At 40.5% G+C, this 257,352-nt stretch overlaps 2 protein-coding genes across 6 annotated transcripts; both read left to right on the plus strand.

Annotated features, from left to right (window-relative positions):
- Nucleotides 1-1,792: 1,792 nt before the first annotated feature.
- grin2da (glutamate receptor, ionotropic, N-methyl D-aspartate 2D, a) lies at nucleotides 1,793-180,859 on the plus strand. 4 transcript variants are annotated; one of them, XM_051068901.1, is made up of 20 exons: nucleotides 1,793-2,064; nucleotides 2,178-2,280; nucleotides 70,905-71,586; nucleotides 73,369-73,506; nucleotides 78,012-78,278; nucleotides 83,982-84,169; nucleotides 88,796-88,936; nucleotides 117,588-117,702; nucleotides 127,973-128,178; nucleotides 131,399-131,567; nucleotides 136,112-136,265; nucleotides 147,620-147,745; nucleotides 149,569-149,681; nucleotides 151,707-151,823; nucleotides 152,478-152,638; nucleotides 156,574-156,643; nucleotides 157,302-157,419; nucleotides 165,995-166,056; nucleotides 167,391-167,561; nucleotides 172,949-180,859. In XM_051068901.1, the coding sequence occupies exons 3-20, from the start codon at nucleotides 71,077-71,079 to the stop codon at nucleotides 176,132-176,134; spliced, it is 6,012 nt and encodes a 2,003-aa protein (XP_050924858.1). In that variant the 5' UTR covers nucleotides 1,793-2,064; nucleotides 2,178-2,280; nucleotides 70,905-71,076; the 3' UTR covers nucleotides 176,135-180,859. The 4 variants fall into 4 exon arrangements, with proteins under 4 accessions (XP_050924858.1, XP_050924856.1, XP_050924862.1 ...); XM_051068899.1 differs by having other exon boundaries at nucleotides 1,793-2,280; XM_051068905.1 differs by lacking the exons at nucleotides 1,793-2,064; nucleotides 2,178-2,280 and adding an exon at nucleotides 72,185-72,260 and having other exon boundaries at nucleotides 71,496-71,586.
- Nucleotides 180,860-217,840: 36,981 nt separating this feature from the next.
- cacng7a (calcium channel, voltage-dependent, gamma subunit 7a) lies at nucleotides 217,841-253,154 on the plus strand. Of its 2 annotated transcripts, none has more exons than XM_051068919.1 (6): nucleotides 217,841-218,090; nucleotides 234,848-235,043; nucleotides 236,968-237,054; nucleotides 238,995-239,135; nucleotides 246,502-246,647; nucleotides 249,424-253,154. In XM_051068919.1, exons 2-6 carry the CDS (start codon nucleotides 234,848-234,850, stop codon nucleotides 249,943-249,945), a joined length of 1,092 nt encoding a protein of 363 aa, XP_050924876.1. In that variant the 5' UTR covers nucleotides 217,841-218,090; the 3' UTR covers nucleotides 249,946-253,154. The 2 variants fall into 2 exon arrangements, with proteins under 2 accessions (XP_050924876.1, XP_018537639.1); XM_018682123.2 differs by lacking the exon at nucleotides 217,841-218,090 and adding an exon at nucleotides 221,952-222,210.
- The last annotated feature ends 4,198 nt before the right edge of the window (nucleotides 253,155-257,352 follow it).

Below are 257,352 nucleotides of genomic sequence, written 5' to 3' on the forward strand. Positions count from 1 at the left end.
TCTCTCTTTCTCTATCTCACACACACACACACAAACACTGGTCCATTAATGATGATGGGCTGGTGGAAGATAAAAGCAAGGTTCAGGGATCATTTCATACGCTCTACTGTCCTGAACACGGCGAGAGTTTGAGTCCAACTAAAGAGAAATGAAAGCACATTTTTCACCTTTTAGTGCTAAAATTACTGCTGCCTGTTTCTAAAAATAAACTCCAACACTGACAATGACTTGAATCTTAAAAAGTAATGCCTTCTGAACGCCTGACGATGCTTTAAGTGATAACAGTGATGCAGTATTCATGCAAATGTCTTCTGATGAGAATATTTTGTGGTAATTACACATGGAGGAGAGTAATTTTGACAACAGAGGAAGGTAATAATTTGTGGAGATACAAATGATTTTAGATTAGGCTAATTGGCCAAAGATTTTTCTCTTTTTGAGAGCTAAATCTGAAACTGTCATTATCTTCAGTGGGAGAATGTGAATGGAATATGTTAAGGTGGGGGGGGAGAAGGAAAAAATAGAAGTTGGCAGATTCGGTTGTAAAGAACAAACCCCGGTGGTAATTATCATCCATCCCCCTCTGGGCAGGAGAGGGAGCAGCAGCAAGAAAATGAAAAGTTTTGCTGTTGCCACAATTAGGAGAAGAAATTACAAAATGTGAATTTGAACAGCAGTGAGAGGAAGGAAGTAAATGTTTTTCACAGGGGCTCATTAATCATCTTTAAAGGCAGTGAATGTTGATTAAAAATCAGCATTTGAAACAGGATATGTATTGTCTCTGGTAAAAAAAAAAAAAAAAATATGACAGTGTAGTTATGACTAACAAGCTGAGAAAAGAGAAGAGGGAAAAGAAAGTGGGAAAGTGGGAAAGTGAGAGGAAGAGCAGGCAAAAAATGAATTAATTCAGTTCTGTAGATGCAATGTAAAATGCCACTTTAAGCCTTAATGTCTCAGACTGCAAGTATCCTCAGAATAGATGCTGGATCAGATTGGAGCTCAGGTCAACACCTTGGCCTCTTTGTCGTGTTCTTTGAGCCATTTCTGAGCAGCTTTTGTGGTGTGGTGGGAGCATTGTCCTGCTGGGGGAGGCCCCTGCCATTGGGGAGTGCTTTTGCCATGAGGGGGTGCGCTTGGTGTACAACAGTGTTTAGGTGGGTGGCACGTGTCAAACTAACACTCAAATGAATCGCAGCACCCAAGGTTTCCTAGTGGAACATTGTATCGTAATGAAATGTTACTTCATCTGTCAGTGGTTTTAATGTTGTGGCTTATCTCTCTCTGTGTGTATGTGTGTGTGTGTGTGTGTGTGTGTGTGTGTATTAGTCATTAAGTTGTTTATAAACCTCAGGTTACAGGCACCATGTGTAATAATCTATGTATACAAATAGATGATTATATCTAAATATATTTAGACATTTACAACAAACTCCAAGAGCACTCTGCTGGGTACTTTAATGTAGTGGTAAATCATATTGTATTATATTGTATATTGTTGTCGTTAAACAAAACTCTTTGTGCTTTTACTTTTACATTTTTTTGGATGATGACATGTCCTGTCAAATCTGAAAGGGTGGAGACAGACAACAGAGGAGGAGGTGAGAGGAGAAGAAGTGGAACAGTAGGGATAGATGGATGAGGGAGAGAAGGAGTGCGGGAAAGGAGGAAAAGATGGAAGGACATCCTTAGGGAGGGATGGAGAAGGAGAGGAGTGAAAGAGGTGGAGGTGAAACCGGGATGGGGTGGGTGAAGGAGATGAGGAGAGACGAGGAATGAAAGAAATATTTAGGAAAAGATTTAAAAAAAACATCATCCCACAACAGACAACTTAGTTTAGCATTCAACACGTGTCGCGAGGAAGTGATGAGGAGAGAGAGAGAGATGGAGGGAGGGAGGAAGAGAGAGAGAGAGAGAGAGAGAGGGAGGTAGAGAGACGTTGCTAGGTGACGGAGCGTACATACTGAATTTTAACAAAATAACGGGAGAGGAGAGAGTGAGTGAGAGGGACAGAGAGGTAGCAGTCAGCAACATGTAGCCTCGCCGAGTGGAGGAAAGGTCGAAACTGTGAGTGCGCGTGATTCTCTGCTTTTTTTGAGAGAGGGGGGGTTGATATGTTTTCGCTTCATCCCGAGGACATTACCCCGCAACATTAGAATCGATCAGGCTCTATGCCGCAGGAAATGTCCAGCGGAGGGATGGACGGATGGATTGTGGTGCATGGAGAGAAGACGCGGAGAGCAAAAAGAGAAGAAGAAGAAGAGTGTCGGGCTCCTGAAAACAGTGAGTAAATTCTTTTCATGTCTTATTTTGGACCCTCTTCTCTCTCTGTCTGCCTCTCCTGTCTTCTGCGCTGAAGGTGAGGATGTTGCGCCGTGTCTCAGACAACTGTCTCCGGCTTTGCCCTTCACATTCCGGCTGTTGGATGTGAGATGCTGCTGCATTTCACCGGGGCTTGTTGTGTATGTATGTGCAGCCCGGGCCATGAGCCGGGGAGGACGCAGCCGGCCGGTGCGCGAGGCTTTGACCCCTCTGTCATTGATGCGCGTGCACGCCGATGTGGCCATGTACGTAGAGCTGTCTTTCACCCAGACGCGCACGAACATGTACGGACCGGTGCGCAATCCCTCCATCCCTCCTCTGTCTGTCCCTCTCACACGAATGAAGTCTGAGCACAAGTTGCGGTCAGTGACAGACAGATGCAGGCAGCTGTGATTCAGATGTGACATTTCTGAAAACCCGCATCCATGCCTCCCGCGCGCCTGCGATCTCACTGTGCTGGCATTTGCATTCTGCAATTTACCAACCGGTGGTTGCGCATATGTGCGTTATGCCCTCTCCAGCGACTGTCTTGACCGCACCGAGTGGAGTCACATCTTTCCAAGCCCCCCATCCTCCCCCTCTCCTCCCAACACCCCACCCCCTCTCCCCCCATTCAGTATTATTAGCTGTAGGGCAGTTATCAGATCCAGGATCAGTCGTCTGTGTGCGTGCGTGCGTGTGTGTGCGCACATCAGCAGCTGGTGCACCAGCAAGCAGCAGGCTGTGTGTGTGAAGATCACTCCCCAGGACAGACAGGGGAAATTGGGATTCAGAGCTAGGAGTGTACCCCCCCTCCCCACCACCCCAACCACACACACACACACACACACACACACACAAAATTCCTGAAAGCACGATGAAAAATAAGACCACTAGCACTGATGATAATGTACTTTCACTTGTGTGTGTGTGTGTGTGGCTGATTCAACAGTTTGCCTATACGCTTTGCTTGTGCCCAGTGTGAATTGAATTTCCAGTCATGTAGTGTAAACACACTATCATCCCTTCCATTTCTATACAGGAGCCTGTATGAGTGTTTTTGTGTGGTCGAGCCCATAATGGAGTTACATGGCAGAGTGGGAGCTGATGGTCAGTGTGCCATTAGCAGTAAAGACTCCTCTTTTCTTGGCTGAAGTGCTTCAGATGCATGAAACAAGCGGTTCAGCGTGTGGAGATGCTTTCCTCCCTTGCTGCGATGCTTGCAGGTATCGCTCACTGCTTTCCACTAAAAGCATCAAACTGCGATACCACCTGCTCTGATATCTGATGTCGAACATAAAATAGAAACTAGTCTGGCATTTTTCCTTTTTCTTCAGAAACAGTATCTCTACAGTGCCTGTATAAGGGCTCTATCAAGAGCTGCTGGGAATCATCCCAACAATCTATATTCTGTGTTGACTGACATTTTGGACACGTTTGTATGACCTTGTGCCCCGAGTAGTAGAGGAAAAAAAAACTATCTTGGCTGCACTGTTTTCCTGCTTCCACCATTTTGAGTCTGTCGACTGCTGAGGCAGCAGAGTTTTCATGATGCTGTTTCTGAGGCCAGCGGACTGTTTGGCTCAGTCCAGGCATTTTATCTCTTGTTAGGTACTTAAGCCGGACAAGGTGTGATGGATAAAGATGGTGGCTTCTTGGCTGAGACCCTCAAAGGCTCGCAAGCCTTATTCCATATTCACTCTCACCCTCCCTTTTTTGAGGCCATCACGCTGCCAAGGCATCACGTGAGCCTCAGGTCATCCACATTGCATTACTTCAAAGGTGATGTGGATGAGGAGGGTTTTTTTTTCATGTCAGCCACCTTAAAATGAAACAAGAGGATAAAGATGGTGATCAGAGCTACTGACAGGTTCACTGTGGGATGGACCATGACAGGCTCAGTGCCCTAACAGTAGGAAAAATAGTGAAGATAACATGTTGATCTCTGACGTAAGGTGACCTGTTGAAAAGTCCCTGAATCTATCTGCTCTCTCTTGCAGAGCTACTGTCAGGACCTCTGTGGCTGGCTCAGCCCTGACGTAAATATAGAGACATCCAGCAGCAGTCAGTCAGCTGTCAGGCATTTAAAGAGTGGGCATAACCATCTGTCATTCTTCTTGATCTGAAATTATGCACAAAACTTCCTCCTTACTTGAAATATGGAGATGGCTGACAAAGCAATCAAAACATCTGAATGAATGAGTTGATTAACACCAAATTTCAGAACATCCACAGCCATCCTGGACTTTTATTCTGCATTCAACTTTTTATTAATCATAGATGCGATCTTTCATCAATCATAGTTTGTTAACCTTAACCACAATCTTTCTTTAACTGTAACCATTTCCATGTGCATATTTTCTGTGAATTCAAAAAATGTAATCCGTGATTTTGCTGAATTGTTTAATATTAACATTCTTGTTGCACTGAATTTCTGGACAGTCATCTTCTACTGCTACTGTTCCCTGGTGATATGTTGCTATGTTGTTTTTTCTATGTTTGTTTTTTCTTAGCCTGTTCAGAACACAGAACACAGAACACGCCAAAATAAGCACGAGTTGTTGCTTTCAGTTTGTCGCTGCACCGTGTCAGATGAAATCTAAATAAAGTGAAACCTTTGTCACCAGGGCTGACGCCATGTTGTTTGGAGGCTCCGTTCACAATGAGTAGTAGCCTGTTGTGCCTTCAGTGTTTGGTATGTGAATTGTATGTTATGGCATTCACAGTCACCAGATCTCAACCTAGCTGAAAACCTATGGGAGACTTTGGAGTGACATGTTAGACAGCGCTAACCACCACCGTCACAACTCCAAATGAGGGAATATCATCAGCTGATGTTGGTTTTACCTGTAATTTACCCCCAGTCTGTTTAAGTCCTGCTCTGAATACATGCATGTGCAGCTTCTAAGAGATGTAACTAAGCTAACTAAAGAAGCAGGCAGACAGCAGCTGCACATTATAGAAATGAATAAAAGAAAAGAAAAGCAGGGAATTAGAGTCAAGCCCGAGACAAGACAGAGACAATCAGGTCGGAGGCTGAGACCGACAGCTTTTAGTCACAAGACGATCATGACCACTCCTCTCTGCAGAGTCACGATGTCCAGCAGTAAGAAATTAGCACATTCATGCTTTATACAATGTTGCTGCACCAGAGCATGAAATTTACAGTCGATGTCCACAGGTGGATGAATGTGTAAGCAAAGTAATGCTGCCTTTTTCACTGAACGAGAGCAGCAAACACTGTTCTTCAAACTGTTCAAATATTTTTGAACAGTTTGTGGCTCTAGTTCTCATCATCATCGTCATAAAATAAGAGGATGTTTGGGGAGAACTTGCTAGTTTTTAAGCCTGCTGATGTAACATAGACAGGTGTATAAGTGCTCTTCACCAAGCTAATGTTACTCATACTGAGACAGTAATAATGTGAGACATGAGGGAGCACAGACCTCATTTAATACATGTACAATCAGAGAATGATCCGGTGGTTGAACACGTTACATTATCTGTACTTCAGCGGTAAAAGGCTAAAAGTACTTTGCCATGACTACTATTAAGGCTGAAACTAAACATGGATCACAGTGATGTTTGTTTTCGCTTATTGGATGGGCATGAATTATTTGCCTTTTTTTAATCAAGATGAATGTGAGTACTCTTTCCCTGGACGTTTTGCTTCAGTACGAGCAGGGCTGTTGCTTGGCGTAAGTCGATCTTACTTTGAAGTACAATAGCAGACACCAGTGCAAACTAGGTGTTTGGATGTTGAAGCTCTGAAGGATTTGGATCAGCCCAAGTTTGAGCACACCGATATGTCATATGTACTTACTGTCAGTTTTACCTCAGGATAAAGTATTTTAGATAATCTGGTTAAACAGTTAACTAGTATCAGTTAAACTGGTCGTGTACAGCCTGTCTGATTGTCTCTCTGCTCATTTTTCTTGTCCTGTCAGACTTTGTTTGAACGATGTTGCTGTATTCTTAGATCCTGACAATTACTTTGGTGAGTGCGATGTTATCAATAAGATCCAAGTTGTGCTAAACTGCAATTATCCTTTAAACTGCCATGAAGCTGCTTAGCCTTTTGGGTTGTCTGTGTGAGCAGATTGTAAAATTAGTTTAGAACAGCCAACAGCATCTGTTAGCTTGTGATAAATGTAGCTGGAGTTAAGAATGTGCTATCAACCACCTGTAATATGAAGGAGGGATGAGGAGAAATGTGAGATGGTAGGAAAGAGCGGGCTGAATGTAGGACAGGAAGGGACAAGCGAGGAAAGAAAGGACGGCAGGGAGGGAGCAAAGGCAAGAAGAAGAAAGCAAAGGAGAGAGAGAAGAAATGAAAGGAATCAGAGCTTCCACTGCAGAGATGCCTCTGTGAAACCTGCCACCTGGTCTGCTGTGTCTCCCTGTGTTTGAATACAACAGTAGGAGTTGTCATGTGTCATCACTTCCCACAATCCATCACAGCGTAGTGGCGGCGAAGCAGAGCGACAGGCAGACAGACAGAGCGACTGAAGGCTGATGTTGTCCGTCTGTGTCTCTCTCTCTCTCTCTCTCCCTCGCTCTCTCTCTTCCTGTTGTCGGTCTTCCTCTCTCACCCTCTGTCTCTTTGTCTCTGTCTGTTCACCACAATCACACACATTTAATTGTGACACTAAGCCGTCTGAATACTTCATTTCATTCACATAATCCCCAAGTGTTGGTGAAACACACTCTCTCTTTCATGTGTGTGGGAGTGACATCATAGCCACTGAAGGGCTGCGACAGGCTAAATGAGTTCAGCCATTTTGGGTTGGTTTTTTCTGGGATTCGGCCCGACTTTATTCTGGTTTCCTTTTGTTTATTCACTTTGTTTGAGCTTCCTTTCCCTTTGGCCTTTTTCCCTTCCTTTATTTCTTGCTCCCTTTCTTCCCTCTGCTTTTTTGCTCTGTCCCTTTGACTTCACATCCTGTTGTCTTTTTCTGTTTCTCTTCTTACAATTTCATTCCTCCATTTCCCTGTGTTTCCTCATGTTCTACCACTTCTCCTCTTCCCTCCCTCCCTCCTCCTCCTTCTTCTCTTTGCATGTCTTTTGCATATGTACCTCATTCCCTCAATGTGTTTTTCCTTCATTCTTCCTTTCTTAGTTTGCTATCCTCTCTTCCCACTTCTATAAATCCTTTCTTCTGTTTTTTCTCCTCATCCTTCCTCCTTCTTTCCTTCCTTCCTTTCTAGATTTAATCCATTCTCCTTTCCTCCACTGCCTTCCTCCATATCTCGCCTTACACCATTCCTTACTCCACTCCCTTCCTATGTTCCCCTTTTATTCATGTCCTCTCCTCTTCCTCATTCCTCCGTTCCCTCCCTCCCTCATCCAGAACATTCATATCTGTTGATTTCTTTTTTCATCCTCTCCTCTTTATCGGTGCGCTCCATCAGCTGCTGTGAATGGATGCCTGAGAACAAGGAGATGAATGGACCCGCATTCATCTCTAGGTGTGTTTCATCACGCTCGGACATGACACCCCCCCTCCTCCTGTGTCCCACTGCGTCCCACCCCTTCTTACACACACACACAAACACACACACACAAACACAAAAAACCAAACACACAGACATAATCACACACTCTCCTTCAGCGTATCTGATGCAGGGTCAGGGCCAGTATTAACAGTATGGAGAGGAAACTAAGTGGACCAGCGGCCTGCAGTGTCAGATCAGGAGTGATTGGTGCTGGGATGGGGGAGGAAGGAGGGAGGGAGGAAGCAGAGGAAGGGAGGGGGGGTTAGGATGAAGAGTGAAGGATGGTTGGGGTTAGGGAGATAGAGGGGAGTCAAGAAGAAGAGAGGACACAGGAAGATTAAAAAAAGTAAAGGAGGCAGAAAAGAAAACAGAGAAGTGCAAGGAAAGAAGAGAAGGAGGGGTCAGAAATCAGAGAGTAGGGAGGGTTCGAAAAAAAGGAAGGACAAGGGAGGAATGAGATGGAGGGAAAAAGAAGGTGGAGGAAGGGAAGAAAGTAAAGGAAGGATGACACCAGGGAAAAAGAAAAAAAGGATAGTAGGTTATAAATGAAAGGATTAGCTAGAACACAAAAACTGGAGGAAGGAAGAAGAGAGGTGAATTAAAGAGAGAAGATGAAACATCCAGAAAGAGAGAGGTAAGGAAGAAGTGGGAATGAAGGAAAAAACAGTGGATTGAATACAGGAGGAAGGAAGGAAATTAAAACGACAGGGGGAAAAAGACAGCAGGGAAGGAGGAAGAAGAGATCAAAAGACTTAGGTGGAAAAAAGAAGACTGGGGGAAAGAAAGACAGGAGGAGATAAGAAGTCAGAGGACTGGTAGTGGAAGGGAGCCAGTGGCTGGGAACCATGAGAGACAAGATGCTGCAGTGTCAAAGTTAATCGATGCACGCCGAGTTAACATATGCCATTTGGTGGATGCATTACAATGTCAGGAGCGTGCATGTCTCCAGCAGGCTCGGACTCAGTGGGAGCAACGAGTGAGAAAAAAAAGACAAGATAGCAAAGGCGAGAAAACAGACTGAAGGAGTTCACCAAAGACTGACATGACTCTACAACATACATTTATGAGGGGTGGATTAAATTTGCTCCTTAATTTGACCTTGTTTTGACAAAGTTGTTTTGACCAGTTTTGAGCAGTGGGCCTGGTCGAGTTTCTATGTCCAGCACCACTTTGATTGGCAGAAGATGGTCTGTCACTTTTCTCATTGCCTGCCAGTTTGGGGCATTGACATGTAAATCAACATGTAAATCTTTGTTTGATAATGTTTGCCATATGAAGCATTTCTGTTGTTATTTTCCCCCTGAACATAAATCTGTGGCGATATGAATACGTAGCTGAGCTACACAGTTTTTCTATGTACTGCTTGTTAACTGCAGAAGAACCTCCTGGGGTAAGAGTACCCCTGCTTGGGAACTGAAGATCTCAGTCATAACTTATAAGCTGGTTATTTCCTTGATGTCTGGACACATTTATTACTTATTATTACTTATCATTTTTCCATATTTGAGCTCTATCCACTGAAACTTTAGTTTATAATTTTGATCAGCACAGCTGTTTAAACTGATGAACGATCCTTAACAATGCACATGAACAGGCTCCTCTGAGAATGCTGGTGTTTTTCTGTAAAACATATGGTGTTATTTTTTTGTAGCATTTTCTCCTTTGTGACATATTTTGAGATGGGGAGAGTGACAGATTAGGAGAAATAGAAGTGGATGACATGCAGCAAAATTTCTGGGCCAGATTTAAAACCAGGACATCACATTGACACGGTGCATTATGTGCCTTAACCAACAGACACCAGCTGTGTTTTAATAACAAAAAATGATGGAAAAGTAATACATTTTTGCATAATAACTAAAGCTATTTAGGGTTTTTGCAAATAATAATTCAGCTGCTGCTGTGTTACCTGCTTCTTAATACGAGATGTGAACAGCAACACACAATATGTTGTTCGAGGAAAGGTGTCTGGTCTCAGTATGCAGGGTGGAGCTGCTTTTCTTTTCTGGTTTTTCTTACTGTCTGGGTCAGGTGTCGTGCTAATCCCTCACCCAGGATTATCCAAGCAGCTACATCAGATATTTGAAGAAAACGTGTCAGAGATCACGTAAAAAGGCAACAGCAGCTGTAAGGAAAGGCAGCAGCTTGTGGAACATGAGAGAGGCAGCTTGAGAGGAGGAGGAGCAGGAGGAGGAGAAAGACGAGGGGAAAAAACAAAAGGACATTCAGCAGAACATTCTGGAATTGAAGTGAACTAACCAGGGGCTCACCGGGCCGGCCTGTCGCTGTAAATCTACATCAGCGGATTAATGTGACTGGAGTCCGCCAAGGAGGGAGGGAGGGAGGTGAGGGATTTGTTCAGTGCACCTGTAACCCCACCTGATGTAGCGCTCAGAGACAAGGGCAGGGAGCAACACAGGGTGAGTGGTGAGAAAACAGATGACGAGAAAAGAAAGAGACGAAGAATACTAAGGTGGAGGGGCTAGCTGCACCTGTAGCACTGCATCACCTGAGGATTGTTTGTAGTCTTTCTCTTTTCTCTCTTTTCCTCCACTTCTTTTTGCTCATTTGTTTCCCTCTCCACCTCCTCCTATATTCCCTTGCCCTTTGCCTGCTCTCTCCTCTCCTCCTTTTGGTTTCTGTCTCTCTCCCTCCTTCTTTCCTTTTCAGCCAACCAGTCAGCTCAGCTCAGCCTCGGCTGCCTATTACCCTGCAGCCACTGTACATTTTTGACTTTGTAGGCTATTAGCCCGCAGCCAGCCTGAATTCCCTTCTCTGCTAAAATCCGAGCTGAATATTGTTAGAGGAGCTTTTGGAGAGGGAGGCAATTTTTGATATGCCGTTGAGAAAATGCCTGCGTGACTCTTCTCGCTGTCAGAGGCTCAGAGCCTGGTTTAGACGAGATCCTTGCCTTGCACCACCTTTCAAGGTTGCAGTGACTACAGCGCAGTGAATGCAATGAAGTCAGTTAGGCAGGGTTCGAATCCCTGCACAGGCCCGGTGGGGGAAGCTGAATGAGTAACACTTTCCCCTCGCCTAAAGACTACTGCCAAGGTGCAGGCACGCAAGGCACTTAGCCCCCAGCTGCTCTGTGGCTAACAGAGGACGACTGTGGTTGTATTGGGGCAAAATGAGTGCACTTGAATGAATGTGAAGCAGAGCAGTGGTGGAAATGAGTGCATGCAACAAAGCCTCTACATAAAGACCCATGACACAACACTCAACCATGTAATGCCAGATCTGCCCAAATACAGCCTTTTTCTGTGGGGAAAATGAATGAAATTTATGTATAAGGCTTTTCAAAGCTGGACCTGTGTGTGTTTTTATCTCTGTAATGGTACTAGGTGCATTGATTTCTGTATTAATTTTCAAGTCAAAGCAGTAATTTTGCCAATGGCAAGCTAAACACTTGTGTAATTTGTGTCACTGCCAGCAAGCGTCATCTCTATTTTTTAACATTGAACAAGCAAAATAAGCAGCAGGCTCGCAGACTTAACTTTCACAGCATGATTGAAAAGCAGATCTCGCTTTTTCATAAAAAAAGAAAAAAAAATCGATACAACAGCTGACACAGTGACGCTCACTGCAGTGGCTGTGGGTGACGCAAATTGTTCAGCTTTCTGTTGGTGAAATTACTGTTTTAACTTCAAAACTGAAATTGATGGACCCTGTGCCACTAGAGAGACAAATTACACAAAGGTTAAAATGTCCAGCCTGTGCTGAATGTCGATAGTATCGAGACAAATATGTGAAAACTCCATTAATTTCACCCATACAGTCATTGCTTTGGAGTCATAACTCCATATGTGGGTCAGACTAAAGTCATATTTAATAATGAGTCACAGGAATAATTTGAAATGCTGCTTTATTTTTTATCCACTGGAAGTAATATATTGGACAAAGTGTTAGCGTTTTGCATATGCAAACGTACAGTTCAGGAATAAGCAGCAGCAGAAATCTAACAGTGGAAATTTATATTTTCCAGAGTTGTAACGATGACACCCAATTGTAAATTTTTGTAGAGCCAGATGACAGAGATGGCTTTAGTTGCTCACAGCTGATGAACAATCAAAAGACTTAGAAATCATTAATAAGCAGCGTTCATCTCTGATATCCAGCGAGGAAACTCAGAAATAACAAGAATTTTAAATAGAGTTGGGTCTTTTTAACAGTGACAGCCCTTCAGGCTCCAGAATCTGGGGATCTTGGGTAATTTACAGTGTTTCAGTTTTGTGAGTGGGACTACGCAGTCAGAGCTCTGGTCAAGAGATTGTTGGGCTTTGTTTCCTGTACATGAAAACCTCTTATCCATTTGGACTCAGAGCCCAACAGAATTAATTGCCACTCTGGGTACAGAGGTCACTGTTGCTCAGTAAAAGGTATATTGTGTTGCTTTACAGAAAATTAAAGCAAGTTAATAACACAAATTTTGTTGGAATTGGAATTTCTACCAAACCTCTAATAATATCATAAAATAGCACAGTTACTGTATTATACAGTCAGTTAATCGTAGCTCTGGTTTTAATGCATGTTCATATTAAAATGGGGTGTTGAGTCATGTTTTAATTCATAGATATTTGTTGTCAGTCAGTAGAAGCGTATGATATGCTATATTATTTGACATTTGACATTCCATTATGAATGGTTGAATTGATTTTCATAGAGGCTTTATGCATTAGCATCTTCACAAGATATACTGTGATGAGTTGGATAAATACCCAGACTGACTGATAGATAATCATGGCACGCTGCCACATGCAAATAATAACTCATATTAAAGTCAGTAGAATAAAAAGTCCTTTTCCCTGCCACACAGCTGTCTCGTGGCATTTGTGTCGGCAGAAGTGAAAAATTGCTTTGACATTTACAACACACACAGAGCTTCAGCGCAACAGTGAGCATAAGTACACAGAAAACAGTATTGTACACATCATGTATGTTCAAGTTCACGGCTCCCACACAATAAGTGGATCATCAGCCTGCTGGAGAAACAGTGGTGATACAGCTGTGGAGTGATAGTTCATCCACCTCTCAAGGAGAAAAAAATGACTTCCTGTAGATGCTGCTGGTTGTAACTGTAATTTAATTTCACCCAACCTCTTCCCCTGCAGCTCCAGAGCCTTTTACCCAGAGCAGTTTCTGCAGGTGCCCCCTATCTGCCCACAGTCCAGCAGACTAATAGGATGATAAGCACCATTTGCTTGAGAAGATCTCTTTAGTTTTACCTAAATCCCCTCTAATTTGCTCATTTTGCCCACTTTAGTAACACCCTTTGTTCACACAATCCAGAGATGAAAATGGTATTGCGTAATCAATCAGCTGTGTACGAGTGATCATTACATTCAGGCAGCGACTTCCCTGCTTCTTACTCTCTGTCCCTTCTCCTTTTTTATTGCTGCATGGAAAATGGATATTCAAGGTTATTTTTTCTTTGCTTTGCCTGCTGCTTATGTGACCCTTGCACTCGTGTATAACTGGCTCCTTGTAATATTAGAGAATTATAAGCTTATTATTCTTGCTGCCAGGTGCTTCAGATGAGAGCGTCGGCTATATGCCTAAACCTAAAAGTGATGTTGCCGTCTTATTTGCTGCTTGTTCTGCTTGTGACGGAGGTATTTAAGTAGACTGCTGAACTGCTTCCTTAAATCCTTTGTTTATACAGAGAAGATTTGCTGAACGTGCTGTTTTTCTTGTTTTCAGCAAGGCACACAGTTGTCTACCCTCTGCCTGTGAAACATGCTGATGTTCAGTGTGTTGCTCAAAAGCTCCCTGGCAGTGAAAGTAGTTGCTGTGGAAGTTGTGACTTCACTAAGCCATGTCGACTTCCCTGATTCTCCCAGCTGTGATTCGAACTGGTGATCAGCGCCAGTGGAAGTTCCTGTGGATATTTAAAGGGCAGAACACTTGGCACAATTGTTTTCTGTGTAATCCCACTCACTGGTGACAATGTGTAACATTATGGGTTGGGATATGCCACAGTCCAATTTCCCACCGTCAAAAGTAGCAGTTTTATCATATTTGCTTGGCAGTTGCATCATTTGACACACTACCACATGATACCATCTTGGGAATTTGGGTTAACTGGTCACAGGTAACTGGATCTGAATGCACACTCTGATACATGGAAGGTAGTTAACTTGGTCTGACTGGCTTACAGCTGGTAGGGCAGCGAGGCAGTCAGGTCAAAAGTAGGCAAACAAATAGAGTACAGAGACATCAGCAACATGAGAGGAAACAGATTTCAGGTTGCAGATGAAAATGTGTAGTATGCCAGTGCCAGCATCCGACCAGATATCAGCCTGAGAGCGGCCAGCTGTAATGGATGTTGTGGAAATGGGAGTGAATATGATGGTTAGGCATAAACAGTGGTTCTATACAGTGTCATTGTGGAGGACAAGTGGTTCTGCATCACAGACACCTTACAATGATCTCCTCTTATCTGGTTTGAAAATGCTCATGACATGTTCTTTGGCGTTTTATGTAATGTTAACATTGATTGTCAACGTCTTTTGCCCGATCACTGGACAAACTGCAAGCGATGATTGGTTGGGGATTCTTTGGGTAGTCTACACCATTATCATCTCAAGAGACACAGATGCTGTGAGGTTTGATCCATGTTTTTAGCATTTAGCTACACACGTGATCTGGCCAAGAGCAAGGGTGAGCAAACCAGCTGTTGCCAACCATGTGCCACGGGGAGCCATCAGTCAGCAGATTTTAATGCCAGTCAAAGACTCCCTCCACTGATTGTCACTCCCTTAAACAGAGGGGGAAATCACCTGCAGACCCTTGGCTTTCAGTGGCATATGTTATGCTATACCTGCTACATTGGTGACTGCTGATCAAGGAGAAACTTGGTGGACAAGTGACTGGTGGTGATGGAGGCAGGAAACTTGACAGCCAGTGGGCAGGAGAGGAATGACAGGTCTTAAAAACCTTACACGACCAACATGACAACCCCCGACTGAGTGCAGCGGCAGATATTTAGTTCCTAAATGCCACAGGCCTGATTCCACAGGAAAGAAGAGTGATTTGGAAAATTCTAGAAAACATGTTGGAAACGTGAAAAAATTAACTGAGCAGTAAGACAAAGACAGTGCATGTCGCAGCATAACATAAAATATATTTTTTCTGCAGTAAATGATAAAATGTAAATCAAAGCTTTTTCTTCCTATCGTCCATCTTCTCCTTAGTTTTTCTCTTTAGCGTTTGTTTTCAAGGTTCCTGAGCTGCCAGCTTCTATTTTCTAACCTCTGATAAAAATGACCTTGTGAGTTTGTGTGCATTCACAACGTGTCCTGTGTCCTGATTTGAGAAGATCCAGTGTGATTATCTGGTGTGTGAGGTAAATAATTCACATGTTCTCAGTCCAGCGGAGCAGCTTGGTGGCTGTAGGGCAGCTTCTCTGTGAGGATATATTGTGTACCGGCATTTATAAATGTGGAGGAAGATGGTGTTGTAAAATAATGCAATAATGTTATGTAATGTAATGCTTTATTGATCCCTGTAGAGATTATTTTAAGGTGCAAATATACAAACCAGATGTATCCTTCAGACAAAAAATTATAGCGAGCTGAATCAAAAGCAACAGAAAGAAATAAGAGAAAAAAGAAAGTTCAATAGTTAACACCAATGCTCATAAACTAATTTATACTTGATATGGTTTAAAAATGGGGGTTCATTGTAGCAAACATAATATTGGCTCCAGTTTTCTGTGTCAGTGCAGGAAGATGTCATGTCCATTTGCAGGTTGAATGCATAGAAAATAAGAGAGTATGGAGACTGGAGGTGGTGTCCCAGGTTAGGTTTAAATTTTTCCTGTTTATTTCTTCTTTTCTTAACATTTTTTATTTTAATTTGAATTGCTGCGTGCAATTATTGCAACACTGAAAGGTTGCAGATGAATGTAATTTCCAGGAGATAATGTTCTGTTTATCACCTGGTGTAAATCTTCCCAAACAAAATGCTTCCCTGCTTAAATGAAAATCAAAGAGAAGTCACCATTGACAGTAAAGGCTACACCAGTGAAATTTGTCTTCAGGTGTGTCAGCATCCTATACTTTGTGTGCCCAGCGCTGGGTTGTATTTTTCAGAGGCTTGTTTTTCAAAAAGCTTCATGTCTGCCTCTGTTACTGCTACCCCCGTTTTTGCTCTTCAGTCTCTCTCTTTTCTAACAGTGAGAGACACTGAATGACAACAACAGACAGCATAAAGCAGATCTCTATCCCCAAATCACCTATGGCAAATCTTTCTCCTTATTCTGCCTTGACCTGTCTTCCTGTCATCTGACTTGTGTCCCGCTCTTTGTACCTGTCTGAGCCTGACTTTCGTTTTTTTCTCAGTTTGTCTTTCAGCCGTTATTTATCCAGTTTAGGGTTTTGCTGAGCTTGCATGCTCTTGTACCTGTTTCACATTCATAGCTACAGTTTCACATTTTCAGGGTGACTCTTGATTGTTTTGTGAGCAACGGGTGCAGTTTGCCCTTGACTCTCTACAGGTTTAGTTTCTGTGCAGTTTTTGACTGGAAACTGATTATTTCTGCACATCTGATTCTGTATTTGTATTTTATCTTTTAACCAGCCCAGGTTAGCTTTCCTCCTAGCTAGAGGCTAGCTTTAGCATTAGGCAACCAAATGGGTGCTAGCAGGTTAGCAAATAGTAACAACACAATTACAGTTACTCTGTGCATGAGGTCAGATTTTCTCCATCAGTATTTGAGTATTAACATGTTTTGAGACTTTCTGCTTTCTTAGAGGAAAATATTCTATTTTTTATTCTATTTTTTACAGTGGGAGTTTTCTGTTCATTTGCTGTTTTTGCAGGTTTTATGTTTGAATAATATCACAACCTCATAAAATAAAATGAATTTTTGTATCCTAACAGAATAAGGCTGTTGGCCCACCCGAACTCACTACAACATTAAAACACTGCCTGTGGGTTAACACATAAATAATTTAATGCTGTTTAATATTCTTCACTATGAGTACTTTTACTTTGAAACAAAAGTAGACTACACCCTTTTGTTAATACATTCATACTTTTAGTTTTGTGTTACAGTAATCCAATTTGGGGTCTAGGCTGACAGGACTGTTTACTTTTAATGTAATGTAACTGGGTGGGTGCACGCTGATATCATGAATCTGTTTTTAGGCTTCTTACTGAAATTTTAATCAGGAGAGACCATTGAGAGCATTGTCGATACGTAGGAGATTTAGATGAGATAAACCCATGACAGGCTAGCAATGTGTACTGTACTGGCATGGAAAGTGGGGGTCAGCATCACAAGCAGCATGCTGAAAGTGCAGCTAATTGGCTCCAGTGTGTGTTAGAGGGGGAATGGTAGTTTTAGGTTCACTGATCACATGGAGTGAACCAGCTGAGAGATGAGTTTTGAATGTTAAGTAGAGAGCAATAAGTGTATGAAATTTGTATGATCTTTTCAGCATGCCTCTGCATGAAGCTGATTAATATCCCCCTCATTCTTTTCTTAAGCCCCCATCTCCACACACTCGCACAATAGCTGTTGTATCGTCTTCACAGGAGACCCCTCAGTGTATCCACTGCTTCTTACATTTTGGTGATTTTACTGTGGCTCCTCAGCAGTGTTTGGATTAGTTGGACTGAATTCACTGTGGAGTGTTGGTGCCACATAAGCAACAGGTTTTTTTTCTGGGTAATTTCTGGGTCAGTTTTCTCAGTGGAGTTTGGCTTTACTGTTGACTATGACAATAACACTACCATGGTGAGAAGTTAGGGTTTTTGTTTATTTCCCTTTACCTGCGTTAAAGGCTATTATCTTTAGCTGTATGTTTAATGAAATATGAATGTCTCTTGAAATTATTCGTACTATCCCTTTACTCCATTGGTTTTGTTTCTACATTTCTTCCAGTATGGTTTTTTTATCTTATAACCGCGGGGTCCCCAACTTCCAGGCTGCAGCCCGGTACATACGCTGCAGGGATGCAAGGAAACATTTTGTGGTTCAGCTTTTTTTGCTGAACAATGATTAAATAACTGTAAAGGCTTCATGTGGTGAATTTTTCTTCCGGAGCTCTTTTAAGAGATTAAAGTTTGTAACCTGTTTTTAAACATTTGCGTACTCAGAAGGAACCAATGGGCTTGTTGCTGAGGGCCACAGACAGGTTCAGAAGTCAGTAACTATTTAGAAATGGAGTAAAATATCATTGTTTTTGGTCTTTCAATGGGATTTCTTGACAGTAACAAAATGTAGAACAACAGTTTGGCATATGTCGTGTTCTCATTACTATTGCAACTAACTACCATCACTTTAAGTAGGTAAAATGTTTGACCTACTTACAAATGTCATGATGCTACTGACTAATGTCTAACCTATTTTCTAGTCACAGCCATCTGCCGATCGTCACCAATATCTTCAGTATAAAATCTACAGTTCAGCAAAAGGTTGTGAGCTCTTGTTTTAACAGCCCCCGAAATGTCTGCCCCATTTCCTCCTCACAAACATCCACCTTTTATTGACACCATGTAAAAAAAGCTCAGTGAGTTCCGGCCACCTGCGTTCCTCGGTTTCAGCAAACAAAACTAAAATATTGCCACTTTAGTCCCAACCCCCCAAAAAACAAAAAAAAACAATGAAGGATGGATGCTTCAGAACTGTCTGCTGCAGAAAAATAAACAGCTATGACTCTAAATGTCATCCCTCTATATCTCACTACTACCATGTTATCTACCTATTCCTTATCACATCTCCATTTCAGTTTTGCAATAAGAGGTCTTTGCCTTTTGCCAGTCCTCTCAACTCCAACCTCTTGTCGCCTGTTTACTCCTCTGTCCAGCATGCATCTATTTCTACCCTGTACAATTCATGCAGGGAACAATGCCTCTCTATCTTCACCCTTTCAACTCCTCATTTCACTTCCAAATGAGCAAATGACGCCTCATCTTTCCCTTATTCCTGAGTTTCTTCTTTTTAAGGTTTTTCTTAATATCATCTGTGGCCTCCTTCCTCCTGTCCTACATCTCCTTCTCCCACAGAGACTCGAGATAATGTTTCTCAAGCATTCATACCACTTGAGAGGTCCCTGAATTTACTCAAACTTTTCAGCTGTGGCATAAATAAACCATGACTTCTGAGATAATCAATACATCTCTGAAATCCATTTTCATGATGAAATCATTGGCCAAAAGACTCCTGGAAACTACCAAAGGAGGAGGCTCCCAGTGGACATCAAAGCTAATCTCATAAATTTGCACATAAATAGACTCACTATATAAAGAAGACAACAATATGCCCTACACAGGCCAGGAAAACAGGCAAAAATGCTGAATGTCAGACAAGAGACGATGACTTTTCTAGGGCACTGGAGGTCAGAACTGCTCAGGATACATTTTGCATACAGCCCCATGCCCCTCAGTTAGAAGTGCAACACACTCCTTTCCCCAAAGAAATACAGTTTCTCATTTTTTCCTGCAATTGACACATCCAGCAGACATGCTGTACGACCCTGGTATTTTAATGTGATGAAAATACATGACTTTAAGAAGGGCAAACCTGTTATATGTGTTGACCTATAGGACACAGTTCCTGCACGATAAACAGACAAAGTTTCTATGAACTTTCTGGACAATCTAATGCTTCAAGTTGTCCACAACTTTATTTAAAAATGAGACACCATCTAACATTTTATTAATTTTGATGAATTGCCTTATTTAAAATCCCATATTTTTCCTTATTTTGACCTTGAAAATAGGATTTTGACAAATGACAAATGTCAGTCCTTTTTGTCTGGGATTTCAGCCTTATACTGTCTTCATCAGTGATGGATGTAGTCAAAAGCCCTGGAATAAAATAGTAAGTAGACCTCGATTTGGAATTTTGTCAAACTAATGTTTCCACAGACAATGGGAATGTCTGACAAGTCTTGAAAGCGCCACCAGCTCTTGAGCTTACATGTCAATAGATCCATCTCCATGACAACTGAGCAAAGTCTATTTACTGATAAAGACAATACAAGTAATAAAATTAAAATTCAAAAACTAAAGTAAATGGACCTTTAGTTTTGTCAAATTATCTGGCAAGGGTCTCTCTGATTCTTAAGTATTTTCGACTTGGTGTGAAACCTTACTCTCAGCTTTAATCAATGATAAATAAAAGGCATAAACTACCTGCCAGGAAGTATGTTCATCCTTCTGAGACGAGACAGGAGACAATGAGTTCAGCAGCAGCTCATCCAAGTCGGCTTCAAACATTGGCTGAGGTTGGCGGTGTCCAGCTGCAAGGTCACACTAAAAGACAACATTACTTGATTGCCAGAGACAGAGTAATTTGCTTGGCTCTTGTCCTTGCAGCCTACCCAGACCTCTACTTTAACATTCCCCAAGTGAAGTGAAAAATGACTTCTTCAGACTCGTTGATGTATGTAGCTGTATAACTGCAAAAGAAAATCATTTGTGTCTGCTCTGTAATTTTTATGCAGCAGTGGTGCTCGCGGGTGTTTCCAGTTTCTGTCCCACATCTGTCCCTGTTTTGGTCCCAGTTGTGGTTCTCGTTCAGGTTGAAGTGCTAAAATTGTTTTTCTTCTTATGTTTCATCATAATGAAAACATTAATTTCAAACGTTAGGATTCGACCTACTTGTGCTTTGGGGGGAAATTAGGCTTAATTATACTGTTATACTGTTAATTTCATATACTCTGCAGCAGTGGGAGGACTGCTCTCACTATATTGAGCTACAGCCATTCAATAAATACAGAGGAAAGCTATAATTCTTTTATTATTATTCTTTTGTCTTGGTCAAGCTATGCTGTTGTTTAGATAATGGTAGGTTTGCTGACTCATGCTTGACTTGAGGACATAAGATTCAGATTTAAATGAAGCAGTGTGTGTTGTGGGCTTATAACCAAGGCAACATGCATGCAAGATCTATTCATTTGTCTCAACTACAAATGAGCATGCAGGAGATTTTAATCACCAGCATTTTTCAGCCTTAGGTCAGAGCAGAATGGTGTTAAAATATGTTTGCGGACAATTACACCATCAGTGATTGCTCAGGTGTTATAAGACTTCTTTGTCTGCAGGAAGTTTTGCACAATGAACGTGCACTTTTACAGCAACGCTCCGTTTCTTCATGTTCACATCTGCACAGTCCTCTTCTGCCGAGCAAAGAGCAGCTCCACATGAGTAGCTGAGGGTTTACCGCATTGCTCAAGGGTACATCAGTGCAGTAACAGCTTACTTAAGAGTGCTACTTGTGCATTTTCTCTGTTCAGAGTAAAAACAGTCTTCTACTCAATATACTGATGGTTAACTGTTGGTCTTATAGAAAGATACTATTATTTGCAATGGTAACATTTATTTCTAATTATAAGGCCTAAAGAACTAAAGAAAAATCCAGACTGAATGGGTTAATCACTACACAAAAGGCTACTTTAAGAAGCAATAATGTAATATAGATCAACATAATCCCATTTGTACAGTTACTATTACAGGTTTCTAGAATTTCCACTTGTGTGTTTTGTATGTTTTATTAAAACCAGTTTTTCCTCAGACGTCTGTAAATGAACAGGATGTTTCACACTGGTAACTCACTTTGTAATTCCCTAGCCTGTTTGATCAGGTGTTTGGTTCACAAAAGTGATGCAAAATGGTAAGCTTTTTACTTAAACTGAGTTTGCTGAGGCATAATGTACAGGGGGCAGTGGGAAAAAGAGGTTTTGGATTTGTGTTTTGTTTGCTCTTTTCACAGGGTTAAAGTCTTTGTGAACAAAAATACTGTCACATATTCCCACTTAGATATGGAGAACCTGTTAGGGACAGCAGATATGGAGCCACATTAGCATTAATTTGGAATCATGTTTGTGTCCACCGTAGGAGTACAGGCCCAGTATTCATTCTCCTCTGAGAAAACGATTTGGCTCTTTAGCAGCTAAATGCTCAACAAGTTCACAGAATAAAGATTAGTGTCCAGTTTCCTTTGATAAAAGCTGTAGTACTGAGCCATACAGTTGTGGGCTTTAAAACCAAAACAATGAGCTGAAAGATGCTAAAAAGCCTTGTAGCGCTGAGGGTAACTGCAGAGAATTCTGTGTGGTGACACATTTTTAACACAAGAATATTGATTAGCACAACTTTGACTTAGATTTTTTTGTATTTATTTGACAGAAGCTTTTCAGTTGCTTTAGCAGGGATTCAAGCAGGGCAACTATTTCAATACTATTCACCAACACTGTGTTGTGATCACCAAGCAATTTGACAGCCTCCACCCTTCAAATTGCTCCTGCTTGTTTTTTTTCAGGCATGAACTGAGTGCTTATTTTCATTTCACGGTGCTGTTCATGCCAACAAGAGGCATAGTTTTAGTTGCATATTTGGTTTATGGGCACAATAGAACAAAGCAGTTATGAGGAACCTCTCATGCCTCTCTTTCCTGCCTTTTCTTTCTCTATGTGGTCACATTTGCTTCACATCTTTCCTTAGATCTTTTCGGGACTATTTTAGATGAGCATTTCATGGTAGCAGTAATACTATCATGTTCCTGTGGCTTTGACCTTTATCCACACCTTTCTACTTGATGCTTGTAATGCTGGTGATGTAAGAATTGGACCTTCCACTGTAACACACTGAACATGTAACACCTAAAAAGTTTAAAGCTCTACAGACATTTAAGGTCTAACTAAGAAAACTTTGAAAGCGGGAGAGCAATCCCCCCAAACGCCGTTGCTGTTTTGTCACTTTTTGCATTAATGAAGTGTCCAGATAAGGCTTTAAATCCCAAACCTTTGTTTTGCTAATTACCTCGGCTCCTGTACAAGTGCCCACCAGTGTTTGTGGTGTCTCTTAGTGAACGTCAAACACAAATCATCCCAGATTCAGAGTGGTTTCCTAATTAGTGGAACTGTGCTGCAAATCAATAAATGGTGGTATTGCAAGAAAGCAACTTCTCTTCAGGGGAAGATCAGGAGGGAATTAAACAACTGTTATTGAAAATGACTGGGCCAGTATTATACAAAAGACAATTTGCACTTTGTTTCCCTGATGCTTACTCCACACTATTCAAGGTGTTTTAGAGGAAGGAGAACAATAACAATCCGATAATTGTTTGGGGTTTGTTTACCTGACTCTTTGCTGCTGCTGCTAAAGCTCATGGCTTTTGTGAGGCCTTAACTCGCACTGAAGGAGCAACACTGGGTGGTACACTGATGCATTGTGATCCAGCAATGATGAAGCAACTGTGGGTGGAGGGGGGGAGGCCCTCTGCAGCTGGACACAATGGTTTTTCACAGTCTCCATGCTTGCTGAGTTGTGCCCAAATTCCAGCAACCGAATCAAGTTTGAGTCAAGAAAATTGTTTGTAGAATGAATAACGAGCATCCACCTTTCACAGTCCCAAGTTTAATGATGAAGGAACAGCTGTTGATTTAGTTGAATGATATGTGAATTCAGTTCAATTCTCTTTTCCTGTATTGTTCTTCTCATTTTCTTATATTGTTGTATTATCTTGCATTTATATATCAGTCAGTTGCATAAATGAATGCTTCTCCTGGTCACAGAAATGATCGTCTCAGCATAACAAACAATTAAAAATGAATCATGTAGCTTTGATGTCCATTCAGAGTGGACAGTGTGGTGGAGTTGTCCAAATTTCTTTGTAAAAATGGCCAAATAACAGTTTGAAACTGCAGCAGCAACTGGACAGAACACAGAGTGCAGGGAAAGTTTAGGCCACAACAAATCCAGGGTAGCAGTTGACTTCAAACGGCTCGGCTTTCGCTGTGGATCCCCCCCATGGCTGCTCTGTAATATCAAAGCTGTTGACAGTTTTGGCTCTTGTTCAGACAGACCTTTAAAATTTAATGATACATGTTGCCTGCTTTGGTTTCAGAGCTTTTTTATAACCTTCTTTTTGACATATCATTAATTGTGCATTCATGTGCTGTCGTCTTTGCCGGTTATACAGCTTTCCTGCCTTGAAGCAGGACCTGAACGCCTCTCTGTGTCAGACTGATCGGGACATGTGGAACAACATGGGCCAACATGGCTGACAACATGTCCAATTATAACTGACTTTTGCGTCACCACCCATATGTTTTTTCAAACTTGTAACAACTGCATCTCAGGTGCACATGAATGCATCACTAGTGCTCGGAGTTTTAGTGTGAAAGCTGCATGTTGTTTGCTTTGAACTGGACCGTGCTGGGAGAATTGACTTTGCTTTTATTCCTTGTTTGGTTTGTTAAGGTTCACATTGACTGATTACAAGCAGACCAGAGCCAGTAAACAAAAGTCACATTAACTCTGTTGTGTACTGGACACAGTTTGGTGACCTGTCATCTTGCCAGGTTACAGAGTTTGGTAGCAGAGGGAGTCAAAACAAATTAAGTATTGTGTTTTCTGTGCTTTCTGCTGTAACTGACCTCCTCTGGTGCTGAGACCAGGAAGAAACACAGAAAAACTCAATATGAGCATCAGTATAGACTGCAGTGACCTCAGTTTTGTTTTGCTTAATTAAATATTGCTATAATTTTATTCTCTAATAAAACAAAAAAACCTTATTTACTGAGACACGTTTAGTCAGTTCAGTCAGCAAGTTTATACGGAACATACACCCTGGTTGGCACAGCAGAGTTTGGGTAATAACTTTAAATCTATAGGGCATATGAAATGCTATATGAACTGCAGCAGCATCAGTAGCAGCAGTATTTGCAGCAGTCACAACAGGCTTTTAAGGTGTGCAGTGCAGCAGCAGGGATAGCACTGCACTGACAGCTTAAATGTGCTATGGGGATGCGTTTGAGTATGTGTTGCAGTGAGTAGTAGCAACTGTTCAGGTGTTCTGTCAGCAGCAAACATATTTTTTGGGGGATCTCAGTGTTATTTTTTGGTGCCATGTTGAGTTTGAATGACACTATTCTCACCAAAATGAATCTAACCAAAGCTGCAATCACTCCAGAGTTCAAATAAGTCACTCTACATATGCTTGATGAGAAGGCATTCGGAGAAGAGAGACTTACAAACTGTGGTGTACTGGTTGTCATTACTGTCGTTGTTAACAATCATGACACTAATGGAACAGAGCGTAGTAGCTGATATAATGACGAGTATCAGATCTGTTTGTAATTCTGCTGAAATCTCCATTCAATAACTGCACAGAGAAATAGAATCCTCACTTGGCTCAGCAGGAGCTCCACTATATTATCATAGCTGCACCCAGCCACTGTGTCAGCCCATATATACGGCCGCCTATCTTCCTCAAAATCAGTGCAATCAGCTGAGCTGCCGTGGCCAGTCTCAGTCAGCAGCGAGCGACGTGTCGCAGGCTCAGATTAACTCTGCAAATGCATTGAAGTACCCCAAGCTGTTTTTCTGTGTTGTCTTAGCCTCTCTCCATGTCCTTTGACAGGCTCGTAAATAATGCAGGAGGACTTTGCGATGATAACTCGCTTGAAGGCAAAGCAATGCACACACAAAATCACGCACACACACTTTTTCCCCTGTTTTTTGTATCCCTCTTTATATCACTTTCTCATGCTGCTGGAGTTTTGGCTCGTTTCAGCTGTGTTTAAATTTACTCTCTGACACTTCTTCTTTTCCCCCTCCTTGGTCAGGTTGTCATATTTACAGTCCAAACCTCACTGCCCTGGTCACAGGCACAAACACAGAGACAGACAGGTGTACCGTGGAGCTTTACAACAGGACTCCATGTCCATGAATTAATGATAGTTGTTGTATTTTTTTTTCTTTTTTAATGCTCTATTCGAGTTGATCTGGCTGTCTGACAGTGCACACAGGCCCCTGTCCTCATCCAGAACGAATAACCTTGCAGCTTATTGATTTTTGCTGTGTCCTGTGCAAACACCTGGATATGAGCTCTTTGTAGTGGGTTGATATTACAGGCAGGAAGGGGCCCATGAGAGAACCCCCGGAAGGTTCTGTGGTTCCTATAGCGTTAACAAAGGCTCATACCAGGGGTGGGAGATGATGTACGTATACATGCTTTATTGTCACAATATTGTACCTTAAATTTATTGTTTTTTATATTGAAAGCAAAGCCACTTTGATATTGATTTGTTATAACTATGTGAGAGTCTGATATAATCGATGTGAGATAAAACAAGAGGAGAAAAAAATCTTCCAAAAAGGTCAGTCAGCATGTGTTTTGTTTAAGTAGTTGTCAGTGAGTTTTTGAGTAGAAATCCAAGGACAGTGCATCATAAAGCAGAAAAATATGTTGAAAACATCATTGTCTTCTAAAAGTCTTTTGTATTTTGGTGTAAATTCAAATAAAATCAGATTAAAACAGGCAAACGTTTCAGAAAAGGAAGTTAAAACTTTATTTGACACCTTCTTTTGAATCATTAATAAAATACTTTGACTTCATATTCACAGTGAGAACAGAGGTTACAGCATGTCTTGTCGTCATTCAAAAGACATTTGGATATATCCAGATGGCTGATGATGCTGAGTAACACAGGCACCACTATAAAACAAAGAGAAAAAGTAGTCCCAGGGCTCCTGTCTGTCTCTAGGGAAATGAAACATGGTTGGCAGCCGTTCCCAGATTCAGTGGATACACACGATGGTAGGCAGGGCAGGTCTAAACATGCTCTCATATAACAGGGTCACAGCCCAGTGGTCTTATTCATTGATGAAAAACAGCGACATGAAGCAGCTGATATTGGCTGCTATGCTATCAGGTTTCTGGGGAGAAAAACAGGAAAGATTGGAAGAGAGAAAAAAGAAGATGGAAGACTAACACAATCCCATGGCTCTCTGATGTGATCAGCTTTAGATTCTATCCATAGAACTGGGGCAGAAAGTCATAGAAAATGACAGTGTCTGTCATGTGGTGAAATGATATTATACTCCTATAATACTGTGCTATATCACTATATAATATAATCTTTTACATTTAGAAATTCTGTGGTACATAATCAGCATATGGACTCAAAATTGCACCACCAGTATTAGAGGTCTATTTGTCTCTGGACGGAGAGTGAGTGCTGTCTGGAAACATTGAGGTGTTTTAAGGAGAAAGTTTCAGGAAGGTTTGCTGCCAAAAAACCTGAAGACTAACTGGAATCTGTAAAGATCTTATAAACCACTTAAAGATTGTTTCCACCAACTTGCCAGATGTGACAGTGGGGAAGAACCTTACACCTGAGAACACAAAGAATGACTGGTCAGTAACTACAGGAGTCCTGGTTAAGGTCTTTTACCAAAACATGGATGATATATGAAGATGTTTTTGTGGATGGACGGGCCTGAACATAGACTGTATATCCTACAGAAGGAATCAGAGGGAGGAGATGGTGTCACTCCCATGGACGAAACAAAAGTGACATTCTTTGGACTCAGTGATGACAAAGCACTTGATAAGATGGAGCTTTTTGCAGTCTTGTTTTCACTATTTTAACCTCTGACTTGGTTATTAAGAGAGAACAAGCAGATGATGGATGGTGTCTTGTCAAAGCGACTGGTAGATTAGCCACGTTTGCCAGCAGAGCACAGCTGCAGAATATTTGGCTGCTGTCTGCTGTTCATTTTCCAGCCTGTCTGCTGAGGAGGTTTGAGGCTGTATTGTACTCTTTTGTGTGCAAATGCAGCAACCTCCAAATTACTGCTATGTAGGTGTTAGTTACAGTATGTGTCTGTGTGTGTCCAAATTAAATTTTCCTCGCCACAGGTTAACAGATGGGTCACATAGAGAATGAATATGATGTTGTTATGGGTAAAGCAGGTGTCACATACAGAGGCAAACAAAAAAACAAAATATGCCTTAATTCGCCTCCCTCACACAAAGACACACGCACGTACAGAAACCCACACATTGTATAATCCCCTTTGGCACCTTTTGTCACCTTTACCATCTGGTTCAGCTGTGATGGCGAGCCAGCCGTCTGCCATCATGGCGGTTGGAGAATCTTCAAGGATGTGGTCGGTGCTTTTGCTGCTGCCACGTGAGGATTCAACCCCCCGGTTGGTGGAGGCTGTCAGGACAGGAAGATCATCCAGCTACACAGCTGCTCACAAGGCACCAGTACGGTATTTACAGCTAGGAATTACCATGTCCATGCCTGCAGTGTGTGTAAAAAATGAAGAGGGTATGAAAAGTCTTCATCTCTTTTTCTCTCTGTATTAAAATAGGCTGTTGCACATTGGTGCACACGATTAACACAGTTTTCCTTGTTATACCCGACAAAACTCAATGATGTTTTTTTCTTTAACTCACCTTTACTTTGAAATTGGCAAAATGTCAGTTTCACCTTCTCACCTTGCTGCAGTGATGCAGACGTGTACTCCACAGTGTGTTAGTACACTGTGACCTCACACCCAGCATTTAGATTGAGCCATGTCTGAGCCTCAGTCAGACCCAGACTCAGAGGAGACCTGAGTGGTGACTGACGTTAGCATCTTTTATTTCTTTATGTTTCTTGTTAGCTTGTTAGCTTGTAACTGGAAGTCTCTGACACAGCAGTGGTGGTGCTAATGCAAACTCTGGCTCTCTGCACTGTTTCTTTTGCCCCACCCCACAAGCTGACAGGATTGGTTCCTTAGGTATATGATGTATGAAACCTGGGCTGTCTCAGTCCGTGTTTTGGGACTGTCATTGGCACAGTGCAGTTCCAATGTGAAAATACTCAGCTGCTGTGGTCATGACTGCTTATTTCACTCATGGTTTGGTTTCATAAAATGTAAGATAAATGGCCTGACAGAGTCCACACAAACCAAAGATTTTCATTTTAGTTTGTTCATCTCATTCTTGGACAAACAACCACAAATGTCCAGTCAGATTAGGCTCATACTCCACCCGAGACCTGCCCGCCACAACTACAGTCTCTGTGGACTCTGCTTTGGGGTTTGATGGTTAAATGCCTTGCTTAAGGGCACCTTATCTGCACGGGCCAGATGAGAGGGCACATTCACAACTTTCAGTCCACTTTGCTTACATTTCTGATCTTGCATGAATGGACAATATTACTTCTTTTCTTTGCCCAGAATCATGCTGGGATTCAACCCGACAGCGTCTCCGTTGCATGTCCTGTGAAACAACCAAAGCCTGCAGATAACCACCAACTGCTCCTATTCAAACAATCAGCCTCGAGTCGTTCGTCTGTGCCAGAGATTGGCAGCGTATGGCCTCTAATGGGCTTGTTCTCTGACACATGTGAACATAAGAGGGCTGGAGAGCGCTGAGCAGATGGCTCCTCTCCTCTGTTTGAACACTGCGCTTTAATCGAGGGCTGTAAATTGCTTATCGGAGCCACAGTTTGAACATTTGGCTAAAGGCGCTGATCATAAATACCCCTCCCACCTTCTCCTCCTCCGGCTCCTCTCCTCCCAAACATATACGGCCTTTTCTTTGGCACACTTTAGTATTTAATGACTTCAGCAGTTGATGGTGGTAGATGGTGTTCAGTGGATTTTTTTCTCAGAAAAAGAGCAAAAACCATCACTTTCTGTTGGCAGATACTCGCGTTTGACTCGACCTTCTGCAAAACGTTGCTACAGTCGTCTCATCACTCTTCCTCCCGCCGCTTCTCGGATCAGCTGCCTGTTTCCTCAGACATGAAGGGGAGTTGAGAGGGGTTTGTTGTGGCGAGTCGGCTTCTTTCCCCCCCCCCCCTTTCTACCGAGTGCCAGGTGGTTTATTGGCTGCCCGTTTTTTGACTGGCAGCCTTGCGGGCAAATCTGACAGCAGGATGATGAATAGTGTTGAATGATGAATCAGTCTCTTTCCAAAAGGTTTTCTTCTTTCTCCTCAACCCAAAGGCGGACGAGCTGGCAGGAAAAAGCTGCTGCGGCACGTAGAGGACATATGAGAGTAGAGAGGCAGCGACTATGTCGACTGTATTAAAGAAACTGAAATCGCTGTTGTTTCCCCCTCAGGATTATTTTTGTTTTTCCTCTTCATTTGTCCTTTCCATCAATCTGTGCACACCTCCCTCCTTTATCCTTTCATCCTTCCTTGACTTTCACCTTGCAACCTTTCCCTCGATCTTTCCGTCACCTTTTACACCTTGTATCACTCCTTCTATGCTTCCTTTCCTTTTCTTGTGTTCTCTTCATTCTCCTCTACTATTCTTCATCTTCAGGTAATGTCCTCTGGTTTATTCCCTCCTTCCTTCCCTCAGTCCTTCCTTGATTCCCTCCTTCCTTGTTTCCTTCCTTCCACCACTTCCCTCTCTTCCTAACCCCACATTTATTCTCCATCCATCCATTATCTATACCGGGTGCTGGAGCCTATCCCAGCTGACTGTGGGCGAGAGGCAGGGTTCACCCTGCACGGATCGCCCGTCCATGGCAGGGCCAACATATACAGACAAACAACCATTCACACTCACTTTCACACCTACGGGCAATTTAGAGTCACCATTTAACCTGTGTGTTGTTGGCCTGTGGGAGGAGGCTGGAGACAGGCACAGGGAGAACATGCATTCATTCTTTACTTTATTCCTGATTTTTTTTTTCAGTCCCTCCCACTTCCTTTCCTTCTTCTCCCTCTCCCCATTTATTCCACCCTGTGCTTCCTCCTCTTTTTATTTCCTCACTCTTTCCTTCCCTTCTTTACTTTCATTGTGTGTGTAGTTTTTTTTCCCCTTTCTATTACTCTTTCCTCCTCCTACTGTCCTTTTCTATGTTAACGTCTTCTTTCCTACCTCCTCGTCTATCCTACATCCTTCCTTTCTTTTCATTCCATCATTCACTCTTACCCTCCCAGCCTTCTTCTTCTTTCCTTCATGCTCCTACTCTCTTTCCTTCCTCTCTCTTTTCCTTCTTTCCCTCCTCTCACTTAACCGCCATAACTCCTCTTTGATCTTTGCTTTAATTTTGTCCCTTCCTCCATCTTTTCCTTTCCCTCCGTCCTTTAGTCTCTCAGCCATGTTTCATTTCTCTCCTTCCCCAACTCTTCCCTCCTCCTGTTTCCCTTTGTACTTCCTTCTATCTCTCCTCCTCCCTTTCCTAACTCTTTTCAAACTCTCCTGTTTGAATATATTTAAATGTCTTTCCTTCCTTTACTCTCCCCCTCTCTTGCTTTACTTCTGTCACCCTTCCCTCCTGATTTTTCTTCCCCTTTGTTCACTCATTCTTTTATCTCCCTTCCTTTCCTAGCTTTGCTCCATCCAGCCATGTTTAATTTCTTTCCTTCCCTTACTCTCGCCACCTCTCCTTTCTATCATTCCTTTCATCTTTGTGCCCCTCCCACCCTTTCCTCTCCTCCCTCCCCTCTCTGCAGTAGATGACAGAGATTTACAAATTATTCCAGCCTCTCTGTGTGTTTACAGCCCAGTTTGTATTGACCTGCCTCTTCCACTCAGCCCCCCCTCGCTGCAGCACAAACACGCTCGGCCCTGCACACGTCGCTTCACTTCACCATCTTTAATACGAGCTCAGCAGCGATTTGCAATTCATACGTTTTTGCTGAAACACACAAACACACAGACGTGGCTATTTTTGAGTCAAAGAGGAGCAGATAAGAGCGGGCTGAGGTGATGGTGCCATGTTCACCTTATGGAGGGTTGTGTTCATTGTGATTCGACAGGTTTTTAATCTGCTGCAGTGGAATGAAGCGACGTGATGGCTGTAATGAGTTTGGCTGCAAGTAATCCTTTTCCTGAATGTGAGGATTTTAGGAGCCATAGTGTCAACACGTGTGTACAGGGGCTTTCTGAAGGCTGAGTTTAGAATTTTGTTGACTCTTGTAACTAACGATTTTATCGTTATGAAATAAAATAAAACATTAAAGGATTCAGCACTTTCCTACTAAAGTTTGCCTGTGTGGAGAAGGCTCTGAATCAGCATTGGAAACCCTCCTGTAGGAAAGAACTTACAGTAATATTACTACATAAACAGTTAACTAAGAACTAAGTAAATGTGAAAAACCTAAACTATTCTTTATTTACTTTTTGTCTGGAGGAGTTGGAGCTGTGTGGGAGAGGGGGACTTAAGCTGACTAAGCTTTTTAATATTAGATTGGATCAGATGACTATGAGAAATGTTAGCGATGTTGCTTGTGGTGACAAACCCACAAAGATTTATTGTGTAACTCTGCACTCTGGTGAATTACACTCGAGGCACACAGGTGTTTTTGTAGTGAAGACGCCAAAAAGCAGACAGACAATCTTAGTAACTAGTTGGTGAACATAGTGGAATGTTTAGTTTCTACAGAACCAGATTTATAAATTTCCTGTAGGAGTTGGTGGAGACCAAAACAGAGCTAAAAGAAGGGAGTCTGCTGAACTGAATTTCATTCCTGGTTTGTAAATAGGCAATTACTTGCTAACGTGTTGCTACGCCAACTTTATGAGTTGATGTGAATTTATACGCTGGACTGTCTTTGTTTTGTATTTGAACTTGATTTCTTGCCCCATCCTTGAAGAACATCTGATTTTTCACTCTATCATTATCAGTATTACTTTTCACCCAGTTCAGTACTCCCCATCCCTCTGCAAACTTCATCCTAATGGAGGCATTAAACCCAGAGCAAACACTGTTACATAGATGATGGAAGATTAGCTGTCACATAAATGCCTAATTTTCAAAAAACAACAGTTTAAAAAGAGACATTCTAAGGAATTATTCAGTACATTTTTAAAGCATGAACAGTACGCTTGTGTCTCATAAAACTAAATTTGGACACAACAGACAGCCTAATTCTAATTATTTTTGGGCTAAATGAAAATAAACACACTGGATTAAATCTGTAACACAACATAAAAACACGGATGGTGCTTGGTGGAATACAGGGTAATAAATTCCATTAATTTTTTTTGTTTGTTTGTTTTTTTATATAAAAAATCTGCAAATTGCATCTTAAACCGCAGCACAGACACACTAATAAAAGACTGTAATTGTGAAATAATTAGGTGTGATAACTATAGTTACTGTATAAAGACTCCAGTAGAGTTCATTAACAGTCTGCCCTCTGAGAAAATGGTCTGTCAAAGTAATTTAAACCCAGACCGCAAACAAACACGCTCACATGCAGCGCACACACACACACACACACACACACACACACGCACACACACACCGTTCAGAGAAACACACAGAGGAGATGATGCTCCTTGAGACCTGTAATCTTGACTCCCCTGAGGTTAAAGTTTAGCATCCTGAGCTGCATAAACACCAAGTCATTAAGAAAACACAAAGTCAGAGAGAGGCTAGAAGACACACATCTCTCTCTCTCTCTCTCCGTCTCTTTATCCTACAAATGAAGCAGTGTTATATTTACTCACCTTGACTTTGGTCTTACCTCCTTCCTCCCCGCCCACCTCACCCATCCACGGCACCGTCTCTTAAATTACAATTAAGGTAATGACCGTTAAAAATGGCACCTGTAAGGTCACTGGCGAGCCTTTGTTAATTACTTTGAAGACGCTGCAGGGGACAGAAGTGCTGCCTGCATCTCATGAATCTCATCCCTGTCTCCTTGTGCACTCTGTTGGATTTGTATGCAGATCTCTGCTGTGACAAACTGAATTTTTTTTTACTTCAGTTTAACTAGTAGTTTTGAAATATGTGTCTGAGCAGAGGTCTGATGAGCCACACTAAGTGAGAGCACCTGTGTAGGTGTGTTCAAGTGTTAATTAGCAGCATGTGTCAGCTTTAAAAGAGGTCAGGCAATCCCTATTCTCACGTGTGATTATTCATACAATATGTGGAAACAATAGTTCCTGTACTGAGAAAAATCATTTGTTGGTTTTGTTCATTTCAGACACAATATGTGTTCTACAAGAGAGACCAGACCAACACGAGAGTGAAGGAAACTGAACAGGAGTCAGTTTATAACAATCACATAAAACATAATAAGACACATATAACATGTCCTTGCTAATGAATCCTTTACGTTCCTCATAAAGCATCTTTTGAATGTGTGTGTGTTTGAATACATTGGTGGGACTGTTAATTGCACAGTATGAAAATTATAGTTTTGCCAGCGAATGTGTCAAGTGTCTAAAAAAAAGTCTACATATTGTTCACAGACACGGTTAGAAAAATATACATACATCATCGTTGTCTGATGAAAAACTTGTGTCTCCACCTTTCCTGGTTTTAATAGTGTTTCATATGTGAATCTTGTTTGTGCATCTTTGCTATGCTGTTTGTGTTCTATGTTTGTCTTGTGATGAATATGTGCAGCATACACACTCATTTGTGTGTTTTTATGATTTGTGTGTATGAATGTGTGAGTGTGCCTCCCACTCCTTATCTTAGATTGATTCAGCCCCCAACAACCAGGCAGCCTTGTTGTCTGCAAACCAGAAAATAAGGAATTTCACTGCTGACCCACACTGTCCATATATATTTGGAGTTGGCCACTTACTTATCATGGTAGATATGTTGCTCTTTGCAAGCATGGCTGTGGCTCTCCTGCACTATTTTCAATGGCAAAATTGCTTTCATGCAAAGATGGTGAAAACACAAATAGGTGGAAGCATTTATTTAAAGAAAAATAGGAAAACCTGCTTTTCCATCAGAGCAAAATGAAAGCAGAATATGGAGGAAGCAGAAGTGTTTAAGTCACCGGGTGAAACATGTCTGCAGGGATTTTCAGCCCATAAACTAATGATTGCCTGTCATCAAGATGAATTTGGGTGGCATTTACGTTTAAATGGCTTAAAGTAGCCCTCTGCATTGCAGCCCATGTTGAGTGGAGAGGATTAAAAATCATTCAAGCTCATGAATGAATTAAAGATTATGTCTGTTCATTGCTGAGACTGTACCAGATTTCAGACCTGCTTTCTAATGGTTACAGCCATTCAGCTCCCATCTCTGTCTCAAGACATCCTGTGTCCTCAGTTGTCAAAATTTTGTGAGAATCACAATCCACAAATATTTACTTATGAACTTCTCTACCAAGACTTTCGCTGTAGATGTACATCGTATTTTCAAGTACATTTAGTTTTTTGTTGCTCTCTTTTCCTTATGGTGTTCTGCTGTTTGTACTTCAGAACAAAAGAGCAACAGCATCTCTAAAACTGGTGTTTTGCACATCATTAAACAGGCATACATGGGGAATTTCACTGGAGACGAGTCAGTGAGGCATCTTTCTCCATCTACAGGAGCGGAAAATGAACCAGCTTGCAACGTACAGCAAGATATTTGAGATTTGAGTGAGGGGAACAGCTCTCACTTTTTCTCGAATGGCAATAAAAGGACTTCTGGATAATATCAGAAAGCAGCGATTTAACCAATATGCAGTTTATAGAGGCTTTTCCATTCTTACCACTGAAATAGAAACCCAGTTTCCATGAGCAGCAGTAGAGACCTAAACTTCGTCAACAAATAATATGTGCTGCTCTTGCCCACACTTTTTGACTCAGACATGTCACCAATCATGTATCCCCAAAAGGAAAACAACATTAAAAAACAAAACAAATTTGCACCTGAAACCTGATGCACATTATTATTACAATAAAGTGAACAGATCTTTGTAAAACATATTCCAGTTTGTTCAGGTATTTTAATGATGCAGCCGTTGCTCACACCTGCAACACAGTACCATAGGCACAATGTTAGATATTCACCAGATATTTAATAATGTAGGCTACTGTCTGCAACAGCAAACAAACTCATGTTTCATAATCAGTTTTATTTGCTGCGACATTTTGTCCTTAGGCTACCTGTTTAGCTGCTCAGCTGCTAACTGCACAATAATCACATACTGCTACAATAACACTGAAGCTTGGCTTAATTGTGTTTTGAGTTCAAATGTTTTATTTCCTAAGAATTTAAGTTGAATTTAAGAAGTTGTTTTTGTCTCCTCAGATACTCACAACACATTCATTATCCTTGTAAAATGAAATGTTGATCTTGGATTTTCATTTTCTAAGCTACAAGGATCTTCTCAGTCAGTTCAGTTTTTCTTATTGTTCTTGGTATTTGTTCTATCAACCTGTGTCAAGAAGAAGAAGAAGAAGGTTTAAAAGCAATAAGAAGACAACAAAGTCAACAAATGTTTGTAAAATATATCCAAATCCTCTGGGATAAGACAGACTGCTTAAAGCGACTGAAAAACAAGATGTGGACTGAAAACTTAGAGAAAACAGACGTTAGGTGCATTTAGTAGATCTGAACCTTTTGTAAGGAAATGATAGGACATGTATGTCCCCAAGAATTTATGTTATATACCTCTAATTTGCTCTGCCAGTTAAATTTTATGAGTAAAAAGTGCCTGCCTGGATTATGTTCCCTGGTGATGATTTAGTATAACGAGGTGCGTTGTTTATGTGCTGTACAATAGGGAGGCAGCAGGGTGGGTGACGGTTATACAGTGTGCAGGACTTTAAGACTGGACAGCAAAAGCACTTTGGTCGAGATTAGAGAAGTGATATGTGTATAATGAGACAAGTTTGAATGAAACACAGTTGAAAACTGAGGTGAAGTAATGACTAATATCTTGCAGCTGCGCAGGCAGGTGAACCAACGCAGGTGATGAACTGAAGCTGAGCAGGAGAGGCAGAGTCAGAGGATTTCCTGATAATGATCTGTGAATGATGACCACAACAAATATGCGTTCACTTTTTCCCTGATCTCTTCATCCATCTATGTGGCTTTTGTTTCTTTTTGAATTTTAATGTAACTGTTGCCTGCAGTCATTGCTTTTTTAATATTTATTTGAAACATTTGCAACTAGGCACAGGCCAGTATGAGATTCTGATGGTATGATAACCTTAAGCAAAAATATCACGGTTTAGCAGTTTAGTGCTATTGCGATTAAAACTCTAAAATTGGTTATTTTGAAATGCCTGGTAAAAAAAACAAAAAACAAAACAACTTGTTTTTTCATTGATTACAATCTATTTTATTCTAAAACAACATGGAATATTAATGAATGTGTGTATTAAGCTAAAATAACAGAATTTATTTAAAAAAAACAATAAATAAATGCAGTCCCTTAAGTGAGCCTAAAGCTGCAGCTCAACAAGCTCTGAAGATAAATAACTGAATTCTTCTCTGTTAAAACAAACAAACAAAACAAAATAAAAACATTTTTATGGATGGGGGGTGTGTGGGTGGTATATCGCAGGAAATGATGGAAAATATTAGTGGTTTATCTTGAAACTGGTACTCGGCCCATGCCTAGTCGCAATAGAATAAAATATCACATGAGGCATGAGCCGGTATGACATTCTGATTGTATGATAACCTTAAACAAAATTATCACAGTTTCACGGTTTAAGCTTTAAAATGAGTTATTTTGACATGTCTGGTAAGAAAAACTATTTTTTTCTGAACATAATCGATTTTATCTTTAAACAAAACAGAATGTTTGGAGCATTAGTAAAGGTGTATGTTAAGTAAAAATAATAAGATAATATAAAATCCCTTAAGTGAGCCTAAACCTGCAGCTCAACAGGCTCAGAACATAAATACATATTGGGCAGCTTATACCACAGGAACGGTATGATGGAAAATGTCAGTAGTTTTGAAACCTTGACTTTTTAAAACCATGGTATAGCTTGAAACCGGAAACTGGCCCATGCTTATTTGCAACATTTTTATGGGTGTAGCTTTCATTTAAATCCCTAAATGAATTAAAACTACAAACTTTGCAGACAGATGATATTGTGAATGCAAACGACAGTGACTTAATTTCAGGGGGAAAAAAGAGTTGACCACTTGAAATGAAGCCACACAGGATCCTCTCTGAATGTTTTATTAAACAGCATTCACTCCCTGAATGTCTCATTAACAACCATCAGCTCTGTTCTGTGACAACTTCTGAAATGATTTCTGCATCAGTTTGACTTTGAATTGAAGACGTTGCAACAAAGTCAGACTTGATCCCATTTTCATATAGCTGTCAAACTACTCTGTCTTCATCTTTCATTGTTTCCCCTCTGGACTGCTTTTGATGCGTTCAGTAACAGACCAGTCAGATGGGAAATTGGGGCTTTGTGGGCAAATGAGTGCTACTACTTCCAGACTAAGGCAGAAGAAAGCAGTAGGCAGATCACTGAAGCTGCATCGAGTGGAATCTTGGTCACAGTTTTGTTGCATTTGCATTTTCACTGTGATATATTAGGAGAAACTCATCTAGTGCATATTTTTAAAGTCAAATATTCAAGTGATAGAAGTTTATTTAATGTAGACCATGCTGCCTTTATTACAGACAGGACTGGAATAATGGCAGCCATCATAAACTGTCCCGTCATCTCTCTTCTCTGTGCTCCATGTACTTTCCATCTGTACTGCAGTGGCTACAACAGCCTATTCTTTCTCTGATGCTGCAAAGTCCAAATAATAGGCATATTCTGACATACAAATTGCATCTTAAATTTCTGGTTGCCATAGCTCTTCTGATTGTTGTGTTAAATTTTTCAAGAGCAGAAGTTCAGCTTCTTTTTTATCCTGCAGATACAGAATTGTCAGACTTGCAGGCCTGTGTTATGTTGTATTAAGACAAAATGCGACATAGATGAAATTATTAAATTAGCTGACGACCCTGGATCTGAAGTGCTATGCGTTCTCTCCAAGGACAAACAAACTCTCTGCTGTCACAGAGAAAGGTGTCTCAGACTAAGATGGAGCTGCAGAGCTCTGAGGGACTGAAGGCTTTCTGTTATTAAAATGTGATGTTGCTTTTGGAAGAAGATGAGGAAGGTTTCAGAGCAGCAGAGGCGACGTCGTAGGCACAAGTGAAGTCTGTGTTAAAAGGCGTGATGAGATCTGCTCGGAGCCAAAAGCACTTTTTGCAGCTAAACGGATACTGCATAAATCAGCATAGCAACGAGGATTCAGAGTGGACATTAATGAGGAGGTGATATGTATTTTAACTGTCCTGCATCGCTAAAAGCCTTTTTATGCTTTTTGGGCACAAAGCTCTTGGACTGTGTCAGGAGTTTGAATGTAAGCGATGTTAAAGGAAGGGAGGTCCATGGCTTGGTTCAGATGAATGACGGGTGGTTTAAAGTCTGTGGCTTCAGTGTAAAATAGAGCTTAAGTGGCCGGCTGTGCTACTTTTTATTGGTACTTTCCTGTAACTTGTGACCATTTTATGAACAAAGGGAACAGATTTTGTCCCACATGTGAGCATGCTGTGCTTTTCACTCCCTTTGACAGTAAATTGAGTCATACAGGAACTGATTTTTTCCCCTGCTCTTTCACAGACTGTACAGTAAGTGGCTGAATTTACAGGTATACAGGATGTTTTCTAATGTTGATGCAGCACCTTTTAATTAGTCAAAGGGTCTGATTCTCGGTGCCTCTTGCTTCCTCTAGCCAGGTTTGTGGGCTCAGATTTTTGTTTTGTCCAAATACAAATGACTGACCTACCTCCAACCCGCAGAGCTGAAAGTGTGACTCAGCAACTGTATAGTTTGTACAACACGGTCCAACCATGTCTAAAGGAAAAGGTGTTTGTACCTACTCTGAACACACAAAGGTAAGGGGAAAAAAACCTGCCAGAGTCTTGGTTGATCTCTCTCCAAGATCATCTTGATAAAAGAATTACACAAATGTACTTACAGAAGTAACAACACACACTCTTAGAGCCTCTCTGTTTCATCCAATACATATGCAAAGTGATAAAAGTAGTTGCCTGAAAAAAAGAGAAAAGTTAATATCCTCCAAAGTCAAATGCAGCAGTACTTTGTCCCATTTAGCAGATGCTTAATACCAATAAAACAGCATCATAATGTAGACAGCTGTAGTTTGAAACTGCTGTCTACCACTGGGAGGATCCAGAGTTCAATTCCCAGGAGGGATGTGTCAGGCTTGGCCACATGTAGCTCATGGGTGGGAAGCCAGTGAGAGATCACATACTTCAGCATGCATGAGCAACTCCCACTGGTTGCTAATCTCACCTGCACAGTGAGGGGTGTAACTGGAGCGACAGCATAAAGCCATGTGTCGTGCCCTCCTGGTCAAACTCTGACAGGTGAGGAGAAGTCACAGGCGTCTCAGAGGTAGAAGATTTTTGTGTGCAGCCTCCGCAGGACAACAGTAGAATTAACAATGGCACGGGCTGAAGTGCACAGGTAATTGGGCATTCCAAATTTGAAGGAAAGAATGAAAATGTCAGGAATAAAAAAACACGTTTAGCATGTATGACTTCATGTGAAAACCTATTAATGTGTATGCCATGCTCGACCTTTTGAGCAACAGCACCAACACATGAGATGACAAGTGGAACTAAATCAGTTTGGTTTGCATAATGACTCAGGGGACAAATGTATCACAAACACAGCTTGTCATTATTGCTGGCAGATCTGTTCATTTCAGATCATTGTGTGTTGTAGCTGCGTTTCAGCGCCTGCATCAAATTCAGAAAAGATGGAAATGTATATATGCACTTGAGACTAAGCTGCATGTTGATGTTGTTTTTGCTGTTGTGTGAAAATGAGAGCTGTATGCAAAGGTTTCAGAGAGACTAAACTGGATTTTCTGATGTAGCAGGTTTCAGACGACTTGTACAGTATGTTTACAAGTCATGTAAACATTGTTAACAAGCAGGAGGTTCTCAGACATTTGCTAAATGCAGGAATTAGCATTAGCATGGACCTGTACATAAGACAGACTGCTCTTCTGTAAGAGCCCACAGGTCTTCTGTGCAAGCAGCTTATTACGACCCATAAATATAGGAATCTGACAGGTGAGACAGTTGTTTGTTTCCTGTTTTAAAACAATGGTTGTTTTTTTGTTGGATCTTTTAACCCTGACTGTTCCACAACCCCTCTGATGACAGATTCTTATTTGAACCCATCCACAAGCTTTTCCTAAACCTAACCAAACCATTATTGTTCCATATGCTTAAGCACATTGATTACTGTAACCATGACGATGATGGTCCGGTACACCTGCTGCCGTAGGGGCACTATTTCAGGTTGGTGGACTTATAATGAGAATAGACTCACTCAGTGATTCTTCACAGGGACGTCCGACCCCCTGCAGGTGCTAAATGGTTTTGGGTGGTCGAAAGATTATTTAATGAATGTGAGAAATTACGTTTCTAATATACACTCACACCCTTTGTGAAAAATCCTGTTTGCCTCTCAAATAATGAGTATTTGTAGCCTCTAGGCCTGCTCTGGTAATAAATCAAGTGGAGTTGCTGGAAACTGTGGAAACAAAGACTAGTTTTGGTGTCTTGTTCTGTGGACTTGTCAGGGGGTTACAGGCAGTCATCAGTTTGTTTTTAGCAGATACGAGCCAATCAGCTTCAGAACCTTTGTGTTATAGCTGCAAATCATGACTGAGACCTTATTCCCACTTGTACTGTGGCACTATAATCTCCATCAGTGATGAGGTTACAGAAAGAGATAAGAAATATTTAATGTATGTCTGCCCCATTGTTACTTTTATTTGAAATATTCTATTATTTGAATATGAGATAAGACAGATTCAACAAGTTAATCAGTAAAAGCCTGTAATTTTACGATTTCACACACAAAAATTGAGTTTGTAAAAGATAATATTTATCTCCAGTCAAAATTAACACTTGAAATTAACAAAACATAGAACCACCTATTAAAAAAATGGGATGAAATTTCAGGAAATTGGCTGAAATGAAAGTAAACACAAAATGGAAAATCATTCAGTTTCACTTAAGTCTAAAGTTTTACTTGACAGGTTGATAAAGGAAGAGCCTAGGACAACAACAAGGTGGTGATGTTGATGCAGGTGAAGGAAAAAGGGCAGAGAGAGAATGGGAAGTAGTTTTTGAAGAAGGAACAGCAGCTGAATGTGAAAGAGAGCAACTTGACATGCAGAGATGTTCAAAGACGGGATGATTGGAGGCCTATTGTGATCAATATTCATGGCGATGGGAGTCAAGAGGGCTGTGAACAGTTTCAGGAAGCTGCATGAATGTTTGAACTCTGTGATCTGTAGAGTAAAAGAAGAACGACTTCTGACCTTTTGTCATAGACTTCAGTCAATGTTCACATACTGATTGATCCAAAGTGTTAAGACAGAACATGACAATTCAGTTTCAGGATGGATTTCCACTTCACCTCACCGTCTGTACGTTGTAATTAGCCCATAGAAACAGATCAGTGGTGTGCAGAGCTGCTTTGACAGGCTCATTAGCTGTTTCTTTAGGAGACCTTGGCATAGGAAGCTTTGAATGATTGAAGTGACACAACCTGTGTGTTAATTATCGCACATAAGGAGATCTGTAACCATAGCTTCACAGTGCTGCTAAGACTCTAAGGCTTTTTACTTGTAATATGTATGAAAGAAGAAAAAGAACTGTATTCCTACATTATACCACAAGTGATTTTGCTTCGTTAATTAGTGCACCTGTTGCTAGAAAATATAAAACCACTAATGCAGCTATTGCATTAAAAGAAAAAGAAGTGTTGCTTAGCACCTTTAAAGTTGATCAGTTGAATGACACTGCCGCAGGCAACTGCTTTATTGAGTTGTTAGTTCATTCACCAACAGTCCCACTCCTTATTGTTTGGTTGTGACTTCCTCTTCCTTTTAGAAAGGAGGAGACAGCAGGGACAAGACTTGTAAATTAAAATGTAAAACAGTGTGTGAGAAGTTACTGTGAATTTTGCTATTTTTGTTTGTTGTTGTTTGTTTCACACGATATTTTAGAAATCTCAGTAAACCAGACTAAGAGTGTCCAGCCATGCTAGCAGCTCTTTGAGACTATACTTATATGCAGCAGTGCTTTGAGCTAAATGCTAACATTAGCATGCTATATGCTGCATGACATTGTTAACGTAGTGACAATTTTGACCTGATGATGACACTGGATGAAAAATCAGAGTATATAGTAATAGCCAGTGGCATTGTAAGCTGTGGGACACAAATGCATCACAGGAACTGTCGGTAAAGCTCAGATTTAGCGCGTCTGTTCAGCTCCACATTACAGCGACACAAGCAATAGCTAAAAAGTTAATACTTTTTTCCTTCTGTGGTAAAAGCAGATGTGGTGCCCTTGAGCAAGGCACTAAATCCCAGAATGCTCCAGTTGTTCACAGATGTGAGTTTATTGCTGAGATGGCATATCTGTTCTCTGTCAACCTCCTTGGATAAATGAAGGTTTTAAAAATGTCTGTGATGGGTCAGAAACGTCATTATGTGTCTTATTGAAACCAGAGGAAGACTTCTTTAACTGCATGAAATTTCCATTTATGGCAGAGATGCGGGGCCGTGAATGTCCGTGAAAAAGCAGTTTGCTGTGACGGAATTGAATTCCATCTGTCAGAGTGTGTGTGTGAGTGAATGAGTGTGTCAGAGTTTAAAACAGTGTGAGAAGCTGTGTTTGTAATTCTGGATGTTTAAATCACTGTGTGACCTTCCATGTGTGATATTATGTGTGATTGTGTTTCTGGGGGTGGGGCCGGTTTCGAGTTGTCTCGGTGCATTATTAAGGAGGAGGTGCTGGAGGAGGCTGTTGTTGCTTGGGGGTCAAGAAACTGGATGATGGATTATGGGATGTTTTGCTCTTTCCAGCAGCCAGCTCACAACAATGATGGCTGCCCTTCTCTGCTCTACCATTGGCTGTGTGAGTGTTCTCTGAGTGTGTTTTATTACAGTGCTGATACACTGATATTTCTGTCTGCTTCTGTTTTCCATGCTTTCCTGAGAGAATATCTCTCATCATAGTTGCTTGATGCTCTGTCAAAGTGCTGATTATAAAATATATCTAACATGGTAATTGCACATTGACCACAGTGGTGAGAAATGATTGAGCTCTGTATGTGATGTTCTTTTAATTAATACAGTGAGATTAAATCCATATCTTTTTTTATGCTCTGTCTATGTATTCATTATTTTTGGGTCAGGGAGTTCTCAGATGTCAAGACGAGCACATGTGGTCGGTGGTTGGACTTGTGTTTTGTTGCTGATAGTAGTGGCTTTAGTTTCTGCCAATAAACAATATCAAACCAGATCCATCACACAAAATTTGTTTTTTTCCACTTGGGAACAGCAGAAATGTTACAAAATTATCCTCGCCATTATCAAACATATCATCCTCTTTTAAGTTGATATGGTGAGTTGGCTAACAGTTGCTTATGTCCACAGAGCATTATCATTGATTTGGAGCTGTGTCATGGTCATCCAATGATGTAAGTCCAATAGTGACTCTTTTAGCTCTGTTTTTGGTCTCTACCAACTCCTGAGGGAAATATCTGGCTCTAGCTGCTAAATGCTCCACTGTGTTCACCAGCTAGCCTCTAACTGTGTCTGTCTGCTGTTTGTTTCTCAGTCCCTTCTTAGAGTGGTACTAGTTTTATGCCGTGGCCACTGTTTAGAAACTGACTGTTTTGTTAAAGAACATTTTTATGAAAAATTTGTTTACTACTCCAACAAGTGGGAAAAGCCACAGCCTATTAATAGTTGGGATAAATAGTATTGCAGATCAGTCATATCTTTTTTTTTATTGAAGTACAGCTGGTTATAAGCAAGTGTTTTCTGTAACCATGGTATTAAAAGAAAACTGATTTGTGACTCTCTCATCATTGCTGCTGAGCCCTGCATGTCTGTATCTGTATCCTCATGTTTTAGCCGACATGAACCTATGTTTATGTCTGTATGTGCATACATTTTAATGTGTCTTTACACTGGCATCCACGCCTGCCTGACTGTATATATGCATTTCTGTAAGTGTGCGAGTGAGCAGGCAGGCAGGCTGTGAGACAGGCCAGACAGCTCCTATTGCTCTTTTGGATGAGAGCAGAGCGTCTGCCAACGTGTCAACAGGCTTGCTGGGAAAAATAGTGGATATAATCACAGCGTCTGGGTGCGTCGGTTCGGGCCTCAGCGTTGTGTGTCTTTTGGTCTGTCTGTCTAACTGCCTGCAGTCAGGGCAGCCGGTGTCAGACAGCAGCGACGGCCAGATCTTAGTCTTTATATTTTGTTCCATCCTTTGACTATCTTTATCCACTGGCCTCAGGGAGGAGATCGGTCCCAGAGTGAAATGTGGCATCTGGGTTTGTGAACAGCAAGAACTTGACACATAGTGTTATGCATTGTGTGTGTCTCTGTGTGTGCAGTACATAAACCATTTAAAAGGTCTTATACTCCTAACAGCAGTTTGCGTATATGCCTGTATTTGCACATAATGAATGCATGGGATTGTGTGTGTGCGTATGTGTGTGTATGGGGCTCGTACAGTGTAGCCCTCCTGACTGGTGCCTGTCTGAGCCTGGCTGTGACGTTGCTGCTAGCAGAGACAGAGATGGATAGCCATGCAGCAGTGGAGGGTCAAGGATACAGCTGGCTCAGCCCCAGCCCTGTGCACCAGCAGCACAAACACACCAACACGGGAGGGCAAGCACATTTCTTGTATTAAAAAAAGATGGACGTCCTGATGGAAAAGATGATGTTTTGACAAGGTGATTGTCTTAAGAATTCAGCTCTGTTTTGGGTCATTATTAAGGATGGTGTGTTATGGAGACTGTCCCCATAGAAAAGCAGTGGTATTGGTTATTTGTCTAAATTCTTCTGTCGTTATATTTTGCTGATGTAGTCAAGTAGTAGAAATAAAGACAGTAGTAACATGGGGTTGTAGACTGTGGTTCATATCACACCTTCTTCAAACAGTCAACATTTGTTTCTTTTAACATGAGGATGTTTTCCTTAACCAAGATAAACCATCCCTGCATTATCTATGTCACTATCTATATCCTTCTCAGGGTCGTGGGGGGGTTGGAGCTGATCTCAGCTGACATTAGGCAAGAGGCAGAATACGCCTTTGACAGGTCACCAGTCTATCACAGGGCCAGGATTAACGAAGATGTATTAGTTGCCTACAATTTACCCCACCTCAGCCTTAGGGGTCGCAGGTGATATCACTGAGTCACTTTGGAAGGAACTGATGACTTTTTCATTTATGTCAGGACAGTTAGAGTTATATGACCAGACAGCTGTTGGCTACCGATCAGATTTATCAGTGTTGAAATGCTCAGTTATGCTCAGCCGTGTTTATTGATCTCTGTAAAGATGCCCAAGTCGTACATTTAGAAAAGCAGATCAGCACTTCTCTTATCTTTATTGCTGGCCAAGAGCTGAGGACCTTCAACATGGCCACCAGAGAGTTATTACTTCACCTTAAAGCCCTTCATTATCTAAAAGATAATAGGAGCACAGCCATTAATTACATTGTCCACTGAAACAAAAGAACTAACAGGATGAGTGTGAGCCATTAAGTTTAGACTTGACTTTTTGCCAAATTAGCTTTTTGATCATGTCTCTCTGATGTGATGAGGAGCTGAGTCTAATTTCTGTAGCTCACTTTAATAGACAATACAGTATGTTTAATGGACAGTGACTTATTGTTGGTGTAGAGCTGATTTCCATCTCCCCAGTTCTCCATTTCAGCATCACGCTAGGAATAAGCAAGAGTACATATTTAGTTAATATAAAACGATTTTATAAAGTACATGGGTTCATGGGACATTTTTCAAAAATGTCTCTTTTTCATTTTGATGTTTTAGAAACTTTTTTCCCCAAAGTCAATGGGTTGTTCAACCACAGTCAACCAGCCCCTGCTCAAAGGCATCATGGGCCAGAGCATTTAATTTGGATAATGTCAGTGACAAATGGGACTATAGAATAAAATTCACACATTTTAATCAAAACAGTCCAAATTCAGTATGATAGAGTGAAAGAGTTCGTTTGACAGAGAAAGTTTTCAACAGGACTTGGCAGTCCTCCTCATCTGATGGAGTTCATAATAATAATAATAATAATAATGACTGCAGTGAGGCAAATACAGTCATTTAAAAATAATGAATGGAATACAATGGAATAACAAAAAGAAAAAAATAATAAAACATATAAGACAAGTTGGAAATAAAATTGTGTGCCTACTTTAACTTGATGAACTGAAAGACGTAACTGGTTCTGCAGGTCTCAGATCCTCAGGCAGGAAGTTCCAGCTCGGAGGCTGATAACCTGCATCTGTTTAAAGGTCTTTCACACTGGCAAACTCAGCCTGCTGTGGAAGACGGCAAGCATAGATGGATTATCAAACCAGAGTACTGAGCACAGACCTAAAGGCTGACTGGGGTGAAGTGGCCCTTAAGCCATCCCAAGCCTTTGACTGTAGTGGCTGTTGAAATTAGGTATAAGTACTTTCATGTTCAAGATTGGTAGTTTTGGTAGTTTTCTGGTACAGTCTGTCCATGACTACAAGATAATGGTTGAAAGTTTTTTTTTTTTAAATTAAAACACAGAGAGATACTTTATGCCTTTAGTTTGACATTTACTCTAGTCTTAATATTTTAAGCAGTGGTGAAAGAGTGTAGCCCTGTTGAATGTATCTCAACATTGTCTTTTGGATATTACACATAATTTACCCAAAAGAAGAATGAACTTTTTTCCTTTTAAATTCCATCTGGAGGGTCTCACATTGTGGAGACGTTCCTCGTGGTTTTTGAGCTCAACTGCAGAACCGCAGACTTAAGAAACAGACCAAACATAAGACATCAAACACACCAGTCAAATCTGTAGAGACTTAGAACCCAGAGCAATGGGACGTCTAGGCATTTACCAGCCAGTCCGGTCAGATTATCTACCTGTGGGTTTCGGTTAACCTTCCTCCACAAGGCGTCTTGATCTGCCCTCAGGAGAACTTGTGTTTTGTTTTTTTATTTAGTCAACTGTAGCTTGAGGAATCATTCTAACCATAAAAATAATTTGCCTCTCAGAGGATTTAATATTGAACTGTCATGCAAGATCAACTTCCCAAATAACAGCCGATCCCCTCTTCCCTTGCCAATAAACAAATGCACAAAATGATAAATCCGTTATGGCCGGGAGGCTGGTTTCCAAGATTTTTGGCTGTAGTTCAAATGAGACTATCCAGGGAGGTGATTTGAATAGAAATTAGGTAAAATTATTTAAGCTAACAAGAGTCAATGAGACAGTGAAGTTGTTTATACAGTGCACCAAGTATCAGCAGATAATGTTCTCTTCCTCCTCATGTCCTCTTCCTTCTTCTCAATGTTCTTCACTTTTACCCGCAATTTTATCAACCTGTCGATATGAATCAATTGCTAAAATGGAAATTGATTTTGCAGTGTCCACATTTCTTTGAACTAGCACTTGATAGGTAATAGGGGCCAAGCATGCAGGGAGTTATTGATTTCAGTTGGATCGCTCCAAAGAGAAGCCCCTTCCTCTCCACCTGCACAAGACATTTCCACACACACACACACACACACATTTTATTGTTTTGTCAATAGCATAAAGCCTCGTTTAAAGGTCTTTTTTTCCACAGTCATATCTCCACACACTCACACATGTATACATGCAGATCCCGAAACAGCTGCCTCAGCGTATGGTATGGAAGGCCAAGCTGCTTGGTAAGCTGTAATCCATTCTGCTGCTGAGGTGTGTGTTCAGTTTATAGCCGGGGAGTGGTGCTCCAGGGAATCTGGGACTGTCGCATATGTGTGCTTGGTTGTGTGTATGAGAGTGAGTGTGTGTCAGAAGTGTGAATGTGTGTGTGGCTTATTAAAGTGAAATGCAGCTATGAGCTGGGTCTGTGTGCACGTTGGTGTGTGTGCTTGTGACTCTAACAGTGTGTGTTTTTGTGTAATAGTGTTGATTTCTTGCACTCTGTTGGAGCATCTTGCAGGTGTGTGTGTGTGTGTGTGTGTGTGTTGCATATGACCACGCAGCTGTTTTGTTAACTTAGCTGTCGATGCTGCCAGGGTGTTGAAGCTCAAATGCAAACAGCAGGCTAATGCTGATCAACTCAGGCCTCTCAAAGCACTCACAAATCTGTGTAGTGGTCAATATTTGGTCAGCAGCATGGCCTGATGGTCACAGACAGTCCTGTAATCAGAACAGCATTGATTTGATCTTTTCTGTCATTGATTAATCTGTTGATTATTTTTCCAGTTAATCTTTTAGTCAGTAAATAAAGTAGGGTGACACGGTTCTGGGCTCTGGCCCTGTGTTTTTCCCGTGCCTGCATGGGTTTCCTCTGGATACTCTGGCTTCCTCCAACAGTCCAAAGACATGCAGGTTAATTAGTGCCTCCGAATTGTCCGTAGGTGTGAATCTGAGCGAGAATGGTTGTTTCCATATATCAGCCCTGTGATTGACTAAAATAGGGAAAAATTCTCCCCAGTTTCCCACAGTGATATGAAGCTAAATGGATAGAAAGTGTCACATTCCCACATTTAACAAGTTTATTGATAAATTACAAAAACGATTATTTGATCATTAAAACTATTTGATTCATTTTCGACTATCTGATTAATTGTTTAAGCGTGCTGCATAGTCACTGAAAACTAAACTAAAAAAATCCAGACGCAGACATTGTACACATTGTGACAGTACAACTTACTGTAACACTGGCAGAAAAAATCTTTAAATATAGAAGAGTTAGGTGTTTTGATGGTCAGGCGTAAAATGTTCTGTCAACAAGGTGATTATGTCCCTGGAACACAGACAGTCTTCTTTATTCATTCATGTACAGACAGATACATCTGTATTAGAAGCCTCCAGACATACAGACAAAAAAAATGAGAAAAAATGTAAACTGTAAAAATCCTTTTTCTTCCATGAAAGCTGTTATAGTAGAAGTAGAAACAATATATTTAAACCTAGCTAAAGTATGTGGTGACATTTCTGTCAAATACCTGTTATATTTGTAGATGTTATGGAAACATTATTGTGATTAAACTGCATATTTATTAAGTAACCTGCAACTTATCCTGCAAAAAACAGCTGACCGAGCTAAATACCAAAATAAGGTGCACACACACACACACACACACACACACACAGACACACACTGTGATATTTCCTACCTGCTGTATCTGTTTAGCAGACAGCAGTAAATAAACTGAATCTTGTTTGTGTACATTCTGTTTGGAAATTCAAATTTGTGCTGCCTTACATCTGAGCAAATGGTATGTATCAGTAAATGCAGACAGGGACGCAGTGCAAAGACTGCAAAGTCATGGTTTGGAATGACATTTAAAAGTCTGAAAAGACAAACAGAGGAAGATCCCGACATTTTTGACAGAGAGCTCTGACAATATATTTTCAGTGCCAGCAAGAAAAAAAATCTCCTTTCATTATTACAACAATGGCAAGTTATTATATGTGTGTGAGTGTGCAGATTTGCAGTGCATGGAGAGTTATAATGAACTTTGTGTGTGTGAGTACCTTTGTTTTCATGTCCACAAAATTGGTTGAGATTTACCTTGAACCTGATGAAAGTCTCACAGCAGTATTCTGAGTGAGCTGGACTGAGTGACAGTGTGTTTTCACATTCCAATAATTCAGGCCGATTGTGATAATAGCATGCATTAGTCTTTCAGTTTCCTCTGGAGAGAGAAAGGGCCTGAACTTTACAACCTTTCTGAGGTAAAAGCAAGTGGCTACACCTCTAATGTGCTGCTGAAATTTAAGGTCAGAAGAGACGGGGCCAGAGGGAAAAGCAAAGGCCTCCCCACAATCTGATTGGCCACCCCTGGTGCCCCCTCTGCCAGAGTAAGAATGATCTCAGTAATAGAACCTCTGTATGAAGTCACATTTCTTGTTGGAAAGTCAATCAAACAACCATGATGTAAAACTGATGCAAACCAACCACAGAGACACAAAACAACTACAAAGAGACAGAAAAATACTCGCTAAGAGCCATGGCCTCAAAAATAACTACGAACAACATGACAGTGTTCAACACATCTTTCTTCATTTCCCAATGCGTCCTGCTTCTTTAAATCAACACAGTGTAAGTTTGCTAAGCATCAGCAGCCTCTGCAGCCAAGAGTGGTAATGAATTCTGTTGGGTTCAGAGCCCGAGTGGTTATCAATCACTATCAATTGCTTGACCGGAGCTCTGACTCAGTGAAGTGAAACATGGCCGAACGGTGTACGTTACCCATGATCCCTGGCTTCTTGAGTGTTGTCACTGTAACAAACACATCAAACTCTGTTTATAACTCTTGATATTTTCAAAATGTTCTTGCTGGATATCAGAGATGAATGCTGTTTGTTCGACATGACTCTATTCTGAAGCTGTTTTTAGTTTTTAAGGTAAAATAGTAACATAAAGCTTTAAGTCAGATTCAGAATCCCCCAGATGCACCAAATCTAAACTGGACCTGCCCAAAACAAACACATTTGCAAAACAAAATTCACTGCTGGTGAGAATGCACTGTCCAACTTTTTCCCTGTTTGTAGAATAAAATAATTACTTTTACTGCCTCCACCTGGTCTGGGATTTGAACCTGCAACCTTCCAGTCACAGACCTGATGGCAGTCACCAAAACCTACTGTAGCTTGAAATGTAATTAACGCCTTTTCTGATAAACTGTCAGATCACCAGCTGGTTTTCACACTGATCAGCTCTGGAGGGAACTGATGATTATTGGCAACAGAATCTCAAACTGCACATTTACAACAAAACTGAACATACTGTGATCATTAGTCTGAACTGTGATTAATCATCACAGTGAATTAGCCAACATTAGTGTGTTATACTAATATTAACATTGTGACTGTTCAACCACAGCAGCTGTGAGTCAAGTGAAATGACATTTAATATTTCTATGAGGCAGAATTCTGCAGTTACCAGTCATGCAAACTAAATATACACTTTGCATTTTCACAAATCAATTGTGTAGCTTTGTGACAAATGTAATGTATAATATTGGTATTCATCAGACCTGAACATATTCATGAACTTGGACTGTGGGCTGCCAGAGCCCGGAGCCAGACAGCTGGCAAGATATTGGCAAGATATCTCAGCTGTCATTGGCAGCATGGCAGAGCTGAGGAGACGGTGAGCGACATAACCAAAAGGGTAATTGTAATATGTGAAACTGTGAGAGCTGAGTGAGTATTTATATCCTAATGAGAATCAGTTTGAGTTTGCAGACAATCATTCGAGAGGATAATGAGGAAGTTGAGCCAGTTTGGTTGGTCATGATTTCTGCAGCAGAAAATTTGGGCATTTTTAGGATTTAGTTTTTGTTTAATGGAAGGCATATGCTTTTACTGCATGTCACAAAATATCTAAACTCTTAACCCTCTCTGCAACTTCAAGACTCTCAAGTTGTGAATAATCATTGTCTTCGAGTCTGTGACTGTTAAACTGAGCCTGTCCCTGTTTGTTTCTGACTTTTGTTTTTTGCCATTTATCTGATCCCTGATCAGTCCAATCACTGAATAATCTCTGTTGGTGGGAGGACACTTTGTGAGGTACAGTTGTGAAGGCAACAAAATAAAGGCAATAAAATAAAATTAGAATATAAAAGCCTATGTTTCACTTGTAGAATTACATATGATATTCTTCTGCTGAAGTGCAGAAGTTCTTCTGATGTTTTTGATAATCAGTGCCTGTTGAATCTCTTACTTGCCTACAAATGAGTTTTTCTCCAGCAGCATCTCTTGGCTGGATATTCAGTATGATCTCCAGTATGTTCTGGTTCTCCGCTGATCTCTGCTCTTGTTTTGATGAGCCCACAGCACCTAAAGATAGAGGGAATCTCCCTCCACTGGCCTCTCTGAATGTACACTGAAGTTGCAGAGTTTTTCCTCAACCTCTCCTTAAGAGGACAGGACCACCTTATCACAGTCGAGAGGTTTACATGCGTTTTTGACCCTGAGAGCTGTGTGGCCTTAAGCATTAGCTGCTGATAGATTTTCTCAGGACAAACTGTTCCTTGGAGAGGGGCAGGAAAAGAGCAATTCAAAGACCTTCATGGAAAGAGAGTCGTTTCAGATTGAAGGAGGAAACTGAGGCTAGCTGGTGAAGAGGGGCCTGGTGTGATGCCAGTCAGGCAGAGTTGGCAGTGCTTTGATGTGAACCATTTTAAAATGAGGTGCAGCTGCATTATTCAAGGACAGACAATTAAAGCTGATGTTTTTATTTGACAACAACTAAAGGTATAGATATAGGACATGTGCATGTCATGTATTGTTTCTCATCATAAATTTGGTACACAGTGCCTCTGTGGACAAACCAAGTTCATAAAGAAATCATTTTGCCAGTTTGGTGTGAAAGAAATCAACTGGCCTGAACATCAACTGTGAGCCTGATGTGAGTGGATGACTTCACAAAGAGACCCAGAACAGTCCTGTGCAGGGGACTGCATTGGTGGGGGTGTGTTGCCTCAGATACTAAAGAGGCATGAAATATGATCCAAGAAGTTCAGTTTTAGTAGCAGATCCATCATGAGTCTGAGGGCCTATCAGATGCTACAAGACCGCAGCAGGTTTTATACAGCGCCCAGCCGAATGATGTCATGTCACAAGCTGGTGAAAGATGAGCCAAGTTCATCTTTGTTCTCTGTTTTATGGAGATGTCTGCATTGAAATCATTAATGAAATTATTTTTAAATCTTTAATGAAATGTTCAACAATCACATATGAGTGGAATAATGGTTGTACACCTACCTTGCTCGAGTGTCCATGTACTTTTTGGCCACATAGTGCTGAGTCTACAGGAAGGGCTAGACTGTTTCATGCTTGCTTGTTGTACAGCAGTCAGCTGCTCTCAGGCAAACATACATATACACACATATATCCCTATTTAAATGCAGATTAGGAGATTTAAGCAAGATTCATATGGTATGATGGTAAATATGGCAGAGCTGCAGCCTTGGAGCGTAGTTAGTTATGCCCTTAACAGTTGTAGTGAGATAAATGTGTGTGTTTGTGCGATTGTGTGTAGCAGCCCTGTGGGTCAGTTCCCTGATTGCTGCGGCTCCTCGTTCCATCCAAAACACAAGACGCGTTAAAGTCATGAGCGCACATCATGCACACAGGATCCACTGTAGGCACAGATCTCAAGTGTCACAGAGATACACAACCCACAGCATAGTGCCAAAACTTCTCAGTCATACACACACACGCACACACGCACACTTACATCAACAACACAGCAACATCAGCCTGGGAGCAAGGATGCACTTTCTCACAAACATGCACTCACTCGCTTACAGTGTCTCATCACGCCAACAAGTCAGGGGGAAACCTCACAGTAAAAGTGCGATGGATAGCAGTTGACAGCCAGCAGGAGACGAGGAACTGTTGGCTGTTTTTGTGGTTTTCGGGGGGAGGGGGCTTTATGGTGCATTGCAGAATGGCAGGGAAGGTAGAATGTAGAAGTGAATCAGCATGTGTGGTCGGTTGGCAAATTGGAAAAAAGGTCATAGATTCACAGTTGATTTCCACTACTGACATTGCTTTAAAGGACACATTAAAAGCATTCCAGGAGCGATGGAGTGATAAAGTGCTTTATTTTCACCCCTTTGGTCCTGACTTTCTATCAACCTGCCTCATCTGTCTCAGTTTGAGCTTGTTGTTTCCTATGTTTCCAAGGAGTATGAATCAGACTGGGTGGTTTCCATTAAGCTTTTTCTTGTGCCGCTCCACGCTGTGAGTTACCTCTAACTCATGGACTGCACCAGCTTTATTTCTGTCAGAAGTAGTTTGGTATCATCTGGTTCTTTACCCCTGCCCTCCTCTACCAGGGTCAGCTCCGTATCTTCATGCTGCTCAGTAGTGTTCCCATTCTGTTTGAACCTCTCGATCTCCAGCTGTGACAGCAGCTCTCTTCTACTGATGTTAGATCACTGGGCTGCCAGCTGTTTCTTGGTCAGTTTGGATGTTGGTCTTTTGCTCATCCATAGTTCCCACGTACTTTGCATGTAACATCTCTCCTTGGGCCTGCTGTGTAGTAACATTCTCAGTTCTTCTTATGAACATCCTCATCTCCCTACATCTGATACAGACAGCAGGCTTGTGTAGCATGAAGGGTTTAAGCCTGTGGACTCTCATTAGAGGCTTTGTCCTAACCAGGAACTGAAGCCCTGATCTGCTGTTCGAAAGCCAGTAACACTATGTACAGTATATATTCCATATGAAAATGGAAGGAGAAGCTTACCTTGATGATATGACAATCATTTTGTGCTGAAATGATTTTAAGGTAAATGTTTCCTTTTCTTCTGCTCATTTAATCTGTTTTGAAGGATGGCTACTCCAAAGTCATACTTCCTCAAAATCACAGTATTAAACTGGATGAAAACAGAATTTTTTGTTGTTTCTTGAGGCAGTTTTTTTCAGGAGCAGTTGGGATAACTTATCTTATTGTGTTTACTGCAAGAAAATTCCCTTTATTTCTCATTGACAGAGATAAAATGAACAGACAGACTTCACCAGAGCCGTCAAAGAACAGATAAAGCTCGAACACTTTAATCTCAAGAAGAATTCATTAACATAAAATATTTCAAACACCCAATTTCATCTTTAACAGCCTGTGAGTTAGCACAATCAATAAAGGGTGTTTTTATATGGAAATGAGGTCCCATCATGTTTAATTCAGTGTTCTGTGTGATATCTTAGTTCCCCTGTGGAGAAGTAAAACCTCCTCACTCAGCTTTGAAGGCAACCACCAGAGAGAGGCTTGATGTCCTCTGTCAGGACTCACTGAAGCCATTTGGGTGGCTCATGTTAGTCCAGTGTCCTATTAAAACCCTTTATGTTGGGATTTTCAGGGTTTTGGCAGGTACATCTATCACGCTTTCATTGGCCTAAGGGATGCTGCCGTATTGATTAGCTGACCTACTTCCTTTTTTTTGAGCCAACAGGATAACCCAGAAAACTTTCAAACTGCCACTGGCATGAAGTGGATGGACATCAGCCCAGGGCAGGAACAAGAGTTATGATATGTGATATTATGACACAGTCACTAAACTTTTACAGTAGTGTGGATTTTTTTTCTATTTTTATGACTGATGGTGACTACTGTATATCTAAAAGGTTGTGGTGTCATTTGGTCCCACCCCGTCCACACTTTACAAACCTCATTTAGACCCTGCATAAGGAGATTCCACATACTGGCTGTGTTTGGCTTCAACTCATGATAATCTGTGTCAACTCTTCAGGATATTCCATTGTCCTATTTTTCTGCGACAGCGGAGCATCCTGGGTGCCGCATCTTGAAATACATCTGTCTGTATGACATGTCAGGTTGGCATGCAACACATGAAAAGGTTGAAGCTTCAAGCTTAACATAACATGCCTGGTTAAACTAATCTGTTTACTTTGGCATATCCTGGTTAAAAGTTTAATGATGTAGCAGTCTCTCTCTGTCATATTGATGTACAGGATGCCTCTTTTTCATCCTGTCTCTACCTGTTTGTCATTATTTATAACATGCATTTGATTTGCATTTCTATAAAATAAATAATGCTCATACTGACTTAGTTCTGTGTGAGCTCTGTGACAGCAGATAGCGTAAATGGGCACATGAGAAGTTGTAAAGTGCAACAGTCAATGGAATTAGATTTCCCCATGGGCCTATGATGTAAGATGACATGATAAACTATAATGACAGTGTGACAGTGACTTAGTCATTGTTAAATCCATCCTACAGTAAGACTAGACCGTTTTGGTTTTCCATGATGCCGGGAGTTTTTCCTGAATGAGTGAATAATTAGAGCTGAACACATTATTTTATATCGTTAGTGGATAGAAGCCTTATGTCCTCCTGAATCACTCAAATCATCATCCAACATTATCCAACATTTAGAATATGTTTGTCAGTCAGAACCACACTAAGGTTATTTTCTCATGATAACACTGTGTGACGCATCAATATTGTTACTCAGAATGTAATGATTTAGAAAGATTTTTAACATGTTTGTGGACACACAACAAATGCTCTCTCTCTGATGTAAACAAAAATTACAAAGACAGTCTTGCTCCCTGTCTTTCATTATTTACAAGGGTTCTCCAGTAAGTAGGGTCAACAGACTTACTGTGCAGTGAAAACGGCCTCAGAGTGAAATATTTACACTACTGCATCGGATGTCCATGCCTGCAGCTCGATGGAGAAAAAGCAGGGATGGTATGAGAATGTGTTTTTACAGAAACAGAGGTGAAAATAACCAACAAAGGTCAGCTGCAGCAGTTGTGGAAGCCTGCACTGGGAATCCATCAGTCAGTTCTGCCTAATTAAGTTGCTTTTGTAATGATGGCTGACTGCACACCTCTGGCAGTAATGATGGGTATCTCATTTTGGCATAAGCTGGTGGATAAGCATTTTCCATTACAGTATGTACAATGAGATCACCCATTGTACAGGTTATATGCTCAGACATGAAGGGAGGAATGCTCTACTGTACGCGACTCTTGAACGTTAGTCAACAAACAGGATAAAAAGAAAAGAAAGGAACATGGATTTTCTGCATAGACTTTCTTCCATGAAGCTGTTTCTATACTTGTTTGCTGCCTAATGTACAACAATGACAACAATGAGACACAGCATCTCTGCAGAATAATCACAAAGCAACATGCTTACAATAAGAGATGCTTCAACATTGTGGATGAAATGTTCTGAGGTAGAAATTGTTTCAATTTAGGAAACTAGTCAGCAGTGTTTTTGCCAGGCAAGGAATGACAGCTCCCCTCCTTCCACACACACTCAAACATACACACACTCACTCTCTTTTGCCATCTCCTCCCATCATGGCCGACGGCTGTAAGAGCCCTTTAATATCTGCCTGAATAATGCAGCGGTGTTTCACAAACCAGGAGTCAGCCCTCGCCTCATTCCAGGCCTCGCCGCCCGGTGCAGGCTGAGTGAGAGAGATATCAGGGATATTTCTTTTTCCCCTTCGCATTAATATCTCTTTTCTCCCCCTTTTCCTCACTGCCCTCCATTTCCTGTATCTCACTCCTCTCCCCCTGCTGCTTCACTCATTATATGGTGCACTTACTGTAGTTTATTACTCCAACGTGCCTCTTTCTTTCTGGCTCTTGGGCTCACTCCCTGCTACAAAAAGGCGTGAATGAAAATGTGGTCATGTGCACAGGCTCACTACTGCTCTGATTTCCTCTCTCAATCACCCTCTGTCCCGCCTCTCTCTCTCTCTGAGCAGCAGGATATCTTAACTATTTTCTGTCATATTTCAACCAAAGCTACAGTACATTTATTCTCATCTGTTTAGGTTAGCTCTCTTCATTCTCAAAATGAACAGTTTTCATCATCTTAATCCCTCTGCCCCATCTGTTTCCTCACTCTTAAGACTCCTCACAGACTGAAAAAATCTGGAATGGAGGGATGCTGAAATGGAATTAGCTGGAGAAAACAAGAGGAGAGAGGCTGGAGATTTGGAGAGGAGAAAAAGAAAGATGAGCGAGAGTGAGGAAGGCAGAGCGAGCATTACGTCAGACAGCCTTCTGCTGGTTCAAAGCAATGACATTAGTAAGTGATGTTTGGAAAAAAGCAGCCAATCTGGGAAGAGGGTGACAGTTATGGATTGTGTGTGTGTTTGCAGGCATGTGGGTCTGCAGAGAGGCTGTGTTTTGAGTATATAGAGTATATAGGCTCTGTGGCTGTGGATGTACTGTGTATTTTGGACTGTACTGCACCTGCTACAGGTCAGATAATCTGCCTTTAATGAAGCTTTTTTTTTGTCCATTTTCGATCCCTGAAAATCTGGCTCTCTTAAAACAAGTGACACTAAACCTACCTGTGGTAACTTGTTTGTTTTGACAGCTCACTTGTTGACGGACTGTGTGGAAATGTGATGTTTTCAGTGAAAACATTGAAATCGCCACTGGAACTCATGCCAATAGATGTCCTCTAGAAGTCCTGGGCAGGTAGACATCGGTCAGGTGTAGGCACTGGAACCATAGACTGTAGGTTGGAACATACAGTGGATGCTGATAAGGCTCAAGTATCATTTTTCTTAAAATAATCTGTCATCATCTGACACCTAACTGCATCGAATTAGAAAAGAGGATTATCCATCTTACTTGGATATATACTCTATATATTTTGCGGTGGAGTCTGTACCTTTTAACCAGCCACAACATTTAAACCATTTACCAGTTTTAATGGTTTGGCTGAATGGTGTATATACAGTATACTGTGTATATATTTATTGTGCATATATAATACTGTATATAAACAGCATTCAGCCAGTGTATGGGCAAGGGCAAGTGCTTTTTAGTAAGGAAAATGTGTGTGTTTCGGCACCTTGGCGTGCATTTGTGCAAGCCTGAGGGGAGAAGTGGGGAAGGGGGGGGTTAATTAAAGAGAGTGAATGAAATGAGGGAGTGTGTAACGGAGGGTAGTGAAGGCAAGAGGAAGGAAGGGTGGGTGTGTGTAGGTCGTGCTTTAGGAAGTGTGTGTGTGTGTGAGTGCATTTGGCGAGCTCAGTGACTTGAGGATGATACATTGACTAGTGCTGTTTACATCTCCTTACGTTCCTGTATGCCGAGTCAAGGCCTCGGTTGGCTCACTTCCTGGTCCATATTTCATTCACACGCTGAGATGGATGTACACACACACACACATACACACACACCATACACCATCCTGAAACACAAGCACGTATCTAAATGCACAACATCGCTGTAAATTACCTGTTAAGCTAGAAGACCATAGACACCAAAATTACCCAGGTGTCCCTGGTGGATGATTCACTCATACTGGTTTTTGAGTCATACTGTCACTTCCATTAAGCAGCGAAAGATGACTGACCTTTGGGTGAAAAATGGTTATTGGTCATTTCATCACATGCCCTGTACTTTTATAATAAAAAATAGTAGTGGCCCTTTCCCATGGCAGACATCTGGACTTGCCACGGGAGGAAAAGCACAGGTGGAGCTAATAACATTAACAATGGCTCAGTTCCACTGAAGTGTTCCGGTAAGTCATGACAGTGAGCAAGCATGCAACAGAACAGAGCTCTGAACTGGAAAATCTTAATGGACTGCAGCCTTGATTAATGTAATTTATGACACCTGTGCTTTTCCTGCTAAGATATATCAGAATGTCCTACTGTGAAAAGGGCACATTGAGTCAAAATACTCATATTGAGCATCATACCTACATCTGTGTGTACATGACTGAAAGGTAAACAGGAGTGTAATGAGCCTCCACTGTTGATTGCTTGTTGAGACAACTTACTGTTGTCTTGAACTGACTTTACGTAATGTGTTTTATCACCTGGTAGTGCAGCGTATTTTCTTTACTTCCTTATCCTGTGTCTTTCTTTGTAATTTATTGCATTAAGTGAAGCATGTGTTGTGTTGCAGTTTGAACCAAATGTTGTTCTTACACCTGTAGTTTGAATCCACTGGTGCAAAACAACAAAAACAAGAAAAAAGAAGATACATGGGAAGCTTTTAGTTTTAGTCTGTTGCCACATTAATTACAACTGGGTGAGATGTAAAGTCACATGGATGAACAGGTTACTCACCTGTTATCCTGCATTGTTGGTGCTACCAGGACAAATATGGTAAATCAAAATACAGTTAATGATTGACAGAATAACTTTTGTGGTATTTCTGCTTTGGGTAACTGAAGATTGAATCTAATTTGGGTCACAATCTTATCAAACACCCTCGTAAAGTCAGTGTTAGTTCTTTTCCACGGCAGTCACTTTGACTTGGAGAGGTAGGGGTCAGTCCAACTGAAGTATTCCACTTGACAGCCATGACAGTGTGACCGTGACCCAGAACGCACAATCCTGAAACCAAAGCAGCTGAATGGAACCCCGCCGGAATTTATTTGATTATTTACACCTCTGCTTTTCTTACTGTGACATGTCAAAATGTTTGCTGTGAAAAAGACGAACCAGAACTTCAACACAACAGAAGGAGGTTGAGGCGGTAAAGGAGCCACAGCTGCGGATTGTGTTGTCATGAAGGGATCAGCACAGTAATGGCGAGAAGTGTTGACTTATAAAGGTCGTTGTACACCTCTGTGAATATAAATGGATTTCACTTGTCAACTTGTAGCCAAGCAGCTGATGAATGAGCCACCGATGGTGATGATGCCAATCTGCTGATGCAAACGCTCCGCCTGAACTTATGCAGTGCTTCACTACTTTGATATATACTTAATGTCCAGATGTGAATACACAAATGAATACTGTGGGATACTGCATCTTATTAAACATTCTCAGCTGTAGAAATGTAAGTCGGCTCCAGTCACTGTGGACATGTACGCTGAAATTGCATTGTATTCAAAATGTATTCTTCTAGTGCAGGGCTGTGCATACTGTATGCACTACTGTATTTCCTAAAAGATACCCATGATTTCTCTCAGTCTCACTCTCACACAAACCTACACACACAGAGAGCAAAACCATTATTTGCAGAGTATCTGTAAAATAAAGGGACTTTAATCACCCCTCTGCTTATTATGAAGCCAGGAGTCATTTGCTGCAAATGTACAGAACAGGACGCACAGCAGGTTACTGCCTGTAATGACGGTCCGCAGGGTAGATGCTCCACACGCTGCTGATGGCTTTCTACATGTGACTGTGTGATGTGTGGGTGTAATTGCATGTTGTGTGTGTTTGTGTGTGTATTAGTGTGTGTCCACGTTCACGCTCTGTTTCACGCACTATGTTCATTTATCCATGTCTTTGATATGCTGATATGTATGCAGGCAGTGTATTTTTTGGGGATATAATGTGTGTGTGTGTGTGTGTGTGTGTGTATAGAAGCGTGTAGCTGCAGATTTATAGGCATGCCTCCATGCTCTCCAATGATGTGGGACTGAGCCATGAATCAGCTCAGCCTGTAATGAATTCTGATGGCCCACAGGAGAAGAAGAGGAGGAAGAGGGAAAGAAGGTGGAGGAAGAGGAGGAAGAGAAGGATGGAGGAAAAAGGAGGCATGGTAAAGGAGAGGAAAGTGAGGGGGGAAAGGGGAAAGGAGGCAGGAGTAGATGAGGAAAGAAAAAAGGGAAAGATGAGAGAAAGATGTTGGAAAAATTTAGGTTAGACAGAAAATGGGAGGAAGGAGAGGAAGGAAACAGAGGGAGAGAAATGAGGGGAGGAAGGAAGCACATTGTTGAGCTGTGTGGGTTCATTGATTGATCATGAAAAGCACAATTTAGTCCTCACACCCAGGGTTCTTAAAAGGAAAATACCACAGTTTAAAACAGTTTCAAACTGCACTGAAATTTCTTGCTGTTAGAGATTGTTGCTCGGCTTAAAGGGCAACTTTGCTGATTTTCAACCGGCTTTGTATCATCACTCTGTAAGTAGTATACGTTTATGAAGAATCTCTACATATCCTCGATGTTTTCTGTACCTAGAGCACCCAGCCAAGTCCAGTATTTCAAGCACCTTGTGAAAAATGAGTTGAGCCAAATTTAAGAGGCTACAGTGGTAATTTCAAAGTATCACATATATCCACATTTAGATAAAGATAAGTATTGGATCAGACTTGGTTTTGGGAGATACCTGGTATTTAAAGGACCTGGATTGGGATCTAGGCCAAAAACACCTGGTCAGGTCATCCATATTTTCCATTCTCTATTTCCCTAACTTTAACCAGAGTGTGATTGTCACCTAAACCTAACCACACACGAGACTCAGTGGCCTGCCCTTTGTACGCCCACCATCAAATACAACCCTCCTCCTGTGACTAACTTGAAGTAGATGATAATAATAATATAGCACTTCTACTAAAACTACCTCAGTATTTTCTGAGAGACAGGGTTGTGTCATGATGAAGAGCATGATTGTGATAAAAACACCTCAGGAATCCCTCCAACAACAGCTCCAAATTTCTAAAGATCAACCAAGAAATGTAACAAAATAAAAAGCTGTCCTTTACTTCTGCTATAGCATGAACTATCCTTTAAAATCCATCATGACTAGTCCAAGACATGTAGGCAGAACACTGTAAATCTAATTTATATTGCTGCAGCTCTATAGTCCTAGCATGAGAGCAGCAAGTTCCATAAAAAATATTAAAGAAGAAAAACCTACAGTAACATGAAACTCCTGGGTGCCATAAGTAGATGTAATTAGTACGCAGGGGAGCGGCCACGCTCGCTCTGCCCTCAGAGCAGGAGGCTCAAAGCTCCTGAGGACGTGTACTGTACTCAGCTTTGTGGGTAAGCTGACCTAAATTGATGTTGATTGATCGTAGCGTAGACTCCCGACCGCTGCCTCCACCACCCCTTCCCCATCTACCCTCCTTCTAAAGGAATATCTCTGCTGCTTCTTTTCTACATATCTTTATCCCACTTCTCTTTGTCTTGGACCGTTTTGTGTCCTCTCTAGTTTCGTTTTCAACCTGGTTTCTTATTTTTCCTTCTCTTGGTCCCTCTCTTTCCTTTTCCCCTACATCTATAAACCTTGTCTTTTTTGCATTACTGTTAATGGTGGCTGTTATTTCTTTTTACCCTCACAAATCACACCATCCGCATGCACACCCTTGCATAAGCATGCACACACTGCATCCCATTCAGGGCCAACAACCTTGAAAACAAGCACACGTGCACCTGTAAAGCTGTGTTTGAGAGCAGCTGTTATGTTGTTTACACAGTGGATTTAAAGTGCTGTCTGTGGTTTGACAGTTTCTACAAAGGATTTGGTATTTGCTTTCACAGTTGCAGATGTTTCAAATGCTCCAGGTCTGGTGCATCCCCCTGTGTCTCAGGCAGTAGAATACTGATTGATGATCAATCATGCATTAGCAGCCTTCACACAAGCACAGAAAAAAATCCATCTCACCAGCTACGCAACGTGCTAAACTCACAATATGCTCCAGCATCTACCCCGTGAGCAGCCGATTTGACTGTGTTTCTTCTTCTAATCCCTCTGGAGGGTGTTTGTGTAGGATGCATTTTGTTTTTCCAACAACAGTTTAATTCGCATGCAGGTTTTGACTCATTCATTGCCACCACAGCTGTTCATTTCAGATTATTCATGCTGGTTTTGATTAAAGCCCATTAAACATCCAGTACATGAGCCCATACTCACAGTCACACTAATATTGAATTTATAAAACTCTATTTTTAAAAAAACAAACAAACTGTTTCTGATACTTTTTATGGCTGGCATTTCAGCCAATAATCACACCACCATTTAAAACAGCAACATTTTACAGCAAATTTAGCCATTGAGCATTGGCAAACATCTTGACAGTGCCAGAGTCCAAAACAGAGGAAGCCATCATAACCTGTTAGCTGTGTTTCACCATCCCCTGTTACATAACATATATAAACTGTTTCTCAACAGACTGTACAGTCGTTATTGTCATGTTACTGACCAAGCAAACTGTGTTCCTGGTTGGCTAGTGTGTTAATGGTTAGCTTACCAACTAGCTCTGTGAGTAGGCATTACGTGAAAATACCACCTATTTTGTTAAGATGCTTGGATGAACTACTTTGTACCACTTTTTGATGGGACCTGACCTGTGCTATTCGCTGTATCTGCATTTGGTAACGGTCTCTTTATATAGTTACCATTGTCAGTGACGGAGTCTGCTTTCCCCACACGTGATTAAAATTGTATATCCACTCACAAGAAATTGAAAAGATGCCTCTGTGTATTGAGCATGAGCTCGGTATTTGAAAGAGAAACAGTAGCTACTGTTGTCAACTGTCTTACTTAGTTTTCTTTAGTAAAACATGACTTTGTTTACAGATTCACCAGTTGACTTTCTTGAGATGTGTTTGCCGTCCCCAGTGGTTGATACTTATACTTGCTGTTACCATCAGTAACCACGTGTCACTAAATCAACCAAACTGTCACCAAGTTACCAAGTTCGTTTGTAGACTTTCACAATTTCTTTTTTCCATTATGATGTATTTCTTTAGGTAGTTATGTCTGGCAAGTGCACAATGTATCAGAACATATAAAGGCTCATGTTTCTGCAGCCTCTCTTTGGATAGAAGATAAACATCTATAAAGTAATTTTTTAGAAAATGATGCATGCATGTGTTGTTAGGGTCAGTAGTAAATTACCTCCATTTTCCCTACCCACAACTTGTCAAATAAGAAATACTCTGCCGCCTAGTTTCTGTCTGACGACAGGCTTGTGGCTGAGGAAATCATCTCTGCTAAATGAATAAGCTGCTAAAAGGGAGGAAGTCTTTTCAGTAGTTCTTCTCACTACAAAAACAGATACAAACACTCTGTGGCATACATGTTAACTTTAATCGATGCAGAGAAGATAATCTTGTCCTCGGAAGAGATAAGACATAAAGCAAGATGTGATTTTAATGATACTGATGGGAAAATGGGTCACTGCAGCAACAAAGAGCAAGCAATTTTCAAGAAAATATAACAACTAGAACATATTGAAGATTGGAAAAAAAAGAAACCTTTATCGTCATTAATCAAATTGACAACATCAGCCAAATATACTTTTTAATTGTAAAGATTTCTTTTCTTATATGACCTGTATTTGTGGAACACATCAGTTTCCTTTAACGTATAAGACAACCTTACATCGTAAAAAAGCCTAAAAGGGCGAATAAACTGAGCACAGCTGACCTTGCTCCATCCATGATCGTCTCTTCACTTATAACCCAAGTATGTGATCTAAAAGGCCTTTTAACATCAAGCAAACAAACGTTTAAATAATATTTGGACAGTCTAGGTTGCAGCATTTACTGTTTCCTCTAAAAAGACATCCAACCACTGAGACCGTGCCAGTGCCTTGCCAGCTGTCTGGCTTTGCTGTTTGGCAGCCTGCGGTCCTCAGACTGCTTCACATTCTCTATGTATCCAAGGCTGATGAGTGTCAACAGCTTGAGCCTGCACAGATAGTACAGCCAAGGCCAACAACATGACTAATGGCTGGTATTAAGGCTACGTATCATAACAGGTATGATTCACATGCAGGCTCTCTGAGCACCCCTCAGCCTTCATTACATTTTCGTCCAGAATGACTTGGTGATGATGACGCGGTGGACACACAAATGAGTGGTACGAATTTTATTCTCCTTACAGAAATGTATTATCATCATATTTAGTTATACCATTCCTTCTTTTTCTTTTGGTAAGTTCATGATTTTGTCATAGTGCCATATAGCACTCAAAATAACCTCTCATTTTTAATGTTTTGAGTCAGCTTTGTGTTTCAAAGCATTAACAAGTCAAGCATTTCCATCAAGAGTCAGCTAGGAATTTGGGGAACCCACTGAGTGTCATGACAAAATCATGGAGTGTGCCTCTAAGTGCAGTGAACCCTTTACACTGTAATACTGTAACACAATTCAACCAAACCTTGAAATATCTGTAAGATATTTCTAATCATTTAACATGCTACATATTCCATGTTGCTGTAATATGTTGGGAAGACTTTCCACACAGATTTGTAACCTGCTGCAGGAATTTGCTCCTATTCAATCAGTTGAGCATTAGTGACGTCCAACTCTGAAGTAGGGTGATAAGATCTGGCTCATGAAGAGATGTGCTGAATAGTGCAGTACAATACTTGGTCCTGGACAGTCCAAAACGTACCTCTTCAAAGAGTCTGCCTGAGGTTCACCAAGCTGATGAGGAGTTCAGCATCCTCATAGTGAGCAGTGAAGAAATCCATCCATCGATCCATGCTCCGCAGCATCAGTAAACTTACCATTAAAGCAGTTATGGGAATTGCTGCAGGCCATCTCTCATTTTGATCTTCTGTATTCCAACAAGCAAGTAAATATCTCAGTTGTACCTTTGCATTGCATCAAGCCTCAGCCAGAAGCCTAAAACTGCTCACACCTTTTGGAAATTGAAAGTTTTTGAGACGTGCAAGTTCTCTGCCCGCAGAGCGAAGGCGTGTACTTTAGTTTCATTGACCCATTTATGAAGTTTTGAAATGCAAATCCACATGGAGGAAGTCACTGTGATGCTGGACTGTAGTATTTGAAAATGGCCACAGAGGAGGAATGTCCTGTACTGTATGCTTTTATAGACTGCAGTCTCTCACCGCACTAGAGGAGCTTTGACATTCTTTAAATAGGTCAAGACTATAAAGATGGAAATTACTATTTCTTCCTTTTTCTAATGCGCTGGTTCAGTTGTTTACAAAGGAAATTACGTCTTTGGTAGTTGCTTGTTTTGCAGCTTTTTTCATTCCGCAACTCTGAAACAGAGTAACACACTAGCAGAAGACCATGTGGAGTAGAGGAGTTTTATATGCTTCATCCTCACATTACTCTGTGAAAAGATTTTTGTTGGTGGAGTGACCTTTAAAGAAATGTATGACTTTCCTGATGCTAGTGTGTCACTGAGGTCTGGAGCAAGTTTCAGTTTGCTGTCAGTTGCTTAGCAGTGTATCACAAGATGGAAAGGTAGAGTTGCTGGATGTCTCTTATGCCATGTTTTGTGCTAATCACTTCTGTTCCATCAGAACACAATGAAATCTTCACAGAAAATTGTGATAAAAGACTCTGCAGCCTTTGAATGCTGTATATCCTCAGCTGAGCTGCATTTAAAGGTTAGATTTTCACCTTCTACATATTTTACATTAACAATGAGCCTTGACTCACTCCTGCTTCTGTTATTTCATCCATTTGAGAACAGCTCATGGCTCTCTCTGAAGCTGTAATTTATTTCCATGATCCCCTACAATTCTGCCTTCTCAATCACTGACAGTATTGCATAAAAGTCGGGTTTTACTTTAGTGTCAGATATCCCAATTTCTCTCTCAGCGGTAGCTTCAATACCCCAGAACGCTGTCTTGCTCTTATTGTATTATCATCATTGTGTTGCCCCAAATTTTAACCTAAAGCTGAAAACAGCAAAGAAGTCTCATACGTTTTCTGGATGTTGCTGAATACTGTTCTAGAAAACTGATGAAATCACTAACTGATATGAGGTTATTTGAGGGTAGAGTAGGTACATGCAGAAAGGAAATTACAGCACTAATTAATTTCCTGAATGTATTGAACATAAACAGCTGTTCTGGGGTGGATATTTCTGTTAAAGATACAACTGGGACTATTCTGCTCTCACTTCAAAATTTGTTCTCATAGATAATTTAGCAAATATTACTCAATGAATATTGTCAAGTTTTTTTTAAACACTGAGACTGCTACATTAACATTTGGTTGTCTATTTGCCATTTTTCCATTGTTCTGGTTCTCTGTTCTTGGTATATTAAGCAATCTCTGTCAAAGTTGAGTGGTTTGTGTTGATTGTGCAAAAGGCTTCTGAATTAGACGCCTTCACACAGTGAAAAAAAATAGAGACAATAACAGATTCAGAGACAATGCATTGTTTCTTCCATGGAACTTCTCTGGGACCGCTAATGAAACTGCTTTTCAGCTTAAAGATCTTGCATGTAAATATTGTATTTGGATAATGTTAGTTATTAATGGGTACTAGTGTGGTCTACTGAATCTTCTGTGACACATAATGTGAACTGACATCAGTCCATCTTTATATAAGCTTTGAGCTGGCAAATCAATTTGACAAATTGTGCGTTTGGGTAAAGTAAATCCCACTCATCATGTCACTACAGAGGGCCTGTGAGTTCACTAAATGGTAGCTGATGAGACAAAATCTCAGATGGAGCAGAGCGCTGAAGTCATGCTTGCATCAGCTGTTTTCATTCATGCTTTACAATCACTGGTTCATTCACTCGCTGTGTAGCTTAGCTGACTAGTAACATCCATTCACATACAGTACATGCAGATATACAGCTGATATGTTCGTGCCAACAGCTTTTGGCACCCCAGCTCCCTCCAGCACCCCAACCTCCTCCTTCTGTGTCCTTTTAAGATTTTGATATTGTTGATTTACATAAGATTTAATCTTCACATATTTGTTTGTCCACAGGAAATTAGCTTTCCCAGCAGAACCCCTCAAAAAGAATTGTATAACCATTTGCTGTAAATGCTCAGTTCCTTGACTTAAGTGTTTCTGATTCTTTGGTCACAGAGTTGGTGTTTGAACTACATACATCACTGTTTTAAGGTAACAACCTATTAAAACATACAGAACTTTTAGCTTTAACATATACTAAATACTGCATATAATATTCATGATATTGTCTGCTCCATCAATCCCTAAATTTATGTTTGATATTGACATCAGTTTGATATCAGGTGAACTTAAATATATCTCTAGACTCAGGTCATCTGTATTGGTTTTTACTCCTGATGACTTTAATCATCAGGATAGGGAAACTGCAGTGTGTAAGTCAGCCTGTTAGTCCTCTCTCTGCTCCCAGTCTAACAGTGGATGAGTAGTACAGGGCTTTAGTGCCTTGATCAGGGACACTTAAATAAAACAGTGTTGGAGGGCCTGCAGGACAGTGTCCGTTTCCTCTTCCAGCTTTGTGCATGTGCACATTTCAGTGTAGTTGAACAAAACACACACACAGTTATTAAACTACTAACATTTAATCTGTGTGAAAAAAACACTTTCTTCACTCCCTCAGCCTCTGTTGTGATGCCCTCAAGCAAGATGCTTAACCCTGAACCGCTAACAGTCAGAAGATGGTTTGTAAGTGCTGGGCAGCTCACAGATGTGTGGATGTGTGTAAACCTTTAGGCTACTGCAGCTGGTGAAAACATAAATATGTTCCTAGTCAGTAACTTACAACAATAAAGAGTAACTTACTCATTAGCTGGAAATCTTGTTTTTGCTGACCTGTAGTTGTGTCCAGCTTGGCGTTAAGTCACTCTTAAAGTTTAGAGATGTTGTTTTAATTATTGTATTTATTAAACATTTTTAATAACTTAAATCTTAAGACTGATATTTTTTCACTCCACATCCCAGAGATAACCTACAAATCAAACTACACCAAGCAGTACTGGTGGTTCTGTGGCACATGCTCCTAGAAAAAGCTCCCAGAAAAGATTTCGTCATCTGCATGTACGTTGATTTAATTTGTTCATATTGCAGCAACTGATGGTATAGTTGCAAAATAAACATATTTATTTGAAAAGATGATGATTATTAGTTCCAATAAGAGTTAAATACCACAAACATTTTTTCATATATTGCAATTATCCAGAGTAATTAGTGTTATGTTACTGTATGTTAACATGACACCTCTGTGTCGTTAAGGTAAAGGCAGCTGTGGAGGGGATTCATTGCTAAACTTTCTTCATTTCCTGAACATTTTAAGCTCATTTGGAACATTTTTACTTTGGCCATCATGTCAAATTGTGCACAAATTGCTTTCCATTGCCAGGACTCATTATATATACTGTAGCATGCAGCAGAGTCTCATTGTTCAGATTCAGATGCACTGCATGTCCATTTTTGCACACACAAATACATACATGCATGCTCTGTATTCCTTCCTTACACCCGCTCCTCTTTCGTTTTCACTCTCATACATATGCAAGTCTCATTTTGTACTCTTCTCCCTTACAAACAAACACTGCATCTGTCCTCCCACTGCAGTTTAATCTGCACTTCTCTATCTAATCCTCCCTCTGTCCCTTAGTTCATCTTCTTTCCCTTTAACACCTGCAGGTCCCTCTCTGCTTCCTTATTCTGCTTGTACTCACAATTTATTCTCCGTGATCCTGCTCTTGCCTGTTCCTCTGGGCCCATCCACACGCTGGCATGCTCTGACTTAGACCTCAGTCTGTGCTGGAATGTGGAAAAAATGCATTTGGTAGAAATGAAATCCACTCTTCTGAACTTTCTGTCTCTGAGGAAATGACCTGACCCGGATACTATGCTCTTCCCTTCTGCTGACTTTTTCAGCCAGAGACCTTTGCTGTTTTTGAATTCCATGCTACACTCTATTAGTCCGTTGTACTGTTATACAGTATGTACTAATTTTTCTATTTTTGTGTAGCTAGTATACTGTACTAGAAATTGGAGAATGGACAAAACTAAATCTGACTGAATAGTGTACAAGTGTACATTAATTGGACATAGTGCCTTGGAAACAAACGTAGTTTAATTTTGTTAGCTTGCAGGTGCTTATTAGAGCTGGAATAAAAGCTGCCACAATGCTCAGTGAAAAACTTCCGGCCCAAATTGTTTGTACAATATCATCAATGTGTTTAAAGTACTAATCCGCAAGATCCTCGTTTTGATTTAGGCGTCGTATTTGGTGATAAACACTAATCACTCTGGAGTTTTTGAACTGCACTTTGAAAAATCCTTATCTGTTAACTTTTATTGTTTTCCTGTTTAATCCTAAATGTCAGCAGGTTTTCATTATTAGGAATGTAAACAGCGTTAAGAGTGTGCAGCCTCCGCTTGGATGAAATCCTTTTTGTGTTGGATTTACAGGATGTCTGAGCAGGGGCAATAAATACAAGGATGAGAACGTGTAGTGTGTGTCATTTATTTACATTGTTTACTGGAGAATAAGTGCTTCATAACGGCAACATAAATCAACCGTCCCACTTGAGATAACTCTTGAAAGAGAAAAAGAAGTGACTGTTTGAAACTCTACGTATGGTTAGAGAAGACTTATGACAGCAGTATAATGACACAGTTTCTTTTCTGTCTCCTCTCCAGCTTCTCCACTCCTCATCAGGTGAAGCACTGTGAGCCACCGACTCTCCCCCCACCTCTCCTCCCTCCCTCCTCCCCTCACAGACATCACCCACTGTCCCCAAATCCCTAAACCCCACCTGGCCTTACCTGTCAAACCCCATCGGGCAGCTGCCACTGGCCCTCTTTTTACCCCATGGTGGCCCCAAGGCCCGCCCTCTCACTGCTATTGGCTGTCCTGGCCTGCACGGGGCCCGCACGCCCCTCGCCCCCCCTGCTGCTCCGGCCCCGGGAGAGAGAGAGGGACTCGGGTGGTGTCAACATCGCCGTGGTCCACTCGGGCTCCTCCCTGCTCCCGGAGACGGCGGTGGTGGGAGGTGCGGGGGTCGGTGAGCCGGGGCCGGGGCTGGGGCCTGGTCTGGGAAACGGTCCAGGAGGAGGTGGTGGAGGAGGAGGAGGAGGAGGAGGAGGAGGAGGTGGAGGAGGAGGAGGAAGGGGAGTAACAGATACAGCTTCGTTGGCAGGAGCGGCTGCAATGGCCTCATTTTCCTCCTCCTCGTCATCCCTGTCGCTGGCGGCGCTCGTGGGGGAGACGGTGATGACACCGTCAGGTCAGGCCAACGTCATCTACCTGGCTGTGAATGAGAGCAGCCCGGGCAGCCTGCTGCTGCAGCTGTGTGAGCTGCTGGCCACCACACCACTGCAGGTAGACACACAGTACATACATTACCCACATGACACTTAGGAGCATTACTTTCAAGAGAGTTTAGACAACGTTTTACAGATGTTCTGTGACAATATATAATTTCCAAAACGTGTATCCAAATGGCTGAAAAAGTAATATTCCATTAACAGCAGCAAACACCATGCCATAGTGTTGTATCATTTGATTTCCATAACAGAAGTCACAGAAGAAATAGTTCAGGTAAACAACAGTTAAAAAACAATTTAGTAATTTGTGCCAGTAGTTGTGTGTTCCCAGAATGCTTCAGTTGTTCCCATAAGTTCCCACAAAATTCACTTTCAAAAACCTTTAAATACGAGCTATCACACAAAAATCTCTCAGAAAGTTCTGCACATAGCAGAGTCCATAACACAACATTACCATATTGACACCCCAAGATGTTGTTGAAAATTTAATGAGAATCTATCAGACCTTTAACATGTTGTTCTTGATTGGTTTCGTTGTTTGTTCCTTTGTTCATTTAGTTGTGTTTTACAGAAATCACAAACTCTCTGTTCAGTCTTTCATGTTCATTGTGGAGTTTGTTCATTTAATCATTCATTCACTCATTCATTCATAGTATGACACTTGCGATGGGAGCAGATCTGAGTTTGCAACCTCATCACTGAGAGCTGCTTGTGATCATACTGACGGAGGTAATAAAGCACACTATTCATTCATTGACTCATTCATTCATCTGAAGAAATATACATTATATGTGTATCTGTTTATCTAATCTGTGTCGAGCTGTCTGTCTCTTGATTTATTTTCATGTCAGAACAGTGGAAGGGTCTTGTTATAAATGTCTTAGATCAAATGTGGTATTAACTCTTTTAAGTAACACTTGCTATCTTATTTCCAGGTCCTATCTGTAGACTATTTGCATATCAAATGCTTCCCTGTGAGAATTGAGCCGTCAGCTACACTTAGCTTCAATTTGCTTCCCTGAATCTCTACACGAAAACAAGCGTTAAGTCATCAAGCCAGCCTCAAATCACTACAGCTCCTCCTCGTGTCATTACAGAAAGTAATGGCGATTGCCAGAACTTCATGCATTTATCCTGAATTCATTAACGATGTTGACAGTTCTTTATTGAAAGGTAATCACAAAGAAAAAAAAAACCTGCTTACCAGGACATTTGTGCAAAACATGGCTTTTTTGCAGCAGTAGTTCTGCATGTATGCAACAGCCACACCTGTTAGTAAGCCCTGTAGGAGCTGAGGTGGCCCATAAGCCTGGGGCTTATCTGTTGTTTCTGTGGTGCGAAGCAGCTTAAGCTGCACAGGTACAACACACACTTTTCTCCTGACAGGATGCCAGTCCACTGCAGAGACTTATTCTGATTTTATCTCTGTGAACATTGATTGCCAAGCAGAGCAGTAAAGCAGTGCCATTTTTAAAAGCCTCCAGCAGTTGTTTCATTACTTCATTAAACCTCCAAAATGCTTTGGAAATATTTGGTTTCTTCAGCAGTGGAGATATTTGTTTGCAGGGTAAGAAAGCAGGGCCTTTACTAGAATACGAGTGGTTATCTTGCTTACTGTGAACAGCATATGAACGTACTCCATGTTCCAATATATTGTGCTCACTTGTTCAGCCTTTAATTTATTCTCAGGGTTTGGTGCATAAGAATAAAAGAAACGGCAGCTTTGATGAATAAAAGTCTGAGGAGAAGCTTATGAAATTGCGTCTCAATGAGGCTGATGTAATACCTTTTGTCTGATGTGCTTTGTTTCATTGTGCAACCTTTGTTCTACTTCCAGGGTTTGGTGTTTGAGGAGGAGAGACCGCCCCCGCCGAACCGCGCCCCTCTTGCCCCCATGCTTGAGTTTGTCTCCGCCCAGACGGGGGTTCCTGTGGTTGCCGTTGGGGGAGGAGCCAGCCTGGGACGAGAGCCACAGGTAAAAATGAGTTACTTAACATTGCATCATCAACCCTTTTAATTTAATTTGGGCTAAAGCAAAGGCTGTCTGTGGCCTAGATGAGGAAACACAGACTGTGAAAAGGGACTAAGGAATGACCTGTTGACCTCTACAGATCTGATTTCTGGCAGTGGAGTTAGGTTAAAAGTTTAGAGTTAAGTTATGGCTAAAGCTGCTAGCCATGATGAGATATACTGGCATAAATTAGATCACTGTCAAAACAGGATATTGGTCCCCTTTACTTTTGTTGAAGTGGGTGGAGATTGGTGTCCTGCAGTTTATCAGTAGAGGGCAACTGTTTCTTAAAGGACTGCTCCTTTATGAAAATTACATTATTAACTTGGCAAGTTAGTTTTTAATTCATACTTAATATTTAGTTTGATTTATGAATAATTAAGCATTCATTTTTCAAACAAGACATAGACTGTCCTATGTGGAGTAATACATTGCCTTCAAGAATGAATCATCATTAATTGACTGTGAGTAATATGGATGGTACTATGTATGTGCAATCTGTAAAAGAGAGCTGTATCTCGTAGTTCTGGTACCAGAAAATGAGTGATTATCTGTAATTGTGTCCCTTGTAGGATGTAGTCATCGTCTAAACTCTAAACATTTCAGAAAACATGCTGCTCTGACCTCATCATCAAGCAGTAATGAAGAAGAGGAAAATTAAATTTAGTCAGAATTGCTCTAGTTCTGTCAGTGCTGCTAAACTCATCAGCACCAGAATTGGTTCTTTTTACCGAGAAAAGGAAATGTGCTCGTAAATTTGACATTTTTAGTGCAGACTGTGAGAGTATCCAGCCTACTGCAGATCATCAGCTGAGACAAGGTGCATTAGTAATTTGAATCAATGTATGTTTACATTTTATTAGCATTAGTGTTAATGTTTTGATCATTTTTGTTTTTTGGCTGGACCAAAACCAAAGTTTCTGTGTCAAAATTCATGATCCAGTTGATCACACCTGCTGTCTTACCTTATTTTAAGTGATGCTTACTTGCTCATTGTTCACTCACTAAATTAATGGGTGTCATCTCTCCAAATGGCTAATTTGTGTGCGACAAAAGGTAATGTTTTGCTGAGGGACATTAGTCATAAGTAGATCACAGCGAACAAAGCAGTTTAGCCTGACAGGTGTGATATTTAATAAGTTGGCCAATTAGTTTAAAGTGGATCTTCTTGACAGTACGATGTGGTTATTATAATATTACATGACTGTGACTTCAGATACGGTAACAGTTGATGTAACACACTCAGCTTGGCACTGAGCTGTCAGCACCAGAACGTATCATTATCCAAAGCAGCTGTGTTTATGGTGGGAGGTGAGTTCACTTTGAAGTCGCACAAGGTGCAGAACTACTTTTTCACTTGTTAGACTCAGTGAAGTCCCTTTGATTACATTTGTACAACTTTTTGTGTTTCTTCCTCTATATTTAAATGGTAATGTTAAAGTTTTAGTGAGCATAACATATTATATACCTTTAATATTCTAATACATAGACTCACTAAGCTTTTAAAATGTTGCCCTTAAATGTCAGGTACCACATTCAGAGGACGAGCTGAAACTGGGGCAGGACGGGATGTCATGGGATTAATAGGACGTATGGTTAATTTAAAAACTGATTATTAAAAGTTAGTTAGTAGTTCAGTTATGATGGCAGTTATGTTCTTGGAAAGCTACCTAATTGTCTTATATAAAAAGCTGCAGGTTAGTGTGTATATGGAGAGATATTTGGGTTAACTAGTAGATAATTTATTATAAACAGAATGCTAGCAGAGCACAAGGGTTTACTCTATCTCTTGCCCTTTCCACTGTGATTGAGTCAGTTGTTACTTAGCTAGGGTTCTTTCACCCTGCCCACTGGGCAATTTTGCCTCCAGAGTAAGCTCTGCATTTGAGAAATATTTGAATAACTAAACTCTAATCAGTTCTTAATTGCCTTTGGGAAACTGAGTCATGCATGTTTCCTGATACATGCCAAGAATCAGTCAACCTTGTGTCAACAGTGCTTCTAAAACTGTGACTTGGGACACAACATCACTCATTCATTATTTCTTCTGAGTGCTCACATGACAAGAGTGCTAGTAGAGTATATTTTATTTTAGCTCCAGCTTCCAATGGGACACTAAAATTTAGTTTTATGTGTCATGCTACACCACCACCTCACACTCCCAGCCTGTTCCCTGCATGCTCCATTCTCAGCTGGGTTAAGAAAAGCAGACAAGCTCACATCACAACTCAGGCTGCTGCTGGTTTGATATTTGACCTAGTTCAGTGCAGCACAACCTGAGGTGAGCCCTGTCGACATGGGGCGGTGGTGTGATATTCCCTGAAGCTTCCTCTTTGATCATCTACATGTACACACAGATGCAGAGTCTTGATTAATTTAGGTACATGCTTGCTGCCTTTTTGTTTTATGCTCATAAAGAGATAAATAATTAATTGTTAATATACGCATCTTAAAACTTTGGACAATGTCACCGTCATGATAAAAGCTTTGCTTTATTTTAGTGTTTAATCTCACATTTATTCCACCTCTCAACCTTGATGGATTTTTCCATCCTGATCCTTTGTTCTAGTTTTAAGAAAAATACAATAGAAGAAAAGCCAATAGAAATGAAGTCCTCATTCAGCCAGTGAGCAGCTCATCTATCCAGATTAAATGTGACTGGAGCAGCAGGGAGGGAGGATATCATTGTTTCTTTCATTGATACTGAAAGCCTTATTCACATGCCAAGGACTTTTTTGACAGACAGACTGTGTTATTCCTCTGAGTGTTGGGAGGCAAAGAAAAGAGCTGAACTGGATGAGAGCAGCAAGAACTAGCTACTGTAAGGATACACTCACACACACATAAATCTGTTATTGTGGTGCTGGTCAGTGTAAAGAATATAAAGATGTGTGGATTGATGCTGTTAATGCGTATGGCTCCAGCAGGGGCATCACATGCCATCACATGCCTTTTGGGATACTCCTGACAGGCAGTCACACCCTGCATGCCTGCAAGGTGAGGAAACAGCCAAAGGCGTCCATGGACTACTTTCTGTAGCCTTACAAGTTTGTCTGCCTGTTGTAGAGATAGAAGGTGAAGTACATATAACTGTCCTTGGAAAATATTAAGACTCTGTACCATGGATGTATTATAAGAACTCTATAATAGTACATCCATGCTCTGTACAGTGAAGGGAAAAATGCAGTAAAGCTTGTTAGTCAACCTGTTGTGATTTTAGTTGGTCAAACTGTTAAACATGGCAAAGGTTTCCAAATGCAAAAATGACAATAAAAGAAACAAAGACCTGAAGCAGGCAACCTTGAGATTATATACCATGGAGGGGCAGGATTAGAGTCCGTGTGGGTGGGTGGGAACTAGATCTTGTTGCCCAGTTGCAGATGGGAAGAACTTAATCAGATTTTTGAAACTACATTATCCCTTCAATATGAATGACATTTTGATTATTGTATGTCCTCAAATTCTTCAATGTTTGGGTCTGTTAACCAGCAAAAGAAAGTCTGTTTGGAAAAAATATCAATATTATAATTGAGAGACAATCACTGTGTAGCTAAGTAGTTTGTAGTAATACCTCACATAGCCCGGTAGTGCTAACTAGCTAAGAGATTAGCGGTAGTGCTAACTGGGCTACGTCTGTTTGGTGCGTCCATCGACGTGTGTCGTGCGTCCTGCGTCCACGACGGTTCCCCTACCCAACCGCCGTTAAAATGATGTTTCCTCGAGCAACCCACTCTGTTGTTAGGGTTACGGGTTATGGTTTGGCTAGCTGTAGCAGAGATAACTGGTTGGGGTTAGGTTCAGGTGACAGTTCAGACTTAGCGAAATGAAATATCGAGGAAATGTAGGAAAACTCATCCCTCCTGTTAAAGGTAATTCACCGCGTACAAAGTACTATAAACTTGCGAGCAAATGTTTGCTAAAGATCTTTGCAAAGTTGACACAAGCTAGCTACTGGCTAGTTAAGAGAAGACTTAAAACGTATTTTATTTACTGTCTAACTTCATATTCAAAGGCTGTTAGTCGTGAGAACTGGTCATTGGGTTGAATTCATTTATATCTGTGAAAATGCTTTATTTTTTGTTCATATTTTGCATTTATTAAGAGGTACAGACCAAGTTGTGATGAGAGCCATGTGTTGGCAGATTATTACCCTCTGTTTAATGGGAGTGTGTCTAAGTGTTGTGCTGGATCATTCCATTACTGAATTAGTGATGTTTTATTGTTACTGTTATTTTCATAGCTCTGACAGTGAAACTGAGTAAAGCAGCTGCTGAAAACTTGAAATGTGGCATAGGTCCAACAAGGCAGCAGTCACAAGCCATCAGAACTGATAACAGTGGTTTGTTATCAGTCTTACTTGTGATATAACTTTGTTAATATTTTATAACACATATTTAGGGGCAGTATCTACCCACCTAAATATCCAGATGTACCCATGGCTTGATGTTCTCTGTCTCCTTGCTTTTCAGGAGAGCGGCTCCATCTACCTCCAGTTCACCTGTTCCACCTCGCTCCAGCTCGAGGTCATCTTTGAAGTGCTTGAAGAGTACGACTGGACCGCATTCTCTGTAGTGACCACCCGTCACCATGGCTACGAGGACTTCCTGGCCATGGTGGAGGGAATGACGGATGGTTCGTTCATTGGTTGGGAGAAGAAGAGTGAGGTGATTCTTAATGTGACAGACGACCCCGGTGGGGCGCGAACCAAACGGCTGCTTAAAGACAATGAAGCTCAGGTGAGGCAAAGACACACAAACCTCAGTTTTGTTTCTTTAATTGTACTGCAGTTTCTAATTGAATGACCAGTGAAGTCAGTGTTCCTGTGATTCCTGTCAGTCATCTTGATGAGCTCTCTACCTCAAAATGACTTCTTTGTAGCCTGAGGCTCAGGTAGCCGACATCTGTAAAGGCTCCACAAGCCTTGAAGAAACAGATGGTGAATACAGTCAGTCTACAGTTTACAGACAATCCTCTCCTCCATTATACTGTGACTTCCTGCTGTCAATTGCTATCTTCACCTTGAAAGTCACAACTTGTTGACTGCTGGCTGTGCCCATAGAAAGAGAAAATGATATACAACCTGAAAGATTTTAGTAGGAGGGTTTTGTTACACACTTACAGGATCACCACTGCTTCAGTTTGGTAGCATAAATACTTTACAGAAAAAAATGGTGGATGCATGCATGTATTGGAGCAGGAGAAGTGTGTTATTCAAATCCTGGCACTACTGCGCACATGAAAAGCCTTTTTTTCTGGACAGCAAGAGGATGTTAATAAAACACAACAAAAATGTCATCACAATGAGCTCTAGGAAATTATAATGGGGATTTTTCACATTTTCCAGTGTTCTGTAAACCAAACAATTAATTTATTAATCATGAAAAGAATGAATAATAATTGCAGCAGTATTTGGTAGCTGATTAAGGTCTGACACAATACAAAAAAGCTAATATGGTTGGAATTTGAGGCTCTTTGACAGTTAATGTTTTAAACAAAAATACAATTTTAAAAAATGAATGAACAACATTCTGGTTCACAGATTATAAAACCAAAAAATATAAATAATTGCATTTAGGCTCTAAAAACCCAATACCAGGTTAATCAACTTTGTCAGCTCAATATATTTACAATGCTCTCAGTGGCATTATACCTGCAGTCAATGGATGTCATTATAAGTTACTTCTTCAGGCATTTTAACCAGAGGAAGAGTTTTGAGGAAAGCTTGAGCCTCTCACTGTTTAAAACAGTAAAAACCTTATTCAGGGGAGGTTGACTGAGGACACCCTCTTCATTTACACCAACATCCTGGGGGAATGCTTACACACACGCCCAGACACACTATCACACATACATCTGGGAGCTCTGTAGTATAATTGAAGTGTTGAACTGTTGCATCCCTGCACAGTTCAGCAATGCTTCATCCTGTATGATGATGTTGTTGTTTACATTGGCAAAAAAACCTAAAGAAAAATACAGAAATTACTATAGGAAAGAAAAAGAGAAAGAAATATTACTTTTTGTGAGCAAATCCAGGTCGGTGTAGGTGTGTCAAGATTAAATGCTAATCTTTGTCCCTCTTGTAGCATAGTGCTAGCTCCACACCTAGTTTCTCAGAACTTGGGACCCCAATTATTTATTTTAAGCTAAATATTACAAAGCTCAGGAGTCTTGTTTAGCAGACTTCACAAATCAGTTGGTACAGTGACTCATTGCCAGGAAACATTTTCTAAGCTTTGACAACAGAAAAGGTTAAAAATAAAAAGACTTTTTCTGCATCATTGCTGTCAAACTGCTGCAGAGAAACAACACAATCCAACAAAATGGACAGTAAAACCAAAGTGGACATCATCTGAGGTGACCTTAGCCATGGTCTAACACATCTGATAGAGAGGAAAGACTTCCTGTTTCCCCACGGGATCTTTTCACTTCTTACTCCCTAACCCTCGTCTTTGTACATGAGCAAAATCTCCTGTCTCTCTGTTTCACACTGTACCCTTTTTATTCGCATTCATTCCTTACTCATCTCAGCGTTCTCGGCATAAATGACCTTTGTCAAAATGAAGTGCATGAAAGGGAAAAAGAAAGAAAGAGATAGAAAATGGACCAAAAGCAAAAGGATCAGAGTGAACATGATGTAATGTAATGAAAATGATATGAAATGTTGGATAGTGAAGGAGTGAATCTTCTCTTTGCTTGGCTTTACATGTGGAGATGTACACATTTAGATTGTACAGGTGCAGGATATTTTAGGGCATTTCTAAAATCTGGATCTAGGAAGGTTTCTGGAGGTATGTTGTTCTGTATAGCTCTTTCTCACTATACTTTCAATTCTCACTATGAAACTTTAAATTGTTGAAATCTTTCTTTAGTCTTGATGCTTCTTCCTGTGGATTTAAAGGTTGTTTTAAATCTGAATCTGAATATGTCATATTTTATGTTCCAAACCCACTGACTCTTTTCAAAGGTACAAGACATACTAGACATGTTCAGTACTACTAATACGGTACTTTAAACTACCTTAAAATGCTAGTGCTAAAAATCACTTGTCAGATTCGGACTAAACAACTGCAGTGGGTGCTGAACTATTATTATTACTATTATTATGTCCCCCACTAAAATGTCCACTTCCACACTAACAATACTAAACAATGGTCAGTGATGTACAGGGCAAGTTTTTGGACAGTCTCCAAGGATGTAACACCCTCGGGGTGTTGTGTTTCTTGGTTTCAGGGTCAGTGTTATCCATCTAAATTTGGTATTTTCAGCAGCAGCATTTTACCAAATGCCCTTGAAAAAATAGCTTATTGCTTTTTTACTTGTCTTACTGCCTTAAAGGCCAGCGTGTTTGGAAGCAGCCGTAGTGTAAGTGTGTGGGTATATCTCATTTGCCTCATTTTCTTCCTCCTCACTCCTTGATTCTTGGGTGACCGTGATATTGATCTGGTCTTCTACTGTATCCTAAACTATGTTCTAATGCCCCTCAATCAGCTTTGGAAGAGTGAAGATCAATGAGCAAGGGAGCTTGAGTGAGGAAATTTCATGGCATCTTATGCAAAAGTCTTATTATCGAACCCAGACACACACTGTGGACACAAGGGCTGATCGGGCTGCTATGAAACTGCATCACCACAACACAGCAGTTTTATACCTGTGTGCACAGTCAAACACAGGCACACAGAGTACTTCACATGCAAATACAACTCCAAAGGAATTAAACACATTATAGGACCTTGAAAACCCAATACAGGTGATCATGTGTGCTGCTGCCATCAGAAACAGACTCCAGTGCCCCCAAAGAGTTCTTGGGGGCACTGGAGTCTGCCTTGCCAACCTGACAACTCTCTGTTGCAGCTAATACAAAATTATTTATCTTACGTCTCTTTTATGCATAATCACAGAGGCTCTGGGGAGGCTGTAGTGTTGCATGGGCCATTTATTTTACTTCAAAGCTTGCCTTCATCAATTAGCATACCGCAGGCATTAGCTGACGATCTGCATCTTGCTGTTGTGACTGGTAAGCAAGATAGCAGGTGTGTTGTTTTTCCTCTACATGTCGGAATCACTTAAGTTATCAGAGAACAAATGCATGGCAAATCAAGCAGTGCAGCAACAGAGACTACTGTGTAATGCTTTAAAAAACCTTTTAATTCAGACTTTAATATTAAAGAGTCACAACGCAGCTCTGACCATCTTCTCAGGTGGTTTCAGTGATTAACATACAGCATTGAAGCATCTGCTGCGTTTATGTTTGCTCTTCTCAGCTGAGCTGGAGTCTGCACTGAAATGCAAATCAGCCTGGACCCAACCATGTATCAGTTGTTATATCTTTGATATGGATCTGCATTTTCTGATAAAAGAATGAGTGGGCAAGATTGTAAATCTGACCAGACACTGAGTACCAGATTTTGGTACTTAACTATTTTTTGATATGCCATGTTACTAACACATTTCAGTCCAAAATTATCAGAGGAAATGCCCTGGCTGTTTACAAGCTAAATGTCTCACTTTGTGCATCAGCTCGTTGCTAACTCTGTCCAAATTCTGATTGGTGCTGGGCATGTAGTGTACTGTGATTTATCAGAGCTTGTTTGCTGAGAAGATCAGTCTCCTGATGCTGGTGTTGATGAGAGTGGTCAGGGTGAATCAAACAGGAGAACTGCATGTAAGACCAAAACAATGAGCCGATGAAGATGCTAAACCACTTTGTAGAGCTGAGAGAGCTTTGTTGGTTTTTCACTATGAGTGGCCCTTTGCACATTACAGACTTGATCTTTATTTCATCCGTTGTAAAAAGTCTTTGTTATGGACAGTTTATTGATTTCTAATTATCTGTTAAGCTCCAACCTTAATGCAAATACATGCACTCAAAATGCCTTTTAATAATAGCTGTTGAGGGTAAAAATGGAAGTGTCCCATTGTGAAGATAAATGACTTAGCTTAAATCAAATCTTGGTTCTCTACTAAATGGTGTATTTTTTGTGTGAATATTCACCATTTTTGAAAGAGACTTTTTTCATTTAAAACCTGCATGTTGATGCCGTTAAGCTCTGTCATGATAAAATATGAAGACCCAGGGGGAACTAAATGAAATGTTTTCTTCCAAAATGAGATGTCCAGCATTTGAAAAATGAGACACCTGTGCTAACAACGTGATTGATAGCATGAAATTATAACGAATTATGGCTCTTTCTGAAGGATGGCAGAAGGCAAGGAACCCAGCTCCCTCTTCCAAGGATGAGAGGGGGAGAACACTTTGACAGACCGGATCATCTTTATTTCAAACATATAGTGCGACAAACTTCAAGCTCATGAAATGTCAATGCTATATGTAAAGAGGTCTAAATATACCCTGACTGCTCAGAGGGTGTGATTGACAAGGATTGCGCGCTAGAGTGGACCTCATGCCGACCCCATCTCCTGTCAGCTGAGTGGGAGGGATCGGCGTCATCTTGCTGTCCTCTCTGACGCGAGTAACAGTGGTGAATGTGCTGCATGCGACAGGATCCACACACCACACGCCTGCTGGCAGAGTGTGTTAGTAAAGCAATTTACATTTAGGTTTTGACTAATTTCAGTTTTATAACCTCGTCAACGTCTTACAAAACTGTGGCGCAAATTTTCCTCAAGTGCTTCCTCTGTGTAATCATCTGAAGTACCCTCAGCATTCACTGCACACACGCACACACACACACACTCTGCAGCCTCTTTCCTCTTTGTCACCCTCTTCTATTTTCAAATTTTTTACTCTCACTTTGTCTTTTTAATCTTGCTCCCCCCATTCAATTCTCTGTTTTTAATAATGTATGAAGGGGAAATGCAAGCAGACCAAGAGGCACCATTTTTCATGTGCAGCTCTCTGTGTAAAAAAAAAAAAAAAAAGAGAGAAGCATTAATATATAAGTGCACCAAGTGTATTGATGTATAAATGAATGTAATCCATAATTGTAAAGGAAACATGAAAGGGCATTATGGGACCAAACAGCTAGAAACTGGGAGAGTGAAAAATGGGATGGGAATTCACTTCTCGCCTCTTTTTCTCCACATCCATCCATCCTTCCTCTGAACCTCTTTTTCGTCCTCACTTCCTCTCCTTACCCTCCCTCCCTCTGTCCTTTCTCTACTGTCTTGGTTCCTTATTCCTCTGTTCCCCCATTTCTCTCCTTGGCCCTCTCTTTTTGTTTTTGCATCTTTCCTTCAAGACCTCATTTCTTCTAGGCTCTTCACTCTCTAATCTTCTCTCTAGTCTTTTTACCATCTTCTATCCTTTCTCTTTTAGCATTATTTTCTTCCTCAATCCTAAATTTCCTTCCTTCCTCTCTTTTCCCTTTTCCTCTCCATTTTATGCCTCACCATCCACGGTTTGTCCTTCCTTTTTGCTCCCTGTACCTTTCTTTCTTCAATTAAATTCTTCCTCCTCTAATTCCCTCCTCATCCTCTAGGTCCGTCTGCTTTACTGCTCCCTGGAGGAGGCTGAGCTGGTTTTCCGGGCAGCCTGGGCAGCGGGTCAGGCCGGGCCCAGTCACATGTGGTTTGCTGTGGGACCAGCTCTGTCCGGTTTGGGCCTGGAGGGGTTGCCCAAGGCTTTGTTTGCCATTCGGCCGCAGGGCTGGAGAGATGAGCCACGCAGGTATGAACAGAGTGGAGGGTCTTTTAGAGATGTGTTATATAGTGATTTTTTATTTTTTTTTCACTTTGCAGTGATGGTCTTTTGGGGACCCCTTTACATGTGAAGATTAATGAAAACAGGGTTAGAACAATGCACATCATAACAGAGGAGAACGTTATGTCCCTTTAACATTTAAGCAAGCCTTTTCCTCAACAGTGGCCATTGTAGCCAAGTAAAAAAAAACCAATTTCTTATATTATTTATTACATTTTTAGGGGTATTAAATCAATTTCATAGGAGCAGAGCAGATGTGGAAATCCTCACCTTTTCTAAAATAAAATGTGAAAATGTTAAATATAACTGAAGGAGCACTATGATTCAGCAAAACCTTTCATACTACTCATTTGTAAAATTATGTTTTGTAGTTTTTCTCCTTTGTCTCAGTTGAATAGAGAATTTACATGTATTAAATGTTCTGCAATGCCAAGCCTTGAAGCTTCTGACATCCCAACTGTATGATTTTAAAAATACATGAGGATCAGTGAGAAAATAAACATTTCCTCCTTGTGTTTCCCACAGCAACACACAGGGACACACTGTAAAATTTTACGACCACCTAGTCTGTCCACGATGTATTATCTGCTGCAGGGATGACCTGATTTCACAGCAGGGTTCATTAAATTTTCATCTAATCTAATCTAAATAGACCGACCAAGTGAATCCAGGTGAAAGGTACATTCCTTTATTGATTTTAACTATTAAATCCACTTTAGTTATGAAAGAAGATATAGAGGGAGGAAAGGGTTTTTACACTTTTTGATGACAGTTCAATATTACAGGGCAAAGATGAGCACTTTGTAAGTGAGATTCTGTTTTTCTGCAACAGTGCAACACTGATAGAAAACTGATCAATGTAAAGCATTTATTCCTAAATTTGACTAGATATGTGTGTCATCCCACATATCATTGCCATGTCACTCTCTGTTCTTTCAAAAAAAACAAAAAAAAAAACCACTTGCTGTTTATTGGCCATCTTGCATGCACTGAGATGCAGGATTCCTTCCAACTTGCCAAGCAATGCATCTGGTGTCTATGCCTGTGAAATTAGTGTCCATGCTAAAAGGAAAGCCCAAGTGAGCAGCACACTTGTCACTACTAAGCAGAACGCCACAGCTCATTCTGGAACACAGATGCTGCATCCCAAGACAGAGGCTGGATACTTAGAGGGATGTGACTGATGCAGATGGGTCTTTCTTAAGACTTGACAGACAGGCTAAACCTCATCACCTTATCCCCTGATGAAAAATCACTCAGACCAGAACTTATGGTTCATTCAGGCACTCCTGCTTGGAGTCCAAAATTACTATTAACTATTTACTAATAACTATTACTATAGAATTCTTGCACACCAGCAGGTCTTAGTAATGTGCATCTGATCAAAAAAGTCTTTGGAGGTTCAAAATCCTGCACACAGTTAGTCACTTGGACTCACTTTCTTTACAGAGTTTTTGGTTTTCTGACCTTCATGAGGTAAAATTCGTATAACACTAGTACTACATATATAAATAATGGTGAAAACCAACATTTTTCTAAATGTGGAATTAATCCCTGGCTTCATATGCCAGGCTCTTGCATTTTTAGAATTTAAACTACTCAAAAATATGTGAAGTAGCTTGACAAAAAAAACTTCTCAACAAGGTCCAACTTAATTTGTACCTCTGAAACATCTGCTGAAGAAGGCCACAAGATGAGACTGAAAGCTTTGAAAACAAGTAAGGTGGTCTTTGTTTTGTGAAGCTGAAGGCTAAGAATCAACCTTCAAGCTCAGATATAAAAAGTAGATAAAATTACCTTCATCATGACCAGGCACAGTATGTTAATGAGTTGATGCTTGTTCATTTTGCTGATAATAATTGTACTTGTAGATTTTGATTTGCTGGATAACGGAGTATTTATACATCGTGGTGTTGCTACTTTAGTTAGTGATTCTAAAACTTTTTTCACTGCTGCACCTTAGTGTGTTTTTTTCACCATTACAATAAATATTCTTTTAAATATGTATACCACTTACTGAAGGAAAATACCTGGTAAAAACAACTTGGTCATATGATATTTCCCAACTTTATGAGTTGCTGAGAATTGCCTGAATGCACCATTATGCAATTGAACTGTTCATAGTGGTTTATTGGAAAATGAGGAGTGCAAAGTATACAGCAGCTGTGTCCCTCAAATCCCTGCAATTAAATATTTTGAATGAATATGACACAGTAATCGCTGCCTCTGCTCTGTGGTATATTACAGTGTAAATGTGTACTGTAGCTGCATCTTGCTCTCTGCTGCAGTGTTTTTATGAAAGCTGCCGCTGATGGATTCCTCAGAGAGCCTTTCTAGACACTAAACAAATGATCCCTGTGATTTGGACCAGTAGTTTCTGTGAACATTTTAAAGAAATGGCACCCTGCTCGCTGCACCCCGCTCGCTGCACCCCACTGCAGCGCTAACAGCTCTTTCAAGTCACATGTGAAATTAAATCCAACCTTGTTAACTGATTCAGCATATCATAACATGCAAGAGAAGATTTACATCACGTCATTACTTCTGCCTCCTGGAAAGCAGCTTATTTTATGAATCATTTGACCGGAACTTGTGCCAGTATCATTACAACTTTTAAAGTAACACGGGAACATGCAGCGGTACAGCTGTGAACACCCTGCCTCCTCTCCTGAAGATGACTGTGAATTAGTTCCCCGTGAAGAGGACAGAATTTGTGACAGCTCAAATTTATGCGCAAAACACTTTTGAACTTTTGAACTCTCTTCAACAGTCCTTCCTCACTTCATGTCCTGGCCCGCCAACTTGTTTGAAGTGGTAATGTGCTGAATTATGGAAGCAAGACTCCATTGAAATGCTTTATGAATTTGGGATCATTAGATAGGGTCTTCTGCCTTGCTGGGGTAGGCCTTATCAGCAGGACTATAGCAAGAACTTATTGTTGGTCTTAAATGATTATTTTACATAATAAATCTTATCATCATGTATAATATGAAGTGAGAAGTGTTTGGTGTTTTTAAGTGGTGAGTTACAAATCAGAGTTGACTTTACAGCCATATTAAAAAGCCTTTTAAATAGGCTCTTGCTCTGAGAAAGCTTCCTACAGATCTGATATATTATTAAACTGTCCTGAGACAGATAGCAAGAGAGTCTGCTAATATTTATTTATCACAGTGGAGGATTCTTAAGTGAATTTCAAAACTGGATGCTCACTTTTGTATTGAAGTTGTGCTTGCGTTAGCTTATTGCCTCAGCTTCTCCGGTCATGCTTCGTCATCTGTGGCTCATTCATCAGGTGCTCGGATACCAACTGATTCATAATGTCCATTCATATTCATACATGCATACATGCTTCTGCAGCTCCAGCATCAAACTAACCTTTTTGTATTGTTGGCCTTAGATCTAATATTCATGTAACTATGTGTTTGTTTATGAGTGCTCACTTATCCTCGCAGTATCCTTGTTGTCTGATTCTTTCAGTGCCTACTATAAGAAAAGAGCAACTTCTGCCAAATATGACTGAATAAATACTTGCTATAGATAGTTATATTATTTATTGTAGTGCACATACAAATGCCAAGCCCATTTGGATGCCAAAAGTACTGTTGCAGTGGTGGCATTTGTAGAAAACAGCTCCACTTCATAAAAGCAAAAGAAAAAGAATTTAGTGTCTTGCAGGCCAGATAAAATCACATCACATCTTCCCTACCCAAAACGCTAAAACAAGAAGGTTTTTTTTTTTTTTCAATAATCTACCAACCATAAAAACTCAACCAACATTTTACTATAAAGTAAGGCCCTTCAGACTGTTCAAAGAGCATTGTTTCATTGTTTCTAGCTTGCTAGCTAGCAAGATAGAAAATGTAATAAAATAATAACAGTTCAGGCCTTTTTGAAGATATTTCATATAATGGAGAGCTATCTGGAAAACGTTCCCCTTGTTTCAGGTCCCTCTGCTAAGATAGACTAAACATATCCTGGACCAGTCTCTCTACCAGCCGCCCAAAGATCAGATTAATATTATTCTTCCTCTCCTCAACCTCAGCAAGACAGCAAACTTCCCAAATGGATAAATATTTCTCAGCTTGTCTTTGAGCAAAGCAAAAACAAGAGGAAAATAATGTAATGCTGGTGAGTCCAGTTTTGAGCTGATGAGAAGACAGTTTGTATTTTACATTTAAGTCTTGATTCATCACTTTCTGTGTGCAAAGTACTCACATCCAACACCAGACCCTCATTTGCAGAAATTGGGCAATTCTACAGTGTTTCAGTCAGGGGAGATGTAATTACTTTTCATTTTGTTGAAGCCACATATAATTTAAACTCTTAAGATGGGTGTTCTTTAAATTTTTGCCCAGTTCAGCTTTAAGTTATGAAGGAAAGTAGTTCACTCATTTTCCCCTGTAAGTCCAGTGCTATTAGGTTTGAGCCTTGCTGCATTTTCATTGTCACTGGATATGCAGTTATTCAAGCAGCGACTGCTGTCTTCAACCTAGACTGTCTCTTTTTCCCCCTGGACTTCAGCAGTGTCAGAAAAGACCTTTGACAATATCCTATGTGTCTCTGTCTCACATTGTACTCTCCCTAATCCTGCAGGCGTATTGCCAAGGGCGTCTCTGTGCTCACCCACGGGGCGATGGCTCTGCGGAGGGACCAGGGGGCCACCAGCCGGTCGCAGTATGCAGGCAACTGCCAGAGTGACGGTAACCAGACCCATCGAGTGCCAGACAGGATCAGGTGAGAGGGAGGGAGAGGGACAGAGGGTGACTTTGAATTTTGATGTAATTCACACCAACTTCTGACATGCAGCAGAGTGAGTGAACAAACAACAGAACAGCATGGAAAAGCAAACAGTGGCCCGCAGCTTTAATGAAGCTTCCACATTCAGAGCAGATCCAGAGAGCTGAGTCATACTGGCCTAAAAAATGACGTGTTTCTATAGTCACATTTTTATAGGTGAAACTCTGCATGTTGGTGATGATGGAAACCTGGACTTTCTGTGTTTCTGATCTTGTACTTGCTAATGCTAGAGAATTGATTACTGGACATAGTGATCATAAGGTCGAACAAACATTATTTCCTGCTTTGGCTTTATATATTTGGGCTTTTACATAATGAAACATTGACATTGACACTGAAAGCATATTGATTTTGCAACTCAGCAACAACGTTCAGGGTCACATTCAGCACTGCCAGAATGTAGACATTCAATACATAATGGTGCATTCATGTCTTGTAGAAAATGTCTAGTTGCTACTGTTATAGTTAATCCAGTAGTCTGTGTCCTCTCACAATGGAAGTGTTTAAAAAATAGGCATGAAAATACCAATATATGTCTCAGGTACATCACTTTTCTGTTGGGTTTTTGACAAAGTTTTGATTCCCACCACTGGCATACAGGAACAAATAGATCCCATATGCTGTTGCAAAATGTTCAATAGCTGCTGTGTCCAAAAATCAGGGGCTGCTGCCTGTGAGGAATGTGTTACACAAAAACATGTCCTTCAGAGGACTTGAGGCTAATCTCAACCCGCTGTGAACTAGATTGTTTATCCTCACAGAAACAAAAAAGAGTGGTGTGTTAACTTCTCTGTCTTTTACTGTGTGAGCTTGAATGCTTTCTTTGTGTGTGTAAGATCGTTAGGTACACTTTTGTAACATACTTTGTTAGATGCGGGTCCTTTGCAGTGGTGTCTCACAGGGTTGTGCTCTTCACTTATTATTTCTATTCACATGAGCCTCTTTACCATTACTATTACTCTTTATTGTGTTTCGCTGTGTTTGATCTCTAATCACATCTGTTTTAATAAAGGCTTGGTAGTGTTCAGTGAACAAGTGGAGCTGTCCATGGTGCTGAAAGTCAGTAAACCATGAGGTATCTTTCAGCACCATGGACAGTTCCATGGTCATAAATCCTTTTTTAAAAAAAAAAAAAAAAAAAAAAAACATTTTAACACAACAATACAATTCACACATTTATATTTATATATTTTAAACTTGTCCTTCCTTACAAACCAGGGAGAACCATGTATAGTACCTCCAAAACATCTGAGCTTTACATTAACATTTTAGACATTTTACCCTTCTTACCCAGCGGGACTTGAAATATGTAGAGAGGGAATGAGCAGAGGAGCAGGACAGCAGAAGTCAAACTTTTAACTGCATGTTTGATTGACTGCTGCTTCTCTTTGGCACAATCCCCTCTGGGAACTGTTTGGAGAAGTCAGGTTTTGCTTTGTTTTAAGCCGTCAGGGTTACAGGAGCTGTCTGGTAACCTGGTGGTAGACTGGCTCTGGAGATTTGTGCTCAGATTTACTAATGCCGTTGTACTGTGTAAAACTCACAAATTAGTTGTCTGCAGGGGGGATGCAGAATATATGCATGAACAGTGATTTCCGCTCTGGGTTCCATTAAGTCAACTTTTAGGAGTAACCTCAATAACCCTATCAAAACAGAAATGAACAAGACCACCTCAGTAGATGATGCTGACGTGCCTTTAAGCAAGGCAGAGTCAATCCCTAACTGCTTTATTTGATCTACTGAGAGGGGACTGTATCTGTCCTGGCAATCAGGCCTGACACTGAATTGAACTCAGTACGATGAAGTATGTTGCTGGAAGGGGGAAAACAAACGAGTCACACAGTAAAGTGAGTTTTTAGCACTGTTTAGTTGAAAAGGAGAGTGTTTTTTGTCAGTGTTGGACTTAGGTGTGCAATCATATAGGTGTTTGCTGTGGGCAGTATGTACCAGAACAGATTAATAATTAATAATAACCAAACTTGCAGAAGTGGTTGTATTTCTTAAGTCAGTTACTGAGTGAGATGAACTCAGTCAACTTTCTTTAACAGTGCAAGTATGGAGACTCTACAACCACCGGATTTTACCAGATTCATACAAATATGAGTGGTTTATTTGAACCACCAAATATAAACTTGTGTATTTTTGCATCCACTTGTATGCAGTTGCACTCCCCTCTAAAATTTGCTTCATGCTGAGTCTGATCACGCTTTGGGAGATGTGACTCTCACTTTTTTAGGGCAGCTGTGGCTCAGGTGGTAGAGCGTGTTTGCCATTAATGGCAGGGCTAGTGGTTTGAACTGTATCTTCAACTTTCCACATGTGGTGTGTTTGAGTGTATTTTTGAACAAGAAATTGAACCAAAAGTGTATGCTATATGTAAGCTATCTGTATAAGTTATATGTAAAGCATATAGCTTACTTTGTCAAATAAATGTAATACATTAACTGAGAACTTTGTTTAGGTTCCTCTTACTCTGTGCGTATCAAAAGGCATTCTCAGAAATGCAGCATTCAAGCAAGTTCTTCCTGTAATAAACAGGATAGATGAGGCATGATGAGGAAGAAAATCTAAATTACAACAGTTAACGGCACAAAATAACAGATTGGTGCAGATATGATGACAGATTGATGATGGTGTCAGACAAATCTTTCCTGCACAGAGAAGAAGTTTGACTGCAGATGGATAGTTACCGCAGGTTGCCCGCTTGCACTCTTTAATGAAGTGAGGAGGTTCATTTTAAACTCGGCAAAACATTTCATGCCCCTCAGAATCTGGCTTTTGAATGCTCTCAATCAGCAGCAGGGCTGTCTGTCACGCTGACAGGCGCGGGGCTCGTGGGACTCTCATCGAGTGGCAGTGATACTCCTCGCTACAGCAGCATGAATGACACCTGTAACACGTGAAGGGTTTTGCTCTCAAGGGAGCTGAACACCAAAAATGGCTCTGCTAGAAATAAAACTCAACCTGTTTGTGTTTAACAATTTTGTGGCCTTGTTCACATGTAAACATCTTTATTTTGAGCTGTGTGAATACAAAATCTGCCTTTAAAGTACTGAAGGCCACACTTTCATTAAAATAATAATTCAAAATAATAATAATAATATTAAATTATAAAAGCCCAATCTGATTTAATAACCTTTTAGTTGACTCTTTATGCATCTACCGTCCAGACTGTGAATATTTGCACAGTTATACATTTGTTGTCCTTCAATCTCCATGCTTCAGCACATTGCAATTTAAAGTGAAGTAATGGATACTAGCCTGAAGTCTCAAGTCTCAGCTTTAATTTTAGCAGATTTACAATAACACATAGTGCTCCAAGGGGCTTCAAATGTAATTTGACAGATACACCTGATGTCAAACAAAATAATCACATTGAATTTTTTTGTGAGAAATACTTTGCAGTCATTACCTGTCTGAAGTCTTTGACCCACAGACATCAGCAGGTGCTTTGTATCTTCCTTGGTGATGCTCTCACCGAGCGTCACTGCAGCCACCTTCAGCTGCTTGTTGTGTGGTCTTAAGTCTTGTCTTCAGCAAAGGTAATGCAGCTCAGTTGGGATGAGATGAGGTGATTGACTTGAACAGTTGAGGATCTTCCACCCATTAACCCTGAAGAGTTCTTTGGCCATATGTTTATTGTCCTGTTGAATGATGAAATGTCGTCCAATAAGTTTTAATGCAAGATATTTTATTGCCATCATGAGCATTCACTCAGTTGTGTTTGTGATGATCAGGGGTCAGAAAAACACTCATCACACCCTCTGTTTGACAGTGACTTTTTAAATAGCTGGAGCTGCTCTTCTTCATGTTGCCTTTATGTGACAGAGAGATTATTGAGTTCAGCGTCATTTCAGTTGCTATTAACACCAGAGAAAGACCCTGTAAGTGGCTACTTCCAGGGAGTGTGTAGCCACACTTGAGACGAGCAAAGATTGCTTATGCAGCTTTGAAAGATTGTTGCATTTACACCTTTTCGACATTTGGCATTAGTGGCAGCTCAGGAGGTGGTTTGAGATGGATGTCAGTTCATCTCTAATGCTTCTTGGTGCTTTTTCACTTAACAGTAGATATCAGATAGCTGTCTGATCCGACCAAAGGGCATGAAGTGGTGAAATGGTAAATATGAAAAAAAAGAGCTTGGATTCAAAGCAGTTGCAGTAGAAAATAAATGTCCATAAAAAAAAAAACAGTGTGATTCTGTTTAGTTGATCTCTATGTTCCACTCCTCCACAACATAGCTAAATACACTACTTCAGTGTCACGCTATCACCTCCACATGGCTTTGAAGCTCTGCCAGAAGTGGGATATTTATTTAATCTTGAAGGAACATTTGTTTGAAATAAAGTGATCAACAGTGGAGAAGTGGATTATGCTACAAGAGTGGTTTGAGAAGTGTCTTGACGTGTTTTCTGCTGTGGAGTCCTGTGCATATATATATATATATATATATATGTATATATATCATGATTACAGTTAATGTAAATGGTGAATCATCATTGCAAGTCTGTGAAGTGACGCAAACGCAAGTGTGACACACTAGACACTCATCCACCTCCACACCTTTACTTTTAGTCTTACTACATTAAGGGCACACTACTTCTCTAGCCTACAGGCAAAAGATAGACTTTGAGCAGCGTATTCTTTCAAGCTTTGAGTTTTCTACCGAATTCTGATTTTAACCTTGCCTTGATTCTGAGCTCACAAAAAGCTTGTTATGGGAAGACTCCCTACATCATTGATGTTATTATCAGTTGTGAATCCCTTGTTTAAAAAATGGCTCCCGTGTAGCCTCCTTTATTTTTGGAAAACTAAGTTTGAATGCAAGATAGTGTGTCAGTACTTATGCCTTTCAAATCCATGGCATCCTCTGTTACACTGAAGTAAAACTCAAATTGGTGTTGATTAATGGAGCTGCACACTTGCCAACAGTGCTCTTTAGTTCATACTGAATGAGTGGGAAGCAGTGTGAATGCATGCTCAGCACATCTCTCCTGAATAATTAATCATTAAAACGGTAACATTGATATCTTGAATTATCTTATGGATTTATGAAGGTTATTATTTTGTAATATTGAGATTGGAAAATGAGATGGTGCTCTTCTCCTCACTCTATAGCACAGTGTGGTTTAACAGCCTCACACAGACTGAGTGCATTGTCTTTTCACAAAATGAGAGGCATTTGAAAGCAACATACACGCAGAGGAAAGTCAGATGAGACAATAAACATGGTAGAGCTGTTTTGCTTCCTAACAATCTCCATTAGTCAGTTTTTCTGCTCTTTGTGTGCTCTGACAGCTGAGACAGATGTTTATTTAACAAAGAAGACATAAAACACCAGGGTAGCTGCATGACTGTATTCACCGAAAAGACACAAAATCCTCTGAACAACCAGCTGCTCACATATACACACTGTGACAGCACAAATATCAGGATGTACAGACAGAAGAGAAGGAGGAAACGTTTGTGAGGACTGAGAAGAGAGGAAACGTGTGAGATGGAAGTTTGGCAAGCAGAGCTGCAGAAGCGTTGGAGAGATGGCGATGGGGAGTAAATGGAAGATGAAGATGACAGGAGACAGTGGCAGAGATAATGATGATGACGATGATGGTGATGGTGGTGATTTGGCTGTCTGCTTGGAAATCATTTTGGGGCTTCGAGCTATCAGATTACAAACAACAACAGCAGAGAGCAATGAGAGCCAGTTCGATGAAATGAATGAACGCGTGCAGCACAACAGAACACAGTGAAATTCATAACAATTGCATTCAAAGCAAACTCAATGCTATACAGCAAAACCAACATATTGTGCATAAGTGCTAATGTGACCATTTCCCAAAAACATGTCCCTGTGAAGAAAAAAGTAGCATAAAAGGATGTGAGCCTGTTCAACTCACATTGTTAAGATGAGCTTATATTAAGTGTTGTGTGCACAAAAAGCTTTCTATTGTATACTGAAAACTGCAGTGTAGCCAGAGCACTTGTTGTGGACATTGCCTGTAATGCTGCTATTTTTTTAATTAACTGGATGAGGAAGCAACAAATATATCTGGAAATGTTATTACTTGTATTTCCCTACAGTATCAGCTTGAGGTAATTAAAGCATGATGAAAGTTTGCTATGGCTGGGCAACATAAAGCACATGTTAAAGGTTAGAGACAGATTGTGGTCCCTACGTATAACCAAAGTGTTTAGTAGCCTACAGATAACCATCCAACCCATCCACCCTCCTTTTGTGGTTGTTAGTGGTTGTCAAGCAACAGACAGACGCAGCAACACACAGATGGAGTGGAAAGCATACTTATAGATTAGGGTGATTATTAACATTAATTATGCAACTGCTCAAGTACTGTTTAGTGATAGGCTGTATAGTATAGGGTACATAGTTACAGAATGTTTGACTCTGAACAGGTGTGTCTTAATTGTGTGGCACCAGAAGCAAGCATACTGCTCAGGCATCTTCCCTCATTGTAGTTTTGGTGCCATTATATTGCAGGGATGATCCGCATTTTTGCCCCGTTACTAACATGATTTCACATCATTGGTGGATGGAGATAAAAGTCCGGTGGATTGAGCAGCAGCAGTGAGAGGTATTTCTCCATTGAAGTGACGGGACACAGCGGGTTCCCCTGCTCAGACATAAATACCTGTAGGCTGTCTTTGTTTCTTTTGCCGGCAACTTTGTTGTTTTCTGTGCATTGCATGAACGAATGAAGGGCAATCACCTCAAATTGAGTGACCCCTTTCAAATTACACACAGCCATTTGATTCAGTTAATTGGGTTTTAAGCCTTTTAGCAATTAAGTAGTTTTAGATTTGATGTCTCAGAACAGCTGTTTAGAGGGACATTATTGCTGTCTCCTTCCATTCAGAGTGGGTGAATCCAGGTAAAAGCCACAGTCCTATCCTGATATGAACGATTAGAGCCACTTCATTCATCAGACATGCAGAGGAAGGAGGGAAGACAGGTTTAAGGAGGATTTAATGCCTTCAGACAACTGAGACATGGAGTGCATTGTAACTGAATAAGTAAAACGCACAAGTGTGGACTGACAAGAAGGATGTCAGGAGGACTGGACACAGGGAAGACAGGGAGACAGGAGGACTAGAATATGACAGCCAGGATGTAGCTCAGTCTAATAACAGGAATTAGGAAAATGGAGAACATCTTTTCTATTTGACTGTTCTATTTGTATTATTAAATTGCATATTGTAATTCTCTCTGGATGGAAGCAGTAGCTTAAATATAGAAACACAGTATTGCATTATTATTGACTGTTAATTATAATATTGTAATATTATTTTTTCACTCATATGATAAAGGAGAGGAGCAGGTCAGAGGAGGGAGCAAGGAAAAAATGGAAGCAGAGGAGGAAGAGGGGAAAAATAGCAAAATGGAGATGGAATGAAAAGCAAATGAAAACAGGAGGGCAGGAGGAAGATAAGGCAGAAAGAGGTGGGAGAAAAAGGGAGGCAGTGGAGGAAGAGAGTCAGACTGAAGCTCAGCCAGTCACCTCAAACCCTCAGGGGGACCGACTGCTCATCTGGAGCGGAGGAGTGTCACACCGCCTGCTCTCTGTCTCACTTTTTTAATAACCGCACCATGGTGATGCTCAGTAGCCAAATTCATTCAGGATGACCAGAAAACCCTCCATACTTATCCCTTTGAGATCCCTAAAACTTCAAAACTTAACTTTGTCTCTTATTCACATTTTCATCTCCCAAATCCCTCTTTTCTGTTAATTTTTGATGATGCCCTCACACAGCAGGAGCGCTTTTCCTTACAAGGGTGGCAGCCATTAAGTGTATACAGTGATATAGCCTATGTAGCATGATCTTTTTGAGTTGGAACTCAATTAAATATTCATGTAACGCTTACATTCACAGTTCTACCAGCTAACAGTAATATTTATCAAGTGTAAACAGTAAAAATACATCTAAAACTATAGGTGAGAAAAATGTTGTGGGTTTTTTCCAAACACTGACTCAGCTACAGAGGACACTTAGGGAGTTAAAGACCTTAAACTACATTAGTATAACGTGCTAATTAATTTAGTGTAATTTCAGCTGACATAAACAACTTAACACCATTTGTATTGTTTTCTGTTACATTGTTCTAAAGGTCAAATTCACCCACGTCTCACCAGATCTGATGGATGAAATAGTCATTTCAAGCATCGTCCGTCATGTGAGATTTTGTACCACTTGCCTTTAGATAAAGAAAACAATTATATTGAAAGACAGGGAATATGATCAGAGTGTCAGGAGACTACATCATGTTAGGGTGCTTTTTCTGTCTGTTATTCTCTCTGCTCTCTCTTTCTCTTTCTCTCTCACTTTCGCACCTTCTCTTGTTGCTCATCAGCATGTCTGCTTGTCACCCTCCCATCTGTTACGCTTCCTGGCGTGGTAATGGTCTGGGTTCCCTGTATTTCTCTCTTCTAGCTCACACATACATTCACTTTCTTTTTTCTTTATCGAGTGAGACACCTTTGCTTCCTCTTTCTCTCATCTTGCCTTTCCTGTTGTGCTTTCTCCCACACTGTTTTCTGGCATCCACTTGGATCTGATATTCAACCTCTTTCTTTTTTTCATTCATTTGTTTCTCTGATGAAGCATATTCATCAGTTTTGTTTAATGTTGGTAGTCAGTGCTCTTTTTTATACAAAATACACTGAGTTTCATGAGTCTACAAAACATTTTCCCAGTACCATAGTGGAATGTTAGTGTGCTCTTTGGTAAACTTCAGGTGTGCAGTGATGATTGTTTTGGAGGGAAAGAGCTTCCTCAATGGTGTAATGGACAACATGCCTATTGAATGATTTGCTTGTGATACATGAACAGTGATTCTTTAGCTGTTACTCTGAGGTCCTTTTTCTTCAGTGAGCATTCTGCATTGTGCTTTTGGAGTCAGATTAGGTGAGTGCCACTTCTAGGGAGAGTAGCCTCACTGTGAAATTGTCTCCATTTATAAATAATTTGTCTAACTGTGGATTGATGTTGGAGTGGTCAGATGTTCAAGAGACATATACCGTTTATTCCACAGAAGCGAGTTCAGCCATGTTTTTCCTCCCTCCAACATATATGTAGACTCTTTAACCATAACCACAACCTTTCTTAATTGTCCATGTCTGTTGTTGATGTTTTGTCTGTTTGGTTTAAATCTGACAGAAGATGATATGACCAAAACAACTAACTATGGAATACCAAGTAGCTACAACAGCTACATACATTCACTTTCTGTATAACATGTTCATGAACTTATAGTAGGAGGAGTTGAAATCTTCTGTTTTAGTTTGTCTTTTACCCTGGCTTTTCCATCTCTACTTACAGGTCTCCTACATGTCCTTATGACAGCACACATACAGCAGCTTGGTGCATTCAGTACATGGAGTTTGCTTAACAGAACTGTTGTGACAGTGTGAGAGTAGAGTAATAGGATCTCCAGTTTCAGCTCCCAACTCACTTCGGCATGTTTTGCCCCTGCGGAGCGCTCTGTTTTCCTTAGGCTACTACTGCTTCTTTCTGTCCTTTGCTTGTTGCCTTCTCTGAGTCCTTTCTGTATGATTGTTGAATGGTGGTGCAAAATGTCTGATTGTAAAGAACTGACACTAAGACCTCATGTTTACAGTTGATGTCTTGAATCAGAAGTAGGCAGACTTAGCTGCTGGCCATGGTGTACATCTGTCTCTCCCTCTGTCCCTCCATCTCTTCCTCCTCTGTCCTCCTCTGTGCTGTCTCTCTCTCTCTGGCTGTCAGCACTGACCCGTCATGTTTTGCCTCGCCTCTTAAACATACATGAGGTACATCCCCTGGAGTCGAGTTAAAGTTACATGACTCGTGTCCTCAACAATCAGGATAATTTATTGAGACGGTAAGAGCCAATGGGAGGGCAGGCCGAGAATGAGTTTAGTAATATGTGCTTGGGGGGTTTTAAAAAGGAGGGTTGACTTTACTGCGTAATTATGCCATGGCTTTGTTAATGGTTCTGCCAGGGGTAATGGCCACTCTAATGCTGTTTTTCCCCCTCATCTGCTCTGACCAGTGATGTGACGAGCTCTCAGTCTTCCTGCGGCAGTCGTTCTCCTTTTGTCCAATATTTCTCTCAAATACAGTCAGAAACATGCAGCAAATGCACATGCTCAAGTAATTACAAGTACAACAAGAAATTATGGAAATTACCATTTGTTTTAAGGGGGTATTTATAGCCATTATTTTAGTTTTAGGGCCTTATTATGAACTTTCAAGGGTTTTTATTTTTTGCTTTGAGTGAACTGTTTTTAATTTATGTCCTTGATACACAGAAAACAGTACAGATTAATATGCATAATAGGCACAGATGCCTGTTAGTTACACATTTTCACATAAAAGCACATCCCTGCTCTGGGCTTCATTTTGCAGAGTTGCCTCTGCAGCTTTTTTTCTGTACACTCTGAGCTGTTTTGGACTGTTTTGCTATTGTTTAATAAATCTTATCTCATTCCCTTATTCTCTCCACTTGCTGTTCACTTCCTGTCTCTCTCAGAGTTCCTTTATGGCAATCTGCTTCAAGTGTAGGATTCATTTATTCATTGATACAAAGGCTCAGGTTTTTTCATTGCCACATGTATGTTGGAAGAGTTACTGCATGCTGCCATCATTCTTCCTCACCATACTGGCCATGAGGTGTTCCCTTTCTAGCATGGCTCCAGTGTAAGAGATGGGGGACAAAATCCTTGTGCCATGCATAAATGCATTTCAAAGTTCAACTGAAGCAAACACAAGGCTTTTGGAGTCTGACTGAGCCAAATCGAGTGAGTTTCTTCCAGAGTTACGGCCTTTTTCGAAGAAAATTCACTCTTCTGGATTCGCTGGAAAGCATTTTCCTGCTGATCTACAGTGCAGGGTGAGTAATACAAGAGAATTTCATTCTATAAAGACTATCTCTGGAATGCATTTTGCACAGAAACGGGATTGTGGATTTGGTGCCCTATCTCTCACTCTTTCACTCTTACTTTGCTCGAGGAAGTGCTACTTTACAGCCAGCATCGAGAGCAGGAATGATTACAGTAACAGAGAAAGCTTTCAAGGTACATATGGGCATGAGAGTTTATCTGAACTCATCCTCAACGAGCCAATTACTGATTGAATGAATCATAGACTGGAAGAGGACTGACGTACACGGACACCAAGAAACTCAGCTCTAACAAACACATGAATTGAGTTGGTTTAAAAATATTGGAAGGCAAGAAGCAGAGGAAAGGGAATGAGATCAGATTTATCAAACAATGGGAAATGCCCATGAGCACAGGGATCTGTCAATACCACAATATGGCATGGCTATGTGTGAACTGTGTGTATTATTAGCCCTTTTAAGACAAAACAAAACAAAACCAAACAAAAACTAAATCAGAAAATATCCATTGTGGACAGTTTTTGATAGTGAGGCCAGATGCAGAAAATAATAATTATAATTGTATTTTAATGAGTATTTTTTTAGGGTAAAAAAGACAAAAGAAAAGAAAGCACCCAAAATGTTGTAAATTCTGTCTGCCACAGTCTCACTACAGTAGATCAAAGTTGAATCAGTAATATTCGAGGGTAATACCTCTCTCCTTTACCTTCATATTCTGTTCCAAACAGCGATTTTATTAAACCTGTCTAATCATCTGGCTGATTGTGTGAGACTCCTTTTACCCTTAGATGAGTCGAATGCAGTTATCGTAAGTTATCGTCAAAGCCACAAAATAAGACCCACTTTTGAAAACCAAAATGCCCCATTGATGGATTGATTGAGTGATTTGATTAATTTATTCAGTCATCCGGTAGCACAGTCAGTTAACTGGTTATTTCTCATTCAGTCCATCACTTAGTCTGTTATTCAATCATCCAACCAGTCATTCTCCATCAAGTCCTCTCTCTCACTCCCTCCCTTCATCTCTCCCATTCATGTACCCCCTCCCCACCCCCACCCCCCATTCTCCCCTCCACTTTGTCATCTCTCTCATTTTTCATTCCTTCCTTCTTGCTTATTAAATCAACCCCCCAATCCCCTTTCACTCTATCCAGTGCTCCCTCCATCCATCTACCTATCTGCTCTGCTCTCCTGCCCATCTTTGTCTCCCATCTTGGCTCCTCTGGGGACTGCGGTCACAAAGGCATCTGATGTGCCGTTTTGCATGTAAATTGGATAATTGGATTTGGACACATAATGCATGGTGGCAGGTAAGAAGAAAAAGAAAGGAAGAAAGAAGGAAAAGTGGGATAAAGGAAATGAAAGAGTCAAACAAGGGAGGTGGAAGTAAAGAAAGGGGCAGGAAAAGTCAAAGATTTATTCATGTTAATTCACTCACAGGTGTGCAAATGTATCCACATGCAGCTGCATGGAGGTGTCAGTGCACTGATACGAGTATAGACACACAAGAAACTGACATAAAGACAGATGCATTTCACACATACACTACACTTAAGATTAATCAATTGATCATGCCCTGCCTGTAGGTGAAGCACTCAGAGGCAGTGGTGCACGCACAATTAAGTTCAAAGCTTGTGTTTAAGGTGACAGTGAGAACATCCTCAGACTGGAGACTGGTAGCATGGCCACTGCCTCTCATTTGAGATTTGTCAATATGTGCTAGTTTTCTCTTGTGGTATTTTACTGGTGGTGTTTTACTCTTTTTATTTTTTTATTTGCTACTTACCATGAAAGAACTAGGTATTTTGACTTTTCAGACAACCGAAGTGTGACAACAGAAAATCCTATTTTTGTCTTCCACTGCAATTGCAATATGTTTTCACAAGACATTTTCACCTCTAAATGAGTTTACAACAGTCTTTCTTCAACCTTGCCACAAGGCAATATGGTGTCATCCAACAAGGCACTACATTGACCTGTCAAATACTGTATATACAAGCGCACACTGCTGGCAAATTATTTTCTAACATGAACACTGTGTTTCTACTGTTTGCCTCATGATTAGAGTAATGAAGGATAAAACAGCTGTTGCAGTAGTCACTGTACAATGTTGTAAAGTCTTTTACTTTTAAACCCGTGTAGTAATTTGATGAAGACTAACTCATTGAAATCAGCCTTATTGGAGCATTATCTCACTGGTTCTTGAAGCATTATGCTCACACCAATGCAGCGTGTTGTGTTGTTTTTTTCTCCTCTGTCTGAACATCCAGTATTTATATAAGTTCATTTAAGTAAATGAAGCAAGTTCAGTCAAAGTCAGTGTTGTGATTAACTCATAGTTAAAGGTAGTTGGCTGATTGCACAACTGCACAGGAATGCGTGGGTGTGTTTAGACTGCACTTAATTGACATCTTTCTCACTCTTGCAATAGTAACTTTAATTCTCGTGGTTCCTGGAGTGCACAGAGTTTAATGACTTGAGTAAATTCCCAGCTGTCTAATTTAGAGAAATGTTTGTTAAAAACTAAAAAAACAGTTGCTTTGGCAAAGAAGGAAGGCCTCAAAAGATGGCATCTTTGTTCTGTGATGTGATGTAATTTTTGCTGAAACAGGATGACTGGGTGAGGACACAACACATTGAATGATTACACTGATCTGTAAACCCACTGTCTTCATAGATAGAGCCCTGGCGTGCCCTGATAGTTGGCATGGCCTTACTTGTGGTTGTATGAATTTTTTAGAGCCTCCACTTTCTATTTTAACTGTCAATTCATTGTCTTTTTAGAGCTGTATATCTTACATGTAATCTTTATCGTGGCGGGGAAACACAGTTTGTCCTTTTTCTGTCATTCCCACTTCACAACATCTCCATGACTCTGCACCACATGCAGCTACCTGACCTGCCTGTGAAGGAAGGAGAACACGAAGACGCCTCCTCCACAAGGAAACAATCACATTACCTGAGACGTTATTTAATCAGTGAGGGATTGCGGCGCTCACTTGGATTCACCTGCTTGCTGCGGATGAAGAGCAGAGACCAGGTGCTCCTGATGTACAGTCGACTCGCCACATTTGCTGCATGCTAAATTACCAGTTGTCAGTAATGGCGAGCGGATCTCCTCAGGCTCTGTGACTTCTGCTGCCATCTTTGTGAAAGCTGTCAACTCTGTGAAACACACACACTCTCACACTCATGCATACACTCCCCCAGTATCCTTGCTGCGACCTGTCCTATCACTGCTAATGAAGGCAGTCACATCAGCCTGGTGATGGGAGTGAAGTGCTAATATGAATGTGTGTGTGTGTCTGTTTTGTGTGTCTAATACAAGAGCTGCCACTCCTGCTTATAAACATGCAAATGGAGCTGTAAAAGGAACATTAAATTCCTCCCGATGTTTGATGTTGAAATAGCTACTCTTCTCTACTCAGTGCTCCCTTCACTCCCCTCCGTGTTCTTTCCTGCCCCCTCCTCCACCATCTCCCTCTTTAATTGTCTCTCGCCTCGGTTCTCCATCACTTCTTGCTCTCTTCTCATTCTCCAGTTTCCTCATCACCTGTTTCCTTTTTTTTCGCCTTCAGCTTCTCCTGTCCTTTCCCTTCATCTGCCTGTCCTCCCTTCATTTTCCTTCATCTCTCCATCTCTCTTCACCTCCTTCCCTGTCCCTTTCTCTTTACAGTCATCTTCCAACATTTACCTCCTTCAGCAGTAAAATTTCACAGAAAGCAGAGAAGGAACACTCATTTGAAAAATTATGGATGTGTGTCAAATTAGTATTCTGTTTCTTTGGTGGCTTTTTTAACCAATTCCATTTCCATCTGCATAAAAAATAACAATTTGCCCAAATATGAAATGTGTTATTGATTCTGCTTATTAAAGACCCTGAAGACCTTTTTTCTGCATAAGCCTCTCACAGTTTGGGTATTTCTGTATTTTGGTTTTAAAACTTGCTCTTCTCACTACTTTGAAGTGGGTGTGGCTCAGTTAAAAAAAAAAAAGCTTGTATTTCTGTGCAGTAATCACTTTTGATCTACTAGAGGTCTGACACCTGAACGTAAACATACATCATTTGGTAGCTCTTGCTCAAACAACTGACGCTGTCTCACATGACTGCCAGATGACACTTACAATAACTAACAATAAAACTATGGGTCTTCATAAGCTGTTTGCACAAACAACCTGCGGTGTCATTTTTTAATAGGAGGACAGTCTTGATTATGGGGTTTCTTCCTTCCTTTCGTGTTGTAATTTTCAACACATAATAATCTATATAATTTCCTTCCTTCCTTATATCTCTCTCCTTCTCTGTATTGTGCATGTCCCAGTTAGGACACAGCTGTATTCAAACATTCTGCCTCTGATGGGCAAAATGAAAACACATGTAACGCCAAGCTGCACACATCACCATGACAACCCTGCCGGGACGAGAGGGAGATAGAAAAAAAGACAGGGAGAAAGAAGGAGATAGATCGACTTGGATAGAGAAAGGAAGGAAGGCAAGAGAGAAATCGAGAGATTCAAAGAAGAGGGAACAGAATGAAAAATGAGAAGAAGCAAGAAGAGGATGAAAAAAGAAATGGAGGAGAGTGAAAAAGGGAAATGAGGGGAAATCAGTGGTGTAGAGTCAGAGAAGAGGAGGAAGTGAGCAATGAAAAGAGAATCTGAGGTTGAGATCAGAAATGTAACAGAACAGCACACTGAAGTGAGTGTTTCAATTGATACGCTGCCTATTTTCATCCTGTTTGAAAAAGCCAAATACTTTCGCCTTTTCTACACAGAGTAATCAAAGCCCAGGCCGGATGAATAATTCCTTATTTGTCAGCAGGATTTTTTTTTCCTGCATCTCTTCTTCAGTCCAAAGCATGAAATAATTATTCTGCTACATATAAGAGACCAAGGGCATATGACTTGTATATTCCTTTCATTCAACATCTTCATTCGTTTTATATATTTTCAACCTTTAATTTCTCGAGCACTGCTTCCTCTCTGCACCACCACCTCCTTTTTGTTGAGACGGCTGAGCTGTAAATCTTTGATCATACTGCTTTTGTTTCATTCTCAAGATACATCTATATATAATTTGTATAGAAGAAACATCTCTACACAGTTTCGAGCTTTATGCATCAGTTGTGTTGCAGAGGGTCCCCTGGGAAATCCTTGAAGGTTTATGGACTGAAAAGTTACTGGACAGCCTTGGAGGCATGTGTTTGTTTGATCAGTATGAATCAGTGCTCTTCATCCAGTGATTATTGCTTTATGTCCTGAGACAAAACCCTGTGATGGAGGTGATACAGCAACAGGTTTTCAATTGACAAGATGAGTAATGAAAAATGAGGTTCCTCTGACAATTCTGATCAGTTCATGACTTACCAACAGCTGTTCTGATTTTGAGTCCTTGATTTTTACCCATCAGCATCGCTGGTGTCAACAACAGTTCCTTGACTGTCTGAAACCACAGTACGTATTGCTGAATAGCAAGTATTGTGACTTAACATCCAGTAGAAAGATACAATGCCTCTGTTTTAATTGATGAGCTTTGCTGTGCTAGCTGCAGGTATGCAAGAGCAGCAAAACACACACTCTCTGCCATGATGGACATCCTGTTCCTCTATTTACACCCATGTTGGCCATTACTGCACCCAGAAATGGGCAAGTAGAGACTGTACAGATGTGGACATTTGTTTATGTTTTACCTGAACACAGAGTTCAGTAATACAGCCTGAAGGTATCAGGATGTGCTGGTTGCAAGCAAGAGTGCTATTAGGATGAGCTGTGTGTATGAGCAAAAGAAAATAACTCATTCCTAGTTATCCAACCAAAAAGAAATAAATGGCAGACAAAGGGTTGTTTGTATTAATTTACCTTTAGAAATCTAGTTTTCTCAGTACTTTATCTGTTTTGGAATGGAATTGTACTTTGGTTAGTTTAATGGAGAAGAAAAAAATAACCTTTTCATTACTGATAGTCGTTTTCTGCCTGTGATGACTCATAGCGAGGACTGACTGAGGGTCAAGGCTCACTGATCTTTTCATTAATCAGCATCGACCACATACTGTACTGTACTCATCACGCCATTGTTTGTTTTAATCACTGCTCACTCATTTGCTGGGGTTGTCTGAGCAAAAACACTCATTGAATTACATTTACACATCAGTGTATCAGTATCAAATAAACTGTGTAGTGTAATAGTCCTCTTTCACAGCAGACATTTTGACTTGTCATAGAAGTGAAAGCACAATTTTTTATGATGGCTTTGTTCTATTCTCATGTCCCAGTAAGCCATACAGTGGTAGAAGAAGTATTCACATCTTTTGCTCAAGTAAAAATACCATTGCCACAATGTAAAAGTACTGCATTTCAAAATCCCGTCAAATGAGTCCTGCATTCAAAACCCTACTTATGTAGAGAAGAAAAACGTATTATCAGAAAACATTTAAAGTATTAAGCTCGGTCTAGTTTTAATTACTTTACATACACTTAAATTGTCTTTTCTGATTCCCAACATAGTGGTTGGGCCCCTCCAGAGGGTCACCAGACAAACCAGGGGAAATTTCTCTTTGGTGGAACTGCCAACAAATCATAGCGATCTGAAACATGAGAAGGGACCCCAGTTAGACAGTGCTTTTTGGAAGGGGTTACAGGTTAAAAAGATTAGGAATCACTGGTTTAATCTTGGGCAAAGTGTTGTATTTTTTTTTATTTTTTTTTTTACAATTTCTCATATCCTTTTTTTCATGCAAAATCTGAAAAGAATAGTAACTATAGCTGTCTGTAAAAATAATGAGTAAAAAAATGTAGTGTAATGTTGTGGAGTTGAAGTAGATAATAGATAAAATGGACTGAATAAAGTTTTTGAGCTACCTCAAAATGGCAGATCTTGACTTGTGGCATATCTCCATAGACATGAGAAGTGATCTCCAAAAGTGCTGTACTTGAGGAAAATTACTTAATGTCTCTCTACCACTGAGGCCATAACATTGTGACAGTGCACAATTCCAGCAAACCGTTTTCAGCCATCATTAGTTTCATCATTTACATCTTTGTTTTTCCTACTGGGTCAAAATGTCCTCAGAGAAAATGTTGTACAATAAACAAACGACACAATACTTTATAAACTCTCTCGCTTCAAGTATCAAAGAAACAATGAAGGCTTTTTTCTACTTTTCCATTTCCACTGCCTTTCCATTTTCAGTGTACTAGACAGGAAATGTCATTATTCTTTCTTTTGTAATAGATGTCTAGGTGTATGGTTTTTATTCTTTTTGGGCCCTTGGGCATCACTTGCTCAGTTCCAGTTTCGGGTAAATAGCAACGAGGCCTCCAGGAAAAGATGTGATGATTTTAATGTGGTAGCCACAACTGAAACTGTGGGTCACATGTGAGGGCCCAAACAGACTTTCTCCTCTATATCCAACTATTGTCAAAGACATAGCTGGAAACCACTGCATACACTTAAGTTGCAAAACACAGTAACTCTATATCATCACAGTTTAAGCCATCAGGTCTTGAAGAGCTGTATCAGTAAAATATGTTGATGCGGTTTATGTGTGCAGGCCTCTCACTAGCTCAGTCAGAGAGGACTGTAATGGTCATGGTCTGTGGGCCCGAAAATGCAGAAACATGAACATATTTTTGGTGCGTATTCCTGGTTAGCACATTTCATTGGAATGGACGTACACATTATAGCATGGATGGATGGATTTGTTCCCATGAGCTTCTTGGTTTGCCTCAAAGCAGTCCAACTAATTTCTCTTCAAATCTTCCCTGGTGGCTTGCTATTTAAAATTCAGGCTGTTACAGACTGACAGTCCTCTTGACAACTTAAAATGTCTCACAATGAATCTTGTAATGAATTATGACTATTAAAGAGCCACATGTAGGCCAGTTAAATCTCACATAACAGATTCTGTGCTCCCCCGGTCTCCTTCACCACAGAATCTATGAGTCACACAGGAGTCATGATAGCCTTTACATCTCTGTCAGGCGGCCCCCTCCCTCTGGTGTTTGTGGTCTCAAGCCTTTCATTTGTGTTGTGTGATTCTGCCAAAGGCCTCTCTCTCGTACACTGTGTGTGTGTGTGTGTGCACAATAGCATGAAATACAAACATTATTCTCCACAGTGCAAGAGGAGAGACAGCTCTGCTGGTGCGTTCGGTTCCAGAGGACGGGATTCAAACCCACAGCAGCTCTGTCATTGAAACTCATGAACTGTGAATCATCTCAGTCAATAAAAAGAACTTAAGATTGAGAGAGGACAAGAGAGAGGAAGGAGGGAGAGAGAGAAGGATGCTGAAAAAAACAACACCCTGAGTATTTGCTGCTTTTATTTATTTGTTAATTCATTCACCCAGCTATCTATTTATTTAACTCTCTGATGGGTCAGCCTCCTTCTAAATGATAGGGTAGAGGAAAAGGGAGAAATATAAAAATGGAAGCTTAATTGGCTGTATCTGGTGCATCAGGAAAACAGAGAAAGGAAGAGGGGTAGATGGAGTGAAAGAGTGTAATGATTTGATTTAACACCCATCATACCTGCTAGCTTAATAAAACTGCATGGAGCATCAGGGCAGCGTCATGACATTAGCACAAAAATCCAACCAACCAAGTTAGACAACCTTAAAAAAGAGACCTGACCTACTGCACAGAGAAGATAAAAATATAATACTATTTTGTTATTATATAACAAATATAAATGGCATGTATTATGGTTCACCACTGTGGCTGGCAAACAGCTGAAGAAAACCTTTATCATGCACAAAGTCATGACACATGACACAGCCGGCCATCAAAGCAGATAGAATGAGGAGACTATGCTGTAAAACACAAGCCCATAGGTGAACTGTGCAACAGCTCATTATGACCCATAGTTACGTTTTATTATTAGGCAAACTCTAGTGGCTGCAGTAATTATGATGGGAGCTAAGGTTCACAGCAATGGATCGCCAGCCCACTGATCGCAAACAACCTGCTGGTCTTTCTGTGGTTCGTTAACTTTCACCAGTCAGAACTGAATGCTGTGGTCTGCAGTCAGTCAGCTTTACGGCTCCTCCCTGTCCTGGCCTCCTAACTCCCACCTGAGGTCCACTTTTTCAGATTACATAGACATACCATGGTAGCACTTATTAACCTTTCATTTTCTCAGTATCAGTCACACTGTCATGTCTATAGTGGGTGAAGATGGACATGATTTATTTAGATTCTGTGCCTCATGAGTTTTGTTCGGTGCCAAAGAACATTCATTCACTGTCAATGTAAGATGTAGTGTGCCCTTCGTGTAGCAGGGCTGAAAATAAGGCTTTGGTGTTGGTGGTGGTTAGGCATCTAACATCTCTGACTTTCATGCAGAAGACTGTAGGTAATCTTTTTAACCACAACCACAGTCTTTCTCTAAACTTAGCCAAATGAGAATTTCAAAATAATTGGCAATGGACATAGAAAAAATATTTTCATTGAAGGTAATCCAGAGTTTTGCAGAATCGTCCAGTAATTGCATTCCTGTCTTGGCAACAGGCATTTTTAACACAGTTTGTGCAGACAGCTAATGTTCACTGCAACCTGGTATACACAATCAAATTAATTTTTTGCAGTGAATCAGCTTTTCAATTCCATAGTGGAATGGTAGCCTGTGGTTTCTTAAGGACATCTAGTGCACTTCCACGCATGAATAAGGTGCATTTTACTGCAACCCTGTTAGCTGGAAACCACTCATTCATATGTCATGTAATGCACAAATTGAAAATGCATGCCTATGTTCATTGTATGGCATAGCGCATGTGTCCCTGCAGAAAGCTTTCCTTGACCTATTGTTTGAGATTCACTCTGTTTTTTTCATGCCCATATTACAGTCCATCCTTTGAGATTCTGTGGGGCTCTCAGTTTATACTGTGCCTCAATTTCTTCTTGATAAAATATAGTCATATTCCAGTTAAATATTTTGCAGTTAAAACATATAAAGATAAAGAAGATTATTTAGCAGTTGAGCAACCTTACAGGATTTTATTTCTTATGTTTGATGAATGGCAGATCTTGACTTATGGCATATACTCTGTAGACATGAGAAGTGATCTTGTTGTTATCATTTATTCATTCTGTTTTTTCTCTCCTCCTGAAAATGTATATTCTGTAATATATAATTTAACTTTAATGTAACATCAACATTCTTGCAAATAAAATTGAGAGTGACAGATAAGAGGATAGAAAGATGAAGAGAGATCGAGAATAAATGCTGACAAATCCCAGACTTTCATTACATGAGGCATGAAATGGCTCTTGATCATTCAAGCTAACTTGCACATCTCTACCCCCCCATCTCTCTCTGTCTCTCTCTCTCCATCCCTGACGCTCTTTTTCTTTTCATCTCATTTTGTTTAAGTCCCTACCATCTCTCACTCTCTTCTTACTTTCAAGACGTTGTCATGGTTACACAGAAAGCTTTCTCGTAACAGGCGGCAAAGAGGCTGAATGTTTCCACTGATGGAAAATCACACGCTCACTCACATACACACCAGCCGGTGAGATCTTTGGTGCTTATTAGAGCAGGACTGTAAACCATTAGTGCAAAGTCCACATCAGACAGACAGGCAGGCACACATATGTCTTTTCCACTCCTTCTCCCTAAATGGATTCTTTTATCTGTCTCTACTGTATAGTCCAACTTCTGTAGATGAATATATACTCATCAAAATCCAGTCTTCTATTTCTCTGCTTCAGTTTTTTTGTGAATCAAATTTCATTGAAATAGAAATGATGAGATGGAAAACATATTTAGATTAGCCCTTTTACTTTCTGTCAGTGCATAGATGAAATGTTACCAGCAGTCACATGTTAAATATCATTAACCCTGCAGGAAATTAATGAGACCAGTAGATCTGTTTGTTTATATTTGCTTCTGTTTATTCAGCACATTAGTAAGTCCTAATAAAATGATGGCCAGACACTGGTTATGCCAACATGCAGGCTCAGTACTGCTGGCTCCCATCATTAGGCAGCAGTACCACAAAAAATAAAAAGACCCAGATCAGTTTGTTTTATTTTGAAATCACCAATTAACAGAGCAATTTACAGTTTGATTCATTGTTTTCACATCAAGGAATCTGTGAATCTGTTGCTTGCACAACAAAGGCAACAGTCTTTTTTATCTTTGGTGTGTAATTTTGATATTCTGCAGTGCACACAACTGCACACACACTTAGTTGCCAGGCTGAGATGGCATTCGGTGTGATTGATCAGGAAAAACAGAGAGGTCAGCAGAGAGGAGAGTGGACCAATGGCAGAACAGTGAGGTAAAACAGGCTTATCACCATGTGAGAAACTCTAGGTGAGAAGCACTGAGGCCAGAAACTGACTGATCAGTCTTCTAACATGAAGCATTGTGTAAATGGCAGTGACAAAGCCTAACTTTGATTTTACAGCACATTTAGTATATGGATCAATCACAGACTAGCTTGTAATTAAAACAGAACATCTAGCAGCTACAGAGTCAGATATTTGTCTCAGGATTAGGTGGAGATCAAACCATAGTTGGAAGTAAAGTGAATACTAAGTTTACAGTTTATTCATTTGGATAATACTGTATGTCAGTATTGTTTACCTGTCAGCTTTTTTTTCGGGTCTTCTTCCCCCTAGTGGCCAAAAAGTAACTGATGCAGCTGGAAGAATGTTGGTTTTTGCCCCTTAAGACAAGAAGTTGTCTACATTCCTTTAGATTATGTATTATGTTTGCTAAGAAAAACTTAACTTTCCATAATATCTGTGCAGGAAAAGACTGTGGTCATGATTAATGAAAAGCTGAATGTTAACTGCTGGTCTGTGATGGGACACAAACTGTGGTCTCCTGCATGAAAGTTGGACTCAGAACATGCCCATCCCACAGTCTGACCTCCACACCAGTGCTGCATAAAGGGCACACTGTCTCCTGCATTGGCACTGGGTGCTGTGAATGTAAATCTTTATGTGGGAAATCTTCCAATATGGAGGCAATTCATGTTGAATGTGGTGGGGACAGACTGAGCTAAGAATAATTTGTACTTGCGCAATTTCCTTTATATGAGTCCATCTGTATGTGTCATCAGAGTGAATCATCACACATCCACCTCAGGATTTCCACAGACCAGGTTATTGTGACAAGATTTTCTCAAGACCTCTGAGAGCTTGAACAGATGGAGGTCTGGCTAAACTTTATTCCTGTGAATGAAAAGGTGGATTAACTGGGGTGAGCAGAGTTTTACCTTCCGTTGTATCTTGAATCGTTGCTTTCAAACCCCGGTCCGTCTGCCCAATTCTCTTCCTTTGGTTTAATCCTCTCTATTGCTTTTCCCTGCCTTTTTGTTCCTTTATCTCTTCTTCTTCTATACTTGTTATTCTCCTGATATCTAATTTTTCTGCTCCATCTCTTCTCTCTTCTTCCCTCTCAGTCTGTAAAGTAATAAAACAGGTACTAATTCCACAGGGAACTTTTCTCTCTCCCCCTCTGTTTGATGCACCCCTGTCACGTGTCTCAGTAATGAATTCAATGATTAAATCAGGCTCTGTCTCAGCTCTACTGTTGTGTAGGTATAATACAGAATGAGAACAGCATCTCCCACTGAGGCACGCTCAACCTCCTGCTTCACTCTCTCTCGTTCTTTCACTCTGTTCTGTTCCCCTCTCGCTCCCTCCTCCCCTCTCTACCCTTACACGTGGCTCTACCTCCTGGGTTACAGAAGAAATTTAAAGTAATGTTCTGTGACATTTTCACAGAAATTAATCCCAGTTTTGTTAATGAGTAACATAAGTGAAAAACAGTTATTTGATCTTTATGCAGCTTATGAAAGCTAAGCTGCGCAAGTGATGCTGTTGAATAACTTCAGCCCACATCTCTGATTAGGTCAGTGATTCAGATAGGTCTGGTGTTGTGCTCATTGATGACCGCTTCTCCTAGTGGGAACAACAGCAAACCAGTCTGAGCTTCATAAAGTGGGATTACAAATGCAAATGTCATCTTTTTGTGTCTGAGCCAGAAAACGGCTACATCTATGAAAAATAGTGACAAAAAGAAATGGCCTCAAACAAGGCTTGACAAGATAGATTAAAATGACAGACCTGTGGGGGCAAATACTCCTTCTCCATTCCCAAAAAGAAATGTGTTAATATGAATATAACGCAGGACTTAATGAATGAATGAAATGAACCAAAATGGAAATTCTGTCAGATTTTCTGAATAGGACTAAAATCTCCCTTCTCCTGCTGGTTTATTTCATACCATTGATTGATTAATGATGTAATCAGACAAGAGCCTTACATCGCCATTTGGAACATCTTGAGTTGGATAGGAGACAAAACCATCATGATAATAAGAATCAAATCAAACATTTTATATTGAATTAGGGGATATTTATTTTAACCCCCTGCCAGAAGATAGGTGAGGGTATAAACTCTGTGTATAAATATGATTAAAAGGTACTTTACCTACAGAGGGACAAACTGGAGCAATTATTTATCTAGATAAATATACTAAGAATAAGTATATTTTATTTCTTTGAAATCTCTATGAAGAATACGTTCAAACATACCATAATGATGTGATAATTGCCTTGAGCGTCAAGACAATACATGAAAGAAAACTTTAAGAGAACAGTAAGAAAGAGCTTGTCAGTCAGTAGCTTCTGGGACAATGTTTCCTGCAACTGCAACAGTACAAGTAGAAGAAGACATGGGTGGTTAGCCTGAGCAGTGACAGCTTACCAGACTGAATAGAGAGCTACATACAGAAATGTGAATTCTATTACAAGATAATTCAAGGAGCTCACACAAGGGGATGAACTGATTGACAAGTGGAAGGCACAGGACAAAAACCACAAAGGAATGAAAGCTTTCAAAGAAAAATGTCACCAACACAGAGAAATAGATCTCAAAGATTACGGTTTTAAACTGAGATCCTACAAACAGTGAGTTTTTGAACCTCTGAGACTTCTCTCAGATACTCCTCATTTCCCTTAAACCCTGTTGCTTCCTTTCTCAAAGCCAGTGTTATTGCTTTTATTGGACCAGTGGTGATTTCGATCTTTGCATTTATATAACACAATGTACCAGGGAGTTGAAGCTTTGCATTTAATGACAGGTGTTTATTACTTGCGAAGTGGATGGGTTATGCACATTACAGAATGTGTTGTGTCATCTCTCTGGTAAAATGATGAATAGGGCAAGTGCTCATATCTGTTTATAATAACAAAACCACTGATTTAACATGGATGTGATAATACTGGTTGCTGTGACATGCTAAAACTCTGACGTGTATTCGTTGAATTTCTCCTTTATGTGAGTGGAGCAGCTGTTGGATTGTGCCTGTAGTGAACCTGTTTGATGCTTCCCCCTCTCAGTGAAGCAGCTCATGTTTCTGTGCAATGCAACACACTTTGCCTCTCTCATTCTCTGTATCACACAGTCTCTCCCTGTCTGCATCTGTCTCCCTCTTTTGCTGCTTTCCCCCCTCTCTGACTGTCTTGTCCCTCTTTCTCTCCCTTCCTCTCTGTCTCTCTCTCTCTGTGTCTCTCTCTTCCATCTTCTCTTTTGCTGTTTTGCTCTCTCCATCTCCTCCCCCACCTGCTGTTTCTTTCCACTTGCTGTCACCTCTGGTTCGCTGCTCCTATGCACTGTACTGTATCTTCCACAGGGAGAAATCAGGAGAGTTTGAGATGGTAGGGTGGAAGGAGGAAGCAGAGGCAGAGAGGAGTGGTGAAGAGTAAAGGGTAGAGGAGGTGAAAGGAAAGTCAGGATTATAGCCCACACTGCAGATTGGCACTGCCCGGCAGAAGGGATTGAGACACTTCTGATTTGTACCATTCTGAACCTGAAGGCAGATGTCTTTTCTCTGAGGTAAAATCAGATTAAATAGACACACTTGAGTCCTTGTGGGCCTTCCAGATGTCAGGCAACAACAGGCACTTGTGGGTGCAGTGGCAGGTTGGAGGTCTCCTCCTACGAAGCTCCTGCCAGGGAAACCAAACACTTTCCAGTCACAAAATGGACGGACATGAATGCAGAAGCAGAGACACAAGTACCTTTTTGTCAAAGTGCCCTCAGAGATTGCATGGTGTGTGAGGTTACATCTGTAGCTGACGCACTGATTGTGTTCTGGCTGTATTTTTATTTCAGCTGCTGCGGGCCGACATGATTACACGCACATTGATATTCCAGTATTACTCTAATGTAATGGCTGCTGTGGTGTTTATCACCACACACTTTATGAATGTTGGGTTAAATGAGGTTGCTGAAAGTTTGCGGCCCTCGGTATGATTACATGGTAAGGTAGAAATGTATATAAATATAACCTGGGAGCAATTCAGGTAGCAGCCTTACACATCCTCTCGACTTTCTTGTTGATGCTTTATTTGCATGTGTTTGCCAGAGTTCATGGTGCAATTTCACAATCTATTCACCCTCAGAATTTCTGCTGGCTCACACTGTTTGTTTGTTTGACGAGCAGCAAGAGCTATTCAAGTTTTTTTCTGAATCTATTGCATATCAAACAATGCAGCCAAATCTCTGTCTCACATATTCTCCAGGACCACATTAGCATATCATGAGAAAAGTTTTCTCTCAGCCAGTTAGTGAACTGACCATTTCTTCAAAATTTAAAGTGGCTGACAAAGAGCCCAACAGTTCCCCTTTGGGAAGAGGAGTCTTTGGCAGCAAAGACTGTGACTTTTCAGTCAGCTGCACCTATAGGAACTGAATCTCATTTCACTCTTTGACTCTAAGTCCTTGTGAAGAAAAGCTTCTGCTTAACACCCAAAATGGAAGTGTCCATATTCAGAATTCTGAGGTGTTTTGTATATAATACTAAACACCATATTTCATGTACAATAGCAGGGATAAGCTCATACTCTTATTATTAGAAAGCAGAATATGATATCTGGGATATGCATATAATATCCTGATTTGCTGTCTCTGTAAGCTGCTAATGCTGTTTTTCAATATTTCTACTCCCCACTGCATTTCATACATAATGTAAAGTCAACATATGACTGGAGGGATATTTTGCACTGCACCCAAGCAGTCCCGCTGTGGACCAATGAGGATTATGGATGCAATTCATAATTGTAAACAGAATGTTGTGCAGGTGTGCACAGTAAAGTCTGGTCACTGTCATTTTAATTGTGCAGGCCTCAGTGCCTCAGTGTCATCTAGCAGTGTCTGAAAACCTCTCTTACAGCAGATTAAAGGGGGGATTGTGTCGGACAACGTTTGTAACTTTTCAAAACGAAACAGATAATTCAACAATCACTCCCACTTTACACAGTGATTGGCCACATCTCTCGAGGTCTCCTTTCTCTTTCTTCATGTCTTCACCTGTAGAGACCCACAGTCACTGCTATTCACTCAGTTCTTCCCCTGCCATTAATTTTGATTAAATCACCCCGGGATACATGACACACATCACTGCCTGCGCAGCACAGATTTTTTTCAGGGCTTTGCAAAAGATATTGGTTGTCAGAAGAGAAAGCATAAAATCTTTCCTAATCTGGCTATTGGTTATATCTGTCTAATGTTGAATATATCAGCAATACGCAGTATCAACATGACTATCTTTTTGATGTGGAATCTGATAGATTAGCCCCTCAGGAATATATAAGGTGTGTTCTGGACTGCTTAGTCACTGCAGTTACAACAGTGTATCTCTTTTTCTGAAGTGGTTTCTGCAGTGTGTATCTCTGTTTTGAAGTCCGATTGCAGTTGATTAAGTCTTATTTGAGATGTTGTTGAGGTTTTCTTTCAGTGTGGTCGCCTGTGTGTTTGTGAGTATGTGGGATGGTTTCATTAGGATGCTTTGATGTGCTTTTTTCCAAATGCTTTTAAGGTAGATGTTTCATTAAAAAACATCAAAGGTATAGCTCTCTCATTCTCTCTCACACTATCACTGCTTCACACCAACACTCTTTGCTTTTGTCTTTCCTGGTATTATAAGTATTCTCAAGTATTTGTCCTCCTCCAGTGTTTACTCTCTTTCAGCTTCGCTCTCCCATGTTTTTCTTCTTTGCAAACCTCCCGCTGTTGTGTGACACAAGACTTCAGCTAAAGACGGGGGAACATTTTAGCGAGTTCTGCTCTTAATCTTGTCGCTCCCTCTCTGCGTCGCCCCCTTTTAGTTCCTTGTTTGTCCCACCTCATGGTCTCTACACCTCAACAATGTGATTTCCTCTCATATCAACAGAAATGTGTTTTGTCTTTAGTGCAGAATCCCTGATGTTTGTTCCTTGTAGTCAGGGTCTTGGCTCTACCTCCACAGCTTTGATAACTTTACTTCATTTTCTGTTTTTGTTTTTCTCAACTTTTTTCTTTTTCTCTTCTCATTTGTTTTTTTTTCTAATATTTTCGTAAGGGCAGCAATAACTTGATGTCTTTTCTCTGGTGTACTTTTTTAGAAATAGTACATACTTTGGCATACATTGAAAGTATCACAGTTGTGTGTTAATACTTTACTTGAACATCTTTCAGCTGGCAGAAGTTTCCTTATCTTAGGAAACGTTTCATCATTTTTATATGCCAGCTTTATTTTATTTAATTATTGAATACCACACCCAACCCTAGTTCCACAGGTGATCTGAGACAGATGATCAGTGAACCTATTTCCTGTTCCCCTTACATGGATTTCATCTTGTAGGTTAGAAAAGAAACATCTCATTATTTCACCTCTGTGCTCTCCTGTTTTTTTCACAGGTACTTCACCAACATATCTATCGGTGGGCGGGATTATTCCTTCAACAGTGATGGCTATCTGTCCAACCCGCTGCTTGATGTCATCTCTTACACCAATGGGAGAGGCTGGGAGGAGGTCAGTACGCAGCTGTGCAAGTTGGCACTAATTATCATAGCGTGCCGGCTAGCCGCAATTTCACACCCCATCAAACATGCTAGCTCATCACTGCTCAGTTTCACCTTTCTGCTGTCTCATTGTCTGTGTCTCTCCCCCTCTCCCTCTCTCCCAGATCTCATTAGATCTCCTGTAAGCCCCCTCCCCTTCTCGCTCTCTCTCCCTCCACTCTTTCTGGGTTTGTCAGCCTTGTTAGCCAGCGCTAACTCTCAGTCCAATATCCTCTCCGTCAGGGGCCATGTGTAGCAGTTGTACAGTAATAGCACCAAATCCAAGGTCTGGCCTCTGAGGGCACTTTCAATTCCTCAAGACTCCTTTCGACCTGAGAAAAACAAGTAAACCTTTTTGTTCTATCCCGCTGTGTTCCATTTGCTCCTGACCTTTTATGACTCAATATGTTTACAGACGAATGCAGACTCAAGGCCACCCTCATTTTAAGGATGATAACTGAAAAGGAAAAATCAACCTTTAACAGTGCAGCATCAGTATGAGCCCTTGGATTTCAAAGTGTTTGTAGTTCTTCACCTTCCTGTCAGAGCTGAACTTCCTCCTAAAGGTGCAGCGCTGTATAGTTTTCCAGCTTGGCTCTATATGAGAAGGATGAATAAAGGATTTAGATTAGCGTGCATTAAGTGGGATTTAAGGAATAAGTAAACTCAATTTATGTCAGAAGATTCTCTAAGCAGGATTTCTGTGCACTGTACACCTTTTTATCAGACTGAATCACAGTGAGCCACAATATGGTCAAAAGTATCATGGGAAAGGGAAATGGGAATGAACCACTATACAAAGCCTGGTTCAAAAATAGATAGATGATTTTCCTGGTTTGGTGTAAGAGAACTTGACTGGCCTGTACCAAGTCATCCTGACCTCAGCCCCATCCAAAACCTTTAGGATGAGCTACATCAACTGCAAGCCAGACTTATCAGCTAACATCAGCGTTGGACCTCATATGCCTGCAGCCAGGTTCCCACACAAGGTAGAAAACCTTCCCAGAAGAGTGGAAGTAGTTACTTACATATTAATACCCATGGTTTTCATTCATATGAGACATTTAACAATATGAGTGTAACATTTAGCCCATACACCAAAGAATGCCAAAGAAACCGACTGGGTGCTTTGAGGCTTGGCAGATTTGCTCAAATACCAGACTCAGACAGCAGACTCATTGCTTGTTTGCCTGTTAGCCTGCTGGCTTCTTTTAACCTGTGGGTATTACTCCTTATTCCCGCTGCCTGCAGACTTTGGAAAGACTCATTGCTGCAGTTTAGTTAAGTTACACAGCTTTTAGTGTCTGGTAGTGTTAATAATTGTTTTGCATTATGATTTAAATGTGTTATTTTTCATTTCCCCTACTGTCAACAATCAGACATCCTGTCACTAGTCTAAACTCTGACTCAGCTGATGTGTGGAAATTTCCTCAACTTTAATATATATATTTTTAGCTTTTAGAGGCCCAATCAGACCATGTAATGTAGGGTAGTATGAAGATTTATGGCTACATTGGATTTTAAAATCAAAAACAGAAAAGTGTCAGCATTGGGAACTGGAGTAGCTTTTAGCACTGGATGTTGACTGGTAAAGGTGAAATTCAGGGGAGAATTTTAGAAACTGATGTGTGAGGACTATTATACCATGGTTATGTTTCTGTAACCACATTTAAATTTTTGACAAACTGACAAAGGACAGTACATCCTCAGTCTCTAGGTCACTGCATAAATTAGCATATGACTAAACAATGACCCAGATCCTTCAAATTTGCTTTCAACTCTGTCAAAACGCTGCTGTAATTGCAAAATTCAGATCTCTTGGTATTGTATTGTATTATTACACAGAATAATTAATTGCAGTTTATTAAACTGTATAAAGTGAACAAACAATCAAGGAACTAGTAAGACGCTGGGGGAAACACTGTCATAGTAACATTAAACTGCATCTTTAGCAAGACACTTTAGATGTCAAATTGGTCAGTATCTCATTTTTTCATTCTTTTTTCACCAGTTTCAATCCCTCTCAGTGTCTCATGGTGAATCTTTGATCTGAACTGGCCTCTAAAGCCCCTTTTTTTAGTTGTCAACACTCATGATAAAACGCATTAACTTGACAATGCTGTATAATGTTTCTCCCTCTGGACTTCTATAAAACGCTGACTTACTGTCGGCAATTTGCATCTGAAAAACCTTGGACTGAATGGTGGTGTTTGGGCATGTGGGGGGGTTTGCACTATTTTATACATCACGTATGCTGCGATCTGAAATTGACCTCAATCTCGTTTTGCAGAAGATAACATGCCTCAGAGCAAGATTCAGACTGGGGAAAATATTAAAGTTAGTGACAGTACTTTAGTTTAAAACCTGACAAATAGGCAGTGCTCATGAGAAATAAAAGTGCTGCCTCTTATCATTTGATTGCTGAACAAGGGGCATTTATTTTTGGAGAATGTGAGCTGTTTTATTCATGTTTTCGAGTCTTCTGTACCTCACTCAGTCTTTCTTTAGTTTTTGAGTTCAGCACATCCAGCTTGTATGTCTCCTGGCAGAAGTTAACCTTACAGAAGAGCAGAGACTTACAGTAGTGCAGGAGACAGCAAACTGAAGCACTACTCCGTCTGTTGGAATCGTAGTCAGGTTTTCTGCCTTTTTCTGCCATTTTCTCACCTTTACTGTATTGAATTTCTTCTGAATGAAGGCTGAGATACTGACAGAAGAGATAGGTTACTGTCTTGTGCTCCATGGAATTGGGAAAGATAGAGGAAGAAAAACTGGCTACAGGAAGCAGAAAAATTGACAGATAAGGGTTTACTTTGCACTGCTGCTCTCAAAGGATGACTCCTGTGCTGCTCTTTTATATCTCATGTTCAGGTGAATTTATGAGAAAATCATCAGGGTAGCCATGTCATGTTTCGAACAGGAAACCTGTCTCAGGATTGTTAATTTTACACAATGTATGATTCCTCTCTGGAAACTGCTGCAGCCAAGCTATACTTATGATCTGTTTCATAGACTGCTCAGAGAACTGAGTAACCTATAGCTGTTATTATCAATATTTTTATGTCAGTAAATGACTGTGTAATGTTAAAGGGGGCTTGCTGACACTGACAAACCCACAGAGAATTATCATTCAAGTCTGAGCAGACTCTACAGAGCATTTCAGTGTCTTTCAGTTCGGTGTTTTGGCTCCCTGGACCTGCACCTGTACAGTTTGGGTTCACTCCTCCTGCTCTTACTACCACTGCTGTCAAAGAAAGTTCTAAAAGCCCACCTGATGCTAGTTTTTGCATCACTAAATGGCAAACAGGCAAAGTTAGCTACTAGCCAGTGCATTTTGCAGCCAAATATAACAAAAATAATTCCTTCAAAATACAGATGTGGAAGGGTTTGCTGATGCAAACAAAATTTGATTGTCGACAGTTTTGGGCCAGCAGTGCGATAAGAATGGACTTCATTTGAGTCTGTTATGTCATTATGTTTTTGTCTGTCATTTCCAAGCAAAGATTTTCAGGTTAACTGTGACCTGTCAGCTTATGGCCAAAGGACAAGCAATGTCCATACAACTTGCAACAAGCACTTGACCCCAACTACCCAGTCGTTGCTCCTCAACCTCATTTGTCTGAACACCCCTGTTACCCCGGCGTATATTTGTTGAATTAACCTCTCCTGAACTGAATCATGGAGTATGTTTGCAGAGCACAGAAACCTGAGGGCAGCTGAACAAGAGTCAGACTGTAGAGCTTGTAGGGAGATCTGGGACTATATTTATCAAGAGTCTCAGAGTGGGAAAATTCACAGAGATGAATTTTTCAGTCTTGCTTTTAGGCAGAGATCATATTTGCGAACTACTGTAGCATCTTCCTATCTCCACCAGGACTTGAGAACTCAAGAACTGTCCTAACCCACGGTTAGTTTGTGTTGACCATATAAAATAACAATGGCTATAACCAATGAGCTGTGCTAATTTACATTACAAGTGTCACAATAATGACTTTCCTTCATGACTGTGATTCCCCACCTCACATTTCAAGCACATGCGAAGTGAATTCTCTTCCACTAAACCTGATTTAATAAGAACAGTATTTTACCCAAATTAGTTTAATTTCATTACATTTTTAATGGCATGATGGATGGATTCCATACCACAGTATCCACACCTGCACACGTGTGTTTACGGATGCATGAGTAGTGATGCTGGGGCTAAATGTTCCATGCATGATACATAGCAAAGTAAAAACCAAGACAGACCAACAGCTCCATTTAAGAAGAAATTCCACTGGTTCTCATTTAACTTGTGGTAAGCTTTGTTGGATAATTCTTTCCTGTTCCATATTGTCAGTATTAACCTTTACTTTAGTAGCTTCTTCTTTCATGCTCTTTTTTTCTACATTATATTATGTTATTAAGTTGTTCTTGTGTATTTGTGCTTCAGTGCAGATTGCAGTGGAAATGAAAGGGTTCTTGAGTTGTTTGATTTTTGTTGTTATGCAGCCAACTGTGCCTTCTCTCATACCAGCTTTTGCACATGTAATTCTGTGGGTTTTATGAAGTTAGGTGTAACATGATGCAACAATACAGCAAGTCATCTAACATTTGTTTGTTCCTGAAGCCGAAGCATAAATAGTGAATTATACAGTGGATCAATGAGCGAAAAAGACAAGAAAGCAGAGGTAGATTTTTCATCAGCCTGACAGGAGAGCTGTAATTCTAAAGCACACAAAACTGAATCCCATTTCAGTTTAGTGTAAAGGTGCAATAAGAGTTTTACAACCCCACAACACAGGAGGATCACGGTATATCAACCGAAGGGATTTGAAAGAACTGTTAATCGGTTACAATGATTCAGCCCGTACTTTATAAGGCTTTAAAACTGACTTCCTGGCCTGGACTTCCAACCAATAGAGTTTGTAGTTTCTCTAATAGAAGATCATTCTATAGGCAAATAACACAAGGCACTTCTGCTAAAGAGCTTCATTCTCACGTTAAAACTCGTGGCAGAGTAGTACTGTCACTCCAGTAGTTTTCACTTGATGTTTTAGCTCAGTTTCTATTAAATAGTTTTTCTGAAGGTAACCCAGCTTGGCACACTCATGTGTTGGTTGAACACGGCTGTAGATTTCATCAGCAGCCTTTATTCACAAAGATCAATACTTAAACCTTCAATTCATGAAATATCAAAATATCATGTAGACAAAGTAAGATGGCAATAAGACTAGAAGACTGATGAGAAGGCATGATAATAGTTACAGTGATCAATGATCACACACATAATCAGCAGCGATCAGACATTATCTAAGACATATAGTAAACTGACAAGCTTATCTACCCACTACATCACCTTATTAAAGCTGCAGTGTTGGCAGGATTTTAAAATAGGTATTAAATGAGAAAAATTAATCCCTATAATACACCATTTTTTAGTATGCTAATTTGTCTAAATCTCCACTATTGCTCCACTTTTTAGGATAAATCCTTGGCACAGCCAGAGGATGTGACCTTGGATTTTAAACTGTCCATGTCTCCACCCTTCAGTGTGCAGTACTCATTGAACTCATGTTTTCATATTTAATGAGAATTAAAAATACAGTACCTTAACTAGACTAGACTAGACTAGACTAGACTAGACCTTGAATGAGCCTAGAGCAACCTTTTGAAGCAGTGTGGATCAGACACTATTGATTAAATAAAACATTCAATGAAACTTTATTTTCTTTATGTTCTGTTGACACCCTTAGTTGTTATACTTTAAGAAATATTTCAGTTCTGCTGCTAGTTGGAGTTTATAAGCAATTTTTCTCAGAGACCAATTTCTGCACTTCAGTTCAGAACAATTTGCAGCTGTTTTGCACTCACAGAGTGGACTGGCAGAGTGAAAATAGAACCAGAAATCACTTAAAAGTAGTAATGAATCCACTACTAGCAGGAGTCTCATGGATGAATGCACCACTATTGATGAACCGCTGTTTATAAAATGGCTGCCAGTCCTGCAGTAATTATTACAGGTGAGAAGTGGCTGTATTTTCTCTCTGTTGGAGTGATTTCTAGGCTGCTGTGTCCACTTCTTCTCCTCCTGACATTTCAGTATTGGATTTGGTTGAAACTTTTTAGCATTCAGGAAAACAACAAGGTTAAATATTACTTGTGTTTGTACTTCAAGAGCCTCGACTCAGATGGTTGTCATCATTGGAAAACAGAACAGGAGCCAGTACAGTTCAAGTCTGACCAAAATAAATAATGATACAAGCAGACAGAAAGTCCAGACAGCAGGAGACTCTACAATAATAATAATTTGAAAAACTACATTTATGAAATAAAACTTTCTATTCAATACTGAGTGTGACAAGGTTACAGAAGTCAAAAAATCAGCCAAATGGAAAATAATATGATGATGGTGGGGCATGTGAATCAGTCATATTGTCTAATTAATTAACTTTTAACAAATATACAAACAACAAAACACTGCAATATAAATGCAAAGATTGAACTAATGTTTCATTTTACACAAATCATTCTATTTATACAGGTACACTAGCAAAATACAATTGTATTCTCTCCATTAAGAAGAAACCTCAGGCTCAGAGCAGGGACAGTGAAGGTCAGGGTCAGTGTGAATGCAGCAGTCAGGGACCATCACACAAAACTTTCAGGGCCAGACCACCAACTGTGGACCTCCAGGTGAAAATACAGGTATGACGAAATAAATTTAAAGTGCAGTCATATTTATACCACATATTGTATAATTTATTGTTCTGCAGGATTTAGACTAATAGCATTATGCACTGTGCATTTTTGATAGTTAGCCTTTGTTTGACATGAGCACTTTCTCTGCTGTGCCTGTGAGGTCTATTACCTAAGTACCAAGGTTAAAAGAGAAATTCAAATTTCCTTTGATAACATTGTGATAGTATATAATTCATAGTGTGTTGCTCTGAAAATTACACCCTGTCCTTATCTTTGAGAATAAGAGAAGTATTTATCAGAATCTTTGTATGAATGGATGTTTTGCTATACTCTAGAAGCAGACAACTGTGTGACTGTGATTCAGCTTATTCCCAGGTTAGAACAGTTTTAACAATTGCTATTCTCATCACTGAGTGTTTGGTCTTTGTATGAAAAGGTCCTCTGGTGCTCAGACAGTGATGAGTTTTACCTCTGTAGCAGCAGCTGCAGTGATTTGTTTGTAATAAACAGAAGAAGAGTTGTGTTACAATGAGTTGTCGCAGCTACTGTGGCTGATCAAACAGAAAAATACAGAGAAAATCAAATATTCCTTTCTAAGTCATTGATTCTGTAAAGCAGCTTTTGGATAGTTTGGGATAATTAATGTCAAATTATTGATAAGGGGTGGGTAGCAGATCAGTTTATTGATCCTACAGAGCATTTTGGGAGAAATGGCTGCAAAAGTAATGAGTCTTCCAGTCAATGCATGTCAGGGGGTTGATTTTGAAAGTAATGCACATTGAATCATTGAATTTTCTAGGTAGTGTCCCCCAAACTGTTGAGCTCTCTGAGCAGTGCATCTCAGATCATTGATTGTCATGGAAATGTCAAAGATAGGCATGAAGAGGCTATAGAGATGATTATGACTGAGATCCATTTCTTCACGATGGAATTACATCTCTGCATATGTGCTGGAGTTTGCTTTGTTCTCTATTTTGGTGATTTTATTTATTTATTATTAAGTTGGATTTAATGTTGGTGTTGTCATTAAGTCTCATAACATTTTGATGTTCAAGCTCCATGGAAACTGAGAACCACAAAATATCAAATTGTGCTCTGTTCTTGCCTTCTGCTGGGCTGACAATCCAGGGATTCAGCTCTTGTCTGGGTTGTGTGTGTCTGAGAGTGTGTGTGTGTGTGTGTGTGTGTGTGTGTGTGTGTGTGTGTGTGTATGAATGTGAGTGTTTTTGTGTTTAAAGAGCAGCAGAATGCATTTACTTGAGTTAATGCAAAACATGTTAGAGGGGGTGAATTGGAGGACAAATGAGCATGACAGAGCAAATTATCATGTTTTTCTATAATGAACTATTGGATCTGGCTATTATTATTTATGCAGCAGGGAGAGAGAGAGGGAGAGGAGACCAGAGACTGTGAAAAACAGAAAGTGCATAAAAGATAGAGTGAGTGAGGTCGGTCCAAAGTGCCAGGTGCTGCAAATTTGCTATTTACATCAATCTTTTGTCTGTACCTCTGGTCCTTGTGTTAATGCATTAAAGTGGCCAAAATGAATAATTATGAATAACAATGTGCATGTGTGGCCATGCACCTATTTGTATTTTTGTGCCTAATTGTATCTCTTGGTCTTGTTGGTTCCTGTGTGTGTGGGATTATGTTTTTGTGCATGTATGTGTCTGTGTGTGTTTCTCTGCTTTAACCGTGTAGAATATTGTGTTTTTACCCCACTATGTATTCTCAATGCATTGTGGGGTTATCTGTGACCATAGTTCATTATGTGGACTAACCTACGGTCTCAGAAAAAAAAGAGCTTGATCTAGTTTTAACATCTGTTTGGAAAAGATTAGTTTTTTGTATTTACAGCCCCTAACTGCCCGGTAGACCTGTAGGGTATCAACTGACAAAATGATCTTGCTGTTATATAACATGTTTACCCTGAAGGGTAAGGAAAGGTAATGTGTAATATGGTCTATGTGTCTGACCAAACACTTGATCTCATTATTAAATAATGCACATTAAGAAGATTAAGAAGAAGAGGATTATAAAATTAATTTGACCTAAATAAGACAATACAGAGCTGCATGACTAAGACGTAATACTTACTCACAACTATGAGAAGACATGTTTAGTCACTCAGGAAGATTGTTGGACTTCTTATCAAAAAGGTTAATAGTTTGCTTTTTGTTTTAAGACTTGGTTTTAGGGTGATGAAGATTATGTCAAGATGTTAGTTAGCGTAAGAGTCTGGCATGTGGTCTTTAAGGTTAACGTAAGTCTAATGTCCTCACAAGTGACAAAAACTGTGTATGTTTGTGTTTGAAAGGCTTTGTTTGCTTTTTCCACAAATCCCAGCAGCCACGTCTGGCACCATCAGGGAGATCCACAAGAGAATTGGTTATATGCAAATAACGTCTAAATATACGACACCACAGCTAGAAAATGACAAAATACCAGACACATTTGTTGTGTTGTGGTTGCACATCCATCCAGTAACATCCTCAGTGTGAACAGATTTATTTACACATGTAGGTCACTGTGACACTGTAAACTGTCTCGTCTTAGTCTTAATTTGTATTTCAAAATACCATGTTGCAGGATCAAAATACCTGTCTCAGTAAACACAAACAAAATGCTCGTTATACAACACAAGCTTTGGGTTGTGTTGTATCTCACTCACAAACCAAAATGTCCTCCTCAGCTCACTGTTTGTGCTGTGAAACCTAACAGTGCAGCAAAAAGCATACGGCTGTAGAAGATGGGTAAAAGAAGTGCAAGATTAGAAGCCTGAGTTAACAGAAGAATCAAGCTGTGATAATCTGCAATAAAGATGACAGATGGGCTGAGGTACCTGTTGTCTTCATGTCACACACTTTACAAAGTTATTATCAGAGTTGTCAGGCCCTTGTTATTCAGTGATTTTCAGTGTTGTCCCTTAAGGCTCAGGATATAGAAATCCCCTATGGAGACAACAAGACCAAACACAGACGAATACGTAACTGACAGTATTATCTTCAATTTAGAAAACTATTACACTGACATCCTCATGGGTGAGGAGTCAGGTAAGTAGAATGTCAAAGAAGGATAGTCAGTGGCTACGTCTCTGTGTTTGCAAGGGAGGGGAAGCAGCATAATGAACCATATCACACCTGAGGAGCCTCCTTTGAACATCTAATAAAACTTCTCTTTCAGGGGGTGGAGGGGATTGTGGACAAATTATTGAAGCTTCTAATGAAGCATATCATTACTGTCAAGCGTCAACATTAAAACTAGGCTGAATTTAATGAATGTTTGAATGTTAAGTCATAAAAAGTATACCTTAAACAATCCCAGTTTTAACCTAGATGTCTTGACAAATTTTATACAGAAGTGACTATGACTACTTTGTGTCCACATCAGGTGTGTTAGCAGCAAAGCAGTTAACTCACAAATTAGCTAACTGACCCTGGAAGCATGTCCACAATTGCACAGGTATTAAACTGCAAAATTTTACACATAGAGATGTGATTAGCTGGTCTTAGCCACAGTTGTCTAACAGCTGAGGACCTGATCATCTGTGTGTTTTCCAGGTTGGCTGGTGGGAGAATGGACACCTGCGTCTACGTTACCATCCGTGGTCTCGTTACGGCTCTTTCCTGAAGCCTCTGGATGACTCCCAACACCTCAGAGTGGTCACCCTGGAGGAGAGGCCCTTTGTCATTGTGGAGCCTGCTGACCCGGGCACCAGCTCCTGCATCCGGGATTCTGTGCCCTGTCGCATGCCTGTAAACTCCAGGTAATACACCACCCCCGCATATCAAATACAGCCATCGAATTTGGAGGAAAAATCTTTAAAATGAGTGAAAACCTTTCCACTCTCACATTTGTATACAAACTGTGCATGGTTCAGTTCTTCAGGGTTGATATGGACATGTAATCCACTGAAATACTCAGGGTGGCACGCTGGTGCTGTGGTTAGCACTGTCACCTCACAGCAAGAAGGTTCATGTAGGTTGTGTTAATTGGTGACTCTAAATTGCCTGTTCACGTGAGGTTGAATGGTTGTTTGTCTCTATATGTTAGCCCTGCGATAGTCTGTTCAGGGTCAGGATCATGGTCTGCCCCTCGCCCAATGTCAAGTGGGATTGGCTCCAGCCAAAAAAGTGTTATTATGCAAGTGTTTTTTTTTCCCCAGACATGTATATCAGCTAACTCGTATGGTGTAAATAGTCTTCAACCTTCTTGGCCTTTACCAACAGACAAGGTGCCCATTGTGGCTATTAAAGCAAAATGCCACTTTCTTCATCACAGCAGTGGTGAACATTCAGTGCTCTGGTTTGGTCTGGTTTAAATTTGACTCGCTGAGAGAAGTTGATGAGAGGTTTAAAATGATTTACTATTACCAAGGCAAAAATGAGAGAAAAACAACTGCAATGACAGTGAGTGCAGATGGAGTTGAAATATGTTTTTGTAGCTCTTCAAGGAGCGTTCCAGGACAGGATGAACTGCAGTTTATTGTAACCATAAGCAGAGAGAAGTGGAGTAATATAGATGTCACATTTTTCTCTCTGAGAACAGTCCGAAACACTTTTACACACAACAGGAGTCTGTTTACTATATGGCAAGTGATTTCTAACTTGATGTCTCCTAGTGGTTTTTCCTCTAAGTCATTATCAGTCTATAAACCTTAGTAGAAAGTGGAAAAGAAGTTTTAAAAAGTGGTTAGATAGAGACCATTCTGAAACCAGAAGATCCCATGCTCTGTTCTCTTGTGAAATTGAAATGTCTGGCCAAGCATCCATGAACGAGACAGCAAATCTTTACCATCTCCATGTGCTGTGTACAAGGAGGGGAGAGGCTTAAAGAAAGACTTTCCTTCTGGGATCAATAGATTAAAACATCACAAAATAACCTAATTATCCATGAGGGCAGATTAAATTGCCTCACAGCAGCTATAGACACATTAAAAGTCATATGGTACCACATCGAAGCGCGCAATTATGGACGAGCATGGTTTTGTCATAATAGTTCATTAAAACCATAATTGAAACTTGGAACAATGCAGCAAAGTAAGGTTAATTGTCTTTTAATCAGTCCAGATAATAAACAGCAGGCATAACTTAGACAGAAAATCAATGGATTTTTAATGATGGAGCAAGAGATTCCTGATGCATCACTGTCAACATCTGAAAGTAAATAAATAATGTGAATCACAGCACACGTGCAATGATTTAGTCTAATATACAGTGAATTGCACTCCACTCATAAAATTATATGTACTAGAAGATACAGGAGCAACGTTTCGTCTGTCATGGAGTCGTATTTATAATCAGAATCCTTTACGATCAGTTTTTCTCCTGTTTTATACATGGACAAGGTTCATTTCTACCAACAGTAAGTCAAGGAAAGATAGAGAGGTAGTGTGTGTGTGTGGGTGTGTGTATAGGTGTGTGTGTTCTGGGTTCCTGGTCTATCCCAGATAAGCTTCCTCCCTGCCAGCACATGACCCAGCCAATGGGAAGATAACGAGTCCATCAATTTTATTGGCTGAGAGAGAAGTTTGCTCTCTCGTTAATAAACCTACTTTGACCCCTGTTTTTTTCCTTAAATAGTTTGAATTCTTAAAGGAATTCTTAAGGACTTTCTTGTCTTTCCTCCTTTCCTATTTAATATAAATATTACTGGTTATATTCATTGTTAAATTGATTTGCTATCTTTTTTTACCTGTCACAGCTTACTTCCTCTTATCTTACTGCAGTGCAGCAGCTAAGATGTTTTATGTTTTTATTTTCTCCTGTCATCACCACCAAGGTCATGAGTTGTCTGTTCAAAGCTTAAAATGAACACACATATAAATTACTGTGGCACCACCAGGCACTTAAACTTAACTGCAATTTTCCCATAACATTTTTACCTCTGATCAGGGCCACATTACACATGGAACATTTGAATGCCAAACACTCAGGTTGCCACTAAATGAGATAGAACTTACTGAGTTTCTGGGCTTCAAAATTACCATGGGCTTGTTGCATGTTAGTTCAAAAATGGGAATTTTTGCATGTTTCATTGCACCAAAGTTGCTCCCAAAATATTGCTGCTTTAATGTCCGTCAACACCACCTAAAGATTATTTCAGTTTTTCTTGTGATGTGTCCACTTGCTAGTTAGCATCTGTTAGAAAAGTACGTTACATGTATATAAAAACATTTACTGGAGCCCTTAGGTTGTGTTGTCATATGTAGCATTTTTCAACAAGAGTAAATGGTTAAAGAATCAGCAAAACATCATGTTAATACTCTGAATGTATCTGTAGATATATACATTCCATCTCTGCAAAGGCTAGACTTCATTTGTATGAAAAAAAGATTCTGAAGTTTGACCTCACTTTTGCTTGTAGTAAAAACAATCTGCCAAATGTGCAAGTTGTGTTGCGAGGCAGCAGAGCCAAGAGGATGCCACAGCTAAGTGTCTGAGGGATCGTCAGATGGGCACTTGGTATGGAGAGCTGATGGAGGATACTGCAGCCACTTGACTGATAGTCATCTAAATGTACTTCCCATATGTGTGACCTGCTTGTGATGCTCTCTCTGTGAAGTGTTCACTAGATGAAGCCTCAGAGGAAAGAGCAACATCCAAGTACACAAAACAGTTTCATTTGTTTTAATAATGCAGCACTTTTCCTTCTGAGCTGCCTTGACCTGTCGAGCATTTTCTCTCCAAACACAACAGCCCAAACTGTCACTATCGATCCACTCACAGTCCCTCACCAATAATTCATACCTTCCTTGCCTTCCTCAGTGTCCTGTTCCTCCTCTGTTACGTTCAACCCTGTGTCTCTCAGGTGCTCCGCTCTTTAGTTTTCTCACTCCCCGAGTGACACTCTCCGTCTTTTTCAATTTCTACAACAGCCAAGCAGCCTATCCAGGTCAAAGCGTCCTCGATAAAACATTTCAAATTCTCACAAAAAAGCATGGTCACAATGTCATCTCTCTGTCTTTTCTCACATTATCTCTTTAGTTTGGTGGTGGATGGCGCCGGGCCCATGAAACACTGCTGCAAAGGGTTCTGCATCGACGTCCTTAAGCGTCTGGCCAAGATCGTGGGCTTCACCTATGACCTTTACCTGGTGACAAACGGCCGGCACGGGAAGAACATTGATGGGGAGTGGAATGGCATGGTTGGAGAGGTTAGTTTCTCAATGTTAATTATAATATGTTATTTAAACAATATTAAATATACCTCTCTAGCTTAAGAATAATGTGTATTTTTGAAAGATTGATCTGGTGAACCTACCTGTTCAGAATGAAGAAAAAAAACTATATAAGCATGTCTTCTCTGTAGGTTTAATGTGGTGGTGTTAACATTTCAACATAGTTCATATGGACTGATATGTGCTATGCTAGCATGGTCAATCCATCTATTTAATCTGTTTATTCAGCCACTTATACAGGTCACGGTCACACTGCTGTCTACAAGGTTTCTCTGTTCACTCTGCATACTGAGAGTGTAATATCATTATTATGACTTGGTCACTTAATTCAAATCGTTTGGTGAGTTTAGCCCATGGTCATGCCCATCTCACTGAGAACTAGCTTGCTAACTGCTAGCAAGCAGAAACTGAGAAAGAAAGCAAAGAAGCATATTTCCTGCTGAACTTTTTCATGTTAAACTGTTCTTTCAAAGTTACAGAAAAAGTTAAACATACAAAAAAATGCCCTCTCATGAAACATTCATAACCAATACAGAACTCACAGCAAACAAATAAACACCACAGTGACAGCAACATGGGCAAGAGATTAAATGCAAGTTTATAAAAATGCATGTTCAGTTGGAACTTGAAAGAAGACACAGGCTGCAGACTGCATTTCCTCTGGGAGTTTATTCTAAAGTTTAGCAGCCTGCATCACAAACATACCATGACCCTTCTTTGTGTGTGTCTCAGTGAGATATTGTAGCTATGTTTTTAATTCTCCTTTTTCCCTGTACAGTAGCACCATCATTTTTCTCATTCTTTTTTTTTTTCTTTTGTTGTGTTTACAAAAAAGGGGGTTTGATTCGAGGGCTCCCGTGAAATTCTTTTTATCCTGCCTCAAATCCTTTAAAACGCGACCCAGCGAGAGAGGATTGGACCCGAATCGAAGAAGAAGAGAGAAAATATGGAGCGAGGCTGTCAGAAAGATTAGTGCTGGAGAAGCTGAGAGAGAGAGGACAACACAGACTGAGAGACCGCTTGTACATAACTATGTGTGTGTTGGCAGATACTCTGCTGTTTCCATGATGCCAATCCCCCTCTGGTGGCTGGATTAATGAAGTTGGTTTAACATGGAGTTAGACAGGGGATGCAAATTATCACAGTGTGTGTGCTTGTGCATGTGTGTGAGGTCTTGAACCTCTATCGTTGAGTACAGTTTTAGTTTTTCAGACTTGGCCTTAAGCTTAAGTTTAGAATTAGGTTTAGCTTATAGTTAAGAAAATAATACCATTTCAGCATAGATTCTGTTTGCAGGTTTACATGCCCGTTAAAATATCAGGAAAGTGATGTGACAGTGAGCAGGATTTTTTGTTCCTTCACAGGTTACAGTTTTTCATCCTACACACCTGTCAATAAGACTTTATAGCAAGCGCGAACTTCGTCAAAATTGTTACACATACTGACTGCTAAAATGTCACCGCACACAGTGACAGGATCCACAATGCATCGCAAATCCTTTTTTTGTTTGATCAGAGGGGATGCTGATCCTCGCACAGGGTGGAGAGGAGGTGCTGACAGATCTCTCTTTTGGTTCTTTGACTGTACTGGGACTGGCACACACTAGTCGTGTCTGTAAATATGTGTCTTTCCAGCAGGACAGAGGGGGTAATGATGGAGAGGGCTCTGGAGAAAAAAAACAAAAAAAAAATCTAGGATGATCTGACAAAGAGAGTCTGTTCTGTAACAGACCCCAAAGCTTATTATGACTCATAGTTACTCATAGTTTATTAGTGGCTGTAGTAATAATGACAGGAGCAGAAGTCAGGTGATGTAGTGTATATAACTGGATTTTTCAGTATGTGCAAGCTCGCTACAACATATGTATGTTTTATTAGCAAAAAAAAAAGTAGTAACCTCTGAATGCTGGAGGTATAACTCCAGCTTTAGAGTAAGGATTTAACATACACATATGAAAGTGTGTGTGTGTGTGTGTGTGTGTGTGTGTGTACCTCTATGTATGAATTTCTGTGTGTTTTCATGTGCATGTGTGATAACATTCACCCAACACAGGCACCATCAGGATTTGCTAATAGTCCTGTGTTGTTTACAGGGCTTCTGTCTCAGATAGGCCTCAGGAAAACAGGTGGTTTCTCCTTCTCTCTGTCTTATTCTCTCTCTCTCTCCATCCCCAGCTGCCTCCTGCCCAGCTTCTGTCAGTGACTCATTAAGTTGCTTAATTATGGCAGCAGACGAACATGTGTGCATAGGGAAAGCTGAGTCTGTGTGAAAACTGTTATATCTCACAACATCTTGTTCTTGGATGTTTCCTTTTTTTCCTTTTTTTTATCTAAACCAGACATTTTTTGTTGTGAAAATGTAGAATAATGTGTATACCTAAGCCATACTATCCTCATCTGTCCTGGTTTTTTTCCCTTTCTGCCTTTGTATTCTTTTCTCTAAACTCCTCCCACATCCTGACCAGTGTTAGACCAAGGCTAGTGTTTCTGCCTTCTGCAGACTTGTTCTGTGTCCTTGTGCCTCCACTGAAAACCTACACCTGGACATTCTTTTCTGTTATTTCTCTGAATCTCATTCAGCTTTACACTTTTTGTCCTTCCTACATGAATGCCTCTCATGCATCCAGTAATTTCCTGTGCCATTAATGTTTTCTCATGCTGTTTTTTGTCTCCAATGTCAAATCTGTGCATGATGAAGCGCTTCCTGAACAGGAGTGTCACAGGTGTTGCTTTCAGACGTAGCTGCATTCAAATACTTGAAATGACCTAGATGAATTAAATGGAATAATTATCATGGATTGATTGATCTTGACAAGCAACGAAGCAACTAATCACACGGTATGAAAAGTGTGAAACCTGTGCGCCATCATCCTCTTGAGGAAACACACTTTAAAGTGTCTTCAAAGACAAACTATTGATTCTACAAAGTAAACTTGGTAAAGTTTGTTCGCGCTCTGCTCTTATCCAGAGAAGCTTGAATGAGCACATGTTGTTTGAGCAGCACATGTTCTGTCACAACACTCCTGTCTGCCTCACAGCCAGCCATTAATTTCTATTAATTTCATGATTGCATTATGGTATAGCATTATGATTCATTATGATATGAATAATGATATGATATTCAAAGACTTGAAACTTGCCTGAGATAGGTAATCCATCACAGTGAACATTTAGCTGTATTTAATTACATCATGATGTCATTTCATGGCAATGCACTAGAAAGCATGAATTGATAAGAAAAACTGTCAGAGCTCAAGCAAAAACTAGTAAAACCACTGCTCTCACTGAAAACTAATTAGTGGGATTGTGAACATAATTGTGTTAATGTAAATGTTGGTTTTCCCTTGTTCATAATATCCATTAACATTATCTTCTCCTTCTAATGCCATTTTCCCACATTTTTAGTTGTAATCTCTTCATCTCAAAAGACAGACACTGGTCTTGCCCATGGCCTCGTCTGTCAAGAGGATTATGGGAAATGGTATTCAAGGCCAATAAAAGTTTTTTTTTTTTTTTCATCCTTATCATATAAAGTATAATAGTGTTGCATTAGGTTCTAGGCTGGATCTGTATTTGCGTGTGATTTTGAATGTGGTTTATCTGGAACAGAACATAGAAGTTCTGGTTTCACTTTGACTCTCAAGCAATAGCCATCATGGCTGAAGACAGAAAAGAGCACTACACTCAGTAGTCCAAAATTTATCAACAGAAAAATCCAAACATGAAGACATCACCCCACTGCCACTGCTCTTTGACTGACAGGTGGTAACCGTGAAGTGCAGCCCTGAAACAACACAATGTGTCAGTGAGCGCTTAAGATGTCAACAGAGAAAGAGAAAAATGACTTTAAGGATTGTGACTTTAAGAGTCTGGTGAGAAGCGTCTCAGTGGTGTCTGCTGAGAGACCATGGAGCCTTTTGTCTTTCACAGACTTTTGGGGCCAGGCCAGGACTCAGACTAATGAACTTCTGGTCTGTAGCCAGCTCCTCTAACCTCCATAGTCCCTCGACTGCAGTCAAGCAACCTCTGTTTCCTGCCAGGTGAAACACGACAGAGCTGTGAATCCCCTCACTTCTTCACCTTCTGACCACCTGAGCCTCATTTACAGCTGTCAGAGGAGTTGAGGAGGAACACCGTCCAGTTTCATGTTGCATGCTGAGACAAAAGAAAAAAAGAAATGCACTCAGATTTACATCCAGTTCATTGACAAAGCCTAAGAAGTATCTCTTTTTCAAACATCACTGATGATAGTGCTGTGGATTTCTCTTTTTAAAGACTCCTCTCTCTGCTTTTATGAACAGCACAGTCTTAAGACAATGCTTTTTAGGAGAGTGTAGAGTTACAGTATGTAGAAAAGAGAGAAGAGACAAAGTCTGTGCAGCAAAACAATAGCGGGAATTCAAATCCATGACTCCTGATTTACTTAAAACAGTCTGTTGTCTAGTTTGGTAAAAACAATAATCTTTCTAAACTCTTTGAATGACAGACTATCATTCTAACCTCGGGTGTCCTGTTTCCCAGGTGGTATCCAACAGGGCTGACATGGCCATTGGCTCTCTCACCATTAATGAAGAGAGGTCAGAGGTCGTGGAGTTTTCCGTACCGTTTGTGGAGACCGGGATCAGCGTCATGGTTTCTCGCAGCAATGGCACCGTGTCACCTTCTGCTTTCCTTGGTGAGTTTTTGTCTTGAGTTGCATTCACTTGTGCCATGTTATTAAGTCTCTGCTTATATGTGGGGATTCAAAGTGGGTATTATTGAACAGTAGTGTGGTGACATGAAATCAATTTAATCACAGTCTTAGAAATAAATCCAGGCTGAGGTCTAAAATTAAACTTTTAATGAATTTAGCTGCTTTTGTGACTATGTCAAATTTGAATTAAACCTTTCTCTGATCAGTCCAAGAACCACTAAGTTAGCTTACAGAGTACTCTGAATCTACAGTTTGAAGTTTATTTGTATAACAGCTTGAATCCTGACAGAGACGAGCTCGGCAGAAGCTCAAAGAAAAGCCAGGAAATAAAAACTGACATTATGTCTGCAGCTTGCAAGTTTGTTGAATCCAAAAACCCTGGATTATACGTGTCCATATGAGTGTTTATTCTTGGTTTACAAATATGAAAAAGGGATGAAGAACTCTATTGTCTTAAAAAAAAAAAGTTTATTTGAATTCCTCTAAATCATACATGACATCAAAAAGGGATTTACCAACACACATCTCTCCAAGAAGACAAAGACATTTAAACTCCAACAAAACCACATAAGGACAAGAGAGAAATTTTAGAAAGCAGTTCAAAGTGATCTACCTCTATTCTAACACTTGGATGTACTGGACAAAGTGCAACAGAATAAGTCAGGAGAATACATACAATATAAAGCATAAAGAAAATACACTTAGGAATACACCTTGATTTAGATCATGGCACACATAACTCAAGGTGTATTTATTTCAGAAGTAAAAATCCAGTGGGTTGTACCGGCTGGTTGATTTACATGCTGTGCTCTCTCTGTCCTACTTACTGTGTTTGTGTTTTTTAAAACAAACCAAAAGGGAATTCCACATTTTTATTTTCATCATTGTTGTGATGTTATTTTCTCATGCAGGTTTTGGTGTGTCATCAAACCTTACTTCAACCAAATCAAACTAAAGTAGCCTAGTATATGCCATATGTTACATATATTGCCAAAGTGATGATGTTTTACTGAAAAAGCACATATTACGCAATTGTCTTGAATCAAGACATGAATCTTATGATGTAATGTAGTGGCAGTTGTTACAGAGGGATAATGTTGGAGAACACAGAGCTTCCAAAGTATTGACCTGCTGTTATTTCACTGCTGGTGAGGGAAATCTTTCTAAAACCCACTTTGTTTCCCAAGTATTTACAAGAAGCAAAGGTTTGTTTGGGTATACCACGCTTGAACTTAGGAAAGAAAGAAAGAAAAACGCGATCTACTGTATGTCATCGTCTGCAAAAAGAACTAATGTCACTTCAAAACAAAATGTTGCAGCCTCCTCAGAGAGTGAATAGGGTTGCATCTGAACTTTGATACCTTACAAATTTTAATGAACCAAAGATTGTAAAGGTTAAAGTCCTAATGAGGTGATTATTTATTACTAGAGTTCAGACAGGAGGAGTTTGAGTCATTATTCCTGAATTTTATTAAGACCTAATGTAAAGGTTTTTCAGCATGCTTTTTCCAGAGAAACACATGACATGAATACAGATGAGAACTCACCATAACATCTCCTTTATGTTAATGCTTATCAGTCTATTTCCCAGGGGTTAGTTTGATCAATCAGTGATTATCCTACGAGGACTGATACGTTTGTAGCCTAAAGTAGAAGGAGATGAGTTCAGCTCTTGATACATGCTCATGCAGTTTAACTCTCTGAGTGATTATGCAGAAAATTGACAACATTGGCTCTTCCTGCAGTCATGAACTCACCCAACACCCACCCTATTATTCACCTGATTTGTCAGCCTCAGACTACTGCCTCACCCCAAAGAGAAGGTACTCAGTGGTCGCCATCTTTATAGTGATGGTGGTGCCATCGCTGCTGTGGACCATTTTCTCAGACAGTGCTGACTTTCAATTTTCAATTACATGAAACCACAAAAGTTATTAACTTCAATCACTCAGAGCTGAACTGCATGTGCATGTAAAGACAGCTGTTTAACTAATCTCATTTTAGGCCACAAACTTATCACAACAATCAACAATCACTCATCATATGTATCATTTCCCAGAATACCCAGAATTGATAGTGGCAGGTAGGTCCCCACTTTTCCCATGATTCCCCACAGCAAAAGAATGAACCAGGGTGGAATTAGAAATAGTAAGTGTGTAAGTGTGAACAGAGCCTTCCTACAATGTGAAATGTATTTTCTAAATTGTAATGTATTTTCTTTTTATTGAAGTCCAGAACTATACATGTAAGAATTAAAAAATGACCACCAGTCAGCAAAGGACTTAGAAATGTAAGAGACTTGACCAGTAGCTGTTCTGAAGTGTATATTTCTCTCCTTTAATCTGGTGATGGAGGCCTTTAAAGGGACAGACTAATGCACTACAACACCAGTAATAACTTACATAACCCTGTACAGTATGTTGTAAATGATCCTCAATTATGTAAGAGGTCCTCATTTCTGACATGCCTTTGTCTCTCACTTGAAAAGGTTCATACTCAAGGCTTTGCATCTCAAAGCAAAGCTGCCAGCGCAGACTTTAGATTTGATATTCTCAGTATTAAACTGAGCTCTCACGGGAGAAGCAGGGTGACCCCCCCCCCCACGCTTTATTTTATATAAAGTATATGTCTCAGTCAGAGTCAGCCTCTCCCAAGATGACACCTCTTAATTTACAAATCTTCTTAAACTAAATCCAGACATTTCCAAGCATGAAGAGATGGAAAGATGAGAAAGAGAGAGCTGGAGGCAGAGGGGAATGAAAACAAAAAAGAGAGAGAAGGATAAAAGATAAGAGAGAAAGAGAGCAGGTTACTGAGAGAGAGAGAGAGAGAGAGTCTTGTCATGTACCAATATAAACCAAAATACAAAGGAGTGAGAAAGAGGTTGAGTGTCTTTGATAGAGAGAGTGATAGAGCTACTTCAGATATTTCAGTTGTTTTCATCTGAGTAGCGGCTGGTTGACATGCTGCTCTGTGTGTGGGTGTGTGGGTGTGTGTGTGTGTGTGGTTGTTCTGTAACCTTCACTAGCATCAACATTAGTCACTGTCATTAGTTTAAATGGAAACATAAGAATGAGACACAAAAGGGCCAGAAAGAGCTGCACAACATACACTTCATACACTCTTTTTTAAAAATAAAATGTATTTCTTTTTAAGCCACGTGATTTGAAACGGATTCACTTCCAGACTCGACTTATATCCTCCCTTTATAGACCTGATCTTTTCTTCCCACTCCTTAAGGGATCTATTTCATACTTACACAGCTGCAGTAGTACATCTATCCATCTGTCAGAGGAGATTTAGGAGACAATCTGAAACACGTCATGGTTGGACGGAGATGCTGGGCTCCCAAGGCTATTTTATCTTAAGCGCACTGGGCCACAGGGCAGACAGTGACTCCATACTGTAACTCTGCCTATTTGTGTGTGTGGGGGGGGGTATGTGAATACTGTATGTGTGTGTGAGTGGATGGGTTGTAGAGAAGGAAAAGGAAACAGAGCTAAGCAAAGCCAGAGAAAGTGAAGAGTGAACAGAAATGTGATGAAAAGATCCAAGGACAGGGTAAGAAGAAAGAAGAAAGGAGGAGTAAAACAGTCAATAATTATGAAAACAAGAGTGAGCAAAACAATTCTACTCAATGGAGATGCTTCATCATGCTCAAAATTAAAAGCCATGAGTTGTATGCTGTCATTACCCTGCTCGGTTTCAGATTACCTGTATAAACATATGGGCATATAGATTTAGGAAGAACCTTTTCAAAGCTTGGACTTTGGGTTTAAACCAGTTAAAATGGTCTGCAAGTAAAAGGACACATTATGTTTTATTTGAATATAAATATATTTTCACATTTAAATGCAAATACAATAAATAAAAATAAATAATAAACCTATTTTATATATGTTATTTGCCATAAATGAAATTTAGACACCATGACTAACTAAGACCTAATGGTTGATAATTCCATCTTATCATCTTAAAAAGAATCAGTAGATTCAGCTCTTTGTTTTCCCAAACTTCCAGCAGAATAACATCTCTGGTAACAAGCTCCATTCAGATTTTCAGTCACATACTCTTCTGTCAAGCTCTTGGAAACGGTCAGTTTTGGGAGTGTGGAAACATTTTCTAAGACTGTTTAAATATTTAAGAGTCTTTTTGGGCTCCCTATCTTCCAACTTGACATTCTGTGACACTGTATTTTTTTGCCACTGGACAGTTGTTAAACAACTCTGTCTGGTCCATCTCTGCACAAGACACTTAACAAGGCACTTGTTCAGAAGAGGATTTTTTTTCCTTTCATGGAAGCAAACCATTATATGCAGAAAACTGCAGGTTAAACTGGGCTTACTGGAAATTCTCTGATGTTGACTGAGGTGACAGTCTGTAGTGAGAGTTAAGTTTTCATTTCTATCATGTAAAAAAAGTGTCTTAAAATCCAAGTCTAGAAAAGGGTAATGCCTTTATGATACACTGCATATTGCTAAACCATGGACTTAATGTTGCATACGTAAAAAGTACCTTAACTTAACTGCTTTTACTTTGTCAGTCCTGCTTCGTTTACACAAGGTGAACTCTTTCTCGGCAGAATAAAACTTTTTCTAGTTTTAATGAATTTTGAACTTTTTAACCTCGGCTTTGAACACTTGGTGTGTGTTCAAAGCCATTCAGAAGGTTCCCTTTTAGCATCCTAAAGGAAAATAAAAGAAAAATGACTGAGATTTTTATCCATGTCGAGCTTTGTATGTTTACTCTGCAGCAGCATGCAATAACTGTACTTTCAAAGCAGAGTCCTCTGCTGGCTTTAACCTTGGATCATATCTACCTAAACCTGCAGGTAATGCATACAATATCAGGACCGTCAGTGTGAACTCAGGATGTGTCTGTGTGTGTGCTGCAGTCTGAATGTATGCGGTATGAAGAGTCAGAAAATGTAAGGGGTTTGTTCTTTAACACACATTGAAATCTCTATATTTTTGATAAGCAATTATAAATCTAGGTCAATCAATCCTCTAACACTTCAGTACACTCAGAAAATGAGACAGAAAGAGAAGCCTTGTTACAAATACAGAGAGACTCAGACAGACCATGGAGCTAGAGAGCGAAGCAGGATACAAAGTCTAAGCCTGGATGATAACAAACACTTAAACTGTCAAGGGACCCCATAAAGAGGGAGGTGAAAATTGAACAAGTGAAGAGAAGTAAAGGGGGAGAGTGTGTTGAGTGTGTGTGTTGGTAAGGATGGTCAGCTGCAGCAGCAGGGCTGTTGCTCATATTGGCAATTCAGAGATAAAAGCCTTCACAAACTAAGAGTGAAGCAAAACTCAACATTTTATCAGTCACTCTGCCACAGACTTAGACTATATACATATACTGTGGTCTCCAGTGAACGGTTGAAAAACAGAGTCTGCAGCCAGGCAATGTGAAGCTGCACAGGAGTGCTTTGGCAAAATACTGTTTTCAACAGTTATAATGTTTACCATGTTCACCACCCAAGTTTAAAGTCAACCACCCAAAGGGGATTCAACCTCCAGGAACCATGAATGTCTGTACAAAAATTTGCAACAGAAGCAGAGATACTGGCTCTGCCTGAAATCACACCCTCAGTCACTCAGCCACAACTGACTATTTGATGAACACTCAATAGTTTACTCTGTAGTTAGCAGTCTCACTACTGTATTTTCGTATTCATTAAATATGCATTACACTGTGGGATTGTAAGTACATGCTACAGACACTGCTGTTTTCAAGAGCAAGCCAAAATTCAGGTTTATGATCATTTTTATTTCCTTTAAAGCTTAATATGCAAGACTACATTTCTTTTCTAACATTTAATAGTCCTATCCTTTCTGTCTGTCTCCTTTATTGTATTTTTTTATTGTCATGATTATTACATTTTCCCCCTCATTCCCTCATGCCAGCATCCAGAGGTGTGTTGGCTTTTGTCACGCTGTGGCTGTAAAAACAAATTTGCTTCTAATAGATTCACCTTGTAAAATAAGGATCAAACAAACAACTGAGATTATTCTGCAGGACCTCTAATCTCACAGGAACTGATGTGATTCAGCACGAATCTCATCAGAACAACAAAGGCGACAGACAGCCAGACTCGGCTCGATCTGCCTTGTATCACTCTTAACTCCCCACACATCACAGGGCTGTTCAGATGTCAGGTCACAGACAGGCAGTTAAGGTGGTAAAGCTGTCAGACTACTGAGAATTTTTATCAGGTAACCCTTCAATTAGGACAAATAAGTCAGGCACAAAATGTTTGTCACTGACCAGAGAATTGTAATCTGAAGTTCCTTAGTGTGGGGCTGGTGAAATGTTGTCTGCTGAGTCAAATTAATGTCACTTCTCCTGATTAATTTGATTGTAGTAAGAAAATATAAAAATGTTTTCATCTTTCAAATGCTCCTGTGATCGCAGTGTGTTTGGGAATAAAAACCATATTAATAAGTGAAAATGAATCCTTTGTATAACATGGTTATCAAGCTGTGATGAAGTGACAGTAACTGTGGGCTTTTAATCCTGACAAGTATATTTTATTCAATGCAGAGTGTATCATTTAGGTTGTTCGCAGTTCTCCAAAAAGTTAAGGGCAACTCAGCAGCTTTGCCTCCATAGTCATTCACTGATAATACAATTAAGGGAATATTATGTGTAAAATGAAGCCTAAGTAGTCTGGCAATCTGTCCAGGGTGTACCCTGCCTGTCGCCCAATGTCAGCTGGGATTGGCAGCATAAATGAGGATGGATGGATGGATGGATGAAACCCAAATAAACTATTAACATATGCTCATATATTCTTATAGACGCAGAAGGTATTACTGGAGTAAGGTCTGTGGGGGACTCCAATTACTGTCACATAGTTGCAGGCATTTTTATTCATGTAAACTGTTTAACTATCAGCACATTTAGCAGCTACAGATATCGATCCAACTACCCAACAACACATGCCAAAGATCTTCCACTGATAAAATGTGTCACAGTCTTTTCTATTGTTTTATCTTTTAAAAGTGCGTTCAAGCCTACAAACAAATTCCTTTTGCTTCTAACAGCAGTAGAGCAATTAACAAGTAAAGAGTCTCACCTATCTTTGTATATGGTGTAATGTTCATTGAAACAGCTTTTACTTGCTGTAATCATTCCTAATCCCATAAACGTTTGAATACATTTTTGAAAAAACTGCACATTTTGTCTCCTTCGCTTACATTGAAAGTGTAGTAGGATCCATTCAAAGCCATTAATGAATAGGAGAAATTAGTACAGCAAGTAAAGCCTGGTTCTATAGTTTTAACACAGACTTGAAACATTGTGAGTCTATCCTTTAAAAAAAGCTGCATCTCATGGAGTCAGTTCCTCATTAAGGGCATAGCTCTATAATTCTTATGCAGCTGTGTTCCAGGTGTGCATTAAATTATGTAATATACAATATGCGCATAATATTTGCATAATAAACACTTCACAGTGTAACTGTGGTAGCTTTATGGCAGAGAGAGGAGGGAGAGTATGTATGGAAATATTCTGGTTGTCACTGTTCCATGTGGCAACTGGAACATTAATGATATCCCTGTAAATGGTTTAATTGGCGAATGCCTCACTCTAATTACTCGCCGTAATCACATTATTATGTTAATGTGTAGATGCTGCCAGTGACATGTCATACATACTTGTGCCACTCTGGCAGCGGCTCTCTCTGCAGAGATGAACTTAACCTGTTCTCAAGTTCAGAATTACATTGTTCCTTTCAGACATAGTGCTTTAAGCATTAAGAGTAACAGTAATCCAGAAAAATGTGCCTGTGCTCATACGGTCACCAGTGTGAATCCCTGGACCTGTGGGGAACATGTTGGCGAGCACAATGAATAAGTAATGCTGTCACTTTACTGAGCAACTGCTGCTAAAATGCCCTTGAGGAAGGGCACATAAACCCCATTAACCCCAACCTTAACCCCACCTGCTCCAGTGGCTCTGCTCACTGGCACCACTAACAGACTGAGGTTGTACCTAGCAGCTCCCAGGTGTGGATTATTAAAGAGGGCTTTATCGACAAAGAGCATATGTCTTCTCTCGCCACTTTCCCTGGTTAAATATGGCTATAAAAATAGATTTAATTTTGTCCAAAATGGATATACAGCAAATGGAAACCAAACACCAGGACTGGCTTTGGCTTTCTTAACTCAAGACTGACTGCACTCCTCACCCCCCAGAAAATAAATCAAATGCAACCTTCAGTGTTTGCAGTGCATTGTGTAATTATTTACATGCTTCCTCTGCCAAGGCAATTTTGATTGAACTATAGGGATATACAGTATGTGACTGGATCAAATCCAACAGACACTATTTCTACCAGGATGCCAAAAATGTAAACAGACTCCACCTGCTGAGAAAATTGAAAATGAGCAGACACATATACACCAGTAGATCCAGTGCTGTCTGAAGATTACAGTCAACAGACTTCACCCATAAGTGTTTCATTAAAAAAATGATAAAGGAAACAAGAAAATATATCTTTAAAAAATGCTGTTTGTCATGGATCACATGCAGTTAGTTCCTCTTCTGTGGTTGATTTTTACTATCCAGTAAACTGAGTTGCTGTTATCTTTGGTTAAAAAAGCTTCACGCACACACACAACAAAAACCTCTATCAGATATTTTAGACCACTTTTAAATCACTTCCCTTAGGCTACACTGAACAAAGAAGCATGGCATAACACACATTTCACCCAGAAAAAAAGGCACTCAAAAACACATTGAGCCACATTTCAAAAGCTTAAATGGTTAATAGAAAAAAACTTCTGAGTACACAGTGGTCGTTTGAGGTATAACTAGGTTTAACTGCTGACGTCTCCACTCGATTAAATCTAATGAAAGTAAACTACTTTCCATAAACATATTTATTTTTCTTATACATTGACCCACTCTGATGCTGTTACTGTTTTACTGCAAATTTGTTTACCTATCTACCAGAATGTGCACAGGTCTGCACCTGTGATATCATCCACAGCAGTATTAAACTTAGGTTTAAACTAAACTTTCAGCCTTTCAGTCCGTGTGGCACACAGTTTGACAGCCCAGCTTTTAAAGCATATTAACCCTGTCTGTCAGTAAGTTTAATAAATAAAACCCAAGCTTCTCCACCCGCTCCCTCACTGTACATCTCTCTGCGGGGGCACATCAGCTAAAAGCCTCACATGTAAACAGAGCTTGTTGCTCTCTGGTGCATCAGCACACAGTCGGGTTTGATTTAGAGTCTCTTCCTGCGTGCAACACCAAGAGACGAAGGTGCTGATGAGTCGACCCAGCAGCTCAGCCCGTCTCTCCGGTGCTGTTTGATTAGCGTTAGAGCTGCCGCTGCTGCTGTTGTCAGTATCAGCAGCAAATCCCTCACTAATTTGGCAGATCTCAGAGGTGTCTGCTAGTTTCCACAGCCGGCAGTTATACTGTAGCACCCATTTCTTTAGACGGATGAGATGAGGAGAAACAATTATTTTCTGTATTTAGTATATCGCTGCTCATTTTCTTTGTCATGCAGGAGTGGCACAATGTCCTGAAAGCAAAATGAAAATGAGTTTCAGTTATTAAATCCCAAAGAAACAAGAAGTGTGTGTTTTCTACATATTTCACCATTTGTTGCATATATTTATATTAGAAAGTAGTGTGAATATTCATGTCACACCGCTGGGCATAAGAGAAGCAGCTCTCCCTATTCACCTGTCAAATTACAACTTCAAGTAGCTCTCAAAATGTTCATCACTTAAATTCTGGCTTATGTAAGCTGCAGAAACTACATTTCCATATTTCTGAATACCAACATTAGTGTACTCTCGGACCCCTCCTGGCCTGTCTTACCTCCTTTTACCACAAAGACAGAAAACATTTTTTTCACATTTGACAGCTTGTATTTACTATGAATCTGATCTGACATGAACACAGTGTGACCAACAGCTGAGGGTGTCTCTGTACACAGAATCTTGCCGGTTTTCAGTCTGTCTACATCAGAGTGTTCCTCTGTTTCCCTCTGTTTATCCTCGCATTAATGCATGAAATTAGCTGTTTGGCTCATTCTCCAAAGGCTTTACAAACTTTAAAAGAATTCACCATCACCAGAGAATATTTTTTGCCGAACAAAATAAGTCATAGTTCAGGACACAAAACTTTTTCATATTGATTTTTAGTGTGAAATCAGTTGTGTAACATACAGTAAGCGATGACACATGAGAAAGTGTTGTGATATGAGAAAATAAAAGAGGCGGTGGAGTCCGAGAACACAACAAAAAAGAGGTTCAGTTGTACCCACTTCAATGTTCAGTTTCACCAGTGAAAGGTAACAGTTCACAAGTCACTGTAGGTGCTGCTTCAAGTTCTGTTGCTATGCAACCTGCATATAATTGTTCCTTAGCTGCTGAGAGCAGATAATTTAACTGTTGAACTGAGCTATGTTTGAGGTGTCCTGTTATTTTAAAGACCCACAATACATATTTTAATTTGCTTCTGACTAAGATTGAAGCAGTTTTATTTATCCCACACAAGAGGTTTCTTTCTGTACACCTACTGTTGAAGTGGGTGGGGCTCATTTGGAATCAACATTTGATGACAGTTGTGGCTGTTTGCATATGTTGGCAGACCACTGTCAATCAAATCTGGTTAAATCACACCCATACCATCCTATTGAAGCTCAGTAGCCGTGTTTCTGAGCTCTAAACTCTCAACAAATACTGAGTAGTAAATATTTATACAGAAATGCTTAAACTTTCAGCAGCTTCCAGTCAGAATGAACCATATAGGCATTTGATTAAAAGAGAGGAGCAGTTTAAATTCAAAGTGGCAATAATCCATATTTTATTATAATAATGTATCAAATGACGTTCGTAGTGATAAGCCTACAGAGAATTATCAGCTGAATCTGCAGCTCCCCCTGCTTTACAGAGCTCATGTTTTCCTGAACACTCTCATCGCGTTCATATGTTTGAAAAAATTCAGATTATCTGTTTTGTTTTGAAAATTTTGGCAAGTGAAATTTTGCTGTTCAGCTGGCAGATAATTTTGCTCATTTTATTTATATTATTTCCCTCATTTTGTTGCTTTTTTGGTGTTTTAGAGCTGAGTTTTTGTATTGTAGACACAGAGTATTTCCCATCAGAACATTCAAATATTATACCAACAAGTTGGTGCACCGGGCAACAAAGGCTTTTTTTAATCTTTTGTTTCAGGACGCAGTTTCTTTGTCCACAGTACAGTCATGACAGTTTTCCATTTGATAAAGTGGTACTTTACAGATGACAGGCAAACTTCTGAAACTTTATCTGATATTTTGCATGTGTGTGTGTGTGTTTCAGAACCCTACAGCCCAGCGGTGTGGGTGATGATGTTTGTGATGTGCCTGTCGGTGGTGGCTGTCACCGTCTTCATCTTTGAGTTCTTCAGCCCCGTGGGATACAACCGCAGCCTGCAGAGCGCCAAGAGTAAGAGACGGAGTCACTCCAGCATCAGCACGCCAATCAACCCACCGCCAATGCTCATTTCACAGCATTATTACTGACTTGTCACTTCGTCAGTTATGTAAGCGAAGGGGGGCTGATTTGAGGAGGGCGTTTGCTGAAATTATGCAAAGCGTCCCATTTTTTTTGACGGCACACGAGTCAAAACAATCACTCCACACCCACCACCCGGCTTATTTATTTTTAATGAAACAAACACTGACGGTGGTGGTTGATTTTGACATTTCTACAGTGTTTGTCAGTTCGTCATTTATTCCAGCTGTTTACTGGCTGCTCCTCTGTGCGGCTGCATTCACTTCAAATAAACGTTTAGAAATGTTATTCATTATTTTCTAATAAATTGACACAAGTTGAATTATGCTGATTTGGAGTGACAGGTTGATGTTTGTTCATCACTGTTTGTCAGTTCTGTAGCTTCCTCTCTGCTAAACACTTCTAAATCTTCTTCCATTCCTATTGTCTAACCCATAGTGACAAAGTGAAAATATGGGTTTAGAATTTTTTCTCGAGTGTATTAAAAATCTAAAATTTACTCCAGTTATCCTTCAGATGTGTTTATACCTTGATTGGAGTCCATCTGTGTCAAACTGAATTGTCATAGTTTACCTGTGTATGTAAGGTCCCACAAAAATGCCTCAACCCTAATGCCATGGAGGTAAATGACTTTTCATTTGTTGGACTCAGTATCAGAAAGTGACACAGTGGACATTTTTCATTTGGACTACTTTCAACTGAAGAAATAGTAAAGCATTAATTAAACACCACATGAAACTGAAACACTCTGCATGAGAGATACCACCAGAATTACAGTGAGTGGGAAATTTGTTCTCCCTTCCTTTCATCTCTCTTTTAGCTTTCAAAATTTTAATGACCTTTTAAACAAAATGCAGTCTGCTATTGGCTTTAACAGATACATTCTTGCTTCCTTTTCTCTGCATCTTCTTCTCATCAAGTTTAACTGTCCTTTCACTACAGAGAAGTGGACAACTTTTATATTCTCTGCCTCTATCCCCCACCTTCCTGTCTGTACAGAGTATGACAACTCCCTTTCCAGTAAGAGATGTACCTCCACATTTCATCTTCATTAGTAATGATTCTGTTCAACACAAGGACGTTTGCTGCCAGCTTTGATCTTTGATAACTCTACATAGGCCTTTGCTCTAGCCCATCTTTAACTTAGTCTCCCCTGTTTGAACTCTCAACATCAGACAGTTAGATCACTGTTGGGCAGTTTGTCCTGCAATCACTACAACCCAGGATCATAATGAATATATATTATGAGGCCAAAAGTATGTGGGTGTCACTGTCTACATGCTTTTATGTATAGTTTCTTGAAGGCCCTTTCCTGTTACAATGTGACAATTCCACAACACAAAGCTATGTCCATAAAGAAATGGTTAACTGGACTGGTCTGCACAGAGACCTGAACTCTGCCCCATTCAGCACCTTTGGGATTAAGTGAAACTGCGAGCCAGGCTTTATCACCCAAAATCAGTGTTGGAACTCATTAATGCTCCTGTGGCTGAATATGAGCAAATCCCCGCAGCTAGAAAGCCAACATCTGGTGGAAAGTCTGAAACCAGAAGAGCAGAGGCTGTTATAGCAACAGATTATTGCCTGTTTTGGAAAGAGATGTTAAACCCTTGCATATGGATGTAATGATTGGATACCATGTGCTGTATCTTTGCTGAATATCACTTAGCAGGGTTTACCAGAAATAAAATATACTGAGGAAACATGAATGGTTTCCTATGAGTGACTTTAATCTCTGTCACTCTTTTTCTCAGAGTCAGGTGGATCTAAGTTCACTATTGGCAAGTCGGTCTGGCTGTTGTGGGCATTGGTCTTCAACAACTCTGTGCCTGTGGAGAATCCCAGAGGAACAACCAGCAAGATCATGGTAAACACACAACCTGAATCACTCACTGATTGGTTGAGTGGCTGATTGTTTTATGTGTTTAGTTGTTGGATGACTCATGATGATTTGATTGTTCAACAAATGTCCAGATGTCTTGTAGTTTCCAATGTTAAAGTTACATAAAATTGTGCTGTATTTTTTTCCTCATGTAGTAAACACCTGGCTGACATTAAGATATAGACATGAAAATGCTGTTATGTGTAACTTAGACTCCTAAACTCACCACATGGATGCTTGATTACAGCAGTCTGTTAGTTTTAAGTTCAGTAAATTCAGCTACTGAATTGGAACATTTGTGGACAGGCGATATTAAGACAACACTGCTCCATCTGCAAGTTTATCTTGACTTTATAATTTCTAATGTTTCTCTCCCACATACTGGCACATCCTTAATTTGCATTATAAAGGGAAAAAAAACCCCTCAAACTTTACGAGCCGGTGCAATCAGTTCAAGAGTGTTCATTCACTTGTTTCACCGCAGTGGTCTTTTTAATACCTGCTGTTACTCTCTGCACTCATGACGTGAAGAGAAAAATCAGTTGAAGGCTTGCCCCCTCCGCTGCAGAGTAAAGAGCCACGGGAGGTGAAAAACTCAAGGTGTCTTTTTTTTCTCTGACTATCTGCCCGAGTGCTTTTCACAACAACCCCAATCATCTCAAGAGCTCATTAGCTGCTCAAAAGGCTTCACAAAACAGGGTCAGAGGAGAAGGAAAGCTGATTATTTTTAGTTGTATTTTTCAGCAAATATTGTAGTTTTTGGTTAAGCTGTTGGTTTGCTGTACGTCAGGCTGCAAGTGAAGAAAGATTAATAGTCCTGTAGTTTAACAAAACCCTTTCCCTTAATTCAATTATAGAAGATTTTTAAAATATGTTAAAGCAACAAATGTGTCTTCATTCTAAATCTGATCCATTTTCATAACACTTGCCAGCTAAAATATCATATCAGACAACCAGAGCTAATCACAAGCAACAAAAAGAGATTATAAGATAACTTTAATCTTTAATGGAGGCTTATTCTCTAAATGACTTCCATTTATTTCTTCATTTTTCATACCTGCTTAAGCCTGTTCAGGGTCATCAGTGAGCATCCCACAGTGCACTGGATGGATAATTGACAACCATATATTATTGATATAATACATTAAAGTTTTAAAAGGTTTTACATCGGCCCAAGGGAGTCGTCATAAGCGAGGAGTCCGTCCTTCAGCCTTGCTGTCAGGACAAACCCTCCTGCTGAAGTGTCCTTGAGCAAAACATTTAAGCCTCATTCACAAAGATCTTTTTTTTTTTTTTTTTTTTTTTTAATTATGCCTCAGTTGCCAGAGCTAAGAGTGTACATTTTTCATCCTATTCATTAAGAAAATTATTCAAATATACTTTTGGCATAAACACCCTATTCATTACCGACTGCATGTGCAAATTTAGTTCTAAGACTAATCCACATCAGTTGCTTCCTGGCTGAATGTCAACAGTACAGCATCTTGCAGCAATAAAAGCAGCACTTCTGAACAGCCAGATGTCTTTACGCCAAGTCTTTAAACCACCTTCAAAAGAATCTTTTATTTGTGCTTTAGTAATTTGGGTCAGCTTGTGTTATCCAGTATCTGGAAAGTGTATTCAGACACTAAGTACAGCATGAATAAATGTACTTCCACCACAGGTGGGCAGAAGGTTTAGGTACAATCTTCAGATGTAAGACATTTTGATGGGGGTGAGGTCATGAAAAACGGATGTCCTCAGTGAAATCCACAACATGACACTTTGTCATCATTGTAAATTGAAGTTCAGGTAAGAGAGGGACAAATGCCGACACTGCAGTGATATTTTTTGGAGGCTGAAGTGTCATGCTGACAAATACGGTTCTATCCTCCAGGCAAGACAGAGCTTCAGCTGTGGGTTTAGCAATGAAATGCCAAGAAGTGAAAACAGTCACTGAAATCTTAAAATACTTCCACACCTGTCAGACCCAGCCCTCACTGATCTTACTCCACCAAACTCCTCCATCAGGTGCTGGTGTGGGCTTTCTTTGCTGTCATCTTCCTGGCCTCCTACACTGCCAACCTGGCTGCCTTCATGATCCAGGAGGAGTACATCGACACGGTGTCAGGGCTGTCAGATAAGAAGGTACAGTATGGAAGGATGGATGTATGAACGGGTGGATGGATAGATGGGGTGAATGATGGCTGTATTCATGAACAGGTGGATGGCCAGATGGACCGATAGATGGAAAGATGAGCAATAAATGTAGCTTAGCATAGATTCAGAATGATGTATATTTACACAGTGCAACACTTTCAAAATAAGAACATTAGAGGCTTTTGTTAATCTTCAGAAGTAAACAGAAACAGATGAGGCAGCAAACAACAATGAGATCATCCTACAAAGGTTGTTTTGTTTCATGTCTTTGTGTCTATGTCTCCAAAATGGGTGGGCAACTTCAGAAAGGCTTGAGTTAATGAAAACAAGTGAAATACTGTATGTGCTCAGTCAAAATGCTCTTTCTGCCTGTTGCCTGTTGTTTCTCAGTGCAGCTTCAGCAGAACCCACAAAACTATATCTGTATCCTGCTGCTCTGTTTTATCATTCTACCCCCTCAGCTCTTCAGAAAACTGTAGCTGAGAGGCCCCTCTTTGAAAGTGAAGACTTTGAATCTTTGTAGCAGTTCATACTGCAGCAGGGTTGAGCTCCTCTCCCCCATTTTGCCTACCTCACTTAAACTTCCCCCATTCCTCCTATCACTTTAATCTCCACCCACCTTTTTCTTTTCTTCTTGTGCAGTTCCAGCAGCCAACGGAGCAGTACCCACCGCTGCGATTCGGCACGGTGCCAAACGGCAGCACCGAGGAGAACATCCGCTCCAACTACCCCAACATGCATCAGTATATGATCCGCAACAACCAGAAGGGTGTGGAGGAAGCCATTGACAACCTCAAGACTGGGTAAGGAGAGGGGCAGAGGGAACAGGAAAGTAATGAAAAGAAATTGGAAAGACAAGTTAAAGGAAAGATTAAAGGTTGGATTGGAAGGTTATTGAATCATATTTTCATATTTCTACTTTTTAAACCTAGTGATATTTTATTAGGTGTTGGACATTACACACCCACTGTTACCAACACAGGTGTCTAAATATACCTGATTAGACCTCATGTGGCCGTGTACAAACTGTTCTCAATTCAAGGCCTGGACGCACCGGCACTGTTCCACAAACAAGCAATTGTTTGCAGATAGTTGTGAGACAGGAGAGGTGGACTGTGTGAACTTATTATCCCATTAGCAAATGAGCTAAGCTAATGAACTGATCATTACCAAGCTCGTTTCAGCTTTATTTTCCCTCCTCAATAACTTTTTATTAAGCGAAATGGTGTGCAATGGAGGACAAAATACCAGGGGAAAGTGAACAGAACAGTGGAGTGAAAGAAGAGAAAAGCTCTGGGAGCTACTGTTACTGAGCTAATTTAGCTGTTAGCTCATCAGCTAACAGTTCGCTAACCCTTCAAGTAGTCAGTGTCTCACCAAGCTTTCAGCCCCCACCTGTTTCACATGGATGATTTTCTGTGTTAGGCCTGAATCTTTTCCTAACCTGATTAGGAACTGTGAGTGTCTAAACATAACCATGATGCTGTCTGTACACATGGAAACTGTGCTACAAGATCAAATATTTAGGCAGAAAACAAATATGTTCATAACATATTTTTATTGATATGGTCAGGATCAACAAATTTGTGACTTGCCAAATGCGTAATTAACAGCATATCCTCATTACATTTATAGAAGATATAACCTGATCGCAAATATATTTTCTACAAAACATATTTGTTGCAGTTAAGTTGTACAGAAACATAATTTCAAGGAAAAAAGAAAAAAAGAATAGACTTAAAGTATAAGAAACACATGAGATGATATACATCATGTGCATTTCTTGGAGTTAGTGTGGATTGATATATTTGTAGAATCGGAATTGTGTCTATTCAGTGAGATAAATGAGTAACAGAAGACAAAAACACTGCAGAAAAAACACAGGTGGTGTGGATTGAAAAAGATGGAAAATGGTGCATCAGGCTAAAGTGGACCAGAGTGAAATACATTTCATCACAGTCGAAGAAATCAGCAGACTGGGACAATAAGGACTGGAGTATGGAGTAAAAGAAGTCAGAGTTTGTTACGATTGGAAGCAGCCAGGCTGTATCCGCAGCAGAAATCTTGTTTCTACAAATATACTACTACTGTCGTCCACTCTTTAATTTAAAAAGAAACTCCGCTTTCTGCTAAGCTCTTCCTATAATCCACAAATCAAAGCTGCAAGGTTCTGACAACAGTTCTTACTTTAAAATAGATAGCACCTTTTCTTCCCTGCTTTCATAGATTTTTTATATTTAACTCGAGGCAACGTTGTTGTCCACGCCTCGTTTCAATTACAGGACTCTCGTCTGACTCAACCTGTCAGCACATTGATCTGCTTCATCTCTGGAGCCTCAGCTAACTGTTGTAACCTGTGCAGCCCCATCAGGATCATGGCTACCAAACAAGACGAGAGCAAAAGAGGGGAGAAAAAAAAGTTTTAAATAATACATGCTAGCAGCAACCGCAGTGCAGGGGGAAAATCCCGCCATCTCAGCACCGGCTGCCACTCAGGCGCCTCTTGTCTTCAACGGGGGGGGGGGTTTATTATCCGCCTGTGGGGCCACAAAGTACACAAAGCACTTGCTATAAAATATACACTTGCTCATCGTGTTTGAAGTGGAAAGAGGAGGGAGATGAGGAGAGAGGGGGGAGTGATGTTAGTTGATGTAGATAAGGGTTCAAATGTTTAATGGGACAAGCAAGCGTACACACACACACACACACACACACACACACACACACGCGCGCATGCCGACAAGCAGCGGCCGCAGTCCTTAGCAGATTTGACATACCGTGTTATTAAAACTCCCATGATGCATTCTTTTTTATCCTCCTTACTCATCCTCCTTGTTCTTCTTACATCAGTTTTTTTACCTCTCTCTATCTCACTCCAGTCCCCTGCTCTCTACACCACCTTTCTCATTATCCGCTGTTTATCTCTCTTTGGTTATCGTTCTCTCTACCACTCGGCCTGACATTATTTATGGGAGAAACATTAGTTTACACCGTTGAAGCAAAGTGGTATGAAGATTCCTGTTTGATTTGGCTGTCTAGGTGCCAAACATCACCTCTCCATCTCTGCCTTGTTTCGCCTCTCTCACTCCCCAATCCTTTTTTCTCTTCTCTCTCTTTTCCTTCTCCATCATTAACTCTTTGCTCTCAGCTCATCAACTCCTTTGCTTCTGCTCTGCAATTCCTTCCCTCCTCCTCCCTCCCTCCAGTCATTATCTCTAGCACCCCCCCTTTCTCTCCTTTTCCTGTCACCCACCTCCTCCCCTCCTTCACCATCTACCCTCCTCTCCACCTCTTTTCAATCTTCCATCCTTCAGTACAGTCCTCCTCTACCCCTCCTCTCCTTCCGGGAAGAATTTGCTTGTACAGTGCAACTCCCCAAGTGTGAATATAAATGAATGTGAAGCAGAAGAGCAGGTGTAGTTACAAATCCATCATCAGATCCTCAGATATACATCATCAGTCTGAGCAGAGCGCTTACATACAATCCATTATTTTATGATGAACTGTTGTAATTTACTTCTGGTCCATCCATTTTACACAACCTTCCTTTTCTGCTTCTTCTCCAGTGAGCGTTTTCAACAGATGCAACTACTGCTACTGATATTAGGCTATTGATTATTTGTTCAATTAGTTAGTTAGTTGATTAGTCTATAAAATATAAGAATAGTGGGAAAAATATGTCAGCACAGGCACATCTTCAGATTTCCAGTCCAAAACTAAAAGATATCCCATTGAAAATCTGCAAATCATCATATTCGAGAAGCTGGAAACAGAGACATGACACAAGAAATAAATCAATAACTGAAATTATACTCCAGTGATTTTCCACTGAAACATTCATCAGAGGATTCTTTCAGCACTTAGAATGTCCCTCTTTTCCCAAAGAGTAAGACAACAACCAGCAAACTTATCAAACATGTCAAATGCTGTATCAGTGTCACATTGTGCAGATGGTAACACAGCAGTGATTACATCATTATCGCAGACAAAATGGTTACCGCTGAGCTCCCTCTTCTTCTTGGGGTAGAGGTTATGGTCTGAGGGGCCAAATCAGGTGGATAGTTCAAATCTACAGTCAGTGGATGACTGATGTTCATTTTCTCAGTTACCTAAAACAGAAACACAACAGTTATTAACTTCAGACTTTCTGCATAACCACACAAGTTGAACTGCACATGCATGTAACTTACCACTTTGTATTTTAGGTGTCAAGCCCTTGTAAGCTATGTTTGAGGTGTTACAGATGTGTGACCCAGTCCAACCCAATCATATTGCCACTGTGTGATGAAAAAATGACTTGGGGGCATTTACAAACATGAGACTGACATATTGTGTGTATTTGTGAAAGCAGCTGCAGCTGGAGATTACAACAAGACTGAGAATTTTTCCAACTGAGCAAAGTGAGATTCACACTCCATTCTTGCATCACAACTCCCCCTGTCGCTGCTTTGTATTCTGCTACATTGAGGCTATTGTAGAGGGAGAATTGACATCTTTGCCTCTGCTATGATGGATATCTCTCTGTGTGATTGTTGAACTTTAGTGCAAAATAGTGTTGAGAGAGAAGACCGTTCTGCTTTCCATGTCTGTTTTTTTAAGACAGTGACTGTCTTAGAGCTGGATTAACCATCATCTCCATCATTGTGACCAGTTGCACTTCCTCTGTTGTCATTTACCTCCAGGTCGGTGGTTTGTATTTCTTTATTGTAATTTCCGCCCTTCCTTCCTCCCCCTGCAGGAAACTGGATGCCTTCATTTATGACGCTGCGGTGCTGAACTATATGGCCAGGAAGGACGAGGGCTGCAAGGTAAGAAACAGATCTCCATCATTTCACAGCTCTGCACAGTGACACACTCATACTTGGTGGCAGCCATTGCTGAAGTCCCCTTACCCTGCAGCTGCTGTTACAAAACTAGATCTTCAGTGTGCTCAACACTTTCTTATGGGAAGAAAAGTGCAATATGCATGCCAAATGAGAACCTCTACAAGAGCTACATCTGCAATAAATAAATCAAACACATCCATTTATATTTGTCCCTTACGGCTTGTAGCTAGTTAATATTGTCATTTTTGGACAGCACTGGTGTTGATTTATTTAGAAATTTGCATTTGATACAGCTCCCACAGTGAGAATGAAAATCCTGAGCTCCCAGCAGCCTCATACAACAGACACTGCTGCAGTAATTATTACAATTGATGTGGATCTATATTAATTCCTCTACTGAAACAATATCCCACACTCTAGCTATGGGATTTTCAGGGATGTCGATATTAGAGCTGAGCCAACTGTTTTGTTTTGTTGGCTTTTGTTGTCATGCGGCAGTGACTGTAGACAAAATATATTACAGAAGAAATGAAGCTAATTTTCATTTCCTCATAACCATCTGTCTCTTTGAATCTGACTCGAGGGATCCATGTGTTTGTGTATGTGTGGTTGTTTACATGTTTGTGTTTTATTCCACAAGGTGATGACCATCGGCTCTGGTAAGGTGTTTGCTACCACAGGCTACGGCATCGCCCTGCACAAGAACTCCCGCTGGAAACGGCCACTGGACCTGGCTCTGCTGCAGCTGGTTGGAGACGGTAAGACAGAAGGGGAGGGGGTTACAGGGTTAAAAGACATTAAGAGCATTGATACGTTCAGTATCAACAAATCTGTGACCTGACAAATGGCAAATACCTTGAAAGGCACTGGCAAAATACCCTCTGTAGTTCAAGTAGGAGGAGTTGTTGGCTCTTTTGCTGTCCAAATAATTCCTGTTCCTGTAGTCATGTTTCTTCTTCTTCTTTTGGGAAATATTGTACTGTATTTCCCTGTGGCCTCGTACGTTACGCTCCTTTCATAAAACTTGTTAAGGCCCGGCTGAACAAAGAGAGAAGGAAGGGATATATCTCAGCCAATGTCCATCGTACACTGGAGAATATAAATGTAAAATGAAAATGAAATCTGTTTCTCATCCACCCTTTTTGGAGAGACTGTCCTAATTGGGTACATTTGAAAATAGTGGTTGTATTTTGCTGTGTAGATGGGGAAAAGTTAAGATGGACTCATCTCAGTCACTTGGTCAAACAGCTGCTGGCTCAAGTGCCTGCACATGCCCATTAGAGGAAGAGCCTTAAGAGTCTTTCTATTGCTCTGGTATTCCAGGACAGATGGAAGCTTACAGAAAACAGTTATTAAGATTTTGACCGATGAACACCACTTTGTAAATCGTCTAAATTAGTGTGTCTGTGGCCTGGAGAAGTTTACATTAGGTTTTATTAGTGGGTGGTTTGATAAAGGTGGTGGAGTTCAAAGTTCAAAGTCAGGCAGGAGTTGAGGATGAGAAAAGAAAAAGGAGAAGTGGAGTAAAAGGCCTAAGGAAGAGGAAAGGAAGACATCATGAGGAGTAAGGATGAATGAAAGGTGTGATGGGAGAGGGTCAGCAGAGAAATGAAAGAGGAGCGAGGTTTGACGAGGAGAGAGAGAGAGAGAAAGATCAATACAGAAGGTTAAAGGGAGGAACAGTATAAAGGAAGAGGAAGGGAGGTGTGATCTCTGTTAAACCTGTCAGATAACACACATTTTTCTGTTTCTCTTTGTTCACACACTCAGTGGCACATCACACGTTCTCTGTCTCTGTCTTGATCACACACACACACACACACACACAAACATACACAACCTCTGAATATATTTCCATTATTCGTCATTAATGCATGTTGCTGTTTTTGTACCAGTCAGGTTATTTGAGAGATGTTACTTGTGTCAATATTTGCTTCGTTTTCTAAAGCTATCTGATGTATTTAAATGCTCCTCAGTGTTTTTGTTTGTTTGTTTGTTGGTTGGTTTGTGTTTCACCTACGTGTCTCTCTTGTCTTGATTATTCTCTGAACCTATTATTGCTCCAGCTGACTGTATGATCTTTATTAGGCCTCTGTTCCATTTCTCCATTTCATTTTTCACAGTTTAAATTGTTTGTTTACTCACAAATATATCATTTGAGTTATTGTTTTTCTCAGTGGACTATATTATATTATTTTACAGCAGACATAAGTCATCTGTTTACATTTCCATGTCTTACATCTTCTAACATATCTCACTGCCATGGATGTTGGGGCAACACCTATATCAGTATAGAATTAGAAGGTTCTGTCTGCATCAGTTTGGTTTTGTAAAAGTGAGTTTTACAAGTTTTCAGGATCCCTTTGGCATCGTCAGGTCAGTTTACATTTGCGAATGGGTCTGAAACCTCTCTGTTAGTTTTCAATTTCGAAGGGCGTTATCGATGGTTTCCAAACAAAATGCCTCTGGACACAATTGGATAGGCCTGTAACCAGTCAGAGAAATCAAACAGCGGTGGTGTGGTGTAGCATAGAGCGACAGACAAATGTAACTCAACGAACATTTTAAGTGCAGTTGTTTGTTTTTCTTTTAGAGAAACTATACCTCTCCCAGCAGCAGCAGCCATGTTGGTTGTTAACAAAAATGCTCAAAAACAAAGTTTCTATCCAATCAATCCAAAAATGCATTCAACCCCAGACTTTCCTCTGGATTTTCAGCCATTATTTCTGCCTAAATATTACATTAAATGGTCACCAACATTTCAAAAACCAAATACATATAACTCTTGCCATAACGTCAGAAAAGGGATAGGTGTATAACAGAGAAAGAAAGCCAGTTTCAGACCTTTTAAAAAAGGAGGAGGAGAGAAAAGATAAAGAGCAGGACGTATGACAGAGACAGATGTGAGGGAAGATGGAGGAGTGGAGGTGCACACTGCTCCTTCTGGTAGCTTAAATAGCATAATGAACTGGCTGGCTTTGTTAACCAGTCTGTTTATGCCCGTTTGTGTCAATCATGGTCTCTCTGTAAGTGTCTCTAAAGAGGAGGCCAGAAAGCAATAAAAGAAATGGTTACAGGAAAAAATTGAATCCTTTAAGTTCATTTCAACAGTTCCTATTAAAGCATGAGAGTCGTCTGCGTACCACATTGGATCTGCAGAAGTGAAACTGTGGACCACAAAAGACAGAGGCATAGTTACAGCTGACCATCAAATAAGATATAAATACTAAATGACTCAAAAATATCATGTTTTTCTTTTGAAATCACAAGTCTCTGGTCGAAAAATTAAGCAGCAAAGACAGAAATTAATGTATTTTATGAAATCATTTGTTAAATTCTTATCTAGAAATATAGCACATATTTCTAAAGCAAATATAATGTTCTGATTTCTTTTTGATTGAGTGAAATGTTTTGCCAAAATTTGCTCGCTTCCATTCATACCAGTGACAAGCAAAGAGAGATGGTGAATAACTTTTAATCTTGACAGGTTCCAGTAATTTGGTTTGCTATAGTTAAAAGGACTGTCAGTATGAAGCCTCTGCTGCTGTGAGTGCTTCGTGAGGGTACCAGCAGCATTAGAGTAGACACTAAAATACATACATACAATACTGGTTTAAGAAAAAGGAGTGCTCACCCACATTCAGATACAAAAAGGTTTTTCTGTGTCAGAAAAACATGTATATTTTTTAAATGTTTGTTTGTTTGACCCACTAAATTAAGAAACATAAGAAAGGAGGAGAAAACTTGAAGTGAAGAAGAGGTATAATAAAATTTTTTATTAGAGAATATCAAAGCTATGAAATGATGCATGTGGATTATTTAATCAACCTGCACACTGAAGCTGGTTATCATTTTGTTAAAGCCAGATCCAGCAGACACAGTTAAAACGCAGCAGTCCTCAGGCAGATGTAAAGCAAAGTTGGCTCATCCTGAACTAAGAGATAACAGAGAATCTGTCATCAGAAACTTTGACAAGAAGGTGTGAATACCTCTCATGCTTTATGTAATAACCCCAAATTAGATTTTTTTTAAAAAGAAAAAGAGAAAAAGAAAACTAAAAGACCTGCTTGCTAATTGTGCTCTCTATATTGATCATCAAGAAACTCAACATGCATCAAAGCAACCTCATGACCAGCCTCCAAGACATCACATGAATCCAGTACCCACTGCGCATGTACTGTGGCCTGCAACAGGTCCTGTAAATGTTCCTCGTAATACGTCTCTTTGTTCGAGCATTGTCGTTTCCTTTTTTAGCACCTGACTGGTCAGTCACCAGATTGGCTTCTCTGGGGAGCAATTTAGCCTATTCACAATTAGCAAACTTGAAAACGCCTCAGTGCCGACAGTGACAGCTGCTCCCAGGGGCAGAAGACTCTGGAGGCCGACGGCACATGGATACTGAAAATGTTCACACTGAGAATGTGTGAAATTAACGAGTTTTTCCTTTAAATGAGACATCTCGCCATCTGACACCAACAACAAAACTGTTGATACGGATAAATACAACTAACCATTTTTAAAGGACGGACATAAATGTAAAATGTAAATTCTCAAATATCTTTCTCCCTGACCTGAAACCCCAGCTGGAGAGAAAACCTGTAGAGAAAGCCTTTATTTAAAATGGGCTTATAATAGAGACAGGACTTCATTCCTAGTTTTTTTGGACTTATTTGCTCAGCAATTATTCAGCTTTTTTTATTTAAGAATTTAGTTATTCTGTGATAAACCATAGTTTTCAGTTTTAGTTACTGACTTAACTACTGAATAATAGCGACTACCTGTTGAACTCTCTTTATGGAGCGCTGCTGACCCCATTTGCTAAAACATAAAGAAGAGAACCAATTGGAGAGCAGATGTACAGTCGTACTTTTAATAAAGGAAGCTTTTTGAAGTCGAGGCAGCTGTGTGTCAAGTCCCACTTGGCTCCAGCAGACTTCCAAGAAATAAAGTGTCTTCAAAGTGACGGTGCAAAGGACCAAGATGCAGTAATATTTTCTGTTACAACTGCTGAAGTTGCACCTGGACTCAGATCCCACAGCACCATGTATCCAAAGTTTGTTTCCACTCCACTACTTCTTTGCGTCACTCACACTGATTCATGCTGACTGAGCAAAGCCAATAAAAACACCTCGCTTGCAAAAGAATGATAAAAAGAAAATGTGAATGTGAACAGCTTTTGGCACGAAGGGTGGAACATACTGTAGCAGCATAGTACACCTTTGGGAAATTGATTTCTTTTTTCTTCACATTCTTTTTTTCTTCAGATGGCTTTGAGTCTTCAGGGACCCAGATGTTGATTTTAATTTTATAGACTGAGAATAGAGCCACAGATATTTCTCTGAACCTGCAATTTTGTTTTTTATGTTTAGTTTATTTCAAACAAAAGCTGCAGATCACTTGGGATCAGCATCTAAAAACAAATAAAAGAATGAATAAACAAACACTAAAAATAGCTAATATTTCCCTTAAAGGACTCTTAACGCTGATACATTTTTTCTTTGGATTCAGAATCTGAAAAATATTTTTTCCATTACTTCATATGACTAAGACCTTTAAAACTCTAATCTCTGCTGGCTTGTAAATAGTCATCCAGGTCAACGTCAGTCTCCTCACTATGTAATTTTGTTGAGAGAAGAGAGGGTAGAATAAAAGATGGGATGGTTGTAAAAGCTGAAATTGCTCTGGCAGTTGGACAAAATGTTCTGGCACTGGCTTGTCAGGAGTTTGATAACCTGCATGACTCCAAATGCCTTGCAGAAGTACCCTTGAAAAGATTGATATTTTCAGGGATCCATCTCCTTAGAGATCAATTAGACTTTACCACCTCCCTCACATGAACCACCTCTCCCATCTCTCCCACCTGGAAACACTGTCTGCCTCTCAGGCTGGTCGTCCGTTGTTGTGCTTTGACAGGACGGCTGATAAAAAACATTTTCAGTTTTGACAAAAACAATTTCTTTCAGAGATGGAGGAACTGTGCAATGACACAACAGCAGGAATAAGCACAGCTCATATAATTTACTTCTGTCACTCACAGAAAAACTGAAAATGATTTTCTATGTTTTCTGTCCTTTCCAATATTTCTCTCCCAGGAAAGCTCAGTTTTGCTTCATCCACAGTTATTTATATACTGAATGTTGCTGCGGTCCAGAGCGTCACTCAGAATAAAATGTAACCCAATCTAAATAGGACTGGTAAAAAGTTAAATGAAATATGAAAATGAACAACTTTTAAATATGAAACAAGACCAGACAATACACTACCTTCCATTTCCATATACTGAAAAAAACAGTAGACACCGTGTCTTGCTTGGTACAAAATACATTAGATTAGTATTATGTTAGTGAAAGATTTTCTTATTTGTTTGTTTGCAATTTTTTTTTTAAATGCAATTGTTACAAAAGATATATTTACACAAAGGCACACCCATACACAAATACACTTTTACCACTTTTATTAGATATGGATGAATCCAAAGTAAACAAAAGCTTGTGCCGTAGGGGTAGGAAGTTAAAAGCTTCAAAAAAAGACCTACAAGATGACACCTTACTTTTAACTGAAGCTTTGTTTATGAAATATTTTGCCATGAATTAGGGATCATGTCATTTGCTGACGATGTGATTCTTCTCACTAAATCAGGCTGTGACCCCCAGTGCACACTGGGGTGGCTTTCTGGCTAGGTGTTACACAAATGTAATATTTCTGATGGCTCAGCACTTCCAAATCTGTCGTTCTCTGCAAAAAAAAAACAAAAACAAAAAACAGTAGATGGCCCTCTTCAAGTTGGAAGTTAGTTGCTGATTCAAGTGCAGGAATTTGTTTCAGCTCAACAGACTACTTGGTCTAGCATAAGCAGTGATGTGCTGAAGAGAGCTTTTAGTCTTGGTTTAGCATTTGATCTCTTTATCTATAATGAAGTTTTGGTGAAAAGTAGCCAGGTAAAGGAAAGACTGCCGTCATCTCATTATCATGAGACCATAAACGCAGGTCATTTTAAGCATCTGAACAAATGGTGTTTGGTGTTCTGGTGCGAACAGAGAGCTTGCCGATTCTTGAATTGCATTTCTAAAGGGTGTGTAATTTCACCCTTGAGGGCCATACTCAATGGTGGCGTCTAATGTACGTCAAACGTAGGTTGATGGGCATCAATTCATCAAGTTATACCACTGTCCTACTACTAGCCACTTTTGACCCAAGTAAACACCTCAAAAAAAATCTCAGATTAACACTTGACTTATTCTTCTGTCTGTCTGACGTCTTTGAGCTGAAAGTAGCCAGTGGAGGTTCATCTGGTTAGACCTCCTTGTGGAGGAATTCCAGGTGAATAGTTTATCTATAAAACTGCTCCAAGGTATAATACCCTCTCCCTTAATCCTTTTTTCTGCACAGATTGGATAAAGGAGACATTATTTATAATGCTTCTAAGAGGATTGAAAATGGGAAGGCCTGAGATCTCCACTGCTGACCAATGTAAAGCCATTAAGGGGAGACAGGCACATTCACTAGGTCAGAATAGAATTGAAGGAAAGTGAATTGAATTGTTCCCAAATCGCAGCTAAACTGTCAAAAATCAACAGGATGAAACATGAATTCTATTTTAAGCTCTGGCTTTTCCTCCTCTGTGTTTGCACGTCTGCTCCTTTCATTTGTGCAGACGAGTCCCCCTCTCTGACTGTGTGGTATTTTCCTCCTCAGAGCAGGTGAGAGAGGATACAGCTGAAATGTCTGTCAGCTCTTTGTGGGGGAGATTTCTCCCAAAGAGCAGCTTTATGCGCTGCTGACTGCCATGATTAACGTATTTACAGGGAGATAAAGGGAGAGAGGCGGAGAGCCGGACAGGGAGAGAGAAATCAGCCGAGCACTCATTGAAACTCGATGAATTAGATTATGGGAGTGAGCCGTACACAGGATGAACATGCGTATTAGTGTCTATTGTCGGGATCTGTGCAGGGAGCGGAGTGAGAGGAGGCAGGGTCAATGGAGTTGAGCCCGGTTTAATTCAGCTGTCAAGGAACGTTTGAATTCCCACATGGCTGTTGGGGAAGTGAAATGTGGCAAACAGTGATACATGTTAGATTGAGATTTGTGTTTTGTTTGAGCAGTTTTGACGTTTCGGTCAACATGGTGGTCTAATCTGTGTGGTGGGGCCTTATGGAGGGGTTTCCAGACAGCGTTAATTAACCCAGAGGTCGATTAATATTGTAACTGTGAGAGTTGGGAATTGGACCTTCCATTGACGGTGACATCTCCAGAGTCTGTACAGTCACAGATTCAGTGTGTGTCTACACGTCAGTGTATGTGTGTGTGCGAGATAAAAAGTCCTCTGTGACCGGGTCAGTGCACATCTGTCTGCATCAGCCTTCTCTGTACATTTGATCCTGCTTTTCCTTCCCACTGCTTCATTCTTTTTGATTAATGCATTAATGGCCTGTGCTGAGAGTCCCATTACGCCGGAGCTCAGTGTGTATTACATGTGTGTGCTCGTTTGTGGCAGTTTGAGCAGGAAGTGTAATGTTTGTGTGCATTCTCCCCTTTCATCTCCCCTGCGCTGTCGTGTCTCTCTGCCCTTGGTGTGCCCGACTCAGACACCAGGCCATTTCACAACCCGCTTCAAAGGGCTTCTGTGTCTTGTCGCCACCCGTCATTCCCAGTTTCTCTTTTTCTGCAAACATCTTTAATTTTTTTTCCCATTTCTTTATTCTCTACCTGGTTTTCTAATTTTTCATTTTCCATTCATATGTTATATTTCTGTGCTTGTAATTTGTACTTACAGGACAGGTATAGTAACTCAGATGCACATTTTTCTGGACTTTATTAATTGTTTAACATTGTAACTGATATCTTGACACTGGGCACAGAAATTTTCTTGTATTCCATCTTATCTTTATGCAGCCATGTGTTATCTTTTCTTGGTTTGCTCACTACTATCAGTCCTTTTCTGCTCTTTTTAGACATCATACAAACACGATTTCGCTCTCTCTTCTCATTTCTTTCCCCCATGCTGCATTTCATCATCTGTCCCGCTCTTTTTTACTATAACACAATTGAATCGTTTACTCCTTTCTCCTTCTTCTTTTTTCACCTCCTCAGCTTTCCTTCTCTTGTTTCTTTCTTCTCCCTCAGGGGATCAAACACCTTCCTCTCATAACAAAGGGGCAGTAATCCTTTTTTTACGATTCTTTTTTTTTCTCCCCTAGTTCTGTTTTAACTCGTTCTCTGCTGATTGTCTCTTCCTTCCCACATCCCTCATCTTTCTGTATCGTTTTCTCATCCCTTCTCTCTCAACGTCTCCTCTTTAACCTTCTTGTTCTCCCTCTTGCTTTTCTCTTACAGATGAGATTGACATGTTGGAGCGTCTCTGGCTGTCGGGTATCTGCCACAATGATAAGATCGAGGTATGATATCTTAAATGTTTTCTCCATCAACCTGGGACATGTTTATCCTCTGCGCTATTTTTGGAATAAAGTAAACATTGTCTGACCTTAATTCTGGTCAACAGTCAGAGAAGTTCCTCTTACATTGGTGGCAGTGATGGAAACATGACCCCCTCAGCAGAGCAATGCTGTGATACCTGCTGAAGTTCTGGACGTTGGGGCATAAATAGCCAGGAATATTTATTGTTTTTTGCGATCTATGGGAACAGCATTGAGTTTGAAGAGACATAAGTAAAAGATATGAAAAAGTAACTGTCTGTTTACCACTTTTCAGGTCCTAGTCTCTGTAGTTGTGTATTATTTTTGATAAAGATAAAATAAATTTACCCAGACAACTTATTATCACCTAAGACCTAACCGATAAATGTGATACTGTTATACAATGTGGAAAAGGCTGATTTTTCTTGATAGAAAACAAAGTGGAAAAACTGTTTGTTAAGTGGTTAAAGGAATCCTGAAATCCAGAGTTTCTGGTTCTTTGCACTAGGGCTGCAAACCAATCAAATCCCAAATATTTAGTTTAATGGACAGAGTTTCAATAACCTGTCATCATGCCAGGCTTGAGATTTGTTTTTGTTCTGTTTAATTACAAATGCACAATCCAACTTCCCATCTCCTCATTTTGTTTTGTTCAGATTTCAAAACACAGATTTCAGATGTCATGTTGCACCTTGTGGTTGTTTCCAGGTATTGGTTCAGATTTTAGCTAAGACTCACGATTGCAGGGATGCATGTACTCGGTTATTTGGCGTGATCCAAGTTCAAATTATATTGTTCTCACTTAACCAAACAACAATATTATCATATCAGGTGCAAGTGCCCCCACAGGAAACAAAATGTTTGATATAAAGCATTAATAATTATTGATTCAAGAATAATTGAGGGCTGTCTGCAGATGGGAGCTGTGACTGTTGAAACTGAATAAATGAAATAGCTTGAAAACCTCTTTGTTAGATGCGAACCAGATATTTTGTGGTGACTGACATGTTTTGGTCTTTACATCAATGTTCTGAGTGCAGCGGCTCTAAAATATCACAGATGGGTGCTCTGACATCGAGTGACAGCAAAGGATTCTCCATTGTACTGCTAGCTGTAATTAACTTTTTATCTGCTGTCTGGGAGACAAATTGGTGCTCGTTAGTAATAAATACACTCACTGTCTCATCTCTGCCCCTCCCTTTGATTCTGCATTCATTTTACCTCTTCTGCTTTTTACTTTTCTCTCCTCCTATAACGTTTCCCGTTCCTTTCCTTCCCTCCCGTCCTCACCCATCTCTCTGCTCTCCCCCCTCCAGGTGATGAGCAGTAAACTGGACATCGACAACATGGCAGGGGTCTTCTACATGCTGCTGGTGGCCATGGGTCTCAGCCTCCTGGTGTTTGCCTGGGAGCATCTGGTGTACTGGAAACTACGGCACTGTGTGAAGCGATCTGGGGGGATGGACTTCCTTCTGGCTCTCAGCAGGGTGAGAGAGGGCAGCAAACACCCCCACATACACATCAACAAACACCCCAGTTTATCAGCTCGCAAAAAAAAAAAATCAATCTTCAAATCATTTCTTTAATTATTGAAACAACTACAAGTAGTGGTCAGCCACATTAACAACAAAGCCGTAAGTAGTCTAATAAGACTGTTAAATAACAACAGCTGCATTTCTTTATATTAGGTGCACAAGTACAAATATTATCTATTTCCATCAGATATAAAAACAGTTCCAACCAAAGGAAGTAAAATCTGAGGCAGGATAGTTTTTACATTTTCATTCAAACCAAACACTACAGCAGCTGATTTGTACTCTCTCAACCTGAGAAGCAAGAAGTAATCAGTGAAATAAGCTGCAGATACAGTGCTTGAATTACATTGGTAAATGATTCACGCAGCAGCAGATGTTATGATAGATTGAAAGGTGTAGAATGTTTTCTGATCTCCTGATCGCTGCATGGAATAGACTGGCTTATGAAGATCTCTTACTGATTGCAGCCATGAAGTCCACTTCATTCAGAAAATAGAGATATAGATGAAGGAAGGTTAATGAACAGTTTTCAGACACAATCAGGATATGGATTGCACAAAAGTAGGGGCCACTCAATATTGCACTTGTTTCTGGCACACAGCAGGGACAGGGAGGCAAAGCCAAAAAGAGGAACATCAATGGTATTTATCTTTGGCAACTCACCAAGGGGAGCCCAAAGGGTCCAGGGCAGAGTGATCACTTAGCTGTCGCACAGCTATTTTCTTTTAGAGCCAATACAGTTTCTGTAAGTTCAGCTCAGGGTCCTGGGAATATTTAGTATGGGTCCTTAGAAAGACTTGCATGGGGTTGAGGTGAAAAGAAGGGAGGGAGTAGCTGAAAGAAGAGGAAAGTAATGAGAGAAGAGAGAGGATGAGATGACTGAAAAGAAAGGAGCAAGGTAAGAGGAGGAGGGGTTGGAAATAGATGAATTGTGTGACTGGGATGGAAAGTGAGTAGAAAAGGGAAGGCAGGGGAGGGAAACTCTGAGATAAGAAGAGAAAAAAAAGCCAACTAAGGAGACAGCTGTGGGTTTGGGAGGCAGAGGCAGTGGAGTATAGCAGGTGTTGGTGGGGGAGGCAGAAGGAGGTGAGGGAAGGAAAGAAACGATATGGACAGAAAGAAGGAGGGAGGACAGAGGGCGAGGTGGAGGGGAGGACAGACTGTTGAAGTGAAAAAGGGGCCTCATAGAGCACTGGGGAGATATTCTTGTTTGTCAGAAGACACTGTGATGGAACGGTTGGTGTGTAAGTGCCACTGGTTGTAAGGGTGACGCCACTATGTTGGAGTGACAACAATAGATTGTGGTTTATTACCTCCTCCTGCCTGACAAAGCAGAGAAAATGGCTAATTTATGCACAGCGGAAGAGTCCTGTAATTGCAGTAAAAAAGGAGGGAGAGGAAATATCATTAGAGCTCTTACTTCTGACAGTATGCCTCCACCATGTGAGGAGACCTCCCTAGTCTAACTAAATTAGGACCAACTTTAACCTGCAAAACACAGATATAATTTCTTGTCTTTGCTTTCTTTGCTCTGCACATAAAAAAACAGCAATTCAAATAATACATTATGCTGTAGCACAGCTAACACCTCAATACACATTCTGATGTTTCTAAATATTTTAATAGTTCATTATCCAAATTAATAAATAATCATGATATAAAACACAATGAAGTTGTACACAGATGAGGATTTACTACAGATAAGTTAATCCAACACAGGGAGAGGAGAGTTTAAATGATGGTTATACACTAATAGTGTGTATCTAGCTTAAAGCCCATGTTCTATACACAGCACTGTAACAACTGTTAATTAACCACACATTTGAATATATGAGGCACCAGACACTTTTACACAGTACATAAATCAAGATGATCAATGCTATCAGTCAATACAATAAGAAGGAATATTCTGCTGCAGTGGTGTATGGATGTGTTGATGAATGGTCACTGTAAGGAATGTTGGTCCTACTTATGTTGGAAAGTTTGGCCTGAGCCCAATCCATTCAGACCTGAGTCTGACCTGAGACATAACAAGATTTTTCAGCACAAATCAAGTCAGTAAAACTCTGTCTGTCGTTGCTGCTCTTTCTTTGAGAAACAGTGGTAACATTGGTAACACATTTTTTAAATGAGAAGCCTATAAGAAATATATATCTAATGATTAATAGTTCTCTTTCATTCAGTAGTGAACCCTACCTGAACTTGCAGTCTGCATGTATGCAGGCCTTGGACAGTCTGCAGACCTCTAAAGTCTTGTGCATGCACTGATGTTAGGCTGAAGTGCTATTTACTGAACACATTGTACTGTTTTATTGATTTTCTACAGTGAAGTATATTGACCATGTAGGTGAAAATCCACTGTGTTCCCTGTAGTCTCTGATATCCGTGCAGATGTTCCCTGTTGGGCTTCCCCGCAGAGTCCTTGGAGTACAATTTCACCTCTCTTCATACAGTACATTCAGAGCAGTACCAGCATATTTTCTCGCTTGAGCAAACTCCACTCTTATCTGTAGCATTCCTCATTCTGAGAATAAAAACATCAATTCCCTGCAAAGGGCACTCCCAAGACCAGTTAGCTTCTATCTCTCAAGCTATATGCTGTGCTTGCTTTAAAGCCTCTGCAGCTGCCCTCTGTGGCTTACTTTAACCCAATCAGTGACTCACCCAAGTTTCAATTTCACAGTGTGGTGCGCCCCATGCTCTGGGGACTGTGATAGCACTTCTGCCACTGGGACTGCTGATTCATGTGTCCGGAAGGGCCATTATTACAGTCTCTCCATCAGATCTGTGTCCCGGTGGCGAACAGAGATTTACAGGAGGCCCCACACATTTTGTCATTAAGATGTGACAGATATCGATGGATATTATGAATCATCTCCACATATGAGGAATAATAGAGTCTTTGTGATTTACATGGCCCTGCTCAGTACTGCTAATTGAGTCCCATCTATCTACAGTAAGGTGTAAATATACAGAGGTGAGGAGAAAGAGCACCCAGACACAGTAGAGATAGAGCTGCTCATCTAACATGGTTTTATAATTGATTCTGCTTGAGGTTCAAAATTTAAAAAGATGTCAGAAGGAAATAGTAATTTACACGTATTTCTGACTCTTGCATTTAATGTTTTATTCATATCAAGCTTTGTTGAATGTTGCTGCCAAGATGGAAAAAGGCAGACTGGTGATTAAAGGGTGTTCTCGCCAAGTATGTTTGGAGCAGTTCATTAAAACCGAGTGAGAACAATCTTATTTAAACTCAAGTGGCAACAAATAACAGCACCAAGACATGTGAAAATGAAAGTCTCTGTCCTCATTTGTCCTAGTCAGAACCAACAGCAGGAAATTACCATGAAATGTACAATTTAATGGGAATGAGGAGATGGATCTTCACATCAGATAAACAGCAAGGTTTGGGCTGATGTCCATATTAAACGTTTTTCTTTGATACAAAGAACAAACATTTTTGGCTCTGAAGTCTTGATTTCTTTTAAAAATCTGTGGATTTAATCAGTAAGATCAGAAAGAATTACAAATAAACAGTTTTTAAGATCAGGTTTCTTGTGTTCAGATTCTTGTGAACGTCTTGATGTTTATTGATACAAACTCTCATTTTTAGGAGATTCATCAAACAAATTGATTTCTATTAAAAATGTGTTGAATATTTTTACTGCTTTGGCAGCTCACTGCTTTGTTTCTCTTTAGTGACACCAGAAAAGAGCAGTCCATTTAGAGTTTTAGGAACAGAAATTAAGTCTGTTTTTTGTTGCCACTAGAATCTCTAACCTTGTGTGATGGGTGAAAATTCTGCTTTAGTTAAAATCAAGGGAAATAAACATTTTAATCTTAGTTTGTGCAGTGGAGGAAAACAGGCTGAGGACACATGAAGCTTGTTTTTGTTTGAGCTAAGTAAGCTGGCAAGTGAGAGGAAAGGTGATCCTCTTAGAATTCAGCATCTGTCTCCATTTGTTTTATTTGCACAATGGCAAAATAGGTTTTGCTGCCTTTGCTCTCCCTCATTGCTTTAACTCCTCTCTAGAAGCTGTACTCCCTGCGCATACCTCCCTCTACAATTGTTTTTCACAGTGCTTTTGGAGAAAACCCAGTCCTGTTCCAGCTGAGTGATGCTTTGTTTGCTGAAAGCTTTGTTTGGTTTGATAGTGTGAAAACTGACACTCGAAGTAGCTTGGTAAACTCAGTCCAAAGTTTCTCAAAAACTCTCATTAATATTTAATGGTCAGCGCTCCCTGTTGTCTACGTTTATAGGAGATGCGGTGACACAGACAACCTGAGGTAGAGGGAAACCACCTAGAGCGATTTCCCAGCATGCTGAGAGAGAGACTAAAGATAAATTATTTTCTGTTTTTGTGAAGCATTGAGGCGACAAAGTTACTCAGTTGTTATGCAATGCACCGAATAAAGATAAAAGAAAATAGAGTGGATAGAGGATGAATAAAGATTCATAAGTTGTGGCCCAGACAGCAAGGTTTTTATAGTAAATGTTTAACAGACTTTCTTCAGCATATTAGTCATATGTTTTTCATTAACCCTTGTGTTGTCCTCTCGGTCAAAGTGACCCAGTGGCCGACAATGTGCCTTTGTGTGTGTATGTGTGTAGTAGTAGTATTAGTAGTAGGATTTGTTGTTGTGCATGACATTCGTGATTCTGAAGTGGTTATCTTTTGTTTTTGAATAATAGAAGAATAAAGTATATGGAATATGAAGGGCAACAGGAGGGTTAAGACACACAAAAAGACTGACTCCCTTTATCTGTGATTTTACAGCTAAAATACACAGCAGTGAACCCGTGATATTTGTGGTGTTGGATTTCTCTTAATGCATAGTAAAATATTAAAACCAGTGGCTCCCTTCTCCCTAATTTTAAAATAAGGGGAGCCGTAAACATTTATTTATATTATATACATATAACATGGAGGGACTCTGGTATGTGATAAGCAGCAGCTTATTTGTGCTCTCTTATTTTTTCTTTTTTGACCTGTCAATTTTAAACGAAGAAGAGTTATCTGTGTCTAATTGAAGGGAAGTTTTGGATGTTTTGGAACATAAAATCTGTGAAAAATCATTTAAATCATTCCACTGCTTTCAGAAAATCTTGACACAACTGGTAAAGAAAGGAACAATTAGGCTTATGTACTGTGTTTTATAAGCTAGTAACCGGTTTTGTTAAGACAGCTTTCATATGGTTTGTGTAGGTATCATATGATATCAGACTCTCTCTTTCCATGTCTCGCTGTCCCTGACACATACACACACAGTTTCTCCTTATCATACTTAGCAGCCTGCTCGTCTAATTACAATCTCTCTTTTATCTCTCCACCCAGGGGATGTACAGTTGCTGCCAGTTTGAAGATGAGACAGCACCAGGAGGCAGCAAAAGCTCTTTGCCCCAGTATCACACCGTGACCACCATGCCTACAGCACCCCAACAACACCTTGTTACAGCCACAGTAAACAACACGACTGCCATTGCCATGGTGCAGCAGCAACAGCAGCAGAAGCACCACCAACAGCAGCAACAGGGCCAGACTTATACCACCATGCTACCCGGATCACCGCCAACTACAGGACACTCAGCGATGGCTCTAGGTCCCTCAAATAGCCCCTTACTGGAGGGCCCCATGCCTTGCTCCACCTTCTTGCCTCGCCATGACCGCAGACTTGCTGTAGTGGATCGCTGGAACAGGCCAAAGCCAGAGAAAGTCATGAGTGCAGGCAGTAGTGGAGGAGTGGGCATTGGAGGGATAGCAGGAGGGATCACTGAACTCCAGGCCCAACAGCAGTATCAGCAGAACCTTGGGCAGCATTGGAGCCTGCAAGGTGGAGTTGCAGGTGGAGCAGGGGGAGGGGGTGACACAGGGCTAGATGAATATAAGCGCTACTATGGTCCTATAGATCCAGAGGGGCTAGGAACTAACTCAGACCAACAGGCAGGGGGCTCCCAGCAGACTCCCAAAGCTAATCCTCGAGGCCTCAAAGCCTCAGGGATGCCACGGCTGCCTCCCAAAGGCCCCCAACAAGGCCCAGGGCACTTAATCTCCAAACCTCCTCCACCAATCCCATCTTCTCCACGAAGGCCTCCCTTCTGGCGACGAGGAAGCCTAGCTCAGGCCAGGAGAAAAGGCTCAGGAGGTCCTCTGTATGAGAATATACTCCCTCTGGGGAGGCGAGGAGGTGGGAGGTATGGAGCAAGCGATGGAGTTGGAAGAAGAGGGCGACGTCCTCCTCCACCTCCTCCTCTGCCTGTCCCCCTTTCCTCCCCTACACACACTCCCACCACTCCTTCCTCCCCATGCCGTTTCTACTCCACCTGCTCCAGTGCCTCGTCCTCCTCCTCTTCCTCCACATCATCCTCATCCTCTTCTTCATCCTCTGTCTCGCTCTCCCGGTCAAATTCCTCTTCTTCTTGCTCTAGTGACAGCTCCTACAACTCCTCACTGAGTTTCCGGTACCGAGCAGGCGATCGAGAATTTATGGTGGATGACGATTACGACTCTGATCTACTCACAGAAGAGTCCAGCCTCCTCCTGGGATCACGGAGGAAGATTCGTTCACGTCGCATGTCATCGCGCTCACTGCCGTGCAGCCCTCCACCTCCACCAATCCCTCCACGGAAACCACGTCCTCAGAGAGATTACGGCAGAGAGAGGACAGGCAGCCAACTGGCCCAATTACAAGAGTGGTGGTCATCGTGGGGAGACAGGGAACGAGGGAGGGGAGGGACAACAAGCCGAGGAGATGGAGGAGTGGGTAGAGAGGAGAAGAGACACCACAAAGAGAGGGAGCATGAAAGGAAGAGGAGGAAGAAGGGCCGAAAGAAGAAGAAGAGGGAGGAGAGGGAAAGAGAGAGGGAGCGAAAGCGACGCAAAACAAAGAAGAAGAGGAAGAAAGAGGACAAGATGAGAAAGAGAGAGCGGAAGAGGTCGGAGCAGGAAGGAGGAGATCCTGAAAAAAGAGAAGAACTCAAATCAGGGACACCAGACTACCCATCATACCCACCCCTGAGGCGAGAGTCCTTTCGGAAAAAGAGTGAAAGCTCCATCAGAAGCTATGGATGGAACATCCCAGGCGAAGATGAGAGGAAGGAAAGAGAGGAGAAAGAGAGGGATGATGGTGAAGACAGCAGAGGAAAGGAAAAACACCACAGGCGAAGGAACAGCAAGCACTACCATGGCTCCAGCAGTAAACCTACGACATCGGTCAAATTCTGGGGAGGGGGCAACCCATCCTCTGACACCATTCCATCTGCCTTCCTGCCCTTGTTGCCTGTCTCTTCTAAGAGGAGGAAAAGCAAAAGTTCTGACAGGGATGCTGTAGGAATGGAAGGAGAGAGGAGGCCATTGCTGGGACGGAACGGACGAGGTGAGATGCACTCCAAGGAGGGGTTGTCCTTTCATGAGTGGGAGTCCGAAGTAGAGGACGAGGAAGAAGACTCTGAGCAGGAGAGGAGGAAAGTAGAGCGGGGGAAGCGACGTGGAGGAGGAAGGACAATGTCAGATGAAGAGCGCGAACGTGATAAAGTAGTTGGGATATATTCCGATGATGATGGTTCCTCTGGAGAGTTTGGAAAGTTCGAGAGGTACTGGGAGGATCATGAAGGCAGGGCAGTAGGAGGGATTGGAGGGGGAGGTTGGTTTTTCAGCACCTACCCCTCTAGGGATAAAGCCGGCAGCATCAACAGCAGAGATGACCTGTTCCTGGAGCGAGGAGAGAGGTGGGGGACAGCAGAGAGTGGGTGGGGGTCTAGTGGAGGTGGTGGTGGAGGAGGAGCAGATGGAGGAGAGAGAGGGTGGGGATCAGGATCACACTGGCCCCCGCCTCCTCTCACACCACCACCTCCTCGGCGATACTGGTCAGTGGACAAACTCCACATACAGGATGAGAAGAAGAGTAAACGCAAGTCAAAGGACAAGGGGAGGGGGCACGCAGCTTGTTCCTCCTGTCATTCCCCCCGACACCATCCGCACTCCCATTCCTCCAAATGGGCCCGCGTAACCTCGCGAAGCCAGGAAGAGCTGTACCACCACTGCCAGAGTTTTGGTGGTCCCCTGAAGCCCAAACATGACTCCTCCTCCTCCTCCAAACCTGACCGCTCACAGAATCCATCTAAAACTGGCAGTCAGTCGAACCTCAGTATTCAGCAGCGGACACAGAGAACAGACAGGGATCGAGAGCGAGGAAGGCAACCATCCCCACCCCAAAACCTCGTACCTAACTTACCACCCCCGCTCCCTGCCCTGCCAGCTCCTCCATCCTCATCTCACCCTATCCACGCCCCCCCCCCTACCTCGTCCTCTTCTGTATCCTCTCCCTCTGTGGTCTCATCCACCCCAGGCGCACCCCAATCCTCCTCCATGGCTTCGGCAAGTGCCAAACTGCAGTACCAGAGATTGCGCTCTGTACCCCAGCCCCAGAGGTTTCCTCAGTCTCCTCACTTACCCCTCAAAGCCAAGAGCCTTTGCTCGCGAAGGGGCTCAGCCCATTTCTCCAGTGTGGAGAGCGAGGTCTGAAGTTCAACAAGGTATCAAAAGTCATAAGAGAGCCCTGCAAAGCTGACACTTAGCAGGTGATCTGGAATTGAATCTGCCCAGCAGCAAACATGGCTGCGCAGCCAAGTCAGTACAGTACACGCACTGAGCCCTTTCCAAAAGTTCTGCACAAACAAACCAACCAGAAAGCCAAACAAACCCAATGGGGCAGGTCAAAGGAAAACAGGAGCAGTCTTGTGCTTACTGTCGTTTCCTCTCTTTCCTCTCAGTATGTGAAAGACTACAACCACAACAACTTGTATTCTGAACTGGTTTAACCAATACACTAAAAGCAAATCAGACATTAAAGTGGTACAACCGAAGGAGATCCCTTTGCTATAGACAGTAAAGGGCTTTGGATGTTGAAGCAGAGCAGTAGTTTGTATTCAGAGGATTCTTAATGCTTACTGAGGGCTCAGAACTTTGTAGTACTGTATGCCTGCCGCTCTCAGAAGCCTTTAACACAGAACAGTGTTCTTATTTTTTTCCCTTAAACAAATCGCTTACCCTTACTTTTCTTTTTCCTTAACAAGCTGTTTACACCCCCGCAGAACTGTGAGGCCCGCCCAAGGCACCTTTGTTGTGTATGATCAATACCTTCTTGTCTAGAGGGAGAGGAGGGTGATAACCACCTTGTCGTCTCTGTGTTATCCATACACCTTCTCTTTTTCTTTTCTCTTTTGTTCCTTCCTATCCTTTCTCTCCCTTTTCTCTCCTCTTAACACTTATTTTTTCCTCTTTTCTGTTTTTCAGTTTTTCCTTTTCCTACCTTATTCATGTGTCTATCTCCTCCTCATCTCTTGTCAGCTCCTCTCCTGTCCTCCCCTCTTGGCTCCTCTCCTTGATGTGATTATTCTGTGTGTCTGTGCTTTTCTGTGTTTGTATTCTTGACAACAGGGTAAGTCAACTGTGACTGATATTCTACTGGCTTAATGAAAAGCTGAGTGCCAAACTTAAGTAGAGCTCGACATCAATCTGTACAACGTTAGCTGCTGTGTTTCCTTTTATCTTGCAGAGTATTCCATCATCTCCCAAATATACGCACATGCATATACACACTCACAAACACCTAAAAGTGCACACAAAAACTGGCATACATGCACATGTAAGGACACGCACACCTAACAAGTCAATTCATCTATTCTCTTTCTTGAGCAATACATTATTCACCTTCTATCATGTTACAGTTTTATACTTTGACCTTTATTTTACCTCTGTGTTGTAGTTGTTGTTGTTGTTATTGATGGTGTTATATATATCAAGACATGTATTAAGTCTAATACAATGTAAGCACTGTGCCATACTACTCAAGCTTGGGTGCACATGAAAAGTTCTCTCAACTACCTAACTACGACAATGGAGGCAGTGTCTGTTCCCTCCCTGTATTTGACTGAATGTAAAGTCAGCCGCCAACAAGTGTGCTGCAACAACAATTAAGACACTTGAAGATGGAAACTGTAGCATTTCTAATGGTTAGCATGTGTGACTAAGAAATAAGAGCAGACTTGACTTCAGTTCATTGTCGACGTAGTCTGATGTAAACAACAGTACGCTAACCTTGCAGGGTGAGTCTGCAGTAGTCGCTTAAATCTTCAAAGGGTCACAGTTTAAAAATGATTTATTCTTTCTGTTTGTTTTCTCCTGAAAGAGGTCCAAGGCTAGAATACAGCAAACATTTACAAAACTAACCAACACAGGTTTGCTTTCCATCAAGCAGGAGATATGTGTCTAACATACTGGCTGGAGCTATACAGTTTTGTTAGACAAGGTGACAGATTGATGCAGGGAAATAAATACTCACAGCCTTATGCTAATTGCTCCTGCCATACGTTTTGTGTAAAGTATGACCATTAAGGTATGTATTTTAATTAACATGTCTGGGGTTAGCCTCATGCTATCAAGACAGTATGATAGGCAGGAATGTGGTGCAAAATTAGATCTTGTGTGATTGCCGTTTTGATGTCAAAGAGACTGTGCCTACGGTGGATGCTAGCTAGCAGATGAGGCAGGTTTTGAGGAAGAAGTACTGGATCTGTATGATGGTGTATGAAAGACACAGTGGCACCTCCTCTGCAATTTTGTTTTTTAAAAGGTATTTCTCACCTTGTAAATGTGTAACCAAGAGCTATAGCTTTTTAATCCATGACCGAGCTGACACCAGCAGTTACACTCCGATGTCAAGCACTTAGCTAGAGTCCAAGTAGCCAGTTATTTCCACCAACATTAGCATCAGGACATTGGGCGTCAGTGGAGTTTTAGTGAAGAGGCACGAGCCACCGGCACAACGCTGTTTGTGTTTTGCAGTCGGTCATAATGCCTGAGCCATCTTTTCCATAACAGTCTGGTCAGCTCATGTTGTTTGCCTGGAACTGCATCTGAGCCATAATTTACTTCAGCTGAAGAAAACAAAAGAGAACTTAAGTTTTTAACATAAACTTGTTGTGTAGTTTGTCTTACTTTCTTTCAGAAAAAAATCTAGATATATATATCATATATATATATATATATATATTTGTGGCGGTGGGTAGCGTTAGAGAAAATCGTTGTTTAGAATCTTGACATTTGGGGATATTGTTTCTCATTCCAAGTCCATATAATAATATAAATATTATGTGTGATAAACACAAATTGCCTCATATTCACTGGGAACAGGGAAATTCTTTAGTTCAAATTCTAGATTCGTTTCTTCAATAGACTGTATTAAGCCAAGTTGGAGACCATTCAGTGCTTTGCTTATTACAATCAACAATCAACAGCTTTCAGTTTCGATTACATAGAAACCAGGAAAAGCATGGAGAAAGTGTAACATGTTTCTGTGCTTTCACACCACAAGCAACTCGAGTCTGTTGCCCCAAATACAAACAATCTCCACAGCCTGAGAAGAATCCGCTTTTGTAGTCAAAACATTTGGGCTCGTTTGCCTTGCTGAGTGTTGAACCTGTTTCTGAAACACTACAGCATCAATGAGCTAGCATAAGGTAATTGTGTATTAGTGCAGCACAGCAGCTGCTAGCGGTGTGAACACAAAGCTTGGGTGTTTCTTCAGAGAAATGAGCCACTGATCTTTCCTACTCTCCCCTCGCCTCTTTTTCCTCATGTCTATCCATTGTGTTGGTGCGTGTCTGCAATTGTAAAGCTGGTCTGTTTTTAAAAAAGAAGAGTATCTGTGGATATATTTATTTCATCTAAAAAAAATAGCATATCTAAATATATATAATAGTATATTTCAAGACGCTAAGATCTATGTTATATAAGTTTGTCTACTAAATTTATGGTATTATCTCAATGAATATGTCTTTTTTGTCTATTTGTCTGTCTCTCCTTGTCTCAAACCTCCTGCCCAGCTCCCCACCCCCCAGCGAAAACAGAGACCAGTATGTAACTGTGTTTTTGCTCACTTAAGACCAACCATCCGCCTCCATTAGCTATCTACTGTAGCTAACGCTAAGATTTCAACAAAGTGACAACGTGGAGGAGTGCGCGAGTGTCTTATGACCGTGTCACTGTAGCAGTGGTGGCGTGTGTTTGTCTATCCAGAGGGGCCTTTATTTTTGGTTTGGGCTACAGATTAATGACTAATTAAATCTTTTATGGATACAGCAGCTTTTACCACAACTCTCACTTGTGTAGGGGTCACATTCTCGACCCTGTTTTGGGTTCACATCGGACCCTGGAGTTTATACCGCAGTGTACAGTGAGGTGACCTCTTTGAAACACAATGTAGCGAGCAGCACAGGCTTTTTTTTGCATCTCTTAGTAGCTGTATTACTATAAAAACATGCACAGCTGCCCCTGCCAACCAACCTATATGGTATATATAAGAACTTTGATATACGTACATAGTGTGTTGTATCTGCCAAGCTGCTGTGCTGTAAAACAAAAGAGAAAAAAAGAATTATACACAACAAACACACTGTTTCTTTCTTAATTTTACAAAACTGGTAAAGCTAATATGACTCATGTCAGGGGCAGGGCTCAGTCTGCTCGCTAGTGTGGTTTCCACTAAGGCCAAAAATGGCCGAACCGGGGCTTTCCTTTGATACATCTTCAGACAACAAAAACAGTCAGTATCCCCACTTTTTGTCAGCCGGGAAGGATTCCTAAATGGTCAACTATAAGAACATGGAAACATCACTGCCTGAGAGAGGACATCCTCCCCCCCCGGGCAACATGCACTTTTAAGTGCTTATAATACATTTATTTAAGTCAATATAGTCAAAGTTAAATTAATTTTCAACACTGCATTTAGAAATATCTGAAGCACTTACTGGCCCTGAGCCCTGGAGAGCCCAGTTTTAGCCTGCAGTGGAAACACATCCACAGTTTCTGCCTGTACACCTCTGAACAATGTCTCAAGGCCTTGTATTAATACTGCTGTACTGATTGACTGTACGGGATGATGGCTAGTTGTGCTACACTGTATTGTCAGCACCTCACACACACACACGTACACACAAATGCACACACTTTCAGATTCACAAGAGCGCACACACACACACACACACACACACACAAAGATGAGGGTGGTAGGATGCTGCCACCACTCTGTTTTAGCCACATCCACCACCAGTGAGGACAATGACAATACTGTGCTGTACTGCGAGCAGGACAGAATTAAAAAGATGATTTTAATAAAGAACTGAAACAAATGTCTGAGTTTTCATTTTTACTTTTCTTTTTCCCAAGGTCATTTAAGGGAAACAGACAAGTTCAAAACTGACATAGAGCCATAAAGTGTTTAAACTTCTCACAAGAGATTGTACCTGCCCAACCCAGGTTACATAATGAAAGAACAGGCAGTCAGAGTGCCATCCAAATGATTTTGAAGCTGTTATTTCAAGATAGTTGCATAATGTTACTCTGTTAACGTCCTTAAAACATGTAGAGCTAGGTACAGACAGAATGATAAGGCTGTAAATTAAAAGGAAAAACAGGGAAGATAAGGCAGGTTCTGCCTACTAAAAAAGACAACAAATGTGGGACAAAAGGTAGAAAAGAAAAAATAAAGAGAGAGCAAGTGACGGAGGGAGAAGGTGGAGAGGAGAAGGGAAGGGCCGGTTCCAGACAGCAACACTGATAGAATAAGGACTGAAAAGAGACAGAGAAAGAAAAGAAAGAAAGGTGGGAGGAGGGAAAGACAGCGAGGAGGCAGTGCTCAGTTCTCGTGCCGTCTGCAGGGCAAGATAGAGCCGGTTGTCATCTCTGCCAACAATAGGCCACCACTGAGCGCTGCCTGTATTAGAACACTGCAGATATGGATAAATCTCACACACACACACACACACTTTTCTTTCCTTCCTTCACTCTCTTGCTCTCCTTCACTCAAACATATTGCAGCCACATAATCAGCCACACACACACACACACACTTCCTCCCCTTCACACAGCAGGAATTACCTTCTAATACTCCCTCCGCCTGCCGTTTTACAGTGCTATAATTAGACTGTGGGTTCAGGAGTTCAAAAGTGTTGGCTCTAAATGAGATTTTACCACAAAAGCACCCACTATAAAAGGCAGCACACTTTATTTCTGCTGTCATGTGTGTGTACCCTTTGATTAATGTCTTCTCTTAATGTTTCTCCTGGGGTGGACACCTGCGTACATGTGTGTCTATATAAAGCCAACAACACAGTGCCTTCCTATGTGAAGGGTAGTAAAATGTCAGGGTTACAGTTCATCAAGATGAAGCTTTTCCCCCAAAGCACTCAAGTGTCATGTTTACGAGACGGCTCGAGCCAGTGTTAAACTGCCTAATGGATGTGGTGTGACAATCATTTAAACTGCACAAACAGTAAATGCCATGTGATAATGCATCCGCTACTGACCTTACTGGATGTCTGGAGACAAAGAATACACACCCACACAGAACATTTACAAACATGAAACTGTTTCCATCACAAGACCAGGTCATAGCTGATTTTTTTTTTTTTAATAAGGACTCTAGTACATTGTTTTCACAGCCTGTTGAAGTTTTATTGTTTTAAAATTTTCTATCAAAGGAGACGATTGCTTATATGTGTTCATGTAATAGGACACACCCACCCAGCGCTGCACTCAGCTGGTTTTAGAGGTCAGGTAATTAGTTTAATGGAGATCACCTGTGTTATCCAGGAGTTTGAACTGACTGTAGTAGAAATAAACCTGTATCTGGAGGGTCCAGCTTTTGGTAAGTCACCTCTGTCATGGTAACAAAAGAACAGTACAAGTGAGGTGATGGAAAAGTAAAGTCAGGAGATTTAGTCTGCAGCTTCCAAAATGCTCAGAAAGTTGATTTAACTCTAAAACTGAACACTGTATCTTTTATGAAGGACTGAATAGATTGCTTTTATTTTATCAAGGTGTACCTTATAAACTGGCAAATGAGTGTGTACTGTTTGATTCTGTTAATGTTATTTTTCAGACTAATGCATCAAGCTCTCAGTTTAAGAATTCCTTTCCCGTGTCTGTTTGTAAGGGCTGAATCTATGCATATTTAAAAAAAATTCTATACATGTTAAATAACATACCCTCACAACAACACTCAGTGTCTGTATTTAGGCTTTATCTTGTCTTGTCATGTTTCAAACAATCAGTACATTTGGATTTTTTAGAGACTTTCGAGACATCATAATATCAACATTCATGTTATGCTGCAAATCTGTAGAATAGCAAATGCTCTGGTTGTTAGTGATACAAGACAATCTGTATTCTTATTTCATCATGACTCATAAATGCAGACGCAAATCATGGCAAGTGTAATCCTGCATGATGCTTCACACAAGCACAAACATGATGTTCCTGCTGTATATCGACCTTGCTCACCACACTCATAGAGAGGGCATTTCTCCTGTCAGCCGTCAGTGCCAGGAGGGCAGGTTATCCCAGAGTCAGTTAAAGTGACGAATGAGCAGATAGACACTGGTAAAGAAGAAGCACTCTGAGAAATGGCTTCACACACACACATGCTACTTTGATGTATGAAATACCTCTCCAGGCGTCATACATTAACAGGTGTGTATGTGTCTGATTTATGGGTAAAAGCTCCGGGTCATATTGATTTACTGCTGAGTGGGGTGAGTCCAGGTTCATTTCTCTGAGGACACATGCATGGGCACACATATACACGTTTGACCTGAACCTCCAACACTACCCCTGCTGTACTTAGTAGGGTTATATGACTTAGACAGATGATATGCCAGGTTTCATTTGTAAAGGTTTACACCTGTAAAGGCTTCATAATGAATGAACTTTGGCAGAAAATTGAGATCAATGCACAGTCCACGTTTCAGCTGCCTCCGTGTTAAAAGACGCTCAGTGTGGAGAAGCATGAAAAAGACTGCATTTCCCATAATCCTTACTGTCACAAAGACGCAGCTATGTTCAAGTCACTTCTCCTCTTAGAAACTTACAAAAATGAAGAAATGAGAGAGAATAGAAGCAAAAACAGACAACAAATATTCTTTCATGTATGTTCCACTTCCTGTTTTATTGTGACAGTATCAACATTTTCTGTTGTTTCAGTCCCTGCCCCCAGGTTTTCACATTTCAGACATTACCTATGTTCCAGGACTTAAGTTTTTAGACACAGATTAGCATGGTCTATTCAGATAAAGTGCCCAGATCAGACATACTTTCAGCCAAACAGTTCTTCCTGTATTTTGTCTCTTAAGTGGAACCCCAGTAAAAAATATCTTGTGCTGTGCTGTAAACTGCAGCAGAGGCTGCTGACAGTGTTTGTGAGGATGGTGTTATGTGTTCTCTTTAATCATACTAACACCATAATTATTGTGGTAATGATCAATTGATGTTAAAAGACTACATGCAGCACCTTTAAAAACCTGTCTTTACCCTCTCTCCTCCCTTTCATCTGCATCTCCCTTAATGTCCCCAAGGGGCTTAATAAACTGCTATCTTCTCTTAATAGGTGCAATCACAATAACAGCACACACTTTGATCATCTGCTTGATGGAAACAGCATATGTTACATTATACTGCCACTGTGTTCCCAGCTGTTTAGAAATGCAGTCACCTCATTAAATGTTTGTGTATGCATTTATAATCTATAGTTTTTTTCTTTGCACGTCCCCACACACACTCGTGAGGATAATCTGAATGTCTGCACGCAGTCAGCGCTTCTTCTGCCTCAGACTCTCAGCAGTGCTTTACACATACACACACTTCTAGACTCTCCATTTGAGTGTGCTGCACTCAAGGATCATCATTTTGATCGTTTACCTATTTTCACAGATAAATATACAGATTTTTTTAACCTCCTAATCCTCACTGATCTGCTGGCAGTCATTAACTCATGCTGAGCACATGACATCTGGAATATTTCAGTGCGATGGAACGGTGCAGCAAAGCATGGGGTCTTAGATCTGAATATCTCACTCAGTGTATCCTCCCTTCCCTCAGTAGCTGGAACAAGCCCATACAGACTCACCTCTGACTTTATTGGGTGCATCTATACAGTTTAATACAATCCAGTACAACAGCCCTGCCATGAATTCCACTTTATGAGACTTGTATATTTTCAGGTTTTGTTGACACTGTCAGAAAGGTGATAATTCTACTACAGCAGCTTTTTTCAGCAGATTTTTAGGCCAGCAGTTCATCTGTTCTGGTTCACCCTCACTGCTGAAAGAATCATAATAGTACACTGGCTGCTCAGCACCAAACAGCACACTGGCACAGTCAGAGATTAGCTGCAGATACTTTTCTCAGAGGTTGGTAGAGACCAACACAGAGCTAAAAGGAAGGTGTGTGATGTCCTGCCTGCTTCCTGTAGCTCATGTATTTTTTTCTCATGTCATTCATTCATTGTTTCCTGTTTTATTTTGTTAAACTCTCCACTATCCTTCACTTCCTGTCCTCATGTGTTTTCCCGCCCTGATTAGTTTCACCTGTTTCTTGTTACCTTTCCCTCCCCTGCTGTATTTTGTCTGTGTTCCTGTCTCAGTGTCAGTTTGTCTTTCCACCCTGTGTCAAGCACTCCAGCCTTTTTCCTTATGTTTATTTTTCTGTTTTTTCTGATCTCTGATCTGTTTTACCTCACCTTTGTCCTCTCCTCGACCACCTGTGTACTGAACTATTAAGACTACTAAGATTCTGTGTGTCAGTCATGCAATGAGTCCTTAGCCATAAATATCTGCTTAAATGGTTATAATATGTCAGTGTTGTGTTTATAGGTCATTTCCACTGTGTCTAATTTGAAGAAGAGATCGCAGCTTTAATATAGTCACATCACCAGTCTTCTTATGAAGGTGACATCTCAGAACAAGGTTTCTGATGATAAGGAGTGAAGAGAAAATGCAACTTAACTTTTGAATGTAAGCCAGCGTGGAAAAACAAGTGTCTTATTTTCACAGTTTTTTCTTTATATTAATATTCTATTAGTTTTTCACTCACTTTAAGTAACAAAAATAAACACCAGTCTTTTTACAGACATGTTGTTTTAAAAGAAAATAATGAGCTCCAACTTTGCTGTTTGCTTTTAACCCTCTGACACACAACCTGTGGTGTAAATGATCTGAGTGAGAGTGTGATGCTCACACTCATGTTGCTCTTTGCTTTCAACTTAATCACACACAATAATTGCAGGCTACTGTGTACAGTCAATACCCTCAACCACAATCCAGCAGCACTTCACACACATGCATTATGCACATCAACCATTCATGTATTCATGTTCTGGGCTTTTAAGTCGCAGCTTCTCCAGTAGTAGTAGTGTGGTGTATTGATAAACACACACACACCACTCACACTCTGCCCTTATCTGAATGTTGTTAACTTCAGTGTTTTCAGTCGCAGGAGGGGGCGTCGTTTGTTCTGATGCAACAACCTGACAGTCTTGGCATTTTGTGTGTGTGTGTGTGTGTGACCGTATTCATGTGCGTTTGTCTCTCTGTGTTCATGTAACTACAATGACATGTGTGTGTCTGTGTGAGTGTCTCTCTGTCCTCTCTCTGTGTGTGTGTGTGTGTGTGTCTCTTCTCTCGCTGTGTTTGTGTGTGCACGCCCTTGACTGCCACACATGCACACTCCAGGCTTCGTGCCTGGAATACAAGGCAGGGCATGATGGGAGGAGAAGAAAAGATATCGCTCCCGTATCCAGGGGCAACGCAGGTAACAGGAGGATAAGCAGCGATGACTCGGAGGACGCCTCTCTGCTGCGTTCTATAAGCCTCGGGACATGCTGGAAGACTTCCACAGCCCTGACAGATTTTTGAAAACACATTGCATCACACACATAATGAAGAGGTTTATTTGTCTGTCAGATTTACATAAAATCAGAAGAAAAACAGCCTCCACAGTGTCTGCACTCTGCACTGCAGTTTCATTCCACCTGCACCCACCAGCAGCTGATTTCACTGATTAGTTCGTCTTGTTTGGTTGACAATGCGTTAATCAGTGAAATCACCTGGAGTCCTGATTGGTTGGATTTTAACCTGCAGATTGTTGGCACTCGGTGACACATGATTGCTCCATCATACACAATGCGCTAATGACACTGTTTCATAGTATTTTTAATATTCACTCAGGCCCAGATCCTGTAGGACTCAAACAGATCGACATTCAGCCACAAAGTCAAAGTTGTTTTAAGAGCGTTTCAATACTACAGTGTAAAACCTGCAGTTTACATTATGTAACAAAAAGAACAATTAGAAGCTGCTAGAACCTAAGACCAACAAAAAACCATAAACAGCAAATATGGGATTTGGAGTACTATTACTGTACTGATTACAGTTACAATACATCATGTCTGATCTGGGCAGTGTGACAGTCAGGACAGTAACATCGTACATTTTGTGGTGTTTTGCAATCAGGACCATCAACAATGCATAAGTGAAGAAATAATAGATTTTAAAACTGTCTGAAAATGGCAAATGGTAAAATAGTGCAGTGCACAGTGAAATCATGAGGGTTCAGTGCAGACTCAGTGTTCCTATGGATATGGGAGTTGCTTAGCAGCGTGATTATAATATAATACCTGCTGTCTGGCATGTTGTTCTCTGTATTCAGTCAGTCATTCAGTGTGTGTACCTTCCTATCCACCAAGACTAAAAAATGTTTCTGTTGGTAGAAATACTCATATGTGAGATGTGTTTCAGTGGTGTTAATGTCTGTTCCCAGGTATATGTGTATATAGTATTAACAGTTGTTACTCATTAAGCCCCTTGTGTTCCCTCTCTTTCCTCAGGTGTTCCTGATCTGTGTTGAGTGGATGGCCCCTCCCACTGTGGCTTATTTAAGGGAGGTTGAAGGAGGCCGTCTCTGAGACAGGGCACTCTGTCTCACAGACAAAGCAGCCGCTGACCACTTGCGTCTCTTCTGTTTGTTTCTTTGGGGAGGATGGAGGTCTGGCAGTCCAGTTTTTGTGGTTTTTGTTTGGTAGTTTAGTTTATTTCTTGGTTAGTTTAGGGGGGGAACTCTGGGTGCGACGGCCCATTGCGTGGCTGGCCCAGACTACCTCCATTCTTTTGTTCTTTTTTGCCAGCCTCCAAACTCCCTTAGTTTTGGTTGAATTTTTTTCCTCTTTATATGTTACTGGTCACAAAACTGAGACTTGGGTTTGAGTTTTGTTGTGGCCATATGAGCAGATTCTCTCCATCAGATTTTGGTCATGGCTCATTTGAAAGTGGGACTCATCAGCCAAATGAATGACACCTGGAGCTCACGTGGGCACAGCTGACAATCATGAGGAGATGATCTCTTTTGTTTGGCATGTTTCTCTTCCATCTGAAGCTAGAGCATGTTTCTCACTAAACTTTCTCTTTGGTGAAGGTCTTAGCACTTTTGACCCTAACTTGACTCCATAGACCCCTTCAGATATAAAGTTTTTACTTTCATGGCACAATGAGTAAATCATGAAAACTGAATCTGTAAAACCCTCAGAGACCAGACAACTCAGCTGAGGCAGAAACAGTCAGCATTTCCCCTCTAACTGTCAGAACTGGAAATTCTGCAGGAAATCATCCTCCAAATATTCCAGCGTGTCCCAGACTAATGAATCAGAAATATTCTTCTCCTTCCTCCTTATCCTTTTCTTCTTTGATGCAGATGACAGTTGGTGCCATCTTAGATGAAAAATGTATTTGAATTGTTCTCTTGTCTTTCATCATCATCTCTGAGATTCAAATTTCAACCATCTTGTGGAGGCTCATTATTTAAATTTTCATGGGAACAGTAAAAGTGATTATTGACCCTAAGTGAGCCTGATCAGACCTTTTTTCTTTCTGTCCAGAAATATGTTAAGAACAGAACATGTCACTGGATCACATTACATCTCAATTTAAGCTCTGTGACACTGACTGCCCATTAGATCCAGGCCCCAATCACTGTCTCACATCAGTACTGTGACTAAACTTACTACTGATATTCTGTGACCTGTACTTACACATCTAACCAATACCCTGACATTTAAAGGAGCAGAAAGTTTCACTCCTCATCTTATGTTCACTTTTGTCTCACAAACACATTTTGGTGTTTTGTGATATGAGTTGATTTATTTCAGCATTCGTTGTTTGTGCTTCCAGCACCTGTGCTGAGGTCTAGAAGGTCGTCCACAATGCATCTTAAAACACGTTGTGTGTTTTTGCTCTTCTATCACTACACAGTGGTGCGCTGAGATATTAAATCTCATTTATCAAACAAGATATGACCGTTTTCTCAGGTTCTGTGTAAAATGCACTGTCCATGAAAGTGGTTTTAGGATGGGGATTTTTATCTTTGCTGCCTCCTTGTATCTTCAAAATACTCTAAAATTATCATTATGGGTTTGATTGGGTTGCTCACATTTCACTGTAAACTTTCTACTCTTTGCTCTCCCCCAGGGATCAATACATTTATTTTCAACATTGCCCCATGTTTTTTTTTTAATATTTAATTTAAGAGTATTTTACTTTAGAGTGATTTCTGCGCAGTACAGAACCACACAAATTATTCATGTTTTCCTGTTCCACCTTAAGGCCACAGCAGTGCAGAACATTGATCCTGAAGAGCACAGCAATCATATCCAAGTCTGCAGGCTCTAGGGGAGCATCAAGGAAAATCTATCTCCAAATGCATACATATGTATTTTCAGTCGAGTACAATCAGACATGTCATGATATAATATCAGTGTATTCTAATATTTAAAAAGTAACACACACACTCCTCCTGCAGGTGATTTCAGTGCTCTACCTCCACAAACAATACTTTACTTTTCCACAAAACAAGTTCAGGTAATGCAGTGCAAAATAGTATTTAAAGAATGAGTACAGAAAGTGACTGACCTGAGGGACATGGGCAGAAAGATCATTACTCAGGTATGGTCACAGCATAATTATGAATGTAGGGATTTTGACAGAGTTGAAAAGCAGAAGTGATGGAGAAAATAAAGCAGGAGGGAAAAGCAGACGTTCACCCACAGGCTGTGAAGCCTTTATGAGAGAGATCTCTTTTTAACCGTCCCGTTGCCCTTCATATTCCTATACTTTGTTCTTCCTATTATTATTATTATTATTATTATTATTCAAAAACAAAAGATAACCACTTCAGAATCACAAATGTCATGCACAACAACAAATACTACTACTACACACACACACACAAAGGCACATTGTCGGCCACCGGGTCACTTTGACCCAGAGGACAACACGAGGGTTAAAGATACATCCTGCAATACAGAAAAATAATTGCACCCGACCATTTTATTTTCTTCTGTTTGTTTCTTTGGGGAGGATGGAGGTCTGGCAGTCCAGTTTTCGTGGTTTTTGTTTGGTAGTTTAGTTTATTTCTTGGTTAGTTTAGGGGGGGAACTCTGGGTGCGACGGCCCATTGCGTGGCTGGCCCAGACTACCTCCATTCTTTTGTTCTTTTTTTGCCAGCCTCCAAACTCCCTTAGTTTTTTATATTGCTGGTCACGAGATGGGGGGGATTTTTGTTGTTGTTGTTGTTGTTGTTGTTGTTGTTGTTTCTTTTCAGCTATGACCTATTAGAAAGTGGGACAGGCTTTGTTAGACTCATTACCCAAATAAATGACACCTGTTTCCCATGTTACCCTAAAGTCAATGAAGTCCTATCTTTAAACAGAAACGGCTTTAAATAAAATAAACCAGTAAATAATTTAGTTTGTGAAAAAGAAGTTGAGGTAAATATTTTGCCCGTGACTTTAAAAAGTGCTGTGATGCAGGTAAATGTTGACTTTAAAGTCAGTGTGAACTCTTTCAAATACTGCATGTCTCATTTTGTACCAACTCCCAAACCTTGTGCTGTCACTGTTGACAAATGTGGACTGAGGTGGTACTACGGCCACATTTTATACTCGGAGGATACGAGTGGAGATCAGATTGACAAATGAGACCCTTTGGGTGTGTCTAAAAGCTCCAAATATCCCTTTTCCGTCCCTCCAATGTGTCCTACTTTCTGGGAAATTGATGTTGTTTGCTGTCCTGACAGTTGAGGAGAAGAGAGGGGGAAATGTTTCCCTCCCTGGAACTGTTGAGGTTTTTGGACGATTTGACCTTGCTGTGATCAGAAGAAGTTCATGTCATTGACAAAACTTCAAGAAAATGAGACTGAAGGAAGCCATTCAGTAAACTTTGGGAAAGTCTGAATAATCCAGAAATTAGACTGATGCTTGTGAAGAGCATTGCACACATAAGAATTGAATGTTGATCAAGAAATTTGACCGTGTTTGTGATGAAAGCAAAGCTGCTGTTCTAATAAATCTAACACTTGTAAAGTTGAGTTCAGTGCCACAGGAGACAAAAGGAACTTTGGAAATGTTTAAGCTAAAGTAAAACTTTCTGCTGAGGGAATACATGGAAATACAGTGAAGTCGCTGGAGGTCCAATTCACTGCGAGACGAGGGTGATGGACATAAAAATTCTAATGGTGATAGCAATGAATCTGAATCTCATAAATATAGTGAAAATATTCCCCACCTGCATCCCACAGCAAATTTGCTGGATCCCTTTTGGCCTACCTTTTTTCTTTTAGCTGCTGTAATTCTGTTTAATTCTCCCCTTTTGGTTTTTACCTTTTTTCGACATATTCGAAGTGATATTAAGTCATAAATTCAAACATGAGATGCCAGTTTTTATGGTTTTCATTAAAAACTGTAACTCTGCTGCTGCTTCCAGATTTGATCCCTTATCATTAGCAGATAATGGAACCTTCCACACCTGCTCATATGTGAAATTCTGAAGCACAGAATTAAAATATTGATTATTAAGTCAGGCTAATTAACGCATCCCTCTTTATTGTTTTACAAGAGATCTTTTTCAAAGTTGGTTTTCACTTTCACTTCAGTTTTCCAGGTCTGTTGACAATTGAGGTTTCAGTTGTTGGAGCATTTCTTGTAGCTAAAGCTGCTCTGTAAGCAAAAGCAAACTTGTTATTGAGTTTGTGTAAATCTCAAAAGACTGAGACAGAATATATTTTATCAAGTAACTCAGCCATAAAGCCAGAAAAACCCAAAAGGCAAGAGAAGAAATAAACTAAATCTGAACTCGGCATCCTGATGCTGTAAAAGTGATCTGGGGTAGCTTGATATCTTGGAGATCACTAATTAATCTCTCTGAAACAATGTCACTCTGCCCACTGAGGTTTAAGTAGCAGCTCTGTGCAGAAGGACATGAATGTAATTATTGTGATTCTGTGTTAAAGAGCAGTTTGACAGCAGATAATGTGATCACACCACGACTTTCCTGTGAATCACAAAAACACAAACGTTTACCTCTATAACTAATCCTTCGGCTGTTTGCCCTGAGTTTTCTCATATCCCACATACTGTATACTGGATGTGAAAATGGCTATATTTATCTCAGTGAACCATTGTAAAATCTGATTGTCAGTTTTGTCACATACTCTGAGAAAAGACAGACTCCTGCCACTGTGGCTCTGCCAATGACAACGCGTGCCACTAAAAAAAGATGACAGGTACGGTGCTGCACTTTTTTCTCTGAGTAGGAGCGCTGTTTTGAGATCATTTTCCTGGTGAAGATATATTTACGTATTCTTTGGATATGGTTTGGTGGCATAGCAAAGAATAAAACACAAAGAAAACATGCTGTTCTTTGTTTCTGTTGCTGGTAGACAAAGTGGAGAGGAAATCAGGCCAAGGTAGAGACAGAGAGAGACTCAGTGAGATAGATCAGCAAAGAACGGAGCGGAGAAAAGGGAATTACAGAAATAAAAAGACGAAGATCGACCGAGAGTTATAGGAAAGTGAGAAGAGATATTTTTGTGAGAAATGGCTGATGGACAGACAGTGAGAGGGAAGACAGGTGAAGAGGATGACAGATGAAGGAAATGGCAGATAGATGAAGATGTGTATTTTCTCATCACCTGTAAAAACCCTTTTTCCACTATCGCTATTCTTCGTCCTTATCTTTGCCCTTCTTCTATAAGTCTTTGTCTATTTGTCTTGCCAGATTTTATTGCGTTACACTTTACTACAATATAAATGAGATGTCAAGTTTGACTTTGAAAGTAGCCACAGTTTGTGTTCTTTTAATGACGAAAGAGCTGGAAACTTACCAACTTTATTTTATACTTTTTCACAACCTGGGTCTATTTTTACTTTCATACTCATCAGTTTTGATAATATTTTATTCACAAAGTTAATTACTCATCTGGAGTTTCTGCAAGAGACTCAAACCCTTCCATGTAAACCAGGACCAACTTGGGTCAAGACCCTCTAAAGGGGTCTAATCTGTTTTACATGTGAATAATAATTTGTTTAAAACCACTAATCCAAACCAATTCTTTGGAGGTATAACTGAAAGAGAACGCACCTGTCTGTTACAAAACACTAGCAGGCAAAGCGTGTATTGATCCAGACTTTGCCATGGTGTGCAGATACTGTGCTCCTGAATCATCCATTCAGAAAATGCATTACATTGTCCAACCCCCTGTAAACACATTGTTTCTCAAGGTAAATACAGTATTAAACCCAACAATGAAAAATACTGAGAGAATGTATCACCTGCATCCACAGCAGCACGTCAAGTAACTGCTGTGAGTGAACAGAAATTATGGTCTTTTTGGCTTAAAACATATTTTATATTTCAAAACTTGAAGAGCTGTGTTCCTGATAAATTTAGTCATTAACCAAGAAGCATGTGGATGGTAAACACTGGCATCTAATTAATTTCTTATTTTATCTTGTGTCTCTGCGATAACAAGTCAAAGATAACACTGAAGTAATTATGATTAACCAAATCAGGAATCCTTAAACTTGGTGCTCTTTGAGCGAATGTTTATCAGCAGGGATCACATCACAGCAGTGTCATTTAAAACTGAGGTCTTGGATGTTGAGGACAGATGAATAGATGTTGTGGGGAGGAGGAGGAGGAGGGAGGGTAGAAATAGGATGTCGTCAGTTGTTGCTGGTCTGGGAGGATGTATTGAAGAAGGAAGACTGAAAGGAAAGACCTTAGAAATGTACTGAGCTTAATGCAACACAGGAGATGAGACACTGGAGGGTCAGAGAGTACCTACTGTAGGTCTGGTAAAGAAGATGAGTCGAACAAAGAAAACTGAGTGAGATGAAAGAGGGAATGAGAGGGAGAATAGAACAGATAGATTCAGAGGGAGATTGGTTAGATGCTCTCTTTCTCCCCTGTCTATTAGTCTCTATGGTAACTCTCTGAACCAGGACCTGATCTGAACGTTAAACAGCCCCACTGACGGCGTCAAACATCCGTCTCCTTCTGAGGCAATTCTCAAAGCAACAGTCATGACTTCAGATGGTGATATCTGAATTCTCAAAATACACAGCAGATTTCACAGCAGCACGTTACTTCCATCAGGCGGTTCAGAGCATTTCAACCTGCATTAAGACTTATTTCTGATATCAACAGCGACTGAAATGTCTTTATGTTTGACCTCAAATGAATGATAATGTTAATGATAATGTGTAAATAGCTCAATTTAACAGATTAATAATATATCCCTGCTATGTTTACAGCTTGTTATGCTGCCCTCAAGTAGCAAAAAACTCAATTACTGCAGGTTTATAGAGTTTAGACAAAATTGGATATGGTATCTTACACTTTGCTGAGAGGTGTGCCAAGTTTTTAAAATAATTTCTCCTATCTTTTATCAGCTTTCCTACCGAATATTAACATTTTTAAGGATGGAAAATATGATCGGTGACATCCTAGCAACTTCTTCTGTTTGCATTTGTTCAGTTTTTAATTCTTTTCTTTCATTTTGGAGTAGAACAAGCAGCACTGCTTCATTCAGTAATTTCAGGGGGAATGACATAATTCCAACTCCTTCACTGAAATTTAATTTACATTTTAATTTGCTGGCCATTTTCAGTATTTTTTTTTTCCCCACCTGAAAATAATGGAAAGCATTTTGCTGAAAATGTTCTGACTCAGAATCTTTGATGTCTCACCACTATACAGCTCCTCTGAGGACTGAATAAGCAGCGATCAGAACAAGTCTTCTTTTGCCGAGTGTGAGTGACAGCAGAGCAGAGACAGATCACTTATACAGCATCAGAGCACAATATACAGTGACACATGGTGAGGAGATGACAGGACCTCAGGTTGTGGCAGCTGGCTGATGATAAGCAGAGGAGATCATGAATCAAACCCTAAACAGGAGAGGTGCATGGTCAAATAAAGGTGTTGTCATTCTACTGTGAGTTCTCTCATGGTGCCGGGAGAGACAAAGATGTCATGGAGAGATGTTAAATGAGACGTGGCATCTCAAGCACTCTGTTATACTGTACGTACAGTAAGTGTTTGCTACTGCTATAACGCTAACGTTAGCATTAACAGCTGTTTACTTTCCAATCTAGATGAAACATTGTGAGTCAGATATCACTGCAACATTTTGTATTTTTGGGCATTAATATTTCTCTTGTAATTTTCTCTGTTTTCTTCAAATAAATGTATTTGGTAAAGCACTTAAAGGCCTGTGATAGCCAAAACCATGCAGCTGATCTGCCCCTCTCTGTGTGTGCATTCTCAAAGGAAGAAAATAACCATATTTATACCAATATTTAAATGCTGTGTATTTTCCCTTTAACCCTGTCATTACATCACTTCTACAAAAGGAGGTCTTTTGATTGTTGTTTACTGCCCCTAGAAACACAGATTTACACCCTGGTTAGTGGCCTGTGTTGCCTACTGTGTTTTGACTCACTGCTCAGGTACTACAGTAATTTTAGTTCTGGGCCAGATGAACATCTGGTATTTCATGTACTTGAACCCCTTGCATACTTACACAAGTCATATAATTTTAAAAGGGGGGTGACCTTGTGTCCCTTGATTACTACATTCATCCTTTAAACTATTTTATTTCCCAGGTGACAGTTTGTAATTTTTAATGTGTTTGACCCAAACCAAATGGCTGACCTCTCCTGATAATTTTAATGTTGTTTGGAGAGTCCTGCGTCTGTTAGCACTGTAACATTGTGAACCTGCAGCACTGAGGTTTTCATTTTCTATATGTTCTACAAATCTAATTTCACTGATTTATAGAGAATCATCAGAGAAATAAGCTTCAGTGATGTTCGTATCAGCTGAGAATGCAGATTGCTGAGATGGTGGCAAATAGTGTAAAACCACTGCTCTAAGAAAAAACAAATCATGTCGGCTGCTGAAGTCTTTCATCCAATATCAGTTGTTTGGCTAGCACTCAGTCAAATCTCAACACAGAGTGAATTGAAGTATTAGAATGGAAGAAAGTCTGAATCACAGAAATTAACACATTTGACTTCTGTATCCTAAATATGTCACAGGCTAAAGATGCAAGAGGCGTGAATAATGGAATAATTATCTCCTTCACAAGGTGTTTCTATTAGACAATTATCAGGCTGTGTTGAGTGACTGTCTACCAGGAAGAAAGGCAAAAGTTGTGAAAAAGCAGCAAAAAATGATGTAATACTTAATTTGTATGTCTCAGAATACCTTTGAGTTATCTACAGTTGTGAGCCCCTGAGAGGTCTTAAGCTGAAAACCAGAAATATAATGGGTGAGGTTGATCGTCAGGCCAGTGTAGATATGTATTATAATTTCTCCATAAGACAGAGCTTAGCAATTAGAAAAAAAATCTAAAACAAATCATTGTTACTGTGCGACAGTCTCCATGTACATGGTGGTTCCCTGGCTGGAGGTGGGGGCGAGATAAATCTGAGGGGTTGCAAGTTAATTAAGATAAGAGAGAGACTAAGAGTCTGCAGCTTGCTAACGTCTGCTAATTAGCACTAAATACAAAGTAGAACTGAACCTGACAGGAATGTCATTGGTTTTGCAGGTATTTGGTCATTAGTCAAAATATTGGACAAATTGAAATTTTGACCTGGTACTGGACGAGAAAAGTCAGACGATAACCAAAGTTTTTACAGTTCATAATGAAGGTGATATGAATGTGTTTACCAAATTTCATTGTAATCCATCCACTAGTTATTAATATATTTAACCCATAAACGTGTACCTGCTGGTGGCACTGGAGGCAGGGGATCATTAGGATTCATCTTCTGGGAACCATGAATGTCTGTTCAAATTTTCGTGCCAATCAAACATTTGTGGGGATATTTTACTGACATGCCAATGTTGTCATTCCAGCAGCCATGCCACAAAAAAGAGCAGTTTTCTACAAAATAAGATGCATTTTTTTCAGATATTTAAGTCATCATTTAGAGAGTATAATACAAATTATCTCAGTGATTCCACAACAACCTTAGGTCTGTATTAAAGTAAAAATATCTGATAAGTTTGAGTGATGTTTAGCTGTGTAATTCTTGGCTCTTCTGTCACCTTTTGTTAATCTTTCACTGGAGGGATGTTTCCAACTGTATCATTAACCTTTTTACTCTAAATGATCCAGTTCACAGTCTGGGGTTTTACTTATTTTCTGGTATGTCGTCTGTATCATCCTTAACACCACTTCTAAAAACTATATACTTGTTTCCATGCAATGACCTTTACTTACCGTTTGCTCTTGCTTTTACACTTTTATGAAAAAGTTTAGATAAAAAACAGGCCTTATTTTGTGGTAAACACGTTTCTTATGAGTGCCTTTTAATCCCTTACATATGGAATTCTTAATCTCAAGTTTGAGGAGCAGGTTTTGTTTCAGTTATTTGGGAAACTTCTCAAGTTTGATTTTTCTGACACCAACTGTGGGTAATTGCAAGTGTTGCATTTGCCAAATAGTGAATCTCTCATTTTGGAATAAAAGTTGTCAACTTTGTCAGTTTCTCTTGTGTTCTCACCGTATTCCCTTCCTCAAAAACATCTAGCTTTACTTGGTGTCATGAATCCTGTGAAGGCGATAATTCCTGATAAAATGTGCAGGAGAGTAGATGAATCCACCACACCAACAATCTTCCCTTTCTGTCACTTAGTGAGGTTTTCTTTGTTTTTCTTTTTTTCCACTGGGATGTCTAATTGTTGAAAAGAATTGATATGCAGAACCTGTCGTGTCTGTGTGCTGGTGGTGTACTTTAAGTAGAAACTAGGTGGTTTTTATTTCTATTAGCTGATCCACTCTGTCCCAGAATAAATGACTGTGTCCATATGATTGATTGGTTCTGGTAGAGCAACTGAACACACATAACTGCAAATCATTGCACATCTCCTGATTTTAATGGTATGAATTGAACTATAGTGACCTCTAAATACACTGTATTTATTTTATTTATTTTTTTTCCGATTTGCATAGAAAAATGCTTGAATGTAATTAGTTATGTAAAACTGAACAGTACAACTGTCTGATTCTTTTTTTTTCTTTATAAAGAGCAACCATATGCATTTTTCTAACATCAACTATTAATGCTGAGGAATTCTAAATGAATATTGTACCAAACTACAACAATTAACATAAAATATTCTGAAGGCCAGAAACCCATAATGGATGTCAAATTGTTTTCCAGTAAAACTTTTCTGAGAAACTCTGAGAGCATATTTTTGTCCTCATGAGGCCAATTTATAGCTCTGTGTTGAATCAACACCATAGCCTAAAAGGACCCATGGCTGCAAGTTTTAAACATTTCCTGTCATTTCAGATCCTGTTCAGATCCAGTCACCTGGGCCTGATGCCCACTCCCATTACTTCACTCATTAGTTCCTTGGTATGTTCCATATATACCAGCCCCTTCCAGCAGCTCCCTGCCAAAACCAACTGTTGTTCTCCTCATAATCATAGTGTTCCAGACCCTTTTCTTCTTTACCTGTCCTTAGTGTTTTTTCTGTCTGCCAGTTCCCTCAGTTGATTTGTTTGCTTTCTCTATTTGCCTGTGTGTTGCCAAACTGTGCCTTACATCTTACAAGCAAACTTAATTAAACCTCACACTGTTCTGTCCCAGAGATTCACTTTTAAGTCCAAACATCTACCAAAAACATTACTTGAGAAGCAGCAAATAAATGCCAAAAGATGTTGCAGCAGATTTATGCTGCCACAGCCCTATACAGGACTTTAATGTACTGGAAATTTTACTTATGTTTTCACAGATTATGTTAGAAGTTAAGAGATGTCCAAATAAAGTTCAGACAAGAATATATTTATAAAGAAATTTTGTTCTGCAGATTGGTTTTCATTCTAGCACGAACAATAAACTATACAAGGCAGTTTGAAACCCCCAGCACCCACTGAGTCATTTGTATTGATCAATAAATTTGTCAAGCTGCTGCAGATATAATATTATGGTCATTGTGAGCTATGGTGCAATAAAAACCTTACTTATTGCCCCCTAAACTGGGTAGTCCAGATAATAATCCCCCCACTGACCAGAGGAGGGCAGCCTGGTGGGAGTTCACGCTCCCCATCAGCTCCTCGCTGGCCTCTGGGTGACCGCACACAGCTGCAGGCAGAGATGCAAAATGAAAGAGCATCTAGTGACATTCTCACATTTACCACACACACACACACACACACACACACACACACACACAGACTCGCACATAGACTGTATATGATCAGAAACCTCATATGCGACATCCACCTACAAACACTGACATCTAATTGAAATCCTGTTATGATACATGTCTACATGCACACTCACATGAATAATGGCTTTTCATGCATCGTACTTATCTTCATGCACACACATCTATCCCACAGGTATGATTGAAAACCTTATATTGTATTGAGCTCAGTTTGACCCATGACCCCTCTAGCTCCTGTGAAAGCTATGTCCTGATTTAACATTGATTGAAGTATCGTGCAGCTGATGGGGTGCGGTGGCCTGAGATATATTGCACACATAGCACGAATAATCCTTTTTCTAATTACAGTGACGCAAAGTGAAAGGAGTGTGTGATGATGGACAGGCAGGAACCAACAAGAGAAAAACAAGGAGGCAGAGTTTTACCATGAGCATTAATCTGCTGCTGCTATAACAGCCTCCACTCTTTTGGTTTCAGGCTTCCCATTAGATGTTTGAACCTGGCTGCAGGGGTTTGCTCCCATTCAGCCTCAAGAGCATTAGACAAGTTAACCCTGATGTTGGGCAATAAGGCCTGGCTCACAGTCGGTGTTCCACTTCACCCATAAGATGCTGGAGGGGGTTGAAATCAGGGCTGTGCAGGCCAGTCAAGTTCCTCCATGCCAAACTGGGAAGTCCAGTCCCTTATGGACCACTGCCCCAGGTCCCATTTTTCAAAAGCATCTTAAAATCAATACAAATATGAAACCCATCTTAACCTTTTTACATTTAAGAGATCTTTCTCAAAACTTTAGACCCTCTCCTACCTGCTCAAGAGTGTGTAGAAAAGTAAGATTAAACAATTATTGATTTGATGATTTGATTAATTTGATGAGCTCTGGCTGTTGGCTGCACATCAACACATCACATCTGTTAATGTTAGCGGGCTCTTGCACATGCTCCGTGCAGTGAACTGTGGTCCTGTCTTGCTGCAGATTTTGAGGCATCCTGCTCATTTTCACCATAGATAATTCTTGAGATTGTCAGTACCTTGTGGAGAATAATCTTTGTGAGACATCTTGAACAGAAAAAATGAGCAATTATTTTTTGCATTTTGTAACCAATTGCTTGCTCGACATCCAGACACACAGCTGCAGTCAGACCTCTCAGCTGTCTGTGCGTACTCTTGTCAGGTGAAATCTCATGGTTTCCCTTTTTGTTTTTATCAAAGGGAAACAAAGAGTAGGAATCTTGATTGGCAAGAAATCTTTATCATCCTTAAGTTGAGAACTCTTAATGTTTCGTCTTTTGTCTTTCAATAGCAAGAAAAAAGAGGAGCTGGAGGACTTCTGTTTCTCAAGGAGCTGATCTTGTCATGATTTCATTAGTGCCAGATTCTTAGAAGGCTCTTCAGAGTGATGGGGAAAAAAAATGTTATCAAAACCACAATATGATCCAGGACATTTGGAGGCTAGTGGCATCTGGGAGAAACTGATGCAATGCTCATACTGTCAATCTATTGACCTGCAGTTGTTATTTTCCTATTTTTGGTTTAGTGTTGTATATTTTTCTGCTGTTGTGATTCTCTGTGTGTTGGATTCTGTTTTCCTTTCCTTGATGGGTCTGACAGTGTTAACTGCTACAGGGACTCATCCACAGATTAGTCATCAATATGCTACAGCAGCTAAACTGGGCAGGAGATAAGGTGTATATTCTATGACTGTAAGTACTGAGACACAGGGTGCACTTTGATGTTCCCTCCACTAGAGGGTGCCAGATGCAATGATTTTTTTCTGAGTCAGAGGCGAAGGGGAGGGAAACCTGTGCTGTGCTGCCTGTCTGACTACCTGCCTGAGTGACTTACTCACTGCTTCAGCCTGACCTAATAAATCACATTACTGGGGCCAGCAGTGTAATTACTGACCAGCTGTCGCGCCTCTTTTTTAACTCTGGTCTGGACTGTGTGGACTGGACTGGTCTGCAGGCGAGTCAGCAGAGTGGAGTGGACAGAAATCCAATGGAGTGGACTGAACACGGATTCAGGTGAGTAATAATGGAGAGAGAGCGAGATGGGAAATGCCGGTCCAGATCAGTGCTGCTGCACGTACACATCAGAGATGACACCTTTATTGTGCTGTCAGAGGCTGTTAAAGCTTCTGTTTTCATGTTTCAGACCCCCAGCACCACATTTCACCTGTTACAGAGAACTAGTCTTTTACAGCACCTATCACTTCATTTTAAACACTATAGCTCATGTTTAAGATTTGTTTAAGACGGCAGATGACAACTTTAAAGGTCTTATTCAGACTATCTTTACTGGGATACACAGTGTCTGTGGGGTTTTGACAGCTTGTGAGAGACTCCCTTTATATAGTTTTTTTTATTTCAGCTACATCATATACCTACAGAAGATGCTCAGACAGGCAAAAAAAGAGACAGGATAGTAAAGTGGTGATGTAGGTGTAAGAAAGGTCATTTACTGGTAGGATTTATTTATAGAGATCTGACATTAGATCTGGTGTTATTCTGTATCTTCTCCCTGTCAAAAAAAATCCCTTTAAAACAACCAAAACCAACAATCCATGTGTTAGTCCATCTCTAAATTGCTTCCCTGCACTGTTTGTGATACTCAGGTCCAAGTTGCATCTTTAAAAGAGGCTCAGTGATTTCTTAAAACAGGTGGTCTCTAAAAGTTTTAGCAGACGTTACTCAAACCAGAGGAAATGGTGCATTTGTTGGGGATTACTTTCTACGTCCACAACAATTCATTTGTTGCTCTAGTGAGTAGTTGGGGCAGCAGGACAGTTTACATGGGATTGAGTCAAAATAAACTACAGTGTGTGCGTGTGGGAGCATGACACCCAGCTCAATAGTGTGACTCATTGATGTGTTTTTAATAGTTTTTGGACAACAACGTAGCTCTGTGGTGCAGAGGAATAAGACACATCACTACGTATTTGTTGTTAGAAAACTGCCATCAGTATTTTCCATGTGTCAAGCAGGAAGAAGAGTAGAGGTACATCTGCTTGCTACGTGGATAAGGTATCTATTAAAACATTTCAGTGCTTATTTCTGCTATAAGAAGAGTGTAGGTGGAACAGCAGGAGCTGAACCCAGAATCATGTGCAGTTCAAAGAACAGGAAGTGAATATGTGACTCACAGCATTTACATAATATCACAACCTCTCATATGAAATAAAATATGAATCTTTGGCCATATCAATTTTGTTTCCAAATCACTCTTATTATAGGTGGAAAGGTCTGTTGAATTTGCACAGTTTTTACTTTGAAAATCTTAAGTAAAGACCCATGACTTGAAATGACATCCACTGCAAACAGATGCCCACCCGTATGACCATGATGAGTGAAGCATGTCTGGCATTGCAAAGCCTCTGTTATGAGGAGCTACTGTCATTTTGCTGTTCAATTTTATCCATAACTGATGCTTAAAATATGCAGCGGGTTCACATGGTTCAGACAGTAAAGTCAACCTGAGATCAGGAGTTTAAGGACCTTGAAGAGAGAAGGGCAATAAACTTCCTTTAATCTAATCTCATGGTGTGGTAATAAAGTCTGAGCTTGCTCTCTAATATTGGCATCTGCAGGAGGGCGAGAGAAAGAGAGAGTGTGTGCACCCATGGTTGTCTGTAGGTGAATATGTGTGCATGTTTATATAAACTTGTGCATAGGTGTGTGTGTGTGTGTGTGTGTGTCTGTAGGTGAAGCCTTGGCTGATGACAGCCAGCAGGAGATCCAGCGCCCCCTCTGAGCTCGACTCCATCAGAGAGAGAAGAGGAGACGAGCAGCAATGAGGACGACAGAGGGGGGTGAAAATGTGATTCTGTGACTGTGTGTGTGTGTGTGTGTGTGTGTGTGTGTGTGTGTGTGTGTGTGTGTATGTGTGTGTTTTGGCAGACTATCTTGTAAGAGGGGAACAAGAAGTCCTCTAAATTAAATGTCAGAATAAATTGACATTCGTCTTCCATGATGACACATATCCTATCATATTGCATTTTGTGATCTGACCCTGAGGCCGTGGACAATGATTTGGTTAAAAAAAAAAACTTATTTGGGGTTAAATAAACGTATTGGTTCAGGTTAGGAAAAGATGTTTGTCATGATTAAAAATAACCAACGTTGACTGTCAGTAGGAACAGGGAAGCTTCTACCCCAGTGCAGCTCTATCATAACATAACACTATTTCCTCCTTTGCTCATAATCCACACCTGCAACAGAGACTTGTCACTTGAATGTAACGTCATTTATGGGTATTTCATGGGTATGTCATTTTTCTGGGGAGGACAGTTTTAAGCGCATATTTAACAGACAGCAATGTGCATGAGGTGGCTGCTTTAAAGCAGAATTTCAATTACTCACAACTTGAGTCTTGCTTTTGTAGTTTTGACCTTCGTTTTTATCGGTTATGATGTTATACTCACGATGTCAGTTGCTGAGATTTGGAGACACAGGGTACAGTCTACATTGGTGCAACAAAATCAGACAGGGCAAGAAACACAAACTAAGAGTTTTGGCAGTTTAGCATAGATGAGCCCACAGTAAATAATGGTGAGAGTACAGCAGGTCGAAATTGGACAAAGGGGTCAGGGTGGGTGGAGGCCATTGACTTAGAGGATGGCAATTAGTTCCCTATTTCCATTTTCCTGGGTGGATGGCCTCAGGGGGAAAAAGAAGAGACCAAGGAAGAAAGAGAGAGAAATTTGGAGATATTAAGTGTAGGAAACAAACTTTGTAAGATCTGTTTGCCCTTGAAAATAAATCCAATCCAAGAGTGGGCGCAGTCAGGAACAATGCTACAGTAGGAATAATAATGACATGCATACTCACAATTGGTCAAGATGAACTGAGGCATTATAGTTGTTGTATTTTGGTAAATCTTCGTACAAATATATTGACATTTGGAAGACAAAGTCCCTTGGAATTCTGCCCACAAAAGATTCCTCCCTCAAACATGTTATTGAAAGAAAGGAGGAAATTAAAGCAGCATTTAATCAATAGCACTCAAGTTTGTTTGTTTTATTGTACAAAACTGAATGGAAAAAATAGTTGAGAGTTTCGGCAGTGAAAATGGTGGCTGGAACAAACAATTTAAACATCTTTATTCTTTTCAGTGAACACAAAGATGCCAATTTTGAGCAACGCTAACAATCACAGCAGTACCACGTGTGACAAAGACGGCTCCTCGTCGGCTAGCTGTTGAAAAATGCTCTGTGTAGCAGCTCTAACTAATAAATGAATGTTCCCCTGAAAATTAATAATCTCAAAGGGCAAGTCTGCCTTTTAGGAGTGTGACACTGCCATACATCACCGCAGCAATTAAAACATGTTAATTAATGAATGAGTTAATGAGCTCCGAGTTTCATAACAGGGTCGTTAACCAGCGCGGCCAGTGAGAACAAACAGACTGAATATTTCCATGTTTCATCTGTGGGACTGTTGTCTTTCTGTGTGTGTGTGTGTGTGTGTGTGTGTTAAAGGGTGTAAAGGGCATTAGGGTGATGAGATGACCTTGTAAACACTGCATCATACATGATCACCCTCACCTGGAGCAGCAGATGGTGGGAGCTCATAGTGACACCTGACAGAAGGTAACGTGTCGTGGGCTCTCCACGCCGTGCACAACAGTCATTTCACTCCGTCAGCTGCATAATATAACATGTGAAAGGTGGACAGATTGATTATGATTTCATTATTGATATGGATGAGGTATTTTTTAATGACTTGATTAATTAATTTATTTTTTTTTGTCAAAACAATGAAACAGAGGTGCCCAGAGATAGTGGTGTGAAAACATCCTGAGGCAAGTTTAAAGGGTTGAGAAATGAATTATGCCTTGAAAAGATGACATGAAAATAATGTTTAACAGTCGGGGCTTAGTAATAGTAATACAGTACATATATGAAGAAGATAAATAGATCAAAGTTGTATACTTGTCTCATATTAAAAGATGAAAGAAGACAAAGTATTGTGTAATGTAGCGTCCTGTTTTTGAAATATGAAAATGTAGGAACAATGTTGATGGCCTGCATTTATAATGCTGCAAATAAATGATATGGGATATTAAATCATATAAATGCCAACATCTGGCCAATTGCCTATGATAACTAAAAAATAATGTGGTGTTCTTTGATCTCTGTCTTTTTGCTTGCCTTTGTTGTTGTAAGGTCAGAGGCACAACACCAAACTACACCACTGATTTATCAGTGGTGTAGTTTGGTGTTGGCTTCTGGTGTAGCTGATAGATGTGCTTTATCTTTCTGAGAGACAGAATATTGTAAACTGTACATGATGTGCACATCTGTAGGAAGAGAGTTTGCTGCCAGCTGGTGGTAACACACTGCCACTACCCCTTTATTTTCTGGCAATTGTGTTGGTGCAAATCTTGAATGACAGTGATCTTTTCTGATTGCAAGGCTGACACAGGCACACACACACACACACACACACACACACACACACACTGCCTTACATGAGATATCCAGGCAAATAGTTTCAAAAACCCACACAATATAAGACAGAAGAAAACCCCCTCCTCCATTCAAAAACATGCAAACATATGTGCATATATTACTTTAAGCATTTACATAAGTCACACGAGTTCACATAAGTTCAGGTTCAGATTTTCAGCACACAGACATGCACACAGACTTGAGGTCCAGCCTCCAGTCCAGCAGTCTGTCACAGATGTGCCTGAGCTTAGTGGCCGAAGGCTAGAAAACATTCAGCCACTCAGACATTCAGTCTCTCATCTGACTGAGCAGGAGGCCCTAAATGGGTCAGAGGCATCATAAACCTGAACACACACACTCACATGCAGTAATGCAGCCATTTTAGTATTCATAGGTCACACTTCAGATTTTTTCTTTGGGAGGCATCCTTAGAGAACATCTTATACTATAACTCACTTGTCATGAAAAAGTTTGAGATAAAAATTGTCTGAAGGATTATGACAGCATGGATGACATCATGATCGAGTTATGTAACAAGACAGTATCCCATAGTGTGTGTTATTATGGCTGTTAGCATTAGCATATATTGATCACTGGACCTACACACTCACAGTGGATGGGTGAGCAAACAGGGCACACTTTGGACGTCAGCAGTGACGTGGCCAAGGCAGGTCCTGTTACTCCAATGTCTTTCCACTTGGCCACCATGACCTGCCAATAGTCCTTGGACAGCACCCAGAGGAAAGAGCTCTCAGTAGACATGTGAAGCAGTTAACTAAATAGCTCAGCGTGTTAGAGAACTGCCTGGAAGTTCTGAATTGACGATGCAAAGGCTAAATGAAATACAGTCCATAAGTGACCAAATGGCGCAGGGTGTTCTGAGGTTTTGAAGTTGAGGGTTCAATCCTCCTTCGTACACTGGCCTTGCCTGTGAGAAGTATGGAAATATGGTGGGTTTCTTCATGACCAAAAGACACCTGTAGTGTCTGGTCTAAAGTTCTGCTGTGTTTGGTATCAGGAGCATCAAAACCAATCCACACACACACCTGCCAGACCAATAACCAGTGGGTTATGGGGTGAAAAACCACAGGAAGCCGAGGCTTTACTGAAACATGAAGATGAGACAAAGTTTGTAAAAATGTCTGATTTTTGCAGTATAATAGTACATAAATACTACTACTATATATACTACTATATTAGCTTGCTGATTAATAGTTGCTAATCTACAGTGCATACACTATAGTAATCTATTACATACTTAAATGGTTTTTCTAGATAGTTGTCTGTAACAGGCAGTTTAGTGCTAACAGACTGCAACACTGCATAATTCTTTTTTAAAATATTTGGTAAGGGAAGATGTTGAAATGTTAAACACAATATAGTTAAATGATTCATTGTTGAAAGACATCAAAAAAGCCTTTGTATGTATTCATTTCCCAGTCTGTGTTCACCACAGACGGTTCTGCTGCAGGCTATGGAGGTCCCCTCTTTGATTGGTAGATAGCAGCTGAGGATGCAAGCCCCCTCTTGGCAATTACAACACAGTTTTGCAGTTATATTATGAATGACTGGTCCACACTTAGTTGATGTAGCCCAAAAGTCCATCGTTGGTAAGGCAGGAGTGTGTGTGTGTGTGTGTATGGGGATGGGAATAAGGGGTAAATATTGTCAGTATGGAGGGAAGGAGTCAGTTCAGAGCTCCAGGTCTCCTCAGGCCTTGGCAGCGTCTGCCAACCCAACATGGCTCCTGGCATTTCTCTCACAGGAAGCAGCGAGGAAGAGGAAGCTGCTGTTTATCAGACTTCTCTTCTCATGGAAATCAAAACACTTCCACTGATGTAAATAAAAACAGGGGCATCTGTTTACTTTTACTTTTTACAGAGAGGGTCATTTAGATGCCATTGTCTCAAGTAAAACATATTTCTATGTTTTGTGCTATTCTTTGTCCAGCCTGGAGGTTGTGACATTATTTGATTATTGATTTAAAAAATGTTGCTGCAGAAAATATCCATTAGATATTGTAGAATATACAAATTGGATCTGATGGATGTTACCCTGGATCACCAGGCTGTCATTGGGGCTATTACTGTTGCTGCTGATACTCCCTAGTCTTTGAAAACACTTGAGGACAGGGGGCAGTGTCACATCTTATGTAACTACGACCATGTCAGTGCACTTCATCTCAGCCCCCAGTCTGATCACTGCCATATTTCACTTCAAGTGTTTGTGAGCTCTTGGACAGAGGCAGCCTGAGGCATGTGCTGCTGTCTCTGACAGCATTTCTGCTCATAAAAAGACGTCCCCCGAAGTTCAAATCAGTTATTGGTGTCTTACATGCTACACGGCGTCGACTGAGCAAAGTTTGTTTGACGTCCTCATTTGCAGCATCTCACCCTTTTTCTCCCATTAAGGCTTCTCCTATTAATCGTCGTTCTTGCTGCTTTATCAGCGAGGCTCCAAAGTTCTGTGATAAGAAGCACTGACGCCATAGTAGGAATAAATTCAGAAGATCCTCACTGTTGTTTCTGCAGAGACTCTCCCTGCTGTGATACAGTACATGGAAATTGGAAGGATTAAGAGAAAGAGAAAAGCCTGAGCCAAGACATAATGCCTCTTTGAAATCCTCCACACCCCCTGCAGACGACTAATTTCCCTCTCTACTTAAATCCATTCTCCTTCTGTGTTTCCTCCCTCTCCATCTTTCTCTTCCTCCATCTCCCTATCTCTTTCTCCCATGGTGGATCCCTCTCTGTGCCTCCGTGTCTCCCTGCATCTTTCTGTGCTGCTCTTAATGTCAATGCTAAATCGTGTTGACATCGTGTGTATGATGTTTGTGTTCCTGTGACTAAGCCGATCTCGACGGCTGATTTCCCTCATTCAAACTCTATGGAAAATTGTGCTCAGTGAATAGACAGGAATTTGTCCCGTGACACCGGTGCAGAGACACACTGACAGCTAAGACACCTTTACACATCAGCACATTGAGTGCACTCATCACTTAAAAATATGCTTTTTGCTTTGTCCAAAGGCATCATATCCTGTGTTTTCTTACTCAACTAATTACACAACTAACTAAAATAAGAATTTTCACCATGAGTACACTCTAAACATATAGAGAAAATGATCAGAGGACCATTCTGCCAATGTGAGAAACCAGTTTTCAGAGGGTTTAGCCTCCACCTTCACTTTCCTTCTCTCTTGGCAGCTAGTTGATTTATTCTTATTGTTTCCTCTGTCCTTCGCCACCTCCCTTCTCTCTCTCTCTCTCCTCTCATTCACCTCGTCTTCATCCTCCCTCCTCTCCCGTCCTCTCCTTCGCTCTACAGCTACAATCATAATTGGTGCAGAGTCAAACAATACTGTATTGACAGCTCATGCAGCAACAACAATAATGCACATGCTGACACACATTTTTCAAGGACAGCCAGGCCTCACACACAGTATGATAGCACACAAGTTACGTATGACTGTATCCAGTCTATATTTTACTCAGTCTGCCTCCTTGTCCCTGTCCCCAGCCACTTCTCACCTCCCGCAGGCTTTCCAGACCTGCCATTCTCCACCTGTCCACCAGATGCCCTTGGATTCTCTCACCGATCCTGCCCACCAGCTCACATTCCCAAATCATCCCCACCTGCCTTTCATTGTATACAACCAGCTCACCACCGCCTTTGCTAGCATGAGTACCTGTCTGTGATTTTCTGCCTGGCACATGCCGGGCTCCTTAAATCATCAGAGGCTTGATGTCTGATGTTTTTCTTGTCTTTGGGAAAACTGTTTGCATTGTTGGGTTTTGTAATGAAAATGACAAAAAGGACCATCATTGTACTTAACAGTTCTGTCTTGATTAATGGTATTAATAAAAATGCATTATTCCACATACTATACTGTATGTCATAATCATAATGGTATTTACAGAGATTTTACTCACACTCTCGTATAATACTCCCAATCACATTACAATCCTTTTTTCTCTCTCTCTGTGCATGTCATCATGGTCAGGTATTATCTGCATACATCCCACTGCAGCTCTCTCCTGTACCTCTCTCCCTTTGCTTTTCCTTTTCCCTGTCCTTTGAAGATGCTGACCTTCCTGTTTGAGACTGTCGAAGCAGCAAAATCAGTCTTTCTCCTTCAGTCAATCTGCCTCTGTCATCCCCTCCCTCCCTTGATCCTCTTTCGCTATCCTGTAGCTTAGCCAGTTCACTTTGTAAAATACAGTGCAAGAGCATATACATTTTAAATAGGAGGATGATGTGAAGCTGCTTTCAACATCAGTATCTCATTCAGTTTTAATTCTAATATAGAGTATTATTCATGTGTGTTAAGGCTTCAGTATGCTTCAGATGAACTGGATGTATGATACATGACCTAAAGGTAAAAATAGCCACACTAAAAGATGGGGGAAGTGGCTGCCATCACACAGGGTGCCAAGTCTTTCACAACCACCTCTCCTCACTTTTTTTTACATGATGTTGTGCTTGTTAGTACATGGGAAAAGTAACAGGAGTGGGAAGAATGAAAAAAGAGAGAAAGTTGAGAGAAGTTTTTTTAAAAACAGCCTTCCACACATCCACACATCTGGCCAATTCTTCAGTTTCACAAGACAGTTTGTAGGCTATACAAATAAAGTTGTTTACACCAGTACACAAGGAGGAGTTAAGAGATTGCTGCATCTTCATTCAAAGGTTTTCACTTGTTCCTCGCTGAAGAATAGTGTTTAAACTGGGTCTTCATTGGTACTGGGAAGTGGCATGATAGAAATCTGTGTATTATCACCCTTTAGTGCTGGTTTTGCATATCATGAATTAGTCAATGCCTGGACATGCTACGTGAGAACTGGCACCTTATAAATTCACTTCCAATTTAAGCACTGCTGAAGATGATAAATATATTGGTAATTTGTCTTCAATCACAAGAGGCTTTTAAGACTCTTTAGCTGTCTGTAACGATTACAGGCTGTCATTTGTCACCTCTGATTGGTTGCCAGTCTCTTACCTAATATGAGGCTGCCAGAGAAACGAGAGGAGATGAGAGGTTCTTCCTTTCTCTTTTTTTCATCCTTTTAGTTTAAGTTTTTTGGATATGTATGGCCTGTTAGTAGATGGTGCAGCCAGAAGGTTTAGCAGTAATTAATCCCCTCAGACCTTCTAGCAAATCATTTTACTGCTGATTTCCTGTGGTAGAACAGAACCCACCTTGTTTTGTGGTAAGAGCAAATCAGCAGATTTCCCTCCAAATTAGACCTGGTGGCACGGAGGCTGCCAGAGGCTTTTCATTTACTCAACAATGTTGGTGTTTGTTTATAGTGATTGTTAGTGTGGTTGGTTAACAGTCTGGAGGGTCACAGACTTTAGCTAGCAATAGTATCATATTTTTGGTAGAATTTGCCATGTTGTCATTATGAGAACACATTAAGAAATGTCTTTCATATTTTCAAAGCTGGTCTTTAGCCTAACAATGGTTTCCCCCCCAAAAAAACCAAAACATGTTTTTCTCAGTCATCTCTTTTCTCTTTCGTCCTCAGTTGGTCTCTGTCAGACATTCTGAGTCATGTCTAATAAACATAATTACTTTGTCTGTTTGTATTTGACTCATGTTTTTATCTCAGTGTTTTGTTGAACATTTTTCCTCTCCGTTCCCGCTGCTCTTCTCTCTACTCCAACTGCTCCTCATCAGCCCCCTCATGTCCTCACATCACCCCCACTTTCTTTCATTGTTAATCTTTTCCTGATTTTGTTTCCTCCTTCCTCTCCCCTCCCTCACTTCTGATTTATCTTCTTCTCTCTCTCCTGCCTCCTTTGACTCAATTCCTGACTTCCCAGTTTTTTTCCTTTGCTTGTCTCTTCCTTTCCCATCCTCCCTTCATCTCTTTCTCATCCTTCCCTTTCTCTTCTTGCCTCCTCCCCCTTTTCTTCTTTTCCACGTTTCTCTCTCCTTCTTAACTCTTCTATGTTTTCTCCTTTTCTTCCCCTCCACACCTCCTGTCCCTCCATCTGCCCTGCCTCCTTTCTTTCCTTCTTTGCTCTTCTCTTAATCTTACCTATCTTCCAAACACCTTTTTTCTACTTCTCTTTCTCCCCTCCTATTTTCCTCCCTCTCTTCTCCTCCCCTTTCTAATCACATCAGTGCCTCATTTGCTCACTGCCAGACCTCTCCTCTGATTTAAACACATGTTTATAATCTCTCCCTCACTGCTTACTTCCCTCCATCCTTCACCTCCTCCACCCTATGTTATTTTCCTGGTGGAATTTCTCAGAAATCACCGTTGTCACAGCAACCAGATAATGACTTTGAAAGTATTCAAAACAAGCTTTCACAGGAGCAAAAGGTGGAGGTTTCCAACCAGGTTTTAGACTGTTGTAAAATCCATCGTTCTTCCTACTCCTTCCTATATCACACCTGCAGCATCACAGAGTGCTATTTTTCTATTTTTGATTAACGATCAAAAAACAGAACACTTCAACATATAAAATGTTCCAGTATAGTTTCTTATTTTGTTTCTCTCCTCTCTGGACAGTTCTTATACAGTCTCTGTCAGAGTCAAAGATTAAAGCTGAATCCGTTGTTTGTTGGTCACTTGGGGGCACTGAAACTCCATGAGGGACACGTGTAGGATTGAGGCTGAAGCAGCGAGGGCTACTCAAAAACATGGCTGTGCAACATGCCAGTTCTATGGAAGAGGACCTAGGACTCATTCTAAGCTAATGGAAACACAACAAGTCTTAGTTTCAGGTAATCACAACATAATTCTGAATATTATATCCATTTCTACCAACAGATCCCCTGAAATCCTTCTCACTGATCTTTTAACTGTCCTTTTATCTCCGGTTTGGTCTCTAGCCAAAGAAAAATATCTGACTTTTTAGTTATATGCTGTGCAGCTAGCATACTGTGGATTTATTTAAGCTGAAAACAGCTGCCTGCTGTGGCTAAAAATTGGGTTGATAAATCCCTACAGTAATATACAGTAAATGTGCTGAAACAGCTGGTGGAAAAGGGTTCCTTTGACCTGCAGAGTTATCTGAAAGTCAGGTTTGCTACAAGCAAACACATTTCATATGACATTAGTCATTGTTGTTCACATAAAAACATTTCTTCCCCTCTGATTATGTATTGTACATTGGCAGTAAAGAATCATAAGAGGAGAAGTCCACTTGCCGAAAGGCAAAGAGACAAATTTCTGTACTAATAGGCACCACAATAGACCAGAATGTAATGCTTTCACAAGACAGGGTGGGTTTTGTGAGAAGGGTTTGGCTATTGCTTTTTCTCAACAGGAAAACCTCTCAGTAATATAAAACCACCTAATGCTGCTTTTCAATTTACTTTTTCTAACAGCATTGTGGGAAACGTATGACATCTGGGTGGTTTAACATAAGGATTTTAATGCATTTTGTTCCACTTGAACACATGTTAGATTACACAGGGTGTATGTTAATGCCACGTGCAGGCAGTCAAGGCAGTCACACATGCACACACAAACATGAAAGTGCTGTCTACATACTGAATACTGTCTACATGGAGAGCAGCCTGTACACAGGCTGATTACACACATGCAAATGTAACAAAAACACTTCATATTTACACTGCTTATACAAATATTATTGTGGAATTATAATGCTGTCACATCTTACTTTTGGATGTTTGTGTGCACAGGATTGTATACGCAGCACTGTGTGACATTTGTAACAGTGTACTGAGGACCCAAAGATAAATTGTTAATAAATCCAAAGTGTACATGCCTATTTTTCTTTTGTTGTTGTTTTCCCATATACTTTTGATTCCATGTCCCACTTGATTTTTTTCTTGCATACATATTTTCAGACTATTTTTTCTTTTGCATTTTCATCACATTAAGGCTATAACATTAAATGTGATGTATGAATGAATAAATAAACTAAGGTTCAGACTAACAAAGCACAAAAAAACCCAACTGAAAACAAGATGAGCCTTCAAATAAGAAGTAGACAATAACAATTCTCACTAAATCTTCATTGTGTTGTGGAAATATTTGAATGCTCCACCACAGAGACAAAACGCAGTGATAAGCAGCAACTGTCCATTCATTTAAAAAAGCAATATTTTATTTGTGTTATTTGTTTTAAATATTTGACCAGTGACAAACAGTTGACTCTTTTTTAAAAAAACTTTCTTTTGAGGCGACAAACAAAGGTAGCAGAACTAGAGTAAATCAGCTCACATTATATTTCCAAAATAGAAACAGAGCTACACTGCTCTATTTACACCAGTGCACTGCTGTACCATGCCAGTAAACTGCAGACCAAGGATCTAACTATCCCTCATTAAAAAAACCCACCAGTGTCTGCAGTCCATTGATGTAGAAATCCCTCATTTCAATGCTTTTGCTCACGTGTGTAGATCAATGTACAGCTGGCTATATTTAGCTCTGCTCGTGTATTGGATTTCCCTGGCAGGGAGCTAAAAATAGAGTGAGGGGCGAAGAAAGAGGGGGCGAGAGGGACCCCAAAGGAATAAGACAAACACAGAAGGATGAAAGGAGGAGGAGGATCTATATGGACCCTGCTTACCGTACTTGCTATGCAGCATTTATTTCACTGTTTTCCTCCCTGCTCAGTTTTTCCAGTTACATTTCTATTCTCTAGGTATATCAACATTACATCTTTACCGTAACTCTCTGTAACTGATGTTTTTATATGTAAACAAAAAAATCTTTTCTGTGTGACAGGGCTGTTAAACCCTCGAAGAAAAAATAAAGGACAGAGTTACATTTGTAGATCAGTGCCCATTTATCCCTTTAGCACCTTGGTGCCAAGGGAGTTTGGCACCAAGGTGGAGCTCTTAAAGGATGCCTCAGGCAGAAGTAGTAGGTTTCCTTGTCCACTGGGAGGTTTTTACAAGCTGCGCTAAGCAGAAGCTCGTGCTCAGAGCTACTGGTACTGCTGCTGCACAGATGCCCTGAGCCTGTCAGCCGAGCCAGTCACAGCCATTCAGCTTCATCTGAACATCAGGTTATTGAAATTCAGGAGAGGTGGTAGTCATCCTTACATCATGTCTTTGAGATGAAGTGTGTTACTGGCGCTAATGCAGTGGAAACAGATGTTCAGATTGGGCATACTAATAATTAATTATTTCAATTTTTCAGTTAATTTAGTCATTATTTTGTTCATTGAGTCTATTCAATGTCAGAAAATTGTTAAATGGTGGAAAATACCCACCACAATTTTCAAGAATCCAAGGAGACATATTCACATCACTTGTTTTGTTCAACCAAAAACCAAAACATGCTGAAGTTGCAATGACCTGAAACACTGACTTGAGAAGCTTCAGCCAGAAACTGAGATCATCACCTGATCATCATCAATTAATCATTTCAGCCATACTGGAGATCTCAGCAGGATTGCCTTAATCCTTGGATACTTTTCCTAATCTTTAGTATGGACAGTCAAAAGTATTTTCATAAACTGTGGTCCCAGAATACCTTTTGACAACCTATTAGTAACCTATTGTAAAAATATGAGCTGGCAATAGTAATGTTAATTTTAAAATATATAGAATGACACTAACCAGTAGTATATGTACAGTATTAGTTTGTTTTATGGTGGCATTATGTGACAACACTGTTTCACTGAGAAACATTGAGAAAAACAATGAGAATTCAAAAGCATTAAACTACATACAGCCTAAAATATCTCCCTCACACTTTACTAATCACAGGAACAATAAGTGTTATCTCATTCCTCAAACAGAGTCCTCACACCTTCCTGCACACAGGCACTGATGACGATTACACAGGTGAAGTGAATTAAAGTCTGTGATGGTTCAGTGTTAAAGGGGAAACACTGGAACTTGACCCATTTCTGTTCATCAGCTGTCATGACTGGTATGTGAGCCTTTATATGCAATGACAAATAAAAACATGTAGTTGTAGAAATAAGTAGTTGTGTGTTTCAAAAGCAACTGTGAAACATCTTTTTATTGTCCTGAAACTGTGAAAGGAAATTGGATGTGAATCAAGTGGAACTGTGAGAGGCTGAGGAACACTGGACTCCTTGCTGCACTGAATGGCCACACTTACCAATTATCTAGAAAACAGCAAGAACCAACCAACCAGGCAAACTCATGAGCCATCACACTGTGTTTTAGACACCAACTTTATCTTGAGAATCAGCGAGCAGTGATTTGTACATCTGCAGGTAGATAACCTCTTGAAGTTCAGGTTACAGCTGGGATAAATGTAGCTTCAAAGTCAAGGTTTTCTGGATGTCTGCGTCAAATGTTGGTGCTGTTTGAACTGCATTTCAGCAGGTTCCAACTACTCTCAAAATAAAGTCATTGAAGCACTCTTAGAACAGAGTTATATGTATGTTTATTTTCTTTTAAAAGGTCAAAAAGACAAACAAAGTACTCCAAAATAAATGGTAATATATAAAAAAATAAAAATGATCCATATACATGTTAACCATCAGGTCAGTTTGATGTTGTATCTCATTGTGAGTCAGTGTCTTGCCAGAAAATACTTCAAATGCTGACATTTAAGTGACTTTGCTCACTTTTTCTGATTTTATTGGGATTGGATCAATCCACATATTGATTATGAATAGCCATTTTAAGATTCCCCCTGAGCCAATTCAGTGTCCTCCTCTGAACTCTGCCCTTTCTATAATTATTGATTATCATTTTGCCTTTTAAAATAGACTTCTGCCTCTCTGAGGGGATATTAGTATTGATTCAGTTACATTTACTGTTGCTCTCAGTGAAACCCCTTTTCTTTTACTGTAAAACAGAAAGCTTGAGGAAAGTAATATGGAAGCATTTTACATTACTGGGGCCTTCAATCCAGTGCTGAAACAGAAAAGAAGAACTGGGAGGGATAAGTACTCTTGTTCTCAAGCAATCAATAAAGGAGTCAGTGCCCTTTCAGCAAACAATAGAACTCCACGGAAAGGTTTAATCGAAAGCAACTGGACTTAGTTATAGTCTAGAAGACGTTTCACCTCTCATCCAAGAGGCTTCATCAGTTCAGGTTTCTACCAACGACTGTCAACCTAACGACTGTCGTTGACACATGGAACACAAAAGAGCCATGACATCATCGGTCTGGTGAAAGCCCCTCACAGAGGTTAAATACTTGGGTTTCCACACCAAAAATCAGTTGGACCAGTCCCAGCCTGGTCAGCTGCGAACACAAACTGATGAAGCCTCTTGGATGAGAGGTGAAACGTCTTCTAGACTATAACTAAGTCCAGTTGCTTTCGATTAAACCTTTCCTTGGATAACTATGACCTGGATGAATGAGAATATTCACAGAATTGTCAAACAATAGAACATGTAGTATTTTGCATCAAGTGATATGCTGTCTTTGAATGTGACACACTGCACTATTTCCCTTGTAAGAATGAGCATCACTATTGTTTATTTCTGTCACATTTGTAGTGACAATATATTTGCCATCAAATTTTGTTTCAAATAAATCAAATAAACATCATTAATCTGCTTTCTGTTAATTTGCTCTTTTTGTGTAAAGCTCCTCTTATTTGCTCTGAAGTCTGTGATAACTGGAGGACAATTTTAATGCTCACGGTTGCAATGTAAATTGATTATGTTGAGTGACTTTTGTTGTAAAAAGCAAAGAAGTTCTCCCATCCAGTAACTCACAGCTGAATCCTAGAAAGAAAGAACATAATGACACCACTGTCTCTGATTTAAGTCCTCAGTTTTTGGTTGCAACAGGCTCTCTATTTCCAACACTACTTACAAACAGCAGGTTGGGTAATATATTTATATACCTTGTAATACCAGTGTGAAAATTTCTATTGATATACTTTGGATTTAGAGCAGCTGAGAAACAGTATAAGTGTGGCAAAGTCTGATGGATGCATCAGTAGTTATTTTTTCCCTGATCTGTGTGGCAGCAGAAGGCAATTTGACTGAGGACCAGTTGGCCTGACTCGGGAATAACCAGTTAAATAGGCCATGTGCTCCCTCGCTATTACTATGTTTGTGATTATGAGTCACACATTACTCCATAAATGGCAGGAGGTTCCTTAACCCTCTGCTGTTCTGGGCCTCATTAGAAGTGTTTTCACTTGGAAGCCAAGTTTCTCTCCATATTAAAATGTGTTTTTCACTGCGGTGAAGCAGAAAGTAACCACGATGTAGAAACTATACATGGTTTAAAACTGATGACTAGAATTTCTTGAAGGATATTGCTTCTTAATCAAGTAAAAAAAAACAACTTTATTTTCAAAGCATTTTAAAACTTCTGATCAATGTGCTGCACAAAGCGCACATTAAATGAAAAGGACAGTTATGTTAGCCTGACCGATCAGCAATCAGCTGACGGCAGGTAGCCCCACCCACTTTGCCCAGGTGTTTCTGGGAGCGAGGGAGAGACGTTGTTCTACGCTGCGTGTGGAGAGATGAAAACAAACACTCCTCTGTGTGTAGAGGATGTAAAACGAGCGAGAAGCAGAAGAAACTCGTGGATATACAGTTAAAATCAGCTAACCGCTGTAAGCACAGGTGTTGAAACTGAATGTTTATGCAGTGCTAGAATCTGTATTAGCCACGCTTGCTAGCTTTGGTGTCCCTGGATTTTCCTGGAGTGCGCGACGGTCGTTACGGCTCCAAGAGCGAGGTAATTCATTTATTTAGACTTGTTTTCATTCTTTCTAGATCTAGTTAACAGTAGAAGTTAACATTTCTGATGGGTCTTTCACTGTCACGAAGTTACTGAGATTCAGTTGGTCCTATCATATCTTTTGGTTGTGGAAACTTTGTGGCTTTACTGGACGCCGCCATTTTGTGGGTGTGTCCAGGCATTCATAGGTATTTTGCACCTTGAATTTAATTGTTGTTTGCACTTTCCTAATGTGAATGTGAATGTGAGGCTAATTTGTGCAGGATATTTTGTATGTGTAGCCAATTTATTGATGTTTATATTACGAAAGGTCAAAGGACATATGTGACAGATAATAGTCAGTATTGCATATCATTAAAGCTCTATTGAATGCACATTAGTACAAGATGTAAATTACAGCTAGAACAGACAGTAGATACAGCAATTTGAATACTCATTTTTTTTTTGTGTGGTTCTACATACATCCGTACACAACCCTTGTGGTACTCCAGAGTAGACTGTTGCAGATAAGAAAAATTACCATATCTATCAATGACTTGGCCATCAAAGCAAGAAAAAGTGAGCAAATATGTTAAAGGGACCTGAGCGTTTTGACTGAAGTTCTAATTCCCAGATTCTAAAAACACCTCCCAATCATTAGTCAAAGAAAATAAAACACCTTTAAAATACAAACAGACAAAACTTTCCATGCAGCCTGAGCTGTGCAGATAATAAAACCATCTTCCCACTAGCTCACACATTTTTTCAGCCCAGGATTAGAAGTTTATGGTTTTCCCCTGGAAACAGGACTAATGGAAGCAGATTGCTCGTCCTGTGACGCTGAGGAATGAGAGCCCACCTGAAGGGGACGACCTGATGGGGACGACCCATTTTGAGGCTGAACTGATCATTTTTTTCTGAAGGCAGATCGTATTGAAACGTGTGAGAATGTAGGTTAGTGGCTGCAAAGCGTCAACATGTACTGAAAAATGAGATTACCATTGACTCTGTACCCTATAGAGCCCACATGGCACGTGTCAGAACACATCAAGGTCTCGTTGCACTTGAAAGAATGATGATGTATAGACTCAGACATGTGCAATATGTTTAATTCAAAATGCTATAGATCTTGCATGATGGTTCACACACGAGTGTGTGTCATTGCAGAGTCTTCTAGCTGCATCCATGCTGTATTAGTCCTGCAGGAAATGTTTTTTGTAGATCTTAAATATGAGTGTAGAGGCAGAGCACCGTAATGGATGACTGTACATAGCTATATCTGTGCTTCAGTTGTCAAACGCTCACCCTTACATCTGTTCATTCTTTAAAGCCAGTTGTTTTCATCTCTAACACAAACCAAAGGCAATGAAGCTTATATTTGCAAATACTGGTCTATTTTCTGGATTGTCTGTTTGTGTATGTCTTTTTGTAGATAACCCAGTTCTAATGAGGCAAAAAGTCCAACCCAAGCTCGCAGCAGTTGAAATGTAATCTTAATTAATATCTTGTATGGCCCTTGTTTTTCTTTCTTCTTGGTTTCACTAGTCCCTTTAAATTAAATTAAATTTAGTGTTGGTCAGTGTGCTGCTGCTGTAACTAAGCAATTTCCTGTCAAGGATCGATAAAGTACTATTCTATTCTATTCTACTGATTTCGTATACATGGACACAAATTTGCCATTATATTTGTGACAGCGAGTATGACATTCAAACGTAGGTATTTTAGTTGTAATTATTTTTTGAATGAAGCAGTACATTCATTAATTGAAGCAGCAGTCCCACCTGTGGTTAGGTTTAGGCAACAAAAGCACTTTAGTTAAGGATCATAATACATCGTGGTTTTGGTTAAATTTAAAATCAGTGTCTCTGAAGTAATTGTGACCTTTTTCTGTGATAAACCAGATCACAATCTTTCCCTAACCATTATTTCACAAACTACTGTGAGACTGAATTGAAAATTTAATGTTTGACATCCTGGTTAAGGTTAGGGTTGGGCATCAATTGGTTATGGTTTGGTTCAAGCTGCCCACAGTGAATGGAAGTCAGTGCAATGTCCTAATAAGGATATCTGCGCAAATAGTGTGTGTGTGTGTGTGTGTTTGGTTAGTGTTGGCAGGTGGGATGAATTCCTTTGTTGCCCATGTATTTGCGCACAGACACATATGCAAAAATACACACAAACACACAGAGTGAGTCACAGGGCAACACAGCCTACTGTATCAGTCTGTGGGTCGCCAGGGGCTGATGGGGCCACTCAACCGTGAAAGAGGGTATGGAGGCATAACAGTCACACAGACAAACACACACACACACACACATGCACACAAACAATATCACATGCAAAAGCACTGGGAAACATAGGCACACATTTTTTACAAGAAAATATGTGACATTCTGTTCTCTCTCACTCTGTCTCCTGTGTGTTTGAAATTGTTAAGTTAAAATGCAATTGTTTTTGTGAAATCACTGATTTTGATTCAGTGGGTACACTTTGGCTCTTGGGTAGGGTTAGAGAAATATAATGGTATTGAGTAAACCTTAAAATAGTTAAAGAGACTGGCTGTGTTCACTTTTCCAATAATTAAGTACTGAGAAAGTGTTTTAGTAGGCTGAACCTGAATCCTGTGCTGTGTACATCCACTCGTTCACCCTGACCTGCTGTCAAGCTATTACATTTCTTTGACAACATATTTGTAAGTATGTTTGTAGTTATTTAACACATTGGGCTGTCCAGTCTGATTTGTCTGAAGCACTTTAACTGGAAATTCTCCAGATCTGCTGTCACCAGTCACCTGAGTCTGAGCGCTACATGGTTTTCATGTACAGAAAACCAAACCCATCAATCTCTGAACCACAGCTCTGATTGTGTAGTCCGATTCACTGAACTGAAACACATCATAACAGATCCCCATTTTTTTTTCTTTTTTACAGTTGATCACATTTTACTGTCCAGTGAACCAGTAGTGCCTTTGTGAATACCTCAGACTCTTGTGCTGTAGATTCTTTTCACACCTCCATAGATTTATTTGATTCTGTCAGTAACTATCATGAGAATAACGTCATCATCTCTCATAAAGAGAGATAAACCCTAGAGGCATGTTGAGATATTTTGATTATTAATTAGTGTAATAATGCTAATTTTGTGGTACCTTTTAATCAATCATGATGTTAAATTCAGTAACCAACAAACTAACAATTATTTCTTCATGCTGGAGTTCAACTTATCATGTGGTAACAAACACATTAGAGATGTAATTTATTATATTCATTTTACTGACAAATTACATTACACATTTTTTGTCATCATTATTATTATAACATCACAATGTGTCATATCACTTATCAAGAAATAGTTGTTATTGCCACATTATCCACACATTTATTTCTACTAAACAGTTTTTTGACTCATGCAGAGGAACATTTTCTGACGTTATGACAAGTTTTGACTCCAGTTGCTTCGTACAGAAACAAAACTGTTCCAAATCAAACCATGTGGGTTCCTTTCTTTGCTCTGGCTCTCTACGGGAGATTTATTCACTGCTGTCAGTCATTTTCCTGAGTTGTTATGTAGAAAGGATGAATGCAGACTCACTCTACAGATCCACGTTTGGGTGTTTTGTTCCTTAATGAGTTACACGATGCTAATTGTTGCTGTATGTTTGAATCAGTCATGCTGTCAGCCTGCATGATGTGTCCTCAATTCCAGCCAGCACGCTCTTATATGCCATGCTGACTCTGTGCATGTGTGCGTGCACGAGTGTCTTCCTCTCCCTCTAGCCTACATCACTGTAACCCCCCCCCCCCCCACACACACACACACACACCTCCCTATAGCCAAACTACAGTGAAGCCCATTCAAACGTTTCTCCGCAGTGCTGAAAGAGCAGAGTGAAGTAAAGAAGGAGAAGGGAGAAGGAGTGAGAGAGGGGGAGAAAAGAGAGGAGAAGGGAGATACGGAGAAACAGGAGTAAGAGGGAGAGAGAGAGTGTGTGTGTGTGTGGCGAGAGCAGGAGGGAGGAAGAGAGACACAGCGAGAGAGAGAGAGATAAGAGGAAAACTGCAAATTTAGTGTCCAGGCTTCCCAGTACGCACAGATATCTCGTCGGCTGCACCGTCCGAGCAGCTCTCCGCTCTGCAGGGTGAGTAAAGCTTCTGTTGCCTTATTTTTAACTGCGCCTCATTCCACCCATGGTTCCATCATCTTTTCACCTCACTCTAACCTCCCTCCTCTCACATCTGTTTTAAGGCAACTCACACTATTGGAGCTCGTTGAGGCGAGCTCCGCTTCTCTGGTTGCGCACGTCAGGACTTGTGTTTCGGCTGCAGGGATGAGAAATGATGCTCATGCATGTGACTGTGTGTTGACATGAAATTTTAGCTACCCTCGTCCTCCTAAAAAAAAAGCCAGGGATGTTGTGTAAGAGAGGAGCGTCAAGTCTTCCTCCTCACCTTCCTCCTCGGGTTGAGGGGAGAGGAGATGTGCGCTGTTTTGTTGACAGCCGCTGATGAGTGTGTCTGCACGGCTGTTTCCTCGCCTGTTAGCAGAGGAATGTACTGTACAATGATTAGTGTGGCGCATTTGGAAGGAGCGCCCCGTTAACACAGCACAGTCAGAGTACAGTCTGGAGAACGGCACAGAAAAGCCGCTTCGCTCCCAGCGGCGCGTGGAGGTAGAGCGAGGGAGGGAGGGTGGGGAGGGGGTGAGGCAACGTGTGCGAGGATGATGTGATTGTGCCACTACAGTGTGTGTGTGTGTGTGGTCAGAGAGAAAGAGGAAGAGGTAGGGAGGAGAAACCAGGATCGAGGCAGACGTGTGAGGGAGAGAGTTTGTGCACGTGCATGTATGTGCGTGCGCGCGCGCGCTGTAAAAACTCTTGGCTCCTTCTTGGGGAACCCATCCTGTGATACTGTTCCAGCAGACTGCAGCACTTCTTATTAGGTCCATCTCTCTCTCTCCCTGTGTGTGTGTCCCTCCCTACATACATGAACATAATGTGTGTGTACTGTAGTGAAGGAAAAGGGATGAACAGCAGGCAGGAGTGAGAGACAAAGGGGGACATCATGTTTTTCCAGCTGTTTCCACTCTGCATTCTGGTAATTAAAGTGAATATACTACTTTTGTTAAAGACAGGAAATCTGCAGAGGTATTCCTCCTGAAAGGAAAAAAATCAGTGCAGCACATGCGGATAGAACAATTGTGTATTCTGCAATATCAAGTCTATCATAATTTCACACAGTCATTAAATCTCTGGTGATTTTACCTTTATCTAGTTAGTGAAAGCCTCTGCATTTACTGTTCTAATGCTGCATTCATGTAATGCTGGATGGAAAATTTCCATGGTTACTAATTGGAAGAGTTAAAGCCATCAGACACTAAAGATGGGAATTGTGAGTGTTACGAGCAATAAGCGTTTGCTGTGGTGCAGTAACCAGATTAGCATTAAATACGGTGCAGATGCCTTGAGTGTTGGACTTAAGCTGACTGAGGAATCCATGTTTGTTTGCTTTTTAAACATTTGTTGATATATTAGAGCTTTTACAAAAATGCAGGATGCATGTACAGTTTTGATGACTGTGTGAGTGCAGTAGTCAAGGTATGTACTGGTATCTTTTGTCTTGTTGGAGTTAATCCACTGAGATTGGCAAATTTAAAACTAGGCTAACTAAGAAAAGGACCTTGCTTTGTGGCCTTGGATGAAGGTGCTTGCAGTCAGTAGTGAGTTTGACTCTTTCATGTGTTTGGTGTTTAGCAGCAACATCATTTGGTTTGAGAGAACCAGGATAGGTGACATGAACAGTAAACAGTGTTGATAGATGATCTCTTAATAATGGTTCCCACCATGGCTACATGCACTTTCCCGTAAAGATTGATATCAAAAAAGCACTTGCTTACCCAAATTAAACTTCATCTATCAACATCAGGGATTTCATACTTCATACTGTTGCAGTTGGCAGCAGTCCTCTGACAAGACAACAGGAGATGAATCTATTCGAGAAGAGCAAACACAATTTTTCTTTTTGTTAAAGAAAAACAAGAAAAACTCTTGTTGTCCTGCTCTCCATTAGTACTGTGACGTTTTCCTGCCACACAATGGTTGACTGTGCAATGCACACAAGCACTTTTAGTGAAATATGTTATATCATAAACTAAGGCAGAATTATGCATGGACAGGTTTACAGAAAGTGAGTTTACCTGTTTACCTGACACATGCTTACACTGTAGTAGAATATGACCTGAATTTAAGCATAAGGACCTCTTGAAAATATAAGAGGGATATTAGTGAGGTATGGCAAGACAAAATCTACTGTACAGTGGAGGTAAGAAGGTCAGGTATAATATACAGCCATTTAACAGCAGCAATATTTATTACACAGTGGTTGTATAAAATGTGAAGTATCATCATCGTCAGTTAGCGTTCTGCTGTCCGAGGTCAAAGGAAATGAATGACGCACTAACTTAAGTTGTTTAAAGGGCTGATTGATGGTGTGAGTCACTGACAGTGGCAGGGTTGGTGCTTCATTTCCCACTGGGGTCACTCAGGGTATGTTAAAGTGCTTCAGAGACATCTGTCCAACAGAGAGATAACATCACATTACTGCTGTCATGTCAGTACTTCATGATTTCAGATTTGGTGACATTCATGTTTTATAGTGACTCCAGCTTATCCTACAAACTATCAATGACAATCAATGACTTGCTGATGAAACTTAAATATAACAGTTTAAATTGAGCCTAGGCATGACATTTGGCCATGACTAGTTTGGAGTTGATACAATCGTGAACCTTATTAAAGTCCAAATTTCTCACTATATCCCTGACATGTTTGATATACTTATCATGTTTCACAATGAAGGTGTAATTCTGTTGAAGCAGTCAATGTCACCACATAAAAAGAGAACATGGCTCATCATTTGTGTTATGATAACAGTATTAAGGAGAAGGCAACAAAAAGGGACTGAAGGAAGTCCATCCAGAACACATTGCTAATTAGTGAGGCTGTTCTCAATAAAATTGGTCTTTCTTAACCAAGCAACATTTTTCTGACAAGCAGCCTCTTGTGATTGTACAAATAATGACTGTAGCATAATGTAGTTACAGTATAATGGCTGGCCTTTTAGGGAGCACATTGGGACGGATGGTTAGGTATATAAATGTCTGACAGTCACCAGAGACCATTGTTAAAAACCTGCCTCCTGCTAACTGTCAGTATTGGTTTAACTGAGACTACAATCTTTCCTATTAGTTATTTCAGTTGCCTAAACTTAACCGAACAGTAACCACAGAGGTGACAGATTGTATCTTTTCTACCACAGGTAGTTGTTATGGTTTTTAAAGGAACTGACAAACAACTTCATCCATCTAATAAGGGAGCAGAATCAGAAAATGCTCATAAGGATTTTTTAGAAGGCAATAATAAACTGTTTTGCTCTTACAGTTGAAGGACTTGCTGGAATTAGGGGTTAGTATCAAAAACTGGTTCATGTCATCCAATCACATCTAAAAGAAAAGTGTTTTTTTGCTCTGAAAGGCCACACTATAAGCCTCCTCTCATCCCCTCCTTTGCCTGCACTATACTGCCTTTCCAATTTCTCTCCAAGTGCTGTGTCTTTTGCGTCTTTGTTGTCTCTACACAATTAATCCTAGAAATGGGGATAAGGGAAAACACTTTCACACAGACTCTCCTCTGTGAGATTCATGGAAATACAAAAACTCACAAAAGTAGTTGAGTGAATGACAACAACAAAAGTAATGATGAAAAGTCAGTCACTGATCAGTCACTGCATAAAGTGGACATGCTTATGGGATTGTCGGCTGTAGACTGTCCGATTTCAGAGTGGTTGACCGTTTATTAGAAGTAAGCAATAGTCAAAGCCTGGCCCAGATTCAGTCACTGGGTCACATCCTTTCAGGTTTAAGCTGAGAATCAAAACCAAATAAAAAATCAGCAGTCAAGAGTTAAAAATAGCTGCTTTTTTCCAGATAATCGGACATGTTGGAGCTGCTCGGTTTCCGCCCATCAGCAGTGATACAGTTTCAGTTTTTATATCATGCACAGTTAAGGTTGATTCCCCTTCAGGCCAGTCAAAGCCAAATGTGACCCTGTACTCAAATTATACAACATTCAAACTGAAGGTGAATGGAGACGTGTGTGAATACTGCTGTGCACATGCACAGGCATGTAGGATGTGTCACACTTTACACTGCCTGCCTGCCAGCCCTGCTGCATATGTGTGTGTGTGACGTAAAGTATGTGTGTGTGTGGTACAAGGACTTTCCTCAGTTTTTGGGCCAAGGTCTTTCCCTGTAAGCTGTCTTTCCTTTTCTTCTCCCTCCCCTGTTATTCTCTCACTGTATCTCTGCTTATCTCTCCCTCTCCTTTATCTACCTCTCCTCAGCACACTAACAGCCCTCCCTCATTTCCTCCAGTGTGTGTGCATGTGTGTGTGTTTCCTTACCCGCCGCATAAGCTAATTATCTTTATCAGTCCAGCAGTCGTTCTACAGACTATAAGACGAGGGTTTGTTTCCCAAAGCTTTCATCGTCTTAAGTACCGCTTTGAGAAATGAGAGTCTTCTTGCGGTTCCCACAGACGTGAACGTGGCTCAGCATCATTCCTAGAAATGTCTCGTCTAGAGAATTTTGATGCTATTTTTAAAAGATAAGATGTTTTTGGCATTTAAGTAGCAAATGTCTTTTCTTGAATAGCACATACTCCTTCACTCCTCTTTCTTTACTCCCATGTCCCTTTTCTCCTGGTTCTTTCTTTCTTTTTTCATTTTCTCCTGACTTAACTGCTTTTAGCATTCAATTCATACTTTCCATAATCCCTTTGTCCATTTTCAGTGTCTTACAGCATTCACATCTACATCTACCCCTTCCTTCCTTATTCCCTTTTACAAATTAATCTGGAGTTCTTTTAACCTACAGAGAGATCTGACCTCCTACCCCCCACATTCCCTCTTCTTCTTTTGTTCTCTTCTTTATTCTTACCCTCTGTCCTTCCCTCTGTCACCCCCTCCTCTCTCCATCTTGTCTTCCATTCTTCCCATCTTTAAATATCCATCTCTTTTCCTGCCAGTTGGCACAAGCCTCTCACTGCTGACAGAGGGACATATTGCCTTCTCAACAGAAAACAACCCTCCGCCCCTCACCCCAACGATAGCAGGCTAACCTGGGAACGCCATCTGTGGAGCCCCGCCCGGCACCATGGGACGTGTAGTTTCGTGGTGCTCAGCAGTTGCTTTGCGCTGCTCCATACTGACCCGTCGTTGCTGCAGAGTCTTTCATCTCTGTTTCATCTGATTCACTTTTTTTATTTCTTCACCACTTCCTAATTTTGGGAGCCAAGACTGCGATCCATGCGTGGAGCTCGATAGCTGGAGATGCAGTTAGACGGCGATTCATTTTGGTGTCAGAGAGTTTTGGTAACAGAAGATGGTATTAGGGAAATGGGGAGTTCTGCAACATTTTCAAACACTTGTGTCTGGTAATTACAGAAGTCTTTGCTTCTAGTGAGATAGAAATTCCCAGAAACATTACTTAAGATATGACGTAGCTGTAGCACTTCTTTAGAGCTCTGTGGTTTATCTTAATGACTGGAATAATTTGACAAGCCATTTTATCTTCAGTTAAAATGAAAACCGGTGAAAACAAAAGTGAAATCCTAAGTATTTCTCTGTAACATTCAATGTCTAAAATAAGCAAGAAATAAACTTATAACTTAGTTATGAAGAATTTAACGCCCTTAAACTCAGTTAATCTGCTTCAACCTGACGGTGTTGGTGTGGTTTGGTCAGATTTAACTGAAATCAATCCACCAACTCTCATCAGATGATTCAAAAATATGTAAAGTATGTAATGTTACCTCATTCCCACCAGTGAGAAGAGCTCAGAGACAAAAAAGAAAATGTATCACTGTTCTAATTTAGGAGAAATTGTGTCCTCAAGTAGGATCACATCACTCATAGTGAGAAGCTGAATGAGAAACTAAGTTTTCTGGGCCTTTAAAATTTCAAAGTATTTACTTTGGGGTAAAAGTTATACAATGATCTTTTTGTCGTAATGACGCATTGACCACTTTTTAATGTGTCCTCGTTCTTTATATCCTACACGAAACCCTTATTATGGTCACACCATTCTGAGTTTAGTCTGGTCCGTTTTATTTGTGTGCCTCAGACAGGGCGTGAGAGATGCACATTTACCAACACAATCACAACACAATAATCACCAATAAAGAGGCTTGTTGATAGTAGATAAAAACCATCTCTCACACTATACAGCACAATGGGCTCTTTATTAAGTAAATGGCCTATTTCCGGAAATTAATTTGTATGTACAGAGCTCCTGATTAAGGGAACTTATTATCACTCCTACTCTGACAAACCCAGCTTTAATGCCTTAATTAGCAACGCACACTCATTCATTAAGTTGGACTTCATTGAGGATGCTTCTAAGCCTCCAATAAAATTAAACAAAATTAATAATGAATCCAAGCAAAAATTTAGTAGAGTATTGTGTGGAGCCTGTTGCCTTGTAATGAAGAAGCAAGCCAGTGGATTACATTTAACCCTCGGCAATGTTCATCTTTTACTTTTAGAAACTGTGCTGAGGGGCCACAGCTGACTGGCTAACAATGCCTCAGGTCTGTGATCATAAAATGGTACACTGAATGACTTTACGTACTTTAACAGAGAAAACATTCAGACGCTGATACACAGCGAGATGACAGGCAGCAGCAAGAACACAGATAAATCACAGACAGTCAGCGTTTGCCCTGTTGAAGTGCCCTCGAGCAATATAAAAGTCATTGTCTTTTCCGCGACATGCTGCACTGCAGCTGACCCATGACCTCTGAACTCTGTACTCTCTAAAGCCTCTCTCCTGAGGGGAAATTCACTTTCTGGAGAGGAGCATAGGAATAAATGTGTAAATAATAGATGTTTACTTACATAAATGTGGTTTGGCTTGGAAACTGTAGTGGACAGTGGTGGGAGACAGGATGCTAATAACACATTCCTGTGTTAAGCTCAGTATCTTTGTTGATCTAACAAAGTGAGCTCAGCTGCAATAACAACACTGTCTCCTGAGGTCAGTGTCAGGTGCAGGTAAACATACAATGAGTATTTTAACCTGTTCAATAAACAAGGCTAGTTTCAACATTGTACAGACACAGGACAGTCGAGGAAACAGCAGGAGGGGAAATTTGAAAGCTCATATATTTCATTTCCAAAGCATAAATTAGTCATTAATTTACTTTCACATGGCCTTTCTAGTTTTAAACCGGAACAAAATAGTTACCCAGTCAGGCAGCCTAAAGAAGAGTGTGTGTCTGGCCCTGGTAGAGAGAAAGAGAAAGGAAACGAGTGAGTGAAGAGAGTGTTTTTTTGCCAGGGGGGAGGAGAATCAGGGCGGTCAGGGTGTAGTGAGGATTTCAGCACCACAGTGGTGGACAGCTCCCCGCTCTGCTCCTCCATTCACATGTTTCCACACTGAGTCATGAATCTGCACATAATTCATCCTGAATGGGAATAACAGAATATTGCAAAAATGATCTTGGAGCTACAAAACTAAAATATGTTGCATTAGACAGAAGGCTAGAATTACAGTCGTGCTTTTGATTACATGCTCTTCTAATGGCAACACTTTTCTTTTTCATTCGCTGAAAAGAAATTTCCATCTCAGTGTCGTCAGCACTGAAATAAAGTAATTATCTCCCCTACAGTTTCCTTTAATCAATCCTTAATCATACTCCTTACAAACCTTTCCTCATCCTTCTAGCCCTTCACCCTCCCATTTCTTCCTCTCTCCCTGCTTTCCTCTCCTCCCTCTTTTGATGTCACCTTCACCCACCTTTATCATTGTCTGTTCTCCTGCCATTCTCTCTCTTCTACCACTGTCTTCTTCCTTCTCCACTCACTCCTCCCTCATTCCCTGTCTCTGACTGGTACTTTTCATTTCCTATCTAACTTCCTTCACCCTTTTCTTCCTTCACTCATTTTTGCCTCCTTCTGTCATCCTTTCTGGCCACACCCTACCTTTCCTCTCCTCTCTTCTCCTCCCCTTCTCCACTCTCATTTCTGTCCTCTCCTTCCTCACGAGCATCCACCTTACTTCACTCCTTCTTCCCCACATCATTACCTCTTACTGTTTGTTTCTAAGCACCACTGCTCCATTCATCTGTAATTCATTACATCGCTCCTGCTCCTGGATTCTCCCTGCACACACACACAGAGTTAGTTAGTGGCTGGTCCGACCTGGGAATTGTGGTTATTTTCTCAGGGCTTAAACTACAAAGAGAACCTCATCCCAGCACATTTGTTGTCAGCTATCTCAGCAAACACAGGCCTGGTTTCATTTCTATGTGTGTGTGTGTGTGTGTGTGTGCAAGACCTATCTATAATACTTGGTGCACTGACCCATCACAACAGTTCTTGTCCTCCAAACCCACATTTTCTCCAGGCTCTCGTCTTTCTGTAGTTTTAAAGCCACAGTTAAAGAAAAATCCATGTGCAGAGCATCAGTATGACCTAAACTCCACAGCTGATCCACCAGAAGAAAGCGTTTCTTATTTTACACTTAACATGGTTCTCCACATGTAGGAAATATTAAGGCAGAACAAAACTGCAAAAAATAAAATAAGCACATGAATGTTGCAATGAAATGTTGTGTTTCAGATTATAATGTCTGCAAGGAACCAACAGTGACCATTGAAATTAATAGTAAAATGCATTTTTAACACTATGTTCAAATCACTATTTGAAGATGAAGTCAGCAGATTTTATGAATAATGAATAATCTCTCACTGATGTCATTTCAATACAAACATACTCAAAACAATATGTTTGTGTACACAAAACTCAGCTTAATTTAATATGTTATTAGGTTAATAGGCACTTCCATTTATTGTTCATTGATGCATGATAAACACATCATGTTGAGAAACTGATCTTTCTAAAAGTTGCAGTAACGACAAAGAAGAGCTAAAAATTAAGCCAAAGCGAGGTGACGGCTCTCTGCATGTCCTCTGTCTTTTACAAAGAGACAGTGAGGACGAGAGCAATTTATCAAGCTAAAGCTAGCCACTACTGAGCTTAGCTTAAGTAAAGACTAAATATACTTATTTCCCAAGCTGTTATCTGTAAGTGTCCATTTAGAAATCCAAACCAAACCAGGCAGTAGCCAAATTTAATCATGACACAGACGCTAGCTAAAGTATAGCTAAACTTCTGCTAAATGTAACTTAGTAGCTTAACAGAGTGGCAGTGACTATCATCTCAGGTTATGACTCAAGATTAGATGATTGAAAGCATGTTGTGTTGTTAAACTTCCTTCAAACATAGTGAAGGTACAGTAGTTACACTCAGTTTACACTGAAAGATTATCAAACCAAATAAAACAGCCATTTTCATCCCCAGTGCCCTGTCTTAAAACTGAAAGTCTTGATATTATGTATGTTAGACAACAGAATGTGAAACAGCATGAATGAAGCAATCTGTGAGCCCACAGGGTGAGACAGTTATCTGCATCCTGCAGGTACTCAGCTCTGTCTCCTCTGTTCTAAGTGGAGGATGGATTTGTGTGTTTTGACTCAGCAGTGCTGAGCGTCTGACTGCCTCTCGTGTCGGGCCTGACATTTCCATCACTAAGACTGATGCTTATTTACACGAGCCAAGCACAAATCACCTTTGTCTTTTTCAGAGGATGTGGCTCTCTGAGGCGCTGACGTCTACTAAAGCACTGGATGTCTTTCAGTGACGTCTTCATGTTTGACTCTGCAGACAGGAGAGAGCCTGCACTTTCTCCTCCTTTGTAAACTTTTACACCAGGCTGACTGTAGATTCTGCTGCAGGTTTTTATATATTTTGGGGATGTGTACTGAGCTCTGCTTTAAATTCACGTGTTGCTTGAAAAAAAAATGATACAAGTTAGGCTGTCTGACAAACACATGCATATCCTTCTTACCTGTTTAAAAATTTACGACTGCAAGCTTGAACATGTGACAGTTTTTTGGTTGAGGTCGTGCCAGGAAGCTCAATGGTTTTAATGACCTGTGAACCTCTGCTTGTGTGTATCTGTGTGCTTGTATATATGCTTCTTCACATGAGGGATTTGTTTATCTAGATACTATACTCACATGTGCACACATACCTGCATGTCTGCCATTGTCTGTGCAGGGGATTTCTGATTGGTTTACCCATATCAAATATTTGTAACGGGTGACTCGTGAGCGATTCCTCTCTGACACCGCTGAATGTGCTCTGCAGCGTCTCACTTGAGTGATGAGGTCACTCCTCACTCTCTTCCTGCCTGACAGCGACTTTCTTTTTGCTTCTTATCTGTTCAGTTCTGATCTCGTCTGCTGAGTTCATTTTGTTCTCCGCTGCTCTTTTATCTGCTTCTCTCTTTCTCAGCCTCGTAAACAACATTTTAAGAGGCACTGAACCGCCTTCAACATCCTGTTTTGAATGTCATTTATTATTAGTAATACATGAAATACAGTCAGTTTAACTGTAAATATCCTTTTCAAAGAGACCAATGTAAAAATGTGTCTATACATTACATATTTATTGAAATGTAAATTACTGTGCAATGGGAGAATTCTTAGGACCACTGAGAAAATGAGTTAATGCACAGCAAACTTTAGCCATGTGTTGTTAAACTTCAGAGCGTCTGTTACACAACAGCCAGTTTGCTTCTTTCCAAAGTTACATCCCATCATTAATGACCTGAAGCACTTGGGCCTCTGGAGTTTCTCCAGATCTGGCTCTTCTCACATTGAGTTCAGTACAAGTCAACAAGCTGCCCTGTGTGCTCCGTCTGGAGGTTTTTAAAATGTAAAATTAATTACCTAACTTTTTTTTTTCCTTTCTTTTTTTTTTGCTGTTTATCTTTTTTCAGCTCTATCAAATGTCTGGACAGAAACTTAATTTACATGATCTTGTAATAACATTGTGTTTAATCATTTCTCTTCACTATATCAATAATAATGATAAACTGTATTTCTATAGCACAGGTCAAAATGCTGAACAAACCCAGGGTCCTCAGATCTCTGTCCCTGTGTTTGAGCAGCACAGAGCAGTGTTTTGGGTCTGTGTTTTTACGGTTGTTGGTTAGCACCAGTGGAGCCCATGAGGCCTCACACCTGCTGCAGCAACACAAACCACAGCATGGTGAATGTGACCTCCATTTTGACTGGATGGATAAGTCGCTGCATGTGTTTGTGTGCATCTGTGTGTGAGAGATGATGTTTCTGTGTATGTCAACAGCTGAAATGATGCATGGCAGAGGCAGCATTTCTGCCACCTAGTGAGAGTCAAACTACACTGCATGTTACCTGGATGCCAGACGTACTGGTCTTGCTGACTGGATACAAGCAAGGTTAGGGTTAACATTTTATGACCATACCAGAATTCATTCATAATTTAGCCTTTCGTGAAAAACTCTGTATATTTAATGCTGGCCATTTGCCAAAGAAAACCAGAGCAGAGCAGTTTTAGATTATGTATTTTTTCACCTTTCCAGTCCAAATCATGTTTGTTTTTTCTTTCTTTCTTTCTTAGTTAGTTTGTTTATTTCTTGTTAAAGATGCTGCACATTAATTGAACAACAATCAAGTTGCTTTTGTAATTTTCCAAGATTCTTGCTGTTTTTGGCAAAAGATAAATGATTGTTGAACTGTGGCTCCCAAAAGGAAAATATGAGTAATATTCTGTCATTCCTAAGCAAGCAGGACTCCCATTTATTTGATGTTTAAGGTAAACACTCATTCACCATCTTGCCCCCTGTATAATGTTTTACAATGCATTTTTGTTGTTTGCATCTGATTCGTTCTTCCATTATGAATTTATTTTCACAGGGTTCACTCTTGCTGTTGTTTTCCCTCTCCTGTTTCTGTTGACTTGTGGCTTCCTCCTTCATTACATTATAGTTTTACTTGAAGACTTCTACATCTTGCAGAATTTTTGACCTCCCAGATTTGAAGCTTGTGCTTATGCTGACTCTAGGCCTGTTTTTATTCTTAAGCAATTTCTTGAATTTGAAAAATTTCTTAAATTCAGAGAATTTTTTTTTTGTTGCACGCCCTCCTTCTCTGCCCTGTTTTTTATTTTCAGGTCTTTTTGTGTGAGCACATCTATCAGTCCTCGAGTTTTACAGGCATTTCATGATTCTTGCAAAAGCTTTCAACCATAGTCTCCTGATATGTGAAGAAAAAACACCTTGAAACGTCAGGTTTGGTATGAAGAGTTGCTCAATGCCCTCACTTTTAAAAAATGTATGATGATGAGAACTGGTTTGTTGAGTTGATATTGATATTGTCAACATGAAAATGGTTCAGTTCATCAAAGGTTGTTCTCTTCTGCTCTCCTCTCTTCCTCCATCTTCTCTCCTGCCCAGTGTTACATACATATTTAACAGCTGAGTCAATGAAAGTCAACAGAGATTAAAATCAGAGGTTCCCCACCCTCGTTTTTGAACCTCCTGCTCTGTTTGTGCATATTTCAAAGGTTAAAAATCAATATATTAAATAAATGTTTCTGTCTTCCTGTCATCTCTTTGTTTTCACATTTTTTATTTTTCAAATTCTCCACCTCTCTAATCTTTAAATAAATAAACTGAATACTGTCCTTTGCTCTGTTATCCATTTCTCCTCCTTTATCGTTTTATTTATTTAATCTAAGAAAGTTGTTTCCTCCTCCTCTTTGTCCAGGCTGCTCCCTGCTGAAATAAGTCACAAACACTTCTAATCAGTGTGATTATTTTCTTCCTCTCCACAGATGAGTTCGTTCAGTACGAGGGCTCTGACGCTGCTCTCGTCAGTTTTCGGGGCCTGTGGTCTGCTGTTGGTGGGTGTTGCTGTGTCAACAGACTACTGGCTGCTGATGGAGGAGGGCATCGTCCTGCAGCAGAACCAGACCACCGAGGTCAAGATGGCGCTGCATTCTGGCCTGTGGAGGGTCTGTTTTGTAGCAGGTCAGTTATAGTTTCACATCACCAGCTGTTCATTATGCCAAGATGTTTCACATTTAGTCCAGCATCCAAAGTACAGTTTCAGAGGTTCTCAGAATTTAGGCTCAAATGTCTGACCAAATAGCTCATGGTGTTTGAGGACCATTATGACCCAAACCCAGTGACCGCAGCACAAGATCTAATGTTGGGTGAATATGTTTTGAATGTAACTTTTTATAAGTTGTCAAAGGAGAGTATGCAAATAGAGAAGTGAGTCGCCTCTTCTTGAATCTTGCCTTTACAGATCAAGATGCTCCAACAAGTGTTCATTCATGCAGGCATTCATACACACAGTACAGTGGACACCACAGATACAAATAACTGTCCTTATTGCAGTAGCTGTCCCTGTGTTTCGGGTCATGATGGTGTTGCTCTGGGGAGGCGGCCATATTTGTGTTTCCCTGTTGTCTGATGCCTGGTACAAAAGGTCAGAGGAGGAAAACGCTGGTGGCATTTGGAACGTCCGTGTGTGTGTGTGTGTGTGTGTGTGTGTGTGTTTGTGTGTGTGTGTGTGTGTGTGTGTGTGTGTGTGTGTGTGTGTGTGTGTGTGTGTTCCTATCCAAAAGTGGACCTTGCCGTCTGCCCAGCATTGCAGAAACAAAGTGCAGCAGCAGCATACTACATAAAATTATACCTTACATACTTTATACATTCACATGTTTCTCTAAAAACTTTCATCTTGCAGCAAAATGTTAGCCACTCATGACTGTCCATGACATAATTCCCTGTTTCTCTCTCTTTTGGGATGGGCCACGGGAGAGAGCTTCTTTCTTAACACCTGTCAATCTTCAGTTTGGGTGATGGACTCACTGAGCCTCATAAGGATCGAGCTCACAACTTTAAACTTTCCAAACCGTCTTCAAACACCATGAGCTATTTACACGTGTACTTTGGGTGCTGGTCTTCCAAATTCACTACAGATCTCCAGAACCCCAGACCTCAATACCCCAGAGAAATTCCCAGAAAACAGACACCTGAGATCTATGTCTTAGATATTTTGACTCTCTCCTTTGGATATTTCATTTCAAAATTCAGTGCACCTCATGGGGATCAAGCTCACAACCTGCAAACTACCAAGCAGTACAAGTTGCCTCAAAACTCCTGAATGGTCTTGTTATTCTAGTGCCTTTCCAAATTCTGATTAGAAACCATTGTCGTGAGGACATTTTGACCAGTCTCCACAGCTGTTTGATGGTTAAGATTTCCTTTTACGGTTCAGGTCAGGATTAGGTGTAGGTTAGGAGTAGTTATGGTTAGGCATTCATTGTGATGGTTAAGGCTAGTGTAGGGGCTAGGGAAAGGATTATAGAGAGAGACCAACATCTGTGTGTGTAAGCGAGAGAGAAATCATGTTTGTCCATGCATGTATGCATCGTTCAGTTGAGATATTTTCATGTGTTGTTGTCTGTTTTGTGTTTTGTGTATTGAGTGTGTGTGCCCTCTCTCTCTGTGCCTACACTCTGAGGTTAATCGTCGTGTCCGTATTCAGCTCCTCTCTCTTTCAGCTCAGACCTTGTTTTCTCCTGAAACTCCTGACCTCCGTCTGCCTCTGCCTCTAATTCACTTTTTCTCTCACTTCCATTCTCTGCTTCCCTGTTTTTCTTTTTCATCATCTCTTTCTTGGTCCCTCTACCCTCCTTCACCTCTCTTTTCATTCATCCTCTCTGAATTTCTTTCTTTGTCTCCCCCCGTCGCTCAGACTTGGCCTCGCTGTCTGCCCTTTCTCTGTGTTTTTTTAACCTCTGTTTTTGTGTGTGTGTGTACTTACATTTTATTTCCATGTGCAAATATTTCCTCACAGTTTGTGACCTAAATAATTTCAACCCAATCACCCACTCATCTTTCTTCATTCTTTCTTTCTCACTCTGTTCACTTTCTTCTCTCTCAGGACCTGAGAAGGGCAGATGTGTGGCGTCCGAATATTTCACTGAGCCAGAGATCGAGATCACAACAGAAAATACAGCCAACATACTCAGTAAGTCGTGTGCATCCAGGGATAAGATACATACATACATGTCTATTTATTTTTCCATCATTACTGACTCTCACTCATACCTGTTTTGAGAAAAATGATTTCTATTTATTCCACATTCAACCCTAAACGTGCCCACAAGTTGGTCCAAAGATGCATTGCAACAAATCCTTTACACTGCATTTTACTGAGAAAAGTAATCACATTACTGTAAAGTGGTGTCCAAGTAGTGTTAAAATCTACAAAAATAAGAAATGTTAAAAAAATAAAGTGATGCACGATATATCTAGAATATTTCTATTTCATCAAAAAGAAGAAAAACTGTTCTGTCGTACACAGGAAATGGAGGTCAAACTTAATAGGCATCAGGTGTCACTGATTGTCTCATCAGGCCACCACCTGCACCTGCCAACAGATTCCAAAAATGTTTGCTTAAGTACAAACACAGTCATTGTCACAAAACACATTGCATTAGTTTATTTTATTGTGCTAAAATCTGGAAAAAAAATGTATATTTCAAGAAAAGTAAAATATGAAGTAAAATATCACACATGATAAATATTTTGTAGTCCGTTTACTTTAACTTTCTATTTAATACAAAAAGGTTATCCCAGAACTTCCCAAAGAACCAGAGAAGAACCATATTTATTTTTTAGAGACTCTGTGTATACTGAACATATTTTTTTCAGTCAAACAGTAAATTAATGTCGAGCGCATGCTGAAGTTCCCCACAGAGCTATTTTGTCTTTGAGCTATTTTAATGATTTAAGATGTTGACACTGTGAACTGGCTTCAAAGTGCTCTCCCCTTCACGGTTCATTCTGTCTCTTTGAAGTGAAGCGCAGACTGTTGTTGGAGACACCGGAGGGGGGGAAGACATTTGGTCCATTTAATGCTAGATAAATGTCCTCAGGTAGACGCACAAGTCCTAACAGCGGAGTGGCATGGTGGGAGAGATTATTGAATAAATCATACACCACCTTGCTCAGCATAACCCTGAGTGAGCTCCAGTAGACCTCTGGTTGTAAGTATGCAGTGGAGGTTTAGCTGATACCTGGGTACATGTATTTCTCACCATATTTTTTTTTTTTTTTTTTTTTGGGGGGGGGGGGGGTTTCTCTTTAATTTTAATTTTTAATTTTCTCTCTAATTTTCAACATTTACTCGTTCTTGTTTACTTGTTCACTGGGAAGCAACATACAGCCGAGCCTCGTGGTAACGTGCATCTGTTAAAAATACAGATTAAAGCAGCTTCATGTTAAAAATCAGTGTTTTTCCAACACTGTTTGATATTACAATGTGTCAGTGTTGTTTATAGGTTACTCTGCTGCCCCAGGAGACCAAAAAACAAACTTGTTGCTGAACTTGGCCACAATTCCTCTAAAATATGCTAAAGTGAGTTCCAGTGCTTTCATAGCTTCACAGCAAAAAGTAACAATTCCCTGAAGTTTGGAAATAGAGCCAAACCAGCTGATACTGTACTGTAGATACTGTAGGTGAAGTAACAAGGTTTTGATCATGCACAGTATTTACGTACAAAGGTCCTGTGAGGGATTATTTCCTTTGGTGGTTTTGATCATAATGAAGGGGAATCATTTTAAAACACTGTAAAAACACAGCACTAACACAGTACAGCCATATTGATGGCTTTTCAATATAAACATATTTTCTACACATTTCAGTCTGGATAAAAACAACTCTACTCACTAACACAGGCAAACTTAATATGCATGGTTTTCCATATCAACTATTTGAACACTGTAGGAATAACTCAAGAAAGAAGTTGATATCATTATAAAATGTTTATGATGCACTGGAAAGTTTCTCAAAGTTCCAAGTTTGAGATTTATTCTATTTATTCAAACGTTTTTCTCATGTTAATCTGTGCATGATTGTGTTTTGAATCGTGCCTTTTCTCTCCCACCATCCTCCCCGTCCTCCAGAAATGGTTCGAACTGCCACTCCCTTCCCCATGGTCTCTCTGCTCTTCGTCTTCACTGCCTTCGTCATCAGCAACATCGGACACATCCGGCCACAGCGCACCATCCTCGCCTTTGTCTCCGGAATATTCTTCATACTGTCAGGTGACGCGCAGAACATTACAAACCTGTTTGTGAGTGTGAGGGTCTTTAATGGGCTCAGTTTAAAGACAACATCCTCAGCCCCTGCACAGTAGGTCTTGTTCATGAGGTGTAATAGTCCTCAGTTCATACAGACCTTGTTGTTGTGCATGGAGACAGGGTTTGCAAACAAATCAAAAACTCACACAACACTAATTTTATACTCTTGTGAAACAGCCACAGACTCCAGGCTTTTCTGTCACGGTTTGTTTCCATATTTTCCAATTATTCTCCTGTGTCTTGTAGTCATTGCACAGCAGCCTGGGAGACAAACCTTAGCACACAGCTGTTGGAAAATCTGTAGCAAGAGAGTCTGTGGAGAATAAAAACATTTTCTAGCAATTCTAAATGTGATTTGTGTGCATATTTATGCCAAGAGTAAAACCAAGTGAGCTCCAGCCAACTATCAGGACAGATGCACCTCCTCTGAGGAATATTTTTCTGCCTTTTGGCTGGACATCCTGCAGCCATTCTCAAAGGTTTATGATCAAGTGATAAAACCCAACTGTGAACTCTCCTGGGCTGCTCTCAGGTCAGCCTTGCCTCACTTTAAATTGCAAGCTTTACAGTTTGGCATGATGACTTAAAACTCGTCCAGTTTCTCCAGATAAAAGGTCTTCAGGAAGGCTTCATATCAGAGATTAGAGAACAGCTGAGGTTACAGTTTCTGCAATTACATTTTCACCTTTTCATTGTCCTCGAGCTCTGTTGGGATTTTGTTGCAACAATATTTTCTTTTATGTCCTACAGCTACAGCAGTTTGGAGCACCTCACACTTTTTTGTGTGTTGTCCTTGAAGAACGAGACAATAATGCAGTTAAATGTGCAAAGTATGAAAAACAAAGTTTATGGTTGAAACACTGTTCAGTCAATATCATTAAGCATAACATAAGCATTAGAAAGCACAGTAAAGCGTTGAAAATGATTTGCAAGTCAAATGATCTACAGATAGGTAAGATAAAAGTTTAATTCAAAATGTCAAATAATTTGCATCAGCAAATGCATTTTCCACATTAGGTTTCATTCACTGATGATAAGTTTCATTAAGGCCCTATAAACGAAAGCATGATTAACATTTTAATGGTTGTGTTTATGCAGCTCAAAGCAGTTGGTTAGATTATGGAAGATCGTGGGCTTGGTTATTATATAACCAATGATACTGAAATAGAGGAATCAAACAAAAAAAATATGGACGCCTGTGCTAACTTTGATGAGATGGGACACATTGACTTTTTCAGTATTTAACAAAAACAACAAACTTTCCCTAACTTTACCCAAATCGTGTCTGAAATCTAAACCTAACAACATTCTGGATTCAGAGCACAAACCGTCATCTGTGGTCTATGTCTGTACGTCCAACCATCCACTCCGACATTCACTTTATCTCCTCTGTTTAGGACAGGGAGTCACACTTTGTCAGGCAGCTATTAAGTTACTTTCAATGTGTATTTGGCAAATCAGACTTGTACAGAAATGTATTTAGTAGGAGACAGAGAAAATAAAGCGTGCTGGATAGAGTCCTGTCTGTCTGACTTATCAATGCTGTTTGTTGCCTAAACAACTCTCACTGTGAGAACCTTGAGAAAGCTGGAGACCCATAATTCCTCAGGACTATATAAACAGGCAGCAAGACTGAGGTGTAGGCAAAGACCAGTGTGACAGTATCAAGCTCCTCCCTCACCCGTCGGCTTAAATAAGATGTTAAAAAGCAGCAGAGCAGAAGAAGAGAAGCAAGCTTGTTAAAAGTCAACATTCTTCAAGGTTAATGATAAAAAGACAGCTCAGTGGATGGGAGACTCTGCAGCTCTTCTTTCCTCTTCCCAGCTGACAGCTTGTCAGACTTTACCTTGTTCTTGCTGGTGGCTGAACAGTGAATGGGATTTAATTCCAAATAATTGCTCTCTGCTGAGGAAGCTGCAGGGAATCAGCGATTTGATATTTCACTCCAGGCTTTTGGTAGAAAGTTTAAACTTCAACCAAAACATTCTGGAAAGTGACTTTGTTGTAGTTGGACATTTCAATCAGAAAGTCTTTAATCAGGAGGCTGGTTTCCTTCAGGATGAGACCTTGTTGGACTGAGCCAAAAAGTTCCTGTTATTTCACTGCATAAGTGGACCGGACACAAACCATCAGTGCAGTCAAATTCTATTCCAACCACGTAGCTGAGAGCCTCAAGTGCTCAGTGGAAAGTTACTGGATGAAATGTTTGATCACACTTGTTCTTTTATAGACCCACATGGTAGTCTATTAACAAAAGAGACAGTCCTCTTCAAATGTACATTCATCCAAACATTAGACTGCTTCCTGGAAAGGGGGCTTTCTTCTTTATTGGTTAGCATAACTGGAAAATCAAATATTGTAAACATGTTTCTGAGACTATGCACAAGTATACACTAAAAGCCTTGTAGTGCAACATTACAGCATTGTAAAAGAAACATTTTCACAGCAAAGCCGTCCATCTTAAGATCTCAACATCACCAAACAGAGACAATTTAACATTCCCTCTGGGTTGTGCTGTCATGCTATGCTGTACATTTTGACAGCAGCAGTGTATTTAGCTTGATTCTGACTGTGTGAGGAGGTGATTTTGCTGAAACAGTGCTTTGAGAAGTTTCTATACACATGCGTGTGTATCGTGTATTGATATTGCTACTGCTGTAAAACCTGTCACCATCATAACTGACATGAGTCTACCACAGCTGTTCAGTGAAGCTTTTCACATCCGCCTTTCGAGCCGACACATTAAGTGTTTGATAGATTTTAGGTGGAGTATCACTTTCACTATCTCCATCAGGACTGGTCCAACACATTATTCCATTGATCTGCTTACTACACGCCTGAATTTCAAACCTAGCTTACCAAAAAAAAAAAAAAAAAAAAATTGTAATCCATCTTGTCTCAGGGATGATTAACAATGAATAAACAAAGTCCCTTCTGTCACGTTGCTGGACCGAAGCTGTGAAATCTTCCACTGAGCTTTGTGTCTCATTTGTATCAGAGTCCTGTTGGGAAGGAGAGTCACTGCAGCCAGCAGGGTGGCATCACTTCCTCATATCGCTGCAGGACAGCTGGGTGACGTTTCCGGACCGTTACCTCGAGTACAGGGTCGAGCGTTCAGCTGATGAAGTAGTTGTTGGGATTTTTTTGGTTTGTTAGTCTCGCTCTGTCTCAGAGCAGACAGGATGACATCACCCTCCTGTTTCATCCTCTTTTTTGCATGAGGGAGCTTTACCTCACAGATGCTAGCTTAGCATGAAGGACTGCTGACTGGACACTTGGACAGTCGTGACAAACATGGTGTCATAGTAATGTCACAGAGCCAAGGTGGAGATAAACACATGCATGCACATATATACATACAAAGGGACAAGCTCAAAGACATGTACATGCAGATCTGAACACACCAGGCCAATGTATGTGTGCTGATAAACACCCGAAAACAGAAAAATACACACACATGCACATTTTAGCTTACATAGTGCATTAGTATTATATTCATTTTGTATTTATATTTAAGTCACATGTAGGGATGTGTGGTTTTCAGGCATTTCACAGGTGAAAATATTGATTTCACGTGTAATGTTCACATGTAATATTACAATCAACAGTAATATTGCATGAAAAATTATATTCTATATACTCTGTAGTGAAATGTTTTCACCTGTGACATGTAAATCAGGAAACATGGTATGAAAAAAATTGAATGAATTTGACAACTCTGAAATGAAAACAACGTCGTCAACAGCATCTTAAGACGTGAGACCATTATTCAAGAAAATCTTGGGAGAAAAGAAGAGAATACACCTGCATGGGTTTTATTATCTGTCATGTCCCTCACTTTAAGAAGTCATTTCAACAACTAGTAATTGTTTGGCACTTTCTGAGAAGAGTACAACCTATTCTCTGCCAGGAATAGAGAGATTTCTGATAGTTCATAGCACAAAGAGAGAATTGAGCCCAGAAATCGATGGATGCCATTTTCACATCTGAGACAGCAAAACAACACATAGGCTGGATGTTCATTCCAAAATGTTATATTTTTTCTTGTTGTTTACTGTAAAAGAGTGTGTTTTTCAAAGGCAGCACTGCAATTATTTCAGACACAGCAGGGGAGACAGAGACAAACACTGAAATCAGTGCTGCTTTAAAATCATGTCATATGATTTTGCAGCAAAAACTGCGCTGCTTGTCTCAGCCAGCTTGTGTGTATTTTTGTCATGAACACTGCCCATCAGTCACAGAGTGCCTGTAGGTTAGAACATGGTGGCTGTGGACCAGCTGTTTCCTCCCTGTTCTCCTGTCTGTCCTTCCTCCAGTAATTTCTCTCCTCTCATTCTCTCTCTTTTTCACTCTCTCTCTCTGCGGTGTTTTTCCCCTCTTCCTCTGTGAGCGTGTGTGTGCACGTCCATACACGTGTTGCACACTCAATACAGCCAGCAGGCTGCTGCTGAGATGAGCATCCAGCCACAACACTGCCATCTCATGGCCGACTTAGGGAATTACATCTTTCCAATTTTCCATTTTCCTCTCCCGTATTTTTCAGTTCCACTTATTCTCCATTTTGGTTCTCTGTGTTCCAGTCTTTCACTGTTAGACCACAATGTCTCTGCCATATTTTATATAATGGAAAGGACTTATAACATTAAATGTCACATATAAATAGAAAATCAGTAGGCACTGAAACTTCATATTGTCTGGCCATTTTCCTACTCTGTAATTTTGTCTTCCAACTTTCAACTTTACATATCAAACGTTTGTTTAAGCTTATATTAATATAAGAATAAGAACTAATATAAGAAAGTGCATGTAAAATGCAGCAATAAGTCAAAAATGTATATATTAATATATGTAAATGTGCTTAGAGCTGTCCAGTTTTCCTTGTGTTATTCCAAACAGGTCAAAACACATCACTTCTATTTTTCCAGAAAACCCCCATTTTTTAAACATGCTAAATATTGTTTTACATATTTCATATTGTCAGGATACAGAGCAGTAAAACAGAGATGTGTCCTTATGAAAACATCACAGCTTCTTAGTGTAGCTGCAGCCTATGAGTGCCTTACATCTTTCATCTACCCTCTGGTTTCCTTGAGGCGTCTGAGACATGTTTGTTCCATCACGTAAATCCAGAAAATCTGCTGCTGTCTGTTTCCATAAGGAGTATGTGTCTCCTGCTTTGATTAGTCCCATTTTGCACAGCTGTCACACCAAACAATCTCAGTGCTGAACAGGTATTTCCAATCAGGACCAGATGGTGTTCTGCTTATCTGTTTTCAGATGAAGCTTCTCTGTTTGTTAAAACAGCAGTCACTTGTTTATCTAAATGTTTTGCAGACATTATATCTGCAGGCAAATCATATGGCACATGTTCATTCAGTTTACATATCTCACGTTACTGAAATGAGTAGGTTCTGAATCCCACAACATACAGTACAAACAGATCAACACAGGACAATAGTTTTGGTGGGGACCTCTGCTGACCCTCATTACCTCCATTCTCTGTTCACTAGAGTGCACAAGTGCTCATCGAGTACAGTGTACACAGCATCAGCTTAACTTTATTTTACCTACATCCTCAGAACATGCAGGTTCTACTTGGCTGAAGTACTACCAGTGTCAGTTAGTTTGTGAGCATTTTACTAAACACACATTTGTATGGGAATATGCACCAGTTCAACAAAAAAGTTCGGCATCAAACTTCAGTCATTTACTCTGCAGCTGTGGAGGTTGGTAGTTGCTAAGTAATCAGTTGACTTACTGCACAGTTGTCATGGAAAACTTGTACGTCTTCAGATTCTGTATCCTCTGACTGAACTATTTCTTAATTTGAACATATCAGACATTTTCTACAAGCATGTGTTGCTCTTTAAAATGGTGCACGTGTATGGATGACACTGAACACAGCTGTGCAGCTTGTTGACTTAGAAAACTAACAATGCAAAAAATGCAAAACATAAATTGATTGTCATTAAAAACCTCTTCTAGTAACCACTGCTGTCACTACTACACCACTACCTACTGAAAAAGGAGACAACTGCCATGAAATCATTATATATCCATAGTAATTGTATTTACAGTCTTCTCCTCAGTTCATTTTAGAAAGCAACAACAGCAGTGGGGAAGAGTTTGTCCTGGAAAGGGATTTGCCAGATCACAAAGTATGATTTGTAGTGTTACCAAAAAGAAAGAAATCGTCTTTCTTTATGTGGCCTTCACTGTGAACTGCCTCTAACAGCGCTGGAGGAACAACAAGCAGTACAGGCTGACCTTCACAGTTCTTGTGGTTTCCATGTTGTATCTCTGTGACCCAGACATTCAACTACATTTTTAAGGAGGAGCACATCAGCTTTGCCGCGCCATGGAGCCTCTGCGACACCCTGACGCAGAGGCTTAAATCCAGCTTAACACATTTTGAAAACTCCATGTAGGCTAGTGTTTATTTTCACATAGTGGTGTATATTGGCATTTTCAAGAGAAAATGAGCTGTAAGGTTATTAAAGGGAGGCATCTTTGCTGTGTTTAGTGTGTCAGAGTTTCAGTGCTGGAGGATTTTGGAGGTCAGCTGCAGTGGTTAGTCTGTCGACAGGGGAGGAAGCACTGACACAGTCCTAATGAGGATTCACTGTGTGTTTGTGTGCGTGTATGCGCAAGTCAGCCAATGTTTCTTTGGCCACAAGCAGCAGTGCATGTTATTGTATGTGTATGTGTGTGACTGCGTCCTTGTTTATCTCTTTACCACAGCACAGCCTGTTGTTGGGGTTTTCTCAGCCTATTTTCAGTACAACCAGGACACGTTATCATTAGCTATTCCAGCTATAGAACGCACACACACACACACACCAATACAAAGAGACTAAAGGCCCATTCAAATGGGATTAGTATTGCAGGGTAATACTGCTGGTTTTCTTGTTATTTGCACTTTGTATGGTTGTTACACATTGATGGATGGCAGCAACAAAAATGACGAAATGTCATAATATCCTTTTCTCTTCCTCGCAGTAGGCTTACCATGTCTGGCATTTCCAGTGGTTTTTAATGGTCTGTTTTGTCTTTAGAATTACACGTCTTTTATTCTGGAAAATCTACCTGTGACACTTCATTTTTGTGTCTTGAAAGGTGCATTTGTATCTACCCCATGTCATTGAGCTGTAACCTGAGAGAGTTGGTTGTTTAACATAAAATGACAGCCAATGGTAGGATGCTGCAGTAATACTCCACCCAAACTGAATATGCCTGACTCTAAAGAAGGCTTTTTTTTCAAAGAAGGCTTCTGTGAGCTTGAATTAGGTGGTTTAAATGGATGTGTGTGTGTTTGTGTGTGTGTCTACAGGTCTCAGTCTGGTGGTGGGTCTGGTCTTGTATATCTCCAGTATCAATGATGAGGTGATGAACCGACCCAGAGAGCCGGAGCAGTTCTTTCACTACCACTACGGCTGGTCCTTCGCCTTCGCCGCCTCTTCCTTCCTGCTCAAAGAGGTAATCTAAGCACAATACACACATTCACACTAACACACAAACAGGCACAGATGTAATCGTGCATGAACATGTGGGTGTACTTCATGTACATAAGCACTATGTAGAAGTGCACACAGACAGAAGCATGCATGCATACAATACAAGTAATCACGTTGGATGTGCATGGGGACAAAATACACACACACACACACACACACACACACACACACACACACACACTGCAGAGTAAACACAAAAACACACACTGAGCAGTTCACAGTGACACTAATATGTACTGATGCTTAACATTTACTGATGCTACATAACTGATAAAAGACTTAATGTGCACAGACACACACACACACACACACACACACATACACACATTGTTTGGAATCTGGCTTGGATGTCGACCAGCCACCATTTAAGCATGTGCACAAACACAGATACACACAAACTGCTCGTAGCTTGCTGAAATGCAGACTTATTCTGCTAAACACACACATACACACACACACACACACACACACACATTTAAAAAGTGCCTGCGTAGGAGCCCGTCATCCTGCCTGCATCAATATTCATAAATGTTAATAGCTTGAATACTTGAGGGCAGCAGCTCTGTCGCAGTACAGCTTCATATGCATCAGAATATTCCTCGCTGGGTGGAGGGGTTGAGGGGGCTTCTCCTACTCCTCCTCTCTGCTTTCCTCCTCTTCTCCTCTGCTTCGCTCAAGTCTCCCTTTCTCTTCCTCTCTCTATATGTCCTCTACTTTTATCTTGTCTCCTCTTCTTTTATCTTCAGTTCTTTAATCCTCTTTCGTCCCTTCTCTTCTCTTCTCTCCTTCTCTTCTCTCCTCCCCTCTCCTCTTGCCTTCTGTACTTTCATCTTATCTCCTCTTTGTCTCTCCTCCTCTTTTCTGTTATGGTTTTCTCTCTCTCCTCTCCCACTTCATCTTCCTCTTCTCTCAAATCCTCAATCAAATCTTTTCCTTCAGTTATCTTTTGTTTTCTAATCCCAGTTTTCCCTACTCCCTCGTTCTTCCTCCCTCATCTCCTCTGTTCTTCTCTTGCCATCTGTCCTCTTTTTATCTTGTGTCCTTGTCTACTCCCATCTTCCTCTATTCCCTTGTCTATCCTTCCTCTGCTTCTGTTCTTCTCTTCTTCAGTACCCAAATGTCCTTTTTTACCTTTACTTTTTTATGTCCCCTGTTCCCTTCTCCTTTTTCTCATTCTTCTTTTATTTGTCTTCTCAAATCCTTTGTTCCATTTTTGATTTTCTCCTTCATTTCCTATAAAGTTACCCCATTTTTTCCCTCTATCTTTCCTCATCTTGTTCTTCCATGTTTCCTTCTCCAATCCTCTGTTCTCCCTCCTATTTTTCTTATCTGCTTATCCTCTTTTTTGTCCTCTACTTTTGTCTTCTTCCCTCATCCTCTAATTCTCTGTTCTCTCTCTCCCTCTCTTTTCTTCCTCTTTTATCATCTCTGTTTTCCCATCCTTTCATCTCATCTGCTTTTCCTCTGTCTCCTTTCTTCCCCCTGTCCCCTCATGCCTGGTTTTATCTGCTTTCCTCTCTTCTTTTCTGATTTGCTTTACGTCTAAACTGCATTAGAGCTGCAAAAGACGCATTTAAACACAGTTTCTCTCTGTCTCTCCCTCTCTCTCTCTCTCTCTCTCTCTCTTATACACACACACACACACACACACACACACACACACATTTATTTGCATTCTCAAGTTTCAGAGCTGTTGTAGCGATGATGTTGTGGATGAATAGTGAATGAGCTGTGAATGCTCAGTGGATGCGCGGGTGAAAACATGAATACATTTTTGATAATGGTTCGTTCCACTGAGGAGCGCCAAGCCTTTTTGTCAACCCTCTGCAAAATTATTAGGAATTTATTTATTTTTCTCCCCCTCCTGATGGCAGTGTGTTGCAGTTTACGGAGGAGGAAGGATCGTGCTGATTCTGGTGTTTCATAAAAGCTTTTTGCGTCAGGGAATTTGCTGAAAACTCTGCGGTTCATTTTGATCCCTGTGATAATACTGATGTTGAGTTTTCATGCAAGGAAATAGACAGGGACGCCCTCTCTCTCTCCATCTCAGTGTCCGTTTGCTGTATTTATTTATCAATCAGATCCACTTTATTTGCATGGCTGAAAACATATACAACTTCTAAGAAGATAACGTCATGTTCCCCAGTCAGTAATAGGTCTTCACTATCCACTCATGCTGCCTCTCAATATACTGTCAATATACTAATATGCATGAAAACATAGGGGCATAACAATAAAAACCAGGCTGTTAAATGCAAAGTGAGGGAGTAATAACACTCTGGAGAAATGCAGCCAAATACCCATTCAATCCATAAAATAAGTAATAAAAACTAAAAAGCACACAGGGGAGCACAGACCTCCCTCACTGCTCCACAGTCCTCTTGTTTAGAAATGTTAATGTACTTATTAAAATACTGAAACGCTTTTGGATCCAGATCTGCACCAACGTACACAAAAATAATGAGATGCTTTTTTTTGTTCACATAAATGCTCATATATGTTTTATTTCTTATTGTTAAAGAGCAACTTAAGACCATCGACCATCTGAGCCCACCCAGCATAACAGCAGGGTGCAGCCAGGTGTGTTTGTTCTACTTGTGACCACACTCACCTGTGATGTGGCCTGGTACTATCATGCCACTGTACAATGTGGAAAAAAACATGGCGTCAGCACTCTTTCATCAGTGGAGGGATTCATCTGTCTGTCTGTCTCGTCTGTCTATCTGTCTCCATCCCAGGGTGCAGGAGTGATGTCTGTCTACCTCTTTATGAAGCGTTATGCTGAGGAGGAGCTGTACAGGCCTCACCCGGCTCTGTACCGCCCCCGCATGTCTGACTGCAGTGACTACAGCGGCCAGTTCCTCCATCCAGACTCCTGGCCTCCGCCGCAGCGTGGTCGCAGCGCCTCTGACGTCTCCTCCGACATCTCCATCCAGCTCAACCAGACTCCACCCCCACAGCCACCTCCAAAGGGGGGCAGCAGCTCCCAGCCGACGCCCTCCTCGTCTGGGCCTTCATCAGCGGCCAGCTACCAGCTCCAGCCGGCCTCTTCCTCCTCCACCTCCTCCTCCTATCCACACCCCCTTCACCCAGCCGCCACCTCCACCCTGCCCAGGGCCTCCCATTCCCACAGTCACCCGCAGCCCCACCCACACCCAAGCGGGCCCCCACCTCAGTCCCTGCCCATGGCGGCACCACCCTCGGCCGTGCCTCCTCCCCGCTATCACACGCACATGCGGATGAGCGCCTCGCCATGCTAGGCTATATACACAGGGAAGGGGAGGGAAAACACAATGGGGGGGGGATTAGATTTGTTCTGTCACAGCTCATATACACTACAAGACAACACACACACAAACACAAATCTTGTACCCTGAAAGTGTGTGGGAGGAGGGATACAGGGAGGGAGGTTTAAGGAGATCAAAAAAGAGTAGAGAGGAGGAAAGAAAAGCGGGGAGGAGGGGAGGAGAGGCAGGTGGGCGGAGGGATGACTCACCGCTGGTGCCGAGCCCAAGACAAAGACAGACACTTAAAACTTTTAACACGCTGGGAGGGAACATGGGAGGGGAGGAGTGAGGGATACGATGATTAGTAGCAACAAGACGTTTGTGGGGTTTCTGACGGGTACATTCATCATCAGGGCCGTGATACACAGGCAACAGTGTGAAGCAGCACAGGAAACAGGAAGCTGAATCATTTCCAAAACACTGTCCATTCAGAAAAAGAACAAAAAAGTTCAAACAAGCAGTATATATCTGATTATGCGCACATTACCCTGTCATCAAACAAGAACTAAGGAGACCTGCTTTTCTTTGAAAAGCACTAGAAAAATTCATTCATCATTCTTATGTAATTCCATGGACATGGTTGAGAGGGTTACTTGATTACATCTTGATAACTTTATAAATAAATGTTGAAACCCAGAAAGTGAATTATATATCAACAGTAGACCGTTGTTACTGTGGCATTTGTTCTTGAGGGAGAGTACAGATGGTGCATAAAAACAACTGCTAATGTAAATGTAGCGCAATCTACAAACAGCCCAGTAACAAATACTGAGAGACACTGGTTCAACTCAGTGCTCATTTGAGACTGTTGTTTGTGACACATGACACAGTGAAAATACAAGTAGGAGTCTGAATATGCAAACAAAAAACTGTAGCCAACACATGGGGTATGTAACACTAATGTCTCCTCTGAATGACATGGGCTCAGTCTGTGGAAGTAATCTGTATCACAGCTAAACAGAATAACTTACCCTTTTCAGAATGACAGCAGTGTGCTGGTCCAGTGGAAACAATAATAGTCGTGAACATAGTGATGGGTTGCATCACTTCCCTGCCTTTCTCTTGGAAACCTGGGTCTCAAAAGAAACATGAAAAATGCCGCTATGATAAGGAATATTTCTATTATTAATCAGTATTGCTTACAACTTTTGCCCATGTACCATGACCTAAAACCACAACTATTATGTACACACCCACAGGTAAACTGTATATGCATATAGAGATTTATACTCCAACTGTATAGAGATTATTCTTCCTCCCTCTCTTCTAGATTCTTGCTGAATTTAAAGTTATGAAAACTTAATCCTGTATGTCTGTCATGGGGTGTAAATACTACAGTATGTTTTAGGTGTTTTAGCTATTGAATTTTCTAAGCTGTTTGTATTTTGAGACGGAAGTCTTGGGGTGAATGTTCAACTTTTCGTGGAATGAAACCCGAGGACGTAACTGAGAGACTTTTAAAAGCATGGAGCACAGTGAGAGAGACTGTCAGTTTCCCCGGTGATCACCCATGGTACAATCGAAATGGATGCCTTGGACTTTTGGCACTGTTGCCATGGAACTGAGCATTTAAATTTCTTAGGTGTGTACATAATAATACATACAGATATGAGAAACCAGGTTCTGATTGCATTCCATTTGAATCTGTCCAATACAGAAAATAAGAATCTACTCTGGTAGAATGTAGGTGGAAATATTTTCAGACCAATCATCAGTCATTTCAACATTATTCATGATAGTTTGGAGATTTACTTGTGCTCCCTGAATGGACAGATTTGAAATGGAATATAAATTGAATCTTTTCCTGGTTTCATATAGGGAATAGAAGGTTTATATAAAAATATATGGAAATAAAGACATGGCACTTTGATGAACACGAGCTTACATGGGGAGCAAACTGAAAACCTGAGTGCACAGTAACAGATGGCTTTGAATTCCAATTTACCTCCTGTTTTGATCTATTATTAATGTAATTAGCTCAGCTACCACTCACTGGAATGAGATTTTACAACTCCCTTTTTGCACACTTTTTCTGCATCCAGATATTTTGGTTCTTTCAGATATTTATTTCAAAAAGGTGTCAGCTCTTTTCTTTGATGACAAATTGAAAAGAATAAATATCTGAAAGGTTAAGAGGTGTTGTAGTGTGAACCGGTCAGGACTCTGTGCAGGCAAGTCAAGTCCAGGCAAGTGGGAAAACCAGCTCTTCACAGATCTGGCTCACTGCAAGAGGGCAAACAGACAGAAAATCGACTAATCCAATAAACTTGCCACAAAGGTTGGAGAACACGCTGTTTAAAATAAAACTATATGCTCAAGCATTAGTTAAGTAAGCATAAGTTTTTCAGTTTGACTCCCATTAAAGTTCTCATGTTGCACAGTGACTTAAAGAAACAAACTTAAAGACTGCTTGTTTTTTAGCATATTAACGATCATGCCCAGCATAGGGTGATGTTTGTAGCCATTTTTAGACCTATACGGGGAAAAATGTTATGCTTACAACCTGTGGTACTGTTAACAAAAAAAAAAAACAGTGTAGCAAATTAATTGCGGTGTTAGCATCTTTATGACTATTTGCTATGTGAAAATTAAATAGAAAATCATTTAGCAGCTGAGTATGAGAGCTTTTGCTGATGTTTTGAGATGTTTATTTATTTAATTGCCAAAGCTGAGCATTCATGCTGTGTAGTGAACACACACAGACACACAAACAGACATACACAGAGATATATTTATGTAGCTGACTTCTGAGGAGGTTTTTTTCTGATACAGCTAAATCAGAACCAACTGTTTTTTGCGGACATCACAGCAGAGAAGTAGAGCTCTGATGCAGTGAACCGCTTTTTGAAATGTTTACTTCCTCTGTTCAACGCAGACATTTCTTCAAACTGTGATTTGGGTGTAAATATTCACACTGTACACGCTGTATGCAGTCTACCCGAGATGTGTTTACAGTGTAAAAAGTAGAGAACATTTAAAAGTTTACATGGTCACCTTTGTTTTGAGTCAAATGGTGTTTGACTCAGTTCCCGTCAAAAACTGACCATATATCACATGTGAGTTTAAATAGAGAGTTTGTTTTCATCATTCCTGAAACGTGCAGTTTGCAGGAGTGAGGTTTTTATCTGCAGCAGTGTGTTTGTTAAGTTTAAAACCAATAAAGCTTGCCTGGTTCCAGCCGACTAGTTCTATATTTGTTTATTTAGTTTTTTGTTATTATATTTATTTTTGTGTTAAATTTGTGCAAAAGTGAAAAATACTGCAAATGTTGTTTCATGTTTTACAATTTAAAATTGCCTGCTACAAATGGGGGGAAAATAAAATAGTTTTCAAGTAATTAGGGTCAGTGGGAGATATAAGGTACTTTTGACCTATTAATTTCATTTTCTTCTAGTTTAATATGATTAAACTGATTCATTTAGTAATCTGTATTAACTACATGGCTTAAGCACTTAGAGAAATACATCAGGGCCACAGTGCTGCTCTTCATTAGAGATATTCAAACACTGTTTCAATTTGTTTTATTTTTACCTCCAGGAGTGTGTCCTGCAACAGAAACTGAGAATTTGAGATTAGTTTGATAGTAATTAGTTTTGAATATTTTTTCATAGCAGCTTAATGCAGCAGAGATGAAATACAAATTGAGTCACAAATTGATTAGTTAAAAAACCCTATTTGCATGTGTTGATACCAGCACTTATGTAACAATCGCAGGCCTGAAAATAAAATGCATTATTGTGCATTATTAGAGTATGAGTCAGCCTTTGCATAACACATTTGCTTACTCAATAACATTTTGAGATTGTATGTTTTTGGAATATTAAATGATGCAGATTTTTTTTTAATCACAAAACATACCATATTATTTCACTATCAATTATATCTTGGTCTTGAAATTGTATAAACATGAATTTCTTTTCTATACTTTGTTTTCCCAGAAGAAAAACAAATCTCTTAACAACTTAACGCTTCAAATAAGGGTTGACATTAGCAACATCAGCTTGTCATAGTTCAGCCTCATTCAAACTCAACTAAACTTTAAAACATTCACAAATTAGACTTTTAGAACATTTTATAAACGTGGTAAATGTATTCAAAGTGTTCAAAGCCTGACACATAATGCATTTGTGAGGAAATGTGACTAAAATAATGCGTTGTGTGTGTGAAGGTGCTGCAGGTGTTTTCACTTAAGCTAATTAGACCTCTTTTCAGCGTGAACCTGGGCGGGTCTTTGCAGCAGATAAAGCTGAGGTCAGACGAATCGTTTGTCCTGCCTGACGTAAGAGGTGCCGCAAATTTAACAGGGGATTCAGAGAAATGTCAATCAAGTTTGTTATTTTCACACCTGAATGTTCCTGAGAAAGAGTCTAATCAGCTCATATAACTGAGCACACCTGTGTGGGTGCACTGTGGGTATTCAGGGAGGTTTTAGGAGCAAACAGAGCTGTTGCTAAAATTCTCCAGTCCAATTTTATTTTGGACAACCTTATTACCTCTTTGTGATTTCAGATAACACTAATTATAAAGTTCCTCTCAAACTTGATGTTGCTTGAGAGTGAGAATGATGTAATGCTGTCTGTCTGCACCACTGAGCTCACAGCTGCACTTTTCATTTCAGCAGCAGGAACAGACTCTTCTGATCAGAGGAGGAAGTTCCAAGCATTTTGTGGAGACAGATCCCTTTCTGAACAGCTGGTCTGTCCCAATTTAGGCAAGTTATTTAGAGTGGCTTGAACACCAAGGCAACTTAGCTATATCAGAAATAGCTGCTTATTAAAAAATTTAGGCACAAAGATGAGCCAGTAGGGGTCAGCTCAGCAGGCAGGGAGCAGACTATAGAGGAGATAGGTTAATAGGAATCAGGTGTGCAGCAGCACCAGCTTCACCATGGATGCCTACTGAACAGGTGAGGATACCATGACAATAAACCTGTGACATAAAGAGTTCAATTCATATGATTAGAACAGGAGTCTTTACTATTAGGATGAGCTGCTGATGGTGACATGATCAGCAGAGGCAAATGATTTATCACCAGCATTTGAGAGCTTTTAAATCCATTTGACTGAGTCTTGCTCTAACTTTTGTCACCACTGACATCCCTGAACTGTTTCATTTGTGGTTTTATATATGAATAGATTGTCGTGACATTTGGTGCACACATTTGCACACCCCTCAGGATGAATTGTAATCACTTAACTAAAGATATTCCTATCAGTCTCAGCTACACTGAGTTTAGTGCTAATTAGCATGGCAGCATGCTGATGTGTTAAACTAAGACAGTGAACATGATACAAGCCAAATATCAGCATGTCAGTATCATCACTGTAAATGTGTTGTAATGCTGACATTAGCAGTTAGCTCAAAACGATGGTGTGTCTCAGAGCTGCTAGCATGACCTATGTCCTAGCAAAACTATAAGAAAGTAGCATTTCAGCTTCCTCACTTTGTGCTCATCCCTTTAATATCTCTCTGTTGACAGTGTGTTATTTGTGGTTTTATACAGAAAATAAATCAATGGACAAACAGGAAATGATTAAAACCTGCACAAACAAAACTCAACTCCTCTTCACAATGGGCCAACGTTTTACTTTTGGACTCTGAGGTGCATTTTCCTGCTAAAACTTGTTTACCTAATGAGGGTTTTTTCAGAACTTGCCATGTTATGAGACTCTCCTCAGCCTTGTGTAATCTGCTGCTGGCTGCTCACTGACTGGACTGTGAATGTCAGTGGAGGTTCTGGCCGACTGGCTTTTACTGTCGCTACAGTGGGGGACTGCACTTCATTTCTAAATGTTTGTCTTTCTGCCTGGGCATTGATTTCCTCTCTGTCTGTCTTTATTACTCTGGCTCCCCTCCCCTGAATACTCACCACACACACACACACACACTCATACATTTACACACATTCTCACACACAAACATAAACGTCTCAACTCTCCCCTTCCCCTGGCAGCCCTCTGATCCATATTGACTATCCGTCGTGGTTTAGCTCCCTCACTTTCCTTATTAAACCTGTAAAGGGTGTCTTGTTCTACCTGTCTGTTCTTCTTTCCACACTCATTCTTCTCTCCTTTATTTCATCTCTCCTTCTCTCCTTCCTTTTGTCTCTCCTTGTCTTCTTCTTTCTTTGCTGCAAGGCAGCAGAGAAAGGAGAGTGCATCATAACAGTATGCACATAACAAATATATTGATATTTATCATTGTATGTTGCATCAAATCCTGATCTTTTAATGTTCAGTATCTGTTGAGTCTGGTCGCGTATTTATTTTTGTTATATTTTCATCATTATGTGCACCAGCACTGCGCATCTGGTCATGTTTTTTGTTTTCTTTGACTTGCAGTATTTCCTGTTTTATTTTCACTTCCTGCCCTCGTCTGTTTCCCTGTACCTCTGATTGTTTGCCCCACCCTGATGTGTTGCACCTGTGTCTCATTATCTCGTAGTTTATTTAGCCTGTGCGCTTTTCTCCCTCTGTGCCAGTTTGTCTTCGTTACCTGTAACAGCCTTTCCCTTGTGTTTCCAGCTTCTCTGTTTTTGGCCTTCTCTCAGCTTTGCATTTTTGGTTTTGTTTGCCTACCTGTCTGCCTACCTGTCTGCCTACCTGTCTACCTACCTGTCTGCCTACCTGTCTGCCTACCTGTTTGCCTACCTGTTTGCCTACCTGTCTGCCTACCTGTCTGCCTACCTGTTTGCCTACCTGTTTGCCTACCTGTCTGCCTACCTGTCTGCCTACCTGTTTGCCTACCTGTTTGCCTACCTGTCTGCCTACCTGTTTGCCTACCTGTCTGCCTACCTGTCTGCCTACCTGCATACTGAACCTTTTGCCTTCTAGTACAGACCTTGATTTTCTGAAACCTAATTTTGTCTCAGTCTTGTCAGTATGCACTGAGATATTCAGCTCAGATACCGATCCATAAAAATACCTGCATCAGCCATGATCTTAATCTTTAGTGTGTTGATTTTAATGTTGGAATGAAACCAGAATTTCCCAGCATTAATTTCATTTTGTGTTAATTAGAAAGTTGTCTGTCTGCCCATAGGACTAATACCTCTTTGAGAACCCATTTAAAAGAGCTAAACTGACTTTGATGAATGTGGATTTCAGCACAGTGGCAGAGTGTTGGTGTCAAACACTGATTACCTCGCTGTGTAGGAGCACTCATTGATTTTTTTTTCATTATTTATTGCCATGCTGTTCACTTAATTAATGAGAGGTGGATTGTTGGTAGCAGATAGAATGACATTAATGCAGACTGGAAAAAGAGTTAAATTTTGACATAGATTTCTCTAAAACTCAGATGAAGTTTCTGACACAAAATCCAAAAAGTGTTTGTTTGTTGTTCTCATCTTTTTGAAAGCCAAACCCCCATCACCTGCTC

The sequence above is a fragment of the Lates calcarifer genome, linkage group LG3 (assembly GCF_001640805.2).
Source record: "Lates calcarifer isolate ASB-BC8 linkage group LG3, TLL_Latcal_v3, whole genome shotgun sequence".
Lineage (NCBI taxonomy): Eukaryota > Metazoa > Chordata > Actinopteri > Centropomidae > Lates > Lates calcarifer.

What these genes read in the sequence shown, in the direction of transcription:
- grin2da (XM_051068899.1), top strand. Translation starts at nt 71,077, where the DNA reads ATGGTGGCCCCAAGGCCCGCCCTCTCACTGCTATTGGCTGTCCTGGCC. An exon ending in TGGCCACCACACCACTGCAG is followed by an intron (nt 71,587 to 73,368) that starts GTAGACACACAG and finishes TTCTACTTCCAG; the next exon opens with GGTTTGGTGTTTGAGGAGGA. An exon ending in TCCTTCTGGCTCTCAGCAGG is followed by an intron (nt 167,562 to 172,948) that starts GTGAGAGAGGGC and finishes CTCTCCACCCAG; the next exon opens with GGGATGTACAGTTGCTGCCA.
- cacng7a (XM_051068919.1), top strand. Translation starts at nt 234,848, where the DNA reads ATGAGTTCGTTCAGTACGAGGGCTCTGACGCTGCTCTCGTCAGTTTTC. An exon ending in AATATTCTTCATACTGTCAG is followed by an intron (nt 239,136 to 246,501) that starts GTGACGCGCAGA and finishes GTGTGTCTACAG; the next exon opens with GTCTCAGTCTGGTGGTGGGT. An exon ending in CTTCCTTCCTGCTCAAAGAG is followed by an intron (nt 246,648 to 249,423) that starts GTAATCTAAGCA and finishes TCTCCATCCCAG; the next exon opens with GGTGCAGGAGTGATGTCTGT.